Source organism: Lepidochelys kempii, chromosome 25, assembly GCF_965140285.1.
Source record: "Lepidochelys kempii isolate rLepKem1 chromosome 25, rLepKem1.hap1, whole genome shotgun sequence".
Taxonomy (NCBI): Eukaryota; Metazoa; Chordata; order Testudines; family Cheloniidae; genus Lepidochelys; species Lepidochelys kempii.
Window position 1 is genome coordinate 18,618,377 of NC_136404.1, and position 241,735 is coordinate 18,860,111.

General features: G+C 50.2%; 6 protein-coding genes across 30 annotated transcripts; 3 read left to right on the plus strand and 3 right to left on the minus strand.

Moving 5' to 3' along the window:
* The first annotated feature begins 2,526 nt into the window (after window positions 1-2,526).
* Window positions 2,527-17,528, plus strand: IL12RB1 (interleukin 12 receptor subunit beta 1). Its single transcript, XM_073324325.1, has 15 exons — window positions 2,527-2,566; window positions 6,232-6,346; window positions 7,328-7,497; window positions 8,035-8,192; window positions 9,877-9,922; window positions 10,691-10,801; window positions 11,151-11,224; window positions 11,639-11,855; window positions 12,301-12,474; window positions 13,030-13,128; window positions 13,943-14,089; window positions 14,534-14,677; window positions 16,048-16,144; window positions 16,226-16,307; window positions 16,978-17,528. Exons 1-15 carry the CDS (start codon window positions 2,527-2,529, stop codon window positions 17,437-17,439), a joined length of 2,136 nt encoding a protein of 711 aa, XP_073180426.1. The 3' UTR covers window positions 17,440-17,528.
* Window positions 17,529-84,328: 66,800 nt separating this feature from the next.
* Window positions 84,329-101,443, minus strand: ARRDC2 (arrestin domain containing 2). 2 transcript variants are annotated; one of them, XM_073324475.2, is made up of 8 exons: window positions 100,969-101,443; window positions 88,982-89,048; window positions 88,619-88,766; window positions 87,784-87,886; window positions 87,172-87,428; window positions 86,527-86,689; window positions 86,112-86,263; window positions 84,329-86,017 (listed from the first exon to the last, which is right to left on the minus strand). In XM_073324475.2, exons 1-8 carry the CDS (start codon window positions 101,231-101,233, stop codon window positions 85,964-85,966), a joined length of 1,209 nt encoding a protein of 402 aa, XP_073180576.1. In that variant the 5' UTR covers window positions 101,234-101,443; the 3' UTR covers window positions 84,329-85,963. The 2 variants fall into 2 exon arrangements, with proteins under 2 accessions (XP_073180576.1, XP_073180575.1); XM_073324474.2 differs by lacking the exon at window positions 100,969-101,443 and adding an exon at window positions 89,920-90,265.
* A 3,690-nt stretch (window positions 101,444-105,133) lies between these two features.
* Window positions 105,134-129,446, minus strand: SAXO5 (stabilizer of axonemal microtubules 5). 15 transcript variants are annotated; one of them, XM_073324420.2, is made up of 14 exons: window positions 125,624-126,633; window positions 124,972-125,071; window positions 123,281-123,425; window positions 118,321-118,426; window positions 115,551-115,786; window positions 115,119-115,231; window positions 112,945-113,494; window positions 111,681-111,784; window positions 110,497-110,591; window positions 110,253-110,368; window positions 108,319-108,437; window positions 107,600-107,801; window positions 105,956-106,044; window positions 105,134-105,394 (listed from the first exon to the last, which is right to left on the minus strand). In XM_073324420.2, the coding sequence occupies exons 7-14, from the start codon at window positions 113,486-113,488 to the stop codon at window positions 105,206-105,208; spliced, it is 1,458 nt and encodes a 485-aa protein (XP_073180521.1). In that variant the 5' UTR covers window positions 113,489-113,494; window positions 115,119-115,231; window positions 115,551-115,786; window positions 118,321-118,426; window positions 123,281-123,425; window positions 124,972-125,071; window positions 125,624-126,633; the 3' UTR covers window positions 105,134-105,205. The 15 variants fall into 15 exon arrangements, with proteins under 15 accessions (XP_073180521.1, XP_073180529.1, XP_073180523.1 ...); XM_073324428.2 differs by having other exon boundaries at window positions 115,695-115,786; window positions 124,940-125,071; XM_073324422.2 differs by having other exon boundaries at window positions 115,655-115,786; window positions 124,940-125,071.
* PEX11G (peroxisomal biogenesis factor 11 gamma) lies at window positions 116,455-123,813 on the plus strand. Of its 2 annotated transcripts, XM_073324437.2 has the most exons (5): window positions 116,455-116,692; window positions 116,831-117,019; window positions 118,620-118,798; window positions 121,658-121,708; window positions 122,519-123,813. In XM_073324437.2, the coding sequence occupies exons 1-5, from the start codon at window positions 116,621-116,623 to the stop codon at window positions 122,718-122,720; spliced, it is 693 nt and encodes a 230-aa protein (XP_073180538.1). In that variant the 5' UTR covers window positions 116,455-116,620; the 3' UTR covers window positions 122,721-123,813. The 2 variants fall into 2 exon arrangements, with proteins under 2 accessions (XP_073180538.1, XP_073180537.1); XM_073324436.2 differs by having other exon boundaries at window positions 116,456-117,019.
* On the plus strand, window positions 128,085-134,151 carry LOC140903311 (ectoderm-neural cortex protein 1). Of its 3 annotated transcripts, none has more exons than XR_012156213.2 (4): window positions 128,093-128,176; window positions 129,754-131,560; window positions 133,404-133,552; window positions 133,808-134,151. XR_012156213.2 is itself a non-coding variant. In XM_073324418.2 (3 exons), exon 2 carries the CDS (start codon window positions 129,769-129,771, stop codon window positions 131,536-131,538), a length of 1,770 nt encoding a protein of 589 aa, XP_073180519.1. In that variant the 5' UTR covers window positions 128,085-128,176; window positions 129,754-129,768; the 3' UTR covers window positions 131,539-131,560; window positions 133,404-134,151. The 3 variants fall into 3 exon arrangements, 1 of the variants encoding a protein (XP_073180519.1); XR_012156214.2 differs by having other exon boundaries at window positions 133,813-134,151; XM_073324418.2 differs by having other exon boundaries at window positions 128,085-128,176; window positions 133,404-134,151.
* A 9,122-nt stretch (window positions 134,152-143,273) lies between these two features.
* ARHGEF18 (Rho/Rac guanine nucleotide exchange factor 18) lies at window positions 143,274-236,281 on the minus strand. 7 transcript variants are annotated; one of them, XM_073324414.2, is made up of 31 exons: window positions 235,953-236,280; window positions 218,657-218,793; window positions 216,904-217,406; window positions 212,792-212,996; window positions 211,843-211,957; window positions 210,470-210,527; window positions 209,974-210,018; window positions 209,510-209,587; window positions 208,881-208,986; window positions 208,017-208,170; window positions 186,748-186,815; window positions 184,735-184,795; window positions 174,182-174,323; window positions 173,028-173,140; window positions 172,693-172,833; window positions 171,119-171,369; window positions 170,198-170,323; window positions 168,658-168,775; window positions 167,755-168,003; window positions 164,629-164,705; window positions 162,058-162,236; window positions 161,431-161,522; window positions 159,901-160,089; window positions 159,104-159,241; window positions 155,910-156,031; window positions 154,961-155,017; window positions 154,321-154,368; window positions 153,217-153,684; window positions 151,733-152,060; window positions 148,632-148,754; window positions 143,274-148,538 (listed from the first exon to the last, which is right to left on the minus strand). In XM_073324414.2, the coding sequence occupies exons 2-31, from the start codon at window positions 218,669-218,671 to the stop codon at window positions 148,393-148,395; spliced, it is 4,515 nt and encodes a 1,504-aa protein (XP_073180515.1). In that variant the 5' UTR covers window positions 218,672-218,793; window positions 235,953-236,280; the 3' UTR covers window positions 143,274-148,392. The 7 variants fall into 7 exon arrangements, with proteins under 7 accessions (XP_073180515.1, XP_073180514.1, XP_073180513.1 ...); XM_073324413.2 differs by having other exon boundaries at window positions 174,182-174,326; XM_073324412.2 differs by having other exon boundaries at window positions 184,735-184,798.
* Between the last annotated feature and the right edge of the window lie 5,454 nt (window positions 236,282-241,735).

The window sequence follows — 241,735 nt, forward strand, 5'->3', positions numbered from 1 at the left end:
CCCAGGGCACCAGTTGCCAGGAAACAGGATGTCGGCCATTGTCTGTGTCCAGACCCCTGCACACACCTGCCCTCTAGGGCTCTGCAATGATCATACACCCTTTTCCCACCCCCCAGATACTTAAGAACTGCCTAGGGGAAACTGAGGCACCCCCACACTTTTCAGAGGAAACATTAAGAACAGTCGCACTTCGTCACACCTATCTTCTAGCATCCTCTTCGGTGTAGCTTATGCAGTACATTCTAGATTTGAACCTACCTTAAGATAAGATCTCATCTCTAGCAATAATGCACAGAACCTACAGGCCCAACCCTGTCAGATATTAGCATAAGGCAGTTAGGCCTAGAAGCCTTAATGTAAGTAAGTTGACCAGCGGTGATCCTAAGTCACAAGATGCCTTAATATCTTATTGTGCAATATGCAGTTTTGCTGTGATCTTGCATAAAACGCTGACTGGCAACCACGAGAAGTCAGTTGATACTGGTTTTGGGGTATTTTGAGATAGCAACCTCAGCAGGTGCATAGCTGCAGGATTGCCATAGTAACCAGCTGATGTATGTGCTAACAAGTTTGGGATAATTAATGTACTTGCCTATAGGCTAAGGATGCCCCGATATTATTAGGGTGAGGAAGTTAGTTATGGGCAAAAGAGGCAGAACACTTAGGAATATTCACGGCAGCCAGCAGACCCTATAATAGGCCCATCCCCGATCTAGGCCCACTCCACACTCACCCCTCAATGGTGGCTCCTACCCCACGGGCTGCACCCGGCTCCCTGCTCTGAGCACTGTGACTGGCACATGGGGTCACAGCACCACTCTGGTTTGGCCCGGCCCCCCCGTCATGCTGGGGAAGGTGGGGTGGCTGGGCCAAACCTGGGTGGGTCTGTGACCTTGTGCACCAGGTCACACCACCACTCATTTGGCCCGGGGCCCTCTCTGGGCCAGGATGTGGCAGGTTTCATTCTCTGATGTTTGTAAAGGGCTTGAGACCCTTGGCTGGAAGGTGCCTCTAAGGGTACATCTACCCTGCAAAACAAACCAACAGTGCGGCAGAGTCTCAGAGCCCCGGTCAACTGACTCTGGGTTCGCAGGGCTACAAATAGCAGTGTAGACATTCATGCTCAGGCTGGAGCTTGGCCTCTGAGACCCAGCCCTCTGGCTGGGTTTTGGAGCCCGAACAGGAACGTCTGCACTTCAAGTTCTAGCCCTGTAGCATGAGCTTGAGTCAGCTGACCGGGGCTCTGAGACAGGTGCTGTCGTGGGGTTTGTCTGTTTGATTGCAGTGTAGACAGGAGAGTGGAGAGAGTCTTCTAGGGTGAACAGCAGTAACTGCCACTCGCTTCAAGTCTAGACGCAGGGAACTGGCATGAAGGAAAAATTTCAAACACATCTTACTTAAAACTTGGGTTCTTGTAAACTTTCCTGAGGGCTTTGCCCTCTCCCCAGGCAAGTTTGCTAATTATTTCTTTATTTAAACAAAAAGGTTTTCCTATCCTGGCCCATCTGCTCCTCTTGTGGATCCTCCAGTGAAGACACTGTGCTGAATTTATTACAGTCACAGTTATTTCTACAACAGGCTGTGATATCATAAGCAAGGGACCATGCCAGGATCCGATCAAAGGGGAAGCTAGGGCTTAAGGGAACAATTTCATCAGAGGAGGAATCATAGCTCTGTGTTCTCCTCAAAATGAAAGCCCCTCTTTAAAGAGATTAGTTTTTCTCTGAAATAACCTTGCCTAAGAAATCCTAAATAAACCAGGGATGGAAAATCCTGCCCAGAAATGCCAGCATCAGAAAAACTAGGAAAACCTCATCAGAAAAGCTTCTTCATGCACGGCAAACACACTCACACATCCCTACAAACATGCGCACGCACACACATAGGGAGTCATGCTCTGGAAATAAGAGAAGTCCAAACACACACACTCATGCACGCCTGGATGTGTCAGGCAGATTCTCATCTCAGTTACGCTGGTGTAAATCTGCAGTAACTAAACTGACGTCAGTGGAATGACTCCAGATTTGCCCCTCTGTAACAGGGACTGGAGTCTGAAAGACTCCAGATTCAGTCCTGTGTGATAGAGATGGACTCCGGTGTGGGGTTCATAAGAACACAATGCTTTTGCTTACTTTGCTCTTCTCTCTCCGCTTTCTATGTGTGGTGTGATCTTGTGGTTTTGGTGATGCTTCCCTGAAGTGACAGAACAGAATGATGCACCTCTCAAAGTGGGATAGTTTTTTTTTGTTTCTCTTTTGCTTTTGGTAAAAGCGAGGCGTGTAATGACACCTCAGTTTCTGCTGCAATATGTGAGCACCTTTAGTATGCATGGGGAAATTTGTCACCTTTTATCGGAAACGTGCGTGCCAGATGAGTTGTCACCGAGTTGCTCTGGGTCCAGGAGCTCTGTGAGACTCGGGAGGGTCACTCTGCAGAGCCAGTCACTGTGCCCGGAGTAAAGTCACCAAGCGCTGAGCCCTCCGTGCTGCTCCCCTCGGTTATGGTGCGGGAGCAACTGGACTGACAATGGCTTGGCTGCTGCTGCTGGCTGCGCTCGCACTGAGCGGTAAGTGGTTCTGTGGTGTACAGAGATCAGAGATATCTTTAAAAGAACCATCAGACGAGCGATGCTGGGTGATAATGAGGCTTCCCCTCCACAGACTCTCACTCTCACAGACCAGGGTTTTGGCAGTAAATTGTTGCTGTTTTGGGTTGGGGATTATTTCTAAAGCAACAGCAAAAGGGTCACGATTCCATTACAAGGGCTCAGTGCTGAGAACCTGCCCTGGGCAAAAGGGAGCAGGGTTCTCTTTACGTCGAGTTCAGATTCCCCGTCAGGAAGTTTCGGCTGTTCTGCCACGGGCAGAAGCCCTTCTAGAGCAGCTTTTCCAGAACGAGTATGAGGCTGATTCAGCTGGGAGGAGACGAACCCTCCTTTTCAGGAGTCCGTATTTTCTGGCCAACGTCTGTTACGTTTGGACCTGCATCGGAATTCCTGAAGCAGCGACGTGTGGGCGAGTTATTCCTAGGCTGCGTGTCTCTAGTGCAGAGAGCTGAGCTGAGCTGGCAGCGTGACTGGTCGGGGGAGCTGCAGTTCCTGAAGGCGATTAGCTCGCCTTACTCCTATCCCTGCTTTCCCCCTTCCTTTTTGTAGTCCTGAATACAAAACAGTCCCCTTTCACAGAAACTGGCCCCCCAAGTGCTTCCAGGGAGCCCCTCGGACCTTCTCCCCCAGCTTCCCAAGCTGAAAATGGGGGGGGGGGTCAGAGTACAATGGCATCTGCCCTGAATCTCCCCACAATGGCACAGGCCCCCCCAAGGGACGTCTCATTCATCGTGTCCTGGGGACACTCAAAGGTGCTGCAGTGCCAGGCCTGGCTCCTGGCTGGGGGAAAGCCTCCAATTCTTCACAATCATTTACAGTGAGAAATGAGCTTCCAGTCCCCTGAGAGCAGAGGGGGAGAGGGCCTTTGCTCATCACCTAGCCTGTGCGTGCACCCAGCCTTATTGAGTCGGAGATGCCCAGCTGCCTGGATCCTATGTCACCCTTATCCTAGAACTGTAGGACTAGAAGGGACCTCGAGAGGTCATCTAGTCCAGTTTCTGCCCTCAAGGCAGGACTAAGTATCCGTGACAAGTGTTTGTCTAACCTGCTCTTAAAAATCTCCAATGATGGAGATTCCACCACCTCCCTGGGCAATTTATTCCAGTGCTTAACCACCCTGACAGTTAAGAAGTTTTTCCTAATGTCCAACCTTAACCTCCCTTGCTGCAATTTAACCCCATTGCTTCTTGTCCTGTCCTCAGAGGTTAATAAGAACAATTTATCTCCCTCCTCCTTGTAACAACCTTTTATGTACTTGAAAACTGTTATGTCCCCTCTCAGTCTTCTCTTTTCCAGACTAAACAAACCATTTTTTTTTCAATCTTCCCTCACAGGTCATGTTTTCTTTAATCATTTTTGTTGCTCTTCTCTGGACTTTCTCCAGTTTGTCCACATCTTTCCTGAAATGTGGCCCCCAGAACTGGACACAATACTCCAGTTGAGCCCTTATCAGTGTGGAGTAGAGTGGAAGAATTATTACTCATGTCTTGCTTACAACACTCCTGCTAATACATCCCAGAATGATGTTTGCTTTTCTTGCAACAGTGTTACACTGTTGACTCATAAGTAGCTTGTGATCCACTATGATCCCTAGATTGCTCTACCCCAGTACTCCTTCTTAGGCAGTCATTTCCCATTTTGTACGTGTGCAACTGATTGTTCCTTCCTCAGTGGAGTACTTTGCATTTGTTCCTATTGAATTTCATCCTATTTATTTCAGACCATTTCTCCAGTTTGTCCAGATCATTTTGAATTTTAATCCTGTCCTCCAAAGCACTTGCAACCCTCCCAGCTTATTATTGATTGCAAACTTTATCAGTGTACTCTCTATGCCATTATCTAAATCAGTGGCTCTCAAACTTTTTTACTGGTGACCCCTTTCAAATAGCAAGCCTCTGAGTGCGACCCCCCTTATAAATTAAGAACACTTTTTAATATATTTAACACCATTATAAATGCTGGAGGCACAGTGGGGTTGGGGGTGGAGGTTGACAGCTTGTGACCCCTCCCCCCATGTAATAACCTCGTGACCCCCTGAGGGGTTCCGACCCCCAGTTTGAGAACCCCTGATCTAAATCATTGATGAAGATATTGAACAGAACTGGGAACCCTGCGGGACCTCACTCAATATGCCCTTCCAGCGTGATTATGAACCACTGTCTGGGAACGGTTTTCCAGCGAGTTATGCACCCACTGTATAGTAGCTCCACTGAGGTTGTATTTCCCTAGTTTGTTTACGAGAAGGTCATGTGAGACAGTATCAAAAGATTTAGTAAAGTCAAGTCTTAGTAAAGTCACTTACCACATCTACCGCTTCCACCCTGTTCACAAGGCTTATTACCCTTTCAAAGAAAGCTATTATCAGCAGGACACAGGCTGCAGCTACTGGCCTTTTTTACACAACCTGCCTGATAATGTTACAAAAGCAATAAGAACAAACAAAATTGCATTGTATGTTACAAATGAAAATTATCCTTCCACCCAGGCTATCCCACTGAGACACCTGGGGAGTTGTGGCCCCGTAAGTCATAGGGGCTGTAGCTACTTAGTGCCTTTCAGACAGAGGTGATTTTCCTCTGGGGATCTGTACTCACCAACACTTTGAGCAGAAGGAAATAGAAGCCTTGCAAGCGAGCCGAGTAAACAACACACATTCTTCCCCCCTCCCACACACCTCATGCAAACACAAATGCCACATAGACTTTATCTCTTACTCCATATGCAAACAGAATCTCTCTCTCACCTCTCCAATCTCTCCCTCTGCCCCATACAAACTCATCCACTCATACACTGCCCGCACATGTTCTTTAGTGCACACAGATGCACCAGTCACAGTCCCTCACACACACACACTCTCTCTCTCCCGCATACACCCTTGGACATACCCCCCCCGCACAGACAGACACACCCACAGTTTGGAAGCATCAAACCCTTCTTTCCCTTCCTGCAGAGAAGGGCAGATCTGCTGTGGCCCTGCGGGGCTCGCTTCATTTCAGCCTGTGGCTAATGGGGACGGGGTTAGATGGGGTAAGGAGCAGGCTTCCCACAGAGCCCCAGATGATCCCATAGTCTTTCTTGCACTTGGGGGAGGGGAGGGGGGCAGGAACATATCTCTAAAGGCTTGAAAACCCAGAAGACAGACAAAGAAGTGGAGGTAAGAGCTGGCCTTGGGGGTCACTGCAGCATGGGCTGCGAGCAGAGGAAGAAGGCATGCTGCAGATGCTCAGCCCTGTGCTAGGGTTTAGCCCATTACCATGATCAGGCAGCCCAAGGCTAGAACCACAGGCCAGGCCTGGAAAGGTGCCAGGATTGTGCTCTCTCTTTGACATAGGCACAGCCCATTGTAGTGTGGGGTAGTTCCTATGGATCCTGGTAACGTTTTGCCCTGGACCTTGAATCCAGCTCCAGAGGGCAGGGTCGCTGGGCAGGGAGTGAAAACCTGTAGCCCATTGTGTGGGCAGGTGGAAAGGAAAACAACCCTGTGGCAAACCCCCAAGGTTCTGTAGCCTAAGTGGCTCTGTACAGACACTCGCACCAGCCTCCTGCTACTCCCTACACACACTGCACCTCTGCTAAGCCAATCGAACAGGAAAGAACAACTCCAACTGCTTCTTTGTGTGCCGCAGGCTCTGCCGAGGATCCTGATTTGGTTTGCTACAGGAACTGCACCCAATGCAATTTCATCTGCACTTGGAGAGCTAAGCCCACATCAGGAAATGTCACCTATACTCTTAAGTTTTGGTGAGTCGGAAGCCCCAACAGTGGGACCAAGTGAGTGGGAAGGATTGTGCCGTGATGGCATTGTCTGCCTACTACGGTGATGGGAACAATAGAGATGGATAGGTAGATCAAGCGAATAAAAACCCACCTGCATCATGCACCAGGGAGTGGGTGGTGGTGATGGAGAAGGATTCATGGCACATCTCAAAGCACACAAAACTAACTCACTAGTACGTTTTTGGGATGTCAGGTAATGTATGCATAAAGACGCTGGGGAGAAGGATGATGGATAGAAGGCAGGGAAGGTGACAGGGGATGGAAAGACAGAAATCCACTGGAGGGGAGGGTAAGTCGAATGCCAGTGAAGGTGATGGGGTAGGTAGAATCTGGACAGGGAGGTGGGGAACTTAGCATTCATCCATCTCCCTAAATTCTCAGCCAGGACCCCATACAAAAGCATTAGAAACAAGCGAGAGTTCCTGCGCAGAACCCTGCAGACAGTTTGTACATGTGGATGGTGAAGATATTTGAATTCCAGGCGGCCTGAGCACGCAGCCAAAGGAATAAGACTCAGCTCTGGGGCTGCAAAGTGTGCGCGTTAGGCCCTCTGGTGCCAGCAGCAGGAAGAGTAAGGGGCAAAAGCAGTAGGGAAGAAGATTGGCTCCCTTTCTTCCACCGCTGCTGGCCATGTTGCCCTGAGCTGTGCCTGGCTCAGCCAGCGCAGGCCTCGCTCAGACACACTCAGGATCTAGCCTGGTTAGCATAAGGCATCCTCTGTAGATTCAGCAGCAAATGAGCCTTGCCAAGAGCAGGGGGTTCCAGCTTTCCTCTCAGTCACGGTCCCTGGGCAAGGCTGGCTAGAGCAACACCAGGCCTGCCTAACAAGGGGTAGGCCGGGGGCGGATGGGCAACAGCGGCACACTGGCACTGCATCACGGACGCGCTACAGCCAATAACGGGGACAGCCTGGCACTGCAGCAACCAGGTTTCTTCCTTCCACAGTTATCACAGCACCTATCCCTGCAAGGAATTCAAGACGGAGTCCTCCACTCACTGCAGCTTTCCTTATCGGACACTGCGGGTCCTACAGAACCTCACCGCCTGGGTGGAATCCCACAGTGGAGGCAGAGTTGAGAGGACCCAGAACATCACTTTGCAACTGGAGAACGCCAGTAAGCAGCCCTCTGAAGTATGCTTTCTTCATAGCACTGGCCCTTGCTGGGGCGGGGGCTAACGCCAGCTCCCTTGATGCTGCAGCTGGGTTAGCAGGGGGCCACATGAGCCTCCTTAGGAAGCAAACAGCTGCTTTCCTGTGATGCAAAATCTACAGCTTGTGAAAGCAGCTGGACTGACAAACCTGGAACCTGCATCCTCGTCCTGCCCCCAGGACGACAGTGGCAGGGGAGGCTCCACATGTCCCCCCCCCCACCGTGTATCCCAGCTCTGCCCCAGATGGGGCTAGCAGAATTGTGGAGCTCAGTTTCCATAGCCATTCATCCCTGGGCCTTTCTGCTGGGTCTGCCAACATGGCAGCCGGAGGCACCTGCGCTGGTGTTTTGTGTGATGTGGACACCACTGTGTTTGTGTGTGCGCACACACAATGGGTGTCTGAGGTGCCCTTGGCCCTGTTGAAATCACACACCACCTCCACCCATCTGCCCCGCCTGTTACAAGCCCCAGTGACGCCTACTGTCACATTGTCATTCCAGTCAAATTGGATCCGCCACTGCCTCATCGAATCACATTCTCTAAATCCAGCGGTACCCTGACGCTTACACTGCAGCAGCTAGATTCCTGGACGGTCAGATACGAGCCGTTACGAAGGGAAGCTCGGTACAGACAGAGGAATGACACCGAATGGACACAGGTGGGTTGAACAGACACAGTGACCAGCACTCAGAAAAGTGAAGGCCCAAGGGGCAGGGACGCTAAGGTGAGTGACCCCAGCCCTGCTCAGGCTCACTACTTCTCCTCCCAGTAATCCCACAGCGAGGACGCTGATGGTGGAAGCTGATGATCGTTAATCGTCGTTACCATTGTAAGCACGTCTCGTGCACCCACTGCCCGAGCAGCTCAGGGCCCTGGTGACGTATTTCCCGCAGCCCAGCTGCTCCTTCCATCTGTTTCATTGTATAATAAAGTCTCCCCTCCCTTACCAGGGATGGATTATGCTGTCTCCCTTGACAGGATCTGGGGCTTGTTTGCAGGGATTAGATAGGAGGAAAAACCCAGATAATAATAATAAAATCCTGCAGTTTGTTTCCAATGAAGTCGTTCTCAAAGATGTGATACAAATTGCCCCTTCGTTGCACCGGCCAACAGCACCCAGGCCCCAGCACCCCATACCAGAGCTAGGGGGGTGGGGTTAGTGAGGGCCTGAGAGGCCAGTTAGTCTCCTGGCCTCACCTGAGCAGGAGGGCCAGGGTTAACAGAGTGAAACCCAGCACTGGAGAGCCAAGCAGCTGAGAGCAGAAAGGGGCTGCTGGGGAAGGAGGCTGCAGACGATCCCTGGGATGAGGGAAATGTCAGGAACAAGGAGAGACTCCAAGGGCAGAGTAAGCCCAGAGATCCTGCCCTGGAGTAAGGACTCTGGCAAGAGGCATGGCAGGGGTGAGGTAGCAACAGGGAGTAGAGGAAGCTCCAGTGGCAAACCCAGAAACAAGCAAGGAGAGAGAAAGGCTGGGCAGGAAGGAGCCCAGGGAAACAGCAGCAAGGACTGGGACTGAGCAGCCCTGATCGCTGGTTGCGGGGTTCCTGGGCTTGAACCAATGTAGAGGGTGGGCCCAGGTTCCCCTGCCAGCCACTGGTGTCATGGCATAGAGCCCTGAGCTGGGGCTGAACGCCATCTGGAGATAGCATTGGAGAGTTGTCCTGTTGGACTTTAATCCACCTCTTCCGGGGTTACATACAGTGACCAGGCCAGAGGGACAAAACTTGGATGCTTACTCCCAAGTTCTCATTTTTTAGCACTGCAATCCACACTGTTCTGGGATGGAGCAGGTGCCTCGAGCTTTCTCGCAGAGCAATGAAGCTGCAGGAGTTGCTCCTGCTGAGAAAGCGCCAGCTTTGCTCCGATGGTCTCAGGCTCTTTCTCTCCTGCTGTATTTGTTTTGCAGAAAACTCCTTGCATGAGGATCATAAGAGGTGGGCTCCCCACCACCAAAGCACTTTACAAGAACATGTGAATGGCCACACTGGGTCAGACCAATGGTCTGCCTAGCCCAGTGTCCTGTCCTCCAACAGTGGCCAGTGCCAGATGTGCCAGAGGGAGTGAACAGAACAGGGCAGTTATCGAGTATCCATCCCCTGTCGCCCAGTCCCAGCATCTGGCAGTCAGAAGTTTAGGGACACCCAGATCAAGGGGTGGTGTCCCTGACTATCTTGGCTAATAGCCATTGCTGGACCTGTCCTCCATGAACTCATCTAATTCTTTTTTGAACCCAGTTATATTTTTGGCCTTCACAACATCCCGGCAATGAGTTCCACAGGGTGACTGGGTGCTGTGTGAAGAAATACTGCCTTTGTATAAGCCTTGTCCGGTTTGCTTTTAGGTGGAGTGTCAGACACGAGGTGAATACAAGCGTAACAACATAACAGGTCAGCTTATTATACTGTACCCTCACAGATACAGCCAATGCCATTTGAAGCTCTTGATCCCAGCACAGTGAGAAAAACACCTGCCGGGAAGGCCTGGGGACCCTCCGTGCACCTTCTGCCCAAGAGTTCCTCTCAATATCACTGCACGTTCCTGGGAGAGGGAGGCTGAGAGGGCTCGAGTCAACACCCCTATTGCCCAGTTCTGGTTTATGTATGAACCAGATTTGTACGGCTGCTCACAGCCTATAAACCCTTGTGCTGAGTCCCCACATCCCACAAAGACCCCCTCGGAAGCGCCCGGGGAATGGATACACAGGCCTGTGCTGCCTTGAAGGTAGAGAAACTGGGAGTGGGTGTTGTTAGAGGAAAGCGGTGGCAAAACCTCTGTTCTGTGAAACACACTGCAGCTGGGGGAGTGCCAGGTTGCCTCGTCTCTCCACCCTCTGCTCCTTTCCAGGCACTCAGAATTACAGCTGCTGATCAAATCCATGCACTGCCAGTCACTCAAACACCCACCTGCTCCTTAACTCTCTTGCTGGGAGGTAATTTCTCATCCGACAGGAATGTGGCCTCAAGCTCCAGCAGCAGCGAGTAAGAGTAGTGTCCCATGATTCTGTTCTGATGCTCAGGGGACCCAAGCCCCTCTGACCCCAGGCCCAGGCTCCCTGAAACTGACTCCAGCTAGCCAGAAGGGCATGGTGCCCATATGAAGCTGAAAACTCCTGCTGGATTCTGTCACTCAGTCCCCGGTGTCTTGGTTTGCTTTAGTGATATGCAGCTTGGAAACAACAGCAGCCTGTGAAGTCCAGATTCGGCACAGAACGGCCCATTGGAGCAGCTACTGGAGCGGCTGGAGCAAATCCATCTTTGTTCCTGAGGGTGCGAGATTCCACATGGTTCACTCTGGGCTGAATGGCTTAGAAGAGAGGCTGACTTGGGGGAGGGGAGGAAAGTGAAAGTCAGGGGAGGGATAGCTCAGTGGTTTGAGCATTGGCCTGCTAAACCCAGGGTTGTGAGTTCAATCCTTGAGGGGGCCATTTAGGGATCGGGGCAAAAATTGGGGATTGGTCCTGCTTTGAGCAGGGGGTTGGACTAGATGACCTCCTGAGGTCCCTTCCAACCCTGAGATTCTATGATTCTAAGTGGCATCTGAGGGGAGGAAAGCTAGAGGGCAGGACTTTGCAGAGAGAAACAAACAGGTGGCCAGAATTCCCTGCTGTCATTCCAGAAATTCCAGAGGTGACTTACACGGTGGGGAGACTCGGGAGGAACGGGCAGAGAAACGTGACGTTCCATTGGCAGGTAATGCAGTGTGTGGATGGGGTGCAGCTCCACCACCAGACACGCCATCACTTCCGGGGACCCTGTCACAATGTAGTTCCAGGGCGCAGCGTGAATGGGGTCTCAACTCTCCTGTGACAGGGCTATGGACCCTCTGGTCCAATCAGGATGCAAGCTGTAGGGCCAACATCCTCCCTAATTCAGAGTCCAGATGGGTCTGTGGTGTGTTCAATCTGGTGGTGGTTACGGCCGCAGTAATACAGCAGCTGCGACAGCAGCTTCCTGGCCACTGCATGAGGTCTATAAACAAGCCCAGACTGCATGACCATTTATGCAAGGCTCCTTAATTCTGCCCAAGTTATACACACACACACACACAGCTTCAGGGGAGCCAGGATCTTGTCACTTAGTGTCACCCTTCCAACCCCCTGTCAGGAAGCCCATGAGGAGCAGTGGAAAGTCAATTACACGCTAGCTGTCTACATGCCAGCGTGCAGGTGCACAGTGCTGAAGAAGGAGGTCCCTGAAAAGGACGAGACAACGCTGATCTTGGCTCTCTCTGGGGCAGAGTATCACGTTTCTATGAGCGCATCTAACCCAGCAGGGAGAGGTCCTGTGCGGACGTATCACATTCCTCCAGAACATCGCACAGGTACAGAGACCTCAGCTTCCCCTCCATGCCTCAGACCAGCGGTCCCTCCAAACAGCTGCTACCCTAACGAGCCTCCTGAAAGAACCAGACCCATCCACTGCTGGCCTTGCTGCTGTGGCCTCAGACAGGGACTGAAGGCAGAGCATTGAGTTCCATGGCATAGTGACTCACGGCCATTTCCCTGGGTTATTTCCCTCTTTGGGATTTTAACAAACTGCATCCCCAAAGCTCTCAATGTTGCAAGGCCTCTGCAAAGCGAGACAAGAGCCCACATCTCCCTCTCTGAGCAACTGCAGGATCAGGGCTTTGGGTAACTGGCGAACAGAGAACTAGACTGTGCCCCTGCCCCAGTGCTGCCTGCCCCGGATGCCGTGAATTTGGTGCCATGTCTTCGTGCCGTTGGTGCCGTGTTCCTGCTGAAATATCTCCTTATATTTCCTCCCAGAAATGAATTTTCTGAACGTCACCTCGGATGGCAGCAATGTGACAGTGCAGTGGGCAGCAAAGACCAATGGGACCTTCTACTGCTTTGAGAAGCAACCCCTGGAAGAGCCCCAGGAGGACCAAGAGGAATGCAGCCACAAACAATTCTTTGAAAAGGACAGCAATGTGAATACAGGTAACAAGGACAAAACCCACCTGTTTAACATACCTTTCTTCAGCCTCCCTCTCCCAGCACCCCTCCCTACTGGGACCCTCCTCCCTCTGCCAGTTGTTTGGAAACTAAATGCCCATGTGGTAACAGCTGGCTTTATCCAAACCCACTGCAGCCAGCATGAATCTCTGCATCAATTTCAATGGCCCAAAGTCAGGAAGAGTCAGTGTGAGGCAAGTGCATGGTACCATCTGGTGCCAAAGCCATCCATGCTTTCTAAGTTCAATTTACAGATGAGTCCAGCTGTCATTTGGGACCTGTGCACGTTTTGGTCTCTCACAAGGTTCCTTTACTTATGCTGGAAACTCACGCGACTTGGCGAAGCCGGGAAATCAGCTGAGATATGCAGCCGGCCTCACTTTCTCAGTGCCTGCTAAGGCCCAGCCCTAGTCACACCGTGGCGCAGCCAGGCCCTCACCTTGGGACCAGGCAGTTCGGACAGAAAGGTCTCTCTCTCATCCCCTTATCTGAGGAGTCGTGTGGGGACGTTTGATGACGTCTCCTGATTTTATGCTCCAGGGTCAGTGAAACCCAGGAAGTGTTACAGAATTGCCATTCACGGAGGGGGGCCAGAGAAGCACTGGACGTTTGGTTCCATGTACCACTTTGCTACTAACAGTAAGTCTGCATATGGTGTGTTTCCACTGGGGAAGGGCAAGACCCACTAAACTTGCTTTTATCACGCAAGTGCTGGGCAGAGTGTGACTCACAGATGACCTGGAGTAGGCAGGGCATGTGATCTCAGAAGAGGGGGCTGATGGTGGAATGATTTCTTTTTAAATACATTGTTGTACGGAGGGATTCTTTTCTCATGTTCTAAAAATTGGCCAGTTGCACGTAGTAATAACCCCTCCCAGAACCGAAACACCCCTCCCTCCATGCAACCTTCTGCCCTCACCCAGGGAGCAAGAAATTATTCACCATGGCCCTGTGTGAAATGTGCTAGGCCCTTCAGAGAAACAAGCAAAGCCACAGTCCCTGCCCTGCAGAACGGACCATCTCAGTTTTACGTCACACAATAAGTGCATGACGAGAACAGATGCAAGGGGAAGTCCTCCCCAGCCCTACATAAGGGGCCTTTCCCAAACCCGCATGGCTTGCAGGGTGGCTTTTCAGAGCACTGGTCTGTATTCGTGGGAAAGCAAGATGCCTGTATAATCCACACTCTGCAGAGGCAGGAATTCTTTAGGGGCAGCCCTCTAAGGGTTTGGTTTGTGTTCAAGCAAAGGCTGAAGACTCATATTGTCAGTTCTTATTTTCCCTAAACCACTTAGTTCATCACTAGTGATCAAGTGAACTGAAGGTTGCAGGTTATGGGCCGACGAAATAAGGCAGGGCGAGAAGATCCATGGGTTCCTGGTCTGTTTTCTTGCTGTGAATCCACGTGCATGCAGCCAATTACTGCTTTTCTTTCCTACTTCTCCTTTCACAGCTTCTTTTGATGGGCCCATTCACATCCAGAACATCACAGCAAACTCTGCTTTCCTGCTGTGGAAGCCGTCACCACTCTCCCAATGCCCCGGCATTCTGAAGAAATACATTATCTGCTACACAAGTGAGCAGGACAACAGAACGGCATGTGAGTGTGAAACACTTGACTTTGCCTTTCTCCCTTCCAGCGCGTTACCGACCCCAGTGGGCTGCAGCATGTCCAGGCTCACAGACAGGCAGTCCACATAACTGAGCGGGGCAGAAATCAGCCAGTGAGCACACCTGATTCTTTGGTCTCCTGCTCCCGCTGCCTCTAGAATGGCCAGTGAGTCTATGTGCCAAATAGATTTAGGGATAGGAGTGCAGGAGGGCTTGGCAGAGGAGCAGAGAAAAGCTGGGCAGAGCAGGGAGAGAGAGAGAGAGAGAGAGATGGGAGGAAGGAACGGGACTGATGGGCCCCTGTTCTGCAGGCGGAGGGTGTGGTAAGCAGTTTAAGAGCTAAAACTGGGACAAGCGGTTTCAGAAAGAAAGCAGAATTGGGAGGGGTTTCCATGCTGCTGATAGCTCAACTAATCCATCATCATCTAATCAGATCAGGAAGCGAATTCCTCAGCGACCCACTACACCCTACAGGACCTGCAGCCTGGCACCTCCTACAGAGTTGGGATTCAGGCAGCCACAGCAGACAGAGATGGGTCCTGCAGCCCCCAGCTCCTGTTTAAGACCACGAAGCTCGGTAACAGCCACTGGATCCTTCCCCCCATGTTGCTTGGCCCAGGGAGGGGACTGACGTGACCATGTTGCAGAAGCTGCTTGGAGGCTCAGATTCTCGGAAGAGGCTCTTTCTGCCCGCGGGAGTTTCTCTTCTCCCGGGGACCGGCATCTCTCTCTCTCCTGAAAACAGAATGATGCAGCTTTTGTAGAAGCCGAGGGCAAAGATGCTCACAAAGGCAAAACCAGGAAAAACAGAAAAGTCTGTGCTTCCTCCAGGGGTCCAACGATCAATGGGAATGTGTACTTCTATTTGTATTTTGGCAGCTCCCAGAGGCCCCAGCAGAGCTCAGGGCCTGCTGTCTTAGACTCTGTACCAGCAAGCAGGGAAAGACCTTACAGTCTAAATAGGTAAGGCAGGAAGGGGAGGATTATGATCCCCCTTCTACTGATGGGAGCTGAGGCGCAATGGTATTAAGCGATCTATCCAAGGTCACACAGTGAGTCTGTGACACAGCCAGGAATTGAACCCCAGCCCCCTGAGGCCTAGCCTGCTGCCTGAACCACAAAACCATCTTTTCTGGAATGGCTGAAGCCCTGACCCTGTCCCCTGGCCTGGGCTGGCCTCCCCACAGCCTCCCTGACTGGAATCTGCCATTACACACCACAGGAGCAGCTAGACAGAGGCCAAACCCTGTGTTAGTAAAAGACCTGCTGACACCCAGCCCCCACAGAAACAAGTCACCCCTCGGGAAAGGAACCCACGGCCTTGGCACTCCTTGGGCGTGTGCTGCTGGCACTCGGGCTGACCCCCGCCCAGCCTGAGATCCAAGCTGCAGCCTGAGCTGCCATGTCCACCCAGCTATTTGTAGTTGGCCAGCTCGAGCCCCTGCTAGCCCCACTCTCTCCCCCGGGGCTGCTCACTTCCCACTGCAGTGTAGACATTCCCTAACTAGCTCCCTCAAACATAGGTGCCATTACCAGCATAAACAAGGGACAATCACAGGACACCAACACACGCCTCTATTGGGAAGGGTGGCATGCCAAGGAAAGCAACCAGGACATCCAGGGATTGTGCTGGGGGAAGGAGACTACCCACGTTCATGGCCACAGCGTGGCCACCTCGAGGCTCAAGCCTAGTCCCTTCACTGCGGTACATTGGGGTTGATCCTGCTTTGAGCAGGGGGTTGGACTAGATACCTCCTGAGGTTCCTTCCCACTCTGAGATTCTATGATCCCTGCCTTCTTGGCTGGGAACGAATGTCAAGTGCTGCCCGCGGACACTGGGACCGGGGCAGGGTGGGGATGGTCACTGGTACAGAGCCCGCAGGTTCTCCCTGTCCCTTGTGATGCCGGTTCCAGGGGGCTCTAAGACAGAGCTGTGTTTCCTCCTAGGTCCCAACCCTGCAGAGTGGAAGCTCAACCTCAGGTACCTCAGTATATTCCTAGGCGTCCCTATCCTGGCTGCGTTTTGCCACTTCAGCAAAAAGAGGTGAATGCGCTGACTTTGCTCCCGTTCTCCCTGCCCTTTCGCTCTCCTGCACATTAACCAATCTCTGCCAACGTCCTCCAGGGCCAAGAAAGTGCTGTTCCCGCCTCTGCCCAACCCCATGGACAGCGAAGCAATCAAGTTCCCAGCTGAGGAGATGAGCCAGGTGAGTCTCTGACCCCGAACTCTCACCCCTGGGAAGAAGCTACAGGCCAGGAGGTCTGCTGGGGGAAGGAGATAACTCATGGGATACAAGTCAGAACACTGTCTGAGGGAGAGCAAAGCTGCATGGGGAGGTGCGATCAAATCAGGCTTTGCAGCTCTCATGTAATTGCTGCAAAATGTGCCAATAAAATATTAATTTGAGCACACCTGACCCCCAAACTCTGCCCCAAAAGGGCTAATATGGAGGGAGGAAAAGGTCTGTACCAGGTGCCATAGATATACAGACCCACAGTCAGCAGCAGGATTTGAAACTGGGTCTCTCAGCCCCAGAAACACAGGTTTCTTCCCATCTAAGTTCAGGAAGCGCCCCACAAGTAGCAGGCTCCTAGAGTCACTGTGGCCAGTAGCTAGAGGGAATCCGATCGTAGTCCCTCATCCAGTGTGCTACACATGTGACCTGTGTCCCAGCAGCGTCAGGCTCCCAGCCTGGTGGCAGGCCCTGGAAGGGTCTGAGAGCTTGGAATAGCATAGCTTCTTGCCTGAAATGCACCAGGGTCTGTTCTGCCTTCGGCATGTCGACACAATGGTTTGTACTCAGCACACAGATGACTGACACACACATGCCCCATATCAGGCTGTTTTGCACTGAATACGTGCTTTGTCCTTTTCAGGTGAAGCCGCGGCCAGACTTTGTGGAGCCGTCAGAGAAAGTCAGCGGCACAGAACCGCTAGTGACCGAATTCACGTCAGACAAAGGGGAGCCTGACCTGAACACAGAGACTCACTCGCTGCATCTCTACACCCAGACTGAAGAAACGGCAGAGATGTTACAGGCCAAGGAGGGGCAGGCAGGCTCTGACAATGACCTGCCATTTGAGTATAGAAGGCAGGTGCTTCTGACCCCAGCGGAAGAGGAACAGGAAGAAGATGATTTCAGAGAATTTGCTGCTGTTTGTGGTCAGAATAACCTTGCTGAAGCAGGCACAGGCCCTTCTCAGCCCCACCCAGACGAGGGTGCTGCCATGGAGCCGACAGGGCTCTCTCGGCCTCTGATGCAGCTCTCCTTGCTGCTCTCAGACAAGCCTGTCATAATAAAGAATGGGGGCAGCTTTGACCGTTTACATGATAAGTGAGCCTTGTCATGAGGGTTCAGCTTGGGACAGCCTGGGAAGACAGAGCACTGCAGTGACAAGGCACCGTGTGCTCAGGCCCATCTGGGCAGAGATCCCATGGTGCAGGACACAGGAGCCTCAGCAGGTCTCCTGAGAGACTTCCGACCTCAGCCTTGCAGCACTGTTAGGTCTTCTTTCAGATTTTGTGTGTGAACTCTTTGCGGCAGGGACTGTCTTTTATTATACATGTCCCAGTCCCACAATGACATAGTGAATAGGAAGAATGAACTGTTCGAACATCCTCTATATTTTGATATGCGAGAAAAGGTCCCACAGTCCAGCCACGGTCTCCTATTATTCCAGAGCCCACTTCCTTGTTTGAGATTCCGTACGGTGGCAATAACAGGTGGTCGTGGTTTTGCAGGCAGGAGTTTCCTTACGGAATGCTGAACAAAATCATTCCTGGATAAAGACTTTGGTCGCTAAAATTGACAAGCTGGTTATAGATCCAAGTCTCTGTTCACCCACTAAGCACAGAAGACTCGGATCAGCTAGAGACTAACAAACGTATCTTCCTTTCAGACTTGTTCTCGGGTTTGAAGCCAAGGCTTTAGAACAGAGGCTAGTTCACTCCACTGCTGTGCCAATGGACCCTGCATGTTTAATATTACACAGCAGTTGTTTGTATAGTAGGAAGCATGGAGGGCACCTGTATGCCACACTCTGTGGATGCAGCTCAGAGACTAGCTTTCATGTTTCAAGCTTAGGCTGTTGCAGGTAATTCGTGTCTTATTTAAGGCAAGGTTGAATCAGCATTTAGGGTTAACTTGTGGTTTGGCCTACATGATGCATTTCTCGGAGACAGTCTCAGTGCGTGCTGAATGTTCAAACACATTTAGCAGCTCGGGAAAGTACAGGGAAAACCTGATGCTCAGCAACCTTCTTTGCACAAAACCGTCAGCGGCATGTGAATCAGGCTCAGTGGGCACATGGCCACCTGAGACACAGTTGCGGGGCTGCCTTGTCCCTCACCCTGCAAAGATACCAGCTGCCTAAAAAGGTGAATCTGGTCCCAATGCCACTGGTTAATGCATGTGCAGCGCTGCTCAGCTCCTACAGTTCCAATCATCACTGTACTCCAAAGTGATCGGAATTTGTAGGGTGAATTTATTATTAATAAATAATTAATGAGCCAGATTTTAGCGAATCTCTTTTTGCCTATCTTCCTCATTCACTCCTGCCATAGATTACATTTAACACCCCACACAGAGTAAAATAGATAGCTCCCCCCAACAATCAACAAAATCCAACTACAACAAATACTGTGGTACTAACATAATGTGCAAACAATCATTCTGCTTGCATGTTGCATCCCTTTCTCCCCCACTTGCTCTGTCTAGTTAGATGGAAAACTGTTCTGGGCAGGGACTGTCTCCTACTCTAGGTTTGTGCAGTGCTCTGATCTCGACTGGGCCTCTGGGTGCTACCGGAATACAGACAAACAACAAGCAAACGTGTTAGGAATGGGATTGTGTCCCGAGAATCCATGTGTGATCCCAGCAGTCCCTAGCACTGCCTGGAGTCCACGGGGTGCTGTGAGCGCAAGTGTGGCTTTGCTCCAATCTCATCGGAATTCCCATAAACAAGGGCTTTGCTAGAAAGAACCAGGAGATTGTAGGCACAGAGCAGAACGGTTTTCCTGGGGTGGAGGGAGAACTAATCCTCAGGGTGAGATCTCTGCAGATGTAAGAACACTACAATCCAGGCAACAGTCATTGCTCACAAATTCCCTTGGAGACAAGCCCAGATCAGGAACAGCCCTAAGGATAACACTTGCCAGATCTTGGTTGGTCTGTTTCATCCAACAGTGAGCAACAGTGGCTGGGAGGGGTGCAGTCACTACATTGTCAGGCGAAGCTTTTTAACCGACAGAGAGAAAGAGAGAGAGAGAGGTGGAAGTAAAAAATACTCCCACCCTGCTGGCAGCATGAACTTACCCCCCGCTTTGTCGCACTCCCCAAGCCAAGAGGGTGGGGTTCTGAGTGCAGGCATCATTTAGCCAAGTTATACTTAGGGTGAGATGGGAGTTTTGCCATTGGCTCCCACAAGGCCAGGATTTCATCCTCAGTCTTTATAATCGTTTATCACAGTCACGCCCTGGCCTCTGGCTTATCTGGGCTGTTGTGACCTGACGGGGGCATACTCTCAACTAGGGGAGACAGCATTACATCAGAGCTTCTTGAAAGTAACTGGAGAACTCTTTCCACTTAGACCAGGCAATGGAAAGTAAGTCTGTTCTTCACCCAGTCACCAACACTGAAACTGTAGCGGCCAGTTAAGAAACCTATCAGCACTCTGCATCATCCTCTCACTTCCTGATGCGACATCTAGCTCTTCTGCTCACTTGCTTGTTGCTTTTCCATGGATTTTAGACACTGACCTTATCATCATCAATAGTCACCTGCCCTGTTTTTTTTTCTATTCCAAGTTGTACAGCAATAAAATCTCTGCTATTTAGAGACTGGGAGCCCCTTTCATCCTGAGTGAGGACAAAGTGCTTTACAGACAAGGCACATGGATCACTTCATCCAGCAATGAAATGTTGCCACTTCAGAACGAAACACGACAGCTGCTTCACAACACTCAGCTACGGTGTACAAGTGTTTAGAGCATGAAGTGAATATTCAATCCAACTGAAACACCAAGGAAAACAGAGGGAGCTGGAATGCAATGATCAGAGCTGGAATTTGGCAAAGGCACCAGGATTAACAGGATTCACGTTTGTGAAAAGTGCCATGAGATTTTTAATAAGCACACTGGGCCGGACCAGCTTTATCTTTCTTTCTCTAGTTGGAGAGTGTCTCCTAACCCCATGCTGGGGCACTTCTTTCATTCTAATTGAGAGGGAAGGAACAACCATCACCACTTCCTGCAGTACCTGGGCATTAGTTGTATGTCTCTTTTCAGAGTACCGGCCATCCTCACGCAGCAATGTTGGACCTGACAGGGTCCGAGCACAAGATGCTGCTAAGGACTCTCCTTGAGTCTAGTCTCCGGTAGCCTGAATTCTGCACAGCTGCAGAAGCCACATCTGACAGTAGTTGGTGGCCTGGGTGAAACACGTTGGTGTGTCCCTGACCAGCTTACCACTAATGGGCCTCCTTTGTTGGTAGTCTCAGCAGAGGTGAAGGAGTGAATAATTTGGGTCTGGAATCAAATTCCCCCTTCTGCCTTAGAAGCGGGCTGGTCCTTTCAACTGAGGGCTGGAACAGACATTCCAGGGACGATTCCCACTCACAGTCAAGGAGAGAGGCTGCACAGGAGAGCTCTTAAGGGATTTGGAGAAGATGCTGTGATATGTACTGATTGTGCAATCTATCGAAACCAAACATCACTGATGTTAATGAAGAGATAAACATCAAGCATCGCTGACGTGAGTGAACCGCAACACGAATAAAAATAATAAGTGAGTCTCAGCTAAACCAACGTGCAGAATATCTACCCCACGCACCTAAGGCTGATTCTCATCTTGCTTCCACTGCAGGTCTTTGCAACCTGATTATAGCCTGGTTTTGAAGTGTGTTTTCGGTATTAGCTTCTGTGTAATTGGTAGCTCCTTCCCCTGGATTACATTCTTTGAGAACCAGGTCCTCAGCTGGTGCAAGTTAGCACTTACATGAATGGAACTATGCTGATTTAGGCCAGCTGAGAATCTGGCCCAGCATTTTAAAACATCTTTATGTTCTATTTGTTCTGTGAAGGCTGGAGCTGTAGGTCTTCATCCTTCTCATGAACTTATAACTTCTTTCAATAACCCTCTTTAAGCTGATGGAAGGACTTTGCATAAAAAAATACCAAACAAAGCTGCAGTCAGCAAGGTCTTCCCCATCCCGAACAGTTTGCAACAAGGAATCAGAATAAGTCAACACAAGCAAGAAGGAATAAGCGGAGCATTCCCCAGCCTGTATTCAGCCTGGATCTGGGATGCTGGCTGAGGTCAACTTTTCCAAAGCAGCAACCCCTGTTGCCCTTTTCCTAAGCATCTGTGCTAGGGAAGGGGAGCTGAGCTTGGGAGCTGGCAACCCTGGAACCTGCTACATTTTCTTATGATTGTAGCCTCCCTTTGTCTGGTGTTATGGGGGCAGTCAGTGCTTTGCAACAATACCACACCTCGCTCTTGCAGAGCGCTTTCCATCAGTAGCTCTAAGCGTTTTACAAAACAGGTAAGATCAATTGCTGCCCTGCACATACGGATGAATTTCCATCTAGGCAGGTTCTCTTTGTGTTATGGTAGCACTTAGAGGCCCCAGTCTTGGCTGGGGCTCCATTGTCCTGGTCCCTGCTCCTAAAGTCTTATAATCTAAAGAGACAGGACATACACAAGGCTGGAGGAGGAGGAGAATTCTCCCTGTTTGACAGATGGGACCTGAAGCACAGAGAGGGTAAGCAGCTAGCCCAGCATCACACAGGGAGACCGTGGTAAAGCTGGGAATGGAACACAGATCTCCTGAGTCCTAGTCCAGTGCCTTACCCACAAGGCTGTCCTTCTACATGCTGGCTACTGCCATTTGGTCAATGGAAAACATGGGTATTTTGACCACAAAACTCCCCTTTGGTCTGTACCAGGGATGAATTTGAACATGCTCAGACCAGGGCAATCCAACCTCATACTTCAGTGTATAAGCAGATTGCCAGAGGAGTCAGGAAAGATTCATAGAATATCAGGGTTGGAAGGGACCACAGGAGGTCATCTAGTGATTCCTCCTCTCACAAGTAATGTTGCACATTTGTGTTTGTGGTTGGGTTGGTGTTTTTTTATCCCTCCCCCTCATCTTCACCCTAAAGCCTCAGGTCACTGCAGGAACAGGATACCTGACTAGATCTGGCTGTGAATCTTACATTCCTACATGATTTCCAGGGCACTTTTCAAACTGGTGAGAGGAGCGTGAAAGAGATGTGAGCAGGGGGTGGGTTTGAGCCAGCATTTTACACCTCGATTCTCTCTCAGCAAGAGGCTCTAATATTCCAAGCCGTCGATGGGCTATTTCTTAGTGCAGAATACATAGCCTGCTGCATCCAGAGAGGCCCCTGCACTGACCACACAGCTTTTGCGCTGCTCATTACTTGAAGTGCTGAGGGATAATTCTAGCATGAAACGTGTCCTGTCCTGCCACCTGGTGGCAGAGGGCACATCCTGCTACGTGACATTGGAAGGCATGTACAGAAATATGGAGAATCGAGATGATGGCATCCAAGACCAGATTCCTCTCTTTACAGATTAACCAACATCCTCTCAGTCCTGACAATGTCTTGAATACTGCCCAGCAACATCCCCACGTCAGTCCAGGGAAATCCGCCCATCAAAGCTGTTCTTGAATGGGTTAGCTATGGAGTGGGATCCATTCTCTGTTGGTCCAGCATCTCCAGTGGTTGAGAGCTGGATGTCACCACCCCTAGTGTAACATTCACAACATCAGCTGGCAACAGAGAGCATGAGTCCCTTATTAATTTCCACCTTCTTAGCTTTAATTTAACAGACTGTCATTACTAGCGTACCAGTGAAAATAAAACATTGTGGTTTTTTTAAGCTTCTTGGTGCTCCTCAAGCATTCAGCACCTGATCCTCTTGATGTCCCGGTGAGATAGTACTATTGCCCCTGGTTTTTAGGTGGGGGAGCTGAAGCAGAGATGAAATGACACAACCAAGCCCACAGAGGGAGTCAGTGTTAAGCCAAGTCTTGAGTTCTTGGCCCCCAGTGCTGTGGTCAGGCCACTAGCCTACACATCAGTAAAATCAGGAGGGAAACTGTGAACGACCATGTCTTAAAGGGGAGAATGGCGTGCCCCAAGATGCCCAGCATGCACCGCACAGTAGGACTGTTGCTTTCTCTTCCAGAATAAGAGCAAGGGATTGAGGGGCTAATTTTACACACCCACACAAGGACAGCAATGAAAGTGATCTGGAAATACCATAACATGCCTACCGCAGGCCACAGGGTAGCAGCAAAAGCACATTGTACTATGAAAGCTGGAGCCTAGCCCCTTCCCTCAACGCAACCTCTTTCCTGGAAAGCACACTGACACAAGTGGGCCAAATTCATCCCAACTCAGTGGAGTTACATGGGACTGAATTCGGCTTCATGTTTTCCTCACGCTCCAGCCCTGCAGGAATATGCTGGGCTAAGTGATGAGCCGGTGAATAACTGGGCAAATGGGAACTAGAACTGAGCCTTGACAATTGAGGAGCCAGGAAGTAAATGAATCTTGCTTGCTCAGCAAGCCCATGGTGGTGCAGAGAGGGGACGGCTCCTGGCAACTGGGAGATCAGCTGAGGCCAATCTGTTAGGAAGACAGCCAGGCCTGTAGCACAGTTAAAGTGAGAAGTCAAAAGTTGTAGAAAGCAAAACAAGTTTGAAACCCCTTTTGTAATGTGTTTGTGCGGGACATTCTGAACACTGTGCCCACTGCAGCAGGCAGGCTCTGCATGTTAAATTCCCCAGGGGATCTTCCCACTGATTCAGCTGAGTTGTGCGTCCAGAGTTCCCATGAACCTCCAGTCCTGAGGGCAGTGAGGGGAGGAGGGGACCACGCCCCCAGCTCCATATAAACCCTATGTTGTTACCTGGGAGCCACCTGGCAGCTCACTGCTAGCCCATGAGATTTCCCCATTGCCCCTCACTCTGAAAGGTCCCAAAGTGCTTAACAAGACCATCTGACTCCCCATTGCAGAGCAGCTCCCTCCGGGGGGAGGAGGTGTGCGTGTTTAAACTGCACAGCAACCCTGCATGCATTAGGAGGAGGAAGTGAAGAACACTGGGTCCAAATGGTACTTCTGGGGGTGGCATGGGGAATTCAGGGAAGCCGAACAGGACTGCCCATACTGGAATCTGGGCAGGACACCCGGTTAACATCCCACACTCGTGACAAGCACCCTGGAATCTTTAACGACAAAGGGTCAGGACCTCAATTTTATCTAGAATATAGCGTCATCATCTTGTTTATAACACCACGAATTCCCAGAACAGGACAGCAAGTCAGCAAGTGTCCCACCCACCCTGTGCCATTCCTTCCAGATCTAACAGCTGTCACTGAACTGGAAGTGTTTGTCTGTACATTTGACACCATTAACAGTCAGGATTGCAAAGAGGAGTTCTGGATCTCTCTGCCCAGGAAAGCTGCTGGTGCCTTTCAGTTCACTTTCTTGTTCCTTGGGAGGGGATACATCGTCTCTTTTAGGAGGTGACCCTGTGATAGTATCATTGCTGAATGTGCCTCACACCTGAGACTATTTAGAACTACTTCTGGGTGCAGATATGGTAACTGAAGAGGGGCTGAGAGAACGCTGCACTATTGCCCTGTGGAGGAAACTATGATCTGGGGCTTTCTCCTAGTTTTAGGACAGTCATCGATCAAGGCTCTTTTCCTTTTGGTGCATTTTGAAGCACACAACAGAACACATCCACAATCAAATCAAACCGGCACAAGCACTGAAGCTCCCAGAAATTTGCTGGAAGTCGCTGGTGGCAGCAGAGGGCTTTTCCAGTCATACTGCAATCTGCTGGAGCAAGAAAAGGCTGCACATGGGTGATGCTGAGCTCAGCCTCCAGAGGCTCATACCCTTAGCCCTGAAGGTCCCGGGTTCAGCCTGCAGTGGCAGCCACCAAGTGGTCATTCCACATTCATTCATCGGAGACAAGTTTACAGCATCTGCATGAACCCAAAGAACTCAGTGTTGTGACATAATCTGCCCATGATCTTGCAGAGAGAATCTGGAGTCCGCGCACCCCTATGACTATGAGACCACAGAGGCCGCTCTGGCCCAAGTCCTGCATGACAATAATGGCATCATCCTGGCTCCAGGATGCCTCTGCTCACTCATTGGATTTTCTTTGCTATTCTAGAGCTGGTTCTGCTGCACTGTTGCTGGTTTAAGTGTTCAGTAATATTTTGAACAAACTAAACTGGAAAGGCTCGACAGATTTAATATCTGGAGTGGGACTAGTTCACTCCCTAGAAGATTCTCAGACATGGGTCTGAAATGTTGGAGTCCATGTTCCTACCTGGTGGGCCGCACTTGCACCCTGCTTGTATTATTAATGTCAATTATTTGTATTACTGTAGCATTGAGGAGCCCTCCAGGACTCTGTTGTGTCCCCGGTTCATGGCACACCCACACAGCGGGGGGAGCTGAGAACCGACAGGCTCAGTGCATTAAGGAGCAATGTCATTGTCCCTACTTTGACTTGCTGAGAAGTGGCAGCTACATTCCCCATGGTGGACAGGGTCCCCCATCCACCCTGACTGTCAGTGAGAGGCCCAGGAAAGCCCAGGGTCTGGAGGGTGGGCGAGCTGGGATGTATCATGGTCCCCTAGTGGAATCAAGGGTCAAGCCCCCCCGGAGAGATCCGGGCCACAAACCCCCACAGCCTGAGGTAAAATTGGTCTTTTCCCTCCTCCCTGCCAGGGAGCCGCTGGGCTGCCTGAGGTAATGTAATCTCTGAGGCGAGGCAGCGGGCCGAGGTTTCCCTGCTCCCGCTCCCAGTGTCTGACCAACCTGGCTCGCTGCTCAGGCTGTACAAAGGCCCCAGTGGCACACACCCGCCACTGTAATTAGGCGTTTATACACAAACTGTGGCAGTCAGTTTCCGATTACAGCCTCCTAAACTCTGTAATTAGGGGAGGAGCCGGCAGGGCCCAGTCTCACACTGCGCTTTCTAGGCTTAAAACCACAAAGCCTCAGCATTCCCTGAGGCAGGCTGCCGGCTCCAACCCGAGCACCTGCTGTTGAACAAAACACAAACTCATCAGGAAAGGGGCGTCTGAGCAGCTGGGTCAGATGGGGGGGATTCAAGGAGACACTCTTTACTTCACCCAGAGCAGCCCCTGTTCGTACCTCGCCCTGACCCTGCACCGGGACGGCTCCATCTCAGGCTTTGCATGGATTTCTTAGGATACCAGGACTCAGGAGTTCTGGGGATGTCCCTGGGAGCAGATGCTGTACCCACGACACAGAGTGGAGGGGGGTAAGGAGGCCAGCCAGGCCACAATGATGACAGTTCTGAGTCACTGGACAGCTCTAGTATGGGAAGGGATTATTTTTCTTATTTAAAAAGAAAACCAAGACATGTATTTGGTGCCAGGCTTTTTCAGATGGCAGTGAGAAGCCCAGGGAAGGAGCAGAGAGGCATCTCAGGCATTGGGGTACATCCCTTTGTGGGGAGGCATAAGCCCACCCTCACCTGTTTGCATCCGATGAAGTGAGCTGTAGCTCACGAAAGCTTATGCTCAAATAAATTGGTTAGTCTCTAAGGTGCCACAAGTACTCCTTTTCTTTTTGTGAATACAGACTAACACGGCTGCTATTCTGAAACCTGTTTGACATGGCAACTCCACAGTTTTACTGGATTTTACTACTAGCTGGTGCTCAGAGCCGGGCATCTCCAGCCGAATTTGGTCACCTGGGGAGAGCCTAGACTAAGAGATAAACACATTCCTGGAGCCATGACTCAGCAGGCAGCTGGGAAACAGAAAGTGTCAAGCAGAGATGATACTCCAGTCACAAGCAGCTCAGAATATCCCTTGGCCAGAGGCTGATGTGTTCTGGCTTGTCCTGCTCAGGACAGCAGCCTCTGCTTTAGTAAGGTCAGTGGCTGGTTACTCTTGGGGAAATGCACAGTGACTCTGAAATGATGAACCCAGAGTATCTGCTACAAAGCTGTTCTAAGTGAAAGAACCCCCTTCCCACAAGAGAAAGGGATTTTGAAAGGGAGAAAGTCAAGTCCATGGCTGATTAGGCGACTCATTAACAAAAGTGTAGCAGAGCATCTCTGGCTGGATTTCAAAAGCAATCCTGCAGTTACTCAAGGGAACTGGAAGAGACCCTTACTGCAAAGCACGTTATGGGGGGATTTATGATGATTCAGCCAATTTGCAACTGAATTAAAAGCTGCCAGGCTCAAACCTTGGTACCTTCTGCTCAAAATGGACTCACCGTTTTGTGTGTGCAAATCGGTTTGTAGACCCTGAACGTCAAAAGTATCTGGGTTTGACTGACCCCAGTCCCTCTGTGGTTGCTTTTCACTAATTCATAGAGTTTAAGGCCAGATGGGACTGTAGTCATGTCACCTCTCAGTCTTCTGTTTGAGGAGATAAACCAACCGAGCTCTTTCAGTCTCTCACTGTAAGGCATTTTGTTTAAATGGGCCCTGTTTACCAAACAATCCAAATTGCTCTGTATGACTGCCCTGTCCTCATCAGTATTTATCACTTTGCTGATCTTTGTGTCATCCACAAATTTTATCAGCAGTGATTTTATATTTACTTCCAGATCATTGATGAAAATATTGAATAGCGTTGGGCCTAGTACCAAACCCTGCAGAATCCCACTAGGAACATGACAACTACTTTTTGAGATCTATCAGTTAGCCAGTTCTTAATCCATTTATCATGTGCTTCACAGGTATTGCATAGTGTAGTTTTTAATCAGAATGTCATGCAGTACTAAGTCAAATTCCTTACAAAACTCTATTGCATCTATGCAGTTACCATTATCAACCAAATTTGTAATCTCAACGAACGAACTCAGATTTGTTTGACAAAAACAGGTTTTCCATAAAACCATGTTGACTGGCATTAATTATATGCATATCCTTTAACTGTTTATCAATTGAATTCTGCATAATCTTTCCCATTATTTTCCCCAGGATGTCAGGCTAACTGGCCTACAGTTCCTTGGGTCATCCTGGTTGCTCCTTTTTAATGTTGTCATGACATTAGCACTCTTTCAGTCTTCTGGAATTTCCTCAATATTCCAAGATTCATTAAAAATTATCAAGGGGCTAGAGGGCTCCTCAGCCAATTCCTTTAGGACTCTTGGTACAAGTTATAAGAGTATGCGGATTTAAAAATGTTAATGCCTAGTAGACATTGCTTGATATTCTTCTTAGTTATTAATGGATTGGAAAATACTTCATCATTGTCGTATAATACAAGTACATCATGATGCTTCTTTCCAAACGCGAAACGAATATTTATTGTTCACTTCTGCCTTTTCTGCATCGTTATCATTAACAATTTTACCATTTTCATTGCAATTACATAGGCAAATATGCTATTACCAGAAGTGGAAGTAGTACTCCTATAGGAAGATGCTATGCAACGTACTCCATCAAACAAAGCGAACTTACAATTTTCCAGGGAACAGCAGCCCCAGTACTTTCTTAGAGATCTAGATGGAGGCAGACTCTGACAGATCATTTGTGGGGACACACACACAAAGTTCTAATGAATCACTGCTATTTCACACACAGATCGAATTCAAACCAAGACCAAATTTGACAACTATTGGGTTTTGAGTCAAATGTATCAGACAGTTCTTGATTATGTTTTTCTGACCCAGAGGCAGCTGTCACATAAGGGAAGAGACAGCCAGCAAAAGAACTTGTATAACCTCTCTCATGCTGCTAACAGCCTCGGGATCTGGCAACTTCAGTTCAGCCAGACTGATGGCCTGCATACTCCATGCTAGTGTTATATAAGGATCCAGAAATTGGATAACTAGCTCACAATGTTGTGTACCTAAGCGTACAGGGGACCTTATAAAAACAGAACAAGTTAGAAGGGTTCTGGCTGAATTCTGATTAGTGCAGCGTTGTATCTTTAAATGCACATCTAGCATCCGTGGTACACTGAGGCTGAAGAGGCAAACATCCCAAAGACAGGATATTGTGCTCACTGCAGCTTCTATTGTGGCGGGTCCTTGTGTGGCTTGTCGGAGGAAAAGGGAGTTCTTGCCTTTTTAAGAGTGCCCTCCCCATGACAACAGGTACTGGAGGAAAAGGCTCACCCGAGAAGGAAGCACTTGGGCCAGGTGCTCTTCCTGCTGACTGGAAGGGGAGTGATATTTATACCCCATGCAGTACTGGAGAAGCCTGCTCTTACCTGGATCAGGCAAGAGCGCCCACCCACCACGCTATTTGCAAAAGGACCAGGTTTCCTTGGGGACTGGGAAAGAATTTTCCCCTCACTGTCAGATTGCCCAAGTGGGGTGGGGTTTTTTGCCTTCACCACAGCAGGTCTGGGACCCAGTGGGGTAGGGAGGCTAGGTTATAATATCACAATCACAACCGAGTAAGTAAAACTTGTGGCAGACATCCAGGGCGTGTACTCGTTATGGAAGGGATAGTTATTGGACAACACAGATGGGAAGGAAAGCATCCCTTAGGGTAACTAAGTAAGGGGGGTTCGGGGCTCCTATGATGGGAACAGCAGGGAGACCCTGCCCTCTTTTTTCTAACCCCCCCTTAAGGGAGCTGAGGAAGAAGAATATGGGGTTTCTATGACTGAAACACAGGGCACTGATCCCAGTCCTTTTATAGCCCCCTTTTACCTCATTCAAGGGAAGGATGGCAGGGTCCCAACAATGGGATGGCTGGGACCAAGGTGTAGGATTATGTGGAAATTCTTAAGGCGGTGATGATGACCTGCACTGCACAATTTATTCCTGGGTATTCCCAGATATTTTAAGTAAATAGAGCTGCCAGCGAGCTAACCAAACCACATCCATTCCCTCCTGTCTTCCTTCCGGCATGGCTTGACGATCCAAAATGTAGAGGGTTTCTGCCCCATTGCATCACAGCCATGGGCTCGACCCTGCAGGCACCGCATACAAAGTCTTGATTGGTGCTTCTGAACAATCATGAAAAATTAAGTACACAGGTTTAAGAGCTTCCTACACCCCACAGCAAATGCGCCAAACAGTATTTTCACACAGAACACAAATCCAGAATTGTTCAAACCCTAAGAAGGGCACTATAAACCCATGAGTGAGGGCTTATTTCTTCCCGGGTTTGAAGTCAGAATTCTGCTCCTTTTGAGTTACCTACTTGACAATAGCTGGTGGTCAGAACAGCAAATATCGGTAGGGGTGGAGGTTCACCCTCAAACATGGCCAAACACAACTAGCTCAAATTTTCCAGGAGTCGAGAGAAGAGACCAGGTGTGGAAAAGTTCAGCTTCTTTTAAACAGAGGGTTTTTTTCCAGAAAGTTATGAGCAAGTCAAAATTGGGCATTATAAATGAAAGAGTTTTGTAACTAACTATAACAGTGACTACTGAAGACCACTACAGTACAAGACAGTTGGCTGGTTCCTGAAATATTTCGTGTCTTGTGTAAAGCATTCAGTACAAAGACACTTCACTTGTTTTCAGTGCCACTGATGCAGTGAGAATAAAATTGATCTGTAAACAACACAGGATCAGAAAGTTTAAACCAGGATGGCAGTTTCTAATTCTTGCTTTAAAACAAACTGGAAAGTTATTTAGAAACTGTAATTTCTCCAACACAAATTGAAACCCCTGATCAGAGAGCCACTGGAAGTTTTCCTTGCTTACTATCTCTAGGTTGAGACTAATGTGCATACAGGATGTGGCATTAAACTAGAAAAATATTTAGGCCCACGTTACGCTCTTCCACAGAATAACTCTGGCCCTTCCTGGAAAGCCCCCTATCCACTTGCATTGGACAGGACAGAGCAATGCTCTGACATTTACAAAACATGCCTTTTTCACCCACATCGGGTGCCTGACTTGATCTCTGCTGGTAGCACGCACTGTCCCTATGAGCTTCCAATTGTTTCCTGAATTATGTGCTCTGAGTAGGGAATACCTCACAAGCCCATGCAGTAACAATCTAATTAGGCTGCCCTGTAATTCAGCCTGCAAAATAATGCAAATAGATGGTTCAGGGCTTCGCTTTTCATAGAAATATTTCCCAGATGAAACTCCCATGAACAGCTCTGACTTGATGACACAGGAGTCTGCTGAAGCAAGTAAAGCAATTCGCAGCTTAGTGCGAGGGCGAGTCCTCCCTTGACCTCACTTCAACTGGACTGTCTGGCATTTCTGTGTGGGGAGAATGGCATTGAAATGGCTCCTGAAATTACCGAGTTATATATAGCAAGGTAACTGTACATGGCATTTGGTTGCAGATGCAAATGATTTACAAATCCCATTGCAAGACAAACATTAATTCCCTGGCCTGCCCGCTGACAGGCCAAACACAAAAAGGAGCCCAGCACAAGGAGCAAACCAAGGCTATTGTGCAGCTATTATCACGACCTGCTTGCTTCCCCCAGTCAGGAGCAGACCCATTCTGAATCTTTGTGCATTGGTCTAAAAGATTCATTTGAGAGCCACCCCAAAAGTAGCAGAGAGCCAGGGGAGCTCAGCTTATACTTGGCAGGAGGAATGTGTTCATTTGGTGCCTACCATAGACTGAAGAATGTCATATCAAAGCACATGACATCACAAGAGAGGCAAGTAGTTGTCTGTGTGACCAGTAGTAGCTCTGATAAATGCACCTGAAATACTGTGTTTAGCTTTCAGAATATCATCATCAAAAGAGGTTTCATATCTTGGAATTAAATTCCATGTAGTCAATAAGAATAATTAGGGAGCTAGAGAGACTATCAATCAGTAAAGATAGAGATAAGTATGTATAAATTGTCTTTGCAATAGCTGAGCAAGGGAACTTGGTAAGTCTACAAATATGTGAAGAGGCTGATCTCCAAGGAGGGAGACAAATTATGTAAGGTTCTACCAAAGGCTATAACACTAGGAGCACTGAGTGAAATTAAGAACAGGGAAATCAGGAATTAAGCTATGGAAGAGTCTCCCAAGGGAAGACATAGGAACCTCTTCATTAGATACACTAAAAAAAAAAAGGACTAGCCAAAGTGCTAGAACTGCAATGAAACACCCATGCATACACCCAATAGCGGACTGACCAAATGACTTAGTTTGTGTTTTCTCTCTTCTCTGATGAAGCCGCTCTGCCACACACACAATGGTTCAGGCACACACACACACACACACACACACACACACACACAAACCTGAGACACAAGCAAAAACAGAGAGGGAACTGGTGGGGAAGGACAGACAGACATTTCTACCCCCAAAACAGCTTTTTTTGGTGAGAAATGATGAAATTAGTTTCCCTTTGGGAAAGATTGTGAAGTTGCCCAACAGAAGATTCATCGTATGGACCTCATTGGGCTGCCCACACCAAGAACTTTTACATTTGGAAGAATATGTTCTTCTGATGGATGTTATCCTTCTTTGCTCCCAACAGATCCTGGAAATCCTGACACAGTCCCCTGTCCATGGTGCTCAGCACCCAAGAGCTATGCACTCAGGGGTGGTGGGTCTGGATGGAGTATCTGGCCAGCGTGCCGTGAGATCAGATCCAGGTGGTCCAGGAGCTGGTTTGGAAGCTGAATGGCCATTTGTGGTAGATCCATCAGCCAGAACTGCCTCAGCCAATACAGAGCCACCAGAATGATCATGACCATGTCCCTTTTGATCTTGGCAGTCACTCTTAGAATCGGAGAACTGGTGGGAATGCGTACAGCAAACCTCTCTTCTACTGCAGGGGAAAGGCGTTGAGTAGTGACCCTGGATTCAGGGCTCCTCTCATGCAAAAGTTCTGGCATTTAGCATTGTCCTTGGTGGCCAATAACTCTATCCTGGGGAGGAATCCTGCTGACAGAATATCACTTCTGTGATGCTCTGTGCAGGGACTATTCATGGTGGGTCACTGATTATCCGCTCAGGAATTCTGCTAAGCTGTTGCTGACTCCTTGGAGAGGAAGGACTTTTGGCATTCCCCTGTTCCAGTGGCTCCAGATTCCAAATCCAGGCTGTGTTGGTGGCACCCATGACTGCCTCCGGGACTTTTCTAGCAACCATTTGGCCTTCTGTGATGATCTCCCTTAGCTCTTCCCCTTTCTGTAAAGAATGCTACAGAACACCAAGGGTCACCCTTTCCCATGCTAGGAAGTTATACTCTACAAACAGTGCCTGACAGTTTGCTACTCAGAATGGCAGCAAAGCAGATGAGTAGGCTTTGTGCCCAAGAAGGGGTCCCTGTCCTGGCACGTGCCATTCAGCAATTTTAACTTCTTTCACTTTTTCATCAACCAGGCCCATTGACCAGGCAGATGAGTCTGTTGCAGGCTGGGGCAGTGTTTAAAACCACAGGATTTTGAGTCTGCCATAAGAACGGCCATACTGGGTCAGACCAAAGGTCCATCAAGCCCAGTATCCTGTCCTCTGACACTGGCCAATGGCAGGTGCCCCAAAGGGAATGAACAGACCATTATCATCAAGTGATCCATGCCCTGTCACCCAATCCCAGCTTCTGGCAAACAGAGGCTAGGGACACCATTCCTGCCCATCCTGGCTAATGGGCATTGATGGACCTATCTTCCATGAATCTATCTAGCTCCCTTTTGAACCCCGTTATAATATTGACCTTCAAAACCCCCTCTGGCAAGGAGTTCCAGAGGTTGACAGTGTGTTCCATGAAAAAATACTTTCTTATGTTTGTTTTAAACCTGCTACCTATTCATTTCATTTGGTGGCCACTTGTTCTTGTATTATGAGAAGGAGTAAATAACACTTCCTTATTTACTTTCTCTATACCATTCATGATTTTATAGACCTCTGTCATATCCTCCCTTAGTCATCTCTTCCAAGCTGAAAAGTCCCGTAGAAGCAGGTGCAAGGCACCTGCCCCCTCTGTACAGGAGAGTATCTTTAACCTTTTTTGGAGGGGCATCCAAATTAAAGAACTAACGAATGAGGAGGGTAAAAGACAGACTTCTTCACAAATTCCTTCGAAAAAGGAAGAGCATGAAGCTCAATTGGAGCCGAGGGCCGGACATGTGCTGGGTTCCATTGCCTGGAACATCCGATGAAGTGAGCTGTAGCTCACGAAAGCTTATGCTCTAATAAATTTGTCAGTCTCTAAGGTGCCACAAGTACTCCTTTTCTTTTCTTTTCTTTTTTTTTCTTTTTAAGGAGACAGATGGTTACTAATGGCCCTAGCAATGAGCCAAAAATGCATCAATTCCTGTTCTTCAGTCAGTGAAGGAAGAATGCAGTGAGTTTGGGCTACTCCAGAGCTACCCAATCGGATGATAGTGACGCTGCAATGTTATTAAACATTGGATTTTCACACCTGAAGGATTCCAGTTACAAGTTTCTCAGTAAAAGGGCCCTGTAGGGGAAGATTTCGAACAGAGACACTGTTTGCTAGCTCTGAATTGTTCTGGTCTACTCTGGGAAATTGCTCTATCTGGAATCTCCTAGCCTGTCTCTGCCAGTACAAACTGGTTCTAGCTTCCTCACATAACACACGCACACAGTCTGACTTCTGAGCCAAGGAAGCCAGGCTTCCTTACATGCTGCAAGAGAGAGAGAGAGATCAGCTCTGCTGTTTCACTGCCTCTCTGCCCACAGATTATGGGAGGGGCAGCTAAATGGGTCCTTCCCCCATCAGTTTAGAATCAGGACTGTAAACAACAGTGGAAATGCTGCAGTTTCCTCAGTTGTTTATACATGTCCCTGGGTTTAGTAAGTGGGAGTTTAAAACTCCTTCCCTAGTGTTTGTGTTTGAAATTAGACACGGAGCCACGCAGTAAACAAAACCGAACGCTGGGTCCATTACCCAATATCAAGATTGGCTAATGATTTCCATCCATCTGGCCACAGCCTGCCAACTTGGAGGAAATCAAACAACAAGAGCAAGTCAAACGAGCTCTTTGGAACCGATTCCAGAGGGGTCCTCAGGAAGAGCCAAACTTTCCCAGAATCAAAAGCTGTCTCCATCGCCAGAGTCTTGTTGCCCACTTAGCACTAACACTGTACATTGCACAGCCATAGAAACAATTTCCAAAGCCCCAGAACCACAGTGTGCCAAAGTGCCCTGGGAACTGCACAAACAATAATGAGTAGGCATTAGTTTGCAAGTCAATTACTTCTGAGCTACCTGCAATGCACAAATGGATATGAACTGGCCATCAACAAGTTTAGGCTTGAAATTATGTGAAGGTTTCTAACCATTGCAGGAGTAAAGTTCTGGAACAGGCTCCCAAGGGGAGCAGTGGGGGCAAAAAACTGAACTGTCTTGGAGCTGGAGCTTGATAAAGTTATGGAGGGGAGGGTACGAAGGGCCTGCCTACAAATGGCATGTGGCTGATCTGCCTGGCCACGTTCTTAAGAGCAGGGGATGGCCCTGATGTCTCAAGTTGCGTGAGTTACTCCTGAGTACCTGGTGACTGCTCTGTTTGCTGCTGCCTGTCCTGTCCAGGGCTTTGAGATCCCTGGAATGTCCAGTGTTGCAGAAAATCCCGCTACTCTAGTCTATATTATTTTGGTGCTTTCCTGAATCATACTTTTGTCTGTTAACATTTCCGCTAGCAGGTTAGGAAGGAGGCACCATGCAATTCAAACGGATAGGACTGTTCCTATGGCCATCAGTGCCCAAAGATTTGCTCATCTCCCTGGTGATTCTGCGTAACTGAAGTCCAGTGCAAGCTAATGAGGGGAGCATTCACTCTTCCGGGGGTTGTTGTATGGGAGCCTTGTGGGATAACAGCAAGACTTTCTTGCTTCTGAACCCGAAGAGCAGCTCTGTGAAAGCTTCACTCTCACCGAGGAGGAAATGGTCCAATACAAGATATTACCTCACCCACCTTGTCTCTCGAATATCCTGGGACCAACCGGGTGACAACACTAAATTCTTTGAGGCAGGGACAGTGTCTTTGTATCCCTTTGGACAGAGTGTACTCAGGGAGGATTACACGAGTACAAATGATAAACAATAGAAATAGCCAGGTAACCCCCAGCTTCCCAGTACTGCCCTGTACTGTCAACATGGGCATGAGCCACCTACACCCTGGGACGGTGGGATGCTGGACCAGAGACAAGTGCTACCCAATAAGTCACAGGCAGCCTGGGTGAGTTAGTGTCTCCCTTTACATCACTTTAGATAAGCTATTACCAGCAGGACAGTGAGGTGGGAGGAGGTATTGTTTCATATTCTCTGTGTATATATAAAGTCTGCTGCAGTTTCCACGATATGCATCTGATGAAGTGAGCTGTAGCTCACGAAAGCTTATGCTCTAATAAATTGGTTAGTCTCTAAGGTGCCACAAGTACTCCTTTCCCTTTACATTGTTTCTTATTCACCGAGACAAGCAAGTAGGCAGCTTTAATCTTGCTTCAGAGACAGACACATCAAAGAGAAAACCGCTCCCGCCTATAGACGAGAGCCATGCTGCCCAGCCCTGCAGCAATGAAAGCAAGGCTCTGGCTGCTGCTCTGTCACCAATAGAGCAAGACCCCGGCTGCTACCTCGTCACCTCTCTACCAGAACAGGGCTCTTAATTTAATACATGTGAACATGGATGGGGTGTTTCAGGCAAAGAAGGAGAATGTGGGTCAGTGTGTTGAAGGCAGTGAAAGGGCTTCTGGTCTCTAGAAAGTGTTAGCAGCCAGTCGGTTCTGCTGGTGGCTGTATCTTACCACAGCCTTCTGAACCAGGAAGTACAATAAAGTTCGTTTTCACAGTTTGATTTGCAACTAGGACACCTGGCAGAAGCAAATAATAACAGCCCCACACTAAAGAGCCTGTTGCAATGCAGATATCCACTGCCAACCCTGCCTCAACTGAGCCATGCTCTTAGCAACAGCCCATATTTAGCAAGGCCAATGAACACAGGCTTTAAGCAGATGCCCCTAGCGAGTGTGCGAATCAGTCACGGAGCTGGAGACTTCCTCTGTTCTCAGACAGCAGCCTGCCCTCTGTGACTCAGTTCCTAAATGAACTGCCTTTAAAAACATAGAAGCCAAATTGAATAGCTTAACTCCCTCGTGCAAGGATCTCTTTGCAACATTACAGTCTGGAATCATTCAGGAATAGGAGGGAAAGATTAGCACAGATTTAACACTGAGGAGGGAAACAGAAACGGGATCTGCTCCCCATCCCGTTGCTGGAGAGAGCAGCAAGGCAGAGCTGGAAGTCAATAAAATCTGTTGCGAGATAGACAGTCCAATCATGGCCCGATCACAACAAAGGGATCCAGATCCCCTGAGTTCAAAGGCTGGTTCAGACCCTGGGCAAGTCACTGAGGGTAAGCCTACACTGTAAAAAACCCAGACCCATGCAGCAGCCAGTCTCACAGCCTGGATAAACTGACTGAGGCTCACACACGCAATGGGGCTAAACCTAGCAGTGCCTGCAGACATTCCCCCTGGGGCTCTGAGACCCCTCTCTCTCTCGCCGGGTTTTACAGCCTGGGTTCCAGCCCAAGTGGGCGTGTCTACACTGACACTTTTCACTCTATAGCGCAAGCCCTGCGAGCCCAAGTCAGTTGATCCAGGCTCCGAGACTTGGTGCCGCAAGGGTTTGGTTTTTTTTGCAGTGCAGATGTACCCTTAACCTTTCAGCGTCAGTGTCTTCATGGGGAATAATGGCACCCTACTGGCAAGGATGTGGCAAGGATTCATGTTTTTAATGATAATATTAATCTCTTGACTATAAAAAGAAAATCAACCCTCAGGCTGCAAGTAACCTGTGCTTGAGGGCACACCCTCCCTTCCAGCAGACGCCAGGCACAGGTGCCAGGCTGTATGCAAAGAGAAGGATTCTTGTGCAGGTAGCATTCTTACCACTACCAAATAAATAAATACAATAAAACCCCATCTCACAAATGGGGTGGCAGCTGGTTGGGGATAACAGAAATACTACTAAACCGCTCTAGGTCTTCTGATCATCTCACCTCCTAAATAGTCCTGGCACGCTGCAAAAAGTTTTGAAGTTTGTATACAACACACTCACATCCTTTGCTCTTGTGTTGGCAAAACCAGGCTGAACTCTCGAGAGCTGGCATGCCCTCCCCAGCACATGAACCTCTCACACGCAGGAGAAGAATCTACCCTGAAGGGTAGAGTCTGCTCTCTCCTCTCTGCAGAGTGCTTCAAGAAATGCAGATAAAGTGTTGATGACCACAGGCCTGAGGAGTGATTCCATCCAGTTTGGGGAAGTGAGTTCAGCCAAAAGGTCAAGCAGCTCTTCGCTCCAGGCTTTAGAACAAAACTCAGAGATAGTAAAATACCAGACCGGATGATTCCATCTGATCTCCTGGTACTTTGCAGGGTTTCTCCCTACCTCATGCCCACCAATACCTGATCTAGCCTGTTCTTGTATTTTTGCAGGCAGAGTGCTATTTCTGCCTCCCTCCATTCCATTACCTAATTACTTTTGCAGTTAAGGACTTTTTCCTACGATGTAGCATGTTTTTCCTTCCTTAGCTCCAAGCCATAGGAAAGCAGAAGTGAATATTATTATGTTGAGGCCCAGTGGATGGTGGAGGGGAAAGACCAGCCTGATGCCAGATAGTTATTGGAAAGAGTAACTAACTTGAAAACAAGCTATAACACAGAAAAGGATTATCTGCTGGGCAAAGAGCCACAAATCCAGTGAAGTAAACTGTGTAACCAGCTCAGGAGAGAATTAGATGTTGACAAAGGAGTTAATTTGACTTAATCTTTGGAAAAACAAATCAATCCCTAGGATTTTTTTTTTTTTAAAGCAGCCTTTTAGGACTGCCACTTTAACAGCAGAACAGTATGTTTAATATTTTGCATATACAAAGCAAAATGTCACACTGGCTTTACAAAAAGCCATAACAATTATTTTTCAGCACAGCATACTTTAGCTACATTCTCATCACCATATTCCAAGGCTCATAAGAGCTGGATGAAAGAAGAAGAGAGGAAAGTTATTCATTTAGCACCCAGTATGCTGGGTCCCCTATGACCCACAAAGAAGGCATGAGCCTTGCTCCCAGGGCTTTACAATCTAGAGAGACAATGCAACTCAGACACATCCTGCTCTGGCATCCAAATGAAGTCTAATCTGAAGATAAATTGCCCACTTGGGCCAGTTTTTCATGAGATATCTCAGTGTCCCAGGACCCCTAAATTATCCTATTTTTCTATTTCATTAGTCAAAATTTGTTTTGTTTTTAATCAACTACACTATGTTTATTCAAGACCCATGAATGGAATTTGTTCCGTGTTTATTAGAAACAGTCCAGCAACTTGACTGTTCAATGTGATGAACGGTGTTTGGAGTGAAAAGTCAGAGAAGCAGAGACACTATTGAAAGCCGTTCTCTTGCTCAGTGTGAATGTTAACACCACAACACCGAGTTATCAGAAAAAATCCTTCCCTCTGAGAAATACACCTGTTGCTGCTGATTCAGAGTTGGGCAATACCCACAGCAGCATGCATTTACAACTCAAAACATACTTTATCACTATTTTGCAACCCTAAAAAATGACATCATCACAATGTCCTAGTTTCTTATTTTGAAAATACAGTCACCTAATCCCAAGCATTGACTGGGCTAAAAAACAAATGAGAACCAATTAATTTTTTCAACTAAATGTTGACTAGTTTTCATACAAGTCTATATTCTTTTCATGGAAAGTTACTTACATATGTACATATTTAGTGTTTATTTCCTCTAAGAACATTTTATAATTGCAACAGGGCCCTGCAGGGCGTGGATTACAATGCAGTCATTCATACCTAGCTGCTCTGATAGAGTGCTGACAATGGAACTGTATTAAAACCATATCCTGCCATGTCGTATTGCTACATGAAGCAGGCCCTCCGCATCTCAATGTCTGGCCATGCAATAATGATGGGAAAGATTCTTCCTTACTTTGAAAACAGACAGTTTTCAAAGGCCCTGGGATGATTTTAGCCCTGGCATGCTGCTGCAGAGTGACAGCTAATGGGGTTAGTCTAGCACCCGAAGAACTCTGTGTACTCGAAAGCTAGTCTCTTTCGACAGCAGATGATCCAATAAAAGAGGTTACCTCTCCCGCCTTGTCTCTCGAGCATCAGTGGTGTGAGCGGTAGGAGTGTTAGTTTATAATGGCCACTGGTGTTTTTAGCCATGTGTTGATCTAATCCTGCCCCGAGGGGAAGCCCCTCTGGAGCCTATGGCAGCCCGTGGTTGGTTTATGCCCTGAAGCAGGACAGTGTATATCCCTTATTACCATGCAGACATTTAACCTATCTTGAATCCCTCTAAGCTTTTGGTGTCAGTGGTATCCTGTGGCGTCCAAACCCACAGGGTGATTAATGCCCGCTGGTAGGACGCCTGGCCGTTTATCAGCTTTAAGTTTGCTGCCCTCAAGTTGCATAGGTTTCAGGACAGAAGGGATGTTCTATGGAGGGTGAGTAAGGGTTCCAGACCTATCTTCTCTCTAACAGAACGTTTTTCTGCACACCTCTAAAATACCCTCTTATTCCTTTCCTTTCTAAGCATCCATCCCCACTTTATCTCAGTGGAGGGGGCCCAGTTGCATTATAACAACTGCCATGTTATTCTCTGCCCTGTCCCTTCTTCACCCCAACTTCTTGTTCTGTGATCCCCAATGGGCTGAGCTTCCCATGGAGCCGTTCAACGTGGCATCCAACCTCTTATCCTGAGTGCTGCTGTGCCCACCCATCTCAGCTCTGGCTCTCCTCCTGGCCTCACCAGAGACCCTGCTTCAAATATGTTCCTCAGCCTTGGCCATAAGGGCTAGAGGCCTGTCTGCATCGCACGCCTCTGTCCATCACCCTGCCCCGGGGTTCCAGCCAGAGCACCACCAGTGGGGGAGGGGCCGTGCTGGACCTGGAAGACTCCAAAGGGTATTTATGGTTTGCAGTCGCCCTCTGCTCCCCAGATAGAGACACACAGGTGCTTGGGAGCTGCTCAGCGTCCTGAGCAATTTGGGATGCTGAGCAGCTTAGAGGACATGACATTGGCCAGCCTTGAATCCCACCTGCCCTGGGGCTGCCATTTGCCTGGCCCCAGCTGCCCTTTGCAGCACCTCACAGCCCTCCCCACTTTTCACCACCCTAAATAAAGTTAGTCTCTAAGGTGCCACAAGTACTCCTCGTGCTTTTAAAATAATTTGAGGCACTCTGCAAATTTGGCCATCTCCCGGCTCACCCCCAATTCCACATCACTGACAAAATAACTCGGTGGCCTGCTCCCCATACCTCTCACACTGCTCCTGCCCATCTATGGAATGAAACACACGAGCCCTAGGGTGAGGAGCTTCAGGAGTCTTCACTTCTAATAGGAAGGTTCAGTATCAGGACTACAGTTTTAGCCCTGGTCTACACTAGGACGTTAGGTCGAATTTAGCAGCGTTAAATCGATGTAAACTTGCACCCGTCCACACAATGAAGCCCTTTATTTCGACTTAAAGGGCTCTTAAAATCGATTTCCTTACTCCACCCCTGACAAGTGGATTAGCGCTTAAATCGACGTTGCTGGCTTGAATTTGGGGTACTGTGGACACAATTCGATGGTATTGGCCTCCGGGAGCTATCCCAGAGTGCTCCATTATGACCGCTCTGGACAGCACTCTCAACTCAGATGCACTGGCCAGGTAGACAGGAAAAGAACCGCGAACTTTTGAATCTCATTTCCTGTTTGGCCAGCGTGGCAAGCTGCAGGTGACCATGCAGAGCTCATCAGCACAGGTGACCATGATGGAGTCCCAGAATTGCAAAAGAGCTCCAGCATGGACCGAACGGGAGGTACGGGATCTGATCGCTGTTTGGGGAGAGGAATCCGTGCTATCAGAACTCCGTTCCAGTTTTCGAAATGCCAAAACCTTTGTGAAAATCTCCCAGGGCATGAAGGACAGAGGCCATAACAGGGACCCGAAGCAGTGCCGCGTGAAACTGAAGGAGCTGAGGCAAGCCTACCAGAAAACCAGAGAGGCGAACAGCCGCTCTGGGTCAGAGCCCCAAACATGCTGCTTCTATGATGAGCTGCATGCCATTTTAGGGGGTTCAGTCACCACTACCCCAGCCGTGTTGTTTGACTCCTTCAATGGAGATGGAGGCAATACGGAAGCAGGTTTTGGGGACGAAGAAGATGATGATGAGGAGGAGGTTGTAGATAGCTCACAGCAAGCAAGCGGAGAAACCGGTTTTCCCGACAGCCAGGAACTGTTTCTCACCCTAGACCTGGAGCCAGTACCCCCCCGAACCCACCCAAGGCTGCCTCCTGGACCCAGCAGGCGGAGAAGGGACCTCTGGTGAGTGTACCTTTTAAAATACTATACATGGTTTAAAAGCAAGCATGTGAAAGGATTACTTTGCCCTGGCATTTGCGGTTCTCCTAGATGTAGTCCTAAAGCCTTTGCAAAAGGTTTCTGGGGAGGGCAGCCTTATTGCGTCCTTCATGGTAGGACACTTTACCACTCCAGGCCAGTAACACGTACTCGGGAATCATTGTAGAACAAAGCATTGCAGTGTATGTTTGCTGGCATTCAAACAACATCCGTTCTTTATCTCTCTGTGTTATCCTCAGGAGAGTGAGATATAATTCATGGTCACCTGGTTGAAATAGAGTGCTTTTCTTCAGGGGACACTCAGAGGAGCCCATTCCTGCTGGGCTGTTTGCCTGTGGCTAAACAGAAATGTTCCCCGCTGTTAGCCACAGGGAGGGGGGAAGGTTGAGGGGGTAGTCACGCGGTGGGAGGAGGCAAAATGCGACCTTGTAACGAAAGCACATGTGCTATGTATGTAATGTTAACAGCAAGGTTTACCCTGAAAGAGTGTAGCCACTATTTTATAAAATGTGTCTTTTTAAATACCGCTGTCCCTTTTTTTTTCCTCCACCAGCTGCATGTGTTTCAATGATCACAGGATCTTCTCCTTCCCAGAGGCTAGTGAAGCTTAGAAAGAAAGAAAAACGCACTTGCAATGAAATGTTCTCCAAGCTCATGCTGTCCTCCCACACTGACAGAGCACAGATGAATGCGTGGAGGCAAATAATGTCAGAGTGCAGAAAAGCACGAAATGACCGGGAGGAGAGGTGGCGGGCTGAAGAGAGTAAGTGGCGGGCTGAAGACAGGGCTGAAGCTCAAATGTGGCGGCAGCGTGATGAGAGGAGGCAGGATTCAATGCTGAGGCTGCTGCAGGACCAAACCAGTATGCTCCAGTGTATGGTTGAGCTGCAGCAAAGGCAGCTGGAGCACAGACTGCCACTGCTGCCCCTCTGTAACCAACCGCCCTCCTCCCAAAGTTACATAGCCTCCACACCCAGACGCCCAAGAACGCGGTGGGGGGGCCTCCGGCCAACCAGCCACTCCACCACAGAGGATTGCCCAAAAAAAAGAAGGCTGTCATTCAATAAATTTTAAAGTTGTAAACTTTTAAAGTGCTGTGCTTAAAGTGCTGTGTGGCATTTTCCTTCCCTCCTCCACCACCCCTCCTGGGCTACCTTGGTAGTCATCCCCCTATTTGTGTGATGAATGAATAAAGAATGCATGAATGTGAAGCAACAATGACTTTATTGCCTCTGCAAGCGGTGATTGAAGGGAGGAGGGGCGGGTGGTTAGCTTACAGGGAAGTAGAGTGAACCAAGGGGCAGGGGGTTTCATCAAGGAGAAACAAACAGAACTTTCGCACCGTAGCCTGGCCAGTCATGAAACTGGTTTTCAAAGCTTCTCTGATGCGTACCGCGCCCTCCTGTGCTCTTCTAACCGCCCTGGTGTCTGGCTGCGCGTAACCAGCAGCCAGGCGATTTGCCTCAACCTCCCACCCCGCCATAAACGTCTCCCCCTTACTCTCACAGATATTGTGGAGCACACAGCAAGCAGTAATAACAGTGGGAATATTGGTTTCGCTGAGGTCTAAGTGAGTCAGTAAACTGCGCCAGCGCGCCTTTAAACGTCCAAATGCACATTCTACCACCATTCTGCACTTGCTCAGCCTGTAGTTGAACAGCTCCTGACTACTGTCCAGGCTGCCTGTGTACGGCTTCATGAGCCATGGCGTTAAGGGGTAGGCTGGGTCCCCAAGGATACATATAGGCATTTCAACATCCCCAACAGTTATTTTCTGGTCTGGGAATAAAGTCCCTTCCTGCAGCTTTTGTAACAGACCAGAGTTCCTGAAGATGCGAGCATCATGCACCTTTCTCGGCCATCCCACGTTGATGTTGGTGAAACGTCCCTTGTGATCCACCAGAGCTTGCAGCACTATCGAAAAGTACCCCTTGCGGTTTATGTACTCGGCGGCTTGGTGCTCCGGTGCCAAGATAGGGATATGGGTTCTGTCTATAGCCCCACCCCAGTTAGGGAATCCCATTGCAGCAAAGCCATCCACTATGACCTGCACATTTCCCAGGGTCACTACCCTTGATATCAGCAGATCTTTGATTGCGTGGGCTACTTGCATCACAGCAGCCCCCACTGTAGATTTGCCCACTCCAAATTGATTCCCAACTGACCGGTAGCTGTCTGGCGTTGCAAGCTTCCACAGGGCTATCGCCACTCGCTTCTCAACTGTGAGGGCTGCTCTCATCTTGGTATTCATGCGCTTCAGGGCAGGGGAAAGCAAGTCACAAAGTTCCATGAAAGTGCCCTTACGCATGCGAAAGTTTCGCAGCCACTGGGAATCGTCCCAGACCTGCAACACTATGCGGTCCCACCAGTCTGTGCTTGTTTCCCGAGCCCAGAATCGGCATTCCACAGCATGAACCTGCCCCATTAGCACCATGATGCATGCATTGGCAGGGCCCATGCTTTCAGAGAAATCTGTGTCCATGTCCTGATCACTCACGTGACCGCGCTGACGTCGCCTCCTCGCCCGGTATCGCTTTGCCAGGTTCTGGTACTGCATATACTGCTGGATAATGCGTGTGGTGTTTAATGTGCTCCTAATTGCCAAAGTGAGCTGAGCGGCCTCCATGCTTGCCTTGGTATGGCGTCCGCACAGAAAAAAGGTGCGGAACGATTGTCTGCCGTTGCTCTGACGGAGGGAGGGGCGACTGACGACACGGCTTACAGGGTTGGCTTCAGGGAGCTAAAATCAACAATGGGGGTGGCTTTACATCAAGGAGTATTTCAGGCAGGACTGCACGGAGGGTTCCAATAAGAAATGGTGCACCTAAGTTATCGTTCTTATTGGAACAAGGAGGTTAGCCTGGCCTCTGATTGATACATGGCTAGATTTACCTCGCTGCACCTTCTCTGTGAGTGACTGCAGTGTGATCTAGAGGAATGAGTCCCCTAGACAGGGGAGGAGGCAAATGAGTACAAAACAAATCTGGTCTATTTCTTGTTCTGACCCACTCCATCTAACTTTTACATCTTTGGCTGGCAGCAGACGGTGCAGAAGGACTGCATGCCATCCACATCTCATGGCTGCTCGGCAGAAGATGGTACAGTACAACTGCTAGCCATCTTCATCTCTTGCCTGCCTGGCAGAAGATGGTACAATACGACTGCTAGCAATCCTCATCTCTCGCCTGCCTGGCAGAAGATGGTACAGTACAACTGCTAGCAGTCCGTATCGCCTGCCTGCTCACCATAAGACGGTTCAATAGGACTGACTGCAGGACTAAAGAGAATGACCTGGTCAGGTCACTCCAAATTTAGTCCCTGCGCCCATGTCTGCCCAGGCGCTCCCAGCCGACGTGGCCAGGAGCACCTCGGACACGACGAGGACGACTACCAGTCGTACTGCACCGTCTGCTGCCAGAAGGCAATGGGTTGCTGCTACTGTGCAGCAAAGCCGTACCGCATCTGCCAGCACCCAGGAGACATAGGGTGATGGTTACCTGAGCGGGCTCCATGCTTGCCGTGGTATGGCGTCTGCACAGGTAACTCAGGAAAAAAGGCGCGAAACGATTGTCTGCCCTTGCTTTCACGGAGGGAGGGAGGGAACGGGGCCTGACGATACGTACCCAGAACCACCCGCGACAATGTTTTAGCCCCATCAGAGTGCTCCATTGTGACTGCTCTGGACAGCACTCTCAGATGCTCGATTGTTTGCCGTTGCTCTGACGCCGGGAGGGGCGCTTACAGGGTTGGCTTCAGGGAACTAAAATCAACAAAGGGGGTGGCTTTACATCAAGGAGCATTTCAGGCAGGACTTCACGGAGGGTTCCAATAAGAAATGGTGCACCTAAGTTTTTGTCCTTATTGGAACAAGAAGGTTAGCCTGGCCTCTGATTGATACATGGCTAGATTTACCTCGCTGCACCTTCTCTGTGAGTGACTGCAGTGTGATCTAGAAGAATGAGTCCCCTAGATAGGGGAGGGGGGGAAGCAAATGAGTACAAAACAAATCTGGTCTATTTCTTGTTTTGATCCACTCCATCTATCTTTTAGATCTTTGGCTGGCAGCAGACGGTGCAGAAGGACTGCATGCCATCCACATCTCATGGCTGCTCGGCAGAAGATGGTACAGTACGACTGCTAGCAGTCCGTATCGCCTGCCCGCTCACCATAAGACGGTTCAATAGGACTGACTGCAGGACTAAAGAGAATGACCTGGTCAGGTCACTCCAAATTTAGTCCCTGCGCCCATGTCTGCCCAGGCGCTCCTGATCGACCTCACAGAGGCGACCAGGAGCACCTCGGACATGACGATGACGGCTACCAGTCGTACTGTACTGTCTGCTGCCACAAGGCAAGGGTTGCTGCTACTGTGTAGCAATGCCGTACCGCGTCTGCCAGCACCCAGGAGACATAGGGTGACTGTTACCTGAGCGGGCTCCATGCTTGCCGTGGTATGGCGTCTGCACAGGTAACTCAGGAAAAAAGGCGCAAAACGATTGTCTGCCCTTGCTTTCACAGGGGGAGGGAGGGAACGGGGGCCTGACGATATGTACCCAGAACCACCCGCGACAATGTTTTAGCCCCATCAGGCATTGGGACCTCAACCCAGAATTCCAATGGGCAGCGGAGACTGCGGGAACTGTGGGATAGCTACCCACAGTGCAACGCTCCGGAAGTCGACTCTAGCCTCCGTACTGTGGAAGCGCTCCGCCGAGTTAATGCACTTAATGCACTTAGAGCATTTTCTGTGGGGACACACACACACACTCGAATATATAAAACCGATTTCTAAAAAACGGACTTCTATAAATTCGACCTTATTCCGTAGTGTAGACATACCCTTAGTTACGTTTCTGCAGCCAGCCACTCTCTGCTGCACAGATCAGGCTCCTGCAGCCAGGGCTTTGGCAGGTAGTTTCACAGTGTGGAAAGCAGGAGATTTCTTGAGCTGAGCTGTTACATTATAAACAAGGGTGTGTGAGCCAAGCAGTTGCCTCCACACAGGGAAAACAGGAGGGGCAGACTTGCCTTGGTGTTTATTCCTGGGACTTTCTGTGGCTATTTATGGAAACAGCCGTGACCCTAACAGCTGTGACTCTAGTTTCTACTCCCCATCTCAAAAACAAAGAAAGTCCCAGGAGGTGCTCACAGTGTCTCTCACCAACTCTCGCTATCAGATTATCTCCCAGGAAAGGACATGCTGCCCTATCAACACACACACATGCCTGTTGATTCGGCTCTGGCTGCTTCCAGAGGTTTGCCCCATAACATATTTTGCTCCCTCTGCTAAACAGGGGTGATTAAGGCTAAAAAGACCTGAAACTTTGAGCTCCCCTGTGCCCCAAGACTCTGTCTTCTACTCTCCCCTCCCCTTGCCTGATGGATATTTGTCTTTTGCCCACTCCCAATTCCTTGATTTTGCTCCAGGTAAAGTTTCTCAGGCCCCTCCCTGCAAGGGACAGTCCCAGCCCACAGCAGGGAGCTGTATCTCTGCCCCTTACCATGACATATCCATGTGCCCAGCTCCAGAGAATCCTGTCTTAATTCAACCCTGTTCTAACATGTTCTCTCCTTGAATTTCTTATCCTAACGGATGCGGTTTGAAACTTTACCTAGGGGCAGCAGCAAAGGGAGAAAACAAGGATAATGAACCACCCGGAGTTCAGATCCTGTGGTGGGGAGGGTCATATACACCTAGACAGACGGACACACATAGCTTTAGAGGGCAGAGTGGGGAGAGTATTTTCACAGACAACAGTAAGATGTAGGTGTTTTATGCAGTGAGGGAAGGGGAAAGCCAGCTCTGTACCACCAGGATGCAGCGACCAGTCGCAGTGTCTCATTCCCACTCCCAGAAAGGCTGAGCAGGGGAAGGTTCATACATGTCAAGTATGAGCAGTGACCACAGCAACAGACATTCCTGGATCATCGGCCGCCGGGCTGCTAGAGGTGGCTCGGCCAAGAAAACAAAACCAGATGGAGACTGGGTCAGTCTGAACCAGCTGGATCAGGAAACTAACACAACAATAGAAAATGTTTCCCCTACAAATATCACCATAATTGCAATGTAAATGCACCCAGCAGGAGGATTCACATTCCTACAGATTAGGCGAGAGCTTCTGGCTCTCCTGTCACTCTTACCTGGCAGCACCGTTTAGCTAAGATTACATCGGGCCCTTCCAGCCTCGGACAGCTCTTTCCGGCTTTCAGGAGGAGCAGGAGCACTGCAGAACTTTTTTTTTTTTTTTTTTTGGGGGGGGGGGAGAATAAGGGGCCCCTGACTGTGAAGTGGCTGGCCTTAAAACAGTGACAGAAGTGAGGTAGCCCCTAACAGTAGCAAGAAGAGCCAGCCCCCTTCAGCCCCCCCAGAATTCAAGCACTGAGCAGCAGCCTGTCCAACAGTTGCCTCTAAAACTCTGACTTTCCATGTGATTAGAAAACAGCTCAATTTATTTTTGGTAGTCAGAAGTCCTCCAGAAACCCCTTACGTCTCCGATGTAATCACTCCAGAAAGGTCCTGTCTGCTGCCAACCCATCCTCTGGAAGAGCCACAGAGAGCAGCCCCGTTGAGCATTCCAGTTGGTTGAAGGGTGTGGGATATTTTCCCCCATAAGATGAGCATGTTGCATCCACAACACTGCCAGACAACACAGTGCTGCTCCTGGTCTCCAGAGTGCTCTAGCCCTGGTCTCTGCAGCAACCAGATACAAACCCCTACCTGAGCAGCAGATGCCTGCACTTGGCATGTTTAGAATTAGACTGAGCAGAGCAGTGTGATATTTGCTGCTAGGGAGAGGGACTGAATGGGTCCCAAGAGCTCTCAAAAGAAAGGCCTGCCTGTTTCTTAGGTGTACTGCAGCTTAACCAGGCTTATAGTTTCTCCCACTCATGTTTCTGATAAGTGAGTTTGTAAAGCTCTGTCAAAGGCTACATACATCACCAGCTATGCTTCTCTCAGCCATTGCTGATGGAATTCTACTCACAGGCTCATTGCAACAGACGTTTGAATGAGGGGGCATCAGATGGTAAGTAGGTCATGGATGCACACTTTGCAAGGAAGGAGTGCAAGCACCAGGGATTTCCCTACACCCCTCCTGAATTTCTCCAACCCCCCCCCCCCCCCCGTCTTGTGAACTAGTTACATGCAGTGTTGCCAATTTAGTGATTGTTTGGTCTGCAACAACAGTAGTAGATCTTTGTCCAGCAATAGAAGCTACACTTGGATCAACCAGAGAGCCATCTGTTGAAAAAGTACTGGAAGAAGCAAATACTTCAGTCCAGAAGTTGACTAATGAAGGCGTTTATATTGAATCCTTAAATGAAGAGGACAAGAAGTGTTTGTTAAGACACCTGAAAAAGTACATAGACTTGAGTCTTAAAAATCTACTACAGCAACTTCTAGATTCTACTCAACCCCTACGTAGCTTTTACAGATCCCTGCCCTATAAAACACCGACAGCTGAGTGGAGCGAGGCACTGTCAGCCATGGGGCTGCCGTGCGCTCAGGACAGAACAGAGACTTTGAACACAGAGTGGAATTTCATACGACGAACAAATGAAGATTTGATTTCAACTTCTTTTTTATCATCACCAGTGGCTCGACCCGATCTCTGTGCTGTTCCCCGGATGAAGGAATTAATCTCTTGCTACTCCCAGTCACAACAGCTACCTTCGAGTGTTCTTTTTCATCATTGAATAGAATTTCGTGTTCTGAAAGAAGTCGCCTTCTGCCTAATCATGTGAATGAACTAATGAGCAGATCAACTGAAGGAATGGAAGCACTGGACACACGAGAAGCCACCAAAGATGAATGCATTCCATTCAAGAAGTTCATTGACAGAGTTGTGCAAAATTATAACAAGAAACCAAGAAGGATGTAGATGTAGTGCTTCATAGAAGTGTGACCAAGTTCCTCTTCTGCCTTGGTGGGTCCTGCGCTTTTTGGCAGATTTGCTCTCCTCAGAGGTTCACGGCAGCCCTCAGTTTGGCCACTTCTGCTAGAGGCTCAAACCCGCCATTCATTCAGCTAACCTCACCACTGGCCAGCATGGGGGAAACAGAACAATCCCCGCAATCTGTGTCCCACCTAGTGGGTCGGGGACAGGCCAGATCCCTTTCCAAATTAGACCCTCCCTTCTGGTGTTTTTCACAGACCAGGTCAATTCCTCCTGTGTCCGATCAGGAGTTGGGAGGATGGGGGGGAAGCAGGGCCCACCCTCTACACTGGGTTCCAGCCCAGGGCCCTGCGGATAGCAGCTGTCTACAAATGTCCCCTACTGCGTGATAGCTACAACTCCCTGGGCTACTTCCCCATGGCCTTCCCCCAAGACCTTCTTTATCCTCACTACAGGATCTTCCTCCTGAAGCCTGATCACACTTGTACTCTTCAGTCCTCCAGCAGCACGCCTTCTCACTCCCTGCTCCTTGCACCCCCTCCACTAACTGATGGGAGGTCCTTTTTAAACCAGGTGTCCTGATTAGCCTGCCTGCCATAACTGATTCTAGTAAGTTCTTAATTGGCTCCAGGTGTCTTAATTAGCTTGCCTGTCTTAATTGGTTCTAGCAGGTTCCCGATTGCTCTAGGGCAGCCCCTGCTCTGGTCACTCAGGGAACAGAAAACTATTCATCCAGTGGCCAGTATATTTGCCTTCGACCAGACTCCTGTACCCCTCTGGTCTGGGTCTGTCACAGAAGGCTTGAGCAGCCAACTTTAATTTGTGTGATGATTTTAAAACATGAGTTAAATCTAATAAAATAGTCATGAAACATTTTTCAGTTTTTACTATGGTGCCGTACAGCCACCTTCACCCTCACGGTCTCACCCCTCATTGGTCCTGACACCCCCCCTGTAAATTCGAACACACACACACCCATTTCAATTCCTGGGGAAAACACTGCTTGGCAAGCACCTTACAGTCAGTGAAACCCAGAAGATGATCCCCGAATAAGGTTAGTAGCAAGAACACGCTCCATCATTCTCCCCAAAACATCCTCTACCTGAGGGTTATTTGTTTAATTGTTGTTAGCTCTTTGGTAGCCAATTATTTTTTCTGGCGGTTTTGTTACTAAAATCCTTCAGGAAGCAGAAAAACTGACTGGCAGGCACCCCCCACCCCGCCATCATATCTAAACTGCTCTGACTTGAAGTGCAGCAGAAGGGCAATAAACCCCTTTGATTGTTCTCACGTCCACCCAGCACTCCTTGCTCTGGTCATTGTTTTCCACTCAGCACTGCCCTGCTGCAACCCACCCCGACCGCTTCCAGTAGCTTTCAACCAGTTCTCAACACTGATTGTCAGGACTCACCTGGGGAAATCCCAGCCTCTCCCATCAGCTATCAGATTTCCTCATCTCTTGGGCTCAAGAACAGCTGTACTTACCCAGTCTTGTCACTAGATAATTCCCTCCCCCACTAGTCCTTTTAAAATTCTCCACACCCACCAAGAGTCTCTAAAAGGTTTTAGGACCAGATTTGCATCTCCATGGACCTTTGGCCCCCATCTTGGTAAAAGAGGAGAGGCAATCCCAGCCCCAGCAAAGGTCACACAGCCCCTCTTGTCCCCTGCAGCAGTTAGGGTCTAATCACATGCAGCCTGTTGCAAGATTGCAAAGGCCCCTGACACCACACCTGGTGTCAGATTTCACTACCAGCTCATAGGGACCCCCTATGGGTTCCTGTTGGATCCAGCCCGAACTGGCTATTTCCTGTGGTTTCACATGAAACTCAGAGGCTTTGATCAAGTTTCACTTGAGTATTTGGATCAATCTGAACCCCAAACTTGAAGCCAGACTCCAGGGGCTGCAAACCAGTTCCCAGCAGCACCCGGAGAAGGGAAAAGGCCAAGTACAACTCAGTGCTAGGTTCAAATCTACTTCTGTAAAATTGACTGGAAAGGGGGAGCATTCGCTGCCTGAGCCCAGTGCTTTTTCTGTGGTAAGTAACCAGTCTGAGTAATGGCAAAGTCTGGCACAAAGCACATGCATCAGGGCAGCGAGAGGGTTTTTTTCCCCCAAGGTATAGATAAGGAGCAAGGGACCTTGCAGTTAGTGGGTGCCCAGGAGCTAGGATGGGGAACTTACCATCCACAAACAGTAAAGACCCCCACAAGAAACAAAATCCCCCAGAGCTCACATACCCCCAGAGCTACCTTTGTGACAGGGATTCAGCAGTGAGATTGCCCCAGCAGAACCCCACTCCCAGGGAGTCAAGTATAGCTGTCAAGTCCTGGAGCAGCTGCCATGGCCCCTGATGTGATATCTGTAGGCAGCTACCCACCATGGACTTGTGCCAACGCTGCCCCCGAGTTTGTGCTGTGATGGCTTCTTGGTATTTTCACAGCATCACGAGATAAGGATGCAGCAGCATCCAGAATGCAGAATGTTCTGCCCTGCCCTTTGCCTGGCAGCTGCCTCCCCTACTGAACTGTTGCCTCATATGGGCTCCTAAGAGCTTCTGAACGAAGGAGATTTCATCTGTCAATTGCAGTAGGAAGACAACTTTGAGGAGTTATTTTATGGGAAGTGCTGTAACTGCAGCAGCCCAGCAATGGCAGGAAGTGATCCTGATTCCTAGGGAGGGAGACACATCGCTAACCCCATCTAGATCTTTCCTGTGTCTCTTGCTCCCAAATAAGGAGAAGCTGCTTTCAGAGCAGGAATTTTTGCTGCACCCTGTTTGGTCACTGCTCAGTTACATCAGTGCAAAGGCTTTCTCAGCACAAGGCACTATAGGCTGTGCAATGAGAGGGCCAGCCTTGGCCTGGGAGCACCAGGGCGCCTGCAGGTTGCTGGAATGGTGAAGGGTTTTATCACAGCCATTTGTGCTTATAAAACAAGTAGCAATCAGTTAATAGAGCAGGGAAGTCTGGCTGAGCTCAAGCCTGGAAACTAGTAAATGCTGAGCTCTTATCCTTGCTCTGACAGAGACTGGCCCGACAGTTGTGAACAAGGCACATCCCTTGCCGTGCCTCAGTTTCCCACTCTGTAAAATGGGGGATAGCACCGACCTTAGTCAATGTTTGCACCGTGCTATGAGAAGTAAAAGTGCTAAGGAACATATTTAAGCAACTCCGTTTAAAATTGTGATGGGCCAAAGCACATGCTGTAACAAAGATTTTCTCTGTTAACAGCAAATAGATGATTTTACATTGCCAGTGGTTATTTGTCTGTTAGCTAGCTAATCATCCTTTGTACAGAACTTATTCCCGTATATTACGCCAATAAAAACAAAAGTGCAAATGGCTTGTGCTGAGGATGTCAGAGACAGAGAGAAGATACTGAGCATAGACTGATTTACACCAAACTGCAGCCTTTTGGAAAGCCAGCCAGGATCTTCAGCACAGAAGATGAATTCCTGGTACTCAAAACGTATGCCTGAAAAGTGGGAACATCATTTCGGCAAAACGAATATATACATTAGATTCTCCTCTGCAAAAATTTGTGTTAAAAGGCAACAGAAATGTTCCAAAATACTGGATCGCTGATGTTACAAATTGTAACACAAACAAAAATTCAGTGTGTGTGAAGAGAATCCACATTACAATACAGAAGCTGTGGAATGACCGAATGCAAGACTCTGACCCGACAGCAGCGAGGTTGGGGGGGGGACAAGACATCCAGCCCAAATTTATTTGGCAAAGCTCTCGGCCTTGAGCAGCCAGTTCTGACCCCACCCTTCCCTCTCCTGAAGTAAGGTTGTGGGGGCTGCCCCACATGCCCTGCACAGAGATGCGGCTCCTTCCGGCACGGCTGCGCCAGCTTGTGCTTTCAAGGCAGGGCTGCGGGTTTTGGTTTCCACTCAGAGGTTTCTGTGAAACAGCGAAACTCATTTTCACTTTTCATTTTTTTTTTGCTCATGAGACTGATGGCGGCACCAGAGGGTGAGAAATCCCAGCACAGTGAAGGACAATCCAGACCCTAATCAATGTGGTAGTTTGCGAAATGCAGACGTTTGTGTGTTGTTTAATCATTCCCACATACATGAAATAACACGGAGCCCTCTCCATAAAGGCCTATTAAACCAACTCTCCCATAGAGGGCGCCAGCGGGCAGGGAAAGATGATTCCTCGCTACATGGGGATGGGGGAATTTGAGGAAGGGTGTAGGAACCCTGGGCCAACCCTGGGGAGTGTAAATAAGGAGCAGACATGACAGAAGGCTGCTGTCAGTCTCCTATCAGACCTGTTCTGAATCTCTTTCCTTCTGGTTTTGTTCAAAATTAAAATAGAGAAGGTACAAAGTGGGTGTTTTGGTTTGCGGAATTCCTGGCACACAATCCATTACACCCAGGGTGACATCCTGGCCCCAGTGAAGTGACTGGCCAAACTTCCATGGATTCCAATAGGGCCAAGCTTTCACCTTAGTTTCATTGCAGAGAGGCAGTGAAGACAAATGTCACCCAGTTCAAAGGTGGCAAAACATTTCAAGGCAGATTAACACGGACACCAGCTTTGGGGAGGGGACCTGGCTATGCCTGGCAGGGGAACCAGCCAGCCCTGGAGGATGGCACTGCAATGTTCAGTAGCCATACCGTTAGCAGAGGTGCGAATGGGGTGCAAAGGGAATTTCTCCCAGGCTTCCTTGGCCATGTAGAATACCCCAAGGAAACGAAGGGAGATCTTCCTTGGAGCTCTGTGTTGGGACACGGCTCCCCACCTAGGACCTTTCGCTCCCTCTGAGTGCCACACCCAACCTCGGCTCCTCCAAACTCCTGGTCCCTCTGAGCGCTGTGATGGGATGTGGCCACCACGCGCCCTACTTCCTCGGAGCGCTGCCTGCCATGGCTCTGGGCTCCTGTGAGCACCGTCTCCCTGCGAGCATCTTGCACAGGCCTGGCTCCTGCTGTCTCTGAGCACCACGCTGGGATTCAGCCCCTGCCCCTGCTCTTCTGCTTGCTAGTTTGGCATCCCAGCCAGAGGAAACCACATTATTGTTGCTCCTGGCCTGCCTCCTAGGCCCTGCCCCTTCACCACCCTGGCTGTACAGAGAGGAGCGGCACCACACACATGCTGTCTGATGGCCCCGCACCCAGCTGACGGGGCAGAGCTGAGCAGGCCTTGCAGCAGGCAAGAAGGGTTCAAGACCCAGCTGTGAGGATTTGAGGGTTGAGTCACCGAGAGCCACTGGTACAACGGCAGGTGGAAGTCACACCCCAGAGGAAACAGGAGATGCCACCGGTACACATTAGATGTTAACCGGCAGGAGGGGGTTAGTGCTTTGGGCTGCAGGTCGCAGCCAAGAGCTCATCTGTGCTAGGAAAGGGATGCTTGAAACTGGCCAGTAAAGCTCCAATAATCAGACATTCAGCGTCTGACCTTGTTGGCAGTGGTGCTCTAAGCCCAGAACTCCCCAGGGAGGCGGCTGCCTAGCTGTGATGCCGCTGGGCTCATGTCTGTGCAGCCTCCATGGCCCATCCACTGTTCAGCTGGGAGAGGGCCTTGTTACTGTCAAGAGAGCTTTCTAACCACGTGTGCTTGTATTCTCAGAAAGGAATCAGTCAGTGCAGCCCAGGTCCATGCCAGGAGGGAAGAGTTAGCACCAGCCACGCAGAAAGACCATTTTGCCTTTCATCCATTCAAGAGCTAATGACATTTCTGTGAGAAAAGCTGTGATTAGTTCTGGATGTAAAACATTATTAATAGCTCCGAAAGGCCACGCATCCTGGTGCCTCCCCCTCCGTTCATGCAAGGAGCCTCCGGCGTGTGCCAAAGATAAACTGGGTGATGGCTCCAGGCTGGGCGACAGGCCTCTCCCCTTTACTTCTCCCACCTTTACGGCAAGAACTGGCCATGAGACCAAAACAGTGGGTGTCCAGGAGGCCTCAGAGAGGTTTGTACTGGTGTGAACTGGATAGCAATATTTCGGGGGAATGTCTGTGAAAATGGAACAAGTCACAGAGTGTCACCGCCTAGTCAGTCCCGCTGGAGATTCTGTATTGTTTAAGTTTCATCCATAAGGCTCCCAACAAAGTCCCTTGCCCACGATGAAAAGAGAATCCGTTTGAGAGACATCAGTGGCAGTCAAGGAGCTATTCCCTAGGCCAAGAGACCACCTTTAGGAATGTGTTCCTGATTTCCAGCCCAAACGTTCCTCTGCTCACTTCCATTCCATTCCATGGCCAGAGTTATAATTACAATACGTTGTCCGGCAGGGATATTCAACCTCATGCGTTGGGGCTTACGACACCAGTCGCTAACTCTTGGAGATTAGGAGGAGACCTAAGGAAGGGACAGACTACTCCATGTCTGCTACACTGAGGCGTCTGACCTTTTCCTCTGAAGCATCTGTGACCAGCCACTATCGGAGGCAGAGGGCTGGACTTGGTGGACCTCAGAAGCAATCCAGCCTCATCAGTTTGATATTTCTCTGGAGAAGAGAAGCCACTCTAGGGAGTTTTGAATGTCTAAGCTCATCCGCCTGTGATAATACAGGGGGGCCTTGCATGTCTGGTCCTGGTGCTTCTTTTTTTCTTGATGCTGCTCAACCTTCATGGTAAGCAGGTGAAATTAGAGTTCTCAGGATGACTGACCATGCAGGAGGCCTCACGAGAGGGTCCATCTTGTACAGCCAGTAACGCCTAGGAAGAAAATAATGGCTATGGGAATGGGAAGGAGTATGTTGTAGGTCGGCACAGCAAAGGGCAGTGGTTCTCAATCAGGGGCCCCCTGGGGGGCTGCGAGCAGGTTTCAGGAGGGCCACCAAGCAGGCCAACATTAGACTCACTGGGACCCAGGGTAGAAAGCCGAATCCCAGGGTCCTGAGCCTCACCACATGGGGCTGAAGCTGAAGCCTGAGCAATGTAGCTTTGCGGGGGCCCCTGGCGTGTGGGGGCTTCTGTGGCATGAGGCCCCCAGCAATTGCCCTGATTGCGACCCCCTAACGCCAGCCCCGGCTTTTATATGCAGAAAACCAGTTCTTGTGGCACAGGTGGGCCCTGGAGTTTTTATAGCATGGGGGCGGGGGGGACTCAGAAAGAAAAAGATTGAGAATCCCTGGCATAGGGTTTCACGTTCTACAGACTCCATGTGGGCAGAAGATCACAGAGGGTGAATTAGGCCCTGCACTGTGCACTTAACATGGCTATGATGGGGCATTTCCTGATGGATTGTCTGTGAGGCCGTACAACGAGAGAAGCTTGTTAAACAGGTCCCCTTCAAAAGATACAGCAGTTGTCATAGGAGTTTGCAACTGGCTGGCAAAGTGCCTCGTTTCTGAGGTCAAAGAAATTCATTTAAATCTCATCCAAACACGTCAGGAAGTTTTGAGTGAGAAGGAAAGAAAATGTTTAGGTGGCACTAGTGGTTTCCTCAATATCTCAGTCCAGGTTCGGTTAATAACAAGAGCGTATGTGAGTGAATTGCCAGAAACCGCAATAATGAACCATGGTTACAAGTGTCAACAAATGAAATTCAGCAAAGAAACTGCATCTTACCCCTTGCATTTATGCAGTGCTGGTGTTACATGTCCGTGTTTAGCCATATCGACACTGTGGCCAAGTTACTGTGGCTGTAGGACGAGGATGTGGAGTTTCCTGGCTTTTTGTGTCTTAGTGGTGAATTAACCAGTGAATTTCAGAATTTTGTTTAAAAACAAAAAACCAGAGTGATTATCACAGCTTGAATTAACGTGTCTATCCATGAGTGTCTGCACTCACCACACTAGTATCTGAGTGCACTGACCCAGGCAGTCTCTTGAGCGGCTTTTCTATGTTCTGCCAGAAAGGGTCTATTTCCTAACTGAGAATCCTGGACCTTTGCTTAGAGATCTTTATAATAATTGTCCTATAGAAGGAAAAAGTATTGTTGTTTTATAAAGACTGATTATTATTGATGGTAGCAGATCATAGAATCATAGAATATCAGGGTTGGAAGGGACCTCAGGAGGTCATCTAGTCCAACCCCCTGCTCAAAGCAGGGCCAATCCCCAACTAAATCATCCCAGCCAGGGCTTTGTCAAGCCTGACCTTAAAAATATCTAAGGAATTATTATCATTAATATTATTATTATCATTAATAATCCGTCTGTATCCATCTATTGCCTCTTGTCTTAAACTGAAATGGTATGAGCAGGGACCATCTTTTTTTTCTTCACCTTCATTTTTAGAACTGGCTGAGACCATGCAAGAATCCCCAGGAGAGGTTCTGTCTGGTCTGATCCAATAAGCCATGCCTAGGAAGAAGTTAATTTCTGGATACAGAACAGGAATGAGTCATGGATTGACACTGCACATGCAGCCCTGCTGAAGAGTCCCAAGTCTACAGGTTCCACGTGGGCAGTAGGTCTTCAGAGTGCCCGAGGCCTGGCATGCGAGGAGACATGAGATCCATCTGTCAGGAGGCAGTTGCTATGGATAGCAACTGCACTCACTCAAGCGAGAGAGGTGATCGCTCAGCAGCACAGCGAGTTACTGCTTTCATCTCTGGAGACGTGACGTTGGTGGGAAAGTGAGCTGAGTTACAGTAGTTTGTAGTTTTGTTTTAACACTGTACATCACAACACTGTCACGTGGTGGTACAGCTCCGCCCCATCAGCTCTCTCTGCTCAGGAGAGGCCTTGGACTGAAGCAGAGCGTGGTGCTACTGGGCGGGAGGGAGATACATCAGTGAAAGGACCTGCCTCGGCTGCATACAGCTCTCGTTAGAAGGAGGAAGGGCTGGGTTAACGCTGCTGGGATTCAAAGCTGTGGTGCTCTGAGGGTAGGTAAATACAGAGACTGGGTTAGAGCAGAGAAAGGGGATGGGGTATTTACCATTCACACCTGACCTCTGGCAAACCAGACGGCTGCTGCTGCACCTGGCCATGAGGCATCCCTAACCCACCCGCCTTCATGCTAACAGCAAGTCCCACAGACCAGTTCTCAGAATGAGCCACAGTTGGGAGCCTGGCCGCCTGGGACCATCCAGCGCGATGAGTAACACTAGAGGCTCATCTAGTTTTGCTCGGCAGAGCTGCATCTTCAGCTGGAAGGTGCCTTGTTTTCAAACAGAACAGAAAGTGTCAAACTGTAGAGAAGGGGTCACATGAACTCCGGCCACCAGGAGCCACACAGATCAAGCACCAGTCGATGCCAGATAAAAGTTACAGCTCTGGGCTACAGGGAGCTGGCGAATGGAGATGGGACACAGATGAAACATGGACCCATCGCTGCCAGAGCGAGTCAGCCGTGCTGGGGCTGGATTCCAAGGGGAGAAGCCTACAAAGACGTCAGCAGCAGCTTCCTCACTGGAGGAGGAGCAGAGTGCCAGCCACATCAGAGCGGCTACAGTGAGGGATGGAGGAGCTGGCTATGCTGCTTCATGCCAGCTAGAGACTCCTCCCTCCAGGCAATACCCGGTTAGGGAGATGCGGAGGTGTGCTGGCTCCTTTGCACTACCTGAGCAATGCAAAGGGACAGAGTCACAGCTCAGAAGCCGGCCCTGGGCTTTGAACCAGTGAGAATGAAGGGTCCTGCCAATATACAGAGGCTGCTTTAAAACACATCTTAGCAAAGAGAAATTTAGACAGTCCTCAGTTTGTTTAAGATGGGACACAAATGATCCTATTAATACACAAGGCCCCCTTGCCTTCCCCTCCTCTCTACCCACTTCCTTCCCTTCCCATCTCTATTCCCCGCCTCTGAATTTGGCCTTTATTCTCACATTATCTTAATTTTTTCTTTAGCTAATTGGATTTTTATAAACTAATTTAGTTAGTCTGAATTGTGTAACACAATTAATTGATTGTATTTATATTTTAACCATTCATATATATAACAAAATTAAATTTCACATATAGCTACAATTAGATAGCAAATAGTTAATAGATAATAAGAAGTTTATGTAGTTTATTTAAAATATATATATACAGAAAAAAATAAAATTTAAATAAAATTTAATTTAAAAAGATATCTGGCACAAATTCAGCCTGACTTCAGTGGTGGTATAACCACTTGTATCAAGACTAAATCTGGCCCTTTAAGTGAATTCATCAGTAACAAAACCAAAGACACAGAATTACCAGGAAAAGAAGATAGGACCCAACAAGGCATAAAATAAAATCTAAGCAACTGGGCACAACTAAAACTTAGCTAATGAAGAAAAATAACCCAGCTCCACCTGAATATTCTCAGCCTGATAGATTCTATACATATGCCCTGCTTTTCCTGCAGCCATGCCCCATAAATGTTTCTCAGACTTTAACAAACAATTCTATTTTGGGGGAAAACAGCTAACTGGTCTCTTGTGAATCTCTGTATTTACCATATGAACAGGGAGGGATTCCAGTTCCCCAGCCTGAAAATGTTGCATGACTCCTGAAGAGCTCTATAAAGCAAGCCCTTCCCTGGCTAAAAGTAAACAACTTGCAATGCAGAATTAGTGCCAGCGGATGACTCACTCCTTCTGACGACATTTCTTTCTTTCTATTGCAGGGATCACTTATGGCCCAGACAGTAAGGCCATGGAGCACAGCAGGGAAAAGCCGCTGCCTTTCTGAAAAGATCACTCCCCGCCGTCATCCCAGCAGCCAGATAGGAAGTTAAAATGAACCCTCACTAAGGCGACCTGTCATGGGGCACGCTGACAGCGCATAACCAGTAGAAATAGGATGATGATAATCATACAAGAAATTAAGCAAAATCCCCGAGAAGTACTGACAATTCTTGCTGGCAGGGTGCCTTGGGTAGGTTGACAGTAAACTACCCTTCTCCGCTGTAGCAGGGAAGACACTGACTGAGTCAATGACTAACTGGCAGCTGGAAAGACCCACCATGGCCAAACCGAACGCTGAAAAGAGCAGCGAGAACCATTACAGGAAATCCAAAAGCAGTAACAGCAGCCTGCAGCTCCCTAGTACCTCCCTCAGATGTCAAGAGAGTTGGAAAAGATTCACTAGATGGTCTAGTCCATCTTCCTGCAAGGGCGGCATTGTTCCCTCAGCACATCACCCACTTTCGTCCCAGACTATAGATACAAGGATCCTCCACCCACCCCGCAACAGGTACCATGTCATTATGCTCCTGACGTGTCCAAATGCTGGGCCCTGGCTGTGAACACTTCCCAGCCTGATCAGAGTAAATAGAATTGAGAGCTCCTTTGGTGAGATGTGTCTGCTATTCAGGACTGGAGTGTGATAGTTTCTAGCAGGGATGGGAGAGAAAAAGCCAGCTCATACTACTGGATTTGTTTCTGTTCTGTTTCTTTAAAACTAATGGTTTCATTAGAAAGTTATGAGTACTTTTACAGCTCATTGTCATAAGAGCACCGGAAGTTACCGCATTATCTGTTACAATACAGAACTTTTTGTTTAGAGAAACATTCAGCAACAATACAGCCCCCAAGTTTTTCTGTTTGACAGGGCAATACAACCCAGGACATGCCTGCAGGAACTAATTACCTTTTGCCCCTCCCCGCAATGACTGTCTTGAAACAATCTAGTCTGAATATGGGGGGTTTTCTGAGCATTTTGTCTTCTGAAGGCATCATCCAGCCCTTTAACACTGGAAGGCACTTAAAGAAGAGAGCCATTGTTAATTGCTGTTTGGCTTATCTCAATTTTTTAAAATTCTAGGTTCTTAAATTTTCACACTCCTACTTGGACTTCAGTCAGGTAGGGCTAGGCCCCATTCTGAAGGGAGCATGACAAGAAATGCCAGTCCAGCTAGCCTTTTCCCTCAGTGCTCCAGGACTACTGGAGAAGAGACCTTCTGATGGCATAAATCTATATCTAGCAGCTACCTCTAATTCATCAATAATGTTCCTACAATTATACACTTGGCATAATTGTTGCTTGTAAACTTCCAGGGTTTTTTTTTCCCCTCAGGTTTGCTATGAAATGTCCTCCAAAGATAACAGGGAGCTAAGAAATACTGAGCACTGAGGGCTCTTGGGGGCAGTTTCTCTGGAGCTAGATTCTGCTCTCAGTTACACTGGTATAATCCCAGAGTAACTCCACTGATTTAACTGTAAAGAAGGACTTGTGGCACTTTAGAGACTAACAGATTTATTTGAGCATAAGCTTTCGTGATGCATCCGATGAAGTGAGCTGTAGCTCACCAAAGCTTATGCTCAAATAAATTGGTTAGTTTCTAAGGTGCCACAAGTCCTCCTTTTCTTTTTGTGAATACAGACTAACACGGCTGTTACTCTGAAACCTGATTTAACTGTATGTAATGCAGCTTTACACAGGTACAACTGAGAGCAACTGCAAATAAGAAGCCTTTGTCATGTGAAGCGTTTGTTGAAGTTTATACAGCTTATGGGGAATTACTGTGTAGGATCCCACAGAGCTGGCCAGCCAGGCCGGAGGGCAGGTGGTGATCTCCTCACTCTCCACGGGGCCCGACTGTTCAGAGCCAGCGTGTCTTTACTCCAGTAGGACTGGGAAAGTTACACTGTTGGTCTCTGAAATCTTTCTTCTGTTTAATTACTGATTGATTTATTATCAATATAATTTGTGCTGGAAATGGCCCACCTTGATTATCATGCACATTGTAGGGAGAGTGGTCACTTTGGATAAGCCATTACCAGCAGGAGAGTGAGTTTGTGTGTGTGCGGTTTTTTTTTGTTGTTTTTTGGGGGGGGTTTGGGGGGGGCTGAGAAAACCTGGATTTGTGCTGGAAATGGCCCACCTTGATTATCATACACATTGTAAGGAGAAAGAAAAGGAGTACTTGTGGCACCTTAGAGACTAACCAATTTATTTGAGCATAAGCTTTCGTGAGCTACAGCTCACTTCATCGGATGCATACTGTGGAAACTGCAGAAGACATTATATACACAGAGACCATGAAACAATACCTCCTCCCACCCCACTCTCCTGCTGGTAATAGCTTATCTAAAGTGATCACTCTCCTTACAATGTGTATGATAATCAAGTTGGGCCATTTCCAGCACAAATCCAGGTTTTCTCACCGTCCCCCGTCCCCCCGCCACAGACTCACTCTCCTGCTGGTAATAGCCCATCCAAAGTGACCACTCTCTTTACAATGTGTATGATAATCAAGGTGGGCCATTTCCAGCATAAATCCAGGTTCTCACCCCCCCCCCCTTTTTTTTCCAAAAACCACACACACAAACTCACTTTCCTGCTGGTAATAGCTTATCCAAAGTGACCACTCTCCTTACAATGTGTATGAAAATCAAGGTGGGCCACTTTAGATAAGCTATTACCAGCCGGAGAGTGGGGTGGGAGGAGGTATTGTTTCATGGTTTCTGTGTATATAATGTCTTCTGCAGTTTCCACAGTATGCATCCGCTGAAGTGAGCTGTAGCTCACGAAAGCTTAGGCTCAAATAAATTGGTTAGTCTCTAAGGTGCCACAAGTATTCCTTTTCTTTTTGCGAATACAGACTAACACGGCTGTTACTCTGAAACCTATCAATATAACTGTGTCCAAGCAGAGGACCGTTTGCATCCGGAACATCAGACAATAAGAGACAGACAACCCTCGGAGGATGATTTTAACTAAAATCACAATCCTACTAGGACAGAGCTGCTAAGAACAGACCATAGGGTCACACTTGATGTTTTGCAGGAAGGCGAAATTCACCATCATGCACCTGGCCAGCTGTGCAACACTGCATAGGAGAGGAAAGTTTCCCTGCCCTGAACCCTGTGGCCATGATCTGACAGCCTGCAGCAGGAGCACTTAGCTCACAGGGCAACAGATGCTATTTTTGTTGGTCATAAAAGCAGCCAACTCTTTTTAAATCCAGCTACAGTAACTGGCTGGCAGAGAAATGCTGGCAGAACACCATTAAACTAACATTAGCAGCTTTTAATCAGTTATATATTAATGTCCACATCCCCGAGAGCCAGAAAAACGCTAAAGGCTAACTCAGGCATGGAGATCACTGGATTGCTAACAGAATGGGCTCAGGTCTAAGCAACATGACTGATTTGTGCCTCCCTCATTTTACTGACTTCCACATTAGTGAGGGAGCTGGAGTCTGTTCACACCAAATCATGCTGAGACCTGAATGTTGCCATTCTGTGTGATTACCCTGATACAGAGAGCAGACACGTCTCCAGAGAAAGGTTGTAGGGAGAAGAGTTAGGGTGGGAAAGCGTTCACAGCATAAGCCTTCACTGAATACCATGCAACTCTAAATGTGATCATTAACCCATTAACTCATTAGTCTGCGAATACAGACTAACACGGCTGTTACTCTGAAACTCATTAACCCAGTGTGACAAAGTTCCTGCTCTACCTTGGTGGGTCTTGTACTTATTGGCGGATTTGCTCGCCTTGGAGCTTCATGGCAGCCCTCAGCTTGGCCATTTTTCTGAACCCACAGTCCAGGTTCTCTCCTCCTGTGTCTGACCAGGAGTTGGGAGGATTTGGGGGGAACCTGGGCCCGCCCTCTACTCCGGGTTCCAGCCCAGGGCCCTGTGGAATGCAGCTGTCTAGAGTGCCTCCTGGAACAGCTGTGTGACAGCTACAACTCCCTGGGCTACTTCCCCATGGCCTCCTCCCAACACCTTCTTTATCCTCACCATAGGACCTTCCTCCTGGTGTCTGATAATGCTTGTACACCTCAGTCCTCCAACAGTCCGCGTTCTCACTCTCAGCTCCTAGTGCCTCTTGCTCCCAGCTCCTCACACGCACAGCACAAACTGAAGTGAGCTCCTTTTTAAAACCCAGGTGCCCTGATTAGCCTGCCTTAATTGATTCTAGCAGCTTCTTGATTGGCTGCAGGTGTTCTAATCAGCCTGTCTTAATTGTCTCCAGAAGATTCCTGATTGTTCTGGAACCTTCCCTGTTACCTTACCCAGGGAAAAGGGACCTGCTTAGCCTGGGGCTAATATATCTGCCTTCTATTACTCTCCTATAGCCATCTGGCCCAACCCTGTCACACCAGCCCCTGTAAGGTTCACACTGGGCAACCAGATTCAGTGCTCCAATCCGGCACCATTCCATTGTTTGTAAAACAGCTGTGTGGCTGGAAAACACCCAGCAACCCAAAGAGACAGACAGGAGGAGGTCAAAAGTATCCACAAACATTCCCTCTCACCCTCTTCTTCTGACAAGACAGCCTGGGAAGATGGAAAGACAGACAGATACACACAGACAAGGGCTTACTTTTTCTCACCATTAGCCTGGCTGAGTAAATTCCTTTTGAGCAGTAAAATGCTGCCTATTCCCTACGATCCCCTTTTTCTTCACATTGAGTCCAGACAGTGGCTAATTTGCCTACTGAGGACATAGAGTAATACAAATCAGTGAACACTTTTGAGGCTGCCTCGCTCTGTGACCGAATGTTCCCTAAAACCTGTGAGAAAGGGGAACGTTCCCCAGGTGAGTGGCTTGCCTGCAAGAGTACTCTGCCAGCCTCAAAGCTCCATACAAAGGTGGGTGCTAGAATACCCATGTTACAGGTAGGAAAGCTTAAGGCCAGAGTGATGGGGACCTACCCAAAGTGTCAGTGGCTGAGCCAGATATGGATCCCAGATCTCCTGATTCCCAAGACCTAGGTTCTAAGCTCCTGCCTCCTGCAAAGCCCCACCTGTAACATACAACCAGCATCTTTTCACCACCCCCTACATCCCCAGGCCAAGATGTTTTTGAAGGCGAAGGCTCATTGTCTGGGTAGCTTTATTTATGAAACACCAGCCCCGGAGGGATATGCAGCAGTTCTCGCACCATAACAAACGAGAGGGAAAACTGCATGCTCGCACCTGGGCTTTTGTGCTTCCCACCAGTGAGCTCATCTGGGAGACAGCAGAGAAAACCAAAGGAGAAGACTAGTGACTGCCTGGGAGATGGGTGGGGAATGATATCGAACAGCCCCTAGGTTGCCCTGGTTACATACAGACCCAACACACTCTCCCAGCATGGAGACAGGCGAGCAAGCATTGAGCGCCGTGGGTCACTGGCCCAGCATGAACCCCTTCCCCATCTCCCTGTCCCCCCCACAGAACCCCGGCACTCCTCTGCCCCACACTGGCTGTTCTTCTTGCTCGACATGGGACAAACTTCCCGCCCACTCCTGCCTTTGCTGGCACCTTGTGTCACTGACCTGGTTCTTCCCTAGGGAGGAAGAAACAGCCCTTTATGGTGGGGAAAAGGAGGGGCTTGAGGGACTGATATCCCTGCCTAGAGCCAGTGTACAGCAAGCTGGTCCTGGGCCAGCTTCCCTCACCCATCTGTGCCACTGCCCCACAGTATTCTTCTGCTGAGGCCCCCCACTACTGACCCGCAGCCCCCCACTAATGACCCGCAAGCCCCCCATCCTGCCACTGCCCCCAACTACTGACCCATAGCCTTCCCGTTCTGCCAATGCCCCCATTGCTGACCTGCAGCCCCCCTGTCCTGCCACTGCCCCCACACGGACCTGCAGCCATCTCTGTTCTGACGATGCCCCCCACTATTGACCTGCAGCACCTCCACTATTCCAGCCCTGCTGCCCTCTGGGCTCTGCCAATGCCCCATAGCTCTGAACTGCAGCCCCCTCACCCTCCAACTCTGCCAGTGCCCCTCAGTCTGGCCTGCAGCCCCCCATTCTTCCGGCCCGTGGTTGCTCAGGTCTCAGCCAGCCAGTCAGGAGTCGGCGGTGAGCCCAGTCAGAGCTGGGCTGAAATCAAACTCACTGTCCCATATCCCCAAAGGTAAGAGGGGAAAGGCCTCATGTGACCCCCACCACGCTCCTCTGGGTTCCAAGCCCTTGTGGAAAGTCCAGCCCTTCTGGTGACTGCCAGGGCTGATCAAGACTAGACAAACCTCTGCTCATTACCATACATGTTTGTGCAACACCCAAAAGTTGAACAGAGCCCAGATAAACACAGCCTTGGATTTCACGTAGGAAATGTTGCCTGTCTGCTGGGGCAGCCTGCAGTGTTATCCGCTGGTAGCCTTTTGGTTTCATTGGAAACTAGTCGAGAAATACAAATAGAATTAGAGAGTTGAGCTTGGAGCATGCACCAGCCGCACTTCACACACGAACAGCTGGTACCAGCTGGTATCGACTGAGCACCAGAGAGGAGAGCTCGTCCCCAGGTCTCTCCAGCTGCGACAAATCACAGCATACGACAGGCAGCCTAGTGTCGCCCAGCTCAGGCTGGGACAACAGGCTGCTGGATCCTAAAGGCCAGCACCACATGCCGCGTTGCTCTTGCTGGTGGCCAGAAAAAACAGACCTTGCAAGTGACAGCAACGACGTTTAATCCACATCAGGGATGCTCCTGCCAGCTACCTGCATGGACTGTGCATTTTCAACTGAAGGTTAGGTAGGACCTCACAAACAGTCACTCATTAAACTTCACCCCCAACCCAAATATTAGCCCCATGGTAATGGAGAAACTGAGGCACCAAAAATTGAAAGGTTTCAGAGTAACAGCCGTGTTAGTCTGTATTCGCAAAAAGAAAAGGAGGACTTGTGGCACCTTAGAGACTAACCAATTTATTTGAGCATAAGCTTTCGTGAGCTAATTGGTTAGTCTCTAAGGTGCCACAAGTACTCCTTTTCTTTTTGCAAAAATTGAAAGTTTCCCCACACTGAGTTGGCCACCGAGAGAGGACTAAAGCCCAGGATTGCTGGCTCCCCATGCTCTGCGATTTCCCCCCTCCGATGGACCTGCCAGAATAGCCCCCAGATGGGCTGGCTCACCATACTGATCGAAAAGTCCAGTGTGGGTGTAACCGGGCCTTAGTGGGTCACAACTGAGGATGCCAAATTCAGGACAAACTGCTGAGAAACAGGGCAAACACAACTCAAAACTGGTGGTTATTCTTTTATAAGATATACCAAACCAACCACAAAAATAAACTCCTGTTTCACCACACTGGCTAACAAGAAAACATAAAGGCAGTTGCCTCAGGCATTCCAGTTCTTATATCACCACCAAAAAGACTGGATACAGAGAGGAGTTGTTCTTTACAACCGGTCTCATCAAATAATAGGTCCTTCTGATCCCAAAGGACCAGCCACACACCCAGGTCAATATATAACATAGATCTTACCCAAAAATCACTCTGATGCTGATCCTTTAGTATCTAAAATCTAAAGGTTTATTTACAAAAAGAAAGAAAGGTGAGAGTTAAAATTGGTTAAAGGAATCAATTACCTACAGTAATGGCAAAGTTCTTGGTTCAGGTTTGTAGCAGTGATGGAATAAACTGCTGGCCTAAGTCAAGTCTCTGGAGAACATCCACAGCTTGGATGGGTCTTTCAGTCCTTTGTTCAGAGCTTCAGTTTGTAGCAAAGTTCCTCCAGAGGTAGAAGCAGGATTGAAGACAAAGTGGAGGGGTTTCCAGGGCCCTTTATAGCTTTTGCCATGTGGAGGGCATCCCATTGTTTTTACTGTGGAAATTACAGCAACAAGATGGAGTTTGGAGTCACATGGGCAAGTCACATGTCCATGCGTGTCACCTAGTCACAGCAAGAAATTTCATTAAGTGTAAATGGGCGTCTCCCATGGTCCACAAATGTTCTTTCGATGGGCCACTCAATTTGAATAGGCCCTCCAAGATGTGCTGGCTAATTACTTTGTGGGCGTTACCCCAGGAAAAAACATTTGAAATCCAAGAATGGAGCCAATACTTATAACTTCACATACAAAAATGATACGTGCAGACAGATGGCATCATCATAACCAGCCAGTCATAACCTTTCCATGGACAACTCACTCAACAACCTTTGTACAATATTTGCTGCAAATATAGAACAGTGGTTGCAACAATGATCTATATGGTCATATTTTAATGAGCTAAAGTCACAGTGGGATGATCCCAGGATCTCCCAGCTCTATTCGAAAGGCAGAGGAACAGGTGGATGTGTTTGTTGTGGTGTTATTGGGTTGCTGGGCCCAACTCACGCTATGTAAGTGCGTGAGCTCCACTGGGCAGGTTAATGCCGCGCTCGTCGTAGCAGGGGTAGGGCGTGTTCATGCCACGTCCTACCCGATCCCTGGGAGTACAGATCAAAAGTGACAGAGGGGCTCATTCTAGTGGGAGAAGTGGAGCAATGACTCTGCAGAGAATTCCTATCCCTCTGGGTCCCCACTGGAAATGTCTGTTTGCCTGCTGAAGCAAACTGGGGATGCCAGGTAAAGTTCGCAGCTTTGGGTTTCAAACCAATCGCGTGGAGAGGTGCCCAGCTGGCACATCCCAGAGGCCATGGGGATCCATTACTGGAAAGGTGTTTGTGCTGTTCACCCAGCCCTGCTGCACACAGGTGTCCTTAAAGCCTGATATGGCAGCTGACTCCCCTGCCATTGACCCATTAATCTTTCGCTTAGTAGAGACGGACGGAATGAGATGGTCTCACAGTTCCTAGGAGGGCTTGACACTGAGGGGAGGCAGTGAACGGACAGTGTACTAAGCACAAGCACACATCCCATGACAGGCAGAAGAACCACATTACAGCTTGTCACCTCACAGACCCACAGCTAGAAGCTTTGGGGCATGACCTCTGATCTCCTGCTCCACCCAGTCCACATCCAGGATCCTCTCGCTGTTTGGGGTGCTGCAGCAGGGTGTGCAGGTCTTTGGGGGCCCTGAGGGGAACCAAAGGCCTGACTCACCCCACCCCACCGGCGTCCTGAGTGTTACATCCTTGGGGGTGTTAATAAGGCATCAAACGATACAAGCCAGAAGAAATGTCACTGTGCAATGCTCCCAGTGCATGGAGTGACAGTGTTGCCAGGGGCCTGCCCGGGGCAGCTGGCCTGTCGAATAGCAACTAATCAACCCTCAGGGGGCCCCTGGATATTTACAGCGATAAAAGGGACAGTGAGGGGCTAAGGTCATGCCGACTCTAGTTCTCAGAGCCCTCAGTGTTAGGGCAGCAGCCTCTGGCGTAGTTTTTACTGCACGGCGCATCCTCTCCACAGGAGCCATCGATGACCTCCCAGCACACCCAGACTAACGAGGGCATCAGCTCTGTTGATATGTCAACACATCATGTGCCTAAGTCAGATGATTCTGGAATTTTTTTAAACTCACTGTGTTTGTGAGAAACTCGGAAACGTTTACCTTGGGGCAATGAACATTTCCCACCAGTTTGAGGCTCTGTTGCTACATCGTAAGGTGTGCTGTGTCTTGTCAACATCTGCACCTGCCCTGTGTGCTGAATGCCAGCTCCATCACGTGAAGTGTCAGAGCACCCGACTGAGACCCACTGCGATGGGTGCCAGGTTTTCAGCCATATTCCCCTTCCATTGAGACAACAGGAGAGAGGGTATTTCACTGCAGCTCTCTGAAATCCTTATCATTATTTACAGCTACACTATGGATCTTCTCCCTCTCAGCTCCTCGACTTTCCTCCAGAAGTGCCATTTCTGGTTCTCCCTCAGGCGAGACTGGTCATTTCTGTGAGTGGAAAGACTTTCTACACAATAAAGTTCTGGGCAGTGTCAGGTTATATAAGCAGCTCGGTTCACAGATTGAAACACATCATGTTGTCTTGGCCTTTCCTAACACTTTGCAAACTTGAGCTAATTTAGCTCACAAGGACCTTGCAGTGTGGGAAGAGCAGAGGGAGGGGAAAGGGATTGAGGAGGGAAGAGAAGCAGAGGAGATGGGGAAGCAGGAGTTCCCCTATGTGAAAATCTGCTGGCCAGCAGTATGGAGATAAAGTCCCTTGGGGCCCACAGTCGCCCGCACCGAGCGTGCTGCAGACAGCCAAGCTTTGCCCTCACCCATCCTGGTGATCAGCACCTCCGCTCGTGGGCCCAGGCTGTGGTTTCCAAACCAATTGCTTGGATTCCTACAGCTTTGCCTCCTTGTTCAACCAAAGCCCCATCGTACTCGTGCCAGACGCCCTGGCTTTCTGCAGCAGCCAATTGAATGGGACCAGTGAGCCGAGAAAACTTGCACAAGGCAAATGGAGCCTTCCTTAGCGCCAAGGCCCTCAGGGCTCCCGCAGACACCACAGAGCAGGGCACAGGGACCCAGCAAGCAAGGAGACCACAGGCGCTTTGGTGAGACTCATTCCCCATAGCAGACAGAGTGCAGCGTGGCTGAGCCCTTTGCTCTCTCTCTCTCTGCGGGAGCCTTCACTCTCTCTGAATCCTGCCTCTCCACAGCCCAGCCATGGTAATGGGCGACTGGTGTACATGGATCCCCAGAACTGGGGCAGCTCTGCCAGGAGGATCACCAGGGGGATCCTGTAGGGCGAGTGCAAACAGCTTCCAGGGTTATTTGTCCCTGGCCATCCCAGGGCCCAGTTGTACCTGCCTGTGATCCGAGCTCCGATGTCCTGCACACGACGCACGCTGGCAGTGCATTGGCCTCGGGCTGGCTCAGTCACCTGTTAATATTTACAGGGCGAGGCACCGCACAAACACAACACGGGTCCCTGCCCCAAACGGCAGAGGGGAGAAGCTCCTTTTCCCATCCCCAGTCCCAGAGCTGCCCAATAGTCCAGACATAAAAACACTCGGTGCACTCTGGTTTCCTCCCCGGGAGGATCCGCCCCGCTCTGACATTGTGTGGGGACAGGAGAGATTTATTCATCCTCCACTGAGACCGTGTCTATGGCTCTCGCCGGGCCTGGCGGACCTGACTCCAACTGAGCGAAGAGACGCTGGCTCCCTATGTAGCTGGAGTTGGTGTATTTAGGGGTGGCCTCTGCTAAGGACAAACCGTGGCCCCAAATGGAGGGAACGGTAGCAGCATGCCTGCCCCAGCAAGCGCCAAGGCCTGCATGGTTTGTTATTCTCGAAGCAGCCGCCTTGCTGAGCCCTTGTGTTTATACATAGACATGCTTGAGAGCTGGGCTCAGCCTCAGAAACAACTTCTGCTTCAGAAACAACTGGGGCAAGAGTAAGAAGTAGTAAAAATTTTCCATTGTCAGAGGAAGTGACCAATAAACAAGAGCCAGCAGCCTGCGGCAGCCCTGCCATGCAGGCAGCCTGGGGCAGCCCCAGCGAGTCTCTTGAGCAAGTGATGCCAACAACATGTTAGGAACAAGAGGAACCAGAGCAGACAAACAAGGGGCTGTTTTTAACAAAGTGAATAACAAGGCAACGTGCAGGCGGGGTGGGGAGGCAGTGGGCAGAGCGGGGCCTGGGGCATCAACAGGCTGTGTGGCAAACGGCTGTGTGGAAAAGCCCCACGGCTTCTGGGAAAGAGCCTAGAGCCTCCCACACTTTGTGGCCTTCAGAATCAGAGCCGCAGGACAGAAGGTCTCTCCCTCCAGGGGTGCAACCAGAGGCCCCAGCCCACTGTGCCAGGCTCTGCACAAACGTGACAGGACAGTCTTTGCTCCAAAGCACTTACTGTCCTGGTACAAGACTGAAAACAACAGGTGGTTACAAACAGCCAAGGAGAACGCAAGGAAACAATGGAACGGTGCTGGCTAGGTCAGCACCAGTCACTGCTCACCAGTTGGCCGGCCACTGTCCAGTGATCTGCAGGCATCAGTGCAGAGGAGTGTTTGTGGGATGACAGTGACTTCACGGATGGTCCAGGGGAGCCCCTCTCTACTCAAGGGGTGACATGACAGAAAGCAACAAGGCACTTGCTGGGAAGTGTTTTAAACACCCAGAGCCTGTTTCTGGTACAGTGCTGCTTTGCACAGACGTAGCTGCTCTGTGCCAAAAGCCTCCCGGCAGCATGCCTCAGTATCACTCCCATCTTACAGAGGGGAGCGGAGACACACAGGTGACAAGTCACAGGCGGAATAGCTGACTGCACTACATTACTTGCCTTCCCCTGCTCTATTTAGACATGGGGTGGCCTGGGAGCGTGCTCCATGCCTGGAGTCTCACCACGCTCCTGCTGCCGAGCCTGTGTGATTAGAATCTATGTTTGAACTGCGAGTCTGGTAACCTGCTGTGGGATTTGCCTTGTGCCCTGGGCAGGCCTGTGCTCCGTGGTCCAGACAGAGTCCTTAATGCATAGGAGATTTGCCCTGGGAAGCACAAGCAGGAGTTTCCCTGGGATGTTAAGCGGGGTTGGGAATAGAGGTTGTTGCTTCAGACCAAACTGCTCCATGCAAGAACAAAGGCGTTCGTGGTGACACGAGGGAGATCCGCATGCCCTGCGGGGCAATCAGTGACACAGCAGTGCACAGGGGACTGCGCCCACACCCATAGATCCAGCAGGGTCCAAATCCAACAACTCAGAAGGAGCAGGGCAGCCTAATCCGCAGGTAAAGAGCCGGGGGGGCTTTCCTTGCTCCTCTGCTCCCTATCACTAGATCTGGTGAATGCAGAGGCCTCTCTCCTTATACTGTGCAGCACTCGCCTGATGGCAGGGGGAAAGCTGATGTTCTTCAAAGGAGAGGAAGCAGGAGGACTAGCCAAGCAGACTTTTACAGCTCCACAGAGCAGCTTGCACAGATGCTGCAGGGAATCATCCCTCCCTGTGCCGTGCCCATTCACTGAGAGGATCTCAGAGCAATTTACAGAGCCCCCCCCGTCACCCCTGCCTTCATTACTTACCCCCCAGATGGTTCCCCTGCTCCTCCCACCCTCAGCCAGCATGCCAGGGTGCTGTCACCTTAAGGGAAGCAGGCTACACACACCCATCAGGGCAGGTGCATGGTGGTTCAGCTCCAAGCAGGCCTGGGGGATCAGACAGGGGAGTGCCCGAGCAGGCCCCACGTGGCACGGAACCCGAGTTCCCTTTTGGGAACAGATGAAGTTAAGATTTTGAATGTCACCTTGACAGGGCCACCACTCTCCTCCAGCTCTAAGGAACCTGCCCAGGGCTTTCATGCTCTCCACCCGGGGTCACTGTACTTCCCTAGTGGCCTCCCCAGCTGTGCCCCATGAAAGCACAGACAATGTCAATGCAACAAGTCTGCACTGCGGGCAGCTCCCCAGGGCTACCTGACCCCCAAGCCTCATCTCAGCATGTCCCAGGCCCAGGGTAACACTGTGGGTGGGCTCTTTGGCAGCTGCCTCTTCTGGGTCAGTCCAGAGTCCTGGTGAGGAATCTCCAGGAGGCTGACCAGACCCTCCTTGGCCGTCTGGCAGACACAGGGTGTCACAGTTGTGGTTTGGATACAGATTCCCTGACGCCAGCTTCCTTCGCGTCTCTGGCTCTCTGCCAGGTGGGGTCACGGGAGCTGCCTCCATCTGCTGCAGCCCCATGGCCACCGCGAGGCGCAGGCGCTCACTGGCTGCAGACTTCCCAAGGGCTCACTCCCCACAGACTCCTGCTTCCTGTTTGTGAAGGCAGTGGCCAGGCCTGAGTGCAGAGGAGAGCCCAGAAATGCTGACCTGGTACTTCCCAGGTTTAGCAGAATTGAAAACACACGTCCCCATGCACACAGCCTCCGCCAGGGAGAAACCACACTGGAGACACCCGGCCCAGCTCAGGGGAAGGGGAGGCCACGTTATTTCAGCTCAGAGAGCCCCGTGGCCTGCAGGGCTCTCTCCAGCCCCTCCTCTCCGGTAACCCACCCAGCCCATGGCACAGGAAAAGCCTGTCCTGCCTCAGTGCTAGGGTGCCAAATGCCAGCATGTGTTGTGGCATCCTGCACCTAAGCCCGAGACGGGTGGGTGCGCTCAGTGCTAGGAGGGCAGGGCAGGCACCCATATTGCAAGCAGCTGGCACGGCTTATTTCCTTGAGGCCAAGCAGCGAGTAGCTCTGGAGACTGAACTTGCCTCTCCTCCCTAGACAGGGCATGGCCAAGGCCCGCTGGCAGGGCAGACAGCGATCTCCAGCTGCCCACCCCACTTGGCTGTGCAGGTCAGAGCGCTTTGCTTCTGGCTCCCAGACTGTCCACATGGCTCTGTGCACCAGCAAATGGGCGGGGCCCTGACAGGTCAGTGCAGGGTACCACGGGACATAGGCAATGAATTAATGGTTTCAATCCAAGCTTAGAGATGGCCCAGGCGTCACCTACGCCCACTTCTATACATGCAGGGGATGAACTAACCGTGGCGATGCTGGCTCTGGAAGATCAGCACAGTTGTGGGTGTGCAGGAAATGTACGCAGGTATGTTTATCTGCAAACAGACCTGTTAGTGTCATGTCCCATGAAGTCTGCCGTGTAGTCCCCCGCTAACCTAGTTAACTTAGCCTAGAAGCCAAATACAGCTGGAGAAAGTGTCACATTCTGATCTCAGTTACACTGGCTTAAGTCTGGAGTAATGCCATGGACTTTTGCAGCATCACGCTGGCTTCACAGCGATGCATGTGAGCTCAGGATCCAGCCCAAAGTGAGTTTAGCCCCCGTCAGAAATAGAAGTGAGGGAGGAGCATCAGCAGCAGCTTTGGCTGCCGGTGCTGGGTGCTGCAGCCTATTTGTAAAAAAGTCACGTGGCATCAAGACTCCTCTGTTGAGCAGCAGTACACAAAACCGCAAAGCCAAGAGGAAACGTCTGTGTATGTGTCCCTGTGAGTGGAAGCCACGTGCCGAGGAGTTCTGATCTTGCAGAAGGACAAACAGAAAGGGGCAGAGGGGGCTTGGTGGTGGTTTCTCTTAGTCCCCCAACAGTGAACAGTCCTAGCAAGCGTAGCCAAGGAATGGATCTGCGGATGCTGATGTATATTGCCAGGAATGCCAGGCACAAGTCAGAGCAGCATCCTTACCGCTCTGACAGTGCCGGGCACAGAGGCTGCCTGGCCTCAGAGAGCCCCCAGTCCCGGTGTCAGGCAAGACACAGCAGGGGCATCAAACCGACAGGGACAGCATGGGTGGTAAGGACAAGAGAACACAACAAACAGACCTATGCATTGGGCTAGGGCCTGGCCAAGCTAGTCCTGGGAGACCCAACAGCAGGGCTTGCTCACAAGCCCTCTGCCGGGCAGCAAGGAGCGTCATCGGGAAACGAGGACTAGAGGCCATGTGACTCCCCTGGCGTCAGAGGAGGAAGGAGCTGGTGGCAGGGCCCAGCTCTCCTGACTCCCAGCCCCAGACCTGAGCCACACACTAATGCACCCCACAGCAGGGCCGCCAGGCGGAGGTGCCGTGTTGCTGCTCTCTGGCTGAGGCCCTCAAAGGAGGACTCAAGTCACCAGGGAGCAGTTCCCTGGGCCCGGCTGCACCCCTGAAGTCAGACACAGCACCCATCAGATGCTACCGAGAGCTCCCTGAGCCTGAGGGGAAACAGCCTCTCAGGTGCTACTGGCAGCAAGAGCACAGCAGCGGGACCAGTCCCACTCGACAAAGCGGCTCTTTCAACCTTGCTCCCAAATGGGGGGGGGCCTGAGAACCCTCATTCAGCTGCATGTGACAATGTCTCCAGCCCTCCCGACTGGCCAGCAGTTTGGGGAAGCCCCTCACTTTAGGCCACATTCATTTGGGATCCCTTCAGTTTTAAGGGTGAAGCTTATTCACATCAGAAATAGGGAAGCCTGCAAAGGAGGCTGGGGAGAGCGCGATTCGCACCAGACACAGGAACCTCTCCACACTGTAAGTTCCCTGCACGGAGAACGTGCCCGGTTCCCTTGTTTGGGCCTAGGACACTGCACCCTGCTAGCAGGTTCAGCAGCATGAGCCTCTCCCACCAGCACAGCGCCAGTGTGGACGGGACCACGGGAGCTAGGTCCAGTGTGACCGTGAGGCACCTGCTCTCCTGGCATCAGGAGAGGGGAACATTGCAAACAAGTCAGAGCAGTGAAGAGGCCACAGTTTAAGAGTCACTCTAATCCCAGGGTTTGGCTGCCCCTTCCTGCAGAGGGCGGGAGAGCTGGACCAGCACAGGAGGTACCTGCCGGTTTCAGAGGGTGGATTCTGCGCCAGGTAAAGCTCTGCACAGGTCAAGCCCCAGCCACAGGAGGGTGGTTACCAAGGCCCCAATGAAAGTGCATCATCAGCTTTGCTGTCCCTGGGGGCAGGGGGAAACAAAGGCAGGGCTTTTTACAGAAAAAAGTCATGACCCCCAGATGCCAGCCAGGAACAGCAGCACCTACGTCAAGGGGGGAGGCGCGATCCCTGGGAGAGGGAAGGAGAAACCAGAGTCACATGCAGGAGTGTTCACACTTAAGTGAAATAAGTGCTACTCAGAAGCATTGCCACCCCCTGCCAACAAGAACCTAAGAGCAGCCACACTGGGTCAGACCAGTGGTCCATCTAGCCCAGTAGCCAGTCCTCCTACAGCAGCCAATGCCAGGCACTTCAGAGGGAGCAAACACATTGAGTGATCGGTCCTCTGCTCTCCAGTTCCAGGTTCTGGCAGTCAGAGGTTTAGGGTTGCGTCCCTGACCATCCTGGCTAATAGCCATTGCTGGGCCTATCCTCCATTAACTCATCTAATTCTTTTGGAACCCAGTTATACTTTTTGCCTTCACAACATCCCCCGGCAACGAGTCCCACAGGGTGACTGTGCGTTGTGTGAAGAAATACTGCCTTGCGTCTCTTCTAAAGACGCTGCCTGTACATTTTATATTGCTAGACGCTCCAAGTGCAGAAGCAGAACGGTACGCAAGAGGCCAGGCAGCCCCCAGCCAGTGCATAGCAGTGTCCTGGCACTCCCAGCACAGGGTGGGGGGAGCTGACGTTAATGGGATGTTTGTGACACGCAGTTGCAATGAATGGGCCACCCTCGGGGACACATTCCCCAAACTTTCCACTAGAGGCTCGAGCTGTGTTTGTTTGCAGGAGTTTGTGTTTCACAAGAGGGCGGGAGAGGGCGTTGCTGATTCTCACTCATCACAACACGCCTTTGCTGCCCTATTTTGCACCATCCATGCAAGTTGCACAAGGGGGTCACTCAGGTGCCCCCTGCCAAGGTCCAGGTCCATCGGACAGGCACATAAGGAGAAGGGGAATCACAGGCAGGTTTTGAGGCCTGTGAAGTAGCGAGATGATGTTTATGGGGCTATTTTCAAACAGCCCCAAGGAGCTTCCAGTGTGACCGAAACAGACCAACATGGTGCACTGGGGGGACAGGGTCTGCGTGAGAGCAGAGAGCTTGGAGGAAGCTGTTCTAGGCCCAAGGGCAGCATGAGAGGGCGAAGAGGACAAAAGCAGCAGCGAAGAGCGTAAAGCCAGTCACTACCAGCTCCGTTGGGGCTCCAGGCTCTCTCAACCGCGAGGTCAGCCACAGAGGCATTGGGGACGCAGGGAACACGTGCCTAGAACCGCTGTAAGCACATCCATGGCTGCAGCTGTTGGGACAGTCGATAGCGGGTTCCTGTAGGGGACCCTGTGGTGGGTCCCCAGGGGCTCAGGCTGTCCAGGCTCTCAGCCAGACCCCCCCAAGCACTGGAGAGTGGCCAGTAAACATGCCCCCTGCACTGGGGTGGGGTTGGGCTTTGGGGATCCATCCACCCACCCCATAAACATCTTCCTATGCCTCCAAGCAGCCCCATGTTTGCAGAGGCATGGGACTGCGCTGCTCTGGGCCAGGCCTGTTTGGGCTCAGGCCTGTGTGGCTTGGTAACCTTCAGAACGAGGGGTTTACTGGCAGCGGCCCGGCCGCACACCCCCTTTGCCCGCATGTGCCTGGCCCAGGCAGGGCAGAGCCAGCCCCTCCGTTGGTTTGCTCCAGACCAGCCTGAGGCGCACAAGCTGAGGTCGCAGCCTGAGTCTCCCCCCGCCCCGCGAGGCTGCTGCCAGTGCAGTGCTGGGCTCGCTTGTTTTTCTCTGTGGGGAGCTGGAGGGACTCCAGAGCTGCAGCTCAGGAATCCACAGACAGCAGGCAGGCCACTAATCCCCAACCCATCTTCTGGCAAAGACCCGGTCACAGCACCCCTCCCCACAGTCTGTCCCCATCAGCCGGCCAGCCCACCTGATCCCATTGCCACAAGTCTGGTATTTCACACTCGGCAGGTTCGCCTGGCCCCCCCTTTCCAGAGAGTTCTGACCCTCTGCTGGAGAGGGCAATGACCCCAAAAGAGCTCCATCCATAAACACACAGCTTGCCAGTACAATACCTCACAGCCTGGGCCCGCTGGCTTCTGCCCTCAAGTTACCCCAAAGGCAGCAGGGACACCAGGACCTCAAGAAGGGGGTTAGTTACCTGGGGATATCAGTTTCACAAGCAGCAGGAAAGCTCATCACTAGGGCCCTACCAAATTCACCCTCTATTTTGGTCAATTCCACAGTCATAGGATTTAAAAAATCGTAAATTTCATGATGTCAATTGTTTAAATCTGAAATTTCAGTGTTGTAACTGTTGGGGTCCCAACCTAAAAAGGAATTGTAGCTCATTCCAGGCGTGGCCAGGATTCTCACCCTTAGCAGCCAGCCTTGCTGCAGTTGCCATGGGAGTTCCTGGGTAAACTGCAAAAAGAACAGGAGGACTTGTGCCACCTTAGAGACTAACCAATTTATCTGAGCATAAGCTTTCGTCAGCTACAGCTCACTTCTCATCGGGAGCATTTCGATAATTTGCACTTTGTTTCCAACTCACCAGCTACGGCACCAGCCCAAGGAGACATCGGTCAAACGATGACTGCTGGCCTTGTGTGTCAGCCCCTGGCGTGGGCTCTTTCGAGTTACCTGTCTGCCTTGGTACCCAGCTGTGGGGCGCTCTCTGCTTTCCTGCCTGGGACATGCACACTCCATGTTCACTCTGTGTGCTTCTGGGGACAAACTGCAGCCGCGTGCTCACTGCCCCATGGGGAGGTATCAGCATGTGGCTAGAGCATGGGGAGGAAGGCCCCAGAACTCTAGGCTCAGCTCTGCCCAGGACTTGCTGGGTGCCCTGCAGGAAGCCTCTCCCAGCTCTTTACCACAGCAGAGTGGGGATGCTAAGCCTGTCTGACCACATGGGCTTGGGGCGCCGTTAGTTCTGACATGCTTTGAGAGCAGTTGAGAGGCATGCGGCACGGATGCGTGTTGTATGTTGCGGTATGTATGTTATAGGTATTTAAAAAACAATAGAGAGAGAGAGACACCCCCCCCAGCACTATAAGAAAGGCCCCCAGGCAGTAACCTGAAGCATGTTTCTCCCTGTACAGAGACAGGCCTGGCCAGAGAGGATTAACACCCAGAAAATGCCCCTGCCTTCCCTGTGCAACATAGACAGCGAGAGAGAGAGACCCCCAGGGGCACATGTGAGCCAGGGAGCAGGGCCAGGGCTTGCTGACCATGAACTGAGGGGCACAGGGGGGCCTTTGGGGAATCCAGAGGAGCCGTTAGGTTAGCTGAAAGCAGCTGCACTAGGAAACCTAAGGAAGGGTTACAAGCTGGCCCCAGACTGCTCAGCAAACAGCCCCAGCTGATTCCAATTCGGGGTGTCTTGCTTGGAGGCTGAGATTCTGGGAGGGGCCCAATGCTCCAGATCCAGCTGCAGGCTGGGCCATTTCCTGGCTGGGGAGGAATAGCGTAAAAAAAAAAAATAGAAAGGAGCATAAACAAGCCCTTAAATAAAATAAAATTTGAGAAAAGGGAGGGAGTAGAGCTAGACCTAGCAACCACTGGCAGCATCGTCCCTGGGAGTCTCCAAAGCATTTCCCTCCCAGCTGGACCAGGTGTCATAAATAGGCTCAGCACCGTAATACCACAACACGCCCCCTGCTCAGGATCAGGTCGCTGCACACGTGCCGCTCAGAGCTGTGCACTTGTTTGGGTGCCGTTGTGTAAGCGGCGTCGTACAGGACGGTCTGTGCCTCCCTGACCGAGTAAACCGAAATGACACAACGCTGGTGCTTCTGCAGCCTGCTGATCGCCTCTGGCTCGTCCCCGTCCCCCCCCCGGCCTCAGCACCCACCCTGCTGATCGCCTCTGGCTCGTCCCCCCACACACACTGGCCTCAGCACCCACCCTGCTGATCGCCTCTGGCTCGTCCCCCCCCCACACTGGCCTCAGCACCCACCCTGCTGATCGCCTCTGGCTCGTCCCCCCCCCCCCCACTGGCCTCAGCACCCACCCTGCTGATCGCCAGCCCAGCCTGGCACATGGGGAAGCTGCGGGGGGGGGGGAGCTCTGCAGTTCAGGGGGTGTGGATGTGTGGTGGGCGCAGAGCTCTGGCCAGGAACCCGTGGATACACCACGTCCTGCACACAACAGGCCGTAGGCAAGCGTGCCAACCTTGCACCTGCCCGTGTGCCCAAAAGGACCTTCCCAAGGGCAGCTCTGTGGCTGAGGCTTATGTGAGGCTGAGGCTCCCACTGACCTCAGCCAAGTCTCTGTGGGGCTGCCGCCAAGGGGAACAGGTAAGCCAAAGGGGACAGTGGTTTGTCAGCTGGACACTTGTCCATGGGGCACTAGCCTGAGCCCATGTCACAATGGTAAATCCCTGAGGCCACCAGCCAGCCCACACAGCCCAGCACTGGCTGCATTTTGCAAGGACTCATTTGTTCGCTCACTGTCAGGTGCTTGAGAGCTCCTTGTGTCCTGGCTGTGACTAAGCAGCCGGGCAGCAGCGCACTCCAGCCCTGCCCCGCTGCAGCATCTGTCACAAGCAAACAAAGCCAAGCAGCAGGGGCTTGCGCTGGGGGCCTGGGAGCCCTACACCCAGCCAGGGCTCCACAGGGAGCTGGAGAGGGAATGCACGCTGGAGAGACAGCTCCTGCTTTCCTAGGGGCAGCTGTGAAATACATTTGTGAGCAGCACTGAGACATAAAGGCCTGGTCCAAGGCCCACTGCCCAATCCAAGGAAGCAGGGGCAAGAGCAACAGGACAATGCCCCGCAACCCATCAGTGACAAGCGTTCCGGCTTGTAGTAACTCTTAGCGCCCAGGGTGCGATGTGCTGCATGGCCTCATGGCAAGACAAACAGACACGCTGGGCAAAGGGAAGAGTCATTACACTGCTGTACTGGTCGCTGCACCCGCACCCGGATGGTAAATAGCATCAGACACAAAACCCCGCTGAATTTATAAACAAAGGAATCGTAAATACACAGGCAGGCCGAGGCATGAGACATTGGAACCTGGGGAGATAAACAATCTGTGAGTAAAAGTTCAAAGCACCTACCACACACACGAGGTATTCCGATTATGAAACCTGTTCGCGTGATGTCAGCCTGTCTCCGCTGCATGCAAACACACAATACATAGGCGTCCTGGGTTTAGACACAGCCCATCTCCGTGTAATACACTATGAACATGGTGAAAGACATTTTCCAGTCCTCCTCTGCTTAGAAACAGACATAGCATGTCCTCCTAATGCACCCTCTGGTTTAGCCAAGTGTACGACGGCTTTACAGCAACCCCTGGGAGAATTCCTGGAAGAATCTCCGCTTGAAAAAAGTCTTAGTCGCAGGCTGTAGCTTGACGTGGTGCCTAGTTGGGTTGGATTCCCTAAGGTGCCAGGCCAGTGCCCAGCTCACACTACACTCTCCCCCTGCCAGGGATCATGGGGGGAGAGCGGGGCTGTAGGAGTACTGACATCGCACTGGAGCATGTTTCCCCATAAACAGCAGGCTGGTTTTTGCACCCACTAGGAAAAAACATGAGAGAGCAAGGGCACAGGTGCCAAGTGTAAACACGGGCGCTGGCCCAGGTGCAGCCCCAGAGCACACCTCTTTACAGAGGCCTAACACTGTTTGCCAACAGCAGCACGAACGCTGCGAGGTATCTGAGCACAGCCTGCAGCCACCCAGGGTGATGGGGCCAGGCCAGCAGGTGACATTGTTTAGGGGTCTGCAAATTAAAAATAAGTTTGCAACCCTGTGTTATGGCACAAAGTGCTATAGCTTAAGCCAAGAATGCAGTCCGTGGCGCTGACAGGGCCCAGCATACGGTGCTCCAATTTGACCCAAGTGGCTCCCTGCTGGGGCCCACCAGGTCCTCAGTATCAGGGCGGCTGCATTTGGCTTCTGGACAGCACTCTGGCTGCTGCAGAGACATAGAACCCAAAGGTGGAAAAATACAATACCAAAAACAGGAAATTAATTAAGCGAACCTAGGCCAAGGCAGTGCCCCAAGGCCCCACGCAGAGACAGGTAATAGGAGTGTCAAGCGCGGCATCTGCTGTGGGACCTGATTAACCTGGGTTAGGGGGAGAAGAGGAAGTGTGCCACAGCCTTTAACGAGCAGCTGACATGCCTCCTTCCGCCCAGGAGCCTGGCCCCTCCTCTGGCCCAGCTGCACCATCACAGAGCAGGCTGGGCTCTGCTGCACCTGTGTTCAAAGCTGTAAGAGTCCCTGTGCCCAGCCTGGCATGCCCCCCTGTGCCCCTCATGGGGGGCCCTGCTGCCCCTCCCTTACCCAGCACCTCCGCAATCATTGCCCCCAAGGCGCTGCCCCCAGCAGGGGGCTCAGTGCTAATGAACTGTGCTGGTCTCTTGGCGCCAGGCAGGGTAACCTACCCCACTCCCCACCAGCCTGAGCACCCCCCCCCCCGGGGCTGCTTCCAGGCTTTGGAGGGGTGATCAGGCCCTAGGGACCAGTCTGTCCTAGACCAGCCAAGTGCAATGCATAGCCACTATGTGCTTACAAGAGCTGTGCACTGCCCAGTCCACAGGTCCTGAAGGAAGCACTGGGGGATAGTTACCTGCCACTGAAGAGGCCTGGGCCTGTCACTTCTACCTCGCCTCCTCTCCCAGCTACTGCTGCACAAACAACCCCGACCACCCCACAATGCTCTGCCGAACCCAGCACGTGCCATTGCTCCAGGGGCCAGCTGGCCTGTTCTCCCTGCAGCAGTGCCTGGATGGGACTGGCAACTTCCACTGCTGAGTAGCCTGGGGTCAGGACTCTGGTTCCATTTCCACCTCCCATGTTGTGTGGCCTTCTGTGCACTTCAGCATCCCTCTGCAGCAGGGGTAGGTGACACCCTCCCATGGGCTGGGATGAGGCAGCTGAATTCAGGTGAGATCAGGAACCACTTTTGGATCCCCTGGACAGCTGTGCAGAGCAGTCCTGAGCTTCTCAGAAGCCAGGGGGCTGACTCACAGTGATGGGAGAGGGCTGGGTTAGCATGTCAGGATCTGGGCCCCAAACATAGAAGGGCATGGACAGGTCCCAGCTATCCCTAGCCGGGGACTATGGAAGTCAGTAGTGGGTAGGAATGGACCAGGCAGCCTGCCTGAGAGCTCCCCTAAATACACATCAGCAGTCCTGCAACACCCTCATGCCAACAGGGGGGCCCTGCAGAAGAGGACAGGAGGTAGAGTTTCCAGGACACTATTCAGACACTAACTTCAGAATAACAAGAGTTTATTTCAAAACCTGGAGTTGTACAAAAGCAGAATTAGTCAAAAAACACCAGTTACAGGTATATTAAATTTTTTTTAAAAAAAGCTTGCGTTTCCAGTCCTTAGTGGAGGAAGCTGACTGCATAGCTAAAGTAAGCTGGTTAGGGACCTTTTGCTTTGGCTCTGAGCTGGAATACTGTGGCTGTCAGTGGTTTTAACCAGCAAGCTGGTAGTTGTAGCCTCAGATCATGGAATGCATCGTTTACTAACGAATGATCAATGGCCAAGATCTCTTGTCAAGTCTGCACAGGGAGCAGTAAGACCAGCCTGAAGCCAAAGGCAGATGCACCCAAGCAGTCTTCATTACAACCTCTTTTTCCCCTGCTAACAGGATTTACCAGCTTTCAGTGCATACCATCAGCAGCATCTTCCTCACTCTGCTAATGGCAGGCAGACCTGTGGCTCTTCCCACTAGGTGCTGGGTGAAGTGTTAACAAGGCAGCAAGTCCACAGGCAACTCCACATGCAACAGGACTGGATTTAAGGCTCTTACCTACTTAGCCTATAGTGTCTACAGGCCTCATCACACACTCTCCCAGTGCTGGGCTATGGGACACTGACCATGTCAGCAACTGTATGGCCCTGCGCCTGGCAGCTTTCCCCATTCACCTTTTACTCTGGCAAATATATAGAGAGGGCAATCAAATGCTACTGGAACCATTCTAGCAGCCCCAAAGGCACAAGCCCTTTAAAGATTAAGGCACAGCTTTCTGCATCAGTGGAAGGTTCAATGGGTTTTGCAAGTTTGTCTGGTGCCTGGTAGGGACCAAACTAGACATGGTGACCAAGACAGCACCATAGGTCTTGCTGTGGTTTATAGAACAGGAGTTCTTCCCTGAGCTCACAGCTCTTGCCTCCCCTGGCACCTATACAATCCTTGACTCAAGGGAACAGTCTTCACACATTTAATGTCTCAGAGTGTGTTAGACCAGATGCAATGCACAGCCCCGGCACCAGGCACCCCGGGGCACAACTTAAGGCTCATGGGTGCTGGACAGCAAGGGCTGAGCCTCAGTCTGAGGAGACCAACCCCATTTAATTCTTCAGAAACTGAAGTCCTGGTGACTTTATAAGAATGCAGAAGCTGGAGGGTGCCCTCAGATTACCATGGTGTTTAAACCCTTACCCAGAGCAAGATTAAAATGCTTTCCAGTAATCCCAAGAAGCACTTCCCAGTTCTGTTTTCTATTGGCAGGAGTTAGGTGGAGCATGACCATGGTAGCTGCAAGATGAAGGAGCTTGGCTTGTTTGAACCCTATACTCCCGCAGAAGAGTTCTTAACCCTACACCCTCCTCTGCCACCCTTGCCCATGTGCTCAGGAGCTGCTCTGACCCCACATGGCAAGTCCAACCCCCTCGTTTCAGCTCTGGGGCAAGAGGAGTCAGTCCATGAGATGCAGCCGCATCAGGTAGTTTCAGGCGGCAGTGAGCAAACAGGTTCTCAGCTCCACACGAGCACCAGCCCCACAATAGCCTCTTGGACGCTGATCCGGATACCCAGGGCTGATGTCCTGCGAGTCTGCAAGCGTCTCAGCCCCACCAGATTGGTATTCTAATAACTGCACTCAGTGACGCTTCCTTCAACAGGTCATGCAGCGTGGCCGGATGCTGTCTGGTGTGGGGTTTGGATCCACCTGAAAAGCCAAGAGGAGTTGTACCAGACACCAAAGGGAAAGTCATCCCAGCAAGGGTCCCCTAGCCCGACCTCCCAGGGGAGGCTTTACTTACCTCTGAGTACAGTGGAGGAGGACGGTAGCGGAACTCTTGGATGTAAGCAAAGAAAGGGCCTTCCAAGCCATTGCCGAGTTCACCCGGGCAGGGTGGGGACAGGTTCTGAGCAGACTCTTCACTGGACACAACAGACGAATATTCAGGGGGAGCTGGAAGGAGAACAGAGGCATTGTGTGGTTAGGCAAGAATCTGCTAGCAGCAGACATGCAGGTAGTTATGTCTGCATTCAGCCACATCCCCTCCCCTGGATACCTGGTCCCTGCAGCACCAGGGCACACAAAGCCACATGCTAGGCAGAGTTCGGGGCAGAGGACAAGGCTCCTAGTTTGCCCAGACACTCCCTCCGGACCAGCTCACTTGGAGCTGCCGCCCCATGCGGCTGGATCCCAAAGCACCAAGAACAGATACTTACCCTCAGGCTCCTCCGGGATCACCATTCTGAGCCAGTCCAGGTTGACGCTGTACTGGCTGCTGATGCTGGATGTGCGGCTTCCGAACGGATGCAGTGGGATCGTCCCAATCACAAGTGGTAATTCCAGGAGCAGCTTGGAGGTCCCAGGAATATCGACACAAACCTTTGAGGGGGGAGGACACAGGGGTCACTCCTTAGCATTCCCTCAGCCCATGAGGACAGGCAGCACCCCACTCTCCCCAATGGGGGTGGGGTGCAAGCACGGCCTGGCCAGCAGCAGGTTCCCTTGGTAGGCGGCTAAGCCAGGTGCAGGAGGAAGCTGGCAGACAGCCTCTCCAGCAAGAATACAAGGTTTTACCTGCACAGTAAAATACTTAAGTTTGATGGAGTGGGGAAGGAGGGACTGGATATTAGCACAGGGTAAGAACCTAGGAATTCACCCTGCCACTGGCAATGTGGCATGGCTCTGTGGGGACAGCTCCCACCCATGGGCATGAGGGGCCCCAGCACAAAAAGGGCACTTCAGCAGAGTGACCAAGCCCCACTCAGTCACGGCTATGTATCAGCTAGGCAGCTGCCAGAGAAGCCCATCAGCCTGTTTATTCAAGGCCTTCTGCTGCAGGTCAGATTTATTCCACTTCCTACCTTTAGGGCGTATTCCACACGGATAATGCGGCACTGCAGGATTGAGGGGCCCACAGGGGGGATCTTCAGTGCTCGGCCATGCCACACTTCCCTCTTCCCAGCTGCAATGGAGTCGCCTGCTATGCTGGCCACCACAGACTTCTTCTGCTTCTTGGCTCCCCGGGCAATGAACGTCTGAGTCTGGATGATGGCAGCTTTGGGCACGACTGTGCGGGTGCTGCAGTTGTCAATTTCAGCAAAGATGGGGATGACCTCACCTGGCAGGAGAGAGACAGGCTCGATTAAAAAACAAACACTGGCCCAGCCATGTGGTGTGCACTGCACAAGAGAAACCAGGCACAGCTTAGATGCAGAACAGCCTGGGACTGCATTTGTTAAGCTACATCTCATTCCTGCAATTCCAGCCATTCAGTTATTTGTTCCTGAGAAGCTGCACAAAACAAGGGCATGTCTGAGCAGGGTTCAGGGGCCAGGGCCTCTCTGGAGCTTCACACCAGTATGAAGAGCCCCATCACAACACAGTGCTAGGAGCCTCGTTGCCATAAACCCTTCAGCTCCTTTCAAGCCCCACTTTGCATTACCCTTTGAACAGCGAGTGGCCTGTTGAGTTACCTGGCGTGTAGCCTTTTCGGTCGATCTTGGCGGATACAGAGACCTGGCCATGGTTGCAGTACCAGGCGCGGGCAAGCTTCTCCTTCACACCTGCCTGAGGAGCCTAGAGGAAGGGACAGAAGTGATACAAGTTTCAGCTATTTCTAGGCAAGAGCCACCACCCACCTCTACTTCCCAGGATCGCCACACAGCCAGTCCTCTCCCATTCAAGCAGATTTTATTGCTCGTCTCCAGCTAGAGTTGTGATCAGAGATTAGGCACCCACTGAGCAGAGGGCAAAAGTCTCAGGGACGGTTCCTCCTGCATCTTTAGGACACATCTACCCAGCAAGAACAAACCCCAGCAATGAGTCTCAGGGCGGAGGTCAACCGACCCAAGCTTGCACACAGGGCTAAGAATAGCAGTGTAGACTTGCCAGGCTCCAGCCCAAGCCCAGATGTCTACATGGATATTTTTCACCCTGCAGCACAAGTCCTGTGAGCCCAGGTCAGTTGGCCCGGGCTCAGACTCTCTGCCACTGATCTCTTGTTTTGCTGTGCAGAGCCCCTGCCAGGACAACAGGCAGGGCAGATGCTGATCTGGCTCCTCATGTTTTTAAGCCAAGGTTTTCACGCAGGATTGAGAGAAGCTCCATTTGGAGCACCTCTGTTTTGGGGAGCCCAGCGACAGACATGCTTTGAGAGGGCAGGTGTCTGCCATGTTCTGAACATCTGGCTCTTTAAAGGCGGCCCTACTGTGTCACTAGTCACTCCTGATCAATCTTAGTCCGAGCTAAGGTCAGCTTGAGCACACTGGCTCAGGTCTTGGCATGTCGCTCTGGCTGGCATTCACTTACCAGCAAGGCCGGGGTGTTGATGTCAATGGGCTCGATCACTGTGAATTCTTTCTTCGCTTTCTTGACAACTGACCAGGGTCTGTGGAGCCTGGCTTTCACCCAGTAGCGCACATTACCATGCCGGCCTTCAAAGGAGGTGGCCAGAGTCCTGCCCGGGGAGAAGCGAAAATGGTTAGGGGTGGGTTCCTCCACGGGATTCACAAGGAGACACTTTATCCACCTACAGAGCAGACACCCAGAGCCTGTATATTTAAACTGGGCTTCCTCTGGGGAGCTGATGATGTCCTTAACCAGTTGTACTGCCCCCACCCCGTCCTTTAGACTCTTGCAATGGTGCGAACACAACAAATAAACTGAACTTACTCTGGGAGCTGAAACGTGAAGGGGAATTCGTGTTTTCCTGCCTGCAGAACTGTGACTTCACCATTGTCTGGGGAGATGACAAGAAAAATTTAAGATGAGTATGATCATATCTTTCTTGCAAGACTTCCTTATCGGAAGAGTGCTGCTTGGCTGTCACTTTACAGGAAGTGCAGAACAGCCAGCCACTAGCCACGTTACTTTCGTTCTGACTCAGGAGTCGCTGAAGCATTTGACACAGAAAAGCAAAATAAAGACCTGAATTCACAACAGTTGTCACATGGTCAGGCTGAGGCTCTGCAGGGTGCCGTTTAGATTGAACACAGAAGAGTCCTCATTTGATAGAGGACTATCAGATTTATTTAAGTGAATATATTTTGACTATTAAAAACCCAGAGGACATTCCGGTGAGCTCCAGGGTTATACCAAACCCCACACGTGCCAAGATCTTCCTCCCCTGCACTGCAGCTCGCAAAAATCCTGCCACGCCATTTCTGCTGACCGAAGTAACTGATGCGCAAACAAACTACTGCCCTGCAGCTCGACACGCACCCGCGATCCCTCTTCAAACACTGAGAGGGATCCCCCAGGAGAGGCGGGACCAGAGAAGGGAAACGTAAAAAAATTAAAGTCACACCCTGCGGGACGCGCTGCTGCGGCGGCGTTTCGGCGGAGACCCACCAGCCCTCTCCCGCAGGCCTCCCGCACCTTCCCCGGCTGCCGCGCGTCCCCTCTGCCGCGGGCCCGGCCGACGGCTCTCGCCCAAGCGGAGCAGACGGCAGCGGAGCCGCGCTCCCGGCCGGTCCCGGGGAGGGCCCTGGAGCGCCAGCGGCGAGACGCCTCCCGCCTCCCCGGCCGGTCCCGGGCGAAGCACCAGGCGCAGGGGCGCCCGGCCCGAGCACCCCGCCCCGGCCAGCGCCCAGCGGCGCCCCGGGCCCTACCTGGCGGGGCCAGCAGCGTGTCGCGGTGGCTCAGGAACGGCACCTGGTCGCTGTAGCTCTGGGTGTAGGCGGTGCTGGAGCCGGCGCTGCGGGACTCGGTCCAGTGCACCCGGGCGCAGCCCTGGGCGTGCAGCCGCAGGGCGCCGAGACGCGCCTCCCCGGCCAGCTCCAGGACCACCCGGCCGGACACGGCCTCGCCCGGGCTGAAGACGGGCGGCGAGTCCAGCTCGGGGCAGTCGAGCAGGACGCAGAAGCGGCGGAGCCGGTCGAAGAGCATCGCGGGGCGGGTCGCGGCAGGACGAGCAGCGGCCGGACGGAGCAGCCTGTGGGGAGCCCCGGCCCCGGGGCCCTTTAAATGCCATGTGGCTGGGCCGGGCCGGGCCGCCCCTCGCCCGCCGCCCAATGAGCCGCCGGGCCGGGCCGCCGCCGGCCTATCCCGGGCGGGGGCTGCCCCGCTGCCGGAGAGATTGATGGGCCGAGCTGTGCGACCCGAAGCGCTGAGCTGGGTGGGGGCGGCCCGGGGAGAGCAGCCCCCCCAGCCCGGCCCCGCCCCCCCATTGGGGCTTTGCCGGCAGAGCCCGGGGGTAGAGCAACCCCCCACCCCCCGAGATCAACTTTCCCCCACTGGGCAAAGCCGCCGCGATCTCCAGCGCCCGCTGCCCTGGCGGTCCCCAGCTCCCAGGCCTGCCCTGCCCTGGGCTTGCTGGGAAGCGGGGCTCGGGCTGCAGGCTGGGCAGGCTCCAGCGGGAATTGCTGTCCGCGGAGAAGGGCAGATTCCCGCAGACACCCAGTACAACCCGCTCTTTCTTTTTAAACATGACAAGAGAACCACTAGGAAACAGCCCCTTGCATGGCCGGTTATCGCCCCAGCGCTGTGCCCGATGCTGGGAGCAGAAGCCCATAACAGTGATCCCCCCAGGCGAGGCTGACCCTCCGCTGATCATTTCCTGGGTCCCTAGGTCTAGACAAATGATGGCCAGAAACCAAACAGAGGGATTCTGAAACCATCTCAATTCTGGACATGCCACATCCTGTCCATGTGTCCCCTGTCCCCAGGCCCAGCTTCAGCCACCTCCTCTGACCCCTCCATCCACTCAGTGCTAGCAAATGCCCCTGCTCCTCCTCCTCCAAATTCCCAACTGTCCCTGTCCTAGGGTCCAGTAACACACAAGCTACAGTACAGGCCATGCTGAGAAACCCTCCTGCCGCTCTGCATTGCTGTTCTGCTGCATCCCCACCTGACTTCACAGAGTCAAGTGCAGCTGTCCCACCTGCATTTGATGCCACAGTTTAAATGCACAAATGCTCAAAAGTGAAGCACTGGGCCAAGCCCAGAACACTGCAGATTGGCAGCCCGACTGCAGGCAAGAAGTCAGCCCAGTCAGCACTCGCTATGGTGCGACTGGGCACACAGGAGTGTGTTTGCGGGACACAAAGAGGAGTTTCAGGATGTAAGTGTTTGATGCTTTCAAAAGAAATAACCCAGCAGCTCCCCATTCCCACTTCAATTTAGCTGAGCCCAGCATCCCGACAACTTGCACTCGGTACAGTATTGACCAAAATCCATTTTCCCAGAAGCCTAGTTGACAAGATTGATGCTATGGGGCTTCTCACTAGGGAACTGAGTGGAACAGCTCAGCTTAGCTGCTCCTCATTTTGCTCCTTGGCCCATGTGCTTGCACAGCAAAGGAGACACCCACTCTTCTCCTAAGAGCAGGGATGCTGATGGTACAACCTTAGGCACTGAACTCAATACCTACCACAGCCTGATTTACCAAACTGGAGCTGCAGAGAGAACCACTCTGGGAGAAAACCACGTTATACGCTTCCAGGTCTGTAAAGTGGTGTGTTTTACCCATAACTCTTGCAATTAATTACTGAGCAATTTGTCTTGCTTGTGTTTTTAACCAGGCCAAGTCCAGTGCTGTACAAGGTTTGTAAGTGGCCTATCACTGTCCTGCGCTTCAAGTCTACAATGCCCAGGAACAATTAAACAATCTCGCGTGTAAATGGAGTGCCCCATTACCCAGGACAAACACGCACCAGTTGTTTATGGCGTTCAGCAAAAGGTAGAACAGTGGGGTGCTGGAGGCTCTGTGCATACCGAGTTGATCCTTGGTGCAGGTACCTCTGTTATTAATTATGCAAAGACACGTGCCTGGCTGTAAAAAGTGACCGAAGGCAGTAAAATGGCCCAGGACTTCTAAGGGATTAAAGCAGCTCCAGCAGCTTTCACTTTAATGATTACTATTAATTTGTTAAGCATCAAGTGTGCTCTGCCCCCAGGCCTGGAGGTGGTGGTGCACCAACGAAGACAAGGTCCTCATCATTGGCTGGAGAAAGCATGACTATAATATAGCATCAATTCAGGCCATGCTGTCCAGGACCTGCCCCTCCAGAACTCCTGCTTTGAGTGTGTTATTCTCTCAGCCATTGTAGATCATGTTGGGCTGAAGCCATGTAAGGCTTGCTTGGTCAGCTCGGAAAGCTCGATGTTGAATTCCTTCGAAGGTTTCTGCCTGATCCAGCAACAGGGAAAGGGCCTGTTGCTTTGTTACATGTATGTGCAGTGCCCAGCACAGGGGTCTACCCACAGGCAGGGGTCTACCCACTACCAACATGCAAACAGCAATACAGATTGCACATGGTTCAGCTCCTGCAATGGGAGTTTGCATGTGAATTCCACTAGGAATGGCCACAGCATAGGAAGAGTTAATTTGTGACAGCCAGCTCTGGGAGGCTCCTTGTCATCCCTATGGGTACCTCAGGATACAATCATTCCTCACTCCCACAGAGACATACTTGCTGTCCTGTTTTAAGGCCGGAGACACCTCCCAGTGCAGTCAATGCAAAGACTTGCACTGACTTCAGTGGAAGTTCGATTGGGCCCTTGTAAAAGATTGAGAATTTCCCCACTCTGTCTATGGCCCCCATGCCCCTGCATCTGATCCCGACAATCTTTGAGGGAAGTACTGTCTGCATGTTAGAGATGGGGAACTGAGTCACAGAGAGACTCTAGGTCTATCTGCAATGCAATCAGGGGGCGGGGGGCGTGATCGTAGCACACGTGAGGCAGGCCCGAGCTACCTCGTGTGGGTACCAATAGCAGTGAACCCACTTCCCTAAACTCTGGACCATCCTTCCTGTCCATAGCTCCTCGTATGCTGTCTCTCCAGAGAGCATTCTCTGTCCCATGCATTTCACTGGCCCCTCACAGTGTCTGTGCCTGGGTTCGGAATGGGGGTAGGCACAGATGCATTGAGAGGCAGGGAATTTTCCAAGCTGCATCGAGTCTCTGAGGGTGGGTCTGGGCTCCGCAGCTGAGCCTGTTGTCACTGCCTGTCTGCGAGGTGAGCATGATGCTGCCAGGGCAGGTGGACGAACAGTTTTCCCTGCAATGTTATTTCACTAGGCAACGGTCCCATTGACATGAATGGAATGTCGCACATCTGATTTTGGAAGACTTTGACAATGGGAAAAGCAACATTGTCTTGGTGTGACTCACCACTCTTGCATCCTATGGCAGCCTGGGGCAGCAGTGTTATGACACATCAACGTTGCTAATCGGTCCACTGTGGTTCACCTATAGGACTACAATTCTAGCAGGCTGGGCAATGTAAAGGTATCTATAGGCCTGCACCTGACTCCTCTGTGAGCCCCCTCAATTTCAAGGGGCTATGAGAAAGCCACTGTTCAGTAAGGTGCACTGTGGAGTAGGGATCCAAATCTAACTGCAGGAGTTTTGGAGGCCTTTCCTCTTACTGCCCTGATAGGTGTAAAGCAATGCACGTTGGAAAAAATAATCCCAACTATACATACAAAACACTGGTTCTAAATTACCACCCAAAAAAAGAGATCTTGGAGTCACTGTGGATAGTTCTCTGACACCTTCTGCTCAATGCACACCAGTGGTCAAAAAGTCTAACAGTAAGATAGGAACAATTAAGAGAGGGATAGAAAATATCATATTGCCACTATATAAATCATAGTGTTGTGTCCAGTTCTGGTCACCCCACCTCAAAAAGGATATTGTGGAACTGCAAAGGGTTCAGAGAAGGGCAACAAAGATGATCAAGGGGATGGAACAGCTTCCATACAAGAAGAGATTAAAAAGATTAAGCTGTTCAACTTAGAAAACAGACAACTAAGGGGGGATATGATGGAGGTCTATAAGATCATGAATGGTGTGGAAAAAGTGACTAGAGAAGTGTTATTTACCCTTTCCCACAATATAAAACTGGGGGTCACTCCATGAAATTAATAGGCAGCAGGTTTAATACAAAAAAGAGGAAGTACTTTTTCATACAATGCACAACTAACTGTGGAACATGTTGTCAGGGGATGTTGTGAAACCAAAAGTATAACTGGGTTCAAAAACTAATTAGATCAGTTCATGGAGGATAGGTCCATCAATGGCTCTTAGCCAAGATGATCAAGGACACACAACCTCATCCTCTGGGTGATCCTAAACTTCTGACTGCCAGGAGCAGAAGATAGGGATGGATCGCTCCCTAATTACCCTGTTGTGTACACCTCCTCCGAAGGTCTGGTGCAGGACACTGTCAGACAGGATACTGGAGAAGATGGACCATGGTTGGAATCAGTCTGGCAAGTCTCATGTTCTTATGCCCTTCTGGCCACCACAGATAGCCCATTTCAACCTCTAGGGCATGTAAATCACGTCAGAGATAACCAGGTCTGCTTATTAATTAGCATTTGAAAAGCACTTTGAAGAGGAGAGCATGATATATGTGTTCAGCATTGTGATCTAATGGGCATATTACCTAATTAGGAGCAGTAAATTTGGTGCAGCAGCATCATGTGTAAAACATTCTTTTAGAAAATCATTGGAATCTGTATGAGTTGAGGAAAAGGAAGAGACCTTTTAAAGAACAAATAAGAAAATTTAAGACAAAATGAGTTCAGTTAAGGTCCCCACGGAGTTCTCCACCAGGGCTACACCCACCCAAATCTGTGTTGGTCCGTCCGTTAATTCCCTAACACACACACATTAAATGGGAGTTAAGTGTGTATCAGTAATTTCACAGTACATGGCAGTGCCCCTGTACTTATCCTAAAGACAGGTGCTGACGCAGTCAATTCCTTGAGAAAGTCAAACATAAAAGAAATCGCAACATGTGAAGGATCCAAATGCACAGTGGAGGCCCCCAAAGAGCCCTAGCTGCCCGTCAGAGTGACACCAGGCGATTACCATGGGATAAATAGCATTTGCATTCCCATGGTAGAGGAAGCTGGTTTTTGATCTTCTCCCTTTCCTCCCAATGTCGCAGGTTTCCCCACTCACTTATCACACCTTGTGCAGAGGAAAGAGGTTGACTTTTCTCCCTGTGCTCAGACAGGATCCCAGAGTTCCCTGAGCCTGAGTCCCGCTGGTGGTGATGGTGCCATTGACAGTGGATGTGCTCTCCCCATGTACAAAAGGGAAAATGTCACTAGCAGGCAGCGCCTTGGCAGTGCCTGGCTTTGCGATTAGTCCCACTGCGCCCACCAGGGCTTCACACAGACCAGGCACTGCCAAATCACAGGGATCTTCTGTCTAGTGCACAGCGTTAGCATATGCCGCAGCCTGCATCACCACCCAGCGGGAGCCGCGGGGCCAAGCAAGCCCAGCGTCTTAGCAACACTCAGAGGGAGGAACCAAAAGGTGACTTTGCCTTGGTGTTTCAGGGCAGGGAACCAGAGGCACCTAGTGGCCAAACAGCAGAGTCACACGCTTAGAGCAGTGAGCTATCGGTCTCCTGGCACAGGTTGGCCCACCGGGGGCCTTGACCAAAGCTTTGCTGACGTAACTAGCAATCAGGGGCGTGAAAAAGCCACACACCACTAGCCAACGCAGCTGCGCCAGCAAAGCTCCCAACGTAGATGCGGCTATGCTGACAGAAGAGGGCTTCTTTCGGCATCACTAATGTCATCTGGGGCAGAGCACCCAGGCCCATATTTCCTGTGCCCAGGTGCTACCCTGCCCCCTAACCAGGACACTCCTATGCAGGCCGAGGAGGACTGAGACCCTGTGACAAGATGCAATCATGGAAGGTGAGGGAGAGGCCCAGCCACCCAATATGCAGATCCAATGCCGGGCGTGTGCAGCTCTCCACCCACGGGGCCGGGCCCTTGGAAAGAGCCCCCCAGGGTTCTGTCAATTATCAAGGGGCAGCTCTGACTCAAATGCAATGGAGTTTCTGTAAGAGCCTGCGAGAGGCACTGAGCCCAGCTCCCTCCTGCCTGGCACCTCGGGACACCAATGCAAAGCAGGTACCAAAAGCTGCCACGTCAGAAAGGCGGTGTGCCATGCCCACTTTGCACAGGAGGCCCAATTCTGCATCGCCCTGCCACTTCCCAAGGCACCTGCACCAGTGCAGCACCAGTGGAAAACACCCCCAGCTCACTTCACCCCACACTGCGCTCCCTTTGCACTGGTATAAATGGAAACACAAGGTGCAGGGCAATGGAGAACCAGGCCTAGTCTCGATTCTGCAGAGAGAAGTGGACCTAGTGTCCCTAGCTGGGTTCTTCAACGAAGCTACAGTCCATTTTTGATGCCTGTGTGACTTGCCTGGGGCCATGATCCTGCAGACACCAGGTGAGCAGACCCACTGAAATCACGTGCTCAGCATTACACCCACATGTGAGTGTTTGCACCAGCAAGGCCCTCATCTTTCTGTGTCACTGGTTCCTTGGCTGTAAAGAGCATATCGTAAAACCCAGACCCAGGGTGACATTGTCAAAACTAACATAGGCACTTAGGGGCCAAAATCCCACTGAAACTCAATTAAATGCGGGCTCCTAAGACAATGTTACCCTTAGACTGATCTCTTGGGCGCAGGGCCGGCTCTGCTGGAGCTTTGTGCAAGGCCCAGCACGGTGGGGCCTGCCCTCCAGGCACTACTGCAATGCAGATAATAACCACCACCGGTGCTACACCCCATGTAAAGTGCTTTGGGATTGCGATGGCAGAGCTGGGAAAGGGCAGCTTTGGGCACAGGCGCTCTCTAAATACCCGGTGTGTTATTTCATGCAGAAGAATCCAAGGAGATTCCCGTTTCTGCCTCTGCCCGCTGAGCCCCCTCTGTCCGTCTGCTTAAGGCAGTTACACAGCAGGAGCCTAACTGCCCCCACACTCAGTCCGAACAAAGGGTTCCCCAAAGGAGGCACACGCCAGACCAGAGCCAACAACCCAGCTGCCTCCTGCGCATGGCCTGCCAGCCAGCCTGCCAGGGGTAAGTGACCCCGGCACAGGGCACCGTGTGGGGAGGAAAGTCGGGGTCTCAGGCTGGGCTTTCCAGAGGAATTGGTACAACTGTACAACGTCCCCTTAGCACACAGCTTCACAGGGCTGCCTGAGCAGCCCGGGGCGGGGCGGGGAGGGGGGGAATGCTGCTGCTCTGCAGGCTGGAAAGAGGATCGGAAAAGAGAAGGAGAGAGGATGTAAACCCGGAGTTCAGCTGGGCCAGAGCAAACCGGGAGAACCACAGGACACAACCCCCCTGCACGACGGGCATGTGGGTGCAGCACAGATCTCCCTAGGCTCAGCTCCCTGGCTGGGAGCCTGGCTGCACGCGGGAGGAGCTCTAAGGTGCTCATAGCTCAGCAGGAAGCCCAGCCCCCAGCCCACGAGGGCTCTGCTCTGCGTTGTTACCATGGCACCTGCTGCATTCTTTTTTTAAAACCCCGGACAACCAGTAGATCTCACCAGGAAGCCGCAGCTGCTGCAGGAGAAGCAGGGAGAGGCCACGTGGGTGGTGCACAGAGTGCTGACGACAGGCACTTCTGCACCCCCGGCAGTCCACATGAAGGGACTGGGGCCCCTGCAGCTCTCCTGACGATGGGGTATGAGCGCTGGGTGGGGCCCCATGGCAGCAGTCTTGACTGCACAATGGGTTTTCTCAGTAGCACGTCTCTCGCCTCCTCCTGTCCTTCAGGAAGCAGCAATCACACACCCGGTGCCCCAGGGAGAGCGCAAACCCAGCACAAGGTCATAGCCAATAAAGTCACCAACCCTGGGGTCCGGCAAACCCCACCGCAGCTCCCCACAGGGCCTGGCTAAACCTTCCCGCCCCAGTGGGTGAGGCCAGGGGCCAGCAATGAAATACTTATCTCAGCTCCAAGCTGCACCACAGCAGGGTCCTGCCAGGACAGAGCAACTGATCTTATTGCTCCAGAGTCTGGCTACGTGCTTCCCCCGCGGCTCCAGGAGGCTCTTGCATCATGCGAACCAAGCCACGAAATCTAAACACAGACAGCAGCTCACAGCTTCCCAGGGGAGAGTCACAGCAGGTATTAATGGGGAACAAAACTCACCCCATCATCCTCCTAGCTCCTGAAATCACCCTCACGGCTACATGCAAACAGGAGAGCACCGCCCTGTGTGAGCTCATGGTGGGGCCTCTCCCCAACCCCCTTATCCACTCACCCTCCTTTCATTGTAACTTATATAGTGGCAGTGTAGGAGCCAGAGCCCCTGCTCAACGGGGAGGGAAACCAAGGGCTGGATTCACCAGGATGCTGCACAGGGCAGCCAGCGTGAACCAGCAAATCTGGCCCTACGCGCTTACCTGAAAGAAAAACAACTCACCAAAGGATCGAACACGATTCACCCCACCTGGGACAGCGATTCCTCGCATCCCACATCTGATTATTCAGTTTTGTTTAACACATTCTTCTAGCCAGAAATATCACTTGTGTCCTTCTGGGATGAGCAGCTTGTTCCCATGCCAGATGTGGCCAGAGATCTGCAAACTACATGCTTGGCAGTCACACGTCTACTCCCAGTTCAACCCCTGCAGCCACCTGGCCGCTGTGTGAATTCACAGGGATTGGCTCCCTCCACCTGGCACCTGAGTCTGCATTTACACTTCAGCAAAATGCCAACATTCACAGTGCCAGGTGGGGAGAATCAGGTCGACTGGGATACAGAACAGGGCTTCCCTTTGGGCCATCACTGCCACGGGTATCTCCTGGGCAGAGACTCCATGGGGAGAACATCTTCATTACCCAAGGCAAAGCTAATGGCTTGATCGCTGTTAATGAGCACAGAACCCCTGTGCTATTAGTCCTGTCCATCCTAGCTTGGCTGCATTGTGCTGGGTGGGTCTGAGCAGGCCGGCCCTATTAAGCTGACTAAGGGTGAAGTCCAGGAGGGGTGTATTGGACCAGAGCCATGGAAGAACAACAAATATTTGCCTGCCAGCTAAGTGCTCCATTCACACCTGAGAAGACTTCGCTGTTTACCTTTCACTGTACAATCAAAGCAAGAGCTGGGGCAGCTTTGTGTGTCCCAGGGCCGAGCCCCTGGTACAGAGATTTGGTCCGAAGAGGCCTCCAGCCGGGCAGCAGAGAGCACTCCCTCGAGGGGATGCTAGCGTGGGAGCAGGTGAGTCAGAGGCACTTAGTGAGTGCCTTTGGCTTTCAGTGGGAAATGGGGCTTAAGTCCAGTAAAGCCAAGGGCAGTTGTACTCATAGGTCAGTTAAGCATTTGAACCCCCGCCCCACCATCTCACAGGGCAAACCTGCCCTTACAGGAGCTGTGGTCATGAGCACTCCAGGGCCGGAGCTCGCTAGCAGCATCTTTGTGAAAGGCCTGAAGCCGAAGAGCCCCCCTGGAGTGACCCCTGTGAAATCCCCTCTGGTGCCCTGGGTCATGCACTGGCCTCTCCCAGCTCCACAGAGCCAGGGGTCTTTTCTCACAGAGCTCTTGTGAGAGAGCCTTCATTGCTGCTCCCTGCCAGGAGTGGGAGAGGCGCCACGACAGGGGGTGGGGGGTCATGCTGGCCCTGCTCTGAGGTTTGGCATCTCCTGTCTCCAGGGCCTGGCAGAGGAAGGTTTCCTGGGAAGTGCTATCAGCATGACACCTTGCCCACCGGCATTAGCCAGTGCCGGACTAGGCTCCATGGCTGATTTAGAGTTTGGAACAGCCCAGAGCTAGACCACCGCCAGTGCTGCCCTGAGCATGAGCCAGGCATCATCTGCCCCCCGTGAGAGCCCAATGCCTAGCTCTCCTTGGCGAGGGTTATTTCTGTAAGAGGCCTGTGGGCAGGGAGAGGCCAACGAACCGTTGGTTTGCAGGGTTTAATACTGAGCTAATGTCACTCCCCCTCCACATGGGGCAGGGAACAGCCCCTGAAAGGGCCAATTCAAGCTACTGGAAAACAGGGCTCGTATTTAGTCAGGAAGGATCCCCAGCCCCTGCATGTCTGGCACCACCATACTCGAGCTGGAGCCAGATCTAGACTCCCCACAGCGGGAGGGTCTGACTGCATTTGACCCAGACGCCCTATTTCAGAGAAGTAAAATCCTCAGCCCTGTGACGGGCTAGTCCAGGCAAAACTCATGTTGCTCGATCCTGCCTTCCGCCCATGCAGAGATGGTAGGAAATCTTTCATGAAGCGGGCAAGCTCTTACCTGTCTGCAGAAATGGAAAACTGCTGATTGCCTTGGGCAGATCTCACCTCCACAAGTGCCGTTGCACTGGAGGTAAGGAGCTACACCGGAGACGTGTGCATGCACCATCCCCTTCCCAGCTAGAGCGTGGCGCAGTACGTCGAGATCCCCGTTCGCCTCCCAGTTCTGGAGACCAGAGTCAATGACTTGGGCAGTGAAAGGGGAGAGCCACAGCTTTTCAACGTGAGCCCCTGGGGCGTGTTCACCCAACAGCGGCTCCCGTGGGGCTGCGCAGAGCAGACGCTGCACCAAGGTCCCTCAGGGTCACCTGGCACTGCTTCCTCTCTCAGCCCAACCACACACCGCAAGGAGCAGGAGGTGCTCCCGGGGAACAGAGCCGGGCGGGACAAACCTGGCCCTTGCCCTCCAAAGCAGGCCATGTCCCACGTACCAGCAGCTAAGGGGGGAAGACGTGAAGGAAACGCCCTGCTCAGGTGCCAGGACACCCTCCCGGCAGACTGGCAGGGCTGGGCACTGGGACGCGGACAGCGAAGGGGGGACGATGTGGCTCCCTAGGGGCGCCAAGGACCCGCTCCCATGGGCGGGCAGGGCTGGGCACCGGAGAGCAGCTCGCCCAGGCCAGGGACTCACCGCGGATGAGCTGGTAGCGTGCCCTGAGGTAGGGCTCGTAGGCGGTGTAGTCGCTGTAGACCGTGTTCATGCCGACGCTCCTGCTCTCCAGCCAGTGCGCCGAGGCCAATCCCCGGGCGCAGACCTCCAGCGCTCGCACCTTCAGGACCTTGCTGAGCTCCAGCACCACCTGGCCGGAGAGCAGCTCCCCGCCGCGGTACACCCCCTGCGCCGGGCCGCCGGCCAGCTCCAGCGCGAAGCTGCGGATCTTGCCCAGGGGCTGCATGGCCGGCGCCGGGCCTGGCAAGCTCCTGTCCCCCGGGGCCGGGTCTCCCCGGCGGGGCTGGGGCTCCGGAGAGCGAGCTCGGCCCCGCGGAGTCCCGGCTCCAGCGCAGGGCGGCTCAGCCCATCGCGGCGCCCCAAGCTCCGCACCAGGCGGCCCCGGGAGCGACGCGCGTCGCCGGCCACACCTCCCCGCTGCGCCGCGCAGGGACCTCCCGAAAAGCGCAGCAGCCCCGCCCCGCGGCTGGCCCCGGCTCCCTGCTCTCCGGGCGCTAATGCCATTTAAGGCCTTTTCCTCTCTCTGCTTTGCCCTGAGCCCGGGTCCGCTTCCTGTCTCCTCTGCCTTCCAGGGCAGCAGCCCAGGAGTGAGCCCAACACGGCGCAGCCCTGGTCAGCGGTACAGCTCAGAGCACTGAACATGGCTCCCATTTTACACATGGGGAAACTGAGGCACTGGGTGGGGAAGCGCCTTTGCCCAAGATCACCCAGGCCAGTGGCACAAGTGGGAATAGAACCGGTTGCCCTGATGCTGGGTCCAGAGCCCTGCCCAGGGAGCAGGCCGCTGTCCTAGTGTTGCTGTTGTGTGTTGTTCACAAGAACCAGGCTAGGCACAGAATCCTGGCCTGGCCCAAGGATGTGTGTACACGCGTAGGGAGAACACAGTGCCAGTAGCCCTGCTGAATGAGGCAAGAGGCAGGCTTCTGGAGGATTTTTTCAGAAGCCCCTCTAATCTAGGCTGGCTCTTAAATGGGCTCCTCACTGTGGTATCTGAGCACTTTCCAGCACTGAACGCCCTGGCCTGGGTTTCTGCGTGACTTCAGTCATGTCTGAGTGAAGCCAGTCGGGGAACACCCAGGGAGCATTACTTATTTTTAATCTCAACTTGCCCTAACGCAGCTCCCCTTATCTCTGCAGCACAGAAGCAGTTGGTGCGTAGCTGCTACGTGCCGACTGCTCCAGCACAGGGGAGGGGCCGGTGCATTGGCTGCACAACACATTTTGCTTTTGCAGATTGGAAGTCACCGCTGGAATCAAACCAGGATTGTGGCCAGCCTTTCCTCCGCCACGCACAGGCCACGCCTGCACGTGCTCTTGGGGAGCAGAACATGGAAGAACTTCGGGGGGTGGCTCCAAGGCAGAACCCATTCCCTCAAGAGCCAAGTGTCATTTCACAGTCTGAAATTAGGTCCAAATTCAGCTGGGAAAGACGGCAGCATGTAAGAAGCCCCAGTGGGTTAGCAACCACCTCCAGCCACAGTCAGGTGTACCCCCCGCACACGGCTTCCGCAGACACCAGCCTCACCCAGCTCCATGGAGACATGTTCCAGATGCTAGCAAATCTCTCCAGCTCAGCCCCTCACTCACAATAAGCCCTGCACCAATCTCCAGCCCAGCTGGGCCAGATTGGTGGGGGTGGGAAGGGAGGTGATTAGTTATTATTTGGTAGGAGTATTTATTGCTACAGCAGTGCAGTTGGGGATGCTACTTCACAGTCAGGTAAAATACATGGGCCAGCTCCTCCGGTGGTATAAATGATTTATATCAGCTGGGGATTTGGCCCACATTCCCTACCTCAGGGACTATACAATCCAGACAGCCTGGAGTATTGTATCTCATGTTAAAAATGAGGCTAAGTTAACGAACCAGAAAAGAGCAACCCTTGGCGCTCTCTCCTTCTGTGTAAGCAGGTAAATATCCCTAGAGAACATTCCCACATAGCCCGCTGTCCCCATGAATCCTTAGGACAGCTGGTCTTAGCTTTTCATCACAAATCTAGGTTCTGGCTGTTTCACACCACCAGCCCTGTCCTGTCCCATGAGATGCAGGATTCCTAAGGAATTCACATCTTCAGGCATAAAACCAGAGCTTTCCTAGGGGTCTGTAGCTGATGATGGGAACAGAGCAGCCTCAAAATCTCCCAGAGCTTTAACATGTTTAATGTGGAGGGTCTTGTTCACACGAGAGTTGCAGTAGGTTGAAATGGTTTAGTAAACCACAGTCTGTTTACTCTGTGTGGTTGCTTTTATAGATCCATGGAAGAGCATGAGAAGGGGGAGCTGTCATGGCAGCACCCGACCCCTTACTCTGCTTCCACCCACCAGGGAGCAGACTAAAAGTACAGCACCGAATCAGCATTAAAATTCTCATGCTGAGAAGGTTTAGTGCAAACTCAGCATCCAGGTGAAAACAGTGAGCTACAAACTCAGTAGAAAAGACACTGCCCTGGAGAACAGCCCTGCAACCTCCTTAGCCTTGGGTTCCTCTTTGCACTAGTATTCACCGACCTTGTGCGAAGCCCTTGTGCTGAAATGCAGCCAGTGCTCATTGAGGGGAGAGACTCCAAGCCACACTTGGAGCTTACAGTATCTCTCATGCTGCCTTTGATCTCTGTCTAAACCCAGTGGAGAGGTGACACATCCCTTTGTCCCTGCCAACTCACAGCCTGAGGAAGAGGCACTTGAAGGCATGGGCCCAGGCTCTCTAGTGGTTCCTGTGATTCTAGCAAAGGGAATCGCCCTACAGCTTCGTCCTGTTTTCCCAGTGTTTGTTCTCAGTCACATGGGTTCCCATCACTTGCTCCTGCACAACAAAGGAGCAAAGAACACAGGCCCTGGTTCTGTGCAACAGAAGTTTTGCACTGCACAGCCAGTGAAGAAGGGTGGGTTATTGGCATGAAGTACCACAGACTAAACTGCACCCCCGTATGCATGCCGGTGAGTGGATACTCATGCAGACGCATGGAAGGCACCAGCACTGCATGGGTGAGTAACTGCTCAGCAGGGTGGGAAACGGGGCATACTCTTCCCTAGGGTTCTTATGGTACTACCCACTGTGTCATATTACATCCCTGGCCAGCAGGGGATTACAGCCCCTCACAACTGGGAGCCCCAGCAGAGGAGCCCCTCCTAGCCTTGCTAGTGTTTCCCTGCACTCACACTCAGAGATAGGAATGGAGGCTGAGGGAAGTGTGCGATTAGCCCCATTAGTGCAGCATCCCCCCCTTTCACTCACGCTCAGCCCCCCACTCCCCAGGTTACTGCAGAGAGTGGCTGCCACCAGGGGCTGAGAGCTACAGGCCTGCAGCCCACATGCTCTGCACCCAACTTTTTGTTGCTTTTTAGGCTGGCAGTGAGGAAGGTGGCTCAAGCATTTTACGGGGGTGTCATTTCCCAGCCAGGCTGAGAAGGCTGTGCAGCAGATACAGGGTGGGACCAGTGGACAGGACCCTGACCTGGGCCTGAGGAGACCTGGGCTCTTTTCTAACAAGGTACTTGTCTGGACTCCTCCTGGTCATGCCCAACATCTCACGATCAATTACTTTTAGCCACACAGGGGTAGGAAGTATCATCCCCCTGTTCACAGGGCAGATTCAGTGATTTACCCCAGGTCACACAATGAGGCTGCAACAGAGCTGGGAACTAAACCCGGGTCTCCCAAGACCCTACTTGCTTGGCCGCCCCTTTTCCCTAGCCAGTCCATAGCTCTGCCACTGACTTGCTGCATGCCTCTGGGCAAGCCACTTCATCTCTGTGTCTGTCCCCTTCTTCACTCACTGTCCGTCTTGTCAGTTCAGACAGGGCAGGGACAGTCTCATTCCCAGTGAGTGAGTAGCGCTCAGCACAAGGGGGCTCTGATCCCAGCTGGGATTTGTTACCTGCCTCCATCAAGGGGAAATGGAGCTAGGTTGTGACTCCTCCCCTCTGCGAATGGGAGTTCAGCAGGAGCACAGAGGGCAGCCTGGAGTGCAGCTGGACATTGACCTGGAGGCAGGTTTGTCGCCAGCTAGCCCAGTTCATCCCTGCTATGACTGTGCCCAATTCCTGAGATGAGTTTGGCACAGAGACCTCAGCCAGGTGCTGCCGAACCCATGGAGGGCAAAGCACAGGGAGCATCTCCACAGAAGCCAGGTACCGGTGTTTATTTGCTGGCAGCCCCTAACGGGTGGCATTGAGAGCCACCACAGGAAGGGGGCACGTTATGTTGCAAAGACCATCCGCCGCTGGGGGTTGTACTTCTTCAGGGTGCCCAGGGGGATGCTGCTCACTTGGAAGTTCCCCCCGCAGATAGTCACAGGGCCGCTGTACTTGGGGGTGAACTCATCCTGATGCTCAGTCCCGAAGAAGCGCTGGCCCTGCCATGGCGGGACCAGGTGAGAGTATTTAATCTGGGGAGACAGGAAAGGCCATTGGTGGCGGTGGTGGGGATTCAGTCGTTAACCTCACAGCCCCTAGAAGTCAACCCACTGCTCAGCTCCCTGGCTGCTGAGCACTAGCCTGTAGGGAGCAGGATTCAAGTTTATGCAAGCCAGCAGCTCTGAGCTGCCTGCCCCCTCGCTTGCTCTGACCCTGAGTGCCCTCTAGGAGAAAAGCAGAGGCTTTCCTGCTGAGAAGGGAAGAGACAGATCCCCATGGCAGCTGGGGTGGTTCTGGCCTCACCCAATAATGCCCACACCCTTTCACTGCCAGTCTGTTCGCTGGACAGCCTTCGGTATCTAAACAGGCCCACTGGGGGGCAACACATTGTGTACTGGGCTACTAACTGGGCCAAGTTCAGAGGTGGGCAGCCCCCGACCCTTCCCTGCTCCCTCCAGAGAGGCCTACTTGCGAGGTACACTTGCAGTGTCCTTTCCCCTCCCAGCTGCTGGGTGGCATGAAGACTTGCTCAGCTATCCGTCTCACTAGGCCTTTGTCCTGAACCTGGCCACATACACCAGTTATTGCCGTACCTGCTGCAGTGACTCTTCTGAGGGCCGGAGCGCCTGCTGTCTGTGTGGGACGAGCATAGCTTGCGTGGTCGTGACAGTTCCTTTACCTGCTCACAAATGGAATAAAGAGCAAAGTCAAGGCATGAAATGAGCAGGCAACAGACAGTGTGGCTCAATCACAGACCTGTCTGGGGTCTGCACTGACTGAGAGAAGAGACACAGGCCTCACAATTGGCAGCCCCAGGCACAGCTGCAGGCAGAAAAACTGCCACAGTGCATAAGGAATGGGATGAAGAACGATATGGAAAACACTGTAATGCCATTCTGTACATAAATGGTGCCACCTCATCTGGAATGCTGCGTGCAGGACTGGTCACCCCAGCTCAGAGGGCACAAGAGGATTAGAGGGAGTTCAGAGACGGGGAGGAGAATGATAAGAGTTCTGGAAAAAATTCTCTGTAAAGGAAAATGTTGAAGACTGACTGTTTATTTTAGAGGAGGTGCATGAGAGGACATGACAGCAATATACAGAATCATGAATGGCACGGAGAAGGCAGATTGGTCACTTTTCACCCTGTCCCATACAGGTGGACACAAAGGGCAACAAGTTTAAGAATGATCAAAGGAGGATTTTTCCTCACCCAATGCATAACTAACCTGTGGAACTCACAGTGTAAGACTGGATGGTTGTTTCTTTGTGTGTTTGCTTTTGGAAACTTTATTCATTTAATAAAAACCCAGACCCCGAGAAGGGCACTGATTGAGCAGGAATGTGTGGACTGCCACTGAAGGTGCCCTGAAGAGGGGGAAACAAAAGCAGGGCACTGCAGCAGCACCCTGGACCACGAGGGGGTGCTCGGGTGGTGGTCACACTCCTGCTCGCTGCAGCATACATTCAGTCAGTAATAATGCAAACAAAAAGGAATGGAGAGATACCCTGCTCCCCCACCACCAAGGAGTAAATGAGATTCCAGAGCAAAGAACCAAGAGATGAGAGGGGATCTTTTTAGCCTCTTCCACACAAAGCCCAATATAAATCCCTGCCTGGGGCTGCACAAGCAAAGCTTATAATTCAAACACTCCACTACCTCTTCCAACCCAGCGAGATAAGGCCTTTGCTTCTGGAAGTCAGCTGAGGAAATTCCAGCAAGAGGAAGAGAAGAGCGAGTGTCTGGCTCCAGTGTCCAACAGCATATGCTACAAGCCACCCACAAGATGGCAGTGCAACCCTGAGGCTCACACAGGTGGCATGTTTCTGGTCGCTGAGCACTTTGACACTGCCCCTCTGGGAGGGTGACCAGCCTTCCAGATTAACATCTACCTGCCAGCCCCTGGGAGTGCTGACCAGCACTGCCAGGTGCTGTGCTGAGCACAAGTTCCCTGCCTGGCTTTTGGGGGTCACTGTCCCATTCTTGTAGACAAACACAACCCCCATCCCAGTGCAGCAAATGCCTGCAGCCTCCCATCCCAACACACCCATCACTTCAATACCCAGCTCACCCCGCTGCAGGCAGAGTGACTAGCAGGGGCAGAGCACCAGGATCCCACGCAAAGGAGCAGCCGAGAGCACCCAGCACAGCAGCCTGAAGCTGCTCCTGGGATGTGTCCCAGGGTTGGGAGCCTCGGCTGTGGAGCTGCGCTAGGATCGGAGGGACTTTGCCTTACTGGGATAATTAAAGGGCATGTGGCTCTCATGGTGGCTCTTGCTGCTGGACGTCTCCCTCTGGCTTTCGGGTGGCGGCTGATAGTCCGAGTGTTGCGTCGTGCTGAAGAAACAGGCGTTTAAATGTTTGTCACCCAGGGGCACTTTGCTTTGTTGTCTCCACGGTGGCACATCTGGCTGAGGTGGATGTTCCCCCAGGTCAAGCTGGAGTAAACAAGAGCAGAAGTTAATGGGCAGGTGCTGTAGCCAAATGCTCCATTCAGCTTCCAGCCGTAAGTGTGAGCAGCCCACTCAGACAACACAAAGAGGGCCCAGGTCCCCATTGGTAGCTGCAGGATGCTGTGTATTTCTCTGGCATCCTGCATTGCTTCTGCCTAGGAATGATGCCCCCAATGATCCCAAGATTCTTGCCAGATGGCCTTTAGAGGCTGCAAGCCTCTCTGAGGCTGCGAGCCTGTGTCTGGAGGTTCTCTGCAAGCCCTGGCGAAGGGTGCACTGTGGCAGTCGGACCAGGAGCCAGGCCTCCCAGGGTATGTGGTCAAAGACTGGGACAGGAGACTGGCCGTGCATGAATGTTACGAATGAGCAAGGACACAGTGTCCTTTAGAGACCCCCGCCTGCAGCAGGAGGCAGCTCTGATCCTGTGACACACTCAGTGATCTTTAGAACACAGCGCTGCTCTGTGATAGCAGCTTCTGAAAGGTGAAAGCAGGGCACAGACCTGGGTGTGGAAGAATCGGCTAGTGGTGGTGGTCGCACGCTCCCGACCCCTCTCAAGGTTTTCGTCGCCTTTGGGGATCGATGAAGTCGGTTTGCTTAGACACGTAACTTTCATGGGCGCTGGTAAAGGCAAGAAGCGAATCCTGTCAGTGTTCCCAATTCTGAACAGGTTGTAGCTACCGCAGCATTCCCAGGTGGGATGGCCAGCTGGAAGAGCCCTTCCAGCTGCGTCTACAGCACGTGGAGAAAGGCTGGTCTTGTGGTTAAGGCACTGGGGGGGGGAGGGGAGAGGGGCAAGAGATTTAGGTTCATTTCCCAGTTCCGCTACAGCTCCCTGTGTTGGGCAAGTCATGAAGGGTCCTGAGCTTAGGTGGGGGCTCTTCACCGTTCCCAGTCAGAGATGCTGGGTGCTGAGCATTTTTGAAGATCTGGCCACTGATTTTGGTGCCTAAGTAGGAGCTGAGCTCCTGACAATCTACGCCTTAGTTTCTCTGAGTCTCAGTCCCCTGTTGGTAAAATGGGAACAATAATCCTTTCTTTCTCCCGCCCCTCTGAGCTCTTCAGGACAGAGACTGTCTCCTGCTATGTGCGTGTGCAGCAATGGGACACGTGGCCCTCGTTAGGGCCTCTTGTTGCTACTGTAACACAAACACTAAGGGGTCGGATACAGGGTTGAGTAGCTGTGGCTCCCAGTTATGTCTGAGCTGAGGCAGAATGCTGGCAGCCGAGTTTTCTGGACACAGGTTCTGCTGCCTCTGGGACAAAGCAAGGATGGGAATAACACTGGGGTGGGAACAGGACAGATATCCACATGGAGACTATATCTTCACTAACTATGGGCAAATGCAGAACTGGTGTAAGCAAGTGTCACCCCCGCTGAAGCCAACTGATTTACATCTACTTACATCAGACATTTATCTGGCCCAGCATGGTCTCTGAGACTTAGCAATGGGGGAGAAATTTATCTGAGCACAATGGAATTTTGGATGAAACTGGCCCCAGATTTGATCCCCCAAGCAGTGCCTTAGGTTTGGCAAAAACAAAGTCACCCAAGTTTTGCACTAGCCCAGTAGGCGCAATAACAGTGAGATCTCACAGCATGCTAGTAACAGGGAGACCAAACTTCCCCAGCCTACGCACTAGAGGAAGAGTCAAGCCAAGGAAATTAACAGGTGTGGTGCTCAAAGCACACATCTGTCTGCCCCTTGAAATCGGTGGGAATATCTACAGAAAGTAGAAAACAGTGCGAGCAGGGAACATGGGACAGGAAAGGTCAGTTGTAAATGCTACTCTTACCCCTGGGGGAATTCTGCACCAAAAAAATAAAATTCTACGCACAATATTTTAAAATGTTGTATATTTTATTTGTCAAAATAACACAATATAATCATACCAGTTTCAATTATTTTGGTAATTTATTTCAAAATACCTGTCAGCAAGTATGTCTGTAACAATACAGACAACAAAACAGATTCAGGAAATGTTTTTTTGACAAATACTAGGCATATTAATACAGAACTCTGAGTAATCATTTAACTACAATACAAAACCACATTTCCTGCACCCCTCAGAAGCAGTGCAAAGGCTTGGTGGAGTCAGGGATAACGGAGGAGCTGTGGGTGAGGGAAGTAATTGCTGGGAAGGAGCCTAGGTGTGAACTTGGAGGGGTTTTGGGTATGGGTGGGAAAAGTATTGAACAGGGTTTTTCTGGGGGGGAGGAGGCAGTGGAAGGGATTGTTAGGGAGACCCATGAAGACCCGGCTGACCCCTAGCCTCTTCCATTTATTAAAACATTGAAAATATGTGCAACACATGAATTATGCACGCACTTAGTGACACAGAATTCCCCCAGGAGTACATTCTCCAGCCAATAGGAAGGCAAAACAGTACTATGTATGTGATCTCTCGCTGTGTCAGGTCACTGTCCCTCCATACCTAGCTCCCGCTGTGGGAACGACTCCAATGTCACAGTAAAGAATCTGGTGCAACCATCCCCTGGCGTGATGTTTGTCTTGTGTATTTGGAAGGCAGCACATTCTTTGTTATAGACTCTGCAAGGCATAAGAGTTGCTGAGATAAGGTAGTGAGCTATGAGAGAAGTGCTCAAAGACAACTTGCCTTTAGTGAGCACCACAGAGCCTGGGGCAGCAACAGCCCATCAGATGTACTTCTTGGCTACCTGTGGTTCCTCGTGTCCTGGAGAGTGTAGGCATGTTTCTCCTCGCTGGTGCTGACACTGCTCCTGGGGTCTCCAAACACAATGGAAGACTTGCTCTACAGAGAAACCACCTCTGAGTGATGCTGTCTGCTAACCAGCTAATTACAGGGGAAATAAGGACTTTGCTGACTGTCTCCACAAACACCCAGGCTTCCCCAGCACATACTCCATTCTGTGGTGCAGAAGCCATGAGGATCAAGGGCACACATCACCCCTTCATTGCCTTCTGGAGCTCCCAGTTCCAAGAGACTAGTCCTTCATTCTGGAAAGCTAACAATGCTGCTGGATAGGCCACTCCATGGATCAACAGGTGTTTTATTGGAAATCCAAGTGTGAATCTCTAGGTGGGGTGCACAGATTGGGATAGTTCTGACTAGCAGAGTCTAGATGAACACAGAGATGTCATAATTCTTTGCACTCATAGCACCTTAGCACATAGACTCAAAGGGTCTAAAACCTTAATTAATCCTCACAACACCCCTGTAAAGTGGAGACATTGGCCAAAATTTTCAAAATTGAGCATCTAAAGCCATAGATGTCTGGCCTGAGCACCCACATCTCCCACTGAAGGGAATGGGGACCACTGGTGCCAAGGACCTCAGAGAATAAGGCCACTTACTTTGGCATCTGAATATGGATTTAGATACCCAACTATGCACCCACATTTGCCAACAGTCTCACAGCAAGTCAGAGCTGGGATTAGAACCTGGCAGTTGTGACACCCAGTCAAGATTCATGATATTCACTGCCACAGATACTGAGGCCAAGGGCTTGGAAGGGGCCAAGCAAGGACTGGATATTTATATGGACAATGAGAACAGCCAGCATTACAAATTGGATAAAACATGTACACGAGCTACAGATCCTCCTGCTTCAGGGCACAAGCCAACCACCAGCTGATGATGTTAGAAAACAGCTTCCCTTATAGATAGGTCATTACAGAGTAACCTGCACCTTCTTCTGAAGCAGGTGTTCAGAGACAAGACCACAGGACTGACAATTCCTATGCTCCCCTCCCCATAGCTAACCACTAGGCTCCACTCCCATCAGGCTGCCTGAGTGGGCAGCAGTGTTTCAGAAGACTTAGTCCCATCATAATATGAATTGGAAGCAGCATGGCTGAATTTGTAGGACTATGATGTTACCTTTCCACAGGTCTTCACAGGAGGGATCCAGCCACCCTCAAACTGTGCTTGATAAGACGTGCCAAAGTAGGAGCATCTATCACCTTTAATTGTGGGAATTCCTCCTGCCAAACAACACAGGGAGGGAATGATCTGAGTTACTCCTTTGCAGTTCTCAATTACAGTTCTTAGGAAGTATCAGAAACTGACATGGGAAGTAGGGTTCCAAGGCAGCTGCTCTCTGCCCAGTCTCACACTGACCCGGAGTACCTACCCACTAAAACTAAAGGAAAAGGCTATTCAGCCTTGGCTACTTCATCCCTGACAACCCTTCAGCCTGGGGCGCTGTCTGCCTAGAACAAACAGATTTTGTGCTGCCCATCCCCCAGTCACTGGGTTTAGGAGACCATGATGGCTCTCAGGTTGGGCAAATATCCAGAGCTAAGAAATCAGGATCTGATAGCAAGGGCACAAAGTGGCCTTTTCCACAGATCAAAGATCACTCTCTCCTGGCTGAAAAGCAAACAGACCACCACTGAAGGAGCAAATTCCTCTGGCCCTACGACTCTGGAACTGAGGCCCCAGTTCAGCAAAGCCCTTAAGCATAGGCTTTGTGAGTGGGAACTGACTTCTTTAACAATATTGCATCTTGGCTCTCCTGTAATTGTCTAGTGTGATGAGGTCCCTGGCTGGCATGGCAAGTAAATGCATTCACTAGCCTTTCAACTCTGGAGGTCTGGGTCCAAATTCTGCACTAGGTCACTAAGGTGCACAGATGGGGTCTACTGACACACACACCACACAAAACCGCCACAGTTTTGCACAGCTGGCAGCCTATGCTAAAGAGAAGTGCGGACTGTAACAGAAACCAGGGATATTGGGACTGCTGCAAGGCAGGATTGCGTACACCAGCCAAGCTATGGAGCAGGGGCCAAGACTAGCATATCAGAGGGTGCTGCAGGTAAAGAGGAAGGTCCACTGGCAGAGCTGCATAGTGAAAACTTGTATCATGTGTACCGCCAGCCACTGCTATAAGCCTCTCACTATCATGAGCATCAAATTCACACATGAAAATATAAAAGGGAAACCAGTGATATTTAAATATTTCTAGATCCTAAAAGTCAGCACTTTGATGATGGACTCCACTCACTACAGCAAACACAGACTTAAACTGGCTGTAATGGGAACCTAAACCAAGCCAATGAAAACCCCAGTGCCCGTGAATGCCACCTGCCCTGAGAATTGTGAGGCCACAGCCCGACAGAGAGAGCCCAAAACAACTCACCCAGATGTACACATGGCGCTTTGGCAATGGGCTCGAGTATCTCATATGCTGGGTATGAAAAATGATAGACAGAAGGCAGGAACTTTAGTTTATCTTTGTCTCCACAAGGAAAATGATCTTCCTCCTTACTGTAATCAGCTCTGGTGGAGGCTGGTCTCTGCAGAATCACGTCTGGCCAGGGGTAGCTCTCCCTTGCAGCTGAGGTGAAAATTTTGGTCTGGGAATCTGCATGCATTCGGAGGTGAGATTCTGGTGGACAGACTTTGGGCTTTGGTTCCAGGGATCTCACTGGAAATGCCAGGTGGGTTTCTGACCAGGTTTCCTTGGCTTTATCCATATCCTGATTCAAAACATCCTTGGAGTTTGGAAGCAGAATTGGGTCTGGTTTGTAACTGCCCCATAAAGGAGGGAAATCAGTGCGGAAAGGAGATTCAACAACGTTTCCCTGTGGTCTGTGGTCAAACCCTATCTGAAAATGTGAGGCCTTTAGGAAGGGAATCCCTGTGAGCGGGGCTGGGATTAACGACTGGCCAGTGGCTGCCATTTTCCCCTGTAAAGGAAGAGACATAATATCAGACTCAGGTGCATTGCTGCTTTGGTCCCTTCCTAAAGCAAGAGGCTCCAAGAGATAAGGAGGAACAGGAGATAAGGATCTTTATTCTCTGACTGTTCCTTACAAGATGTCCAATTAAGGCCCAGAAGCAGCCACCTGTGAATTGCACACATTTGCACTCACTACAATGAAATGAGCTCCCAACAATCCCAGAACTGCAGGTACATCCTCCCATGGAGCTGTCCTGCTGTCCCCCTAGATCAGTGGTTCTCAAACTTTTGTACTAGAGACCCTTTTCACATAGCAAGCCTCTGTGTGCAACTCCCCTTATAAATTAAAAACACTTTTTAACCCCCAGTCTGAGAACCCCTGCCCTAGATGCCGCCATGATAAGGGCTGCCCAGAAGCAACTGGGACTTTGTCCTGCCTCAGATACAAATTCATCTCTGCTGTCAATCCATACACATTGAAGGGTTACTACTGGGAAGAATCTGGGCCACAGAATCTCAGGGATTTATGGGAGTTTAGCATGCAGGAAGTTGGCCTTTTGGACCACTTGCTAATCACCCCGTGCCAGGCTCTAGGATATTTCTAACAGAATTATTGGATTTGGAACCAAAAGGGCAATATTTTAAAACATGGCCAAATGGGGTCAGATGCTAGAGGGACATTAGCCAATCTCCCTCATACAGGATTGGATGTGCCATGTGTATAGTCAGTGCCTATTACCCCAGCTGAGACTCAAACTGGGCCTCGAGTAGTTCAGATAGCAGTTTTATAGCATGAACCAAAAGCTGCCTGCCCCAAAAGCAAATCAATAGGACCCAGGCTGAGCTAAGCTGGGCTGGGAGTCGCTTCCCCTCTGGCTGAGTGAGTAAGAGCCACACTGTCCTAGTCTCAGCTGGGACTCACTTCCCATGGCCAAGCTGGTCAAAGGAGTGGTGCTAAACTGGTCTTGGCTGGGAGAGGCACTTCCCATATCTGACAGGAAAGCCTGAATGGGTTCTCTTATATAAATGGCCATGCACATAAATCATGAGTTTGGGTAGAGCCCCATGCCAGTAGGCGTCTATGGACACTAGCCCAGAGCACACCGCAGTGGGCTGGCTTTGCACCTCAATGGTCCAAATTAATGCAAAGCATTTAAGTGTGTTTAATAAACAGCTGCATGTGTATCAGAGATGGTCTTTCCTATAAACATTAAGCGATTAAATTATCTAAGGTGACTGACTTTGATCAATGTATTATTATTATTCCTTGCACCCCAATCAGCCATCATTGTGCTGGTACACACTTACAATGAAACAACAGGCCCAAGAATTTATAACCTAAATAGCCATAAATTGGCCAGACGCATCAAACACAAGACACCAGACAAGAAAAGGAATTATTTAGATTTAGAAAAGGAGAACTGAAGACAACCTAAACCCAGTGAGTAACAGCCAATGGGGCAAATCCTAAAAAAGGAGCTGGCTCAGCAGGAGTTCACACACTAACTAGCATCTGACAACAGAACTGAGGCCTCACACAATAATGCTAATCAATGTTTCTCTTCCTTTGAGCCCTCAAAGGGTACCCCTCATCCATTCATTGCCCCTGAGACAAGTCGACTGTAACTCACCTCCACCCAAAGCTAAACAATCAACTTTAGAATTTTCAGTGTCCTGTGATGTTATCATAAAATCATCATGTCATAATGGAATCTCAGCAATGGAGAGGTGAGGAAGATGATGTCTGGAGTAACAAATATGGAGAAAGTGAGAACAAGAAACAGATAAATTACTGGGCAGCAAGAGAGCTAAAGGGAAGGAGAGCATGCACATGAGAGGGTAAGTTACAGGTGCTAGTGACACAAGATTTCAGAGAAGCAGCAGTGCCTAAGCCCAGCATGGGCAAGATCACTACCGTCCCCATCAAACCCCGTCTGCTGCCCCACAACAGCTCGTGGCTGGGTGGCGACATCGTGGGATTGTGACATCACAGGTAAATCAGCCAGTCAACAACCCTCTATCCCAGCCCAGGGAGCAAAGCTACCATACCCTCATTCGCAAACCTGAGGCCGGACTCAGCAAAGCTGGGAGCAGGAGGCACACGCAGAACAGACACGGAACGGAACGTTTCAGAGTAACAGCCGTGTTAGTCTGCTTAGAGACTAACCAATTTATTAGAGCATAAGCTTTCGTGAGCTACAGCTCACTTCATCGGATGCACAAGTACTCCTTTTCTTGGAACGGAACGTGCAACTTGTGAACGAGAGTTTGGTCGCTCTGCTCCCTCGGCTGGCCGGGGCTGAAAGAGTAATGGGGGAGAAGGGGATATGAGGTCAGCTCAGAGTAGAAGCACCACACATCACATGTACACAACCTAGCGGTTTCTCACACGCTCTCAAGAAGTTGCTAGTTCATGTCTCACTCTCCCGGTTCTTCACAGACTGGGAAAAGGATATGGAGACTTTCAGGCCCAGGTCAACAGGAGGACAAATCCTCAGCCACCAGGGCCGCTGCCCATGCAAGGGCGCTGCCAGCCAGTCTCGGCAGTAACACCGAGGAAGGATGGTCGCTCCTTCGCAGGATGTAGGCTGGCAAAGCTGGCACTGCGGCCGGCCGGGAAGGACTTCGCTCTGCCCTGGGGCTGCAGCGAGCACAGCGGCCCACGCCGCCTGCCCCCCGGCTGTGAACAAGACCCCGCCTGACGAAGGGGGGAGCGAGCGCCCTTGAGACAGGCCGGCGGCACCAGCAGCACCGGGAAGCTGGTAACAGCTCGGGGCGCTCGAGCGGATCCACCACAGGGGCTGGTGCCGCGAGGCGCCGGGGAACTCGCACCACCCGCCTGCTGAGGGGACCCACAGCCCGCGGGCCAGGCCCCGCCCGCGGGCCAGGCCCCGGCCATTCCCAGCTGCCTCCCAGGCGCTCCTGGCAGGGGAGCTGCGGCCTAGCCAGAGACAGAGCCCGCCCCATCGCACACAGGGACGGGGCACGGTCGCCATAGCGACAGCGATCCCCCAGCAGGCTCCGCGCCATCCCGGGGCGCCCGGAGCGCTAGAGTGTTGCCCGCGGGGCGCCCAAACGTCATCACGCTGCTAACGTACGGCCCCGTGGCGGCTAGTAACCCGGAAGTGTTGCCATGGCGGCAGCTGCGGACCCGCTCGGCAGCCTGGTCTCGGCGCTGGAGTCGTACCGCGGCCGCGACCGAGTGGTGCGTGGCGGGGTCCGGGCCCCGCTCACCGGGCCGGCAGGGTTTACGGGGGGGCGGTCGGGTTACCGAGGGGAGACGTGGGCACACCACACACTGGCCGTACCGGGGCTGCGCTCTCTAACCCCCCTTCCCCCCCAGATCCGGACCCTGTGCTATGGCTGCCAGCTGGCCGGGGGGGTCCTGGCCCGGAAAAGCCCCACGGAGTCGGAGACGGGCAGGAGGCTCCTGGCTGTGTCAGCCCAGCTGAGCCACTGCCGGACGGTGCTGCGCCTCTTCGATGATCTCGCCATGCTCGCCTACAGCCGCCAGTACGGGCTGGGTGCCAAGGTAACCAGCCCCTTTCTGCCCCAGGCATGGGCGAGGGGGGTCCCTGCCCCCCTTCTCCCCTGGGATCAGGGACAGGCCGGGCGCTCTGTGCTGTGGGAGACCGAGGGCCCTGCGCAGCGCGACATCCAAGGGCCCAATCCTGCAAAATGCTGCCCTCTCCCCGCGCTGCTGACTGAGGAGGAGGCGCCTGCGGGGGCCGGAGGCCAGATGATACCTAGACAGCTGGTCCCCGTGTAGGCTTGGGCCTGCTGTGCAGCATTAGCTAAGGTCTAATGACCTCTCCGGTGCTCAGAGGCCTCAGCTACCACATGTTCCTCTGAAGCATTCCTATTCTTTATTTGAATTGTGGTGTCCCCCACTGGGAACAGACCCTGTGCACCAAGTGCTGTACAACCGCCCAGCAAGACATGAGCCCTGTTGCCCTTGGCAGCTCACCTGCTAAGAAATCTTTACAGTTTTCCATGGCTGTGCTAAGATACAGTGGAGTTTCAAAGTGAATGTTACAGACAGGCTAGTCCTTAGGCTCACTTTCTCAAACTTGCAAACTACTCTGTTCACTAAAATGTATTTTGGACTAAGCACATTCCAAGAAATGGTATTGATAAACTTCACCGTTCTTTGTATTTTAAGACAAATACAGGCTTCTCCTGTAACTGCTATAGAAGTGCAAGCAACTTCAGAAGTGTGGGTCCCTGGCCTAGCTGCCTGAGGGGATTGTTAAAGGGCTGTGGAGGTCTCTGGTTCCAATCCAGCCTTCACTTCCAAGGCCTATCTCTACCCTACCCATCATCTCTCAGTAGCAAAAGGTTGACTTCTACCTCCCGTTGGCTTATAATGCCAGCCTTCCTCACCCACTTGTTACATTTTCAAACAAACACCTTCCTGTTTTCTCCCATGTTGCCCCTCACATGGAAGAAACTCTCTGTAAACTTAAAGCTACCTCATTCTCCACCTTCAAATCTCCCCTTAAAACTCTTCTCTGACACGATGCCTACAAAAAACTTGACAGCAGTTAGATCACTGGTGTGCTGAGACCACAGTCTATCATATTGACCAATAGCGTCTCATTATTTCCTTTTACTCCACTTCTGTCTCTATCCATTGTCTCTTTTTCATATTCTTAGACTGTAAGTTCCTTGGGGCAAAGTCCATACTTTTCTTTTGTCTGTACAGTGCCTAGCACTGTGGGCTCCATAATATAAATAATAACAGAATGGCAGCCTCCAGGGCTCTCGCTCCCTCACTTTTCATCATCATGAAATGTATTTTTTTAAACAACAAAATAGGGTGAGAGCAAAAACCTTGCTGGCTTTTGTGGAGATTCCTGCAGAGATGTCCCTTGCTGGCTCAGCTGAGAGTCCCTGCTTGATGGATATTCATGAGAAACTGCAAGTTCATTGCCGTATGCTGGATATAAAATACAGGATATGTTAGTGATGTGCCTTGTTTTCATTCTCTGTTCTCAGAAAGAAGCTAAGCTTGTTCTTAGGGCTGCAAGGAAGCTGGATTAGCCATGCTGCTGCAAGGTGCAGTGTACAGACTAACCTGTGGTGTTAAGAAAGCAGCCACTATTAAGTTCTTGCCTGTCTCTGTGCTACAGGAAGAAGATGCCATTGTCCGCTGGCTCTCTGTCCTCAGTAACCTGGCTGATCAGCTCTACTACCCCTGTGAGCACGTAGCATGGGCTGCCGATGCTGATGTTATTCGCACAAACTCACACAAGTGGTGGACATTAAGCACAGCTTTCTGGGGGCTCTCCCTAGTCCTGGGCATTGTACGGTAATGTTCACTAGATGCAGCTCTTAAAAGGGTATGAGGGGGAACGCTATCTCCACTTCTGGAGCCTAGCAGAAAGGCTTACTGGCCACAGATCTTAGGAGGGGCTCTGGCTGTTCCTGGGGGCTGGGCAATGGTAACACTGTGGTTTTGGATTATCTACTAACCTTGTTGTTACTCTTCTGAAGTTTTAACTCCTCAGAATCAGAAGCCTTGGCATCCATCTTCAGAAGGAAGCTGTGCTATTTGTAACAGACACTCTGGAAACTAAGAGGATTCTGAGTGATCCTAAAATTTAGTGCTAGAAATCCTCCTAGCCTGTAGGGTATTGGTAAATTTTTAGTGGTGACTATTACCATCTTGCTAACTAATCATGAGACTTTTCTAGTCCAGAGACAGTCTCCTGAGCCACCCACTAGGATGAAAAAATAAATGTCTTCCTCACCTCTCAATGTATTCCTTGATGTAGGGGAAGAGGCAAATAAAAATTTCCCAGTCTGAGCTAAAGTTCTGCCTTAAAAAGGGGCCCGCAAAAGTATGGTGGGAAGGAGATGGGACTGATGCACTTTTTTTTGACTGCCATATGAGTGGAGGCCTGGAAGATTTTAAGTTTTCTTCACCTTCTATTTTACACTAGAGATTCAGTTCTTGTATATGCTATTTTGAGGAAGACTGAGCTCGCACATCTGCTGTTTCCAAAGTAAAAACATAACCAGAAATGCATCTCTTCTTCTTCGTCGTCTTCTTCTGACAGTACAAACCCTTTCAGATGGTTTTCTTTTTTTCTGACACCTAAAGGACACACATCCTTCCAGCCCCACCCAGTTTGTAGGGCACCTTTATGTGAGCTGTTTCCTCGTTACATTGTTTATCCCATCTAGTGAAACAGCAAATGGGAAAAATAGTTCAGTTTCCAACACAAGCAAATAAAGCCAAGTGGGAAAACATGGGAACCCTGAAGTTAGAGCCCCTCCCTTCTGTTAGCCAGATGTTTAGCTGGTAAATATGATTCAATTGTAAACTGAATTGGACTCTACTATAAAATTATCTCAAGATAGTTTTGCCCCATTTCCTTTTTTCTTGCTGCAGTAAGTGAATCCTCTAGTCTTCACATTAAGTGTTAACTTTCTGCTGTTACCACTTAAGAAAGTGTTCTTGGAGTCATTGTGGATAATTCTCTGAAAACGTCTGCTTTAATGTGTGGCAGCAGTCAAAAAGACTAACAGAATGTTAGGAACCATTAGGAAAGGGATAGATAATAAGACAGAAAATATCATAATGCCACTTAATAAATCCATAGTATGGCTTCACCTTGAATACTGTATATAGATCTGGCCACCTCATCTCCAAAAATATATATTAGAATTAGAAAAAGTTCAGAGATGGGCAACAGAAATGATGAAGGAACAGCTTCCATATGAGAAGAGATTAAAAAGACAGACTGTTCAGCTTGGAAAAGAGACAACAAAGGGAGGATATGATAGAGGTCTATAAAATCATGAATGGTGTAGAAAAAGTGAATAAGGAAGCGTTATTTACTGCTTCACATAACACACAAAACAGGGTCACCTTCAGTGAAATTAATAAGCTGCTGGTTTAAAACAAACAGCCTGAAGTACTTCTTCCTGCAATGCTAGGGTTGCCAATTTTGGTTGGACATATTCCTGGAAGTTTCATCACATGACAATTTTTAATTAAAGATTAATCTTTAATTCCTGAAGACTCCAGGACAATCCTGGAGGGCTGGCGAGCCTACGCAGTGCACAGTCAACCTGTGGAATGTGTTGCCAGGGGATGCTGTGAAGGCCAAAAGTATAACTAGGTTCAAAAAATAATTAGATAAAATCATGGAGTATGGTCCATTAGTGGCTATTAGCCAAGATGGTCAGGGATACAACCCCATGCTCTGAGTGTCCCTAAACCTCTGACTGCTAGAAGATGGGCGTGGCTGACAGGGATGGATCACTTGATAAATTGCCTTTTTCCATTCACTCCTGGAGTGTCCAGCACCAAGCCACTGGCAAAGGACAGAATACTGGGCAAGACGGCCCATTGATCTGACATAGTATGGCTGTAATTATGTTCTTATGCATTAGTAAAATCAAACTTTCCACATTATTCTCCTTCCCACATGGAGAAGGAAGAATTCTCTGAGTTATAGTTAGGGGCTGAAGCCCTATTACTTACCCAGCAGTAAACCCTGATCTAAGATGGGAGCTACATTAATCCATACGATTTTAAAAGGGCATTTTTTACTTCAGCTAGATTGAGTAGCTTGAATGTTACTCCAGCTGCTTGCTCCATGTAGAAGCTTTGGTGGCAGATTCAGACAAACTTCCTCTGGAAAATTAGCTGCAAGCAATGTTACAGCTATGAAGGACATCAGAACCTTCTCTCCCCGATAGGGCGCCAGCAATTGTTTTTGCTGCATGATAGATGGTATTTTAAAAAAATCTCCACTAAGGACAGTTAATTGTCCCTGGCCTTTTTATTCCATATTCCTTACATTATTTAGAAGCCCAAAGTTCAGGTAAATCTAGAAAAATTTGTACCAAGCTTAGAATTTAGTTTTGATCAGACTGGCAAGAAAGAAATTGAGCTCTTGAGAGGGAGAGCTCCATGTTGCTTTTGATCTAGCCCAAGGCTAAACCCCTGTAGCTTATCATGGTTGTAGAACAGTGCTTTTCCATGCCTGTAGGCAATAAAACTTGTTATAACAAGGATGCTTCTACCCATGGCAAAGACTAGTGCTGACATTTGGTGGTTCTTATTAAGCTGGACCCTTAGCATTCAGCGGATGATGGAGTCTCTCTTGGTCACAGACAGCTTGGACTCTTATTGTCATCTCTCTCTTGTTTTCAGGTCTCTCAGAATTCTGTTTCAGCTCAGAAGGAAGCTGAGAAATTGCACTGGGTATGATATCTGTCCTATGTAATATAGTCATTTTAACACATACTCCTTATTACCTGATGTAGCTCACCCAAGGTGACACTAATTATTACTTATCAATCTCAAATGACGACGCCTATACACAGAAACTTGGTTACTGATAATTGATCAGTTAACATTTCCTGACAAGATGCTTCTCAGCCTCTGTGTCTACTTTATAATTTTGCACAATACACATTAGTGTTTCCTAAATCCTTCTTCTATTATCTGGTCTCACTGGCTTCCCAAATGTAAATGTGGATCAGGAGAAGGGGCACAGCTATTGCTGTAGATACCAAATGAGCTGGAATTAATCCCCTTGTGACATATCTGATGCTCTGTTAAGTAATGCTATGCCTTTGAGGTTAGTAAGATATAGGACCAAAAGCAGGTGTCTTTGCGATGAAAGAGAGGATGTTCACCTTCCAGAGGTGAGGCGGGGGAGAGGTAATGGATATCATTGTGATTCAGTGGTACAGGCAGGAGAATACTACTCCAAGCAGATGTCGAATTTTCAGAGAAAAGAACAGGCCATTTGAACTGCTGTTCAGCAGAGAACTTCTAGGATTTGTTGCAATAATTTTGAGTCTATTGGGCAGATGGTGCAAGGAATAGCCACTGATAGATTTACAGATGTAAATACATCCTCCTGTCCATGCTTGAATCATTTGTTCTGATACTTTTCCTCTCTGAAAGTCACTGCACACATCATGCGTATTTCAGCCATGTGACTCTGCCAGAGTCCCTAGTGGCAGACTGGAGGATGGATACATTTCTGCCTTTTTCTCCCCACAGTGAATCCTTGGAGCAGAGTCAAAAGGAAATGGACACCCAAGTGAAATCTGAAGTCTTGAGCATCCTCAGCAGTATGGCAGATCTCTCCAATGCTGTCCACTGGCTGCCTCCAGGATTTCTTTGGGCTGGACAGTTTCCTCCATGGCTAGTGGGTCTCATGGGGACCATATCTTCCCTGATTGGTGTCTACCAACATCTGTAGGGGCAGGTTCTGGGACTGTGTGAACCATGGGGTCAGCTTCAGGAGGCTAAGTTTTTTGTGGGTAAAGTATGAATGCTTCCAGTTACGGATCAGTGCAGCATGTAATTAGAATGTGATCAGAAAGTCTCTGTAATGTTATTAGTTAGGGTTAATGTGTTTTTAGCTCTTCCTCATCAGGGCAGGAATCTTAACTGTGTCCTCTGTATAGGGAGAGATCTCAGCTCTGATCGATATGCTCAGTAATAGGAGGGCAAATGAAATGGTGATCATCATTAAGAGAGACTGACTTTGAGGATTTCCAAAAGATGGGAGAAATTAAATCAGGGACAGCAAGTGACTTCTTTCATTTTGTCCCCACAGCCCCAAAAGGTGGGGATGTCACCTCCCTTGTTGTCTTGAACATGAGACAAGTCTGGGAACTCATTGTGGGGTGGGGAAATGGACACAATTATGACTTGTGAAACTCAGAGGAGAGTACTCCACAAACTCATCCTCTTGCTCTGATCTTATTTAAGCATTCCTGAGAGATGCCAGGAGCTGTAAAAGAACATGCCAAGTACCTGTCAGTTTCCAGATTGCCTTGGCCAGTGCAGCCACAGCCAGGGACATCTGATCTGAAGTGGGTTTTGCTTGTCTTCGGTCTATGGAGATGTTGTTTCTCCTGTCAAATATCCTGGCCCTAGGCCCCCAGGTCAGAGCTGCTCACTACAAAACAGAAGCAGATGTTTAAAGGGTCTGTTTTCATGGCAGTCTCTATTGTTCAGGCCACATGTGATATGGTGAAGAGCTAGTTATCAGTATCTTAGGTAGCCCTTTATGTTAGCAATGAAAACCTTTTGCCTGTACTGGTCAAGTCCAGTGTACCTTCAGATGCTGTCACCTGGAACATCAGCCACGCTACGGAGTTCTCCAGTGGGTGCTCTTCTGTCAGGCTCCACCCCAATCAACAAACTTTCTTAAGAAAATAATTAAATACATATTTCATATCCTTGTAATGGATCAATTGACTGAATGCTAAGATCAGAGTTTGCACCAAAGGTCATATTTACAATTATTTCTCTGGCAGTGCCAGTAATAAAGGAAGTGAACACTACAGAGCATAGTCTGAGGATTTGATCATTACTGTTCAGAGCTAGAGAGAAACTCTTCTTATCTGGCATTTGCTGGTTCCAAGCTGCTCTGAAACTGCAGAATATATTATGGCTGAAGCTGTACTGTGTTAGCTAAACCTGCCCAAGGACAGGCACAGACTGTTCCTTACCTAACCTTCCATCACAGGGGATTTTTTCATGGCCTCCATGCTGATGTCTTGGAGATATATTGCTTGGGCTGTGCTGCTCACCTGCTTGTTCCGAGAGGTGCTTAATCTCCCACGTAGAACATTAACATACAGTATCAATAAAGCACACATTAAATGTATTAAGAACTGGCTGACAGATCTCAGAGTAGTTGTCAGTGAGGAATCATCATCAACTGGAGGTGTTTTTAGTGGGAAACAGCAGGGATTGGCGCTAAGCCCAAAGCTATTCAACAGTTGTTATATTTACTTCCAGATGAAGATAAATCACTGCTGACAAAATTTGCAGATGACCCAAAGATTGGCAGACTGATTAATAATGATGAGAACAGGGCAGTCACATGGAGTGATCTGGCTGGATCGCTTGGTAAATTTGGCTTAGCCACACAAAATGCATTTTAATATAGCCCAATGCAAAGTTCTGCATCTCCAAAAAAGGAAGGCAGGTCATACTCGCAGAATGGACTGCTTTCTGGAGAAAATGCTCAAGAAAATTATAGAGAAAGACTTAAAGAATTTAATTTGTTTAGCTTATCAAAATGAGGATTGAGAGGTGACTTGATTACAGTGTCTAAGTATTTCACTGGGAGAAAATACCAGACACTAAAGTGTCTCTAGTGGAGCAAGTCAGAACAAGAACCAATGGTTAGAAGCTGAGGCCAGACAAATTGGAATAAGGAACAAATTTTTAACAGTGAGCATGATTAACCATTGGAACAAGCTACCAAGGGCAGAGGTGGGTTTTCCAGCTCTAGTTCTCTTCAAATCAACACTGGCTGCCTTTCTGAAAGTTATGATTTAGCCAAACAAGTTACAGCTCAGTACAGGGTAACTAGGTGAAATTAATGGGCTATAATATCCAGGAGAGCAGATTAGGTGAGCTGTCTAATGGTTCTTTCTGGACTTAAACTCTATCACATACCAGCCTTCTGGGAAGTTCGCCTCTGAGTTCACCTTATTTTCTGCATGATTGCTTGCCTGGCTCATCCTGCTGCCATGTGGGGATTGGCACGGAGGAAGCATGTTGCTGGACTTGGCTCAGCACTTGCTGTCACTGACAGGAAACAAAGCATCTGGTCAAGACACCAAATTGCCGAGCATCAGCAAGAGAAGCACAAGAACCTTGTCTTTTCTTCCCTATCTGCATCAGGCCTTCCAGTGCACTCCAACTGGATGGATGACCTGAGTAACCCTGCTTCTGGGCCAGTGTTGTTCCCTTGAAGTGGGAGGGCAAGTGGCATCCCCTGTACTTGGCTGCAGTAACCATGCTTAAACACATCAGCGCTTTACTGCTACTATCAGATTGGCCACTTCTCACCACATGAGAATGTTTTACTGCTGCTTTCTTGTACACATGCTTCTTGTGTCCAGCAGTGGGCAACAGCACAGATACTATAGCACTGAGCCAAGGGGAAAGAGGTGCATTATCTTAATGCAGATTAAGCATGGTTTAAACCAGTTTAGGTGTCTGTAACTGGAGTCCTAATATCATGGACCAGTTCTGAAATGGTAAAGGCTACTTTCTGAATTAGTTCTGGCCCCAGCTATGACCCCTTTCTAGAATGGTTACAATTTACCATAAAGTAATGCTTCCTTTATCACTTACTGGTTAGGCAGCTGTTGCTTGTTGCAGAGATTGTCCAGCCCTGCACTTGCTCCAGCTCAACTGCTCTTATTTGCACACCAAACGTCCCCACAAGTGATTTGAAGGCAGAGTCACTGACTGGTGAACGTCTCTCTCCACCATAGAACGAGTCTGAGAAAGAGTAATACATTTTCCCCTTCTGCAGCAGCCGCTGGGCCTTTGTTCCCATTCAGTCCCTGTTCTACCACATTACAGGAAAGCATGTTTGCTCTGCAATGGGAGTTCTAACTGATTCATTAGCCACGGCCCTGCTGTCAGCAAGCTATGAGCTGGAAGGGCTCCAATCAGCCACTCTGAGCTTTATATTGTGTGACTGAGAGTGATGGCTCAGACCCATGGCTACTGTGTTTATGGCCCTTTATCAGTGAGACCCAGTGAATGTCTCTGCTCACTGAGGGCCAGCTCTATCAATAACACTCCACACATAGGAAACATAACAACATCCTGCTCTGAAACTGCAAGTGGAGAGGTTCAGAGGCCATGCAGCTTTCAGATACGGTCTTCAAGGCCAGGGTTGGTGAGCCCTGATGTGGCAAATGCCCTTCCCCTTCTCTGTTAGTACTGTGGAGACGCAGTGCTTTCCAACGGTGGACCTCAAGGTACTTCCCAAAGGGGAGGTGAGTGTAATGAGGCCCCCGCCCACTCTTTCCAGGCGCAGAGCCGGTTATGTGTTTGTTCCTTCGGACATAAGGCAGCGTTGCACTTCCAAACGGGCTGGGCGTGGTGCAGTTTCGCACCAAGGCTGCCTGTCCCGACTCGGCCCATAACAGGTACGCTCCGGTAGCAGCAAAGCGCCCACGTCAGGCCTGCTGGCAGACTCCGCTCTTCGGGCACATGGACAAGGCGAAGGGGGGAGCCCGGCAGCAGCGCGCCCCAGCGCCTGGGTCTGTGGACGTGGCTCAGGCTACGGCAGGAATGGACAGGCGTGTAGACGCTGCAGCTTGGGCTCCTTCTCCAGCGCTCAACCCCCCCCCCCCGGCACCCCCCTCCCCGGACTCCAGCGCTCAACCCCCCCTCCCCCTCCCCGGCACCCCCCTCCCGGCACCCAGCGCTCAACCCCCCCCTCCCCGGCACCCCCCTCCCCGGCACCCAGCGCTTAATCCCCGGCACCCCCCCCCGGTCCCCAGCGCTCAACCCCCCCCCCTCCCCGGCACCCCCCTCCCCGGTCCCCAGCGCTCAACCCCTCCCCCTCGCCGGCACCCCCCTCCCCGGTCTCCAGCGCTCAACCCCCCCCCCTCCCCGGCACCCCCCCTCCCCGGCACCCAGCGCTCAACCCCCCCCCTCGCCGGTCCCCAGCGCTCAACCCCCCTCCCCCTCCCCGGCACCCCCCTCCCCGGCCCCCAGCGCTCAACCCCCTCCCCCCCCGGCACCCCCGTCCCCGGTCCCCAGCGCTCAACCCCCCTCCCCGGCAGCCCCCTCCCCGGCCCCCAGCGCTCAACCCCCTCCCCCCCCAGCACCCCCGTCCCCGGTCCCCAGCGCTCAACCCCCTTCCCCGGCACTCCCCTCCCCGGCACCCAGCGCTCAACCCCCCCCCCCGGCAGCCCCCTCCCTGGTCCCCAGCGCTCAACCCCCCCCCCGGCAGCCCCCTCCCTGGTCCCCAGCGCTCAACCCCCCCCTCCCCGGCACCCCCCCTCCCCGGCACCCAGCGCTTAATCCCCGGCACCCCCCCCCGGTCCCCAGTGCTCAACCCCCCCCCTCCCCGGCACCCCCCTCCCCGGTCCCCAGCGCTCAACCCCTCCCCCTCCCCGGCACCCCCCTCCCCGGTCCCCAGCGCTCAACCCCCCCCTCCCCGGCACCCCCCTCCCCGGTCCCCAGCGCTCAACCCCCCCCTCCCCGGCACCCCCCTCCCCGGCACCCAGCGCTCAACCCCCCCCCTCCCCGGCACCCCCCTCGCCGGTCCCCAGCGCTCAACCCCCCCCTCCCCGGCCCCCAGCGCTCAACCCCCCCCCGGCAGCCCCCTCCCTGGTCCCCAGCGCCAAGGCCTCTGGCGGGGGCCGGGCTCCGGGGTGCAGGGTCGCTGAGGCTGAACTGGAGCGGCCGTGCGCGGCTTGGCAGGGCTCCAGCCTCCGGGCTACATGGTGCCGCGGGGGGACGGGCCGGGCCGGGCCGGGCCCGCTCGGGGAGCAAGGCGGGGCCCCCATGGGAGGGGCAGGTGCCGGGCGCCCCAGACAGGCCCGCGGGGGGGCCCGGGCCGGGCGCTCCGCCCCACGGCAGCCCTGCCCCACAGGCGCCAGGCAGCCGGGGGCCGCGCCCAGGCCGGGGGGCGCCGGGCTGGAGCCGGACGCCCGAGTTCTCTGCTGGGCCGGGCCCTACGCGCAGCCCCCCCGCGCCGGCCGTGGGAGCGCGCATGCGCCGCGGCGAGGCCGCGCAGGGTGTCGGGCGCCGATTGGCTCAGGGCGCTGCATCTCAATGAGGGGGCGGGGCGGGCGGCTCGGGAAGGACGCGGGGCGGGCGGCGGCGGCCCAGAGTCGCGGAGCGCGGGTGAGGGGCGGAGCGGCGCGTCCCGGGCCGCCGGTGAGTGCGGGGGAGCGGGGCCCTGCGCGGGTCCGTCCGGGACCTGGCTCCGTCCGCTGCCCCCACGGCTGGGCCGGCCGCTGCGCCCGGCGCGGGGGGCCCGGCCTGGGGGGCCCGGCCTGGGGTCCCCCGCGGGGCTCGGGCCTGCACGCGGCGCCCGCTCAGAGGGCAGAACCGGGCCCGGCGCCCGCCCCCGCGCCGCCCCCCGCCCGGCCTCTGCCCCCGCCGCGCCGCGTCCTGCAGCCCGGGCTCCGTGCGGCCCCGCGCGGAACGCGCCGTACGGAAGCGTCCGGTTGCTTTGACTGCCCCAGCCGGCCTGCCCCCCCCCAGCCGGGCCGCCCCCCCTAGCAGCGCCGATCCCCCCCCCAGCCGGCCCCCCCACTTACCGGGGCCGAGCCCCCCCCCCCTGCCGGGCCCCCCCTTTGGCAGCGCCGGGCCCCCCCTTTGGCAGCGCCGATCCCCCCCCCCAGCCGGGCCCACCCCTTAGCAGCGCCGGGCCCCTCCCAGCCGGGCCCCCCCTTTGGCAGCGCCGATTCCCCCCCCCAGCCGGGCCCCCCCCTTTGGCAGCGCCGATTCCCCCCCCCAGCCGGGCCCCCCCTTTGGCAGCGCCGATTCCCCCCCCCAGCCGGGCCCCCCCCCTTGGCAGCGCCGATCCCCCCCAGCCGGGCCCCCCCCTTAGTAGCGCCGAACCCCCTCCCAGCCGGGCCCCCCACTTACCGGGGCCGAGCCCCCCCTCCCAGCCGGCCCCCCCACTTACCGGGGCCGGGCCCCCCCCTCCCAGCCGGGCCCCCCCCTTAGCAGCGCCGGGCCCCCCCGGTCTCTCGGGGGCTGCTCCCCGGCGGGCAGGGCGCGGCTCTGCCCGGGAAGGGGCATGGGCGCGGTGCCGCTCGGAGGCAGGGGCGCCCCGGGGCTGTGACTCACCGGGGAGAGGCGGCTTCGCTTCGTGCCTCGCGCCGGCCCCCGGGGCCTGTTCCACGCCCCGGGCCACTGCAGTAGGGCAGCCGCTGCCCGCCCACCCTTCGCCCCCCACGCCCGTCTCCTGGGAGGCCCGGAGTTAGGGGGGGTCTGTTCTAGTTTTGGGGGGGAGGAGGAGACTGGAACGGGACAGCCTGCTGCCCGCGGTGGGTGGGGAGCGAGACGGGGCTGCCTGAGGTTGTGTAGTTTTCCTCTCAGGGCCTTTTCTCGAGTTGCACAGTGCGTAGCTGGAACTTTACCAACACGACCTTCGGGCCCCGCAGCCCCTTGTCGAGTTCACACTAAACTCAGCCCTTGGGCCCTTGGCCAGCTTGCACAGTGGCTGCGATGACAGTTTTCCTGTCACTCCCTCCCCCCTTTGATTCACTTTCTTCTCATCTTGGACTTGGGCTACCCAGCTTCTCAGCACAGCCTAGCGGTTTCGCTCCAGGGCCCATGCTGCCAGAGCTGCTCTCTCCTGTGTTCTCCAGGGGCTGACGTGGGTGGAGTGGCACTTAGTTGCAGGAGTGTGAGCCCGCTGGAGAGCCGCCTGGGGGAGGCAGGAGAGAAACAGGTGGGGATTTTCTTACTGGAGCCCAGGGTCACGGCTGTTTTCCTTTCAGACTAGCTTTGCGACCATGTCCGTCAGCAATCACGAGAACCGGAAGTCCCGCTCCAGCTCCGGCTCCATGAACATCCAGCTCTTCCACAAGCCTGGCCATGCCGACAGCCTCCTGACCCAGCTCAACCTGCTGCGTAAGCGGCATCTCTTCACCGACGTGGTGCTGCGGGCGGGGAACCAAGCCTTCCACTGCCACCGGGCTGTGCTGGCCTCCTGCAGTCGGTACTTCGATGCCATGTTCAACGGCGGGCTGAAGGAAAGCAAAGATACGGAAGTCAACTTCCACAATTCCCTGCACCCAGAGGTCCTGGAGCTGCTGCTGGACTACATCTACTCGGCTCGGGTGCTGATCAATGAGGAGAACGCGGAGTCCCTGCTGGAGGCTGGGGACATGCTGCAGTTCCAGGACATCCGCGAAGCCTCGGCCGACTTTCTGGAGAAAAACCTGCACCCAGCCAACTGCCTGAACATGCTGCTGCTGTCATACGCCCACTGCTGTGAGAGGCTCTTGGAGCTGTCCTGGAGGATGGCGCTGGCCAACTTCACGTCTCTCTACCAGACCGACGACTTCCTGCAGCTGCCCAAAGACAAGCTGCTGGAGCTGGTGGAGAGTGAGGAGCTGGAGGTGGAGGACGAGAGCCTGGTGTATGAGGCTGTCATCGGCTGGATCCGGTATGACTTGCCGCAGCGGCACGGGGACTTGCCAGAGCTGTTGCGCTCAGTCCGTCTGGCCCTCCTGCCAGAATCTTACCTGCGGAACCAGGTGGCCGCCGAGGAACTGGTGACCAGCCACAAGCTGGGAGGGGAGATCGTGGCCGACGCCGTGCGCTGCAAGATGAAGATCCTTCAGAATGATGGGCTGGTGACGGGTTTCTGTGCCCAGCCTCGGAAGGTCAGCCAGGCCCTGCTGCTGCTCGGGGGCCAGACATTCGTGTGTGACAAAATCTACGTGGTTGACCGTCAAACCAGTGAGATAATCCCCCGCACCGACATCCCAAGCCCGCGCAAGGAGTGCAGCGCTTGTGCCCTTGGCTGCAAAGTCTACGTCACTGGCGGTAAGGGTTCCGAGAACAGCGCCTCCAAAGACGTCTGGGTTTATGACACTCTCCACGATGAGTGGGCAAAAGCCACGCCCATGCTGGTGGCCCGGTTTGGCCATGGCTCTGCTGAGCTGGACCACTGTCTCTATGTGGTCGGAGGCCACACAGCAGTGAGCAGCTCCTTCCCAGCTTCGCCCTCCGTCTCTCTCAAGCAGGTCGAACACTATGACCCCCAGTCGGACAAGTGGTCCCTGGTAGCCCCTCTCCGGGAGGGCGTGAGCAACGCTGCTGTGGTGGGGGCCAAAAGGAAGCTGTTTGTCTTTGGTGGCACCAGCGTGAACCAGGAGAAGCTGCCCAAAGTGCAGTGCTTCGACCCTGGCCAGAACCGCTGGACGGTGCCTGCCAGCTGTCCCCAGCCCTGGCGCTACACGGCTGCCGCCGTAGTGGGCAACCACGTGATCGTGATCGGGGGAGACACAGAGTTCTCGGCCAGCTCCGCGTACCGCTTCCACAGCGACACCTACCAGTGGTCCAAATTCGGTGACGTGACTGCTAAACGCATCAGCTGTCGCGCTGTCACATCTGGAAACAGGCTCTATGTGGTAGGGGGCTATTGTGGGGCCCAGCGCTGCAAAACTCTGGACTGCTACGACCCCTCCTCCGACACCTGGAGCAGTGTCTCTACGGTGCCCTACTCCCTCATCCCCACCGCCTTCGTCAGCACTTGGAAATACCTGTCTGCCTGAGCCTCGCTCCAGGACTGGAACGGTAAGTCCTTACCCTTCACACTAACCCCCTGGGACCTCTCTGCTCCAGCAGGGCACAGAAGCAGACAGGTTAACCTTCCAGGCTGAGAGATGTTGGCATGGCTTCTCTAGCGAGGGCTGCCTGCTGGGAGAGGGAGCTCTGTCCTGGCTCAAGTTCTCTACCCAGCAGCCTCGCAGTCAAACCCCAGCTTTCAGACTGCATTTGCAGGTGACATGGAAGACCCCAACCAGTGAAGAAGGAAGAGTCCCTCTAGGCCGTAGGGTATTAGAGAGAGGAGGGCTGTATACATAACTGGATGGGGAGAATGCTCCATCTGGCATCTCAGCACTTCCCCAGAGTCCTATCCTATGTGAAACCTTTGGGGAATGCTGTTGGCAGATGGGATTTGATGTCCACGGTATGGGACAGCCCGGCTTGCTGATCACTACATTATCATGGGGCAACTCCAAGTCTGCCTGCAGCAAACGGCAGGAGCCCAAAGATAGAGCTGGTTGCCATAAATAACAGAGTGGTTTGTTTTAGCACAGACTCCTCACAGTGCCAGGATCAGTCTGCCAGGGACACTCAAATAGCAGTCACTTGTGGGGATAGGAGAGCCGGTGCTAGGCGAAGATTACAGCTGGGATTTAGTCCCAGTATGGCTTGTAATTGCATTTGTAAGACAAGCCCTGTCTACATATAAACACAGGGTCTCTTCCTTCTAATTATCCGCTGGTCCCATTCATGCCACTTACCTCCTGCTGCAGGAGCTATTAATTTAAAAAAAGTTGTAACAGGAATTAACCCTCTCTGGACTCTCTCTCAGTGGAGTTGGTGCCGAAGTGGGACAAATCGCGAGGCCTTTCATTCTGCTTCTCTTACCCATGATCCTGTGTCTGGATGAGTTTGTTAAATACAGCCAAATATTCCCTGTACATAAGAATGGCCATACTGGGTCAGACCAAACGTCTGTCAAGTCCAGTGTCCTGTCCTCTGACAGTGGCCAATGGCAGATGCCCCAGAAGGAATGAACAGGCAGGTTATCATCAAGTGATCCATGGCCTGTCACCCAATCCCAGCTTCTGGCAAACAGAAGCTAGGGTCACCATCCCTGCCCAGCCTGGCTAATAGCCATTGATGGACCTATCCTCCATGAATCTATCTAGCTCCCTTTTGAACCCTGTTATAGTACTGGCCTTCACAACACCCTCTGGCAAGGAGTTCCAGAGGTTGACAGTGCATTGCATGAAAATATACTTTCTTGTATTTGTTTTAAACCTGCTACCTATTAATTTCATTTGGTGGCCCCTTGTTCTTGTATTATGAGAAGGAGTAAATAACACTTCCTTATTTACTTTCTCTATACCATTTATGATTTTATAGACCTTTGTCATATCCCTCTTAGTCGGCTCTTTTCCAAGCTGAAAAGTCCCAAGTTTTATTAATCTCTCCTCATACGGAAGCCATTCTATACCCCTAATCATTTTTGTTGCGCTTTTCTGAACCTTCTCCAATTCCAATCTATTTTTTCTGAGAAGGGGCGACCGCATCTGCATGCAGATGTAAAATCCTGCGCCTTACAGGACATACCTTTTTGGATGCAGGCAGGCTTGCTACAGAAGGCCAGGTTGAGGGGCGTGGACTCACCTTTCCCAGTGCTTAATTTGTAATGAAAGAGGTGCTGGAGCTTAAGCAATGTTTTTTTTACATTCATAACTGATGCAGCAAGCCCTGAGGTGCTGGGGCTCAGCCCTGGCAAGCCCTGGCACAAATTAAGCCCTAACCTTGCCTCAGTTTCTGTTCCCAGCAAATGGTTCTGGTTTCATTGCTTAGCGTTCTCACGACAACCCCTTCTGCGTTACAGGTTTCACCAGAAGCAGCAAGTTTCATGTTCCACTTCACCAGCTTCTCACTTCACCAAGAATCCGCACGCAAGACCTGGGCAGTAGAGCACAACCTGTCAATCATTGGGGTGCCCCACAATCCAATGGACATGGAACCCATCAGCACCAGGTGTGCAGGGCAGGACAGGCCCCTTTGGTGTCAAATAACTGGCTGCAAAGTCACAACGGTTTCGGAGGGCTTAGGATAGATTCTAAAGGGAGCTTGGTGGGCAAAGCTCCAGCCAGGCTGGCTGCCCGGCTCTCCCTTGAGATGCCGGTGTGGAAGGACAGATTTTCCATTCTTGCCCTTACATGCAAGGGATCTCCCAGCAGGAGCTGTGGGGATGTAGTCTGTTTCCTTTACAGACATTGTCACTTTTTTCAGTGCAGGCATCAGCCTAAGAAGGGAGGACCCCTTCGTGTTTCCCACAGCTGCCCCTGCACTGCCAGTCATGCATGCCGTCACCAAGATCTGCAGCACTTCGGGAGGCAGGTGGCTGTTTCACAACTGCGAGTGAGCAAACCAGTATTTCTGATGGAACTATTGTTCACTGCCAGGGACAGAGCAAGATTCCTAACCAGGAGCAGCTGGCCTCTGGGTTCTGTTGCAGCACCAGTGACAAGTGCATGAAATGTCTTAACACTTTGTCGACAGCCCGTGAGCTGGTTCTGTACAATGTTTTTTATACGGCAGCCTGGAGCTGCTTCAATAAACCCTAATAAAACCCACCGCCTCTTGAGGTTGTTGCTCAAAAAGCTGCACGCCTAATTAGGGTTCTTCTCTCACACTCGCCGGCTGGCCCCATAGATGGTGTTTAGCAGCAGCAGAGGGGAAGGGTGTTCTTAGAGCAATTGCACCGTCCAAACCTTGTGCTGATGGGACTGGCACCCACAGCATGTCCTGGCATGGACAGGTCACACATTCATCTTCCTTCTCTGATGGACTCAGGGGAAAGCTCTCTCCCTCCTACATGCGAGAGAAGCTATTACCTGCCTTTCACACATAGTGCCTTTTCTGCTGGCTGGGCAGAGGGGAGGGAGGAGACGTGCTAAGAGCTAATGCTTCTCTATTGCAGTGCCACGCTCCCGGGCACTAGAAGGAAATACAGCATTTAGGAGCTGTGCGAACATGGCTGCTCAGTGCCCTGTCAAAATCGCTTCTGGTTCCTTTTAAAATGTCTGTTTGCATTCAAGACGAGTGATTGCCTTGAACGGGCTTCATATGATCTCAGGCCATTCCTGTATCACGGGTGCCCCTGGGGCACTCCAGTTGGCCTGCAATGGAGGAGGGAACAAAAAGGCTGCCCTGGCTGCTGGAGGTGGCACCAGGTGGGAGGCTCTTTCCAGGGACAGCCGGCCCTCGGCTACACCGTGGACCTGACCAGGGTCCAAACTACCATTGCAGACAGCTGTAGGAATGCTCGAGCCCAACCCCTGGCATGGAATGCGAGCAAAACGTATTAGCCAACTGTGAGCAGCACGTACCAGTGCTTGTGACAAAGCCTTTCTCCCAAGAACAAGCACCTCTGCGGCAGGGCCTCGCTCAATGTCAGAGCGCCGAAGTAGCAGGGCTAGAACCCCACCGCCCAGGGCTGCCCCTTCCCACAGGCTGAGCTTTCCATCCCAGCTGCACAGCCTGGGGCTGGGTGGAGCTCCGACAGCTCCTGTTAAAACCCAGCTCCTTGCAGGACTCTAGTTTGCATCAGCAACCGGAGCCAGCTCCCAAAGGAGCTGCTATGCTGGCTGCACGTGTAGAAGTGTCTAAAAACAGCACTGTTTGGCTGAAACTTCTCTCATTTCCCCTCACTTGGTCTCCTGCAGCAGAGTCAGCTCTGGGGCCTGCTGCCGCCAGCAATTTAAGTCTGGAGCTGCAGCCTGCTATGAAGATTTGGGCTGAAGTTTGGAAACACCAGAACTTGCTCACAGGAGGCAAACTGTACGTGCGATCCAGTGTCTGACTGTCGGGGAAAAGCGCCGTTTGGGTTTGAACCTTCATTTGTTTTCAGGCTGACAAGCTAAAAGTCAACATCACCGGCTGAGCCCAGCCCCTGGGCAGGCAGAGAGCCTGGTGTGAAAGGGAGGAAGGGCTGCCCTTTGCAGGTAGAGCAGATGCAGTTTCTGCAAGCTCGTCCCCTGAGCCACAGTCTAGTTTAGGGCTCCTGCTGCCCGCTTGTGCACCAGGGTGCCTCTCCCCGTAACGTTTACTCACACTGTGTCTCCTCCTACTCTCCTGCTGAGCCTGCGGCACAGCTGGGGGGCCAGGCGCAAGGTAGGGAGAGGAGCCGGCAGCTCCATCCGGGGGAGAGCCTGCTTGAAACGCAGTGACATGAGGGCTGCAGCTCTCTGCACCTGCCGGCTCTGCCATTGAGCAGTGCAGGCAGGCATGTACCAATGGTGTTTCACAAAGGGGGAAACTGAGGCCTCAGCTCACAAAGCCAGACAGCTGGAGAGCTGGGGCTAGAACCCAGCAGGGTTGCCTCCCTTTCCTTATCTAATCTCAGCTGTTACTGAGCAGGAAGTGTCTCCTTCCCCTTTAAACCAGCGGCTGCTTTCAAGGGGCAGGCAAAGTCCAACTTGACTCCAATAAGCTCAACACTCAAGGTTTCATTCATGGCTGTTTGTGTAGCCCCTGTTTTGTTCATGCTGCCAGGCAACGGAGCTCCGGTTCTCAGCCACCTCCTGCTTTTACAACAAGAACAACGTTGGTTTTGCTGCTTCAGCACCACTGAGTCTCCATCTGCTTCCTGCCCATGGCGCTGGGATGTTATCTGAGCTCTGGGCATAGCATTTTTCTTTGAGGGGCCCTTGTGCTGGAGCCTTCATAAGCATCCGCGAGTCATTTCCCCGCCTTGCACTACCTTTAGAGCAAACTCTGCCTCTCATGGGGAAACGGCACCAGCTGCCTCCTCCGTGGCTGGATCCGTTTGCTCAGCAAAGGGCCCTGGCTGCTGTGTAATAAAGACCAAGAAACTGCAGTGGGTTGCTCTGGCCTCCTTGCCATTCCGCACTGAGCACTGCCCTGCCCCCAGCTCTGCCCTCTCCCCATCGAGTGCGGCTTCTAGTGCTACAGAGGGGACACCTGGGGAAGCCTTAGCCCCATGGCCCCCAGCCACATGCAACACAGACCCGCCTTCCTGGCTGGAGATTTCGGCTCCTTCGTTTGGCATCTGCACGTGGATCCACTTGGGAGCTGGGAAACGAACCGTAACCACATCAGCACCTCTTAGACTGAAAGGGCTGCAATCCTTCCGCAGAAGCTGCAGATCCGCTTCAGGGGCTGTTTGCTCACGGGAGCAGAAACCCCCCTGAACTAACCATTCGAGACTGAACACTGCTTGAACCAGACAGCCTTTGGCACTGGCAGCCACGGGATTTCCTGGGCACAGGCTCCCATGGCTGGGCGTGTGCCTCCCCTTAGCCAGACTGGTCACATAATTGGTGCAATGTTAATGTCCAGGCCTGATTGTACACAAAGCCCCAAGCAAACTGGACCTGACTTGCACAACTGCCCTACAGCGCAGTTCCAGGAGCCTCCAAAGCTGCTGCGGCTTCCCTTTGAGTCGGTTTCTTTGGTTTGCGTGATTGCCTGGAGAGGACCCTGGACGTTCTGGGCTTGGCTGGGGACATTTAAACCGCTCAGCAGCACAAACCAGTTTGCAGACGTCAGGAAGGAGCAGTGAACATTTCAAACCAGCTGCCCTGTCTGACCGGCACCGTGTTTCCTCAGTCACCGGCAAGGCTCTATGATCTTATCAGCAGCCCAAGGATGAGCACGTTAATGAGCAGCCAGCCTAGGCCAGGCTGTTTCCAGCATGCTAACCAGCTACTGAGCAGTCACAGCCCATGCTGTGCTCAGCACAGACCAGCGGCCAAGCACTGGTGCCTCAGTGAGTCACCACCCAGCGGCTAGGCAGGGCACTGTGCCAGGCTGTGAACCTCGCTCAGCTGAGCACTCATGTGCAGGTGGCAGCAGGAGAAGCAGGAGCTGGCCCTGCCCAGGACAGTGTTTCTGTTCCCCAGTCACACGACGGCCTGATAGCTGGGTTAGCCCAGGGACTCCCGGTGCCATGCCAGAGCCATGGTTCAGGAGGGAAGGCAGCCCTGGGAACCACCGGGGTCCATCTCAGCGATGAGCAGCCACAGGCTAATGAGTCCCCTCTTCTCCAGCAGCAATAAGCCTCCCACAGCATTATACGGACTGGCTAGGAGTCGCTCTAGCTGGGTGGTTGGGGGATGGAGAGAGGCAGTGAGAATAAGGGTTTGTTTCTAAGCAGGATGTTTATCGAAACCCCTCAACTGCCTTATCTGGAGCACTTCTAAGATCAAGGGAGTCCCTCTAGGCAGCTGCTGCCCAGGCCACGCTCCGGACAGGAAACAACAGTAAATATTTCATAGCAGTTATTGGCCCAGCCCCACCTGAAAGCCAAACTTGCCTGGCATGTTGAGCCAGTCTGCTCCCTCCCTCCTTCCCCTGTGCACGCTGCTCTGCTGGGCACAGAGCTTTACACAGCCACCGCATCCCCTTGCGGGGACCTGCCTGCTGGGACTGCCAGTGTAATCCAAGCCCTGTCCACCAGCCTCAGCATGGAGAGGCCCAGGCCTGGCCCCCTGCCAGGGCAGTGCACAGATCCCGCTGGGCCTGGGTGTCCCCAGCACCATTGTATCGAGGCCCAGCACTCGCTGGCCCTGAGAATGGGCCTGGGGAATAGGAGTGGCCCCTGCTTTGACAACCAAGGCCTTTATGCTGCGGGAACCCAGATTGCTTGTGGGGCCCAGTAGTCCCTGTTCTCCCGCCCCACCTTGCTGGAGGGCTCCAGCCGCCTAGGAACCTGCTGAGGAAGCACCGCCCCAGGAAGCACGAGGCTTGGCATTCCCTTCCAAAGACTAACACCTCCCATGGGATGTGAGCAGCGAGAGAAGGCCCTGAAGCAGCTCCCAGCCACAGCTCTCACCTCAAAGCCTCCTGCGGCACTGGCCCGAGCTATCGGAGAAGTGGCCTGTCCCTCCGGGCCCGGGACGTCCTACAACAGCTGTGCTGCAGCAGAATAGTGAGACCCTCACAGCGTGGAGACTGGCCTGGCCACCGGGCGCACTCCTGCCAAGCGAGAACAATGGCTGTACACCTCGCTGTCCTCGCAGCCCAGCCCTGTGACTTCACCCTCCCAGAGCCCGTTCCCCTCGCACAGCCTGGGAGCTGCACAACCAGATTCTTCAACACTGAGCAGGTGTCAGATACTAGACAGACCGACCCTCCCCCTGATGGCCACACTGCCGGGCAACTGGCACACATGGCCCAGTGTTCAGCAGGAAGTGGAGCCTGGCAGCTCCTCAAGTCCCTTGTGCAGCTGGCATTTGAAGGGCCAAGAAACCCCAGTCTGCAGACCAGCCCTGGGTCTCTCGCTTTAAATCCTGACTTTCAGAAAAAGCTGAGAAGCCACAGTCACAGAACCAGCAGCCGAGGCCAGGCTGAACTGAAAAGATTCGGGGAGGGAATTGCTCAGTGGTTTGAGCATTAGCCTGCTAAACCCAGGGTTGTGAGTTCAATCCTTGAGGGGGCCATTTAGGGATCTGGGGCAAAAATTGGGGATTGGCCCTGCTTTGAGCAGGGGGTTGGACTAGATACCTCCTGAGGTCCCTTCCCACCCTGAGATTCTAGGATTCACTGCCAGCCGGCTCTGGCGCATGGGGGGCCTGCTGACAGCTAACAGGCTGTCGCAATGGTGCCTAGTTGGGCCCCCACGCCGCACCTGGCCCAGGTGGCTGCAGTGCTTGGAACACGCCGAGTCACAAGCAGCAGCCTCGGTTAGAGAATCAAACGCTGAGGCGAACGTTCCCGCAATTCCTCCCCTTGGGTTCCCAGCTGCACCCTGGCAGTCGTCTCCTGCTACTGGCACGCGGGGGACATACCAGGCCAGCCCAGCTGCTCTCAGGCCTTACCTCCTCCTCAGGCTGGATGCCCACGTAATCCTCTCTGACAGAGCGGTAACGTTGGGACCTCTCGCTTCACGGCTGGCGAAGATCACGCGTGGCTCCGTTCATTATCCATCGTCCTCTGCTGCCTCGTAAGCTAGGGGTGGAGATGTTCCTAGGACACTCTCCCGCTCCTCATGCTTAGTTCGGTCACAGTTACCCCTCCCCAAGAGGCCCTGTGCTGCAGCCACCATCCTGCTAGCCAAGGAACGCAGAGGATGCTCCTTAATCCTCACTTTGAAGAGTCTCAATTACATGCCTGGACCACGCCAGTAGTTACTGGGTGTATGATTTAGTCTTGTCCAAACATCCAAACGTGACTGAAGGGAAAAGAGCTTTCAGATAACCGGAAAGGCACCTGTCACAGAAATACTGGAACAGCGTCATCCATGCTGAGCTGGCCGTCATGCCTTAGGGGTACGCTGCCTGCCAGGCCCCCCTCCAAGCCCATGTCAGTACTGGGTGCAAAGTGTTCTGCTTCCTAAAGGGGAAACTCCCCTGAGCCAACCCTGGAAGACTGGGCTTTGTATCTGGAAGATGTGGTTCTGCTGAGGAGCTGACACTACGTAAACAAGATGGTTTCTAAACCCCAGCGACCTCTGGGAGAATTGGGGGGGTGGGGTGGGGGGTAAATGGGGATTTGTGGATGTTATACATGCATTTGCGTGCACAGAGTTTATATTAGGTGAGAGAGTTCTTAAGTGGCTATGTTAGTACTCGCTTCGTGTGGGGCTGTTCTCTGTTATTCTTTGTGTCCTCTAACAGAGGCACGGAGAGAGGGAAAGCGACTTCCCCGAAGTCTCAGAGCAGATTGGGGGAGGGATGGGAATAGCCTCCCTTATTGTATTTACTGTTATTTTCTCTCTCCTCTTTTTGCTTTGATAATATTGAAACTTGATCCGCTGTGGAGCTTACTGAGCAGTTTAGAGTGAAACCTCCATCACCCATTTGAAATATTTGCGCTATCAAGATTTAGCTGTCACCAGCCTCTGCTTCTGTCTGTTGATCTCAGCGCTCTGGGGTAGTTGTGGTTACTTCATATTGCTTAATTTATATTAAGAATTAAAGAGACATCAGACTTTGTTTGGAAAGGGGTGACGTCTGCTACTGTCCAAGGGGCTAGGGGCAGGCCTGGCCCATCCCACAGCACCCTCCCGAGGATGTTTCAAGGTAGTAGTGTTACTCTCAGCTTTTTTTTTTAAGAAAAGCAGCCCTGGAACAGAATGCAGCTGGGCCCTTGTCTGAGATCCCTGTGACGCTGCCAGCTGCCAAAACAAGTCGCCCAAAGCGCTGGGAGGGAGGCACTTACCTTGCTTCGCCAGAAGAAAGCGCCTCAGGCATCCCCCCTTGTATGCTGAGAACAGACTGGCCCACTCCTGGGGTAGGAAACTGGACTGGTTTTGATTTTCAGAGGCGATGAAGCAGCATATTCCCTCTCTCAGCAGCACAGGATGGACCCACTGAGTGCTCGTCCTTCAACACCTGGCTCTCCAGTGGCGCACAGATGCACATGCAGCCGAGCCTCCCCCACACGAAAGGGAACATTCGCAGCAGGAAACTTGTCGTTCCTCATGGCTCAAGCGATTCATCCCTGGAGAAGGGGCGATGGTTGGGCTGGAGTTGAATCCGCATCAGATCTGAAATTAGCGAAGGCAGGGGGAGCTGCTGCCCTTGCTGAGGTGCTAGGTTTACTACTTGCTCACACGCAACTGGTTACAGAGTCCGGCTCTAGGGGAGACTATCAGGGAAAACTTAGAACAGAGCAGCTGTCCAGGGGCTTCACAAACTCCCTCTCCCGTGAGGGGAGGCCAGGGCAGAAGTAGCTTCGTATTCATTTTACAGAACAGCAATGGCTTGCCCAGAGCCTCACCACAAGCCAGCATCAGAGCTGAGAACAGGCCCCTTGGGGTCTCCGTTCCCAGCCACTTGCTCTCACCGTGGCCTGTGCTTTGTGAAATGGTTATTTGCCACTCCCCTTGGGCTTTAGTGAGTCTGTCGTCGCTGGCAGAAATATTCCCTTCCCGCTGCTGGACTGGCACATCTGCATGGCAGATGCGGGTGAGCAATTACGAGGGAACCACCAGCTGCATGACTTTACGGCGGACTTTCAGCATGTGCTGCGGCCTGGAGTTGGTCCCTCCTCCCCGGCTGCAGACACTTGCCAGTCACACCATTGCTTCGGCACTGGTCTTTGGGTTTCCTGAGTTTTCCCATCCGCTTTCTCCGTGCTTGTCTCGTCCACCCCCAGCACTGCCCCTCTTCTCACCTCTCTACCCTGGGGTCTTTGCTGGGACGCCCCCACACTGCCTGCGGCACTGAAGCAGCGGCTGTAGTCTGTGCAGGTCACCCTGTCCATCTGCCCCCACCTCCCCGTTTCCCTGCAGCACAGACTAGACCCCTGCATGTTGCCCCATCTACCCACAACCTGCTCCAGCAATGGGGACATCAGCACTTCCGCGAGGCAGCTTCCTAGTCTCACTGGCAGCAAAATCCTAGTCAGCCTGAATTTTCCTTTGGCCACTGCTGGTTAGCTCTTGCTCTGGGAACACTGCATACAGTCCGGGCCTCCCAACTTGGTTATTAATCACCTCACACCCTGAGATTTAGTTGGGCAGGACTCCAGCCCTACCAACAGCACTGCCTTTTAATTCCAGGCATAAAGCAGCCCCCCCCCCTCACCCAGCTGTCACCCACCAGAAACAGCAAAGCTCCATTTTCTGCTGCTGTACAGTATTTAAAAAAGAAATATTGCACTTTGGCTAGCTACCCAGACAAACAGGAAATGCATATAACAATGACGCCCCAGTGGCCATTGCAGCTGAGCACCGAGAGCGCTTACCAGGGGGCCAGAATAAGCACAAATGTTTTGTCCTCAAGGCAGATGCAAGTCAAGTCAGGATCTGTTTACACGGCCTTTAGAGCTCCATCCTCTGAAGCATCACTCAGCTCTACCACTACCTCTGTCAGTGTTGACATATGCTGGGAAAACACTCGGGACCCTCCATCTAATATGAACTTTGAAGACCCACAACTTCAGATGCTAAGAACATTTCACAGGTGAAGCGTAGCTTCCAACAGAGATACAGCCCAGATCCCTCAATACCACTTTGAGATTGATATGATTTTACCGTTATTAGACAAATCTAATCATTCGGAGTCTGCCACATTCACACACATGTATGCACATCTGGCCAAAGGTGTTCCTCAGCAGACTCCATATGGAATGGGGGGGACAGAAAATGCCTTCAGTCTGCTGGAGTCCAGGAACCCCCTGCTGCCCTCTCTCATTTTATCTGATCTATCCCCTGAGCCTCAATCCCCTGCCAAGGCCAAGGCTGACTGGGGCTTCCTTTGGAGTCTGTCAATACTTAGTGTTGTGAGGAGCTCCCCATAGAATGCGCATTGTCAGACCTGTAGCAGGGGCCGAGTACAACTAGTCAAATGAGTCCCACGCTGGCAATACCTAGCAGCAGCCTCCAGGCTGGCACAGAAAGAGTTCGATACATTGCAGATGGAAACTGATTGAAGCAGCACCAGCAACATCTCAAACCAGACTGGCCCCAAGTTGCTGTCTGCCAATGTAAGGTAATTTCCTACCTTCACACTCCCACCACTACACTGTATTTCTGCCATTCTGGGACCAGGCCCCTTCATGGGGGCTTCAGCTCCTTGGAGATCTCTATACTTGTCAAGACCCTTGCACCTGCCTGACTCACTGTATGCCTCCCCCTTCCTCTAGGCAGAAGATGTGGTGTCACTAACACACAAGGAATTTTGTCTCTAGGGCAGAAAACCAGATGTATGTGAGAAACGGCTGCTTCTCTGATCTGTTTTAGGACAGCATTTAATCTTAAATGGAAATAAAAGTGTCTTAACGCAGCTAGTTTTTGAGGGTATTTTTATTGCTCGAAGTTGGTTTCAGGTCTATTGCTGCTCTGAAACCCTTCAGTGGAGAAACATTGCAATCACTGAAAAAATAAATTGTTTGGTGTGCTAAAATCACGTTTACAATTAACCAAGAAGTGCACAATTCAAGAGAATAGTAACATTTAACCATTGACTTTACAAATAAAATTAAGGACTACAAAGAAGTTGAATTACTGAATTATTGACAGTAGAGGAACTATTTACAATGTTTACATCCTAACAAAAGGAAAACAACTGAGACATTTCCCCAACAGAATACTCAATTTAAATCCCATGTAACCATAAATCATGATGATTCATGAATCATTGCAGCGCAGGGGGCCTTTAAACCAGGCCTAAGACTAAACAGCGTTAAGACAGTTCACAACTCACTGGGCGAGATACAACAGGATTTACTATCGTGAGCATTTACCTTGGTACAAACAGAAGAGGAATTTAAAATAAACTTTCCTAAAGTGCTCCAATTCTTTTCAGTACAAAAATATAAAACATTGATTAGACACATGGCACAAGTGGAATTCGACAAGTAGCATGCACACATAATGGATAAAGGGCAGCTAACTGTTTCAAAGGTACTGGACTGGCCTTGAAGGGGGGAAGGCTGTTCCCCAGATTTCTCAATGAGCAGGGTTTGCAGCTGCAGCAGAGGTAAAATCTACTGCAAAGGGAGATTTTAAAAATGCTGGGAACTGGGAAGATGACAAAATGCTCCGCTCTCCTGTGGGGAGAATCTATGCAACGAACTGGTGCGTCACTTGCGAGCATTAGCAGAGTCTCAGGGAATTGGGTTCTGCAGGATCAGGTATAAGGATTTATTATTTTTTTTACATTATTTTTAAACCCTATTCCAGTCTAATATGCTACTTTGATTCTAGGTATTTTGCCATTTGCTTTAACAAGTGCCATGAATGGACTCAAACAGTCGCCTGCATCTGGCTACAGGACTTTAAAAATAGAGGACCATTTAGAAAGGCAGAATTGCCACCACTTTACTCGGAATCAGCCGCTTGTCCGGGCACACTCGTAACTGGTATGCAGTGAACAGGCATCTCTAGAAATCAGCAACTCTTCCCTCCACCCAGGGAAATAGATTCCAAAAGTCAACTTGCTGGGCCGGCTGCACCTACAAGTCACAGCTGGGGAAGTCAGATGCTAAGAAAGCACTTGAGAGTGTCAGAGTGAGCTCAACCTTGAGGAAGCCATTGGAACCCGAAGGCGGGAAACATGAAGGGGCAGCACTTTGAACTGAGAGAAGAAAGGAAGCAGCCTTTGGATTGGATTTTAAAAGATCGAAGACTACAAGCAACCGTAACATTTCAAAGCAACAGTATGAAACACACACATCATCCAGGATGGGAAGGCTGTGACATAAAGTGAAGAACAGCCAAGTAGTTCAAAGGTCATGCTGAAACTCCCACCATACCTCTGGGCAGTAAAGGACCAAAGGGTGAGTTCAGGCAGGAAGGGCAGCATGGAGCTTCTGATTTGTAGCAACAGTATTTAAAAGCAAACGTTTGGTAGTGAGCTCCCCCGCACCGCTTAAAATAAGTAAGTTCTTCCCTGAAGAGCATTAGAAATATGCCAATTACCCCAGACTTGAATAGCATCTTTAGAATCTAGGCTGCTTCAGGGGAATGGGTTTAAAAACTAGTGCTGGGTGAAATACCCCAATGAACTATTTTTTAATGACAAAATTTGTCTTGTGACATTGGAGGAATTTAATGAAATTTCAAGGCCTCTGAACAGGTGAATTTTTTAAATCACCTTTTCCCCTCAGTTCCACACATGATTTATTTTGCATTTTGGTAGGTGAATATCACGTTTTGGCTTAAAGCCTTGGAGAGTTACAGATTTTGCACACACTATCATTAAGATAGCGCATCATTCGCTAATTCACGGTCATGCCTCTTCAGGCCGGTCACCGCACAGAAAAATCACATCAATGCCTAGCTTGGCACTTAAAAAACCCAAACAAACCTGAGTTTGACTCGAGACCAAGAGTCAAAGGGGTCCAGTCACCACATCAGATAAATGCAACCTCCACAAATGCTAGCAACAGTGAGACGTGTGCATTGAGGCAGATGCTGACTCTTAAGGTAGCTCCTCAGTTGTGGATTGAAGGCCCCATCTGGGAAGGAGCCCTCGGGATGGCGCCCAAGAGGCACCACGTCTGCTCACGTGTAGCTACAATCACTTCCTGGGAACAACACTGATAAAGCAGCTGTTTAAAACTTGGGTTATGTTTCTGATGAGTTCTCATTACAGACCTGGCAGTTTCAGGTGTCACTCTTCTACATCTGAGAGGATTTATTGCAGGGAGGGGTGAGGACAGCAGCAGCTACCTAAGCCTTGGGGGCCCATACACTTTATCTCCCACAATGTTAGAATGACAAAAATAAAACAAAGTAATTGTTTCGGAAAATTGGTTTAAAGGCTCCACCCCCGACCTGGGACCATGGACATAAGCGTAGCTCTGTGGTAAAGCTCCTGAACTCCGGGGTTCTAAGGGAATGGCCGAATAGAATTTCGGCTTGGAATGGAGAGACTACAGCAACCCTGCACTCCTGCTGCTTTGATGTACACTTACACAAGGAAATGTGTGTGTCTCTATTACACAGGACTGGAATTGCAGCATTAGCTGATCAAATACAGCAATCAACCCTTACTGGGCGACTCGGTGGGCCCTTGTGCAGGTTATCAGAACTCATCTTACTCTAAGGAGAGAAGAAATTCCAGCCCAGCAGCCAAGAGAGGGTGAAGAAGAGAGACTGTCAAATGAGGACAGAGCCACAAACTCATCATGGTCCCATGTCCTGACCACTAATAAGGGGACACATTGGGTCACAGTAACGCAATATCACGATGCCAGCATCAGGCTGTCTCTTGGTGTGACCTGACAGCTCTTTGCACCTCGGCTCCATAACCAAGTGCACGAGCTCGGCAAGGCTGCAGATCAGCAGGCAGCACTACGACACCACCACCAAAGGGGCCTGATTTAGAAACCACTTGTCTCAAAACAGAAAAATATTCAATAGGAGCTTCTAGAGGGCACGTCTCTGGAGATAAACCACATGACGTGGGGCCGGATTCTCTTCTCACTTACACCAGTGTAACTCCACTGACTTCAGTGGCGTTGCTCCCGATTTTCACCAGGGATGAGCATTAAGCCAACAATGTCCAAGGCAGCACCGAGGAGAGGGCACTTGCCCAGCACAGCAGGCACAGGGCCACTTGGCTTCCAAATTTCTGTCTTTCTCCCTCACTGATCACAGATTTCCAGGATATTTGAGTCTCCCAGTTACAGCTGAGCTTGCTTGGGGCAATAATCCTGCTTACACCATTTAGCCACTTTGAAACCAAGACTGTATTCTGCAGCAAATACTTTTGACAATTTATAAAACCTCCTGGGCTTCCCACGTTGAACAGTCGAAAATACTTGGGCTGAACTGAAGTTACTGACATGCAGCACACTTGCTCTGCCCGTTCAGAGGGAACAGTTTATTTAAAGCAGAAATAACTCGCTTTCCTCTCAGGCTGGAATAAAGCAGCATATCCAAATGCTTCTGGTTGGGAAACTGCCTTAACTTGTGCTGAAATGATTTTAGCCAGGATTTTGTGCGCCAAATCTACTGCAATCGTATTTTAGGAAGCATTTCCCCAAACTTGCTAAGGTTGAGAAAGCCTGGTTTCCCTTCCTATGGCATCATCCCCACAGAACAATCCCTTTTGGTGCACATCATTGTACACAGTACATTTGACCAGACACTTCCATGTACTAGGTTACATGTTAATTAGATGTAGTGCATATTCAAGAACTGAGACACACACTGGAGTCCTATAATACGCTGAATGATTTCCCGAAATGCACACTGCCATTTGAGCAGAATGGTCTTAACTTTGTCAACATTCCAAAATTCACTAAACCCGACCCATCCAATAAGAGGAGATGTCAAAGCAGCTGTAAGATGATTTAGTTAATGGTAAATTATTCTAAATATTCCTTATTCCCTTCATTCTTGACACACTGCTGCAGAGCACTCTCTGCAGTAACAGCAGCTTTGTTACATTCCAGTCCTTAGCACGATGTCCACTGAGGCGGCAGACAGATAAAGATCCAGAAGACAAGAGGTTAGACAGGACAGTAACCAACTGCATGCTGAACCAGGTCTTTATGTTCAGCATCTTCAGCTGGAATAAAACCCCAGTCTCAAAGTTAATTTTGAACCAACACATGGTTTTTGCCTTGGGAATTTTTACACACTCACAGACATGGAGATGGTTGTCTACTTGTTGTGTCTTTAAGGAGCCTTTCCCGAAGATGGACATCAGACCTAGTGCAAGTGATTGCCAGGGAATACTCTCCCAGCTCAATTCTTCATTACCACGTTAGAGAGTTTATACATGTCCAACCCTTTGCTGTCACAACTAGGGGGAGCTTTTTGGCTCTTGGATTTTTTGAATGTTAAGAGGTTTACAGTCCCTCTTACATTTTGCATGTGCAGTAAGCACATGTTCTGCTGAACTCAGTAAAACGTACAAGATGCTGTTCCTTTCATGTGAGTGGGTAGCTCTCCTCTGTCACGCTGGTTGTGAGAAGACTGGCTTGCTGTCCAGCTTGTTATTAAAACAAAATGAATAATCCATTACACTGATCACTGCTCTGTAAAGACAGAATTAAACTTCTCAGCCATTTGAAGACCTATTCTTAAAACTTGTACATAAAAATCTGAGAGGCCCAACATCAATTAAAACTGACTTGCTTTACAAGATAAAAGATCTACCAAGAGCTACTGCAAATTCACCAAAGAGAGCAAATTACAGTAGATGGCAACATTTTAACAGGCTTTGAATTTATACACCTAAGCCATATAAAAGTCAATACTTTCCCATGCTTGGAAAAGTTAAAAGAAAGTGTGTTACTATGGTGAATTCATTTTCAGCTGTCAGTAGAGAAGCCAACCAAGCAACACTGAAATCCTGCTCCACTGCATCAGTGGTGGAAGGACATCCATGATGCTGACCTTCTGTTCTTTGAAACGGCATGGCACAAGGACCTTCTTGAACAGGAAACACTTAGAAAAAAATGACATCTTCCTTGCAGGTATCGTCTTCAGCATTTATCAGGGCTGGCGGAGAGGCCACCAACGTGTGGACGTGAACATTGTTGGGCTTGAATGGATTCACTGCTTCGGGCTGGCTGTCAGCTGGGCTGTAACTCTCTGTGGGAGAAAGAGGGAGAGGAAAGACTCACTATAGTACACAAGAATGTCTCAGCACAGAGTGGCCTCTCACTGCTCTTTGGCAAGACTTACCTGGCTGGAACGCAATGCTGTGGCTGTTCAGGAGGACCGGGCTCGCTGACCGTCTGTTCTTCAGTGCACCCTCATCTTTCCCAACAAGCTTAGGTGTAAGCAGCTGTTTCAGGTCAACAGATGCTGAAAAGAAAAAGTTGCTTTACACATCAGTACTTCATCCTGGGAGCATTTTGCCGACTCCACTGTTTCAGCCCAGGCTCAGACACCCAATACCCATTCCCCATACACCCAAAGGGCTGGTCCTAATAAACTTAATTTACCTCTTCAACTGCTCAGACCATGAGCATTCACCCTCTCTCTCCCGCACCCAGCACCTTCTATTTAGTTACACAGAGACACACCAACTCCCGAGTGGCCCCCCTAGGACAACTGAAGATTTTAATCCTGTTTTATGATGGGCTGGTATAGTCAAGAAACACCTTTGGCACAGACACGCAGAACAAAATGGCTATTGCCACTCTCCACACTAGAAAGATCACCACAAGTCTACCCGTGCTCCTTACCTGCAATGCAGCTGCAGCAGTGAGAAAACACAGCAGCTCTGATGGGACACTTTGCCAATGTTTTTATTCCAGAAGTAAAAGCAATCAATGGGAATTAAATCACTCCAGTCCAAAAGGCCTCCACATCCCAATGCCCATCCCTTACCTAGCAACCTACAAGCCAAATGAGACACTATGTGCCATTGGTGCAGAAAGTCTTAGTACGTTTTATTCTCAGCTCTACACCCGTGAACAGACCACCCCATTAGCGCTGATGAGAATGGACCCAATCGGTTTGGGTTTCACACCTTGCTCATGAGCTGATGAAAAACCATTAAGTACATTTCCACTGTGCACATCTGTAGCAGGATGGTCACCACGCTCCGGCCCTGAAGGGGTTAAAACAGCCATGGGAGAGGGCTGCCTGGGGGAGCCAATAGTAAAAGCAGCCCTGGAGAGGGCTGCAGCTGGGAAAAGCTAGGCTGACTGGGGGAAGTAGCCACAGCTGGGGCCACGCCCCAAGCAGGGCACAGCTGGCTCTTATAAGAGGGCTGTGGGCCAGAAGCTGGAGGAGTCTCACTCTAGCCCTGGAGTGGGAAGGACTAGCTGCTGGGAGCAAGGTACTGAAGCAGAGCAGTGCTGGGGAAGGGCAAAGGGTGCTGGGGAGCTCCAGCCTGGTAAACACCCAGGCTGCAGGCCTTGCTGAAGGCCAAGAAAGGTACTGGGACTGCAGCGGGGCAGCTTAGGAATAGGCACTGGAGTCAGGGAGGAACACAGATCCCAGCAGCAGGCGAGACACCAGCCTGTAGAGGGTGCTCTGAAGGCTGGAAAGAGCTAATTCCCTAGATGACCACCAGGAGGCGCCGTGCCGGTGAGTTGTCGCTTCGCTACAGTTATATTGTTCATTTTGTAATATGCAAGGTTTGCCGTTAGAATGGATGCCTCACAAGTCCTTTTGAAAGGGGAACTGGAGCAGTGCTGAGGAATAGGGCAAGGGAGCTGGGGAGCTCCAGCCTGGTAAAACCCCAGGCTGAGGCCTTGATGAAGGCCTATGAAAAGGTACAAGGGCTGCAGAGGGGCATCCTGGGAATAGACAGAGGCAGCTGGTCCTAATCCCCTGCCAACGATGAGTGGCCATTAAACTGCAGTCTGCCCCAGTGAGCGGAGGTTAGATGATGACTGGCAGTAGCCACTGAGGCAAGGTAGATTTAGAGGGTTGGGGGTTCCCCAGGGAGGGGAGACCCAGAGTGTGGGGGTACTGCTGGGGCAGAACCCCAGGGTAAAGGGCACCAAAGTCCAGGAGGGACATGGATGCCAGCAGCAGGCGAGACACCGGCCTGCAGAGGGTGCTCCGAAGGCTGGAAAGAGTTAATTCCCAAGATGGCCAGCAGGAGGCGCTGTGCCGGTGAGTCACCATGTCGCTACAACACCACTGTGTAAAAGCAATTTACAAAAATCAAGTTGGGGAGCTGCATTACTCCAGCTTTGTTTCCTCTGTTGCCACCACTTGGTTCAGAGGAAAGGGGCTACGAGGTTACAGGTAGGTGCTGGAAATAAGCCAATTCGTGTTATGAAAATAAAGTTACATTTAAACACCAGTGCTATAGGAGAGCACAGGTGGAAGGTGCCTCCCCAATGCACCTGGAGAAGCCTGACACTATCCACGCTACATAAACATGGACCTGTCATGTGTGTAAACTTGCCAGGACAATCCGGCATGGAACTAAAGATATTTATATAAAACTCAGAACTAAAGGCTGGAAATAAAGTGCTTTCAAGTGGCTGGAAAACTGTGGGTTTTGCATTGTCTGTCATTATCAAAGGCCACTATTTTAGTAACCAGCTCTTAGAAGCAGAAATTACATCATGGCATCATGACTGCATTTGTAGTCCCTTCTATTCCTGACAGAATTAGCTCTTTTTAGCTCTGTAATACATGCAGCACCCTTGTTCTGGCCTGGAGATTCATGTTCACAGGGTGAGAAACGTTGGCAGATTACTGCCTTTCAGATTCCAGGGGAGAACATGGCTAGGTATTAGAACCAGCAGCTTTGTGCTAGGAAGTGCACATCTTCCCCTTTGGGATTTTCAGAATGGCCTTTGCAAGTGAGAAATCTTCCTGGACAAGCCATTGCCCGCAGGGAGGTGGGAGAAAGCCAGTTCTCTCTCACGCCAGGGTACCCAACAATGGCGAGGAGGAGAGGCTCAGCATATTCCATACGCCACCATGAGGATAAGAGATACTGCTCAGCATTCACAAAACAAGCTAGGATTCGGGGTGAGAGTCATTCAGATGTGTTTAAATATGTATGCCCAAAGCAGAGTTGGATGCTCTATTTGAGAACCCCCTGCCCCAAATTCCCAGTGTTACAGCAGCTGAGGACAGGGTCAGGGAGTCATAGAATTAAATCAGCCTTAAGTTCCATGCTGGTTTACTTAGGACATTCAATTTTCAGCTACATTTCCACCCCAAGAAGGGTCCTTGTGCTTTCTGTGGCTTATGAATTCCTGTGAGGGGTTGTTTGGCTGGATGGAGGTGGCCAGAGACTTGCTCCATATGGTGTTGTGTGCATCTGTGATTTCAGCAGAGCTCAGAGATCCCCTTAATGCACTCACCTGTGCTGTCTGTCCTGTGCGATGCTTTGCTCTTCCCCCCCTTTTCTTTGCTTCCTTTCGTGAAGGTGGCAAGCTTGGTGGGGATTTGCTGCTGAACTGCAGCCTGTTTCTGTATCTGGTTGGTTGCACTCAGCAGGTGGATTGGCACTTCGTTCTTCATTGCAAGAACTGGACGATTCTCCAATATGGCACTGTCCCTGCGAACCAGCTCTGGCCGCTCCACATAATCCACTCCCGAGACACTAGCCCTCCCAAAGGGCTTCAAGTGTTGCACAGACCCTTCTACCCCTTCTCCATTGAAACTGATGGAATGATTCAGTATTTGACTCTACAAGAGAAAAGAATTGTGTTACATGAAGCTGATACCTCATATCCCCCAAGGACTGAGGAGAGGAGGAAACAAAAGACAACCCCCAAAATATACACACGCCTTCCTGTGGCCAACACCAGGACCTCCCTTGTGCTACTGAACAAAAGAAGCAGCAAGAAAAACTCAGTCCGCATAAGTCTTGGCAAACTAAAGAAAAATATCTTGGCAGCTTTGGACCTTGATTAATACCATCCCTGACAGAGGGCTTTGAAAGGGACCACTGGCTGACAACAAAGTACAAATAGGGCAGACAGTAAAAAAAAACAAAAAACCAAAAACAAACAAGCCCAGCAGATTAGGCTGTGGGCCAGCAAGTGGGGCAGTGACATGAGAGCAGAGGCCTGCACTACGCATGGGGAAGTACAGCACACACCTGTTACAATCAGGCTAAGAACCTCACCCACGCCCACAGACAGCGAGCAGGTGCCTGCTCTGGGCTCAAAGAGGCATTTAAAACAAAATGGCGTTTTAAGGCTTTAAGAAGTGGCTGAGCTGAGCTACTACCACCTGCAGCTCTGCCTGGGGTGTCTGGGTCTATTGTACTTCTACATGGCAAGGAAGCTTGGTCACCTATCTCACAGCCCCGCCTGCTGTGGCTGGATTCCTCTCCCTGGAGAGGGACTGAACCAGTGGAGCTGGGGGCAGCCAGAGGCAGAAGGTCACACTTTGGAGGGGGAGCATGTTTTTTAGAATTTAAATGCACAGAATTCAGGAAAATTACAGAATGTCACAACTAAACCCCTCTGGTGCAATCATCTCCAGGGCAGAGTACAGTGCCTTTGTTTAGCAAACCCTATTGCAGCCACAGGACCAAATGCAATTTCCTCAACTTCTCTCACATGCTCTGCAGAACGCTTGGGCAAGTTGCCAGGCTGAATCAGAACAAGACCATCTACCCCGCTGCCCTGTCTCCAATAGTGGCCAGTACCTGCTTCTTCAGAGAAAGGTGCAAAACAAACCCTGCAAGAGGCAGCTATGGGATAACTTTCCCCAGGGAAAGTTACAGCATTAAGATGTAGCAACTACTGTAAAGGAGGGAGACTTCCATTTAGAAGTCTATGTGAAGGTGGCAGTTAGAAATCAAGCATCCAGCTGCCAGCAACTCAGTCCTTACCTGTCCCCCTTCTGGGGAGAACGTGCCCGACATCGTGTTCTGTTTTTTCAGCTTCTTTAGCTGTTCCACGCGCTCTCTCTCTTTCTCAACTGCTCTCTGCGCTTCCCGTAGCCTCTCCAGGTCATGCTGATAGGCCTCTCGCTGTCTCTCCAGCTCTTCCCTCTCCTGGTTCAAGCGACCTTTCAGCTGCCGAGTCTCCTCTTCTCGCTCCTGCAACCGTGTCTCTATACTTTCAAACTCCCTCTGCTGCCGGTCCCTCTCCCGTTCCCAACGCTGCTGTTCCACCTTCAGCTGGTTCTGAAGCTTCTGCACATTGGCCAGTTCTTCTCTCTGCTTCTCAAAATTGCGTTGCTTTTCCTGCTCTAGCAGCAGGTTCCCGCGCGTGGACTGTAGCCGGTACTGCTTCTCCCGATCTATGATGGTGGCTCGCTGGATTTCAATGTAGCTGTCCTGCTGTGATATCACTGCCTGGAAAAAAACAACACAACACATGGGCTTGAAAAATACAGGAGAAGCGAGGTCAGAGACTGCATTGTCTACCAGTGTATAGATCTCAGAAGATAAAGAGACCTATTAGGTTACCCAGCCCATTCCCCTCAGCACAAGAGGGCTGAATTCTCACTTGGAACCTGTGGTTGCCATTAACCTGGTACTACATGTGACCTTGAGCCAAAAAACCTAACTTGCATCATTCAAAATGATGCATCTTTTGAACCTAATTATCAGTCTGTATCTGACAGGATTATCTATACACATCCACATAGACGTGGTGTGCGTATTCTATAGTCATTGTGGGAAGCACAGTGTATCTCAGCAGTAAGGAAACCAAGTGGAGCTCAGAGAGGTAGAAAGAAGGGAGCTAGTTAGATCAGAAGGAGGAAAGGATTTCATTCTGTAAAGGCACAGGCGGCTAGGCTTCCTCTGAAATACTGGGGATAGTATTGGTTACTCTGGCACCCAAGTCTCAGACAAATCCTGCAGCCTCCCCAGCCTACACATGAACTTTGTTGTTTCCAGTGCGGTATTAAATTACCATTACTACCTACATTCCTGCAGACTGATTAGTTCAGCTTTAAACGAATCTCTTGGATAGCAGCGTTTTACCTGAAGGCTGAGGAGCAACTGTGACAGCCTCTGTATCCGTTGGACAAGCTGAGGAAAGAGAAAGGCATTAGATTCTGGGGAGGATATGGTGGCGACATTCATTTTGTCAGTACTAATCTGTTGTCCAGCTAGAGTATCAGTGCCCACTAACACCACACAGATTCTGGGCAGCAATCCTTGTGCCAGGCTTTCCTCAGTTTAGAGACTTGATGCTGGTTTCCTCCAACACACCAGCATGAAGCTATGACACATACACAGCTGCTTGAACCATCTCTCAGAGTTTCAGTTTCACCTTAGTAAACTGTTAGTGTGAGAGTGAGGGTGAATGGGAAGTAGTTAGCTCACTATACCTAAAACTCATCTTTGCTTTCAAATAGGATTTCACTCTCTGCATTTATTATATCCAAGTAACTAACTGCAAGGTCCAGGCTGTTGACAAGTTTCTGAGTCTATGAACATTAAAATGCTATATGCTCAAATAAATTTGTTAGTCTCTAAGGTGCCACAAGTATTCCTCTTTTTGCGAATACAGACTAACACGGCTGCTACTCTGAAACCTACATTTTCTTTGTATACTATGGAGCTAAATGTCACTCCTCTTTACTCTGTCTTAAAGCACAAACATAGCTTATTCTAGTACCTCGGATTCCAGGAGGGGCTGGAAACTGCTGTTGTAATCCAGTCTCATTACATCACTCTGGAAAAAGACACAAGCAACAGATGTCCTAGAGCATACTGTAGATAAGAGTCAGCATGCACATAGGCTGCTTTGTCGTCACTCTCTCAGCTTTACAATGGGAGAAGGCTTATTTAGATGGAAATTTTACAACCATCATTGCAGTAGAAAACATTTGATTAGCTCTATTTCAGACCCATTTAAAGCATTGCAAGTGTTTGCAGACCGAGGAGACCATATTCCAAGTACCATAAAGAAATAGTCCAATAATTTATTTCTCAAGTATCAAAAGAATTTTCTTGTTTTTTAAAAATTCATTTTGACATGGAGGATTAATGCTGGTAAGAATCCAATTTAAAGCAATGAGTCACATTAGGTTCTATTCTGTGAAACCCTCCAAATCATTTTAGTGTTAAGAACATTAATTTGAAGAAAAAATAAAGTAAAGGGAGTGGCACCATTAAGACACACCTCTCCCAATACGTCATTGTGTGGCATTATCTAGATGGCCTTAATTAAAGGCATCTTCCCCAAGGGCTCTCACACTGAGGAGGGACATAGGAAATATTTTAGCCAAATTCCAGGTTGAAATAGATGCACAATCATTAAAAACTACATGTAAACAGTACATACAGTAGAGAATGGACAAGCACTATAAATGAAAAAGTTGCCAAATTAAGTACATGTAGATTCTTGCACTTCAGATGTAAAACCACAAACCACGAGTTCAACCCTAAAGAACAGTAGCCTTAATGGAGCCAACTTATTTAACACGACGTAGGACTCTGCTAAGGAGTGGACATCATCAGCTGTTGGGACTTCTGATTTTCAGTGACTTATCCTCTGTCTCCACCGTGTTTGTCTAGGACTACCAGGATATGCATTTTAAAAGGATGAGTGAAGACTAACGTACTGTGTGAGGTCCTTCTTCTGCATCAAGAGGAAGGTCATGGAGCTGCACATCTGAACTTATTGCAGGGCCTCTCCGGTCTCTCAGCCTCTGGTCACTACCACAGACCTTCTTAAAACTACCATCTGAAAAAGCAAGTAACCCAGTCAACATACACAGAGATGATATGTGCAACACTTGGTACTTTCTATTAGGAAAAAAATGTAAAAATTGAAACAATTTAATGGGCAAAAGCAGAACAACTCTGGGGTTGGAAGTTTGTATAGATTTGCAATTTGTTGATTTAAAAATATGTATGAAAGTAGGGAACAGGGAGAGTCAGGTCCATCTGAGAGTTGTGAGAGACCTGAAGAGAACAGACTAAGGGAAATAGTGAGAGTGAATTAAAATAGTCCGTGTACAGATTAACATACAACCAGCAACAAGGCAAAGACTGAGAACATCAGTGGTTACTAAAACATACCCTCCGATATCTATTGCTACATACATCTTACCGGAAGCAATTACTGTGGTGGATAGGGGAGGAACTGAAAACCAAGTCTCATAAGGCGAGTATCTACCTTGTGCTCTTTTCGTATCACAACAACTACCTTTAACAGGCAGGTGAAACAGCTCCTGTAGATAAAAGATGGTAGGGAAGGGGCAGCAGGGCTTGGAGGATGTTCCAAGTATGTGTGCATCACATCCCCAGGATGTGCCAGTGAGCTTCTGAATGATGCTAACCCTTGCCTTTATCTTCTTTTGGTGTTGGCGATAGCTCAGCGTCCAATTGAAGGTAACCCCAAGGGACCATGGATTGTGGTCGTGTGTTAAAGGCAGACATTTCAGTGGCACTTTGGTCTCAGGGTTGTTCAAGTGGAAGGCAAAGACGAGTGCTTTTGGGAGCGTTGGGTTTCAGTTGCCAAGCTTTGAAATACAGCTCAAGTGTCCAGAGGTCGTTGTTAGTCACCTTTTCTGTGGCCTTCAGAGAGGACACTCACATTGCTAATGCAGTATCATCCGTACACATGAATTTATGGGATGATGTGACCAGAGATGGTGGGGAGATTAAACAGGGCAGGTGCTAAAACGGGTCCCTCTGGGCGGCTGCTGTTCAGTCTCTGTAATTTGCTAGTGGAGTCACCGAGGTGTGTGGTGAATCTTCCGTTACTCAGCATCTCTGTGAGGAAGCTGATGGTTGACTGGCCGGGAAAACTAATAACTTCAGCAGGAGACCTTTGCACCACACAGTAGTGTATGTGGAAGGAAGGTTAATAAATGCTGCCACTAGTTTTAATTTTTGCTATTAGCTAGATTCTGTGTAGCTGGTTAAGGCCAGCGCCTGGTCACAGCAGCTGCGACCGGTTCTAAATCTGGCCTGCTCTTTGGAAACCAGATGCTCCACTCTCGGCTGTAACCTTTGAAGTGGGAGCCGCTCAACAGTCTGTAGCAACAGCTCAGGAGAGAGATGGGCTGGTAACTTTTTGGATCAGTGGCCTCTTTTCCGGGCTTCAAAATGACTATAATCTTAGCTACATTCCATTCTTTTGGTATTCTACCAGAAGAGCAGCTGTTAAGGAAGAAGTCTGCCAGCCATATTCTTGCTTTCAGACTAAGGTTTATCCAGAATTTCTGGATATATTCCATCCATTCCTGATGCATTCCCGGACTTACTGTTGGAGAGACCCTTATCCACTTCATCTACTGTGTAGAAGGCGTTAAGGGAGGAAGACAACGGGCACTGTGCAGTAAAGTTGTTTGTGGACTTTCCACCTTATGTTTTTATCCATGGGCACATGGAAGTTGGCAGTTAACTGCAGTGATGGCATCTGCACTTACTTGAGGTGGTTTGTAAGCTACTGGAGCCCCACTGCCTGAAAGACAGAGGAGCTTCCAGGCTTTGTGGCTTGACCTCGTGAAGTCAAGAGCCATCACGGTTTTGCAGAACCTTTTCCTTCTTACTGCATTCAAAGACTCAATGACATTGCAATTTTGAGGCTTTTGTTGGCTTGATATTGCTAGAAGAGTGCCTCGCTCTCTTCTGTTGAGGAAGGAATGAATGCTTTTCTGAAGCCTCTTGCCATGCTTGATTTGGTGGCCAATATTAGTAGACCTATAAAGTGGTGGTTATGAGCCAGATATGGGGGGATCCAGTTTATCAAGCCCTCTAAGATCGCCTCATAGCAGGACCAATCAGCAGAGTGTAAATTCTAGTGGAGTTTCAGAAGGGAATCGAATTAGAGGAACTTTTACACAAATCACAGCCAGGTGGTGTTGGCTGCTGGGAGAGTCATTGAGAACTGACCTCGTATATGACATGTGGCCGCTAATATTCTGTGAGACAAAACAAAGGTCACGAGCGTAGCACTTCCTCCATCGGGCTGACCCGAATGTGCCACAGGTTTTGGCATCCTAAAAAGAGGTCCTGGTCTTTGATGAAAGCCCAGGATGGTCGTTCCTATAATAGCCCCATAGGTCATGGTGGCTATTGAAACTGCCCGTGTGGATGGCATGGGGGTAGAGATGACACCCTTCACACGGTCGCCTGATACATGCAAAAACACAATGAATGTCATCAAATCAGTAACCAAATGATCTTAAGGGTCTTCCCAGTCAGAAAAGCAACGGCAATAACTGCACATGTCCAGACCAAACCTTCCTTCCAACAGACCCATCGCTGAAAATTATGCAGCTCAATAATGAGGCCTATCCAACGCAAAGTGCAATTACATCACAACAATCCTGCAGACTTAAAATTTCAACGTCCTTGCACTGCAAGAAATACACCTGACAAGTGAAGGCCACTGGTCAAACAGCAATGGATACATCCTTGTATCTGCAAGCCATCACCCTAAATATGGACTCCCAACGTTTGTAAAACATGACCTTAAAGATTTCGACTAGGTCATGCCTATCACAAACTTTTACTCAATCATCATCAAGATGGGCGATCTGATAGTGAGAAACATGCATAAGCCACCAACAATGGAACGGCCGCATCAGGGTTACCAACACCAAGCCATCTTACTATCCACATCGGCAATTTCTACAGCCCTCATAGCCTATGGGGCTAGTAACAGAACGACTGTGCTGGAGAACAGCTGACATCCTGGGCTTTCACCGAAAAGATCAGTAAGGTGACCAGAATGCCAGCTCCTCTCACTGACACACTGGGTCTGCAGTCCTGGACTGGATCCCCGAAGGCCCCAGTGTCTTACTTTTGTTTTGTATTGTGGTGGTGCTGTCATATCCCCCAAAGGTCTCCGCTCTCCTGGGTAGCCCCAACCCACAGCTGTCTTCAGAACGATAGGTCACATTGGCTGACTGTGTGAAAATCAGGTTCTGGAGATTCTCAACTAGGGAAGAGGAGCACAGGTAATTTTAAGGAGTCATGTCCATGCAATGAGGCATTGGCACCATGCTACTATGTTACGTATACAACCATTCAAAACTCTGACATGCATTTAGAGATCAGACTGAGAGCCTCTTTACAGCACAGACATATTTTCCCTTACCTCATACTCTGAAACGGAAAGGCACATGTGAAGATGATGCCTCATCTTCAAATGGGGACTCAAGTCATTAGGCCAGTCTTGATGGGCTTTCAGAAGGCTAAATCAATGACTCTTCACACATCAGCCACCAATTAAGGTGATGTTTGTTATCTGTGCTCATGCCATCCTTGCTCTCACAGGCAGCCCAACCTCCCTTAATTTGGGACCCTTGCACGGTATCTCAGTGCATGCTGGCATGCTGTCAGGGCACTCAGTAGCCACACATCCGAACAGACTCATGTCTACGCGCCATAATTTGATCTAACTTTTAAAAAATATTGTTCTAACTTGTAGGGAACGTCCACATTACCCATTTCACAGGAGGGCTCTGAGAATTAATAGTCTGAACAGCACTACCCAAGTACTAACTTTTTAGATACCATTAAACCCCATAGCCTCTCTCTTTATATCTACCTACCTACCTACACACACACAAACACACATTCCTGTTTTGCACTTACTTTCCGTCACTGCAGATTTCAGGATCACCTCTCCTTGCAGATTCTCTAAGGTCTCCCCCCTGAGAAGAAGTTTGGATCGGGCTCCTTGGGAAAGATCTTCAAATCCATTCATTTCAGACATTTCTAGATAAATCTGTTGTTTCTCATTTAGACTTTGCAAAATCAGATCATCTTTCATGCTCAGACGGTCTAGGGGGAAAAACAAACTAATTTAAACCCTACAAAGCTGTTTGTAAAATCATTATCAGAAGCATAATGCTAATTTCAGAAGATCATATTGATTTATTTTGTATTTCTTCTGTTTGTTTGAAGCTCTTACTATCATAAATGGCCAGAAAGAGCCAAATGGCAGAAAAGGAAGCAGATAAAAATGGCCATACTGGGTCACACCAATGGTCCATCAAGCTCAATATCCTATCTCTGACAGTTGCCAGTGCCAGATGCTTCAGAGAAAATGAACAGAACAGGGCAACTGGTGAGTGAGCCATCTTTGTCCAGTCCCAGCTTCTGGCAGTCAGAAGTTTAGGGACTCTCAGATCATGGGTTTGCACCACTGACCATCTTGGCTAATAGCCAAGATGGACCTATCCTCCATGAATTTATCTAATTCTTTTTTTAACCCAGTTGTACTTTTGGCCTTCACAACACTCCCAAGGCAATGAGTTCCACAGGTGTGTTGTATGAAGAAGTACTTCCGTACATAGGCACCGACTTTCCCTCTGCCTGGTGGGCGCTCAAACCCCACCCCCCGCCGCCCCTGGCCTTGCCTCTTCCCGCCCCTGCACCGCCCTCACCCTACCCCCATTCCACCCCTTCCCCAAAGTCCCCGCCCCATCCTGTCTTTTCCCACCCCAGTCCCTTCCCACCCCCTTCCCAAGTCCTCGTCCCTGCCCTGCCTCTTCTCCACCTCCTCCTCTGAGTGCGCCACGTCCCCGCTCCTCCCCCTCCGTCCCGAGAAAGTCCTAAGCACCACCAAACAGTGGGAAGCGCTGGGCGGGGAGGGGAGGAGCGGGGACACGGCGCGCTCAGAGCCAGGGAGGAGGCGGCAAGGGAGGGCAGGAGCTTGGCTGCCAGCGAGTGCAGAGCACCCACTAATTTTTCCCCGTGTATGCTCCAGCCCTGGAGCACGCAGAAAGTCGGCGCCTATGCTTCCTTATGTTAGTTTAAACCTGCTGCCTATTAATTTCATGGCGTGACTGCCGGTTCTTGTGTTATGGGAAGGAGTAAATAACATGTCCTTATGCACTTTCTCCGCACCAGTCATGATTTTATAGACCTCTGTCCCATCCCCCATACTTCTTCATCTCTTTTCCAAGCTGAACGGTCCCAGTCTTTTTAATCTCTCCTCATACGGAACCTGTTCCACACCCCTCATCGTTTTTCTCACATCTCAACAAAAAGTGAGAGGGGTTTTTTAGATGTGTTATGGGATGACATTCTTAGTCATTAAGTGTCCACCAAGAATAAGAGGATCACGAAGAGTTAGTGATACTGAGAAGCTGTTCACTGGATGCTTGCATAAACCATTACCTTGAAATTCTTTTAATTTAGCAACTCGTGCTTCAGCCAGTCTCCTTTCTTCTTCAGGCTCACTGAATGTTCCTTCCTCTTCATCAGGGCAGCTATAAAATGAGGCAAGGCAGGAGGAGATTGATTTGATCTATGCATAGATAACCTACTGAAAGCCTTGGCCCAGATCCTGCATCCTTGCTTGGAAGGTGCTGTATCCTGCAGCCTGTTTGTATCTCGCATCCAGAACGTTACTATTATGTCAGGTAGTGGGCAAACACGCTTCCTAGGGAGGCTTAATCTTCTGACCAGGTCAAGTTACTGACAAATAAAACCCCTAATCTTCTCTCATCTGCCGTGATCTGTCTCCTTCAGGTGAGCATGTGCAAAGCAACATGCTCCACTCTTACGAAGAGCATGAAATACAACAGCAAAAACCAAAACCAAAAGACAGTCAAATCTATCTGGTCTCCTGAGAGAAGGCGCACTGAGATGACTAGTATACATCTTAGCAAGGATGTGAAATGGAGCCTGAGGGACCAGGTTAGTCAAATGTATCTTTACCCCACAAGCAGAACTTTCAGCTGTGCTGAGAGATCAAACACATGATCAAGAAATCAAACCCTCCGACTTTCAGTCATAATTTACCTTTCCACAGCTCTGCGAATTTGCGCCATCCAAGAATTTCTCTCTTCTTTGGAGCTGGTGTGAATTTCATACATCTCTGGTCCTTTTAATGAGGCACTAATTAAGAACATTGCTTTCTCCTCATTAGCTACCTCTCTTACAATTAGCTTTTGCAATGAAATAACTGGTGGCTTAGAGTCCTGCAGAACAAAAATATAAGTTGATGTGTTAAGTTTTGCTGAAGCACTAGATCACACAACACCTTTAGGATTAGGATTTCTTCTCTGTCCATGACCAATGAAGACAAACTGCAATGGTGCAGTTTTATTGCTGGGGCCCTTTTATATAGCACCCGTGCATGGCACATAACAGATGAGTCTCAAGGACCTACATTCTAAAAACATGAGACTTGTGAGAGTTGTGAATTTTGGCTCTTCAGAGTTCCCCGTGAGGGAGGGCAGCATGAACTAGTTTGGACTTTGCTTCTTTTGGCAGTAATAAAAACAGAACAGGGAAAAAAACACCACCACTAGACCTAATGATACACGAATATAAAAATGAAAGGAGAGCAGCAGGAAGCAATGCTGGTGCCAAACTGGCAGGTTAGCTCATAGGACAGGGAGAGAGAGTCACCTTCAGGTCTAGGAAACTGAAACCAGGTCCAAAGGGTAAAACCCTTCTTATATAACAGATTAACAGCAACTCTCCATGATAAACCGTTTCTAAAAGGGTTATATTTGTAACCAGTGTCCCTAGCTACACTTTGTATTTCAGCCAATGTACAACACTTAGATAACCCATCACTGGGTGAGAAAAGAGTTATTTTGCAGGCTGCTGAACATGCTCCATTTCCACCGCATAAATCTTGGGGGGAAGCAGAGGGGATTCCTGAAACTGTGACATCAAGAAAACAAAGTTTTGCCAACTGTCCTCGGGCTCCCCTGCAAGCTGTGTGCTGGGGTCACTAGGACAATGCAGGAGAGCCGAGTAGATCTATTCACTCCCCTCCTCCTCTTAATTTATCTAGGAGAGATTAATATTTAGCTCATTTTAAACAGATCCCATAAATATAAAGGTGCCACGAACAGATCAATCCTTGACTATGGACAGACAGTATTCCACCAGGCAAGGCACCCTCCACTAGGGATTAGCAATTTGGGATGGTAACAAGAGGCTGGATGCTCTTTAGCATTCTAACACATGATATCTAGGTTCTTCTGTAGCAGGAGTTGAGCTAGTGAAGTAGAATTGCAACTACAGTAACATAGGACAAAAAGGCTGCAAGCCGCGCAGAGGAGCAAACTCAAACATTCCCAATGACAACTATCCAAGTGTTCCATTTGCAGGTATTACATTTGGGTTTAACATTCAACCTGAAGGAGTATATTTTGGGAAACGGACCAGAAGCAAATATCCCACTCTACTCCAGTGCTATAGAAGCCGAACAGTGTGTGTATGTTGTCATGAATGGATGAATAGGCTGTAAAAGCCCAGGTGCAGCAACTTTACAGATAGAAAATACCCCTTCCCGGAAATCATAGGTATAGGCTTAAAATTTTAAGTACTTGCTTAAATCCCATGGAAGTCAAGTGATACAGTTGGCCAGGAATATTCAGCCCCCGTCTTGATATGTTGAAAAATATCAGGACAAAGTAAATAATTTAAAACAAAAAACCCCTTTCAAAATTGTAATTAGTAAATCCTGTTACAGTCACAACTGAACTTTGGTCAGTTCCAAATGTACATGTCTGTCCTAAGAACTAGGAAAGGCCCTGAAAAACAAGCGAATCCACAAGTGCTCCAAATTGCTGCAGTAATTACATATGGGTTAGTGCTCATTACATTTACATAAGAAAATCTCAGTTGCAGCAGGTTGGAGGCTACCCTAGTCACAGTTTACCATTTCCCCAGATGACATGGCAGGATTTTTTTTTTCCTTCATCAAGCCTCAAATTAACACACTGAAGGAAAGTTGAGCAGCAGAGTCCCCCTTCTCTAAAGAGCTGTTTATAGGGGCCTTTCAAAGCAGGGTTCTAGCACACTTCCTCATATACTGCCAGCATACACAACCCAGCAATAGGGGGAGCAGTGAAAAGAACACAGAACAGTGCTCAATGCCACAGGAAGTTAGAGAGTTTGCTTGGGTTAGGAGTTCCGTACTAAGAGAAAAGTTCTGGGGCTGACCCAGGTTTAGCTTACGTGACCCTAAGATACCTGGTTTGTTTTCTAATCATATTTTTCTTTCAGATATTTTCTCTTTTTGATTCTTCTATGTGGGTGCCTCTGCAGCTCATGAGGGGGCATTAGTTTAGTTTAGAACAAACTCCACTCTCATGACTCTTACGTTTCTATTATGTACAATGACGCATGCACTTCCAGTGGTGACAGACGGAGTCTCCATATCAGCTGGCATATGAGTCTGAATTCCATAGGCCAGTCAGGCATATTTGTGCAGCCCCTCAGCATAATGAGGCCTTGATCTCAGTTGGGGAGCTTGATCACTACCATAATATACACATTTAATATGAATACTGCTACCAACATTCATGAATATTATGAGTGAATATTTTAATGAAGCAGAAAGATACATACCACAGATGCGAAAGTATATTTTTGGTCCTTTTCTTGCAACAGCAAAAGTACGTCAGTTAACAGGACAGCCAGAATATCTACTCAAGGCAACAGGAGAAAAATGAAATGGTTTTAAAGCCAAAAGACTTGATGCAAACAAGAAACCACTTGAGTTAACACTACAGTGTAAATGTCAAACAGTGCAGATGATTTACAGAGAATGTTTTGGTACCAGAAGCCTTTCAGTACCATTCTACATTGTGATGAGCCACTTTGTGATGCAGCCTACCTGGATGGATTATAATCAAGGCCCTGTGTACTCTGTATCAAGGTAGACCTCAATTATGTGGCAAGGACTCATTTTCTGTAGCTTCATTTTAAATAAACAACAAATGGATGCTTTTACTAAAATGAGTATGAAAATGAATATAGGCAGTAAAGCAGCCCTTGTATTATTGATTTTATATTGGCCTATATTGAATGGCCTCATAAGAATGGCCTACTGGCTCAGACCAACGGTCCATCTAGCCCAGTATCCTGTCTCTGATAGTTGCCAGTGCCAGATGCTTCAGCAGGAATGAACAGAACAGCGCAATTATCAAGTGATACTGTCGTCCAGTCCTAGCTTCTGGCAGTTGGAGGGTCAGGGATATCAAGAGCATGGGTTGTGTCCCTGACCATCTTGACTAATCCGCCATGAATTTATCTAATTCTTTTTTGAATCCAGTTATACTTTTGGCCTTCACAACATCACCTACCAATGAGTTCCACATGTTGACTGTGCAAAGAAATACTTCCTCCCTGTTCATCTATGTGCCTGATAATTCTGTTCTTTACTACAGTTTCAACCAATTTGCTTGGTACTGAAATCAGACTTACTGGCTTGTTATTGCCAGGATTGCCTCTGGAGCCTTGGTTAAAAATTGGTGTCACATTAGCTATCCACCTGTCATCTGATACAGAGGCTGATTTAACCAATAGGTTAAATACCACAGTTAGTAGTTCTGCAGTAGTTTCATATTTGAGTTTCTTCAAAACCCTTGGGTGAATACCATCTGGTCCTGGTGACTTAGTACTGTTGAATTGAGCAATTAGTTCCAAAACTTCCTCTACTGACACCTCAAGCTGGGACAGTTCCTCAGATCTGTCACCTAAAAAGAATGCTCAGGTGTGGGGATTTTCCTATACCCTCTGCACTGGTACAATGCAAAGGATTCATTTAGCTTCTCTGCAGCAACATTGTCTTCCTTGAGTGCTCCTTTAGCATCACCATCGTCCAGTGGCCCCACAGCCTGCCAGTCATTCTGCTTCTGATGTACTTTGAAAAAATTTTGCTTATAGTTTGTGTGTCCTTAGATACTCTTCAAATTCTTTCTTGGCCTACCTTATTGCGCTTTTATACTCAACTTGCCAGAGTTTATGCTCCTTTCTATTGTCCTCACTAGGATCTGACTTTCAATTTTAAAAGGATGCCTTTTTGCCTCTCACTGCCTCTTTTACTCTGCTGTTTAGCCATGGTGGCATTTTTTTGTTCTATTACTTTTTGACTGGGGCAGGGGATGGGTGGGTAAGATGTTTAGTTTGAGCCTCTGTTATGGGGTTTTTAAGTAGCCTCCATGCAGTTTGTCTTTATTACTGTCCCTGTTTAATTTAATTTCTGTTTAACCTCATATATGTGTAGTTCCCCATTTTTAAATTAAATGCTGCCATGGTGGGTTTCTTTGGCATTTTTCCCCCTACAAGGATATTAAATTTATTTACATTATGGTCACTATTATCAAGCAGTTCAACTATATTCACTTCTTGTACCAGATCCTATGATCTACTTAGGACTAAAATCAAAACCACTTAACTGTCATGGGTCATGTCAGAGGCTGTCTAGTTGGGGCTTTTGTCCCTAAGAAGGCATGTTAGGCAGTTTGGGATCCTGGGATGAGATCAGCAGATTTCTATTAAAGTGATCAGCAGTGAAATAGTTAAGAATATTGACATTTAACTGTAATTAGTTGGGGTTGAGATTTAAAGCCTATTGAGAGGAATGGAGTAGATCACCCCACAGAGCCATTGTTACTGCATTGCTTACACTCAGGTCATGTTTTTAAGGGTCATTTCTACCACAACAAGCTTTGTATATAAGGAAAGTTTAGATTCTGGAGCCGATTCTGCAACCAGTTGGATTCCAAAGCAAATTCGTTAGCAACATCAAATACATAGGGGGGGCTGATCATACTTATTGCTCTAGTGATAGACACAGTCTATATCAGAAGATCAGATGTAGATTAGACACCTATCTGCAGCTCCTTGTAGTTATTTCTAACGCACTGTGATTATGGACCTCTATCCCAAAGAAAAGCCTAGATTTAAAGCAGCAAAAGTTTTCAGAGAAGTGGGAAAAGTGGAAACACTTGGTAACTGTTCACAGCTACTCTAAACACTATTCAACAGGCCTTTCCTACCGTCAGCGTTGCAATGGCATGTACATTATTCCTTTAAATTTGCAATGGTCACACACACAGCCTGACAGAATGCACTTTTTGCAGGAACACAAAAGGAACACATTAAAATATCTGCAAAGAGATTTGAAGATGAAAAGTTCTCCTGAGGCACAGGTTAACATATAAACCCAATCTGCTCATGAGGGAACATGCCTCTGTCCCAGCAGCAAAATCTGTGTGAACTCCACAGGCACCAGATACCTCTGGCAACATTAGATGAGCCAATGAGCTTATGGAAGCCGTATTGATTTTCTGACCAGTCAGTCAGTTTGTGGAAGGAAGATGTCATGATGTTGACATGACAATTTTTCCAAGTGTGAACTGGAGCTCGCACAAATAATGTTTTTCCACAGGAGTCTAAGAAGGTTTGACTCAACACCTTGTCATCTATTTAAAGACCTCCCATTTGAATTGGGCAGAGGATCGGACAGATTATAAGCATCAAACTGCATAAGGAATTTATCGTGTACCATTATAGAGTTGCTTATTTGACAAGTCAGGAATAGAACAAGTGCTATTTCTTCCAGTACCCTATGAAACTAGCAGGTTATCTTTATACTCATCTGACTTTATACTCAATTGATCAGTAATAAACAAATGGAAATCTTGTTTTCCAGTTGTGTTTTTCCCCCTTTTCAGCCCTTTTATTTACCTTTGAGCCTCCCTGATGCAGCTTTCCAGCACAGCGTCCCATCCAGCAGAAGCTGCCGCTGGCCCATGTCATTCTTCCGGAAAAGCAGCCCATTCTTGAATTTCCCTGATGATTTCAGCTCCATTTTGTACATAATCTCTCTAAGACGCTGCCTCTTCTCACACTCATTTACCTTGGCATCTACATGAGTGATCATGTCCTTAATTAAACTGAGTGCCTGGGACAGATCTTCATAATCCTTAGTGCCAGCTATAAAGAGGCAGAGTGTTGGTTAGTCTGACTTTGCTGCAGAAATTAAGGGAATAATTCATAAAATGAAAAGAAAAGGAGTACTTGTGGCACCTTAGAGACTAACCAATTTATTTGAGCATGAGCTTTCGTGAGCTACAGCTCACTTCATCGGATGCTGTAGCTCACGAAAGCTCATGCTCAAATAAATTGGTTAGTCTCTAAGGTGCCACAAGTCCTCCTGCTCTTTTTGCGAATACAGACTAACACAGCTGTTACTCTGAAACCTGTCATAAAATGAAAGTTATTTAGATTTCCAGGACACAAAATGCCCCCTCTAAACAAATCCCAATCACCTCCTAATGTGAGGTGCTCTGTGCTTAGCAGCTCAAAGTGTTTCTTTGTAGCATAAAGTCCGAAAAAAACCAAAGCATCAAATTCTGATCAAACTGAGAGGCTAAAACACCAAGATTTCTTGTCTTTAGAGTTAAATCTAATGCTGCCCCTGAGCCTTTTGTGATTTTTGTGGCTCAGTAACAACCCTTCAATGGATAATGGAGTGAAGCGGCAGAGCCTAATGGGAGTCCCAGACAACGCTCCACGTTTAGAAGGAGGGTGGTGCAAAGGAAGACAGCCAGGGCAGGGTGGGCAGGTATTACAGGGCACCTCATATACCTTCTGTATTCTGAAGAATACGCTCCACCAGCACTGGGTACTTCGTAATGCGTTGAGTGACTAGGAGGATACACTCCTGGACACCAAGTCTCCTCACAATAGAAGAGTTTCCTATTTTCTAGGGAGCAAAAAAACAAACAAGAAAAAACCACCACAACAAAAACAGAGCATGTGGTTAGACAACTCTACGTGGCATAAACTCCATGTTGTGATACAATCTGCATTTGAGATAGCCCTCCGTGTCCTACCCGTCCCCAATTACACATTCCTTACCTCTTGACATTTCTTTTTAGTGCAACAAGATCTCCACTGACTACACAACCCAGCGGCTATTCTTGCACCACAGCCCCATTAGTGTCAACCACAAACTCTTGCACCCAGCAAACCAAAAGTTGTTATTTTGACTTGCATCACAGGAAAAATATTTTTAAATGTTATTTCCAGCTAGTGCAACACAGACCTGGACCAAAGCAGAGCAAAATCCAACTTCAAATTGTTGGATTTCCCACTTAACAGTGGATTTTCTTTTTTTTTTTTTAATACATATATTATGCCCACTTTTAAAACATATTTATAAATATCTTCTAATCGGGTTCAACAGTATAATTGAACTGAATTACACTTGCTACTGAATGGTGTGTAGGTGTCTCCTTTACCAGGGTTTCTGGAATTATGCTAATAAATACAGATCCACTTATGAATGAAAGCATCAGAACCCCAACAGTCAGTCCGATTCCAGGTACTCTGGGATCCTGGCAGCAGAATGGATTACAGATTCATGGATACTCTCTTCTCAGAAAACAGAATGCACTGCACTTTTAAACTCATTTCAATTCTTGACAGTAATGAACTGTCCCTTCTAAAAGACACCACCTAAGAGGATCTATAATTTAGAACAATACTGGGAAGTACTCAGAATTATTGAGCTGTAGGATTTAGAAAATTCCATCCATCTGGACCATGTGACGTTCATCTAAGATTCAGGTTAACTCCTTACAAATTGGCTACATTTAAACGTATAGCAGCTTATTTTGTTCTACCTATGTTAGACTGCACACTCCAGTGCACAAGAGACTGACACATGCCCTGGAGCCAGTCTCTTGATTCTGGAGAGATGTCATAGTGGGCAAAACTATGACAATAGTACCTAGTTCTTATACAGCGCTTTTTATGGTAGATCTCAAAGAATGATTATCCCCATTTTACAGATGAGGAAACTGAGGCATAGAGAGGTAAAGCAACTTGCTTACAGTCACATAGCAAGCCAGTGGCAGAGACAGGACTAAAACCTAGGTCTCCTGAGACCCAGACCAGTGCTCTATCCACCAGACTGTTCTAGAGCTGCAGTTCTCTTGGTGGGCTTTGTTACATGCAAACTGCTCATGTGGCATCTGTAACACAGAGAGACAGACAGAACCAGCCAAGTAACAATCTAACACTCCTTTCAGCTTTAAGTTTGATTCAAAACCAAACCCAAGAAATCAGAGATATTTTGCTTTTTGGAAATGGGGCAGACTGGGTCACTGGCTGGGTTTTTTACCTTTATTAAGTTTTGGAACTTCTTGTTGCTCTGCAGCAGGTCCTTATAGTGACTGACAGCTTCACTGTGACCACAACAGAACATACCATATTTTTCTTTCATTCTCTCTCCACTTTCACCTGAAAACTAATTGGAAAGATGAGGAAGGACATTAAATTAGCCAGTTTAAAATGCAGCCAGTTACTCCCAGAAAGCTTGGCTACTATAACACTCTTGGGTTTAATTAGGCTTTGTGCTGATTAGCTTTTAGGGTCAAATTTCTTTGCTACTCCAGCTACTTCTCCTGCACCAGATATAGGAGAGATTGAGCCACTCCACTTTATCAGACACTGTGATGTACCCAAATATTCATTTACTCCTGGCAGAAAGACAACAAATGTGAGTAAGAGCTTCTGGGACTCAAACTCAGAGCTTTTTTGGAGCTGGAAAGGGTGGGAGGGACAGCAAATTGGTGGTGATGTAAGAGAGTTTCTATCACATCATTCCAAGTCAAGGAGAGCGTATAGAGTAGCAGAAAAAAGGGAAAGCCAGTTACAGCAAGGGTCTTTATAACCCAAGAGGGTCAGCAATTGATGCAGGAAAGCTGTGTTCAGGGGGCATATGAGGACTCTACTTTGAAGGACTTCAGTGGTGTGCTGCTTTAATTCTGGAGTGGACAAGAAGCAGGACCACGCCCCTCCCAGTAGCATGCCATGTTGTGCATAAATACACAAAGGAAATATTCAACATTTCACACAATTAGGGACCAGCTGCATTTCCAGAAGCCAAAGACAAATGTGGTATTGGAAGGAGCACTTTAAACCCAGTGTTTTGTCAAGGGCCCACTACATTCAAACTTTACTCAACCTACTTTAATATTACAGTTAAGTTCTTAGAAGTTAAATATAGCATCAACTAATGTTATTAGAGCTTAGTTCACACCTGTTGTACCAAGAGGTCTCCAATGTTCTGGATAATGTAATTCCGGTCACTGCCTTCCTCCAAGGATGCCTTCCGTCGCTCCTTTAATTGAAACAGGAATTGCCCATGCAGCTCCAACAATTCATCCACACAAGGAAAGATTTTGTTGATGCCAGTGTTCGTGAACTGCAGCTCCTCTCTCAGAGCTTTGGAGTACACCTTCAGCATGATTTTCAATGTTCGGACATGATGCATTTCAGTTTGCATGAGCTCTGGAGAGAAAACACGTTAGCGGTCATTTAGAAATGTTAGGCAGCGGCTGGCCAAGCACCTAGCAGAGCAGGCTGTGAAAGTCAGCAGCCACAGCAAGCCTCTTATCACAGTGCTGATGCATGTTGCTAGCAAATGCACCACTGAAATAATGATGGGCATTGATAACTCAGCTATTTTACTTTCTACATTTTACATTCTAAATTTATAAAACACACCCACCACTTCTTATTGGCAAGATAAACTGACAGGTGATCTTATACTGTTGTGTGTTGGATGCTGTGAAGTTTGTGCATTCCTCGGAGGGAGTGCTTTCAGTTAAATTTTTCAGTACCCATCAAAAATCCTTACTTTTACTGAAGTCAGGTGAAAACTGACAGCTTTTATTATGATTCAAGTCAAAGCCTAGGAGACCCTGAATTACTGAAATCCAAACATCTCATTAGTACAGAAACATGGGACATGAGATACTCGCACAGCTACGAAAGCCAGCCTGTGCCTATGGAAAACTCATTTATGATGCTTTTGGATTTCTCCCAGACAGTAATAAAATAATATCACCAATACGTGCCAAGGACTATAGCAGCAATATACCAGCATGGCAGTGCTAAAGACTTTCCTCAGATCAGCTCAAAGCTGGGTATGCAACACAACTCTGAGGAGGGTGCAAATCTGACAGCTAAATTCTCTAGTCTGACTAAAACTCTGCAGTCTACATTACAAAGCAGCTGTAAACATTTTGAAGTATGCAGCGCAGAAACAGTAACCAATGTCGACAGCAATAATAATCCCTATTCACGCAATTTGTAAAGAACTTCAGGATAAAAAAATAATTTCATTCCTCTCTGGGCTGGAATCGAGCTAGCATTCTGAACCGGAAACACTTCCTGAAAGGGTTTCTAGAAGGAGAAATGAAGACTCCTTATAATCCAATTAAAACCCTAGAGGGAGTTTTAGCATTATAGGTTGCAATTTGGCCAGGACAACAGGGCTGACAAGCCTACTCTTTCAAAAGGAACCATGGGATCCTTAAGAACATCGAGGCGGTGGCTAAGGATATTGTCTTGTTTTATAGGTGGAATTTACAGCTTACATTAGCAATCTGAAAACCACAAGTTGTTTGACAATATAACAAATCAGAACCCAAGTACACAGCATGTCCAGGGGTAGAAGAGGGGAAATCTTCACACAATCCTGTCTTCTAAGCACAAAAGAAAACAGGGAGGCAGTGAAATCACTGAATCCTATTATACTACTCAAAATAGCAATAGGAGACATTTTAAAATAGAAGCACTATGTAAATGACAGAAATAAATTGTTCTTACCATAAATGACATCTTGCCTTTTCATAACTTCTCTCTTTTGCTCCTTTGCATAAGGCTGTTCCACTGTGAGACTCCAAGATTCAGCCTCAAACTCATGAGCATCTGTTTCTATCTCATTTCTCAGAGAGGAAAAGTATGCATCTAGACCAAAAGCACATTCCATTTAACTAACATTATGCCTTAAATAACATTATAACTTGGACATATCCTCCAATAACTTTTATGAACATAAAACATTTCAATATAGTCTCTCTGAGACTCAATTTGTTTAAAAAAAAGAAAAGAAAAGAAAACAAACCAGCAGGAAATCCTCAAAAGACAGAGAAGTTCCATACCTTCCAGAAAGATGGATTCTGCTGTTGAAGGTGCAAGTGAGACAACATCATCTGATGTCTGCTTAAATTTTATAAATCCCGAATCCCCTTCATCCATTTCTCCTGTGATTGGTCTAAATAGGCAAAAAAATTATACAACTGTGTTATTTTAACATAGAATATTAATTTTTTGAGAGAAAAGCATAACTAAATTATCTATAACAAACCATTTTAATTTGCACTCTTCCTTTATTATGGAGCTAATTAGTTATAACAAACACAGGCTATCCTTGCTTTTTGACATGAAATAGTCAAATTCAATTTGGTAATAAACATTGAAACTCGGTGGATAAATTTCCAGTTTAAATTAAATTAAAGTCTCTTATTCTCTTCTCTTGATCAATCAACTCTTGTACAACTTCCGGTACTACACCTTAAAAGGCACCTAATTTTCTGTTGATGAACTGGACAGGGCACGATATTCCCTATGTAGGGTCAAAATTAAAAGCTCCATCAATAAGATGAGACACATAATTGTGGCAAACAAAAATGTGATACACAGATTTGAAATATCCCTTGATTAAAATAAGGGACTATTTCAATTTAAACAGCATTGTCAACTACCCTACTTGGCCCAAGAAATTCAGGCTAAGAAAGAAAAGGAGTACTTGTGGCACCTTAGAGACTAACCAATTTATTTGAGCATAAGCTTGCATCCAATGAAGTGAGCTGTAGCTCACGAAAGCTTATGCTCAAATAAATTGGTTAGTCTCTAAGATGCCACAAGTACTCCTTTTCTTTTGCGAATACAGACTAACACGGCTGTTACGCTGAAACCAGGCTAAGAAACTATTCCTAGGATTCCAGAGACCTAGAGGTAAAGGACTTAGATGGACAATAAAGCTTGGGCAAGGGTACTCAAATGCCACAATCCAAATTTCACCATAATCCATGGTATTTTATCTGTAGCAGAAAGGAACTACAGAGATTTTGCATCCTCACAAAGAAACAAACAGCTGTCTATTTGGAGAGCATTTCTCAATGCAATTCAGCACTAAGGCTTCATCTAATACTCTCTACAGTTTGTAGTAAGTGCATGTCCTTAATTTGAAATGGATATAGTTCCGTAACTGTAGGAAAAACAAAGTAGCTTATAAGAGAAGCTGTCTACTTACCCAAATTTATTAACAGAACCAGCAGTATTCAATGAAGACTGTGAATTTCTTCTTTGGGTGATAGTCATACCGAGATTCCGAGGCAGAACTGGGGTGCCATCCGATCCCAGGAGAGCACTTTGGGGCTGCTCCTTCAGAGAGGCTGCTACAGAAGCAAAAACTGAATTGGTGCTCAAAAAGTGAGGAGCACACTGCAAACTGCCTGCTCTCAAACCACTCCTCTCTGAACGTGGCTGGAGAGCAGACAAGATCTTGGATGTCAGGAGCTCATTGTCCAAAAAGACATTCTCATTCCATTTTCTTGAAAACGAGCTACAAAAAGACAGCTCAGGAGGAGCTGGCATTGTGTTGTTTCTGCCACTGCTTTTTGAATTTGTATTCCCCATGCTCACAACTGGCTGCCCTAAGATTTAGCACAGTAAAGTGGCCCCACAGATGCACTGTTTTTATACTATCTTGTGATCCTTCTAGAAATGTAAAGCTGCCACTTAACGTACTGTATTGGCTAAATCAGCAGGTCTGAAGTGCAGGAAATTGGTCCCTGCTGGGTCCATTTAGTGTGGAAATTGCAAAGTATCTTCTTTAGTAAAGCACTATAATCTACACACAATTATTCACACCCCATTGTACAAGGGCATAGAACATTTCATGTCAAACAAGAAAAATCTGAGATCACAAAAAAAAAACAGGAGGAGAGGTGGAAAGCTCAAGAAGGGAACTCAAGGGAGGAAGGGAGCAACACAAATTCCAGCAAATGGGGAGCAAGATGATGCCAAGGACTGATATATGGATAAAGTTTTTAAAAACCAGGGATTATTAAGTATAATCACTAATATGTGCATAGAATGGGGCTTTAATTCTATGTTGCAGTTCCGGTGACATGTATAAATCAGTCTTTTGAATCATGAAGCTATCAAACACTGCAATGAAATTATAGCCTTTATTACTCCAGGCTACATAAATTAGTGTTCAACTAAGCAGCAGATGGATCATATTCTACTTGCTATTCCACTGAATATACAAATGCCAGAGATTTCCCCTTGTGTATTGTTTTATTAACTTCCATGCGAGGAGGGCCAATGGCTACTGAATGCCTCTTTAGAGGAAGAGGCTACAAGTCTTGAAATACAAAATCAATTTCAATATTAGGACCCAATCCTACAAACCCTTGATCACAGGAAGAGTTCCACGGGCTTCAGTGGACTAAGTACATGAGGCGGCAGGATCCAGCCTTTCATGAGAAAATGTTCCATTTATTGCAAAATGTTGGCCTACAAAGCCAGCTGGTTTGTATCAAAAGCCTGATTAAAGTTTGTGGGAAGATCATTTTATTGTTATCATGAACACAATATTTTATTGCTGTGATCACAACAAAAAGCGAGAATTAAAGAATTTTTCTATGTCTAGAGACTCAGTGTTTGAAGTTCTTATCTGATTTTCAGCAGTCCTGAATGTCACTGATGGAGACCCATACATCTGCAAGCAGCGATATGGCAACTGCAAACTGATCTTCTGTTCACTTAAGTAACAAATTTGCAACTAAGCCTTGATAAGCTCATGTCAAAAATCACTCAAGAGAGCCCCCAAAATGAGTTTCCCTTCTGAGAGTTTCAAGTGCGTTTGAAATTCAGGTTCCAGGTGAATTGCATCTTCTCAAAAGTCTTATTTTAAGACAGTGGTGACCTTCCATTAAGTGTCTTTAATGCTGCGCACTTTAGAAGGTAAGGTTTCTATTCTGGGGGCGGGGGGAGTGGCGAGAACCTTTGAACAAGCTTCTGAAGTAGGGTTCTCAACCTTTTGCTTTGTAAGGCCCTCCCCCAACGTGCTATAAAAACTTCACGGCCCAGCTGTGCCACAATCACCGGCATTGGAAGGTAGCAAGCAGGACCACTGCCCAGGGACCCACGCCACAGTGGGCACTGAGAAGCTAAGCTGCTCAGGCTTCGGCTCTGGCCCTGGGTGGTGGGGCTTGGGGTCCCGGGGCTGCAGTCTTGCGTGGCAGGGCGTTGGCTTTCTGCTTTGGGACCTAGCGAGTCTAATACCCGCCATGGCTGGTGGACCCCCCTGAAACCTGCTCACGGCCCCCCAGCCCCAGGACCCTTGGTTCAGAACCACTGTTCTGAAGGGTGCATTAAAATATATCACTGCAACCAATCCCCATCTCTGTACGATTTCTACACAAAAAGGTTAGCATAATTAGATCCCTACTCATAGTGATATTGCCCAGATTCAACACACTAGCACAATACCTCATTAGTAAAGAATGTCATCTGTGCATGCATTAATATTATGAGCCTTTGCATCTCATCATTTTACTATGTAACTAGAATCTCACTCGAATAATTCTAGGTTTCAAAGATATGCTGAGTTTGTAGTATTGAGCCATTGGATTTTCATCTGTCAAAACAAGGGGCCCACATATATAGAGAAAGTAATGTGAAAGTGTGGGGAGAAAGGAGCAAGTTCAGTTTAATTACAGTTCACCTTACCAATTAAAGTAAATATTCAATAGCATCAATTTAAAGCCTACAAAAAATCTTGTTTAAACAAAATTTCAGAAAGGGCCATCAACTCAAAGGATTGCAAAAAAAGAAAGAAGCTAGCATTGCAAAGACTATATATATTTTAACAAATACGCAGCCACGGCTCCAGATAGTGTACCAGGACTAAAAGGGGCTGTCAACATAAAAAATACCAAAAACCACACTTTTGTAAGGAGTTTTTTCACCTGCTATTTTTATATGTAGTCCCTAAGATCACTACCACTGAAAAACAATAACAATTATTTTTATCAATTTGTTTACACTGCATATAGGAAGCATTTTGTCTATAGTCACTTTGACTGTGTTGTCCCTGCTCCATATATGAAGTCGGTCAGCCCCACAGTTTGCATGGGTTATTCACACAACAACCGGGGACAGAAAATCATTTTAAAGTTTAACAAGTGTGATGGTAAAAGCACAAACACTCGCAGGTATAGGTTCTGAAATTGCTGTTAACCTTTGTTAACAGACTACAATATATTTCAACTTGACTGTGTCCCTTTAAATAAGAATAAAATTCAGAAATAAGCCACTGAGCCAAGACCATACAGATTCACAGTATTCACCTCCCAAAATACAACAGAACATCCATGTTTATTTGACCATCAAGTGACAACTATTCCTTATCAAAAGCCTGGGGCAGCCAAGGGCTTTGCACTAACCCTGGCAGGCTAACAAATCTAGACTCCAGCAGACCAACAAAGCAGGGAGTGAGTTCCAAAGTCAGACATCCTACCCATAACACTGCCTCTATCCCCTATTTTCTGAAAATGGAATAGAGGTGCTAGCTTGAGTGCCTGATCACAAACACAGTAGTCAAGTTTCAGAGTAACAGCCGTGTTAGTCTGTATTCACAAAAAGAACAGGAGTACTTGTGGCACCTTAGAGACTAACCAATTTATTTGAGCATAAGCTTTCGTGAGCTACAGCTCACTTCATCGGATGCATACTGTGGAAAGTATAGAAGATCTTTTTATATACACAAAGCATGAAAAAATGGGTGTTTACCACTACAAAAGGTTTTCTCTCCCCCCACCCCACTCTCCTGCTGGTAATAGCTTATCTAAAGTGATCACTCTCCTTACAATGTGTATGATAATCAAGGTGGGCCATTTCCAGCACAAATCCAGGGTTTAACAAGAAGGTCTGGGGAGGGGGGGAAGGAAAAAACAATCGGAAATAGGTTACCTTACATAATGACTTAGCCACTCCCAGTCTCTATTCAAGCCTAAGTTAATTGTATCCAATTTGCAAATGAATTCCAATTCAACAGTCTCTCGCTGGAGTCTGGTTTTGAAGTTTTTTTGTTGTAATATCGCAACTTTCATGTCTGTAATTGCGTGACCAGAGAGATTGAAGTGTTCTCCGACTGGTTTATGAATAATTCTTGACATCTGATTTGTGTCCATTTATTCTTTTACGTAGAGACTGTCCACTTTGACCAATGTACATGGCAGAGGGGCATTGCTGGCACATGATGGCATATATCATATTGGTGGATGTGCAGGTGAACGAGCCTCTGATAAAAAGAAAAGGAGTACTTGTGGCACCTTAGAGACTAACCAATTTATTTGAGCATGAGCTTTCGTGAGCTACAGCTCACTTCATCGGATGCATACCGTGGAAACTGCAGCAGACTTTATATACACAAGAGAATATGAGCCTCTGATAGTGTGGCTGATGTTATTAGGCCCTATGATGGTGTCCCCTGAATAGATATGTGGGCACAGTTGGCAACGGGTTTTGTTGCAAGGATAGGTTCCTGGGTTAGTGGTTCTGTTGTGTGGTATGTGGCTGCTGGTGAGTATTTGCTTCAGGTTGGGGGGCTGTCTGTAGGCAAGGACTGGCCTGTCTCCCAAGATTTGTGAGAGTGTTGGGTCATCCTTTAGGATAGGTTGTAGATCCTTAATAATGCGTTGGAGGGGTTTTAGTTGGGGGCTGAAGGTGACGGCTAGTGGCGTTCTGTTATTTTCTTTGTTAGGCCTGTCCTGTAGTAGGTGACTTCTGGGAACTCTTCTAGCTCTATCAATCTGTTTCTTCACTTCTGCAGGTGGGTATTGTAGTTGTAGGAATGCTTGATAGAGATCTTGTAGGTGTTTGTCTCTGTCTGAGGGGTTGGAGCAAATGCGGTTGTATCATAGAGCTTGGCTGTAGACAATGGATCGTGTGGTGTGGTCAGGGTGAAAGCTGGAGGCATGTAGGTAGGAACAGTGGTCAGTAGGTTTCCGGTATAGGGTGGTGTTTATGTGACCATCGTTTATTAGCACTGTAGTGTCCAGGAAGTGGATCTCTTGTGTGGACTGGACCAGGCTGAGGTTGATGGTGGGATGGAAATTGTTGAAATCATGGTGGAATTCCTCAAGGGCTTCTTTTCCATGGGTCCAGATGATGAAGATGTCATCAATATAGTGCAAGTAGAGTAGGGGCGTTAGGGGACGAGAGCTGAGGAAGCGTTGTTCTAAGTCAGCCATAAAAATGTTGGCATACTGTGGGGTCATGCGGGTACCCATAGCAGTGCCACTGATTTGAAGGTATACATTGTCCCCAAATGTACAATAGTTATGGGTAAGGACAAAGTCACAAAGTTCAGCCACCAGGTTTGCCATGACATTATCGGGGATAGTGTTCTTGACGGCTTGTAGTCCATCTTTGTGTGGAATGTTGGTGTAGAGGGCTTCTGCATCCATAGTGGCCAGGATGGTGTTATCAGGAAGATCACCGATTGACTGTAGTTTCCTCAGGAAGTCAGTGGTGTCTCGAAGATAGCTGGGAGTGCTGGTAGCGTAGGGCCTGAGGAGGGAGTCTACATAGCCAGACAATCCTGCTGTCAGGGTGCCAATGCCTGAGATGATGGGGCGCCCAGGATTTCCAGGTTTATGGATCTTGGGTAGTAGATAGAATACCCCAGGTCGGGGTTCCAAGGGTGTGTCTGTGCGGATTTGATCTTGTGCTTTTTCAGGGAGTTTCTTGAGCAAATGGTGTAGTTTCTTTTGGTAACTCTCAGTGGGATCAGAGGGTAATGGCTTGTAGAAAGTGGTGTTGGAGAGCTGCCGAGCAGCCTCTTGTTCATATTCCGACCTATTCATGACGACAACAGCACCTCCTTTGTCAGCCTTTTTGATTATGATGTCAGAGTTGTTTCTGAGGCTGTGGAATGGCATTGCGTTCTGCACGGCTGAGGTTGTGGGGCAAGTGATGCTGCTTTTCCACAATTTCAGCCCGTACACGTCAGCGGAAGCACTCTATGTAGAAGTCCAGTCTGCTGTCTCGACCTTCAGGAGGAGTCCACCTAGAATCCTTCTTTTTGTAATGTTGGTAGGGAGGTCTCTGTGGGGAAGTGATGCAGCCCAATCTAGGTAGCCAAGTCCTAAACTGCTTAAGGCTGTTTACTATATTCAAACGCAACACCTTGAACACCACCTGGCAGATAAAAGTCAGCTAGTGCAAATTACAGAAGTTACATGTCCCCTGAGTGAAACCCTGCTTAACAGCAGTCCTTAGTGCTCTGCATTAACTTCAGCTTCCTTGCAGTCCCCAGGTACAGCCTCACATAGAATGCCTCCCATCATCACTGTGACATGAGACTAAGGTGTGGATAACCCATGCAAGGTCCATATCTGACATAGGAAGGTGCACATGACTGAGTGCCCTGGGCCTCAGCTGCTACCTAAGCAACCAGGGACTCCCTCTTTTATAAAACCTTAGCTTGCTAACCTCTAATACAGGTCCCTCCCTCCACTGGATGGACAAAGTCATCTTCTTTAATGTTCCTGGTTGGTTCCCACATCCTACCAACATTACTTCAGCGACATCCCACTCTCAGATACCAAATCACTCATTCCACTGTACCTGCCAAGTCTGACATACAAGAGAGACAGATCCAAGGATCATCAGTACACTGAAAACAATGTAGCCTCTATTCACCCCCGCCCATGTACAGAAGGAATAATAAAACAGACCCCTACAGTGCCCTGCCTCAGGGCAAAAAAAGAAACCGCCCAAAAGCACCCTTTCATGAAGAAAGGAGTAGAGTAAGCAACTCTGTCCCCCATGCTAGGAAGTGCAGACGTATCTGTAAAACCTAGTGGTGAGTTGTAGCAAAGGCAGCTAACAGACCCAAAAGAATCATCCATCGACAAGAAGAAATCCTCTACCAATGGAACCTATTTGTCTCATTCCTAAGTCTGAAACCTGACTGATTTCCATAGCCCAGTCAGAAGCCAGAGCTTCCTGACACAAACTCGGTGACTTTGCCAGAAAAGGACGATTGGATGGATACTGGTCAATTGTTAGCAAGGTCAGCGTCAATGGGTAGCTTCTTGAGCAGAGGACTCATCATAGCTTCCTTGAGGATAGGTAGCATCCCGTCTCCAGCAGGGAAATGATGACAACCGCAACCAACAACAGGCTCAGTATTTCCCTGCTTGCTTTCACCAACCAGGAATGGTCCAATTCACAGCAACCTGCTGTCTTCTACAGCAGCTCCAGAACTATACTGAGAAAATGACTCTTCAGACTTTCCTGGCTTAAAAGTGATTTCTTCTTCTATTGATGCAATAGCTTTGGTCCTTTTATTAAAGTTGGAGAAGGAAGAGTGCTAACAAACCATCCCCTGAAAGTGAAGTATACCCATCATCTCATAAACATACAATATTTCAGACATTAAGCCAATGCCACACTAGATAGAACTAGAATTTGGTAAAGGAAGGTTGCAAAAAATTGGTTTTCGGTAGCCCGCTGAACCATCAGGCTAGCAACAAATTTGTTCACCAAGTGTGTAATATTTTCACGTATATGCCAAATTCCTTGAGAATTTCAGACTGCAAATGTACAGCAAATAGAGGATAGGTGGCTGATGTAGTGCCTTTAAGGAAAGCGACAGCACTAAAGAGGCTGATATAGTCTTTCAGAACTGCCATCCACATTCCAAAAAGTCCTTCAATATGTATTTATAAGCAAATCCAACAGCTTTTATCTTTTCACTGCCAAAACCAAGCAGAGCACACACAAAATATCCCTAAATGCCAATAAGGCCAAACCGACCTTGGGGCCTCCAATGCGGTTTCCTTGCATCTTAGGACCTATTCTAGAAATTACTTTCACTTAAAACAATTCCCAGTCAGATGTAACTTACTGTTTTAATACAGCGTATACTATGAGTAAAGACATGTTCTGCCCATGGCATTAGCTGTTCTTTTCAACTTCTTACTCTTCTACTTTGACTATATTCCCATTTTTCAATGTACCTAGCAGAGTCTGTACTAAAGAAAAAGTCATTTTCTGAGTTCAATTAGCACTGTCTGCACACTTCTGAGTCATCATTGATTGCTGTTAACCCATCACACCAGACCAGACTGTATACCACAGAGATGTTCCAAGGACAAGATCTAGGATTAACTTTTTCCATTTTCATTATTCTTTCATGTTTCCTATTTTAGTCTCTAAATCAGGGGTCAGCAACCTTTCAGAAGTGGTGTGCCAAGTCTTCATTTATTCACTTTAATTTAAGGTTTCACATGTCAGTAATACATTTTAACATTTTTTAGAAGGTGTCTCTCTATAAGTTTATATATTATATAACTAAACTATTGTCTATGTAAAGTAAACAAGGTTTTCAAAATGTTTAAGCAGCTTCATTTAAAATTAAATTAAAATGCTGATCTTATGCCACTGGCCAGCTCAGCCCGCTGCCAGCCTGGGGTTCCATTCACCCAGACCGGCAGCGGGCTGAGCGGCGTCAGTGGCCAGGACCCCAGACCGGCAGTGGGCTGAGCGGCTCAGCCCGCTACTGGTCTGGGATCCCGGCCCTGCCCTCATAGAGTGGGTACCTGCCTTCTCCCTGGTTCTTGCCCATTCTCTTCCTCTCTCTCTGCACTGAGCTGAGGGTGAGAGAACACTGAGCACAGGGCTGGGGGTGAAGGAGTAGGCTGGGGGTTGGGGTGTAGGGCCTGGCCAAGAGCTAGAATGAGGGAGGGGGCTCAGCATTGGGGCAGGAGGTTTGGGTGTGAAGTGCTTACCTGGGCAGCTCCCACTTGGTGCAAGGGGTGCAGGTGGGAATGTGGGGGTGTGTGTGTAGGAGCCCCCGTTTGGTGCTCAGGGTGGGGGTGGGAATGTGGGGGGGGTGCAAGAGTCAGGGCATGGGGGGTGCAGGAGTCAGGGCAGAGGACTGGGGGCATGTGTGGGGGGTGCTGGAGTCAGGGCTGGGGTCGTGGGGGGTGCAGGGGTCAGGGCAGAGGGTTGGGAGCGTGGGCTAGGATTGTGGGGATGCTCCCAGAATGCCCTGATTCCACCCCCCTTCCTGAAAGCCCCGTCCCCACCTCTTCTCCGCTACCTCCCGGAAGCAGCAAGTACGCTGCAGCTCGGCTTCTCCCCCTCCCTCGCAAGGGCCATCGGCTGATCAGCGGCAGGGAGGGAGAAGAGGAGGGGCAGGAACCAGGGGAAGAGGCGGGGGAGGGGGGAGCTTGCCTGCCCTGCAGCAGCAGCCGCGGACCAAGCTTCTTCACCTTGCCCCCGCGGGGTGGGGCAGAGAAGAGCAGGCCGGGGCGGGCAGCATTTTTAATGGCACACTGCTGCCTGCCGGGGTCCTGGCCCCGGTCCCGCTCAGCCCGCTGCCGGCCTGGGTTCAGCAGCGGGCTGAGTGGGGCCTGCGGCTGGGACCCGGCAGGCAGCAGCATGCCAGTAAAAATCGGCTCACATGCTGTCTTTGGCACGCGTGCCACAGGTTGCCAATCCCTGCTCTAAACCTTCCCATAAGGAGACAAAGCCATTCTTGGCAACAAAAACAGCCACCGATCTTATTCTCACAATTAGTCCCCCTGTGCTGTCTCCACAGTAAAAGCTTTTTTAAAAAAAACCCTTGACATGCAAGTCAGCCACCACCTAACATACACACACTGGTACTCCAGATAACAGACATCCCCATCTACAATGTGTCTCAGTGAGTAACACAACTGAACAGAGACCAACACATCCAGGCAGAGACTAATTTTGCCCTTGTTTTGATCAACCCAGTCATCTTACAACCTGAGGAGTCTGTTTCTCCCCTTAACACACACCTGTCAATTGCTACCACCTAAAATTGTATTTATGCGCACACAGGGCTGGACTGTGATCTCGCTCACATGGGCATAAACACAGAACAGTTTTAATACACTTACACCAGTGTAACAGAGAACTGAGTCTAACCCACTCAATGGGGAACACCCTGTTAGCATTTTATGTAATCACTGATTGAAAAGAATAGCTGTACCTCAAAATAAACACCAGTATCCAAATTCTAGAAACAACTCAAAGCAAAGGTGCAGAATCTTACAGACTGTTTGATGAGAGAAAATTCTGTGATGGTGAAAATGCCCATTTGGAAGGATCCAAAAGGCCTCAGCATAGCTTCAGCACCACAGCCATGGGCAGGGAGAGAGGGGAATGAATGATTTATCTATTGGATAACGGTGCTTGAAAGCAAGCATGTATTTTCCAAGCAATAGCAAAAAGCTATTTCAGAGCTTATGCTTCAAAATAACTGCTCTTTTCAAATATTTTTTCCCCAATCCTTTTCCAAATTTATGACAAAGATATATCTTTCAGACCACTAATGCCTGCTTGTCTCAGAGACTGCTAGCTAGCACCAGCTGCAGGCAAATTTTTAATAGACAATTATGAAAATCTGATGTACAGTGAAGGTTCCAGTTCACAGTTCTAGTCTTTTCAGAAGACAGATAATAGGCAATCAATGAGAAACTAGTTTATCGACCTTTCTTCACTGCGATATTTTGAAGTTACACAGCAAGAAGGTATAAAATAGAATAAAAATATAAACGGATAAAAACACACAGGAGACTTCTAAGCACTTCTAGCTCATTCCCAATGAGGAAAAATGAAGTCATCTTATTAAGAGAGACCTTTTCTAAACTTCAATAATACACTGTATATTGTTTCTAAAACATATTAAAGAAAAAAGTATAAAACTCAACAGACAAGCTTTGAGCACAGAAATCATTCTTTAGTACAAACCTGGGTAAAAGCACTGGGGTGAACTTTGTGGGAATCCAGGAGGTCTGTGTTGCAAATCCTTCTGCTATAGGAGAAAAAATAAAAATTTCTTAAAGGGTGTCCTTAACTACAAAGATGAGAGCATCATTTCACAGTGAACCATATTTTCAGTATCATGAATTACAGATGACAGGTGGATCCTTACACTTAAACTAGGAAACCAAAAACTTCTATAGAAAAAGGTTTTAATTTTTCTCACATTCTAAAACAAAGCAATGTATCTAGACTTAAAAATTAGAAATAAATGCTAAGAATGCTTTGCAGAGTATAAGCAAGACTAAGCCTTGCCTACATCAGAAAGCTGCACAGTTTAAAGGTACGATTTAAATAGCTTTATTAAAACCACAAAACCCCGTGTGGACACTTATTTCAGGTTAAGAGTAGCTTATTTTGGTTTATTTTAAACCAACTCCTAATGGGCTTAAACTGATTTAAACCAAAAGTAGAGTGTCTGCACAGGGCTTTGTTCAGGTTTAGTTAAAGCAATTTAAATCAGAGCTTTAGTTACACCAGCGCAACTTTCTCACACAGACAAGTCCTCATTCGTATGATAGGGCAATGTCCAAAGGTCAATCTGTTAAGAGCCAAGACGTCAATATGCAGGAAAAATAAATAATATATTTCTGTAGCAGGTAATTATTATGGGGGTCTCATTGCATTTCATTATTTATTTTGTCTTCTGTTTCTATTTCAGCCTACTTCTCTCTCTTTTCTCTTGTCCTAAGAGTGACTTGTGGGAGCCTGGTTATGTATTAGAGTTTGTAGAAAGTTGTATCTGCAAATGGAACATTTCTATTGCACAGAAGATAGGCATAATAGCGTTTGCATGTTAAAAAAACCAGGATGCTGTGAAAGTTCAAAGTAGAAAACAAACAATAATTCTGCCCTCAGGACTGGGCTGAAAATTGATTCCTTCATCCCTTGACTGCCAAGGCTTGGGCTGTTCTGTACTCTCTGTTCTTCCCCATATTACTCCCTGCTCTGCCTTAGGTCTCTGAAGTCAACAGTTGCATGTGGAAAAAAAACCCAACATTTGAATGTAAGTCTCAATAGGTAAGTGAAGGAGGAAACAGAAAAGGAGTAATTGTGGCACCTTAGAGACTAACCAATTGATTTGAGCATAAGCTTTCGTGAGCTACAGCTCACTTCATCAGATGCATCCGATGAAGTGAGCTGTAGCTCACGAAAGCTTATGCTCAAATAAATTGGTTAGTCTCTAAGGTGCCACAAGTGCTCCTTTTCTTTTTGCAGACTAACACGGCTGCTACTCTGAAACCTGAAGGAGGAAATGATATTCAAATACCATGTTTTAAAAACACATGAATGGACTAAATATTTTTTACAAATACATAGTTGATTATGACCACACTAACCTTATATGGAATCCTATGAGCATATTTTGATAAAGGTAAGAAAGAAATAAACTGCTTGGCTAGAAGTCAAGGCACTGAGCCATGGCTTGCAAAGATTCAGAAGAAGATTTTACAGTTTAGAACTTGAAACCACTATTTCTACAGTGCTCAGATTATAATTAGCATGTAACTGTTCTGATCAACCTCCCTCCTCTCATGCAAGCCTCCTCAAACATGGACCAACAATGCTGTGTTACCTTTTATCCATGTAGTGGCATTAAAAAACAGGGGTACCAAAAATTAAGAATATGTATCATTTACTTTTAAAGAGAGCAAGAACATTTCAGGAACAAATAATGGGCTCGAGAGCCAGGAATTCCTGAGGGTGAATCTAACACTGACTTGTTATATAGCTTTAGGTAAATCAGCCTGCCTCAGTTTCCCCACACATACATAAACCATCAAGGGATGCTAGCTGGACCAGTTAGTAACTATTCAAGGATTTGAAGATATAGGGTCAGATTCTTAGCTGGTGTAAATCGGAGTAACTCCACTGAATTCAATAGAGAATATAGGTGATATTAATCCTATCTTATAAGGGTGGAGAAGTTGTAAAACCAACCTTGGGTCTGGTACTGCTGCATTCAGCCAGTAAGGTCTTGCAGTTCTTGTGGACATTCACTGCACAGTCTGAAATGTACAAAATATTTAAGTTATTCTTACCCCTCCCATTTCAACAGAGAGAAATAACTGATTTCTCAGATTTGAAAGGATCAGGAAAGGACTCCAGGTATTCCATTGGGAATACTTATTGTGCAATTTCAACTCTTGGTTTTATACCAAAATGCTCAAACTTGTAAGAATGAAGGTAAGAGATGTACTGGGTCTGAAAGAACACCATTACCAGAGTACCTCTGGCACCTGAAAGACTAACAGATTTATTAGGGCATAAGCTTTTGTGGATAAACCACCACTTCTTCAGATAAGAATCTAAATCTGTTAGTCTTTAAGGTGCCACCAGACTCTTTGTTTTTGTGGATACAGACTAACACAGCTACCCCCTGATACCACAGTACCTTTGGGGCATCCCCAGATGGCAGCCTAAGGCAGGAACAGTACCACATAAATATGCTGCTTGTTCCAACCCTAGTACAGTAGAATGGATATAGCAGATTCATATTGTAACCTAGTGGCATAGAACAATATTTTTCATTTGCATGGTCTCCTAATGGCAATATGACTATCACAATATTTCAGTCTCCGACTAAAGTGCAGTTAATTGTTCCCTTTTTCTACAACATTTTTTTACCTTGCATATTGCAAGTTTATTCTTTTTGTTGGGTGCATGAACGTGCATGCGCATGATGTATAAACCATTTCTTGGTTAATCAAGTCTATTCCTTTGCTACCCCCTTTTAACTAAACTTCAAGCAAGAAAACTGGTTGCTGGTTTCTTCATTAATCTCACCTCAGATTCCCCACCTTACCAAAATGAAAAGTATACATAATCTTCATATTTCAAATCATTCTCACAAACATTAATTAAATGAAAAATGAGCATTACATGTCCATTTACAAAGCAGAGAAACAAACTCCCAAACAAAAATATAACGGTCAGAAAATCTTGCGATTAACAGATATAATTAATTCTGTTAGTTCCCATAAGGATGATATTTGTTAAAAGATCTCACTGCTTTCTGTAAAGAGCTCATTATTCACAGATATTCTTCTGGTTCATTTCCACCTCTGTCCAAGCACCACATTCTTCAGATTCTGAACTGTTATTCCAAGGCAAACTGAATCAAGTTACCTAATTCAGGCAATATACCAAACAAATTCAGAGACGAGTTAATTCTTCATGTACAATGTACACAGTGTCTTTTTACATGTGGATGGTGAATAGGAACTGATTAAATTAACTGAAATAGGCAACCAGAAGACCCTCAACGTAGTGTCAACGATTCAGATGCCACCACTTTTCTACGGCATAAGGCAATTGCTTCCACATCATGTCATTAGAGCATCCCGAGTAACACACAAGACCTTTCCAACCAAGATTAAATTCAATGCCCTTTTCCCACCAAAATAATTATAACTCCAGGGGGTGGGGTCCAACTGGATGACACCACTCACACATTCTCCAGTAGATCCCCTGGCCCTGTGTAAATTAAGATGTTTTTCTTATCTGGAGACAATAGAAGCAGGACACCAGAAACTCAAATATTGAGGGAAACCTGATTTTTTTGCCCTTGCAATGTACACAAAACATGCTTAAGAGGACAGCTAGAACAGGAAGACTTGCACTGTAACTGCTTGAGAAAAGGCTGTTTGTGCCTAATGCACTGGGGGAAAACTGTTCAAGCAATATTCATCCATGCAGAAATATAACCCCTGTTATGGTGCCAGTCAGCAGCACCTAGGGTGGACTGTTTTAAGTACTGCTGGTATAAGATAGCTACATGCTCATTTACACAGCAGTATTTTCCACAATTACAATAAATGTCTGAGAAGAGAATACAAGTAACAGATAAACCCTTACCCAAGCCAAATATCTAAATAAGTTAATGTTAGCAGTCATGTTGGTTCCAGGTTATTAGAGAGACAAGGAGGAAAATGTAATATCCCTAAGAGCTCTGTGCTGCTCGAAATTTGTCTATTTCACCAACAGAAGTTGGTCCAATAAAAGATATTACTTCACCCTCCTTGTCTCTCTAACTAAATTACCAACAGACAGAGACTCAGACCCGTTAGGAGATGGGATGACAACTGGAAATGAAAAGGTACATATGTACATGCTTTTTCCACATGTGAGGGGTGTAAGAGTAGAATAAATGCTGAAAGTGCATGTCACACATACAGACTTTTCAATAGAAAATATCTCTGCAAAAAGCTTAATTCTGGCAACTAAAACTAGAAATAATGTGAAAAATGAATTAGATACATTTAGCATCATCCAATTTCAGTATTAAAAGTGCTTTCAATCCAAACTTTAAACCAAAGAAAGAATTCTGTATTAGCCATTCTACATGGGGTATAAACTGATGAACCCACTAACATAGCACAAGCACCCCACAAAATGAAGGAGCTCTAAAAGAAAAATGGGAAACAAAATCAGCAGATTCAGGAAGATGCCAAAAGAGCTCTCAATATTTGTTATGGATTTCTGAATGGACATAATTAGGAGCCTAATGGCAAACGCACCCATGAAACAAACCAGTAAACTGTAGAATGAAACCACCATAAAACAGGAATTAGAAACAAAATATTCAATAAAAAGAAAAGGAGGACTTGTGGCACCTTGGAGACTAACAAATTTATTTGAGCATAAGCTTTCGTGAGCTACAGCTCACTGCATCAGCTGCTACTCTGAAAGTATTTAATGACATTGTGCCTGATTGAATGGGCCCTGGAGACTGAACTCCCTTCTTACCCCTGGGGCAAGACGGGGGCACACTGGATAACTTTCTCCCCAACCCTGCCCCAGCCAATCACGCCTGTGATATACCTGCTGTGTGAAGAATCCGTGCCTAATGCTGTCAGTCTAGCACCTTTCACCGGCTAAATACAATTCCATTTAAAAAACAGAAATTAAGAAATAAGGACATTATGCCACTGTTACAGTGCTGGACAGGTTTAAACTGAAGTTGAGGCATTCCACTGAGAAAAGGTCACAGGTATAAGGTTGTCAGTACATATGCGTTTTATAAAAAGGAAAGGAGGACTTGTGGCACCTTAGAGACGAACCAATTTATTTGAGCATAAGCTTTCGTGAGCTACAGCTCACTTCGGATATAGACTAATACGGCTGCTATTCTGAAACATGCATTTTATAGTTTGCTAATGTCATGTTTTTGTAAAAGTAACCTCTCTGCTTCCTGTACACCTAGGAATGCTGGCTGTAAGCACCCACAAGCTTCATTAGAATTCCAGTTATAAGTATTTGGGTGAGCGTGAATAAAATTTCCACAAAAGAATAAAAATATATTTAAAACGTTGTAAAAAGGGAAATCTTCAGATTGTAAGTGAATAAAAGATTTAGAGTCAAAGTTATAATGCAAAAAGCTACCATGAACATTCAACTGATCAAACTGATTGGACACTTGAATCACTCTGATCTTAAATCTATAATTGACTTAGGCCAGGTCTACACTACAGACCTCTATCAGTATAGACACGTTGCTCAGGGGTGTGAAAAATCCACACCCCTGAGTGACATAGTTATACCGACCTAACCCCTAGTGTAGAGGAGAGCTTCTCCTGGGGAGGTGGATTAACTATGCTGACGGGAGGAGCTCTCCTGTCAGCATAGAAGCATCTTCACGTAAGCGCTGCAGCACTTAAAATGCAATGTTTTAAGTGTACTTATTGATTAGGTTAAACAATTCCTTTTTCTTTAATGATTAGTAAGACCAGGTCCTATTCTCCAGACTTAGGCATTTGTTAAGATAACTTTAAAAGGGACATCAATTGAAAAATACACTTCTGTTTGAAAACTGTTCACCTATCTTTGTTACAAGCAACACCTAAAATTACCAAATCTGGGAGATTATGTATTTGACAGTACTGTGTGAACAGTTTCACTGTTTCCCTGTATTGTCAGTTTGTTTCCCTTGTTGTAGAAGTCTTTCACACAGCAAGGCAGAGAAAAACACACTAGAAAATAGGAAAAAATGCAATTGTAAAGCCTCAAAGATTGGCAAGAGAATTTATGGGCAGGTGTTGTTTCTGAAACTGCCCACCCAATGTGAAAAAAGCGTGAAAAAATAGAGTGAAAGAAACTGTTAAAGCCTTTTATAATCCCACCGAATTTTATAAAATATGCTTCAGTTATATCTATTTGACACCCTTCTTACTGTAGTGGAGCAGCAAAATTACCACTATAGTTAAAGGTGAAATAATATACATTTGTTCATTCTCTTGCAGACTTTTGGATTTGATTTCTTTTCTCTAAACACAAGATCTTTTAGCATTCTCTATTCCTTCAGAGCACCTTTCTGAACAGAATATTGGAAAATTAGAGAGGGTTCAGAGAAGAGCAACAAGACTGATCAGGAGCATAGAAAAACTTAAAAAGAGATTGAAAAGATTGAGATTGTTACCTTAGAAAGGAGATGAATAAAAAGTAAATAAAATAATGGACTGTCTAGAAAAGATAGATGGGAGCTTCTGCAATTGAAAAATGGCAAATTCAAAACTGACAAAAGAAAATAGGTTTTTCATGCAATATATAATTAGATCGTGCAACTCTCTGCCACCTGATTTTACTAAGTCCAAGAATTTGGCAAGATTCAAAGAGGCAATGGACATTCATATGTTTAACAAAAATATCCAGAGTTATAACAATTAACACTAATAAAAAGAGTAGTGGGAGTGAGCTAAAACCTCATGTTGCAGCATTTAAACCAAACTAATTATTAGAGATTAAGATGAGACCTTCAGGGAGGGCAGATTATCCCACATCTGCTTCATGTGGAGTTTCTTGCTTCCTTCGAAAAATCTATTTTTTGGCCACTCATCAACAGCATACTGGACAAGATGGAAAATGGGTCTGATCCAGTGTGGCAAGTCCAATGTTCGAGAGCAAATAATCAATAACAATCATCATAAAAGATCATTTTCATGACCAAAGATATTAAAGTTATTTTCTGGTAGAAAATAAAAGCTCCCCCTCTCCTTCCCAAAAGTTAGTTTATACAATACGAAGTGTTAAAACATTTGAGGTGGATGGCTGGTCTGAAATTCTGTTCTATGTCAAAAAACAGCTCTCTCCCAGACTTGTTGAGATTCATAAGAATATTTAAGATGGTACCATAAACCCAACGGGCTAAAATGTAACAAGATATCTAGCACAATGAGATTATTTCAGCACCTATCAAAATCCAGTGCTCTGGAACCACCATTGGCAATTTAGGATTCAGCTAATGTTTACTCAAGGTGTACGCAGCTACTGGCAGTAACCAATTTACAAGTCAACATGTACGAGTGCTTTTATTGGACAACACATTAGATAGCCCAAGAGAGGTTGCCAGGTTATGCTGACCCACAGTATCTGACAAGTCACTGAACCATCAAACCAAATTGGACCTGCCAATACATTCCCTCCCACGGCAACTAGTACAAAACTGACAGGCAGAGACGAGAATGTCCAATAATTAGTATTAAGCTCCAGTGTGGAGCTATGACTCATCACACATGATGAGTGGGAATGACCCTGCCCCCTGGACAATAAATTCATTGCCTAGTAAAATCACTCTTAACTGCTCATTTGCAAATCAGTTGTGACTAAGATCTAGGTATGCTGTAATTAGATTGAATCCTTACTGCTAATAGTCACGATGTGGTTCTGGAGCATTTGTTTTTTTAAATTAGACAGAGAAAGATTGAAAACATCCTTGAAGCACAATTCAGTTATAATATAAGATTTGGCAATCTCTGTCACTGTTTGCAAGGGTACAGAGCTTGCCCACGGATATACTCACTACCTAATGGATCTGACCTAACAGAAATGAACTGTGAACCAAATACCTTTCCCTTGATATTAATGATTTCTCTGCTGTCAGACATGCTTGGATTCTTCAGAGAACAAAAAGGAACCTTTTCTCTCCGTATGAAAAACGAGATGATTATTTCTCTAGTCTGACTCTATAGGAAATGCCATGTAGTTCATGATGAATGTGCTTCTGAAGGATTAACTATAAAGGTATTTGTTTAAAAGTATGCCGTAACACACTAATTTGCTGTAAACTCCATTTTGATTCACAGCACAAACAGTTAGAATTAAATCACAAACTGTGCTTTCCAACACCAGTGCATCCAGGTTTAGTCACTAAAAACACACCACCATATGCTTATGGAAATTAAGTTGTTCTTATGTAATATCTATGAAATATTATAAACATTTTGATGTATCCATAGTCCAAGGCAGCTGAATAGACCTGAAGATACACAATCAGTTTATTTTGTTACTACGGTAGTACACAGTTCCAGAAAACGGAACTGTCTGTGACAATCTCATCAGGGAGGTGGAGTTTCAACTGGACTTGCAGCAGTTTCTGAACTGAGCAAATCCAGGTCATGTATCCTAATCAGTTCAGAACAGATTTAACTTTGTCCTAGTGGATCCAGTGACTGGCACCTGCTTGTTCTCTTAACACCTAAATGAGTAGAGCAGAAGCAAAACTGTACATTCTGATGTAGCAGCAGGAACAATCTACACTGAAAAGCCATGAAACCTGTACTTATTGAGTAATTTCATTTTCTTTATTAAGAACATAAGAATGGCCATACTGGGTCAGACCAAAGGTCCATCCAGCCCAGTATCCTGTCTGCCGACAGTGGCCAATGCCAGGTGCCCCAGAGGGATTGAACCTAACAGATAATGATCAAGTGATCTCTCTCCTGCCATCCACCTCTACCCTCTGACAAACAGAGGCTAGAGACACCATTCCTTACCCACTAAGACTATTCTCTCTCCTAAAACAAGGAGGGGATGTTTTCTCAATTTATTTGTTTTTAACAAATTCTGTTCTAAATGTTAGATAACTAGTTTTCAAATCACGCCCACCACCACCACAAAAAAAATTTTTTTTAAAACACAAACTCAGTAACAAAATTGATTCAGATCAGGCACTTCATTTCTTTTTGAACAGCTGCAATACAAAATGAGCATTTTAACCGAAAATAAAGATTTGTTCCATTTCAAGTTTCTCAGACTTTTCAATTGCAAATGCTGAAAATGTGTCTAAACACGCTATCAAGAGCATTATGGGGTTACAGCAAAGGGAGTGTGAATTAGCAACTGTGACATAATTACAAAATATACTGAAAACATCTGATAGGTAAACATTAAGTGGAAGTGCAGCACATCATGTCTTATAGCTCCTGTTTGAGAGCCATATTTCATATATAGAAAAGGAGTACTTGTGGCACCTTAGAGACTAACCAATTTATTTGAGCATGAGCTTTCGTGAGCTACAGCTCACTTCATCGGATGCATACCGTGGAAACTGCAGCAGACTTTATATACACACAGAGAATATGAAACAATACCTCCTCCCACCCCACTGTCCTGCTGGTAATAGCTTATCGAAAGTGATCATCAAGTTGGGCCATTTCCAGCACAAATCCAGGTTTTCTCACCCTCCACCCCCCCACACAAATTCACTCTCCTGCTGGTGACAGCCCATCCAAAGTGACAACTCTCTATCATGTGCCAGCAATGCCCCTCTGCCATGTACATTGGTCAAACTGGACAGTCTCTACGTAAAAGAATAAATGGACACAAATCAGATGTCAAGAATTATAACATTCATAAACCAGTCGGAGAACACTTCAATCTCTCTGGTCACGCAATCACAGACATGAAGGTCGCTATCTTAAAACAAAAAAACTTCAAATCCAGACTCCAGCGAGAAACTGCTGAATTGGAATTCATTTGCAAATTGGATACTATTATTTTAGGCTTAAATAGAGACTGGGAGTGGCTAAGTCATTATGCAAGGTAGCCTATTTCCCCTTGTTTTTTCCTACCCCCCCCCCAGATGTTCTGGTTTAACTTGGATTTAAACTTTGAGAGTGGTCAGTTTGGATGAGCTATTACCAGTAGGAGAGTGAGTTTGTGTGTGTATGGGGGTGGAGGGGTGAGAAAACCTGGATTTGTGCTGGAAATGGCCCACCTTGATTATCATGCACATTATAGGGAGCTAATTACGGCTTGTAGTCCATCTTTGTGTGGAATGTTGGTGTAGAGGGCTTCTACATCCATAGTGGCCAGGATGGTGTTATCAGGAAGATCACCGATGGATTGAAGTTTCCTCAGGAAGTCAGTGGTGTCTCGAAGGTAGCTGGGAGTGCTGGTACAAGCCATCAAGAACACTATCCCCGATAATGTCACGGCTAATTTGGTGGCTGAACTTTGTGACTTTGTCCTTACCCATAACTATTGTACATTTGGGGACAATGTATACCTTCAGATCAGCGGCACTGCTATGGGTACCCGCATGGCCCCACAGTATGCCAACATTTTTATGGCTGATTTAGAACAACGCTTCTTCAGCTCTCGTCCCCTAACGCCCCTACTCGCGCTATATTGATGACATCTTCATCATCTGGACCCATGGAAAAGAAGCCCTTGAGGAATTCCACCATGATTTCAACAATTTCCATCCCACCATCAACCTCAGCCTGGTCCAGTCCACACAAGAGATCCACTTCCTGGACACTACAGTGCTAATAAACAATGGTCACATAAACACCACCCTATACCGGAAACCTACTGACCGCTATTCGTACCTACATGCCTCCAGCTTTCACCCTGACCACACCACACGATCCATCGTCTACAGCTAAGCTCTGCGATACAACCGCATTTGCTCCAACCCCTCAGACAGAGACAAACACCTACAAGATCTCTGTCAAGCTTTCTTACAACTACAATACCCACCTGCGGAAGTAAAGAAACAGATTGATAGAGCCAGAAGAGTTCCCAGAAGTTACCTACTACAGGACAGGCCTAACAAAGAAAATAACAGAACGCCACTAGCCGTCACCTTCAGCCCCCAACTAAAACCCCTCCAACGCATTATTAAGGATCTACAACCTATCCTAAAGGATGACCCAACACTCTCACAAATCTTGGGAGACAGGCCAGTCCTTGCCTACAGACAGCCCCGCAACCTGAAGCAAATACTCACCAACAACCACATACCACACAACAGAACCACTAACCCAGGAACTTATCCTTGCAACAAAGCCCGTTGCCAACTGTGCCCACATATCTATTCAGGGGACACCATCACAGGGCCTAATAACAGCAGCCACACTATCAGAGGCTCATTCACCTGCACATCCACCAATGTGATATATGCCATCATGTGCCAGCAATGCCCCTCTGCCATGTACATTGGTCAAACTGGACAGTCTCTACGTAAAAGAATAAATGGACACAAATCAGATGTCAAGAATTATAACATTCATAAACCAATCGGAGAACACTTCAATCTCTCTGGTCACGCAATCACAGACATGAAGGTCGCTATCTTAAAACAAAAAAACTTCAAATCCAGACTCCAGCGAGAAACTGCTGAATTGGAATTCATTTGCAAATTGGATACTATTAACTTAGGCTTAAACAGAGACTGGGAGTGGCTAAGTCATTATGCAAGGTAGCCTATTTCCCCTTGTTTTTTCCTACCGCCCCCCCACCCCCCAGATGTTCTGGTTTAACTTGGATTTAAACTTTGAGAGTGGTCAGTTTGGATGAGCTATTACCAGTAGGAGAGTGAGTTTGTGTGTGTATGGGGGTGGAGGGGTGAGAAAACCTGGATTTGTGCTGGAAATGGCCCACCTTGATTATCATGCACATTGTAGGGAGAGTGGTCACTTTGGATGAGCTATTACCAGCAGGATAGTGAGTTTGTGTGTGTGGTTTTTGGGAGGGGGGTGAGAGAACCTGGGTTTGTGCAGGAAATGGCCCAACTTGATTATCATGCACATTGTGTAGAGAGTTGTCACTTTGGATGGGCTATTACCAGCAGGAGAGTGAATTTGTGTGGGGGGGTGGAGGGCGAGAAAACCTGGATTTGTGCTGGAAATGGCCCAACTTGATGATCACTTTCGATAAGCTATTACCAGCAGGACAGTGGGGTGGGAGGAGGTATTGTTTCATATTCTCTGTGTGTATATAAAGTCTGCTGCAGTTTCCACGGCATGCATCCGATGAAGTGAGCTGTAGCTCATGAAAGCTCATGCTCAAATAAATTGGTTAGTCTCTAAGGTGCCACAAGTACTCCTTTTCTTTTTGCGAATACAGACTAACACGGCTGTTACTCTGAAACCTGAAATATTTCATATATGTATTTTTGCTTTGCAGCTGTAAGTACCAAACAAACAAAAAATACTCAAGCAGAGTTTTTATCTCAATAAGGGAGATGTGCCAAAGACTCCAGGAAGTCCATTAGTGACTTCACTTTTGCTGCTGATTTTACGTGGAAGAAGCCCAGATATTATGGTGACAGGCATACAATATAAAACACTTAGCTAGACAGTACACTACTAATTCTGCTTAGTAACTAAGGAGGCTTGACACAGATACACAGTCTGTGATACTGCAGCTTTTTGTGTTTTGTTTTGCAGTATAAAATTTTCCTGTGAAAACTAAATACAGAATAAAAATTGTACAACTAATCCCATGTATCTGACAGCAAAACAAGATACTAACTCTACTTATTTTTTTCAGAATATTCTATTTATTTCATACTATTAAAATACAGAATAGGCAAGACTACAAGAAAACCCTTTCATTGACACCGATGGGCAGCACAAGGGTGTCTCCACCATGAGGAAGTGCCTGCCGCATAGGGAACAATCCTGCACAAGCAGGAGCTGCAAGACCCCCTGCTGGGGCTTTTCCACCCCTAACCCCCAGGATTTTCTAGCACACACCTCAAGCCTCAATAAGGGGGCGAGGGAGCCTAACTTTCTGCTTTCTTCCTTGGTGTCAGGGAAGGCGAGCCCCGCCGCTTGAAACCAAACGCGCGGAGGACTGGTGAGAGGGCCCGGCGGGGTCAGCCCAAAGGCCGATGCAGCCCGGCCTCCCGGCTGCCGCCAGCGGCCAGTGCCGGGGCCCCAGGGAAGCGCCAAGTGACCCGTCCCCGGCCGCCCACCGCCCGCGCCCGGAAGGGGCGTCGCGGCAAGAAGCTGTCGGGGGCCCCGGGCTCCCGCTGCCCCGACGGGAATTTCCCACCGCCTGACCCCGCCCGCGGCCGGCCCAGCGGGAGCCCGAGCCCCGGGGCGCTGCCCTCGGGCCGGGTCGGGTCGGGCCGCCCCGCTCCCGCCGCCCGCGGCAGCGCGGCCCGCAGGGCCAGGCTGGTCCCTTCCCCGGGGGCTCGGGCCCCGGGACACGCCCACCGCGCGGCGGGCCGGGCCGGGCCGGGCCGGGCCCCGGAGGCGGCGGCCGGGGAGCGCGAGGCCCGGGGCGCTGACACCCCCCGTCACCTACCGAGGATCCGGGGGGAGCCGCCGCCCGGCAACAGGAAATGCCCCAATGACCCGGAAGTAGAGCGCGGCAGGTAGAGGAGCGGCACGGCGCATGCGCCAAAGAGGGCTGTGCTTCTTTCTCTTCCACCCCCACCCACGGGGGGTGGGATCTGTGATTGGGGGAGAGCAGGGGGGTGCCTGGGGGGAGGAGCAGGGGGGTCTGTGACTGGGGGAGAGCAGGGAGGGTGACGGGGGAGGAAGGGGGTCTGTGACTGGGGAGGAGCGGGGGGGTCTGTGACTGGGGAGAGCAGGGGGGGGTCTGTGACTGGGGGGAGAGCAGGGGGGTGACGGGGAGGAAGGGGGTCTGTGACTGGGGAGGAGTGGGGGGGTCTGTGACGGGGGAGGAGCGGGGGGGTGACTGGGGAGGAAGGGGGTCTGTGACTGGGGAGGAGTGGGGGGGTCTGTGACGGGGGAGGAGCGGGGGGGTGACTGGGGAGGAAGGGGGTCTGTGGGGAGGAAGGGGGTCTGTGACTGGGGAGGAAGGGGGTCTGTGACGGGGGAGGAGTGGGGGAGTTTGTGACGGGGGAGGAGCGGGGGGGTCTGTGACTGGGGAGGAGTGGGGGGGTCTGTGACGGGGGAGAGCAGGGGGGGTGACGGGGAGGGGGGGGTCTGTGACTGGGGGGAGAGCAGGGGGGTGACAGGGAGGAAGGGGGTCTGTGACTGGGGAGGAGTGGGGGGGTCTGTGACGGGGAGAGCAGGGAGGGTGACGGGGGAGGAGCGGGGGGGTGACTGGGGAGGAAGGGGGTCTGTGACTGGGGAGAGCAGGGAGGGTGACGGGGGAGGAGCGGGGGGGGTGACGGGGAGGAAGCGGGTCTGTGACTGGGGAGGAAGCGGGTCTGTGACTGGGGAGGAGGGGGGGGTCTGTGACTGGGGGAGAGCAGGGAGGGTGACGGGGGAGGAGCGGGGGGGGTGACTGGGGAGGAAGGGGGTCTGTGACTGGGGGAGAGCAGGGAGGGTGACGGGGGAGGAGCGGGGGGGGTGACGGGGAGGAAGCGGGTCTGTGACTGGGGAGGAGTGGGGGGGTCTGTGACTGGGGGAGAGCAGGGAGGGTGATGGGGGAGGAGCGGGGGGGGTGACTGGGGAGGAAGGGGGTCTGTGACTGGGGAGGAGTGGGGGGGTCTGTGACGGAGGAGGAGCGGGGGGGTGACTGGGGAGGAAGGGGGTCTGTGACTGGGGAGGAGTGGGGGGGTCTGTGACTGGGGAGGAGTGGGGGGGTCTGTGACAGGGGAGGAGCGGGGGGGTGACTGGGGAGGAAGGGGGTCTGTGACTGGGGGAGGAGCATTCTAGACATTCAGGTTTGGGCTGGAGCTGGAGCGCTGGGACCCCTAACTGAGCTAGATCTGTAATAAAGGGGCTCATTATAGCAGCTTGCAAACCCTGTGGAGAGGTAGAGCCGAGAGCAATGGGCCCAACTGTGTAGCAAGATTCAGGGCCAGCGCTGAGAGGAGTATTCAAGCTGTGTGCTCAGACCAAGGTTCCCAATCAGCAAGGTCTTTGCACTGTTGTTTTCCAGTACACTAGCTTTCATGTGCTGTGTAGGGCCACCCTAGCTGTGTGTTCATTAAACCTACTTATCAATAAGATACAAGACAGAAGGGTCAGGGGTCCTGGTCATTCTGTGAGGGTCATCTCAGCATTTCTTTCGAGTGGTCCCTTCAGGAACTGAGGAGGTTGGCCTCCAAAGCCTGTTGGAAGCCAGGATCTGTAGGGAAAATAACCTCAATCTCATGGAGAACTGATCCCTCTGGGGCTTCTCTGAACCCCATCAACACCTTTTCTCCAAGAGGGTGCAGGTTTAGAGCAACAGGTAATGAGGGCCCATCCAGACTCTCAAAGAATCCCCCATACAAAGGAGAGGAATTCACGAGACGCTATTTACCCCATCTATGGTTCCCTGCCCATTTCCACCAGCCACTGGTCACCATCTCTTTGCACGCTCAGACAGCAAGTCAGTTCCCTCTTCAAATACTTGAAACAAAAGCATTTTTTTATGAACATTTGGCATTTTATAAACAGGGCCAATAACTTATTTGAACCTAATCCTAGGAATGGATGACAAACTTTCTTCCTCTCAAAGAGCTACGTAACCAGTAGGAGCTTTTCGATAAACAGAACCTTTACCAACGGGGCTTTCCAGAAGCCCTGCCTTTCATCAGCAAAAGTCTGTGACTAGAAAAAAATAGCTTGGCTTTTAATTAATGGTGAATAGTACCTCGACTGACAGCTTTAGCAAGGTAGTTCATATGTTTGTGTAAAGATCATTTAGGGCTTTACATTAAATGTGGTATTAATCATATTAAAATTATGATGCAATTTTCCATTCAATAAAGACAGCGCCAAAGTGGTATTTTAAATCTTTGTTTGCTAAGACAAGTGCAGCCAGGGGAAGGGCATCCTGCAGCAACAGCGAAGTTTTCTCAAGCAAAATTCAGCTGCGACTTACAGTGTGCCCCATGCAGCCAGCAGAGTAGAAGGCATTAATATTAATATGTATTTCCAAAGCAACTATTGCCATAGAGAGAGACATTATACAGTAAAGGAAGTTTAGTTTCAGCATTTGATGCAGAGCTTGTATGCTATATTATATGAACAAACATGTTCACTCTGCTGGAAATAAAAACGATCTATTTTTATTTTTGTATTATTAATAAGGATTCTGACAAGCAAGCTAATCCTTTGATTCCAATGCCTGGCTACTAAAATACCCTTAGGAAAAAAAATCACAAGCTTATGTACTAAAAGAAAAATAAGTTTGGGGTTTCAGCCTAGTTATCATAGAATCAACACACTAAAATCTGGAACTGTCCAGGTCTGCTCAGGAGAAGCCCAGCACTGCAAAACTAGGGTGCCGCTTGCATGACAGGATTTGGCTGTGTCAGCAAAGCTGTGCAGGATTGACTGCAATGATGAGGAGGGTCGGGTGCCTCGGGGGTACTGAGGTGCATTAGCAAAGATGTGTAGAAGCACAACTGAGAATGAAAATACTGTCCTTAACTATAAAGTCCATTTGTTTCTTGTGAAAGGGTTCCAAAGCTGCATATACAAGTGGATGAGACACTGCAGTATTTTGTTCAATCATTGTCTGTGCTCATAGGCCATCCTACAGTGAACAAAGCATAATTCACCTACAGTCTCATCATTATTAAAATATTTTCTTCCCTTCTTGGATTGTGAACTGATTGGACGCAAAGTTCTGAATGTCAATGATTAAACACAGCCCTAAAAGACCTGAGACACTTACATTCCTTTTGCCATCAGCTTTGTCAAACTGAAACGATGAACTCTCCTAGTTATTTTCATAATACACAGTTCAGTCATGACAGACCAGATTCCAGGAGGGGACCCAGACATGACAAGGATTGAAAATAACTGCTTTTGGCCTAATGATGAGATGCAACCTTTTCATTGACCTTAACAAATGCAATCCTGCCCTACTCATATCCATTCAAAACACTGCTGTAAAGATCAGTTTCCTAGCCCTACCTTGACCATAACATCCCTCTCTTTAAAAAGAAAAGGAGTACTTGTGACACCTTAGAGATTAACCAATTTATTTGAGCATAAGCTTTCGTGAGCTACAGCTCACTTCATCGGATGCTCAAATAAATTGGTTAATCTCTGAAGTGCCACAAGTACTCCTTTTCTTTTTGCGAATACAGACTAACACGGCTGCTACTCTGATCCCTCTCTGAATTCCTCCACTGCTCTCTTTCTCTGTCGCATCAAACAAACTGCTTATCTTGACTTCCAAGGCCCTTCATGACTTAGCACCACCCTGCCTATCCTCTCTCATTCACTATTCAAATGTTGAACCCCCACCTCTGATCGGCCCAGGATGCCAGCCTCCATCTCTGACTAATTAAATTTTCAAACACACAGGCTGCCCTCCACACTTGGGGCATGTTTAGACCGCTGGTGTGCTGAGACCACTACCTATCTTGCTGGCTTATACGGTCTCTGTTTCCTTGTATTCCCATGTCCCTGTCTCCATCTGTTGGCTCTTATACTTCCATTATAAGCTCTTTGCAACAGAAACCATCTTTTTGCTCTGTCTTTGTACAGTGCCTAGCCCTTTACTGGGGCTCCTAGGCTCCATAGGAATACAAATGATAAATAATAATGAGGATGCCATTTGGGGGTAAACAGAAGGCTGCCATCTGGTGACAGAATCATCCTAAGACAGACTGTGTTTGTGCTTCACTGAGATGAGATGCATACGCAAGTGCAATGCAGCCCAGACTGTGTCAGCAAGGCTGGCCCTAGACCAAATGGCGCCCCAGGCAAGGAGCGTCTTCAGTGCCCCCCTTCACTTGTTAAACTTTTGAAAACCTTATTTTTTATTGTATTTGTAGCCCAATTCATGACTTTGATGAATGATTTGCATGCATGATTTATCCCTGTCATATAAGACAATAAATTTGCACGCAAAGGTCCAGAACATTCTAGGAGGATAGTGAAAAATGAATCCACGTATGGAATACCTGAAACATTTTACTTCAAACATTCTATTTTCTATTTTGTCACTAACAACAAAAACAGCCCCCCAAGCCCAGCGTGCCTCCCCCTAACCCCCACTGTCGCCTGCCCCTAAATCCAGCCCTGCGTGTCACTATAATTTTTCAAAACTGGCACAAGAAGAACATCTTATGCTGGGGGTATATGGCCTGTGAGCATCTGAACAACGTCAGTATAGAAGGTGCACAGCAACCAGTTCAAATACTGTCTCTTCAAACCCAAATGAGGGTTGGATAGTGACAAAGAAAACAGCATTATCCTTCCAATGCCATTTAATAATCTACATGAAAAAAACACTTGTTATTGGCACTGAACAAATAGGAGATAGGGAAAAGCCCAGACATGTAATCAAGAGAAGCTCCATCAGTACCAGGCCTGCTTATCCACTCCCCAGGCAGAGCAGATAAGATCCTGGAGCTGTGTCAGGCAACTGAGAGAATAGGATCCTGGAACTGTTCCACAGAGGGGCAAGTAAAAAAGCAACACTGAAGTGAAAGGAAAAGAAGATGAAAAGCAAAAAGGAGACGCACTAGAAGCACTGAACAGAGCCATCTGACTGCAAAGAGCCATCCTGTCCCCTTTCTCTAAACTCCTAGGGTTGCAATGAGCATCCACTAGGATGCAGATATGTGGCAACAAATTCAACAGATCGCTTGAAGTCTCACCTTGTTTTGGCCTACAGCAATGTTAGCACAGTATCACCGTGGTGGCCTTTCGTGGTCTCTCTGGTTCTGCTGGTTGTTTTATTTAGACTCTTGTCAGTAATTTCCCATTCCAAATGGGATTTCCAGCACATTTTTCAGTGTCACCATGCCACAGGAGCCAAATCTCCTCTCTCTCTTTTCCCTAAATAGAAGTTTTTAGGCAGCTGTGTCTCTTTCTAGAAATGTCAAGTTTCAAGTTTACTGCTAGCTTTCAGATTCCTCTGGCCGCTGTCAGGGCTAGTAGCAGAAGTTTCTTGTTGGAATTCACAGAATTCAGCTCTTTTCCAGTCCAAGCACTGCATGCCTACATTAGCTTACTGGCGCTGCTCTGGGGAGCCCAGGGGAAAAATGCAGACATCAATGTACTAAACACAACTGGCAAGGTGAGGGGGTCACTTTAACATGTTAGAATCCGAGCATGGGACAAAGAAGAGACGCCTGAGCCTGTTTTCTTCTTCAGCAATTAATTCACCACTAGTGAAAGATGCTGGCCCAACAACTCCGGAGATTGATGTACACAGAACAGGTATAACATGGGTCAGAGAAATTCAAGCCTCTCGCACCAATATTCCTCAGCCCAGCACTGGGGTCTAAACAGGAGCTCATTCTCCAAGGCGCATTGAGTCTCTCCACTGAGAGCCAGCAAGGGGTCAAACTGGGACAGATGGGCAATAGTGATATCAAGGTTAAAGGCCTTATATGCCATTGCTGTTACCTGAGCCAGCCAGTCCCCCAGCCTTTATGATTCATGGGGATTTAATAACACACTAGTACTTCGAATCTCGAAGGGGAGAAGAGCTTCCCTGAAATCTGCAAAGCGCTTTGGCTGCAATTATAGATTTCAGCATGTCCCTGGCAGGTAGATCTCTACAGACCCTCTTTCGTATGCCCACAGGACTGGGGGCTGCACACTGCCTCACATAGCCTTCAACATGTAATCCGTCACTCATCAGGTGCAGAAAACCCCCCAATGGTCAAACCTAATATAGTCAATCCTGCTGTAACACATTCAGTGGCAAACCCTTGGCTCCCTTCCATGGCACAGCCGAGTTGGAGAGCTCTGCTCCTGGCAGTGGCTTCCTGGGATTCATCTAACTCCTGTTACATAAACATTGAGAGCATGTTTATGAGAAAGGATTAATTTAGACACACCGGCTTTTCCATGCTTGAGAATGGGGGCTGTCTCCGTCTAGACTCCAGTGATGGGGTCGCAATTGCTGCAGAGGACCCGCTTAGTTTGAATCCTAGTCAGTCCTGCTGGCATCTCACTTCTAAGGGCTTGTCTGTAAGTGTAGGAGTGCAGCTGTGCAGCTTAGAGAAGACACCAACTATGCCAATGGGAGAGCATCTCCCATCGGCGTAGGTACTCCACCACCCTGAGAGGCAGTAGCTATACTGACAGGAGAAGCCCTTCTGTCCACATAGCACTGTCTACGCTGGGGGTTTGGCTGGTATAACCACGTCACGCAGGGATGTGGATTTTCCACCAGGGCTTAGACCGTGAATCACCCACTGTCCTGAAACAGGGGCTCCAGAAAATGTTCTTTAGTCATGCTCTGGACCCCACATGGTTCTAAGCTGGCACCCAGCTGCCTGCCTCCCCTCCCTCATTAAGGGACTTTATACCTTAGGGTGCCCCTGATTCCAGGCATGGCTGGTGGGATCTCATGGAGAGAGGGAGGCAACTGTGTTTTGTGTGGAGCTATTTAGGATGATTTCCTCGTTCACAGCATGCATTTATGTTACCAGCAACAAACTGACTCCTCTCTGCCTTTCTGAACTAGGAGCACAGGTCCTGCTATTGCTTCTTACTTAAAGGGGCAGAGCTCGGATTCTCACTGGCAATCCCGGCCACAGTCCACTCAGAGTAGCTAACAGACCATCTGTGCTCACGGGAAACTGGAAAGTCCTGGGGCCTCTTACCCAGCCCTCCATCCTCTCTCTCTGGCCTCCCCTGTAACTCGCTTGCTCATCTCGGTCACTAAACTTGTTTTCTCTTCTGCCATGTGGTGGCTCTGCTGTTAAAATGCTGTCAACACAGCAATAAACAGCAGCACCTGCTGTGCTAAGACCAGCAGCCAACAGGTCTGGGATCACAGGTGTGGGCTCCTCACTGCTATTACTGAGCAAAAAGGATAGGAACAGCCAATGTTTGGGGCGGGTGAGAGGGTGAAAATGGTCTATTGCTCCAGGACTGCCACCTGACAGGCATCAGTGTCACTGCTAAAGCAGCAGGAGGTCACTCTGGCTGTGCTGCTGCCGGGGAGGGACCAAAACGCTGCCTATCCAAGGGCCACCTCACAGGAGCCCCAGGGCCAGCCGTAATTGGAATAAATGGAGCCAATGGTGTCAGCCATCATCACTGACCCACAGGTGCAGCCTACAGAGATTCCAAGCCCCAGCATGCTGTCCAGCCCGATCTGAATGCCACTCTCTCCACAGGCTGCAGCATGCTGGGCTCACTCGTGGTCTGGGTGGAGAAGGGCATCTAATCGCAGCAGCTGTCATATAGCTCCCGTCAAGGTAGCCTGAGGGGAACACCATGTGAGAACAAACTCTGGCTGCCCCAGCCCAACACACTATATTAACCAGCACAGCACAACGCCCCTGGGCACCCAGGAAAGCCAAAGGAGACGCTCACACAGTCCCGGTGAGATTCGGAGCTTTTCCCTCCTGTCAGGGTCTGGTGCCTTCATGTTCACGGGAGACACAGGATCACAGATGTCCTACAGCACAGCTCAGATCCAAGCTTTGTGCAGCTCCAGCTCACACCCAGCCCCAGGCACTTGCTCTAGACTGCAACACGCTGAACCATGTACACATTCAGACGATCCAGGCACTCTCCTACACAGCAGACCAGAGTCCGAACCCCTAAGGCATGCGAGCTTGGGGAAATGAACCCAGGATCCCAAAGGCAGTGCAAAGAAACCTGGCCAGCAGTGGCATGGGTCTGAGCTCCTGAAGGAGGCTTGACCTGAGTATCAAAGCAGGGTCTCCTGCCTGGCAGCACAGAGCACTATACACTAAGTCACGGCTAATGTAGCTCATTGGAAAGCCAACATCCAGTACTCCAAGGCCTCACTGTAACCATGTCACCCCTCATGCATGGGAGGAATTCCCTATAAACATCTGCTAAGCCATCTCCTGGTCCCCCTCCAAACCCCTCCTTGACATTTCCTCTGCTGTGACACCTATGACACACATGACAGCCAGGCAGCTGGGGAACTCCAATTGCAGCTTCTCAGGCTGACCAGCAGCATCTCACTCTTTCCTTGGGCTCCTTGTCTCTGCCTGTATTCCTCTGTCTTACCTTTAGCCCGTCAGTTCTCTGAGGCAGGGGCCACCTGACTGTTACGTGTTGGTGCACCACCCAGCGAATCAGGGCCAGGCCTCTAGGCATTACCACAATACAAAACTATCAGAGCCGGTGTTACAAACCCGGCTAGAGGCCCTATACGAGCGGGTCCGCCTGTGTCTGTAAAAGCCCTGGTTACACCTCAGTGCCAGCCCGAGGCGCCACTAAGGAAAAGATCCTTCCCATGGAGAGCGCATGGGGTGGCCAGTCCTTTCCTTCCCCTCGAAGGGTGTTACTGACCTTGAGCACCTCTGAAGATCCCTTGCTTGGGCGCGAGCTTTGCCAAGGGGCATGGGATGCAGAGAGAGAACCTGCCATTTCCAAACTCCTGCTGCTTCCCTCTGGAAGGTCAATGTTCTGCAGTGCCTTGAGCAGCTTCACCCGCTCACCAAGCACAGGAAGCAGGGGGCCGAGGCCCAGAGGTGAGACCATGCAGTAGGATAAAGTCTTACGTCTGTCCAGCACATTCCACAGAGGAGAGCCCTCCCCCCCCTCAGCCTAGGGATGTTTTTCCCTCTCTTTAGATGCACTGAGCTTGTCCTGCCTCTGTACAGGGTTAGCGCTCTCCAGGCAACCCCACAGGGGAGGGCCAAGCCCCAGTGTGTGTCAGAGGATTCTGGGGGTGACAGCATTTCACTTTGGCTTTGGTTAACTAAGCCCCGGATGGTTTTTTGACTCCCCATGTCTGTTCCCACATCACATGCTGAGCTGAAAGATCTGTGTCTCTGGGAAGGAAAGACTGGGCCCAGGCAGCCCAGTGGGGCTAGCCCCAGCCAGGCCCAAAAATGCTCTCAGGGCTACTCAGAAAGGACAGAGCATTTCCTGACCTTCCCTTTTTGTTAATATAAAATTTAAAGGAATGAATTGACCCTGAACCCTCCTTTGGGAAAGAGACAGGAGATGCCTGGGCAGGTAAGACCAATGAGAATGAACAAGGTGCCATGCCCTGTGGGAATCTGGGAACAAAGAGGCTAGGCCAGGCTTCCTGGGTACAGCCAGTCCAGGCAGGAATTGGGGGCACAGTCAAGCCAGGCACGGAGTGGGAGCAGGTACAGCCAGGCCAGGCAGGAATCGGCGGCACAGCCAAGCCAGGCCAGGCACAGAGGGAGGAGCAGTTACAGCCAGGCCAGGCAGGAATCAGGGGCACAGCCAGGCCAGGCACGGCAGATGGGGGAGCGGGTACAGCCAGGCCAGGCCGGAAGCACAACTAGGCCAAGCCAGGCCAGAAAGCGGGGGGGGGGGGGGTAAGTACAGCCAGGCCATGTTATCAGCCATACTCACTCAGGCACTGCAGGCCATTTTTATTCGTCAGAGGTTTGGTGCACAGTGAACAGCTGGTGCAGCTGGAGAAAGTTCCTGGCGCCAGCTGGTGCCCATTGACCCTTTTCCACCTTTGGCTCTTTTCTCTCTCTTTCTGTTGGTCTTTGTTCTTACCCTAGAAGGGGGAAAGCAGTGTCATGGCACAGAGTAGCAGGAGTTCACTATGGGTGCACACACACACATAGAGCTGACCCCTCAGCAGAGACGTTGGGCCCATTAGCGCTAGTGCAATTATGTGGTTAGTACCCGGCCCGCATGTGTTCCCCAAGGACTGAGCCAGCCCCAGAGTCTCTGCAGCCCCACTAGGGTGGGTGCACATGTGACTGAGGGCAGGATGCAATCTGCGTGCAGCAAAACATCTGCACCACACCCTAGAATATAAACTCACACCGACTCCCTGCCCGGGGGTTGTTGCCTGGGGAGGGATGTGCCCCGGGCAGGGTCCATGCACTGGAAAGACGACAGCTTCTCCAGGGCAGTCCAGCAGCCAGCCCTGCCAGCCCTCTCCTCACCCTTTCCCCACACGGGAGGCCGTGCTGCCACCTGGAGGAAATGTCCTCCCTGATTGGAACTCCCCGCATATTGGGCAGCCCATGCTAGAGCAGCCAGGACAAGTCCTGAGCAAATCTGGCCCTGGGCGGGGCGTAGGGAGCAACGCTCGGAGCAGGTGATATTAGGGGCTGGGCTGCTGTCATGCTCACCATTGAGGAGACCAAGTCTGTCCCAAAGCAGCCCCACTAGACCCTGCCCTAGACCCTGGGGAGCTTACATCCTCTCTGGTGACAGTGCTGTGAGCCCCTTATGGGTTCCACTTTTCTCCCTCACCTTATCCTTCTGCCGGTACCCGGTGACGCGGTTCCGCAGGCAACTCAGCCGGCGCTTCACCTTGGTGCCTCTCTCAGTCTTGTCATTCTTCCCGTTGTCCTCAGCCCTGAAACAAGCCAGGAAACCAGTCTCATCCAAAGGGAAGGCAAGTGGGGGCGAGAAGTGCCATGGAAGCCCTGGGACAGGCATGTACCCCACTCACAATGCCCCCAGGAGAGACACCCAATGGAACTCACCCCAAGGGCCCCCCCGCAACATTGAGTTTCCCAAATCTCATGAGCATCAGGTTCTGTGCGAGTTGCCTCCCACATCTGCAGCCTTGTGGTGAAGGTGCTGAGCTCTCCAGGGACCTGGGTTCAAGTCCCAGCTTAGCCACTGACTTCCTGCATGTCCTTGGGAAAGTCACTTCCCCTCTGTGACGCAACACCTGTCTACAAGAGGAGGAGAGTAACCCTGCTGCCTATTTGGACAGTAAGCTCCTTGGGGCAGGGCTGCATCTGTGCAGCACTCAACACAATGGGGCCCTGATCCCGCCTGAGGCAGCTGGCTGGGATGCCTGGGTGGATGGAGAGCTGGGACACGGGAGCTAGGATGGGGACATGGGGCACCCGTGCCAACGGGTCACTTACTCAGACAGGAACTCAAACCAGGTGAGGTTCTGCTGGGATTCGCTGCTTCCCTCGGCTGTGCAGGCCCATTGCTCCGTCCTGAGCAGGGGAATGGGACAAGGCATCAGACTGGGAGGAAGAGTAAACTGCCCCAGAGCTTCTGAAGGGAGCGAGTTCTGCCTGTCCAGGGGGACCCCAGCAGGCTTTGCACACCCTGTGGGGGGAGGGGGGATTGGTGTGGGACAGTTCCCGTGTGGGTCCCTGGCAAGCCCTGCATGGGTGGCTCTGCTCCTAGGGTGGTGTTGGGGGCCATGTACACTGTGGATGTCAGCTCCCAGGAAGGTCTTGGGGGGATCCTGGTGGGTCTTGTGCACCCTGGGGGGCTGTTGCATGGGAGCTGCCCCAGGGGGCACTGGCAGGTAGGACAGCCCATGAGACTAGCCAGCCCCTAGGTGACAGGTGCCTTCTCCCAGCCCCACACTCACCCGTGATACTGTTTCAACTCCTGCAGCACCTGCTGGACGATCAGCCTGCCAGGGAGGAGGAAAGGGGTTAGGAAGTCTCCCTACCGGCTGCTGCTTCAAACCCCCATGCAGCTCAGTCCAGGGCAAGATTCATGGCTGGGGTAGCAAGAGCCAGCAAAATGCTTCCCTCATACCCTGGTGACTGGAAGGAGCAGCTGACGAAGGGAGCGTGCCAGCTACGGAGACCTGCCTGCAGGGCCACTTTGTGCCTCACACAGCATGAAACACGAGCCCAATGCAGTCACTGGGAGTTTGGCTGACAATCTCAGTGAGCCCAGGGCATTTCCCAGAGCATCCCATGGGTCTGGGGCGCATCCCAGAGCAGGCACTCCCATGGCTCATGGCACTGCTGTTAATTGCTCTCTTACAGCTAGAGGCCGAATCCGGATCCCCAGCAACTCAGAAGAACGTAGAGAATCACTGACCCACCCCCTGCTCCAGGATCACTGATACCTACACATGGTCTGGGGCCACATGGTCCTTTTCAATCATCTCCAGCGCAGGCGGTTCAATACCTGGAACCCAGGGAAAACATGGTCAGTGGGGATGCCAGCTGCCTGGGCTGCCCCTTGGCAGAGCGCCACATTTCAAGCTAGGTACAATTAACCCTGGGCCTGCTGGGCTTCCACTCTCCCTTTAATGGGGAAGGAGGGTCGCTGTGGAATCTGCCTTGGTTTCCCAACCTGTCCCTTCTTTGCTCCGTTCTCTCTGCTGCCTCCTTCACATTCCCCTTGAAATCAGAGGCCAAGAGCTCAGCCCATCACGTATGTTCCAAGCTACTTGCACTCCTGCACCACTTCTCCAATACATCCTCTTTCTGCTCCCTCCCCAACTCTTCCCATCTGAGGGCCGGAGATACACGCACATTGCTTGATGGCAGCCTGGCGGGCTCATTAATGGAGGTTTCAGCAGCAGGCTCCCTGGGTGTGGAAAGAGCAGAGCTCCCATGAGCTGGGATGCTTTGGAGGTGGCAGGCCATGGTCAAACCCTGGTGTTCTCATGGGTTATTTGTGCTCTCCAACAAGTTTTGTCTCATCACCCTGCTCTGAAGCAAGGGGTTTCTGAATGACCAAGAGTAAAGGGGAAGGGGGTCTTTCTGAGCAGGGTTTGTGTGTCAGCAGCTTTACCCAGGGAACTTCACAAAGGGATCATAAACCACAACAGGATACCCAGCAATGATGGTCAGTTCTCTCTCTAGCCTGCCTCTGCTTTCCTAAAGCCTGTCCAATCCAGGAATGAGAATCTGCGATTCTGCTCTAAAGGCTGTGCCCTGCTTGGGTTTATCCCATGCCAGGCAGGCTCAGTACTTGCTGGATGCACATCACCAGCCATTCTGGAAGCTAGGTTACCAGGGGAAGCTGCACTGTGCCCCTGACAGGCGGGACTGAGGCTCATGTAGAGACTGTGTTGTTGGGATGCCGCTTTCTGTCCATAGGGCACTGTTTGTTGTTGTGTGCAACCAGGGATCCGACACCGCATCCAGCCATGGACACATTCTGTGGCATTGGAGACAGCTATGAGGTCAGGACTTGGATACCATGGTAACAAGGGCTATGGAAATTCCTTAGATCAGACTCAGGCTGCGTCTGCACTGCACCTGGGGCTGTAGTTTCTGGCTTGGGAAGACATAACCACACTAGCTTTGACTGAGCTAGAGTGCAACACGCAGTAGCCTAGCTGCAGTGAAACAGGCAGCAGCATGGGCTAGCTGCCCGAGTCCATACTCGGGGCTGCACAGATTTCGGGATTCTCCACAGGATCTCCTGCTAGTGCACGTTCTTAAGACTATGTCTGTACAATTAACCTATTTCATGCCAGGCATTTACTCACCTTTGGCAGCTGGGAGCGACACCTCCAGGCTGTGAGAGATTAGAGGAGAGGAAACCTTGTTGCAGGCAGAAGGGACATACTTTGACTTCAGTCTCTTCCCATTGCTGTCATATTCCTGGAAAAGAGAAGAATCATCAACGCCTCCTGCCCTTCATGCAGCAAGGGTGCTTCAGGGGCACACAGTTAGCACCAGGGTTCTGCTGATGACCCCATCCCACCGTCTTGGTGGAAGTCACAGCCAGATAGTTACCACACGGCATAAATCAGGGCCTCCCCTCAAAACCAATTACACTGGAAAAAAAAACCTTGGGAATAGGCTGACATCCTACCCCACCCTTTGGTATTTAACCAGAGTTACGATCACAGACATGCTGGAAAAGCCGTCTATTTACTAGGGTTTCTAGGGAGGGCTGAGGGTCTGGGCTTTAGGATGGTGTGGAAGAAGTATATGCTGCTGTGATATCTGCTGTCTATCAGCTAGGGTGCCTAGAACTTTTGTACAGGTGTCCTTTTTAGATATAGTGAATCGAAAGAAACAAAGGCATTGGGTAGAGCTGCTAATCAGGAGACCTGGGCTCTGTTCCTAACTGGCTTGGACTCTCGGTGACCTCTGCATCAGGTTCCCCATCTATAAGATGGGGGAGATGTCCCTCTTCTCTGGGGCTCTGATGGAGTCTGTGAGCCTCACTGCACAGAAGCCACCAAGTGACCCATGTTATTATTATGCAGGAACATGTGCCCGTGACTCAGGGCCCAGGGGCTGGAGCAGTTTGTCCCAGAACAGAGTGAGGACACAGTTGAGGATTCACAGGTGCCAAGGTCCCTGGGGGTAGTGCGGACAGGAACAGAGCCTGGAGAGAGGGGGCACAGGTTGAGCCTGCATGTCCCGCAGTCCAGCATCTCCCACTCCCCACAGCATGCCACGGGCACGGCTTTCAAGCCCACTCACTGTGTCCTCGTGATCAGGCACGATGGCGAAGTTCAGGTGCAGGGGCTCTATCTCCACTTTTATCAGAGCGCTGCCGCCGCCCCCCCAGGCCTCCACCCCAGCTGCGGGCAGCTCCAGGGACACACGGGGAGCCAGGCAGGGCAGGCTCCTTTCGAGCTCTTCTTGCTCCAGGTCACTGGCCATCTCGGAGGCATCCAAGCTTAGCCTAGTTCAGGAAACAGAAACCAACTCAGACCACAGGAAGGTAGCGAAGGCAGCAAGGGGGCCAACAGAGGACACTGGTCCATGCCCTCCCCTACAGCCACCTGTCAAAGGCCTCATCCCCAGGGACAGACAGGAAATCCAGGCCCAATTCTGCACCAGATACGTCTGTTCCACAAAGGCCGTTGGCCCTCAGTGAGGGCCCAAGCCAGTGATTTATGCTGTTAGTCTGAGGAAGGTGAGCAGAGGCCAGCCAAGGAAAGCCACCCCTGCGTCCCCATTCTAGGACAGCCAGCTGAGGACAAGAAAGGCCCATTACAGGCACGAACTACTTTGGACAGCAGCCTGGGGGTGACAGATAGGGAAATTTCCTGCCATAGCCTGGAAAAAATATATTTGTGAACGTATAAGGGATACAATTCCTTTGGGGTCCAAGGCCTCTAGCTGGCTGCCTGCAACCCCAGCCTGCTGCACCTGAGAGGAGAGCAGAAATGTAATTAGCTGATCTTTATAAGAGAGGGAGAGACTCCAGAAAGCTGAGGGCCAGGGGCTGTTCCCCTAACGGACTGCTGCTGGAGCCACTGCAGAAAGGAATTGCTCCAGAAACCAAATGGGCAGAATGGAGACTGTGGGAAGTCCTGAATTATTGAGGCTCTGAGGTCAGAGCCAGGAATTTTGGGTTGCTGAAGGTATTGGTGTGAGGGCCAGATATGGGGAAGGGACCACTCCGCCTGCACAGACTTTGAGGGAAGAATCCATGAGGTTTGATTTGTTTTGTTCAGAAGGGTTAAGATAAACAGCAAACCCAGCTGGAAACTGCTTCCCTGGGTTCTTTGAAGGGAGCTTGGACAGAATAACCCCAGGCAGCAAGCTGGCTCTCCAAGAGCAAAACCTGGCCTGGTAAGTAGGAGGAGTGTGCTATAAGATAGGCCCCAACCCTTCGCAGCACTGAATTAAGTTTAAGTTATCTGTGAAGTCCACTGTATTGAATGCTATGTTTATGGATTATTGGGGAATTGGAAGCAACTTCTCTAGGGGGAAATGTGGCCAAAGTAAACCCTGTCAAGTGTTGTGAGCTTCAAAGTTCTGTTCTAAACAACAGGCTAGACACGGAGGATCTTTTGGGACAAAGTGAAGTGGGTTTCCTAGGAAATTCCTCGGGATGAATGTAAATTCACACCACCCGACCCAGCTTTCTGAAGCTATGCCTTGAGGACAGAACCGCTGTCTGCTAATTACTACTCCAGAATCTGAAGAGCTAAAGCCCGAGCAGTAGAAAGGAGAGCGTGACCGATTCACGGTGGTTCCTTTTTTGAACTAAAGCTGTTATGAACTCGTAACCACACAAAACCCCTGGGGGTTTGAAGGACTGTCCACCGGCCAGAGCCCTTGCTGGCATTAGGGGTGATCTCTGGTGAGCTCATTAGCATGCATGCAGGCTCTTTTAATGTTTTTAATATGTTTTCTGTGTACTGTTTTCACCTTAGAACTAGACGTGCTTGCTTGGAAAGAGTCGAGTGGTAACAGAACCGTCGGCAGTTATGCTGCTTATTGCCTCTGTAGAGAAAGCAACGTGCAGACGCTAGGTTAGGCCATCTGATTGGCTGGGGCTATTGCGGCATAGGCAGGGAACCGTGCAGCCGGGACATACCCCAGTCAGGAGGGAGAGAAATGCGGGTCTCCGCCCAAGAGAGGTGAGGCCTGCGGAGCTGGGCCCCTAAAAGTGGGTGACCTTACTAGATCACTCTAGAATTTACAGATCAGTTTTTCTGATCATCAGCATGTCCATGACCTGCCCATACCCCCGCAGGGCAGACTGTACCAGCAAACACTGCTGACCCCTGCCCAGCCCCTGTGAGGTTTTGGGACAGACATGGGCAGCTGCCCAGCCAGCACGGCCTAACTCCATTTGCATGCTGTATGCCTGTTGGCTAAAACACCATCAAAATCACATTGGGCTTTCCCTTTGAAAAAGCCTGATTTTGCAGGCAGGGAGCCACTGCCATAAAACTGTCCTGTAAACCCTGCCACCACCTGCTTACAGTGGAGGCTGCTAAATAGGCAGGACAAAGAAATCCTCGTTCAGGGGGCCACAGGCCAGGATAACTCTCCCCTGTCCCCCAAGGCCCTGATGATTCCTAGCGTGCTATCAGGACGCCAGCCACGTAGCAGCGAAGTGATGAATAGAGACCAATGGAAAAATCTTATGGTACCTTGTGGGACCTAGGTGCTGATCATTGTCACTTGGCTCCTGCTAGCCAGACACAGGTCCCAGGAGAACCACACACACTCCCCTTCTCTACACATCATAAATCACCCAGAAAGGGGACTGACCAAGGCTGTGGCTTGCTCCTGGCCACTCTCCACACTAGCTCACATGCTCCTGCCACAACGTAAGCTGTGAACGATACACAGTGGATGGAACAACAATAGGTCTTAGGACCGAAGCCTGCGCCTGATAAAGAACTGCCAAGATCTCAGCACAAGATAATTCCAGGGCACCTTATAAGGAGGAGGAGATAAAAATAGTCGTTGCTGGCTCACAGCTCCCTCCCTGCCGGCAGCCAGATCAATACGTTCATCCCAAGGACACACCAGTGCACAGAAATCCCACCCAGAGGCCTGCGTGTGACAGAGCACATGCGGAGGAGGCAGCTCCAGCCCTGGCTCAGCCTTACCCACAGAACACCCTCTCTCCAGCCACAGGAACCCAGAAGAGGATGTGGCTTGCCAGAGAGGGCAGGGTCAGAGCTGGGATCACATGGGCAAGCTCCCTCCAGGGGAGAGCAGCTGGTTTGGCAGAGCTGCCCACCCAACACCTTCTCCTGCTGGCACAGCCGGAGCTGAGGGGACAAGGATGGGCTGGTGCCATTCTCCGGAGCTCCTCCCTGGGGCAAAGGGATGCAGGCAGGGACCCCGCTCACCCCAGGAGGGGAGATCCTCTTTCCAGCTCCTGGGCATGCTGGGAAGGGCCTTCTTGCTGCTGCTGCTGCCCCTTGCCAAGCAGCTAATGGTGCAAAACCCTCTTCCGGCCCCCCACACCCAGGCCTCCTGCAAGAGTTTACATCCCACAGAGCACAGGGAGTGGGAGGCTTCCAGGCCTCCCTTGGCAGAGGCTGACTAGGGAGGGGGACCACCCAGCTGCAGAGAGATCTGGGCTGCCTGAGCATTCCAGCCAAAGCACTGCACAGGCCTTTGCTGCTCTGGGTGGGCTGCCAGCCAGCCCCTTGCAGGGGGAGGAGCAGAGATGTCAGCAGAGAGCAGACCCATTGTATGGGTGGCTCAGGGCAACCCGGGGTACTGGAGTTCTTTCCCTGAATGGTTACTGGGGCTGGGGTGTCCTGGGGGAGAACAGAGATGGCACAGTCACTGTCAAGCCAGCAGCTCCTCCCAGCCTGGTGCTGCCACCTCGGACTAGAGGGGAGCTTGGTCCCAGGGCCCAGTCGGGTGCCTGGAGCGAACAGCCATAAGCCAGCGCTCAGTTCTGGGGTGTTCCGGCTGGGGAAGGAAGCAGCATCTTGGGGCTGCCGGCTCCTTGAGACACTGGGCTTACAGCAGCTACACTGAAAAACCTGCAAGGAATGTGGGCCCCTGATAGTCAGGGGTCAGCTTCAGACCCTTGGGTGGTTCTTGGGCCGTATGTAGCCACAACATGATTAACCAAGGGGAAGACCCAGACCTGCCCCCTTCCCCGTCTAGGGAAGCCCAGGAGAGGGACACCAGCCCCACCCCCAGCCTAGGGGAGTTTTTTGGTCACACAGCAAGCGCAGGTGCATCCCAGGCAGAGGAAGCAGCAGCCCCTTCTCACCCACGGGGCTCAAACCCTGATTTCAGGTGGCTGGAAAGCTGCTGTTTCACCACATCCTCTCCCCCTCCTTCCCCCCACAGGCCCCACACAAGCCTGGCCGTACCTGCGCCCGCTGTCTGTAGGTGACAAGGAGGTTTCCCAGCTGTGCCTCCATGAGGTGGACATGGATCTCATTAGCGTGGGGAAGGACTCCCCATCCTCATGCCGCTCCGGTCCTTTACCCTGCTCTGCCTGGCACCCCCCTGCAGGGGGGCTATCCGGGAGCCCTGCCGCACAGGAGCAAGCAGAGTCACTGTTCAGGAAATGGCAGCTGGCCTCCCTGTACTGCACTGAGCCGGAGATGGGATCGGGGCAGCCAATGCCCACAAGTGTTCGCTCCAAGCCTCCAGGCTTCTCTTCCGGTACAGGACAGCCTGGCGCCCCCTGGCCTGTCCGTTCGGGCAGCATTGCCATTGCTGGAATCACACAGGCCTCTGGCAGGTTCAGCAGCCCCAGGTCTCTGTAATACTCTGTGTCATGGAGAGCTAAGTCTATGGAGAGGAGATCCTCAGTACTGCTGTGCACGCTGCCCATCAGGGCATCCAGCTCCGGAGACGACGCATCTTCCTGCCAAGGGAGCAACAGTTTAATACCTTGGGAAGAGACCAGGCACAGCAGAGCATGGCTGGGGCAGACCATGCAGCCCGGGCCTCAGAAAGGGGCATGCTCCCACTCACACTAGCTTCCCTTTCACCTCTTGTGACAAGCCAGGAGACAGCTGGGCCCATCCAAAGGCAACTAATCCCTCCCTCCTGGGTTTTGGAATATTAACACTTAACATGTTGTCCCTGATACCTTGGAAACACACCCAGTCCACCTCACCTTCTCCTGTGGGGGAGATATCACTGTCGCCCTGTGACACACAGGGACTGGCAGGACACGGGGAAGAGGCACAAAGGGCTGGAGTTAGGCTTTCTGACAATTATGGCTTATCACCTGGCTGGCTTTGAGGACTGAGACGTGAGATTTTTGTGTTGCTGCCCGCACCAAGAGCAGGGCTCTGGTACCTTTCTGCACTTTGCCTCGGGACAGGCACTGCAGGCCCAGAGCAGGGCAGTCGCTGGTCTCAACTCTGGAGGGCGAAGAGCAGGGCACAAAGGGCTTCTCTGGTGGGTGAATTGTGCTGCCATCTTAGCATGGGAGTGCCTAATGCTTCTGCCCTGTGGCATGTGGCATTCCTGTGCCTGACTCCCACTAATGCCAAGGGAAGGGGAGTGCGTTATTTCCCCCTGCACAGGGGAAGTACATCTCCCAAGCCCTCCAGGCTCCCCAGTAGCCCTGCTCTCCAGTCTCACATCAGTGCAAATCCTCCAGGACATTCTTCCCTTCTCTGCAGGAGACCGAATCAAAAGCTTTCGCTGCTGCAAGGCCAGAGGGTGGGGGATACAAATGCTGGCTGGGGGCTGGGCTGTCTAACCTCTGACCCCTTTCACTTGGATCCAGACCCAAAGCCAAGGGCTTGAGCATCAGGTCTCTGCAAGTGAAGCCATTGGCTGAGCAGAGCAGCCTTGGTGCAGCAAAATCTCACTCACTTTCGCCAGAGAAACAACCATCCATCCACAGTACCCTGTGGAGAACAGCGAGACTGCCACCAGGGCAGAGGCAGTCCCAGGGACCTGATGCTTCCAGCGGGGACTGTGGATGGGAGCAGAGGACAGACAGGACACTGGACACTGTGCTAAAAGGGAGGGGGACTCCCAGTCCAGAGCCCTCCCCACAGGGCTGCCTACCTAGCCCCTGCATAGCTGGAGACTGCCCACTCAGCACTCTCACCCACAGGACAGTGCTTTGGCAGCAGAACTGTAGGCCACACTTGCCTTTTCCTCTGCCATGCTGGTGAAGAAGACTTCATCCTCAGCAACCAGGGATGGGGAGAAGGTGTCTGGGCTGCTGCAGTCTGACGTGGGGATGCCGCTGGCAGCGAACTCCCGCGAGCATGGCTTGCAGTCTGACCCTGCAAGAGAGAGAGACGGTCACGGTCGCTCAACAAGAGGGAAACGGGAACAGCCACAAGGGCAGCGGTGGGTCAGATGCACCCACGCAGAGCGAGTGCAGAACAGGGCAGCCCCAGTGTCCGACACATGGCGCGCAGCCCCCTGGGCTCCTACGTGGTGGCCGTGCCAGGGGCCATTGTGACCTCAGCAGCCATCAGCCCGGAGCCAGCTAGAGAATGGCATGCCATGGCCACCTCGCTGCAGGTGCACTGGAGATGCTGCAGTCTGCCCCACTGAGGCCCTCGGGCTGCTAACGAGATGCCAGCGCAGCTGGGCAGAGGTTAAGCTGCTGGTGGCAGAAGGCAGACACTGGTCCTGCGTTCCCCATGGAGGGCTGTAGGGCACTAGATACAGACAGCAAAGCCCTAGAAAGGAGACAGCACAGTAAGTGCCAGAACTTGCCCAAGCCAGGGTCAGCTGGGCGCCCTCCTTAGCCCTTTGCACAGAGACCAGGGGAGCTAAGGAGGAAGCCCCAGCGAGATGAGTCAGCCACTGGCTAAAGAAGGCCCAGGCACTGCAAGCTGAATGCTGACCCCTGTCTCAGGCCAGGCCCAGCCCTTCCCCCCAGGCTGCTCATTTGGACGTGTCCTTTCAAAGAGGGTTTACCCCCGAGAAGCACTGCCCCAGCCTGGACCCAGACCCAGGCCAGCTCCCGCCCCAGCGTATGACCTCCCTGTCCGCCAGCCACATTATGCCATGCGGGATTCACTGTTTCCTCACCAAGGACGTCAGAGAGGAGTTGGGCCTGCCCTGTGCACTGGCCCAGCACCAAGTCACACCCAAGCAGCAGCCAAAGAGAGCACCTCCACGGAGGAATGAATTTTAAACAATAACCTGAGCACATGGGCCATTAATTGAGCCAGATGGTGATCAACTTGGGGCCTTGGTGGCCAGGAGATCTGGCCGTGACAGAGGGAGGGGATGAGCAGAGTCTCCACGGCCCCTACAACAAACAGCCCAGGTGCCTGCATCCTGGTGCAGCAGGAGCAGGGCATCTCTGTGGGGCACACGGGGCCTGCACATCCCCCAAGGCCTGGCGTCCCTGCCCCAGGGAGGGTGCAGCAGGGAGAGCCCAGGGCACACGGGGCCTGCCTGGAGAAGACAGAACGTATATCTGCTAAATTCAGTATAAAATCAAATGGCACGAGACAAGGAATCTGTAACCAGACGCCTCTGAGCGTGATCAGGCCCTGACTGAGCCAGGGGAGCCACCAGCCATCTAGCTGGGCACTACGTTCCTCCCTGGCACAAGGCACTTGTGATGAACTTGGCCCCTTCTCTCCAATGCTGACTATGTCCCCATCACCTGCCCTAGGACAGACAGCAAGCGTGACACCCTGACAGCAGAGACGGCGATGGGCTGTGGGGAGGCCTGCACTGAGAAAGCCAAATGTCAAACTTAATTATCATACACATTGTAAGGAGAGTGATCACTTTAGATAAGCTATTACCAGCAGGAGAGTGGGGTGGGAGGAGGTATTGTTTCATGGTCTCTGTGTGTATATAATGTCTGCTGCAGTTTCCACAGTATGCATCCGATGAAGTGAGCTGTAGCTCACGAAAGCTTAGGCTCAAATAAATTGGTTAGTCTCTAAGGTGCCACAAGTCCTCCTTTTCTTTTTGCGAATACAGACTAACACGGCTGTTACTCTGAAACCTGTCATTGCTGGGGCTGTAAATGCAGTATTTCTGCCCCAGAATGTGCCTGTTCCCTGCTCCCTCGTGGCCCAAATGGGGAGCTCGAGCCCTTCTACTCGCAAACTGAAATTCCCCTTCGCCGCCAACGGGTGATAAATATTATGCAGAATGTCTCCTGTCCCCCCAGACCTCCTTAGGCAGGGCCCCTCCATAGGGCAGCGCAGCGGGATTGGCTGCAGTTCTGCTGCATGGAAATGTCTCCTTCGCTCGTGATCCCCAGGGAACAGGGGAGTGCTTGTGATGGGCTGTAACTCTCCACAACGTGCCTCACAAGCACAGAACGTCTCCACTGGCCCCAACCCAGTGATACGTAAGTGAATGCGGCTCCTGAATGAAAGCTGAGAGCGGGGGGGCGGGCTGAGAGATTCAGGGCAGCCCTAGGGCTATGGGAAGCTTTCTTGTGGGACCTCCATGGCTCTCAGGAGGGGAGCCCCAAATTTCAGCTCTCGGGGAGGAAGCAGGGCTACTCCTCTGACCAGAGCTACACAGACCTTCAGGGATTGAAAATCTAAATCATGAGCCAAGCAGGGCCCCCAGGCAGGTCTTGTCCTGCGAGCAGCTGAAATGCCACACTCCTTAACTCCCCCTCCACTGCACCTTGGCAGGGCAGCGCCTACAACCATCATGGGAACCAGCCGCCTTCACGTCCCCTCCTTGCTGGCTCGGGTCTGGGTTCACTGATCTTCTGCCCCACTTGTTCTCTTTCCAGGGTCCGGCAGGCTTCCCCATCCCCAGCGTCCCCCTGGTGGCAGCGGCACCAGCTCACCGGGCACAGCAGCACGTGCCTGAGCAGAGGCTAGGGCAGGCAGCCAGCTCACGCTCCGCCAGCCCGCTCTTCCCAGGATTGCTACAGCAGGCGACTTACTGTCGCCATATTGTGAGGCCTCAGGCCTCTGTCTGCAGCCACAGTAAGACAGCAGCAGCCAGTAGCTAAGCAGCAGAAAGTCACATCCTCACATTCCATCTAAATTACGGTACATTAAAACAAGGTCATAGCAGGCTGTTAAGAAGGAGGCTCCTGACCTAAGAGCACCCACCATCACCAGAGAACGAAACAGATCTTAAGATGGTTAAAGAAAACTTAGTTTGATAGCGTCTGTCTGGCAAGAAATCACTTATCAATAGTTGTGCTTGTAAAATCCTCATTTCTTTATTGTTTTATCTTTATGGTCCCCACTTTTCTATTGTTTGTCTGTGTGATCTCGGTCTGGTTCTTTGATTGTTTCCATGGGTGGCGGATAGCATAGGCAAGGGGAGGCTTTGTCTCCCCAAACAGCCTGCTGTGGCCCCACCCCCAGGCCAGCATGCCTCCTGCAGCAACTGGGGCCACCAGGCAGCTGCTGCTGGGCCGTGCTGCCTGCCTGGCACTGGCCACCCAAGCATCGGGACTGGGGAGCTCCTGGAGTCCTGGGGCTGGGGGCACGGTGACCATGCTGCCCGGCCACCTGAGCACTGGGGCTGTGGCATACTGGGGCTGGGGCCCCGCCCCCCCACCTGTCTGTCCGTCCGTCCGTCACTGGGGCGGGGGGGGGGCTGCGGTGGGGGTGCTTTGGGCTCCTGCAGGGGAGAGAGAAGTTGGTAGGGGCAGAGCCTTGGGCACAAGGGGAAGGACCGGGGGTTAGCCTCCTCGGGCAGCCGGGTCACCGGCCACCCGTGATTGTTTCTGTCTGTTACATAATTAATTTTGCTAGGTGTAAATTAATTAAGGTGGTGGATGATTAGGTTAGAGAATTTTGTTATAGTATGTTAGGATTGGTTAGTAAAAATTTAGTAAAATGATTGGTTAAGGTACATCTAAGCCGGACTCAAGTTTTACTATATAAATTGGGGTCCGAAAGGAAGTTCTTTGGGAACCAACTCCAGGACAAAGCCCCAAGAACAAAGCTGCCAGACCTCAACACTCTGCCAATGACACAGTGCAGAAGCTGGAGTCCCCAGATGACCTGATCCTGACTGGCCATCAAGAAAAGTTCATCTGTCTTATTGGGAGTGGGAGTGGTGAACATTGTATGTTTAGTGTGTGCATTCTGTTTTGGTGATTGTTAATAAATAGAGGTTAAGTAGGAGATTACTGTATAAGGCTCTTTCACTGATAAAAGACCCCGTAAACCTGCAAAAGATTAAGCCCTGAGTCCACAGGGAATGGATGGGTGCTCTGAGTCCACACGGAATGGGTGTGTGCTCTGAGTCCGGAAGCAGTAGAGCCTAGAGCCCACGGAGGGGTAAATTAGTGCCTTTCTCCTGGAGCCCTAAGAACTGGGAAAGGGTTGGGGTGCCCAAATTAACCAGGTTACGCCTTGAGCACTAGGTAGAGGTGGGATGCCCTAGAGCGTGCACGTGACAGAGAATTTTGTGCGGGTAACATCACACGCTACAGCAGGCAATTTCCATGGCATGTGACCTGCACTGTTCTCCCAGCCCTCCGTGAGCCCACAGGCCCCTGCACCTGTCAGCCGGGAGGAATCCCATACAGGCATTCCAGTGGCCTTCTCCACAGAACAGATTCCCAGAGACTCCAAAGTGACACTGAAGAAAAGGGGCTCAGAGCCCAGATCAGCTACACCCAGAGACAACTCTGTACATCAAGGAGAACATGGCTTCCACCAAGGAATGCCCTTGGGCGCTCCCCCATCTCCTCTCCTCGCTGGCCAGGGTTCTTCAGCATTCCGACCAAATGAGGTTCTGTTCTCCATAAATACACAGCTTCACCATGTATGTAACCTGCTTTCACCTGGATAGTCCTGGACTGTCCCAGAGAAAGATGGGCTTGTTCAGCACCCACAGATTTCACCCCCACCCCGATGGGTTCCACAGAGCAGTGCCAAAGGCACTCAGAACAACAGGGTGCAAGCTGTTTTCTACCAGCCTGGTCACTTGCATCTGCATCCTTGGCTGGGGAAGGATTTCTCCTGGCTCCTGGCATGAAAGCCTATTATCAGTGTCCGCAGCCCCACACATGAATACTGCAGGAATGAAAAGCTGTTTCACAATAAGTCCCAACAGTGAAAGATTCACTGTCCTTGAAAAGAGGAAATTAGCATTCTCAGCTAAAGCACATAAAGAGTAGTCATGGACAATGCCCTGTTCCAGAGCTGGATTGCAGATAGTTGTCACAAGCTTTGAGGCACTTCTCAGGGGCTTATAGTCCTATGAGTTTGCTCGAGGGCCCACAGACAGCTGCCCTCCGTGGGAATTTAAGATTTAAACACGTCCAACAATTTTACTTTCATCCTTTATTCTTAAAGGCTACAGCCCAGGAGACTTTGTAGGTGTGAGACTAGAGCCATACGCTGGGGTTCTAATGACAGCCCTGAGCAGCATGGAAGGATTTCATACTCTGGTATCAGAACGCTCCTACGTCCGTGTCCTCTGCACTGTAGTGTGTTTGTGTGTGAGAGAAAAGCGTGTGTATGCACACAACCTGATAGCTCATTGAGAAATAAAACAAAGGCTTGACATGGTTCGTGGTACAATGCATCATCCAGCTGACTACAGCACATTCCTATGTAGCGAGCCACACAGAAAATGTTAACCATGATCTCTAAACCATGGCATGACTCATGAAGAATTCAGATGCCATCTCTAAGGAATACACTGGACACAAGCCAGGCCACCAGACCAAGCATTGTGGTAGATAATTTAAGGTACAGTCTCTTGCTTTGTTCTCTGCAAGAGGCCGAACGCTCCAGCTGACCCAACTGGGCAAACCAACTCTGCAAGGAATACCACAACACACTTCAAAATCTAAATCAAACAAAGTATTCTGTAGATCTCTATTTCTGACCCCGTATCTGACACCAGGAAACCTGAACTAACTATTGTAAACTTGTTTAAATTCACTGTCTGCAATGACAACACTACGCATTTCATGCACATGGTTCATTTTTTAGACTAGGCTGGCTTGATGCTCTTCTACACACGCAGGACTGTCCAGCATTGAACTGGGTGATGAGTATACAACCAGCCTCAAGATGGGTAAGCCCTACAGAACTGTCCTAGAGTAAGCATACAACCTCCCTCTGCATGCCAATGCATTACATGGAACTTGGCATGCAATGATGTAGCTATTTGATGGCTGTTAACCTTCCCTTCCTGAATCTTAAGAATTCAGTGTTCCTTCCAGAGACTTCAAATTATAATTGCTACCAATCAGCAAGTGTCTGGCAATATGCATTTTTAATTTTATTTTTTTCCCATATGTATTGATTGATTCATATGAGAGAAAAAATCCTAAAAGATTACACTGAAATCCCACATAACAGACTTTTGAACTGAATCTATTACTTATGGGCTATCAGCATAAACACCCCCATTAAAATGTTCCAGGATTTCTAAAACCTTTTGTTTGCTCTGTCACAGGGCTGTGCTGGACTATTTAGTAGGTAGCAGGAGGAGCGGAGGTGACATCTCACACTTCGTCATGTCACAAATCTAAATCAAGCTGGCTGGCTACAGCACAGACATTGGGCTGCGATTAAATAGGCAGGTAGTTGGATGCCCCATGTGACAAAAGCCATTGAGAGACTCCTGACAGACAGGGTTAGACACGGAAGTAGACCCTCACATGGACCTGGATTGCATTCGCCCTTTTGGCCACAGCATCGCATTGGGAGCTCATCTTTGGGTGATTATCCGCCCCAAGTCTTTTTCACAGTGACTGGCCTCTGTGCCAGATACGCCACTTGCAGGAGGGACTGCTAAGCTGCCAGTGCCCAAGGGGATGGAAGCAAGTTCTGTTTTCATAATGAGAGCTGCCTAGAACAAGGGAAGAAAAACGAAGCCTCTTGTTTGTGCCTCCTTTGAAACAGGGGACCTTCTCTGAAAGTGAATGGGCAGGGCCCCACAGGTAGCCAGCTGCAGGGACCAGGCAGTCACTGCAGACTGACACGTGTTTTGCTTCCACACCGATGTGGGTGATACCTCCGAGTCACATGGGTCGAAGTTAAACCAATGAAGTGTTTTCCTCTAACAGCAGGAGTCACGTCCTGCCTGCCGGAGCCACTCCAGAAAGAGGCCCATCGCTCCTGTACAAGGCGGCCTTCAATCTTCAGTGCTGAAGTGGAACCCTGGAATGGAACCAGCACCCTTGGAATCCTGGAAAACATTCAGCTTGTTCTTCTCGTGCCATCCCGGGGCTGGGGATCTGGACAGAGACACAGACTGCAGCCAACGTAACTTCTCCACCCCACAGCACAACATAGATCCTCTCTGGGCATTGCAGACACCCTGTTCAACACTCAATAAATCAGTCCTGCAGACCAACCCCCATAAACTTCATAACACAGCCCCGCACAGCAAGGCATCATTACTCAGCAGCATATAGAGCGCAGAGCTATAGGGCTGGGAGACCATTTTAGGCAATGTGTGCACAGCCAGACATGACAAATTAAACCCCATGCTACCTTTGCAGTGACTCCTTTCTAGCTAGTACCATGGAGAGGGACGAGGTGAAGGGGTAGCCAAGTAGCAAAGCCATCCGCACACTCCCCAGCAAACCCTCCCAGGAGCCAAAGACTAAGGAAACAAGAGGAGCCTTGTCTGATGCCCTGAAGGTCAGACTGGCTTCATCCAACTGCCAGGAGAAGCAAATGCCCTGAGCCAGTGCAGACTGTGGACCACGGGTGTCATGTCACATCAACCATGTTCATCTAATCCAGCGGTTCACAACCTGGGCGCCACAGCCCCCTGGGGGTCCGTGAGCAGGTTTCAGGGGGTCTGCCAAGCAGGGCCAGCGTTAGACTGGCTGGGGCCCAGGGCAGAAATCCCAAGCCAGAGCCTCACCATGGCGGGGCTGAAAACCAGTAGTTGTAGCATAGGTGGGCCATGGAGTCTTTATAGCATGTTGGGGGGGTGCGGGGGGCTCAGCAAGAAAAAGGGTGAGAACCCCAATCTAATCCATGTAACACAAGCAGCCCCGAGAGTCCCTCCCAGGACAGTTTCCTACTAAGCCAGCACCGCTATCAGCCACACCCAATTGGTCGCTATGCGTAACAGATTGGCACGCGGTCAGGCGCACCACATTCGCAAACCAGCCTCTGAAATTGCATTCCCACATTTTGGCTGGGCAGACTGGTGTGCACACAAGAACCAGCTGGGCGAGACCAATCCACACTTGCGCAGAGCAGCCACTCAGCAACTGCTGAGGAGATCCGTCGTCCTTTGCTGAGCGGGAGGGGTTTCCTGGCCCCAAGGAAGCCCCCAAGTAGCCTGGCAGGAACCCAGAGGCAGGATTCCCCTCCTACACCTTCCTGACTCCAACAGCACAAGTGAGAGCAGGACAGGCCCAGGTGGGACTGAGTGACCCTGGAGCAACAGTGCGGGGCAGGACTAAGACAGGTGCCTGCCAAGCACAGGAGTGGCCTGCGTGGCAAGGGGCATCCACAGTGCCACTCTGGGAGAGTTGGACAAGTCCATGGCCCTGCACGGGGCAGGAGGCGCCGCATTAGGCTCCCCGCACTCAACAGCACTCTGAGTAGGAACCTGCAGCCTCTGGGCTCAGCGCAGTCGCCAGCCCTGTGCCATGTCTATACTGCGGGCCCTCTCATGGTACCGCTACCAGGCTGAAGCTGTGCTCCTGTCGTGTCGATGCGACAGAGGGTTTTCCTCTCTGAGGCAGAAGAATCTTTCCATCAACCTGGCTGTGTTGTCAGGGGGGCTTAGGTCACAAAACGTGTCCCCTCCCTGAGAGCCGTAGCTCGGGCCATCTAATTTTGAAGCATAGACCAGGCCTTGGGCTCTGTGTGTTTTGCTCCTTTGTAAAAGATGCAGGCTCCTCGGGGCAGGCAGGCCCAAAGCGGCAACAGCTGGAGGGGTGGGGAATCGGATAGACACCTCCGGCACTCAGCAGCAGCTCGCACCTTTGCTCAGCCCGAGGCTGGAGATGAGATGACAGAGTGACGCTCTCAAGAGCATTCACTGTTTGCTTAAGGAAACATTAAGCAGATTAGGACTGTGGTTGCTTAATGCGCCTCTGGCTGGGAACCATAAAAGGGTACTGCTGCAGCGAGCGAGCGCCTGGCCGTGGAATCCCCAGAGCGAGTTTGTGGGGAAATGGTCTCTGAGTTCCCTAGGACTGGAAAGGGCCCCACCAGCAGCCTGGGAGCCTGGTTTGATTTAAGGCTCAGCCACAGCCTGGCTTCATGGCTGGCACCCGGTACCATAGCGTAGCTCCTGCACAGATAGAAGGGAAGGAACATGCAGCACGACAGGACAGTTTGGGACCTGTGTAAATGCACAGCAGGTAGGAGAGGACAGGCCTGTGACCTGGGTGAATCTGCCCCCAGGTCCCAAAGGACAGGACAACACTGGAGCCTCTTCCACTCTGTACCACTGGCTCAGGCTATCTCCCTGCGCCCCTCAGCCCCTAGGGCTGGCCGAGGCCAGGAGTGTCCCGTCTCCGGGGGCACGCAGAAAGGCACGCAGGCCTGTAGCCCCTCTCTGGATCTGATGATATTGAGACAGGCTGAGCAGGTTCCACGCCATTAAAGCAGAGTCTGGGTGTAAGTACCAGGAAAACCCCACCACAAGGGGTTAAATCCCCACCACCACGAAGGATTAAAGCCCAGTCAGTGCAGCTCTTGCTGCTGCCTCTGACAAACCAGTCCCTGGTTCTTTGCAGCCTGGACTACCAGGTGAATCCAATGTGAACGCTGCACTTGCCTAGTGGTTAGAGCAAGACAGACTGTCAGGGTGTATCCCCAGCTCTGCCACTGACTCACTATATGACCTTGGGCAAGACATTTCCCCCTAGCTGGGCCTCAGTTTCCCCCCACTCAACAGCGTGCAGGGTTTTGTGAGGCTCAGTGAATGAGTGAGGGAACCGTCTGGGGAGGAAACATGCTGGAGAAAAATCAAGAGCGCACATTCCATATGCGCAGCTCAGGGTCTCCACATCTCAGGCATTCTCCCCACTTTCTTTTTTCTAAAAGGCAACACCAGACACTGTGAAGAAAGGCAGAGCTACCACACCATGTAATCTTTCCACGAGGCAGGAATGGCTGGGCCCCTGGACTCCTGGACACTTATAACACTTATAACAGCAGCAAGTTTAAGGGAGAAAAAGAACGATCAAGAAGCCACCTTCTGGCCCCAAAGCCAACCCTTTACAGGCTGGCTCTCCGGATTATTAGCGCTACAGACTAAGATAGCTGTAGAGTGCGCAATAAACCTGCCGCGCCGGGGGCTCTGAATGAGTGTGACCCCTTGGTGCGTGTGTCAATGCCATGCGTGAGCAGCCCTTCGCTGTGGCAGAGAGCAGCTCATGAGGGCTGGGCCGGGGGAGTGGAGACAAGCTGTCTGACTCTAACAGTAACTTGCAGCCATACACTGGGGAGTCTCCAGCCGTTCCTCCAAGCTGTGCCCAGGCCTCGCTGTTGGGCTCAGGCAGGGCCAGCTGACTGCTAAGGAAACAAACGCACACACACGTTAGGGAGACAGGCAGCAGGAGGTCCCGGTTGGGTTCCCTCTGGTCCCTCCTGGGCGCCAGGGCAACATGGTTCCTGGCTGTATATTTGCTAGGTCTTTGTCCAGTTTAGTTTAAATTCTTCCAAGCATTGGAATTCCCCCCAGAGATGATTACCCAGCAGGATCCATCTGAGCGAGCTCCAGCCTCCGTTTCCCCATCACGGAGGGGTGTAGCCCCACATAGCACCCTCGGGACCTCCCCCTCCCCGTAGGAATCACTCTTCACGCAGTGGGCCCAGGGCCAAGTGACATATGCTCAGCTTCTTCCTCTTTCCCCTAAATCAGCCTGCTGGGTGCTGTACTCTAGCTTCCTTCAGCAAACACCCCCATGTCGTCATGGGTTCCAGACCCTTTCTGACCGCGCTGGGTCAGGATTTCCGTCAGCAACTGCTACTGTTGAACCAGTTTGTTTTCCAGGCACGGTGCTCGCTCCATTCGTGCTGCTGAACCAAACACCCGCTGTCCATTTTCTGAGGCTGGTAGCTGCTTCACCTACCCTACTCTGCTCCAGGCTCGAGAGACCCAGAAGACAACCCAGTGCCCTTTCCTCCTCTCACTCCTTGACACAAATCCCCTGCTCCCTCCCCACAGGCCAGCCGCCAACCACGTGGGGGCAGCCGCTGGGCAGGGGGCAGAGAGGAGCAAAGTGCTGGCTTTGTTCTTTAAACCAGCTCCACTTCGACTACGAACTTGCCAGGGTCCTGCTGAGAAAGGCTCCCAGAGAATCTCACGGGGGTATTCAGCGCCAGGGCACAGGAGATGTGCTTGGGAGAGGCTGTGTATGTAACCCTGGCTCCCGAGTTCCCCAGTAGCTAGGGTCTGACACCGATGCGGTTAACAGGCGGTCCCCACGAGATGAGCGCTTAGAGCCCACACCACATGGCTCATGAAGGATTTGTGTGCAGGGACTTCTCTCATTCACCAGCTGGCGCGCGCACGAGTCCTTTGTGACACGCCAGAGACGGCGGCACGTCGGTGGTGGATGGTGTGAGCCCAGTACCGTTTGTGTCTGTCACACTGATAAAGCACCTTGAAAGGTCCCAGATAACTTGCGGGGAGGGAAGTGGGGGATTCAGATGCATTTTGAGCGTCCGGTTCCTCTGCTGTTGGCCCAGAAAAAGGGCATCTCCAGCCGCAGCACAGACCTGCAGGGCAGAGCTGAGCTACAGCTGAACATCCTGTGCACATGCCACAAATGGACAATCTGTTCGAGGCAGTGCTGTGTTGTGTGCAGAACCTACAGTGCTGCAGGAGGGAGGCTGGTGTGAGACAGACATTCTCCAACCCAATGCATAGGGGCCACTTAGTACCATGACATTGCTACAAGGGAGATTTGCTTCATTTGGAAATTAGCAAAATTCAGCTCTCATCAGCTGCCTCAAATCTCCCTGCGCCCCAGCCAGCTGCCAGAGCACATCCAGGTTTGGAAAGGGTTAGCCTGAATCAGCCTTTTGCGAGCCTAGTCCCGTGTCAATTTCTGCTTCCTGCCCAGAATGAATTTCCATGTGTCCCTCAGTTTGAGTCTCAGATCCACCCTGTATCCAAGGCTCATCCACTCAGGAGAGGGGAGTGCTGGGGGAAAAGGCAGGCAGGTATGTGGGGAGAATGGAGCCAGGTGAAAAGGAGGGGGAGGAGCAGGCTGAGAGCTCTGACATCGCAGGTAAAAATACCTGGAAGCATCAGAGCAGCATGGCAGTTGCACACTGTAAATATTCACTGGGGAAATGATGTCTGCATGCGATAAGTCAAGCCCCAAGTGACTGCGAAATTCATGCTCCTCAGGCCTCTGGCTCTAGCTCAGCCAATAGCAACACAACGTTTTCAGAGAAAGTTATGCAGTGTTTGGGGGCTGAGGACCCCAATACCAGAATCGGTCTCCTCCGTCACCACTCACTAACACTGCTGGTCTTTGATTAACAAAGGGCCTTACTCAGTTCTGTGTGGCGCGCCATGTTCCCCAAATCACAGGCTGCTCCTGTCAAGTGTTGAGGCTTTGTTAGCCCACAAGTTCCAGGGGGTCTCCTTGAAAGCACAAGATTCAGCCCCTTTGCACACATGGCTCTGGGAGCTGAGCTCTCAGCAGGACATAACCTGCAGCGCTGCCAGAAGTTCACCTGGAGACAGCTGCCTCTATAAACTTTAGGTTCTCCAGTCCTCTGGGAGCAATGAATCAAGTTCATTATCAAACCAGAAGACTGATATTTAACCAATTACCCAGCTGCTAAAAGCACTTAAGGTGCCCTGAAGAGAAGATTAAAGGGAAGGAAAAGCATGAACAAATACTTATGCAGCATCCCCTCCGGCAAGAAAAGTCTCGTTTCTAAACAAACATAAGCCTCTCTGCCAAAGCAAGTCAAACTCCGCTAGCTCCCAGCTTGCTCTGGGTCTGGGTGTCTGCACTGCTCTGCAGCAGTTACCCAGGACCACAGAGCAGGGCTCCAACAGGCATCCAGGGCCCACGAGTGGGATGTTACCTCGCTTAAAGGACCATCTCTTCATCCAGCGCTTTGAGAACGATGGCCAGGAGTGGTTTAGCAGCGAGTCTGCCATCGGGGAGCCTTCTGAGCCCCGTTAGGGGATAAAACCCAAGCGGAAGACAACGATGCAGTCGCTGGAAGTCAGAGCACAGCACGGTCTGAGGCAGCTCTGCAGACTCCAGCCCAGGAGCTGCCAAGAGGGGGGAGTGGAGAAGCCAAGTGTTTTGTCAAAAGTATCAGCTGATAGAAGAGGCAGCCAGAGGGAAATTCTTGAGCTTTATATCTCCCACCTGCACAAAGGAGCCGTGCACACTTCCTGCAGCAGTGAGTGCAGGCAGGATGGGGACATCTAGGATGACAGCTCTGCTCCCTAAGCACCAAGCACTACTCACTGGATTGAAACTAAATACAAAAACAAGCTATTAGCACATTGGTAACTTTCCCCTGGCTGGCAAATAGCTCCCCATTCCACTCCTGGTCACGATGATGATAGCCTGCCAAATCCATCAGCCACTCAATCAGCGCTGCAGGGTCCCGAGCACTCATGCCATGGAAACACCGGATGAACACCACGTGCACACGGGCCTGGCATTTACGGCTTTGGCTGGCAGCGTATCCAAGTGCAAAGGCAGAGCCTGAGTGAGTTCCACGGGGCAGGCATGGGAAGCCGTCCCTCTGATAAGCCAGCAGCTCTGGGAAGCTCTGCAGCAAACCCACCATCAGCAGGGAGAAACTGCCCCTGGAACAGACTTGTCTCCAGCTCATTTTCCCCACAGCATCTGATCAGGCTAAGGAGGGCCCCCATCGTCAAGCTGCTTCAGATGGAATAAGAGACCTGACCCATCACCCAAAATTTGAGTGGACCCCTTGACTCTGTGCCTGTAACTCAGCCTGCTTCCCCCCACCTCTCCATCCTAGCTGATGCCCCAAAATTTTAGCCCAACCCCTTGGCCCTGTCGCAAGGCTGGAAAAGCAGAGCTCTAGCCATGGGAAGCCTGCCTGAGCTCTAGGCCAGTGGGTCTCAACCTTTCCAGACTACTGTACCCCCTTCAGGAGTCTGATTTGTCTTGCGTACCCCACTTAAAAACTACTTGTTTACAAAATCAGACATACAAAAGTGTCACAGCCACACTACTACTGAACAGTGGTTGGCTCTCTCATTTTTACCATGTAATTATAAAATAAATCAAACGCAATATAAATATTGTACTTACGTTTCAGTGCATAGTATATAGAGCAGTATAAACTAGTCATTGTCTGTATGAAATTTTAGTTTGTACTGACTTTGCCAGTGCTTTTTATGTAGCCTGTTGTAAGATACGGCAAATATCTAGATAAGTTGATGTCTCCCCTGGAAGACCTCCAGGGCATACCTCCCAGGGTACCCCTAACCCTGGTTGAGTACCACTCATCTAGGCTGAGTCTGCTCCCTACAGCTAGGCTCACTACTTCTCAGGTCTCGCTTATGTGGCCGACTCTTTACAAAGTAGAGGACAGGCTGCCTGGGGTGAAAAGACCCTGTCCCTGGCCAGGCCCTGCTCTCAGGCTGGTCTCTCCCAAAGCCCACTTCCCCAGAAGATGCCTTGTGGGAGGCTGTCATAAACATACAGCTAAAGGAGCATAAAATCCCTCCTTTACCTGTAAGGGGTTAAGAAGCTCAAATAACCTCGTTGGCACCTGACCAAAAGGACCAATAAGGGAAGAAGATGCTTTCAAATCTATGGGGGGAGGTTTTGTTTGTGCTCTTTTTGGTTGTGCTCTCTTGGGACAGAGAGAGGGACCAGGCAGGAAAAAACCCTCTCCTAAAACCCTACCTGAAATAAGCACCTAAGTTTACAAAAACTGTAAGTAAAGCAAGGAAATGCATTAGATAATCTTTTGTTTTAGCTTGTGAATTTTCCCTGTGCTAAGAGGGAGGTTTATTCCTGTTTTTTGTACCCTTAAGGTTTTGCCTAGAGGGGAATCCTCTGTGTTTTAAATCTTACTACCTTGTAAAATTACCTTCCATCCTGATTTTACAGAGGTGCTTCTTTTACTTTTTTCTTTATAATAAAGTTCTGCTTTTAAGAACCTGATTGGTTTTTAGTATCCTAAAAACCCAAGGGTCTGGTCTGCACTCACCTTGTTTACCTATTTGGTTAGTATATTATTCTCAAGCCTCCCCAGGAAAGGGGGTGAAGGGGCTTGGGGGGATATTTTGGGGAAACAGGAACTCCAAGTGGTCCTTTTCCTGAATCTTTGTCTAACTCACTTGGTGGTGGCAGCGATACCGTCCAAGGACAAGGAAGAATTTGTGCCTTGGGGAAGTTTTTAACCTAAGCTGGTAGAAATAAGCTTAGGGAGTCTTTCATGTGGGTCCCCACATCTGCACCCCAGAGTTCACAATGGGGAGGGAACCTTGACAGAGACCTTGCTAACCTAAGCCTGTGGAGCAGCAGGCACTGGCTTCTGGAGTCTCCTCAGCCACCAGCTCTGAGCATTTCCCTCCCCAGCCACAGCCAGAGGAAAGAGCAGAGCGGGAAGAGCAGGACAGAGCCCAGAACAGAGAGAGCATTGCCTCAGCTGGGAACGGCCTGGGAGAGAATTGCCTGCACTGTAGAGAGCCGCGCTCAGGGCTGTTTTGACCCCTGGACCGGAGAGCACTCCCCACCCAGGCCCAAGGCCCATGACAGGATCACTTGAACCAGTGAGGGACCAGAGGGACTCATAAGGGCTCCCGTCCTCTTTCACACCAGGCAACAGGCTCCAGAGTCCACAGACATTTCTCATGGCTCCAGGCAGACGCCAGTGGAGCCTAGATGAGCCCTCTTGCTCACCCTGCCACCGGGCGCAGCTTCCAGTCGGGACCTCTCTCCCGCCGCCACAGCATCAGTCCAGGCCTTGTCCCGCCAGTCTGCCGAGCGAGGCCCCGAGGCAGCTAGCAGGGTGTGGCTGCAGCAGGAGCCGGGGGGCTCCTGGCTCTGACCCCAATTCACTGTGTGACTGGGGGTCAGTCACTCCCTGGGCCCGTCTCCACTGCCCCTCCCTAGATCACGGGGCTGGTGACACCACCCCATAGGGGACGAGGTCATTTGCGCTAGCAACATGCCCTGACGTCAGTCCCTGCGCGAGGCTCCAGCTGCCGGACTGCACAGGGCCCAAAGGGCTGGGTCCAGATTGTCATCTGGGTTCCAGGCCAGCTTCTCCTCCAGAATCCCAGCCATGGCTCCAGGGCCCTGTCCTCCCTCAATGCTGCGGGTGGGTGGAGTCCTTCAGGCGCCATGGGGCAGCCCCACAACCTTCTCCTGTCCCAGCCCGTGGCCTGCAGAGCGCAGAGGCCCCTTGCTCCTCCTCTGCTTCGCCACAGTCAGACCAACACCAGCCTCCACCGCTCCTGGAGTGGGGGGCCATGCACGCAGGCCGATGCTGACAGTCCAGCCATCACCCCAGGGAAGAGCCGGGAAGAGCTGACGGTAGCTCCCCTGGGTGTGCTGCCCCCGAGCTGAGGAGCCCAAGGGCTCTGGTGATGCCGGAGGCACTGGGTGCCTGGGGCCTGGCAGCCCTGCCCCTCACCGCTGGAGCGGGTGGGAGGAGAGCTGGTGCCTGGGACTCCTGATGAAGTTACGCCCGCGGGCACCTGGGAGCAGCACAAAAGCCCCTCGCCTCAGCTTGGGGGCAGGCGCCTTGGCCAGGGAGAACGGGGGTGGGAGGAGGAGGCGGCGCAGGGCCAGGGCCTGTCTGCAGCCAGACGGCTACCGTGGGAAGCAGGAAGCTGGAGTCACAAGATGCCCAGTTGCCCAACGGGGGAATGACGGGGCCACCCACGTCAGGGTTTCCTGCTGTGTTGCGGGCCGACAGGCCTCTGCGCGGTTGGACGGGCAGTGCTGCCACCTGGTGGCTGGCACGGGCGCCATCACCTCCTCTCACGCCCAGGCCGGCGGCCCTGGGCAGCTGGGGCAGGCTCCTGCCTGCACGGGGGCAGGCTCCAGCCTGCACGCTGCGAACCGAGCGGGGCTTGCGGGTCACTGTGAGACAGAGGGAGAATATGGCCGGCATGTTTCACCACTCCCAGGAGCCAGGAGCAGCTGCAGCATGTGCCCAACCCCCAGCTCCCTCTGCCGCCCCGCTGTGCTGTGACCCCTCTCACCAACACCAGAAACTTCTCAACCTGCGGCCAAGAGCATCTTCCCCAGCCCAGTGCTACCGGATGCCTCAGCTCCCTCCACAGACTGGGGCAGAGGGGAGGCCTCAAGTTACAGCCACTGCCCTCAACCTCTCCCATTACCCCACACATCCTCCTCTAGGCTCAGAGCCCTGCATCCCAGGGGCCTTTGGGCCAGTCCTTGCAGCAGGGCAGCGGGGGGGTGAGGGAGAGTTACAAAAGCCCATGACCCAGCCCTTTTGGCCGGGAGCTAGTCGGTTCTCCCACCAGCCATTGCAACAATCAAACAACGACCCAGGGCCCGGGGGGCCGGGGGTGGAGGTTGTACAGCGGGACTTACCCAGGACGTGGGAGGCCTCTCCTCAGCACGCTGTGGCGGCGGTCTCTCACCAGCCCATGCCCTGGGCTTCTCCGCCCGGTATCGGGACAAGACACAGCATCAAGGCTCATCTCAGAAATGACAGCAGCCGCTGACTCAGTCCTCTTGCCACTTCCCCTTTCCTGAGTCACACACAAACCCGCCCCTCCTGGCCTGCGATTTGCCCAGACCAAGGTAGCTTAGTTGCTTGCAGACACCTGCAGTGACCCTGCTGGGTGACATGGACAGGAGAGGCCCAGAAGCAACCCAGGGCCGCCCAGGCTGGCAGCTCACAGCACAGCCCGAGTCGGCAGTGGATGTGCAGCCAGCAACTGCCACAAACGGCTTCCTGTTCCGCTCAAAGAGAAACCGCTTTGCACTTGCCTGTGCACAAGTGCTCAGCATCCCACCTCCCTCCAGCACACCTAGGGAGTGGCAAGGCTCCTAGGGGAGGTTGCCTAATACTTTCCAGGATCCAGCCTTGTGCCCTTTTTACCGGCGCACTCCTCTGCCACTGTGGTTTGCTGCCAGGCCCTGCGCATGGCCTGCCGGAAGCCCTGCGCAGCACTACAGGGATGCATGAAAGCGAACAGGAGATGAGCCGGGTCCCAGCATCACAGGGGCAGAGGCGGGACGATGGGATAGAGCCGTGCTGCAGCACGCAGTGCAGCAACTGGCACTGGCTAATGGAGACCGACACCAGCAGGACAGACCCTCCTCTGCTCTCCAGGCAGGAGGGGGAGTCGGACGCTACAAAGACTCTTTCCTTGTCTGGGCACCTGGCTGGCGCCAAGCCCGAGCGCACCCACCGCTCCTGTGAGAGCTCTAGCTGAAGGGCTGACCTGCTCCCTCCCTCTGGCAGTGGGTCCCAGGAGAGAAAGTAGGGGTGTCTCCTCGCTACCGGCACCCCTGTCCAGCTGGCTTAGCTCTGGGCCCTGCAAGTCCTGGGACATGCTGCCACACGCAGGTTTCTGGATCAGAGTCACCAAAGGGCAGGATGTCAGGATGCTTCCTGACATATCCTTGCAGCCTAACTGGCGTGAGCATTGTTTCATGCTGTGGCAAGCACAATCCAGCCCAGCCCTAACCAGAGCAAGAGTTGCTCATCCGCCAGTTACTGAGACCGTGGCTTCGGCAGTGCTTGGAACAGCTATTACCCTGGGCTCCAGGAAACCACAAGAGTGAATAGGAATCAAGGTTTAATTCCTCTGCTGCAAGACCCTGATAAGCATTTGAGATCAGACGGTCCCACACTGGGCAGGGTGCCCCAGCCTCGCGGGAGGCGACTCACCCTCAGATCAAGTGAGGAAGGGACATTGCCTTCTGGCTGCATAGCACCTGGCAAGCTGCTGGCACTACTATATATAAACAACCACCCTGCAGTGAGAGAGGCAGGGAATGGAGAGCCCTACCATGCCCTGGCCTTTTGCTGGGACAGTGTTTTCCAAATACAGTTTGTTGGATTTTCTTAGGCCAAACACAGTCACCTTCCCTCTTTCCCATCCCCACCTGCCTAGCATCAGCCGCCTGCCATGCACCTGCTCCAGGCCCAGGCCACTGGGGAGAGTGGTCCTCCAGACCTCACGACTCCAGCGTGCACACCTCGCACCACAGGGTCCTGGTCCAGAACTGGGGGTGTTACACGCTACTTTGCTGTATTAGAAGCAGGGAGAGGGTGCATCGGCTCTACAAGCCAGGTGCCATTAGCCTCCTGCTCCCTGCTGTGCATTTACTGCCCCCTTCCAGCACCCACCTCCCACTCCTGCCCAACCTAGGCAAGCTCAGCCACAGCCGCTTTCACAGTTCAGAGGCATCTGACCCAAACCTCGAGGGAGCTGAGCAGCTGCTCTGAGGGGTCACTGGCTGGAATGATACCCAAGGAAGTCTAATGGTGGCTAGTGCTTTATGCTCTGCCCTTGGGGAACAAAAAAGATTTGTCCCTCCAGGCTCTGGGATCCTCACATGGCCACAAAGCTCTCCCTTTCCCTCAGAGCCCCATGTGCAGCCTCAGCCGTCAGTGGGTACTGCAGGTCTGTGTTTAGAAAAGGACAGCTTGCCATCCGTTAACCCTTTGCAGATAGGGCTGAGTGAAAATACCTTGCCCCATCCTCTCCAGCCTGCAGCTAGACAGTCAAGCAGTTCCACATATTCAGCTTAGGACCACGTTGACCCTGAGAGCTAACAATGACAATTTAAAACCTCTGCATCATTAATTAATGCACAGATAGTCATTTCAGAAGAAGTGGCAAAGAGTCCTGTGGCACCTTACAAATTAACAGACGTATTGGAGCACAAGCTTTTGTGGGTGAAGACCCATTTCGTCGGATTTCAGAAGAAGACATCCGGATTCTGTGGGCACTCACCATGTGCTACCAGCGTGTACCTCTGCTGGCCCCACCTAAATACATTTGGAAAAGCCCTTCTCATTCCTTGCAGACAGCTAGTTAAGCATGTGTGTTTTAAAAGTGAGGGGCAGGAATGTGTTTGTGGAGCCATCAGCTGCAGATGTTTACAGGATTAACGCCACAGGCTGAGCATGGTGCCCAGGGCCCCTGCGAGCTCTATAGAAGCCTCTTAGCAGAATGCAGTTCCTTGTAACACATTGAAACAGGAAGCCTTGACAAGCACTGTCCTTTTCATAGGATCATAGAAGATTAGGGTTGGAAGAGACCTCAGGAGGTCATCTAGTGCAACCCCCTGCTCAAAGCAGGACCAACCCCAACTAAATCATCCCAGCCAGGGCTTTGTCATGCCGGGCCTTAAAAACCTCTAAGGATGGAGATTCCACCACCTCCCTAGGTAAGCCATTCCAGTGCTTCATCACCCTCCTAGTGAAATAGTTTTTCCTAATATCCAACCTAAACCTCCCTCACTGCAATTTGAGACTATGGCTCCTTGTTCTGTCATCTGGCACCACTGAGAACAGCCAAGCTCCATCCTCTTTGGAACCCCCCTTCAGGTAGTTGAAGGCGGCTAGCAAATCCCCCCTCACTCTTCTCTTCTGCAGACTAAATAATCCAGTTCCCTCAGCCTCTTCTCATAAATCATGTGCCCCAGCCCCCTAATCATTGTCACTGCCCTCCGCTGGACTCTTTCCAATTTGTCCACATCCTTCTTGTGGTGTGGGCTCCAAAACTGGATGCAATGCTCCAGGTGTGGCCTCACCAGTGCTGAATAGAGGGGAATAATCACTTCCCTCGGTCTGCTGGCAATGTTCCTACTAATGCAGCCCAGTATACCGTTAGCCTTCTTGGCAACAAGGGCACGCTGCTGACTCATATCCAGCTTCTCGTCCACTGTAATCCACTGTAATCTGCCAAACTGCTGCTGAGCCAGTCAGTCCCCAGCCTGTAGCAGTGCATATGATTCTTCTGCTACAACGAGCCCCCACAAAGACAAAGCAGGGAATCCTGAGCACAGAGAGCAGCAGGAGGCTGAGGGTTGCATGCCCTGGACAAGATCTGCTCACTATGGGCACGTTCAGGAGATTAATGGATGTTTTTTCATTGCAACCAACCTGCTGGCGGAGCTGCAGCCCATCTGGACCCATCTTGTTCTAAAGGGTAAATATTTTCACTAGGGCCCTGCCTCCCAAGCCAGGAATGTAGCATCTCCATAATATGCCACCGCCCCACAATGCAACCCCCTTACCTACAACACTGGCCAGCACTGGTGCCGCTTGGTGGGGGCAGCACCAGCGCAGACAGAGCACAGGTGTCGGAACCAGGGGTGCAGGGGGCTGCCGCACCCCCTGGCTCGAGGTGGTTTCCATCATAGCCAGGGTTTACTGTTTAGTTCAATGGCTCCCAGCACCCCCACTGTACCAATTGTTCCAGCACCCCATGCCAGAGTTGTTTCTAGTGTGATCTCAGCTTGCTGGGAGCAGCCAGAACTCCAGGGACAATGGCTAGGAGGCCGGCACCTCTCGTCACAGTGGGGAATTCCTCAGGAAAGGCCAGCGTAGGCACTGCAGTAGCCAGATCTGCAGGCTGCCTGCGGAGTCCCTCGTGCATTAATCATGTGTTTGAAGACCTTGTGCAAGAGGCTCTGTAGCGCTGAATCCATGATGCCCCGGAACCAAGCCAGACGCTGGTTATATTCCAGGCAGAGTCTCAACAAGAAGAAAGAGGATTTCACCAGGACTGACATATCTGTGTTTGTGTCTAGTGCCTCCCTGAATTCCCATTAACGAGAGACGGGCCTGAACCGAAACCTGGGACCCAAAGACTCCGAAACTCAAGAGGAAATCCCCAGCTAGATACAAACTTCTAACCCAGCTCCTGTTTGACACCGAAGACCCTGACAGTTTGGATCTGAACTCTGTGGCTGAGGCCCAGAAGGCTGGTTTGCCTTTCTCAGTCCTGGGAGACGTGTGCACACCAGACGCCGGGGTCCTGACTGACTTTAGCAGTCAGTCAGATCACGCTGCTGTCGTATTTTAAGGAATATATGGAAGAGTTTGAAAAGTGTCTGCGCTATTTCAAGCACTTTAATGTGAGTTCTGTATCAGAGACCATTTCCTGGTGCCCGTAGCCCAGACTTGCAGCCAGCTGCCAGTACTCCAAGAGGCTTCTCCCTGTATTGTTAGAGGCACTAGATGGCATCACTACAGCACGGAGATCATTCAGCCCTTTACTCTCTCTCCACGTGCATCCCTGGCAGATTCCAGCACGGGCGGATGAGGGAAACACTGATAAAATGCAACAAGCTGCCCCATGTTTCGTAACAGTACAAAGTGAACAGCAGCCTTTGGGGATAGGAGCCAAGTGCTCTGTGGGCCAGGGCAGTGTAAGCCAAGACACAGCCAAGACTGTCACAACTGCAAGTGCAGAGATTGTGATCTGGGACTGGGGACATTCAGAGCAGCAGCACCGATTACGTAACACTAACCGCTGAAGCGGAATGGCGTTCTGGAGAGCGAAGCTCCAAAACAGGCCATGCAATGACACAACGTGACACAGGCTCTCAGTACTAACAAAGGAACCTGGCACGGCCAGCGATGGGCAAGGCAGGAGAGTGCAGTGAGGGGCTTGGGCAGTAAGGAGCACACAGAGAGGCTCTGCCCTGGGCAGGAAGGACTGGGGAGCACCGGCCATGGTGGGGCCTGAAAGCCAGGTCTGCCATTGGGCCCCCTGCAGGGATGAGTGGGCCTGGCTCTGACAGCATGACGGATTTGTGGTGCTCAGCAGCCAGACCGTGGGACTAGGAAGACGGAGAGCATTATGCTTGAAGCATTTAGCACTGTGATCCCACAGAACCTCAGCCCGCCATCAGCAAGCCCACCGACATGGTGTTTGTGCAGCATGGACCAGGCCTGGGCAGAGCAGGAAGGGCCAACCACAAATCTGAGCATGTGGCCAGGAGACGGGGTCCAAAGGTACTTCCTATAGGTGGCTGATGTTGCAGCTACCAGGTACTGCAGTTCCTAGCATTGATCAGACCAGCTGACTGGACCTGAAGCCAGAATACAGATGGCCCTAGGAACTGCTGATCTGGGCTGACGCGTGTCACTCTGTGGGACACCGGCACATTTTCCCATCCGTCTGGGAACAGCCCCTAGAAACAAACAGCTGCCGGCAGAAGCGCCCTGCGCCACCCCCAAGGATTAGAACTCACTCCAGAAGAGGAGAGCAAGAAAAGCAGCCTCCAAATGAACAGCGCTGCACCCTGCCATGGGGACAGCTACCCCTCAGTCATGGGCTGATCATTTGAAGAGATTCCCAGTTCCCAGGGCCAGCCAACATCTGCGGCATGTCAGGAGTGAG

Bases quoted from the DNA above. Each gene is read 5' to 3' on its own strand.
- IL12RB1 (XM_073324325.1), top strand. From the start codon at position 2,527: ATGGCTTGGCTGCTGCTGCTGGCTGCGCTCGCACTGAGCG. The intron at 8,193-9,876 runs GTGGGTTGAACA...GTTTGCTTTTAG, and splicing joins ATGACACCGAATGGACACAG to GTGGAGTGTCAGACACGAGG. The intron at 13,129-13,942 runs GTAAGTCTGCAT...CTCCTTTCACAG, and splicing joins GTACCACTTTGCTACTAACA to CTTCTTTTGATGGGCCCATT.
- ARHGEF18 (XM_073324409.2), bottom strand. The intron at 162,237-164,628 runs GTATGTATCTTT...TTTGTTCTGCAG, and splicing joins AATATACTTTCGCATCTGTG to GACTCTAAGCCACCAGTTAT. The intron at 156,032-159,103 runs GTAAGACACTGG...TTGCTTTTTCAG, and splicing joins CACCACAATACAAAACAAAA to ATGGTAGTTTTAAGAAGGTC.
- LOC140903311 (XM_073324418.2), top strand. From the start codon at position 129,769: ATGTCCGTCAGCAATCACGAGAACCGGAAGTCCCGCTCCAGCTCCGGC.
- ARRDC2 (XM_073324474.2), bottom strand. From the start codon at position 90,196: ATGCTCTTCGACCGGCTCCGCCGCTTCTGCGTCCTGCTCGACTGCCCC. The intron at 89,049-89,919 runs GTAGGGCCCGGG...TCATCTCCCCAG, and splicing joins CACGCTGCTGGCCCCGCCAG to ACAATGGTGAAGTCACAGTT. The intron at 88,767-88,981 runs GTAAGTTCAGTT...CTCCCCGGGCAG, and splicing joins TTCACGTTTCAGCTCCCAGA to GACTCTGGCCACCTCCTTTG.
- SAXO5 (XM_073324431.2), bottom strand. From the start codon at position 113,488: ATGGCAGCCACTGGCCAGTCGTTAATCCCAGCCCCGCTCACAGGGATT. The intron at 108,438-110,252 runs GTATGGAGGGAC...TGCCTTTACCAG, and splicing joins GTTCCCACAGCGGGAGCTAG to CGCCCATGAAAGTTACGTGT. The intron at 105,395-105,955 runs GTACGGCAATAA...CTGTCTCCCCAG, and splicing joins CAGAAGAGTCACTGCAGCAG to ATTAAATACTCTCACCTGGT.
- PEX11G (XM_073324436.2), top strand. From the start codon at position 116,621: ATGGCGGCAGCTGCGGACCCGCTCGGCAGCCTGGTCTCGGCGCTGGAG. The intron at 118,799-121,657 runs GTAATGTTCACT...TCTTGTTTTCAG, and splicing joins CTAGTCCTGGGCATTGTACG to GTCTCTCAGAATTCTGTTTC. The intron at 121,709-122,518 runs GTATGATATCTG...TTCTCCCCACAG, and splicing joins AAGCTGAGAAATTGCACTGG to TGAATCCTTGGAGCAGAGTC.